The sequence below is a fragment of the Aricia agestis genome, chromosome 16 (genome assembly GCF_905147365.1).
Source record: "Aricia agestis chromosome 16, ilAriAges1.1, whole genome shotgun sequence".
NCBI classification, from domain to species: Eukaryota; Metazoa; Arthropoda; class Insecta; order Lepidoptera; family Lycaenidae; genus Aricia; species Aricia agestis.
In genome coordinates this window covers 13,896,645-14,170,303 of record NC_056421.1, presented here as the reverse complement: position 1 = coordinate 14,170,303, position 273,659 = coordinate 13,896,645, and the positions used below count along the sequence as shown (strand labels likewise).

The 273,659-nt window shown below is 37.3% G+C and overlaps 6 protein-coding genes and 1 long non-coding RNA gene across 13 annotated transcripts; 3 read left to right on the top strand and 4 right to left on the bottom strand.

Moving 5' to 3' along the window:
* Positions 1-4,188: 4,188 nt before the first annotated feature.
* On the bottom strand, positions 4,189-37,216 carry LOC121734838 (eukaryotic translation initiation factor 5). Of its 4 annotated transcripts, none has more exons than XM_042125464.1 (13): positions 37,004-37,216; positions 36,658-36,780; positions 18,702-18,807; positions 17,911-18,032; positions 17,174-17,393; positions 15,988-16,105; positions 11,656-11,842; positions 10,933-11,028; positions 10,335-10,470; positions 8,645-8,804; positions 6,524-6,731; positions 6,042-6,224; positions 4,189-5,583 (listed from the first exon to the last, which is right to left on the bottom strand). In XM_042125464.1, exons 5-13 carry the CDS (start codon positions 17,328-17,330, stop codon positions 5,461-5,463), a joined length of 1,368 nt encoding a protein of 455 aa, XP_041981398.1. In that variant the 5' UTR covers positions 17,331-17,393; positions 17,911-18,032; positions 18,702-18,807; positions 36,658-36,780; positions 37,004-37,216; the 3' UTR covers positions 4,189-5,460. The 4 variants fall into 4 exon arrangements, with proteins under 4 accessions (XP_041981398.1, XP_041981400.1, XP_041981399.1 ...); XM_042125466.1 differs by lacking the exon at positions 37,004-37,216 and adding an exon at positions 36,919-36,976; XM_042125465.1 differs by lacking the exon at positions 17,911-18,032.
* On the top strand, positions 24,042-25,114 carry LOC121734840 (retinol dehydrogenase 13-like). The gene has a single exon (XM_042125469.1). The coding sequence runs from the start codon at positions 24,124-24,126 to the stop codon at positions 25,045-25,047; it is 924 nt and encodes a 307-aa protein (XP_041981403.1). The 5' UTR covers positions 24,042-24,123; the 3' UTR covers positions 25,048-25,114.
* A 5,172-nt stretch (positions 37,217-42,388) lies between the features above and the next one.
* Positions 42,389-50,723, top strand: LOC121734839 (mitochondrial import inner membrane translocase subunit TIM44). The gene is made up of 7 exons (XM_042125468.1): positions 42,389-42,561; positions 42,632-42,724; positions 42,923-43,226; positions 43,587-43,693; positions 46,134-46,223; positions 47,854-47,976; positions 50,107-50,723. Exons 1-7 carry the CDS (start codon positions 42,559-42,561, stop codon positions 50,692-50,694), a joined length of 1,308 nt encoding a protein of 435 aa, XP_041981402.1. The 5' UTR covers positions 42,389-42,558; the 3' UTR covers positions 50,695-50,723.
* A 1,406-nt stretch (positions 50,724-52,129) lies between these two features.
* Positions 52,130-131,459, bottom strand: LOC121734836 (echinoderm microtubule-associated protein-like 2). 2 transcript variants are annotated; one of them, XM_042125463.1, is made up of 20 exons: positions 131,294-131,459; positions 103,161-103,249; positions 81,296-81,478; positions 80,609-80,717; positions 80,059-80,187; positions 76,450-76,554; positions 73,514-73,585; positions 67,440-67,601; positions 63,692-63,902; positions 62,498-62,701; positions 61,570-61,756; positions 60,951-61,159; positions 60,424-60,550; positions 59,071-59,201; positions 58,595-58,716; positions 57,906-58,032; positions 56,498-56,585; positions 55,575-55,719; positions 54,844-54,925; positions 52,130-54,268 (listed from the first exon to the last, which is right to left on the bottom strand). In XM_042125463.1, the coding sequence occupies exons 2-20, from the start codon at positions 103,216-103,218 to the stop codon at positions 54,143-54,145; spliced, it is 2,577 nt and encodes an 858-aa protein (XP_041981397.1). In that variant the 5' UTR covers positions 103,219-103,249; positions 131,294-131,459; the 3' UTR covers positions 52,130-54,142. The 2 variants fall into 2 exon arrangements, with proteins under 2 accessions (XP_041981397.1, XP_041981396.1); XM_042125462.1 differs by lacking the exons at positions 103,161-103,249; positions 131,294-131,459 and adding an exon at positions 83,965-84,512.
* A 12,364-nt stretch (positions 131,460-143,823) lies between these two features.
* On the top strand, positions 143,824-148,198 carry LOC121734841 (MD-2-related lipid-recognition protein-like). Its single transcript, XM_042125470.1, has 4 exons — positions 143,824-143,952; positions 146,698-146,811; positions 147,601-147,773; positions 148,028-148,198. Exons 1-4 carry the CDS (start codon positions 143,874-143,876, stop codon positions 148,115-148,117), a joined length of 456 nt encoding a protein of 151 aa, XP_041981404.1. The 5' UTR covers positions 143,824-143,873; the 3' UTR covers positions 148,118-148,198.
* Positions 148,199-149,832: 1,634 nt separating this feature from the next.
* Positions 149,833-235,901, bottom strand: LOC121734801. 3 transcript variants are annotated; one of them, XM_042125417.1, is made up of 16 exons: positions 235,798-235,901; positions 224,652-224,742; positions 224,378-224,444; positions 181,161-181,273; positions 174,201-174,326; positions 157,712-158,205; positions 157,379-157,598; positions 155,932-156,589; positions 155,347-155,517; positions 154,708-154,867; positions 153,472-153,593; positions 152,797-153,016; positions 152,329-152,452; positions 151,161-151,315; positions 150,646-150,787; positions 149,833-150,236 (listed from the first exon to the last, which is right to left on the bottom strand). In XM_042125417.1, exons 2-16 carry the CDS (start codon positions 224,712-224,714, stop codon positions 150,042-150,044), a joined length of 3,030 nt encoding a protein of 1,009 aa, XP_041981351.1. In that variant the 5' UTR covers positions 224,715-224,742; positions 235,798-235,901; the 3' UTR covers positions 149,833-150,041. The 3 variants fall into 3 exon arrangements, with proteins under 3 accessions (XP_041981351.1, XP_041981353.1, XP_041981352.1); XM_042125419.1 differs by lacking the exons at positions 224,378-224,444; positions 224,652-224,742; positions 235,798-235,901 and adding an exon at positions 190,969-191,023; XM_042125418.1 differs by lacking the exons at positions 224,378-224,444; positions 224,652-224,742; positions 235,798-235,901 and adding an exon at positions 190,829-190,870.
* On the bottom strand, positions 183,716-208,331 carry LOC121734802. The gene is made up of 5 exons (XR_006036787.1): positions 208,320-208,331; positions 193,966-193,973; positions 192,147-192,151; positions 190,615-190,617; positions 183,716-183,974 (listed from the first exon to the last, which is right to left on the bottom strand). It is a non-coding gene; the product is annotated as an uncharacterized LOC121734802 (long non-coding RNA).
* Positions 235,902-273,659: the final 37,758 nt, after the last annotated feature.

Below are 273,659 nucleotides of genomic sequence, written 5' to 3'. Positions count from 1 at the left end.
GTAAGTTACTGATGGCTGAACACTGGGTATACCTCACCAGTAGGTACTCAGCCGTGGTTCGACCGTGTCTAGTTAGGCGGCCGACTACTGGTTTTTATATGGAATTATGTATGACCAGTACTCAGCCGGGGGTGGCTGAACACTAGATAATGTACAAGAAACGCATACCCAGTAGTCAGCTACCTCATTATTTAAATAACTATAAAGAAACTGTTCTATAACTCATTTGATTTAGACGTAAAAAATGTAATAACAATATATTTTAAGGTGAATAGTAAAGCAAAATGCGTTTTAGACGTCTTTTTGGCGATGTTTTACAGCTAAATTACAGATCGGGAAATACAGAAGTTTTGTGTAATTAGAAAGTGTATCTTGAAATATATTGTCGTGAACGATATTTTTGGTGATCTTTATTCAGTTATCAGAAAATATATTTTTAAATCGCGTAAGATGTATATTTTAGGATGGGTTTTTTTTTGGTTTGGCTAATCCGTTTATAATGAATCTTTGCATACATGTTTCTTTATTTTTTATCTTGTTGATCGCGAACCATTTGCGATAAACAGTATTGCAAAATAGAAGTTTTATCATCAAACTCTTTAGTGCCTACTGTAAATCAAACTCCACTAGTAAATGTAGTAAAGCATTTGCTCATAAAATTTAACAGGCGTAAATTAGTTACAGAATGCGTCGTTGTCAACTCGAGTCTCGAGATATGTACAACGGAGCGCGGCGTTGCCGTTCGCGCACACGGCACAAGCAGTGCGTGCTCTTCTTTTGATTAGTCTCACTTTGACAATTTACCGGCTTTAAGTTTTAACAGTTTGCACTTTTCGATTTTGAAAAAAGTGAAAAATAATATTATGATCATGTGATCATCAGATGCATTTACAACAGTCTATTATTTATCGGACATTGTAATGTAAATTGTTACGTAAATGTATAGCATACAGAATAGTTTAACACAGAGACTTCAAACAATTATTTTTTACTGTTACACTATTATACCTACATAACTATAGGATGTTTAAAAAATGTTTGCCATACATGGAGATAATATGCCATAGCTTCAGGGAAGGTTCAGTATTGTTAAAGGAAGCCGTAAAATTTAAAAAAAATACTTTTAATGAACTTTTTAGGGTTCTGTAGTCAACAAGGAACCCTTATAATTTCGGTCTGTCCGTCTGTCTGTCTGTCTGTCCGCAGTCTTGCTCAAAGACTATAGGACTTACAAAGCTGTAATTTGGCATTAAGACCGAGCTCCCTTTTTTTGCTGTGTTTTCTAATAAGTATTACGATCCTGGAAGACGATGAAACACAAATGAAATTGAGATTTATTTAATGATTGTATATTTATCTGATACTTGCCTAACGGAAAACACGATTCACTTATTTTGACTCTATAGTTTCATTTTTCGAAATTATGAATTTTTTCTGGGTTTTTCAACAAATATCTGTTACACTTATTGAGTTACTATCATTCAATAACTTGCACTACTACAATCACACACTATATAAAAGATTAACTAAAGGAAATATTAGAATTGTATTTAATTTTTAAGTAATCAATAATCATCAAAAACATTTTTGGGACTAGCGAAATTTACTTTCGTGCTATAATGCGCCGGACCGTTGTTACGCGATATTGTTCACTATTAGCTACAGCGCAAAATACATTTCATCATCATTTAATATACCTTCATGTGTATACGCATCAGACAATGCATTGATTTTCAAATTGTTTTTATTCACAAAATTTTTTTTGTTGAAATTGATGCAACCGAAGGACAAAATTTAGAAGAGTCATTACATCAGATTAATGATAACACGGATTCAAATGTCCAGTAAGAAATATTATTATTATCTTTTAACGTAAATATTAATTATTGATTATATTAAAAACAAAAAGCCAGACTGGAGGGAGTAGTAGTATTTTTTTTTTGTCAGCACAATCAGCTGCCAGAATTAGTGGATCCTAGATATCCGAGAAAAATACCTATTAGGGACCCACAGTATATAACAGAGACTGTTACAAGAAAAAATGAAAAAAAGTCAGAAAAAAGAAAATTAGTCCCCCACCATTCAAGCCAACAAGCCCCATTGCCCAAAAGGAAAAAAAAAATAACTTAATAATTCTCAAATTTACTCGAATACAAAAATTCCTGTCCTGTCCAATATCCGGAAGTCCAATATTTTGGAGCAACCCCAGATGGCACTGTAGATGACGACACTATAGTAGAAATAAAGTGCCCAAAATGTTGTTACAATGTTGGTGTAGAAAAAGCCATAAATGATTAACAATTAACGTTTTATAAAAAAAACCAAAGGCGGGTTACAAATAAATAAAAACCACGCATGGTTCTACCAAATAAAGGGCCAACTTCATGTAATCAGAAGCAAAAAATGCATTTTTGGTATATAGTCTGGCAAAAACTTTCCAGTTAAAACGGAAATAATCCATCGTGATGAGGAATTCTGGGAAACAAAAATGTAGAAAAAGCTGAAAGACTTCTATATCAGTGGCAAAAAATGAAACATTCATCTCCGCGTCTTCTCCCCTGAAACCTCCCCCACTCCAAATATCATGAAAATCGTTTGAGCCGTATTCGAGATACATATAATACGGGACATACATAAAATACGGGTTAAAAGGGGATAAAATAAAAAAGTATTCTATGTACATATTTATTTTATTTAATTAATTCGAAAAAAAAAACAAGTAGTCTCTGTTTATTATTACTCTGCCCACCTCTGCAAAATAAATTGCTAAATGCTAGATCTAGCGGAAATATTATGTAACTTACCGTAGCTTGGCAACCTACATTGATTCATAAACAGATGGCGCTCCGCGTCAAACGTCCAAGGTCATTTGCTTAGATATTCGTCTTAATAAAATATAACACAAAAGTTAAGAAGAAATCACAATAACTCACCATTTTGTCGGGCACTTCCCACTAATAAAATTTTGGCGCGCAAGCCGCATCTTGACTCGACTAGTGACAACGTCGAATTGGAATCAGATTACCATTTCTTGCAGCCACTTAGCGTCATTGTGACGTTCTGAACTACTGAACTGAACCAATTAGAAGGCCAAGCTTTTTTTAAAAGTAACTTGATTGGTTAATTTGCAAAAGAACGCTATTTCTATAGGTTTTTAGCTGGAAAAGGCTGACTGCTGGTGTGGGGCTGACTACTGGCGCCCTTACCCTACACTGGGTAAATGCCTATTACACATTAATAATATTTTCAGGTTTGTATTGACGGTGCGTCCATCCATCCATTGTAAAAATGGATTAATGGACTTTCCGTCACTAATACACTGATCAGCTTTTTCAGAAACATGTTCGTACTTATTATAGTAACTATCGTTAACATGTTAGAATATTACCATAATTATAATGCATTTATTTAGTTTATTTCATGTAACAAGTTGTAGATACAGGCGCGGTCGCAGCCTGAAATTTTAGGGGGGGTCACTCACTAGTCACTACACTAAAAATTTATCGCTGTAAGATAACTAGAAATTTTCTGTTATTATTTGGCAATTTTTCAATTTGACCTTAGATTTTGGGGGGGGGGGTCATGTCCCCTGTGAACCACCCCCCCCCCCTTCTGACCGCGCCTGTGTAGATAGCAAGAAACTTGCGTTGCACCACTTTTAGCCTGATTGTGATAAAATAGATCAAGTAATATATTTGTACTGTATAATTAAATAATTACAATACTTTTGAAAATCATCTCCAATTTGTTTATACACATTTATTTTATCGTTTGTAAGTCAAATAATGTTTGTCTATTATGTATTTTATTTAAAAATGTTATATTAAATTAATTGATAATAATTTATTGGTACTCTATCGGTGCTTCATTGAATGAAATCACACTTTTGTGATGGTTTTTATGACTAATATATTTTTAGAAACAAAGTTACTGGTTTTATTTCTTTCTTGTTCAGCGACTAAAACTGCTAACTCAACAAGTATTTAATGATTGATATCGTAAATGGAACATTACAGTGAATATCTCAGATATATTTGTGCCTTTATACTTCCCAAAATATTTTTTGTCTACTGGTGGTTGTCTTTTTTTTTGTATATATTTTTATATTATTGTATTTGTTAAAGTACCTCATATAATATTATAACAACTTAACTCAAAATGAAGGTTATAAGAATAAAACACAGAAAATTAGAATCCAAATGTATTGAATACAAAAAGGAATAGAGTAAATTGTCTGTTTGCAATTTTAATATTAAAATTTAATGGGGAAACCTCTCCCCGACTACGGCACACAAGGGGACAGACCGACACCACGACAGCTCACATGTATAGACATTAGCAAAATGTATACCATCAATAAGTAAACAATTGTGTAAATAATATCGTAAAATTGTAATAGAACTAACGACGTTGTAAAATATCGAAAGTTCGTAAAACGGAATGCAGCTTGCGCCCTGATTGGTTAAACGGAAAATATCAGCCAACCAATCAGTGTCGAGAGCTGAGTTTCATTTCAAATGTGTCGATATTTTACAATGTCACTGTTTATATTGCAATCTATCGGTATTCAAAATTTTAGGTAACACATACATTATAGTGGTTCACATTTTTGAGACAACCTACAAGTCAGCGGCCGTACAATCACAATTTCGAACCAAATTCCCTCCTTGTGTGCGAAAATTTACATTTACATCTATTACAAGCATTTTAATAATGAGCTAATTGTATTAGTACTCCCATCGACTCCTGCGCATCCCACATGTCCATCCCAAAGTAAATAAAGCAAATATATTAAATATAAAACAATCTATATTTAGGAACAAACTTTGAACGTGTATAGGTGAATATTTGCACAGCAAATTCAAGAATCCAAATCCAAAGAGGAGAATTTTGTGACCGAAAGTTGCGTATAAATAAAATCTATTCTCGTTAGGAAAAGATATACAAAATGATACACATACAATATACATCCGCTCATACAATTCGAATATAGCCGCTAAAATTCACAGTCTTATTTTCTATTACACATGGGGTCCGTGCTTTGGCAAAACTCTGCCCTTGATAGAGGTAAACAACGGAATAGAGCATGAACTAGCGCAAAATGACGCGATCAATAAAACGTATTAGATCATCTAAAATTGTACAAGTAAAGGTCGCATTACACCAATCTCAAAGTTGCTTTTTCTTCGTACGTTTCGAAACTAATGCTATCCTTGCATATTATATGCACTACTCAACATGTTACTAGACTAAACACTGTAGTAACGCTACAATGTGTGTTGGCGTTACAGTATCAAGATGGTCTACCGTATGATATTGTGTAAGTTTTGGATTTGTGTCACCAGTAGGCAGCGCTTTCTTTGAATGTATTATTTTAGTTCCAAATTCTCTTATAGTGTGAAGATATTGTATAGTAACTTTAAGACTAGGGTTACGCGACCAATACATTGCAGAGGGTGTCTATATGGCGTCGATGTCGACATCGATGTCCTCGTCATCATCCGGCTTGGGTTTGGGCTTGGCGGCGGCGGGCGCGGCGACCGGCTTAATCGGCGCCACTTTCGCGCGGTCGTCGTACTCGATCTGAAATTTTAACATAGATAACACGTTATAGAGCGTTCAATACGTAACACTATTAGAGGGTCAGTCGGTCTTTGCAACATGGTAATGGTTAAAAAATGTTACGTAACATTTCAAAGTATTAGAAAGTTTTTTTGGGCATTGTAAAATTTTCCAGTCTTTCAGTTGCACACAAATATAGTGCTAGCTCATTTCTGCATTTCTAGAGGTGCTTAGAACAGCATTATGTGAGCGGCTTAGAAATACTGCGTATTAGAGCGTAAATAAACATCTATGGCGTAGTCTGGTAAAAAGAATACCCACCGGTACCCACAATTAGCTACACAATCCTGCATCGCGCTATCGAAGTTTCGGAGAACGAAAAGATATATACAACGTCTGAAATGACGTCAGTTTGGCTTTGGCCTGACCGAGCTGCGGCTGCTACTCACATCGTTAAAAGAAGATATAGAAATAGTTACCTCAATGTCCTCCTCACTAGCATCGCTCTCGTCCTCGGACGAGGCCTGCTGCAGCCAGTCGATGAACGGCTGAGCCTTCTTCAGCACCTCAGCGACGGTCTCACGCGACGCGTACTTGCGCGACGGCTTCGCGGCCCAGTCGAGGATCGTCTTCTCGTCCACTATGTCCAGGTCGTACAGCAGCTGAAATGCGTTATAGTGCAGTTAGTATACTTGTAACAGACTGGCTATAAACGTGAAACAAACTTATACATATTTTAAAAGTGTTGCTACATTAAAAGGTCGCTAAAAAGCAGGAAAAGGAAATTGGCAGTGTATGATTTTCGCGCACTTACTTCCCATAAGTGGAACGCGCGCAGGGAGTTACCCCATTGGCACATCGATCAGGTAGTGACACGTTGGTATATAAATTACCGATTGTAGGTAACTTAAGGTCGGTCTGGAGGAGTTCAGTTTCTCTCTTAAACTATCTTACAGTGTACCTTGAGTATGGCGGGCACTTTGGGCAGCAGCGCGGCGTCGTGGTGCGCCATGGCGGTGAGCGCGTGCAGCGCGGCGCGGGGCGCGCGCGGGTCGAGGCGGGCGAGGCGCAGCAGCAGCGTGCGGTGTTTGCGCACGTCCGCCGCTAGAGCGCTCGCACGGACGACTACCTCGAACGCGACCAACAACGCCTTGGATTTCACCTCCAACCTGGAATCATGATGATAATCATCAGTTACTATTCACATTAATCACAAAATTGTCTGTACACTTTACTAATTTCTAGTCAACACGCTATCCACAAACTATCACCATCATTGTTACGAAAAATTCTGCCTCTTCTTTCTGTCATGCTTTAAGAATCCAGGTAACAAGAACTTTTCGTATGGACCCGATCCTTAATTTTTGCGCTTTGACGTGATAATAGTCTGGTTAAGACTTCTCTGTGTGGAAAAAGGACAACATGTCTGTATGAAAATCAATTTCGTGCACACCTCCATAAACCATCTCCAGAAAAATCTGAACCTTATGACACAGTACTTATAATTAACCTGTCCACATATAAAAGGCATGTATTTAAATCAATGTCTGTATATTCCCTTTTCTCGATCAAAATATTTGAAAGTTTCACCAAAAATACTGACTTGCACACTAATTATTATTTAGGGTGCAGAATTAGTGTGCAAGTCAGTATTTTTGGTGAAACTTTCAAATATTTTACTTTAAATAGTATGCTGAATTCGCATTATTGAGTAAATAATGCGAATTCAGCATACTATTTAAAGTTATTTGCGAAACTGTTTTACTGAACGAATAACTATTATTAAAATAGTACATCTAACAATTCCTTAGTTCAATTAACATACTACAACTTTTTAAAGGAAAACCATCACCTAAATTACTATTAGGAACATGATTTATTCTAAATAAAACCCAATTTAATCTGTTATGTTCATATAATTAAGAACACATAAAAATCATCAAGTGCTAACTTAACATGGACTAAACTTTGCCACAGTGAATGGTAATCAGTTTATAAACAATAATAATAAACAATCGGCAAAGAGCGAGTCGGATTCGCGCACAAAGGGTTCCTTACCGATATATTGCAAAATAATTAAGCCTCCGGCTTAGGAATTGCACTGTAGGGGTTCACAAACTGCTAAAGAAAAAAAAAAGAAAAAAACAACTGGTTTCAATTATGAGTCGACGGAGCCCCTAAGCCCCTAAGGCTTCTACATCTGGGTGGTTCACAAAAAATAACCACGATCGCTAAGGCGGGAGCGTAGCGCAGCGTAGCTCCCGCCTTAGCCATCTAACCTAACCCAATCAAGTCGTATTGGGCTAACATTGCTATTAATTACTTAAGAATCATTAATAAATTTATTAATCCATACAATTACAATACACTATACAGTCGTGAATTTTGATAATTTTTCTTAATTTTTATCAAGAAACCTTGAATTATATAGTTTTGGAATGATAAAATCTTTCACCATATCTCATCCTAATTACCAAAAATCTTTGACGCTAACACAGAAATAGATCAAGATATATCTGTGATCGCTAAAGAGTAAAGAGCGAGCGCAAAGGAGCGAGTGCGGCGTTAGATGAGGAGGCCCCAACATGTTTTTCAGTAAAACAGAGAAACAAAAAGAAAATAAAGTAAGGTTAAAAAATTTTTAGTTGCACGATTTGTCAATTTGTAGACTTGTTTTGATAATAGAAATTGATTTAATTGTTGTGCACCTTTCGATATCGTTTTTAGAAATTCCGTTGTAAGATTGTCCAATTTAGAGTGCAAGTTAGTATTTTTGATAAACAATTTAAATTTTAGTTTTACAAATAATATATCCGATGTATGAACCATATTTTTGTGAATTCGGTTATAAAGGTCGTCTCGTTTTGTATGATGTTTAAGTTTTTTTTAAGTACATGTTCGGTTAATCAATTGTTTTTTTTGATCAGCATTAGTTTTTCTCGTATGCATTCAGTTAATTAGCGGAGTTAAGGTAGTGTGCTGAAAAATTATTCTGATGTGCATTTTATAATATTCCCATATAAAACACTACCTTCACACGCAAGTCCGAAACTTATCACGCTGTTTTTAGAATTCAATTTACCTGTCAGCCTCGTGTATGATCTCGGTGATGGCCTTGGGTGCGTCGACGTCGCCGGCGTCGGACTTCTGCTTCATGTAGGAGTAGAACAGGTCCATGCGCTGCTTCTCGTTCTTCTCGCTGTCTTCACTCAGCGTCATGCTCTTCGCGCCGTCCGTCAGATCTAGGGGGAAAATACTTCTGATAAGCAAGCTTATTTATGGCTACTACACAGGGTGAACAAAACTAAGTAATTTTTGGGTGTGTATTTTTTCCACATATACAGTCCACTGTGAAAGTAGCAGCGCTGAAGCCTTAGTAGTCATAATATATTATAAAATAAATAAAAATCTTTTTTATTCAAAATAGGTATCATATCATGAATACACTTTTTGAACGTCGTAGAAAGAACGTAGAAACTAAGATGCCTACCACCGGTTCGGGAACTAACCCGGCGAGAAGAACCGGCGTAAGAAACTCGCAAGTTGACCTCTACGTCTGCTAAAGGTGTATATGTCGTAGGATGATTTGATAAATCGGATTATCGCGAAAATTCTAGGGACTTCGCGAAAACATGGATAATTAGACAATTATGGTGATTACATTTTTCAACCTTACTGACAAAAGGTCGTTTTTTCGCGAAAACGCGAGACGCCTTAGTAAGATTGCGAAATGAATCGTTAGTTATTGTCGGAAAAACTCACTGATTGGTCGGTTTAAGCGCCCCACAACAACATCTTCTCTGATTGGTTGAAGACTTGACGTTTTAAATGTCAATTCATTGTCACGCGTTTTTTTTTTGTGGTCGTTTTTGTAAGCGAGCTAGTAGTTTTTGATATTTTTAATGTGTTTAAAATTGCAGTTGGACTTGAAAAATAGTGCGAAAAGTTATCTAAAAGTGTGTCTGTAAATACAAAATGACTGATACAAGATGTGAGATTCGTGCTGAAAGTTCAACAGATCCAGAAACTAATTCTGAGGTTATGTTTGAGATAAGAAAAAGGTTAAATAAAAAGTAAAGTTCCTATGAAGAGGCATTGTCATTTCTTACCTTTTATGATTCTATGGTGTAATACCTTAAAGATACATATAGAAAAAGATAGTAACCAATCAGAATAAAAGTTGACCAGTATACGTGGGAAAGCCATGCTTCGGCACGAATGGGCCGGTTCGACCGGAGAAATACCACGTTCTCACAGAAAACCGGCGTGAAACAGCGCTTGCGCTGTGTTTCGCCGAGTGAGTGAGTTTACCGGAGGCCTAATCCCCTACCCTATTCCTTTCCCTACACTCCCCTATTCCCTTCCCTTCCCATCCCTACCTGTCCCTATTACCCTATTGCCTCTTAAAAGGGCGGCAACGCACCTGCAGCTCTTCTGATGCAGCGAGTGTCCATGGGCGACGGAAGTTGCTTTCCATCAGGTGACCTGTTTGCTCGTTTGCCCCCTTATTTCATAAAAAAAAAGCAAAAATCAAGCCAATCAGCGCTAAGAATGTGCAATATTATTGTATAAAGGCAAATCGCGTTTTCACAAAAAACCTAACTTTTTTTAGAAAAATTGAAAAACATAAACAGCATTATCTAACTATCCGTGTTTTCGCGAAGAATCTAGAATTTTCGCGATAATTCGATTTATCAAATCATCCTACGACACATATATGAATTACTACAAATTCCCCGACCAAACTATAGACACACAAACATGTGTTATACCTTGCATCCGCGCGCGCACGGCCTCCTCGCTGACGTCGACGGTCCAGTTGCCGTCGTCATCATCATCGTCGTGCTTCTTGTTCTTCTTGCTGCTTTTAGGGTTGGGCGTGGTCGGCGTCACCGGTACGTCGCTCTCCTGTAATATACGGAACCGTTATTTAAATTTTATTTGTGATACACTGACATTCAGGCATCAGACGTCAGTTTAATTATTATGCTGCCTCATTAGTTCAACTAGTAGTCATCTTCACTTTTAACGTAACTCTTAATAATGGAAAGTAAAGCGACACCAAAGGTAAAAACGATATCTAATAGTTTACCGCAACCTACAGTCTTACACCTGAAACTGATACGAATTTAATTTATGAGTCTGATTAGTTTCAAATTGAGCCGCAGCACGCTCGTGCGCTAGTATAGCTGTCAGGAGTGGGAAAAGCCGTTGAGTTCGAATTAGTTCCAAATTGAGCCGCAACACGATTTTGCGCTAGTAGTCGGAAGTAGCAAAAGCTGTTGAGATCGGGCTGATTCAATTCTGATTCTGTCGGGAGTAAGGCAGCTAAATTCAGTAATATAAGCTGTTAGGAAGTGTCACACTTACGTTCTTAGCTTCGTCCCCACCCTCGTGGTTGCCGTTGGCGGTCTGGCCGCTGCGCTTGGAGCGCTTGCCGCGGTTACCCTCCGTCAGTGAAGAACCCTGAAATCATTCATGCCGATGCTGATTGATGATCTTTAGTTAAAAATGAATACATAATATTATTAATCTAAGACGTTGGTTATACGCTTAGTTTCTCATCAGTTCAGTCCATCAATCTAGTAAGATTGACGCGAAACTGAACGTCTAACCAGTTAATTGACGGACTGATCATTTCTTAATAAATGTACTTTTTAGCCATCAATCAAGATTGATCACAAACTGAACGTGTAACATACGTCTTATATTAACAGCAAATTTACTTTTTTAATTTTGGGCATAAAGGTCACATCAACAGTGTTAGTGCTTTCGCACAAATCCGCTATCTTGCTGTTCATCTAAGAGAAATATAGTATGGTACAGAACAGTAACTCTAATACATGCGGTTGCTCAATTATGGCTTCTGTCTTACTATAGTAAAAACGTGCAACGAATATTGTATGATCAATCCCAGTTCGACTATCAACGAAATACTAAATGTTCTACGAAATAATTCACATCTAAGTTAGCATTTCGTTCTAATACCACCTATATACACCTATATACCTACACAGCTACAGTACTCGGATCGGTCAAACAATCTTAGTTTTTACTCAGTTACAGCTCTTCAATAGTATATTTTAATGTTACCTGCATGCCGGGGTCGGCGGCAGGCGGGTTCTTCAGTATGAAGGTGTTGAGCTTGTGGGTGAACTCGAGCTGGCCGTGGTAACCGCACGCCTTGCACCCCTGCGAGATGGTGTTGCGGCGCTGGCTGACTATCAGCTCAGTCTCAGGGTTGTCGCACTCCGGACACAGGACGAACTTACGGATGAACCTGGAACAAAATAATTATATAGTATTTTGAAAAGATGAAACCGACTTCAAAATTGTACCATGGAAGAATTGATTCATAGGCAGCTGACAGACCTACGTCATTAGGCCAAATTATGTCAATTCAATGTAAGAGCCAGTCCACACGGACGGACGCTGCGTCGTGACAGCAGCGCGCAACGCACACATGACGGACAGCAGCCCCCGAGACGAAGCGGGAGAGGGTGTTGGCTAGGGCATCGAGACCGGGTTTTCCCGAAACCCGAAAATCCGGGCAAACCCGGGTTTTGGGGATCATGAAAAAACCCGGGTTTCAAAAATGGAACCCGGGTTTTTCGAGCTTTTCGGGTTTTTCGTTTTTTTGATAATTAATAAAGGCTAGACCTGATTTAAGGTATTTATAACGCTGCCGACATCAATACAATTTTTGTGCTGCAGAAGCGAGCTATACGCTCAATTTATAAAATGTCAGCTTTTGAATCTCTGAGAGAAAAGTTTAAAGAAATTGGTATTCTAACTGTTGCTTCTCAATACATTTTGGATAATGTATTGTATGTTAGAAAGAATTTAACTAAATTTAAAACTAAAAGTGATAGTCACGGTAGAAACACTAGAAATAGGCACAAGCTGGAAATACCAGTGATCAGACTTAGCAAAATAAGTAAATCTTTTAAAGGTCAATGTATAAGCCTTTACAATAAAATCCCGGAAAACGTTCAAAATCTATCAATTAATAAATTTAAAAAAGTAATTAAAGAACGTTTGTGTGCCAAAGCCTACTATACGGTCAAAGATTTCCTAAACGATAGCACATCTTGGGAGTAGGATGGCTGCTTGCAAGGCTGCTTCTACATTTATTATATGTGACTTACAATTGTGTATTCATATTGTATAGATTAAGTTATTTACATTGTAAATTTTATTTTTTTAAAAGACAAATTTTCCACTTTTTTACTAAAAAGTGGCCCCGTGCGAGTTTCTTACGCCGGTTCTTCTCGCCGGGTTAGTTCCCGAACCGGTGGTAGGCAACATGTAGTTCAACATTCTGAAAATATTTGATTCAAATTTATTCAGAAATAAAACAATTTTTATTTTTATTTTATAACAAACTAACATACAAATTATTTATTTTTATGACATATTGTATAGGTTTAATTATTTATATTGGTCATAATTAAACAAAATATAATATTTTAAAGTAAAAGTTTCGTTTTAAGGCGAGGATAAACCTCAATTTGTTATTCCACGACTTCCGGTTTACCTAGTTCCAATATAATAACGAAGTTTAAAAAAATATGAGGTATAAAGCACAATATTTAAAATACCTTAAACCATAAACATTTTAATAAAACTTAATACTTTGGCTGTAATTAATTTACAAACTCACCTCCGATAAAAATCTATTTCATCGAAATATAAGTATTAACTAGGATAATTATACATTTTATTTGAATAAATTGTTAGTAAATCTATATTAAAAATTCTTTAACCGAACAATTTTGTTTCTTAATGTTTATTTCCAAAGATATTAAAAAAAAAACATGAAAAATAGAGAAAATCCGTTTGAGTGACTTCAGTTTTATGCTAAGCTAAAATGAATCTTATTGCGATGCATATACGCTTGGTCTTTGATTGTTTACAAAGTTATAGTTTTGGATTGAGATTAATCCCTGCCTTAAGAGCACTAAAGACTAATTGTCATAAAAATATTTATTAATCATAATTAATAATACATAGTTTAAAAATCCTACCAAAACTATTCAATGTAAAAAAAGCTAAGTCTCTAAACAATCTATCCTTCGCAAAAAGTTTTCAAATTTCATAGAAGCCAAATCTTGTTAAACTTATTTTATAGTTTTCAATCAACATTCAGTGATTGACCACAGTTTTGTTTATTATATGATCAAAGGCTTACAAAATAAAGTATGGACAGCTTCAAAGGGTTCTAACATCTAATTCTGCTGAAAGTATCGTAGACTTTTGATGATGGGCAAGTCAGCCACTAGTTAGAGACAAAACGTTGAAACTTGTATGGACCGTATTTGCTGATAAAATACACCCATCAACAAAGTCTTCGGGATATTTGTAATTTTGGAATATCTAAAAACCTGTCAGGATTTTTTTAAGACAGTGTAACAATGATATCTTATTTTTTGGTATTAAAAAAAACATATTATTAAAACACTTTTCCGAATTTTATCGTTTCTAAAGCAATCACAGTTATCTACAGTCATAAAAATCAATTATAAGTCAACAAATCTTTATTTCGTTTTATAAACTGAAAATTTCATTCGAATGAGATATTTATATTGCTGATTGTCAAATTAATTTATACTGATCGATGTTTGGCATTATTTTTAATTTATTATATATATATTTTAAAATATTTTTTGTGCTCTGCTGCGGTATGACGCCCAGTCTTCTTTTGCAATTTAATGTCATTATTTTCAGTCGTCTAACTTACTAAAAACCCTTAAAGGTTTTTGTTTGTCGTTATGTTTTTTGCATTATTTGTTATATTCACAACATAACAAAAAGCATATTAAGACTATGCAATCAGTAAAAAGGTTCCAGGAAAGCAACCAGCCCCTAGAAATTGACAAAACCATGCCGAGGAGTTTCCATCAAGTATGATCTGAATCCATATTTTTGTATTGCGGTCTGGCAAATGCGGCAGATTGCTTTTCATTGCTTGAGAGACTGATGTTGGTAACACATAATAGGACGAATGATGGCTTTCTTTAGCCGGCCATGGATGTCAAACTCACTGCGGAATTATTAAAACACGTGATTTTAGTGAATCGAGATGAAATATAACAAGCCGAGTTTTTACCAGCACCAGCGCCAGACATAATTTCTTGTGTGTAACAGCATGCCAACCATGGGGTTATTCTTCCAAATTCATTAAAAGCAACCTTCCGTATTGGCCATAATATTATGGTCTGGTCTGATCAATTATTTGGTTATTTGACATGAATTTTGTCAATTGTGACTAGAACTAATGACTACAAAAAGGTGTAGTGTAAATTGTAATGTAAGATTTTTCAGTAATTTAAGATTTTCCAATGAGTTAGATGACAGAAAAGTTACCTTAAATTGCATAGAACATTCGGCTTCATACCGTAGCAAGGCAGACACAAGGCAATTTCAAGTAAAAACTAGGCACAAACATTTGATTACAGGTATGATGTATGCCAACATCAATTGAGACTAAATTATTATTAATAACTAGACAATCAGCAATAAAAATGTAAAAGGTTAAATAAAGATTTGTTGGCATACGTTTTATATTTAAGGTTATTCTTCCATTTACTGTCTTCAAAAATTATTGATAGATTTATATATATTTCATAAAATACAAATACATTTAATAATATATGTAATTTTGAGGTGAAGCTAGTTGTAATGCTTAATCTTGGCCCGAAAATCTTAATCCCTAGCTTTGATAAGATCCAATATAATTTAATAAAATAGAAGATGTAAATAGTCACTTCTATAAAAGTATGGCACGGCCGTGCCCGTTCACTCGAGACTTGGTTGGGCACTGCCGTGACCGCACACTATGGTATTTAAATAGTATTTTACTGGAAAGGTGTTGGCAATCGCTGAAAATCATATTTAAAGTATTTTCGCATCGTTAATCTTTGAATTTTAAGAAAACCCGAAAAAACCCGAAAAACCCGGGTTTTGAAAATTGGGTCCGGGTTTCGATGCCCTAGTTTTGACGTTAAGACTGCTTCGTAATAACGCTGCGATGACGCAACGCCCGGCTATGCGTCAAACGGCAGCGCTGCGTCGACGCAACGCTGACGCAACGCGCCGTGTGGAATTCTAATTCGTCATCTGTCGACTGGGTTTGACATAACTTGACCAAACTATATAGGTCCGCTATCTGCCTATGAATCAACTTCTTCGATTGTACTAACGTCATTAAGTGTCTAAAGTTCTAAACACACCAGAAGTTCGGCATAATTACGTCAGAAATGTCAAACGCATACAATATAACGCGACGTAATATCGGCATGGTGTGTCATCGGTAATTTAAAATACATATTGCAGGCGGAATCATGCCGAACTTCCGCCGCGGAACTTCGGCATGGAGTGTTTAGACATTTAGGCGTGGTCGGCCCACTCGTGGCGAGCACTCACCCGTCGAGCAGGTCCTGCAGCTTGGCGGAGTCGTGGCTGCCGTTGACGATGAACCGCTCGTTCTTGTAGTCGAACTGCGTCTGAGCGCCCAACTCGCACCCGAAGTACTTCGTCGGGTCTGGAATATGGTAAGAATGTATGTCATTACTCATTGATATTATGTAGCGTTAAAACTAATTATGTGTGTGCTTCGTAATTTAAAGTTGATTAATTGTTACTTGACTGCAATACAAAAGAATGAAAGTTCTAAAAGGGGTAACTACGATCGACAGAAATGTCCTCGTCACCAACTATTTCTGATTAGATTATATTTCTGATTTTGTAGACACACAAGGAAAATAAAAACAAGCAGGCAGGCAGACAATGAAGCAATACAAAGTATCTCCACAAAAGTTGACTGCACACAGAGTATACTATTTTGCGTATGCTTTAATATAGTCTGTAAACTAATTATAGAATAAATGAGTGACGACCTAGACAATTTTTATGTTTTCTACTTAGCTTTGTTCACATTAGTATATTTTTTGGGTCAACTTCTTTTTATAAAACCCTCAATCCACATATTATTATATCACATGGTTTTTAAATACTTTCTGTTTCTAAGCCGACAAGAATTACACTAAACCTTAATCACGCCGGGTCCCCAATATGGGAATATGTGGTGGCGTATATATACCGACGCGCTTAGAAAACTTCGACAGTGCGATGCAGGAATGGTAGGCGAATTGTGGGTACCGCCACAGCACCATCCTGCCACATGGTGGTTTACATACCAATTATTGTGTATAATAATAATAATAGTAATAGCTCCCACACCGGTTTCGGTGACGGTGGCCGGTTTCATTGAAACCAGGCCAGCTACGCAGGAGTAATTTTATAGTGCCCAAGTGTGTGCGCAGTACACAAGAGCACTCTCTATTCCTTTACTCTCATAACCCAGTGGGATGGACGACGGACACGACTGGCGAGAGATCAGGTGCAGGACCGACTTTTTACATGCCCATCCGACGCATAGATCATCTTACTTGTCAGACAATCAGGTGATCAGCCTGCATTGTCCTAACCAAACTTGGAAATAACAATATGTTCCCTACGCGGGAATCGAACCCACGAACTCCGAGTCAAGAGCCGCGCTCTGTACCACTAGACCACGGAGGCGTTATTGTGTATATTTATATATACTCACACGTAGCCGGGCGGCCAAGCGCCTTGGCGACTTCCACCATGTTGACGATGACCGTCTTGATCCCGTTGCCCTTGCCCTCCACCTTGGCGCAGATCCGCGGCATCTTGTAGCGGTAGAACGCGTCCGCGACATTGCGGTTCACGTTCACGGACCCCATGGCTGCTGACCTTAATTTTATATCCTAACTAGTGACAGAGGTGGTTTCTTTTTGACACTGGATCTGTAACAAATTGTGTTGTTATTTTTAACCGACTTCCAAAAAGGAGGAGGTTATATTATGTTCGTCTGTTTATATTTTTTTAAATGAATAATTTTACGTGTTTTCGGTAACAGAGAGCCACGAGCGAATTTCTAACTAGCCGACGGAGATTCTTTGACAGGTTGTAGTTTCCATCATTCAAACTTATAAATGCAAAAAGTGTCTGTGAGTCTGTTACCTACTCATGCTTAAACTGCTGAACCGATTTTGCAATCTGGCAAGGTCTATAAGGATTGTCCCGGAAAAAAACGTGGAGTTAATCTTGTAAAAGAGTACAATTCCCGCGTTCCCGGTATTCAGACGTCCTGATATTTTTGTCTATCAGCCATCAAGATTTTTCGTTATTTCATTGCCTTAATGCACGAATAACGCATTATTTATAAGCTACGGCAAAAGGGGATATGGTCTTGGGGGCGTGGTCATGTGGGCGAGGTCTTGGGGGCGTGGTTTTGTGGTTATCTTGGGGGTGTGGTCTCACCGGGCGCGCGTCGTGCTCGGGGGCGGGGCGCTACAGCGTGCGGGCCGGCGGCCGCGCGCGTCAGTCACGTCTGCCGAAGGGGCAGCAGCTTCCGATGTCTGTTGCCGCTAAACTTTGATCTTCTGCAACAGAAGAACACTTTATGCCGCACAGCCTGCACGCTGGGTAACTTACATAAGTAACCTTGCCTCTACTAGCCTCTTGTCTAGCTTAGTTATCAAGTTTAAGCCTAATAACTAATCTATGGACGATAACTATCTCTTGAGTGGTGTGTCAATTACACTCTTTGACAAAGCACTTTTTGGGCAAATTTCATTCTTCTTATTCCTGGTTGTGTGACTATTAAAACTTATGGCAGTTTTAATAATTTGGCATCAATGACCACAATTTACACCACACACACATTTAGACGCTACACCTTCACGTATGTAACGCGTGTATGCATGGGCGTAACGAGGGGGGAGGCAGCTGCCCCCCCTGGATCTAGTTGACGTCCCTACTAAGTATATTATCTAGTACTTCGTCTATAAAAATTAAAAATAATAAAACGATTTTTTGGCATTTCTTTGCAATATAATATTTTTACAACTAAAAATTATTAATTTTTTATTCTTTATAAACACCTAGCTTATAAAAAATCTGATTCCCCCCCCCCCCTCCCCCTGGCCCAGAATCTGCGTAATTTGCCCCAACCTGGCCCAGAACCTGGGTAATTTGCCCCCGCCTGGCCCAGAACCTGGGTACGCCCATGCGTGTATGCGTGACGTTAATGCGGGTAGTTGTGTGCTCACCTGCGCGCAGTATTGCTGAGTGTGTGTGACGTCATGCACGCTCGTCGGCAGCCGGCAACCCTGGACGTGACACACCGACCACTCTCCTCGCACTGTACTGATGTCTCTGCAACAACATACAACTTAGATTAGATTACATTGATTAGATTTTTTTTAATCGACCAGGAAACGACAAAACGGCAGAAGAGTTCAGAAGACCGGCACACAGACTGCTGATGATAAGCAATAGCATCAATAGCTTATCATCAGGCTTCAGTAACCAATGCCTACATTGGTGGCTGAGGCACACTAGAGTCTCGAATTTACGCTACAACTATATTCTAGGTTGGCGTTAATATTTCTTAAACGCGTCTTATAGAGGCATCGAAGGACCAAGTAAAATACCAACCCTCTAAAATGAAACTAAGTTCCGTGGTCATAGACGTCGTTTAAACGATTTTAACATGTATACCACTGATAAATAATAATATAATCATGGTTAAAGTATAACACGGTTTTTAACAAAGTGTAATTGTTTGCGAACCATCCGTCACGACTCACGAGACGGTTTATCTGTTCACGTCAACAACAAGAAAGTTATTGGGAGTATATTATAATAATTATAATGAATTATGTAGAGCAGACATTCTCAAAGTGTGCTCCGCGGAGCTCAGGGGTTCCGCGATCGACTCAAATAATTTTTAGAATTGTCATCAGCCACCACAATGAAGACAATTCAGCCAAGACAAAACATTCTTCTTTGGGGGTCCGTCAAAAATTGCACAAAAAAGTTTGAGAACCCCCGATGTAGATCGGCAATGAGCGCTTACAGTAGAAATACTTTTAAGTGCCTCTTCCAATAATACATTATTCGGGGTAGAATATTTTTCCTACTGTCTGGTTTTAGAGATATGTAGTCACTTGTTTGTTTTCTGTAACGAAAACCATGTATGCGAAATTGCGAATCTATACGAGGGCTGCTATTTATGTATCCGGAATTAAAAAAAGAAACAAACATATATCATTTAATATGGTTTTATTGCTTTTCAAAATATTCGCCGCGATGATCGACACACTTTTGCATACGCTGGAACCAATTTTCATAGCACTTTTTCCATTCTGATTGAGGTATCTCCAAAACGTGCATTTTGAACGCATCAACAGCCTCTTCGCGGCTCGAAAAACGTTGACCACGTAATTTGTTCTTCGCGTATGGAAATAAAAAGAAATCGTTAGGTGCCAAATCAGGGCTGTACGGCGGATGACCAGTCAATTCGATCTTTTGACCCTCCAAAAACTGAGTTGTTTCAGCTGAGGTGTGACAGCTAGCATTGTCGTGATGTAATATGATTCTGCGTTGTCGGTTGTCCTTTCTTATTTCTTCAAAGACTTCTGGTAAACAAATGGTCGTATACCATTCAGAATTAACCGTTTTACGATTCTCTAATGGCACTGTAGCCACATGTCCATTAATTCCAAAAAAACAGGCGACCATTTGCTTCAAAGTACTTTTTGCACGAGTAACTTTTGTTGGTTTCGGCTCATCTTGGAACACCCACACCGTTGACTGTTGTTTAGTTTCGGGGTCATATGCATAGATCCAAGATTCATCACCTGTGTAGATATTATAAACGGCTTTTGACGTACCACGGTTGTATTTTTTTATAATTTTTTTGCACCAATCGACACGAGCCCGTTTTTGATCGATTGTCAAGTTGTGCGGAATCCAACGCGAACATATTTTTTTTACAGCCAAATGTTCGTGTAATATCTTATGTATGCTCGTCATACTTATGCCTAAGGACGCCTCTATCTCGCGATATGTAACATGACGATCACGCATTATTAGTTCCCGCACAGCATCTATATTTTGTGGGACAACAGCTGTTTTTGGGCGACCTTCTTTATTTTCATCCGTGAGCGATTTAACTCACTGTACCAGTGATAAACAGTGGTTTTTGATGGTGCTTCATCTCCAAAAGTTGCGGTGAGTTGAATAAAGCACTGTTGTTGATTTAGCCCACGCCGAAAATCGTAGTAAATCATTGCACGAAAATGTTCACGCGTTAAATCCATGGCAAATGAAGACACGCAATTTTCAAAATGACGCCACAATGGAAAAATAATTGACAGTCACATGAAACAAAATGTATTCTTCAACCAAAGAGTTCTATTTTCAAATGTTGTAATTACTTTTTAAATATTGTTCTTGTAAGTGGCCAGTTCCGGATACATAAATAGCAGCCCTCGTAGCATGCAATCTGGGCATCCATAGACGAATTTGTAATCGCTTAAATAATATTTTGGTCTAAATAACGTGAAAAAGGCGTTTTAAATAGGCACCGAACAAAAACAATAATAACAAATTATGTTAATGATAAACGTCGCTGAAGGTTATTTCTCTACTTCAAGGACGAATTGCTAGCACGCGATAATCTGCCCTATTACCTGTATCGAGCATGTAAAATCGCGCACGCTATCACGCACACTCACGCACGCGCCCGCACTCTGCGTCCTTGGAGCGCCGCGTCGCGATTGATCCACACACACAGCCGCAAGATTTACAGCTTCCTCCGCCAAACGCATACAAAACTGCAGATTTGTTATCGACGCGGTTTAAAACTCCTAATCGAATTCAATTTTACGGTCGCGACTTGAAATTGATTTTTTACTACGACTCACATAAATCGTATCGCTAAATAGGCTTTGTTTTATAAACTGTAATAAAGAAAGCATTTTAAAAACATCGTTTGTTTAAAAATTAGTTAAATTAAGATACTTTCTCGAACGTGCTTCCTAAGTTTCTAAAGACTCTACAATTTTCAAACCTTTCTATCCTTTCCAGATACAATGATAAGTCAAAATTTCGTTTATCAGCACCAAACTGACCATAGAATAAGCTAATATCTGTTGATAACGTCACAAAACACATGAGTAAAGAGTCAAGACTATAAAATTGGAACATCTCAAAGCAAGAACCTCCAAAGTCAAGTTTTAGTCGTAAGTCGCAACGAAACGTCTCGACTAACGCCGCATTGCGACACCATACTTTACGACCGCATTATTTTCAGCACTACTGCACGACTGAGGTGTTTTCATCATCATCATCATCATCATTATGACCTCCAATTTGGGTTCTCAGATCGCTCCTGAATGTAAGGAAATAAAGTATTTTCTCAAACGTTGCGTGACATTATAGAGCAGACAGACATCTCTGATTATTAATTATTATAATTTGTTAAGCATTTTTGCGTGTATTTCTCATTAGTCATTACTACCAAAATTATATAATGTTCTAGAAGTTAGTAGTTTATGTTAATGTTAGGAAAAATTAAAACAACACCGCTGATACGGGTACCTATTATTATTTATTTTGCAGTAAATATGATACAGGATATATTATACATCCGTCCCTTCCTACGACTACTTGTATTCGTAGGTATTGTATCTATTATGTGCTACTTGTACTATTATCTAACCTAACCTAACCCTTGAGCCTGAAGCGGCAGAGGTGGTGGGGCTGCGGTCGTGTATCACGCGTTTCCCGTAGTCCCACCATCAGGAGCAGGAACACCGTTGGGATTTTAGTGGGTAGTCCCGGGTGCGAATCTTACGTCCATCCCGGGCAGTCCCACATACCTCGGTAGTCCTCCCCAGGCCCCGGGAATGCGAAAACGCATTCCCCCAACGCAAAAATGCGGATGTCTTGTCGGTGAGCAAGAAATGCTAAAAAGATACCACAAAACAACTGTACCACCACCCACCTAATACCACCTGGCCTCTGCAATATAGTTAACACTAGTGCTTAGTCAGAGGCTTCTTTTCCGTTTAAATAAAGATATTATTATTAATTGGAGTAAGGGACCATAATAAGGAGAAAATTATCCATTTCCGTTATTATACTATGCTAACACGGACTAAGTCGCGGGCAAGTAAGTGTTTCTCTGTCTGTCTCTCTCCCTCTCTCTCTCTCTCATAGAAAGCAAGCCAGTTATGATATTTTCTTTGAGTGTATACAGGTGTCCCTTGACACCTCTCAAGTTTTTTTTTAATTAATTGCTTTTTGTCAATTTTGGCTTGGTTTTCTAAGAATACAATTTTTTCCCTTAGAAGTGCATTTTCTTCAAACAGGATAGCAATCTTTGTATTCAAGTTGCTCGTCGATCCTCTTAGCTCCTGCAAGGTGGCCAAGATAGTTTTCGTTTAATAGCATGGGCATCGGTGAATGTTTTAAGTGAGCTGTCAATTTGTTCCTTGAGCCCCTTTTTTACCCGACTGCCAGGAGGGTTATTATCTCCTCACTAGCTGTTACCCGCGACTTCGTCCGCGTTAGCATAGTAGATCACATCCCAAGTTTTATTTATTGTACAAAAATATTCAATATACAGAATTAACTTTCCTACGATTTTATTATACATAGATGTTCCGCGCGGCTTCGCTTGCGTAATTTAGGAATTTCACGCAACCGTACATTTTGCAGCAAAAAATAGCCTATGTCCCTTCACGTGTTCTATTCTTCATGTTTGCCAAATAACATAAAAATTGCTCCAGTAGTTCATAAGATAATAAGCAATTCCATATTTTCCCCCGTTTTTTCCACATTTTCATCTATTTCTTCGCTCTTATTAGCTTTAGCCCCAATTTCACCAACGACTGTTAAAGTTAACGCCGGAATTAGTATCACGTTACCTCTTTCGATTTTCATATGAATGAAAGAGAAGACATTACATTTTAACAAGCTGTATCGGACCAGTAGTTCCTGAGATTAGCGCGTTCAAACAAACAAACAAACTCTTCCCAATTATAATATTATAGTATAGATAATAAGTGATAAATCTGTAGGCTTGGTAGGTATTTTAGTTTTACTGCGCGTGGCGGCAATATAATTAGTTGGGAGATTCCTGGGTCGCCTGCGATACCTATCCGCGCGTTGCTATCGATCTCCGCTGGGGTTTGCATGATCTTTTTGTGCGCGTGCACTATGATTTGTTTATAGCGAGCGCGGTTGCCAGTCTTCCTGGGTGTAAGGGGAACAGTAATAATGACGATCATCGTTGTCTCACAGGTGTTGGGTGGAGGAGGCGGCTCACGTCACGCGGCACCGTATTGTCCTTGTGGTATGATAGAGATGGCAATTATCACAATATCACACTGTCCCTGTTTCGCAAGTGCGGAGAGGGGTGGCGGCCTCGGATCACAACTCGCACGCACCTTTCACTTCTTGATAATTTTATGCACTTTGATTCTTATTGAGTTGCTTTAAATCACACAATTGTATTCCAGTTTTATTTTTAACTTTTGTTTAAATCTTTATACAAGCGACACATCACACACGTCTGTTCCGTAGGCCGTAGTACGGTCGGGACGAAAGAGGTTATTTATATTATCATCTAATCCGAATTCATCTCAATTAGATCGGAATCTCTTGAAGAGAAGGTACAATATGAGAGTCAAAGACGATTTAGTGGCGCGTTGTGAGAATAGTGTGAGGCTCGACGACAGAGTCGCCCTCGTCACCGGCTCCACCTCCGGTGTGGGAGTCGACGTGGCCACCCAACTGGCAGAACGTGGGGCGAGAGTGATCATAACCGGTCGCAATGCTACCAAATTGGAAGAAACCAGATCCCGTATAGTTAATACTACGGGAAACGATAACGTTGTTGCCAGACAAGTAAGTTTCGAATCTCTGAGCTCAATAAGAAGTTTCGTCCACCAAATGTACATCCACGAGGCGAAGTTGAACATACTGATCAACAACGTCGGAGCAATAGGACTCGAAGATCGTCGGACCGAGGACGACATACACGTTATGATGCAGGTCAATTACTTGGGAACCTTTTTAATGACGTTTCTACTTTTCCCGCTCCTAAGAGCGTCGGCGCCGAGTCGAATAATAAGCGTGTCTTCTTTAGCTGTACTGCTAGGTCACATAGATTTTGACCATATGAACGACGTGGGGCGATTTTCGAGCTTCGGTCTGTACTCAAACGCGAAGCTAGCAGACGTTCTCTTCACCGTCGAGATGAATAAAAGGATCGGCGGCAGCGGCGTCAGTGTGTTCAGCCTGGACCCGGGACTCGTTAAAACGGATTTCCTGAGGAATTTCCAGGAGACACCGTCCCGAATGTTCTTGTCTTGGACCCTGTTTGTGATGGGGGAGTCTACGAATCGGGCGGCCACTGCGTACGTCTGGTTGGCGTCTGAAGAAAAAGTTGTGAACTCCAGTGGGAAAAATTTCCTATATTGTAAGGAGTTCTACAGTAGTTGGTTTGCTGAAGACGCGGAACTCACTAGAAGGCTGTGGGAAGAGTCTAAGAGGTTAGTTAAAATAACAGATGATGAAGATTGGGAATTAAATAACTTCTAAGTAAATAAATAATATTTTACTGAAAATGCCAGTAACGAGTTACTGAAACCCGTGTTAAACAATGTAAATTAGCATTAAATTCAGCAATTAAATTTATTATCATATAAAGTATCATGGGTGTATTTACTTCTGCGTGTACTCACAATCGCTGACCTAGCCAAGGTGAGATAGCTATCACTGCAGACGGATGCGAGAATGATCCGGAGGTCAGGGTCACATTCATTGTGGACACCAACTAGATGTCCAGATATAACTGGTATCTGGCGGCTTTTTTTAATTTTGGCTCCTTTAAAAATTCTTAAGTTTTGTAAGCTATATTCCAGCTTAATCACTTCATTTGAAATATAGGACGCTGGGCTAACATGGAAGGGAAATGCCCAGTGTTCGGTTTGTACTTGACCCCCACCAAAGAGACCTACTCTTTGGTGGGGCGCAAAGCGACCGGGACAGGAGTGTGCGTATGGGGACACATGATAGGTAAATTGCTATTCAGAGGTAATGTAACACGCTAATGGTAGCTATTAGTACGTTATTAGTAGCCGATTGCCTACTCCTGTTTCTTTCGACTATGATGGATTGATGGATATATCTGTGTGAGAGTTGTCCAATGTTTTAAAGGACTAGATTTACATCAGTTAGATGGTCTAGCTTTTGTCAGTATAAGAGTTTTTTAATGCTCCGAAGGACTTTCCATCAGTGAAAGTCTCTCTTTGTCCCGGCTCGGTCCAGTTTCCGTTGTAATGGCACATCCGGCGTGGAGTCGTCAATACGTTTCAAAACACACCCATCACGCATTATTGTCGTGTCACAGCCATGGCGTAACTTGATATAATGGTCTACATACGGTAGCAAAGTTTGACAATGATGATTGTTTGGAAATGTTGGGTTTTTATTCGGCCTATTAAAAGAAACAGTGTGTTGCGGTGCACATGAACATATTAAAACTTTTAATTGGTATCTATCCATTAAATCCACAAGAACAACCAATCAAATGGAAAAAAAGTTCAAGGTTATTCTGCTAGGTCTGTCTATAAGAACTTGAACAAAATGTGGAGAAATCAATGACCACATAAGACTGTACTCGATCATGTAGACTGGCATTGTTCCGATAACACGACTTATCAGTGAGATTGTTCACCGCCGAGGGTTCAAAGCCGATACTGCAGCCAATAATATCATAGTCATTTGACCACAACAATAATTATAACTAATGACATTACAATTATCACGTTGTTTTAAAATTCTTAATGAGTTTTAATTCATGTTTTATTTCCTGGATAATGGACATAGATAGACGTGGGAGATAGACGCTTCGGCACGAATGGGCCGGCTCGACCGGAGAAAAACCACGTTCTCACAGAAAACCAGCGTGAAACAGAGCTTGCGCTGTGTTTCGCCAAGTGAGTGAGTTTACCGGAGGCCCAATCCCCTACCCTATTCCCTTCCCTACCCTCCCCTATTCTCCTCCCTACCCTCCCCTATTACCCTATTCCCTCTAAAAGGCCGGCAACGCACCTACAGCTTTTCTGATGCTGCGAGTGTCCATGGGCGACGGAAGTTGCTTTCCATCAGGTGACTCGTTTGCTCGTTTGCCCCCTTATTTCATAAAAAATAGGGTAAAAATTATTTCGGTCAACTTTCTAATATCTTTGCTCACTGCTGCTGGGCACATCAAATTTTAAAGTTAAAAAAAAACCTGGATGTGACTAGGGTTGCCAGGTCGTTTCCATTTGTTTTAGTTCCGTCTTTAAAACCGATTAGGTACCTTCTATTCTCTTTCTCAACCAATCAATATATTACCCGATTACGCTCGTAATGTTTACCTCGTCAACGTGGCATGGACGTGGTAATTTTGTGCCGCAAATGAAAACATCCTTGACTTAGCGTTTACGCCTCCACGCCGACAGATTACGTGCTAAAATGTTGTTCTTTCCAGTCTAGATACTGTCGTAAATTGGAACTAGATTTTTACACTATACTTAAACTACTCTTTACGTGGTAGAGCCATGCTTCGGTACGAATGGGCCGGCTCGACCGGAGAAATACCACGGGCTCACAGAAAACCGGCGTGAAACAGCGCTTGCACTGTGTTTCGCCGAGTGAGTTTACCGGAGGCCCAATTCCCTACCCTTCCCTATTCCCTCTTAAAAAGCCGGCAACGCACCTGCAGCTCTTTTGATGTTGCGTGTGTCCATGGGCGACGGAAGTTGCTTTCCATCAGGTGACCCGTTTGCTCGTTAACCCCCTTAATTCACTAACGCGTGTTAGTATAGATTTCTTTGCTATTAAAAGTTCCTTCAAGTTTTTTACAATAGCTAATCTAATGCTCACTTGGAATTATTCTAGGATAAGCGTAGGCAATATCACGGCTCATATATTATGCCGTCACGTATAATCACATAATGCTCACTGACCCGTGGCCGTGCCTCAGCCTGAGCGCCTCGCTAGTTCAAGTAAATATCATACAATATCCATGCGGATTAAAGAAAATAGCATTTCGTACTTTGAATATTTTATTGGTGTGTTTACAGAGGATGTGACTTGTTAGGGGGAAGAGGAAGCTTCGAATATACGACAAAGCTCTATTAGACCGTTCGAGCAGGAACGAACGCTTCAAATAGGTTTATATAGATTACGGATTTGGTTTGATTTAGATCTCAATCTCGTATGTAGAGTGGTGGTCCAGTAAACATATTTAATAATACTAGAGATCGCCCAATGGTCGAAATTCGACCTTACTTGCAACGACATTAGGACTACTACCTGTATTTTGTAAAAAATATCGACTTCATCATAGTTTTTAGGGTTCCGTACCTCAAAAGGAAAAAACGGAACCCTTATAGGATCACTTTGTTGTCCGTCTGTCCGTCTGTCAAGACCCTTTTTCTCAGGAACGCGTGGAGGCATGAAGCTGAAATTTATATCAATTACTCAGGTCTACTGTCCCTTGAAGCTGTGAAAAAATCAAACTTCTAAGCCAACGCAATCAAAAGATACAGCCGTTTATGCCGCAAATTTTCGACACTTGCAAGGGAATCAAAACCTACAGGGTGCTTCCCGTGAACTCAGAATCTTGAAATTTGGTACGAAGCAACGTCTTATAGCATAGATAAAGGAAAAATTACGAAAACCATAAATTTTTAGTTACATCACATAATATATTTTTTTTTAATAATTTTAAACTTACTACCCATTTCCTCATAAACGCGTAGAGGTATTAAATTGAAATTCATACTAAATACTCAGGTCTATAATACCTTTAAGCTGTCGGAACCCTCGGTGCGCGAGTCCGACTCGCACTTGGCCGGTTTTTTTTTTCAATTCTTGTCTCTGGGACTCAGCTGATCTCAGACTGGCCGTTTAAGCATTGTCTAATAGTATCTAAAATTAAATAAAAAAAACAATAATCCATTTTCAAATTGTCAACTTGTTGTCAACAGACTTCAACCATAAATAAAAGAGTATAATTCGTATGTATAGGCTTGTCACTCAAAAATCTGTTATTTTTCCTAGTAGTAGTGTCGTAGTGTGTGTAACGTTTTATTTGGTAAAAATATATATGATAAAAGCATCATTTTAAAATAATATTAGCTCGATGCACTCCTTCACCATATAAACTATAACTGTGCGAAATTTCATGCACCTACGTTTTCCCCATTTTTCGTAAAAAGGGTTACAAAGTTTTTCTCTCACGTATTAATATATAGATAGATGTAATAATTAAAATTGACCTTGCCACGGTCTTAGTTACATCGGATATAGTTAACCTCATTAAAATCGAAACTTGTGGAAATTAATTTTAAGCTTTTCTAGGGTTTCGTAGCCAAATGCTAAAAACGGAACTCTTTATGGATTCGTCTTGTCTGTTTGTCTATCCGTCAGTATGTCACACACAGCCATTTTTTCCCCGATTCGCAGTAAAACAACACAAAACCCTTTAGAAGTTTTTTATGTTGTGCACAGCCTATATCTCTAGTCTCTACACGCTACTGCCCTGAAGTATACTGGCATAAATATGCGGATATCTAATAACATAATATAGTCTGCTTGTTGGTCTAGATTACTTGAGGTCACTGAGTGTGTCGCATCCGCGACAGGAGGTCAAGCCGTGGGGGCGAAGTTCCAAGTACACAATACAACAGCCACTCGTGTGGACATCGACACGATTTTGTTCTAAAAAACACTACGGAACCCGAAAACGGCATAAATAAATAAATCTTCACGCCCAAACCGCTGAACCGATTTTGCTGGTTATGTGCGATACAAATTTTGGCGCAACGGAGTTGCGGGCGTCATCTAGTTTGCTATAGTACGGTTGCAGACTGCAGTACACTACTACTATTATTGTTGCTTGTTTCATTCGAATTTGTAAATATTGGTATCCCCTGTTTCACGATAACAACATAATATTCGGACGCCTCTAAAAGAGAAGAGCTATAAATCAATAGACGAATTACTCTGTCATAAACAGGACTTCAATCTACAATAATTCTATGAAGTGGAAAAAATCTGCTAAGCGATTTTGGCCATTGACGTTAATGTGAATTCATTAACGTCAATGGCTAGAATTTTAAATAAAGGCTAAAAACTACTCGTAATAAATCCCTTATGCAATTCGCCTCACTTTAACTGGGCAATGGCACATAAGCCTTTTAGTATTTCAAGGTTCTATCTAGACCTGACAGGTCTAGACCTACTTGTAGGTCTTCGAAAGCGTTTTTACTTTTTAGGTTTCAGGGCCTCAAATCAGTGGGGTCAAGTATTCGTAATTGAGTCCGTAATTACAATTTGTAACGGACGTCCGCGTCGCGTAATCGCACTTAATAGTATCTAGAGCTAATAGTTATATTATTTAGTTGGAATTCTGTAACACAATAATTGTGTTACAGAATTCCAACTAAACAAATCCACAATCCACAATTATTGTGGATTAAATATCATGTCGTCTCTTTCTACAAAGAGAAGTGTTTTTAGAAATTACTAGCAATCGCACATCCAATCCAATCCATCCAATATAGAATGGTTGTGAGTTGTGACTTGTGGTAGCCAATTTTCTTTATGTCTGACAAAGTGACAAAGACATCTTACATTTTATGGTTAAAGTCTGTATTTCTATTCTTTTTCAGTTGTACTGCAGTCCTTTTAAACATTGCAGCATTAGAACGCCTGCAAAGTATAACTCCCATTTTGCTCAAACTTTTACAACCAAAATCATAGCTCAAAATCTAGACTAGATAGTAGACGGCAGATGCCATCTCAAGTTACTCCAATCAATAGCCACTAAACGCATTTGTCAATAGTCCATCCCGGCTCCCGGCAGTTGATAGTTGGAGGCTTCGCAGGCCGCAATGCGCATGCGTGATATCGATCCATCTGGAACCTTCCGCGACACAGCTGATTCCATACCTAAACCTGTTTAGATTGCAGGATAAGGCTTTGTTACAGGATATGAGGATGTGGGCTTGAGAATTGAGATGGAAATTCGTTTAAATACTCTCATGCTCTGCAAAAAGCATCTGGGTTCCAAAACAAAAAATACATGGCTAATTTTCGGGATTTACCGCACCGGAATAATGGCGAATTTTCCAGAATTTGTCCATATCAGCAACACTATTGAATGGCATTAGTCAAAGTTTTTTATTTCAATATTTAAAGCTAGTTAGATTTCCGGCCCCTGGCCGACAGATTTTCGAAAAGCTTTTTTTTTTATGAAATAAGGGGACAAACGAGCAAACGGGCCACCTGATGGAAAGCAACTATCGTCGCCCATGGACACTCGCAGCATCAGAAGAGCTGCAAGTGCGTTGCCGGCCTTTTAATAGGGAAAAGGGTAATAGGGGAGGGTAGGGAAGGGAATAGGGGAGGGTAGGGAAGGGAATAGGGGAGGGTAGGGAAAGAAATAGGGTAGGGGATTGGGCCTCCGGTAAACTCACTCACTCGGCGAAACACAGCGCAAGCGCTGTTTCACGCCGGCTTTCTGTGAGAACGTGGTATTTCTACGGTCGAGCCGGCCCATTCGTGCCGAAGTATGGCTCTCCCACGTATTAGTAAACTGAATTAATAAGCGTAAGCTTATTAATTTAGCTTCAATTTTTATTAAATAGAACTCGTAACTTGAAGAATATCATAGTTAGGATTTCGCCAAACATTTTAAGAATTCCTAGGCGCAATTTGGTTAAATTTTCACCTATATGCCACGAAAAAACATAACCCACATACTGCTGTTGTGTAAAAATTGCCAAGAATTCGCCGGTCGCGGCAGACTTTGGAATAATACATCAGCAAACATTCAAGACAAATCTCCCATCACTCAGATGGTCTGATACGCGATAACAATGCGGTGCACGTATTCGCATCTCATGCTGGGTTCAATGACATTTCGTGCTTTAAACTAAAATGTCGGATTACATAATATTTTGTAGATCGAGTTTGAAATTGAAATTATAATGCTATGTTTTTTGTGAAAATTCTGTTTATCTGGTAATTCAGATAAACAGATGTAACCTCTGCAAGAGCTAATTAGGGAATGCAATCTCGTTCTCGCGAGATCTCGGCCTTTTTTAGCGAGATTGATCTCGGACGAAAAAAAGGCGAGATCTCGCGAGTTTGACGAGATTGCACTTGAGCATAAAACGTCTTATTCGAAGAGCGGACGGACACGGACGTAATTGCGATCACGGAGTAAAAACAAAGAGAGACCAGCAACTGTGCACTGTGATTTTCAACTAGGTCCTGAATTTTGACTTCTCGTTGTTTTGTTAGTTATAAAAGAACTGTTTTATTACTAAAATATTTGTGTTTGATAATGTGCGCTTTTATTATTCTGGACGTCACTTTATCGTGGATGCTTTCACGACAAAACGTAGGGTAGGTACGTTAAAATATGCCCTTTTGATTTTACGTACCGCGGACGTTTTGTGCGGTTCAGAAGTAAAGACGACGTGATGTTTAAAGTGCACGTTAAAAAGTTATCGTCGACGGAAATTTAAATGCGTCTCCATGTTATAGTTTTACCGCGGACGTCCACGATATTACCGCCACGTCCAAAATTATAAAAGCGCACATGAGAATAGAAGGCTGGTTATTTCTTTCATTTGTTATTTGATAGATAGTAGATACGTATGACAAAGTTTACTACTTAAAAATTATAGACATATACATTTAACAATGTTTGATGCATAAAATTCTATTGAAAAAAATTATTGAAAATGAATGTTAACCTTAAATACTTATAATATTTATTCCTTGAATGCCTCCGTGGTCTAGTGGTATAGAGCGCGGCTCTTGACTCGGAGGTCGTGGGTTCGATTCCCGCGTTGGAAACATGTTATTTCCAAGTTTGGTTAGGATAATGCAGGCTGATCACCTGATTGTCTGACAAGTAAGATGATCCATGCGTCGGATGGGCATGTAAAAAGTCGGTCCTGCGCCTGATCTCTTGCCAGTCGTGTCGGTCTTCCGTCCCACTGGGTTATGAGAGTGCTCTTGTGTACTGCGCACACACTTGGGCACTATAAAAATTACTCCTGCGTAGCTGGCCTGGTTTCAATTAAATCGGCCACCGTCACCGAAACCGGTGTGGGAGCTATTATTATTATTTATTCCTTTCTTTTGTAATTTATTGAAATATTGTGGTTATTTGCAAAAAAAAACCACCAAACTGCTAGTCTCGCGAGATCTCGAAATTGGCGAGATCTCGCGGTATTGTATCCCTAAACTCGCGGGATCTCGCTTGAGCCCCAATCTCGCGAGATTTGCATTCCCTAGAGCTAATGCTACTCTACTAGGTTACATCTAACGGACTAATAACATATTTATAAATATGTCTATCCGTCACCGAACCGCTTCTGAATTCTGATGGATATGAAGATAATTTGAATCCCATGAAAAAATTTGATTTTGTTGATGAAAATCGGCGTGAAACAGCGCTTCCCTTCCCTACCCTCCCCTATTACCCTATCAACGCAGGCAACGCACTCTGATGCTGCGTGTGTCCATGGGCGACAGAAGTTGCTTTCCATCAGGTGACCGGTTTGCCTGTTTGCCCCCTTAGTTCATAAAAAAATTGTTAGCGCGCACGAACCTATTCCAAGATCGACGGGTATCAATGGACGCTTCGCGATTGCAAGACGTTTAACATCCTATTTACTTTATCTCAAAATCACTGTACAATTTTCTTCTAAACTCAATCTGATACAGAAATAGAACCACCTAATCGCATTTCCATTTTCCATCGCGATATTAACGGGCCATTTTCTCCGCTCCTACCCTCCGCCGCTTGGCTGGCTTTGAGCGGATTGCGAGAATCCGCACCCACCCGAAACTTACAGGATTAGTTATAAAAGGTTGTGCGTGGGACTGAAATCCTTATTTTCGTTAAGGTTTTTAGCCCCAGACGAAAAAAGAGATGTTTGTCTGTAATGATAAAATTCTTAGCATCATCAGCTATCTTGGAAAATATAGGGTTTATTATAAGTTTTCTGTCAGAGCCTTTTTTAATTTATATGGAACTTGACGGCAGCATTTTAATTAGTACCTCGATCGTGGGCGGTGGGAATCGCAGATACAATAGATTTTCAATTGTTATGCGGGTGCCGCTTGGGGATTTATGGCATGAGCAAACTGGCGCAGATAACAGATTAGGTTTAAACATAAACCCGGATGAATTACCATAATCATCTCTCTCGTTCTTCGTATATATTTATAAAAGAGACAACATGATCTTTACGTTTTATCCTTTTCAAAATCATAATATTTATTTCTAAATAAGTTAACAAGGTTAACACTTTTAGAACGTCTACATGAGGCCTTTCACCGGTTTCAATTACAAACTCTACTTCTCTCTACCTAATAACTTTTAGAAAGAAGTCTCCTGTGTAAGTTGAACTCTTTCTTCCTCCATATTATATTTAAATTGATATAATATTTAAAGATAATATTATGTTTTATACTTTTATGTAATGATATGCAAAAGCAGGCCATCCCCGTATAGTTTTCTGCCGTCGCGTCGCAACTCGCGACTCACGAGACAGCGCGGCCGTCGACCCAGTGACATAACCAATACCGAATACGTAACACCTACAGTCTACACTCTACAGTCAAGTGCCATCAAAACATGTAATACATTCTAACTTGGACACATAATAAATTGTAATTGGGAAGCGACGCTTCGGCACTGATGGGCCGGCTTGACCGGATCAATACGGCACCCAGAAAACCGACGAACGACGTTTAAGCTCAGACAATATATTCAAAGTAGTACGTGGTAGTAGTCCTAGATGCGACATAATATAAAGCTGCTCGAAAGTAGGAGAAATGTCGGGAATAAGAAAAGCGCTCTACGATAAAAAAATGTTTCGCAGAGTGTATCATGAGAGAGAGAGAATTTTAATTTTAAGGAGCAAAAACCGACACCAGAGTTGCCAGTGTCCATCCATACTAATATAATCCATAATGCGAAAGTGTGTCTGTCTGTCTGTCTGTCTGTTACCTCTTCACGCTCAAACCGCTGAACCGATTTTGCTGAAATTTGGCATGAAGATACTTTGAGCCCGAAAAAAGGACAAGGGTAGTTTTTATCCCGGAAAAATGTACGGTTTCCGCGCGATAAATGAATTTTGGCGCAACGGGAGTTGCGGGCGTCATCTAGTTGACAAATATACAGGCGATTTCAAACATGTGAAGGGGCATATTCGTTTATGATTGCCCGGCCATGACCAATGTTGATTATGCATATCGCATACTGTAGGAATCTACACATAAAGGTGCAAGTTGGAAGCCGGCTACAAGAAGTTGCAGCAGACAACGTGTCGTCGCGACACTACTGGTTTCTATGAATAAGACGTGTCCTTCGTGTCGCTAGCTGCGAAGGGTATTTCATAGAAATACATTGAAACCAGTATTGTCGCGACGACACGTTGTCTGCTGCAACTTCATGTAGCCGGCTTCCAACTTGTACCTTAAAATATTGGCAATCATAGTTATCCATCATGAACAATAAGCCTTTATGCCTTTAATATCCTCAATGACAAGACAATGATGATGAATGTGAAAGTATTTACAAATATAGTCTTTGTTGACACAACAAAAGTAAGTTAATGCTCCAAAAGTGTGTAATGTGTAGTCAAACAAAACATTTTTATCACTGACGTCCGTTACCCATTAACTGAATGCTGATAACAGTTCGCTTGTAAAACAACACTCTCTGAATTCCAATACTTACTTTCACATTTGTAACAGCTTCTAAATCTGCTACTTCATGATGCCCAAAGGTTTTTTTTATGAAATAAGGGGGCAAATGAGCAAACGGGTCACCTGATGGAAAGCAACTTCCGTCGCCCATGGACACTCGCAGCATCAGAAGAGCAGCGTTGCCGGCCTTTTAAGAGGGAATAGGGGAGGGTAGGGAAAGGAAGGGAAGGGAAGGGAATAGGGGAGGCTAGGGAAGAGAATAGGGTATGGGATTGGGCCTCCGGTAAAGTCACTCACTCGGCGAAACCCCGGTTTTCTGTGAGAACATAGTATTTCTCCAGTCGAGCCGGCCCATTCGTGCCGAAGCATGGCTCTTCCACTTGTAAAAGGTGCGTATACCCTTTTCTTTAACACTATGAGGGTAAGAATGAGATAGACAAGCTGACCTGACCACCTTTTTACACGCTAAATACATGGATCATTTTTCTTATCAAAAACATAAAAATCAGGTGATCTACCTGTTAAAATCAAACTGTTGTCCCAGCATAATATTATTAAGTTTTTTCAACCAAAATAATTTTTCCAAAGATTTCAAGTCGAGAGTCAAGCTAAAAACACAATAATTTATTTTCGAAGTAGGAGGCACCAATAGTAAGGTTTGCAGCCAATCGGTAAGTTGCAATGCAAAACTAATTTGTTTAATTTGGCTTACCTAGGGGTACATCGCTGGAGATAAGCCTCATTAGTGTGATGTGGCTGTCTGTCACTTAGCTAAGGTAAAGGTTTAGTGAAGTATAACATGGTCAAATTAACTTAACGCATCGCTGGAATGCAATAACTTGCCCGCTCCATAATGACATCATCAAACCATGCGTCAAGTTAATGTGACCGTGTTATAATGTATGTTATTAAACTAAATGTCGAAACAAATACAGAGTAAAATATCAAAATATACTCTTCCAACCAGGACAAATACCTTAAATTGAGGAGAAGCCTGGTTAAACTTGATAAAATGGAACACTCTTCCATTTATTAATGACATGCATTTTCCCTTGGCCATTCATCATTTCCCAGGGATGACTGGACATTTTTTAGAAGCTGCTTATTAATATGGTACCATGAGTAATTATGGTACCGTAAGAGCAAAATACACATACAATCTGCTCATAAACAGATTACTCTTTACTCTTAAATGTAAAAACTAGTTACACCAATATCTTTTATAAATAATTAATAATGGTTGGCATAATTATTTTAGAACAAGTAATACACATAAAATTTATTTATGAAGAACTTCTTGCAACATCTGAATGAAAAGTGTATAGCCTAACTATTTTTTAACTAGAATTTATTGACGAGGTGACGTTAAGAAATAACCTAAGTTGCACTATTGCGAAATTAGACTAGGCTCGTACTAACCTGTATATCTTGCTAAAGTCATATAAAATGGTAGCGCCCCACTGGACGGAAGCTCACAGATGGGATGAATTGTTGATCCTTCCACTTAGCTTGCACCAGGGAAGAGCCGGGCACACCACCAACCTGACACAACGCAAAATTTACCAATGTATTACAGACACAATCGCACTACATCTATGTGACGAAAATCAAACGTCCAGCCACGTTAAATCCACCAGATACAGCTATTTAACGGATTTTCCGACTAAGAAACGTACGCACCAGCTGGCGAAAACGTGGTATCTACGGTGTTCCCTTATAGGTATGTAAATATAGAAAAGATATTCGATATTGTCGCTATGCGTACCTTCCTCCGGACCAATGCAGAGGTCTTCCAATAATCGAAGTGTGAACGAATTAAATTCGCGAGAACACGACAAACTTTCCACGGAGAACGAACATAAAATAAATAAGAATCCACAAAAGACAAAACGCGTACGCGATTCCGTGGCTAAAATATGACGACAGAAAATAAATGAAAAAATTGCAAGTCGCAAGACTTTCGTTTCTGGAACTACCTTCACACCGGAAATGATTATATTTATAAACAGAAATAAAAAATAAAAAAAAAAGATTTTTTTTATGTGTTCATGGTGGACGTAATTAGTATTATAAGAGTAAAATATTATTAAAATTTATGTGCAACTAGACAAATATAATATACCAGAATTTAGAAGATATGAAATATTTTTAAAATAAATGAGTTGCGAAATGGCAGGAAATGTTGATATCATAGATTAAGGATATAGGTTGATATAGACTTTTGTCTATGACGTAAATTTTTTGTCATCCTCTCACCTCTGTCATCTGTGTCTGTGCATTGACTGAACCGCTGTGGACTGTGCTATTTTGTATTTTCTGACCGGCATTAAAGGGCCCATTCACGGCAGGACTGCACGACAACACTCGGTGTTGCCGGCCGGAAACACCGAGTGTGAACCAATCAGTGAGGCCTACAGATGGGTAATGGAAAAATTTCTGAAAGAAAAGAAAAGAAAAAAAGAAAAATTTCCAATATATTTTTCCAATTTTTCAAATATTTTTCCAAATTGAAATGTCAACCAAGGTTATAAAATAAAATAACTACGGGATAACATTTTAAGGCTTTTATTTATTATTTTTCTTGAAAACTTCTATGATTTGTTGCGTAAACCGGCCCTAGACGATCAATTGTATTGTGCAATATCACGCTTCAATTTTATTGAACAGTTTTTTTGACAATTATTAGATTGAAGGTGCGCGATGTTCAATATCAACCTTAAATGGTCAATAATTATTACGCAATACGTTATATGTCGCAATAAAATTGCTCGTCTAATAGAGTAGGGGCCGCTAATATTTTATAGCGTTCTTCACCGGTATTACTACAGTCGCGTTAGATTTTTTCTGAAATTAATAATAATGATAGAATTTTTTTTTTGCGCTTGTTTAGAAGAGGTCATAAATAGCTCAAATTCAAAAACTCTATCAAATCCGATGGATGCGTTAGCCGCCATAAAATGATAAGATTGTTGCAAAGCTTGTAGAGAGTTTATTCTCTACAAGTTTGATTCTTATTCCTCACCCGCAAATAAAATGTAAAGGTAACATAATTTCAGTGGTAAATTGTTTTAAGGCCCTGTATTCCCAGAAATGGACCATTTTCAAGATTTAAAAGTGACAGTAGACACAAAAATATAGTAATTTAAATTTTGAAAAAAAATTTATGTGTTAAGGATCTAACACAGTGGAATTTATATTCGACAAAGAATATATCTAGGGCACTTCGTTTTTTTGACTCGATTTAATTGATGTATAAAAAAACGACGATTAAAAAACTATAAAATAGCAGGCGCAAAGTGTGTGACTGAAAGCGTACCAGCCGAAACTTTGCGCCTGCTATTTTATAGTTTTTTTCCACTGTGTTGGATTCTTAACTAACACATATATTTTTTTCAGAATTTAAATTACGATATTTTTGTGTCTACTGTCACTTTTAAATCTTGAAATTCGTCCGTTTCTGGGAATACAGGGCCTTAAATACCTAGGGAGAATATTTACTTCCGATCTAAATAACCTAGAGGAAATTAGATGTAGAATAGGACAGGCGAAAACTGCTTTCTATAAAATGAGTAAAGTATTGTGTGACCCAAAACTAGCATTCCCAACAAGATATCGGGTTCTTAAATGTTATGTCTGGTCCATCCTTCTGTATGCCTGTGAAGGATGGGTTTTAAACAAGGATAATTGTCGACGGATACATGGGCATTTTCAAAAAAATGTGTACCCCTGGTTTTTACCTTGTCCCTTGACTTCGCTACAGATTATTTGTAAAAAATTACATACTAACATTTTGTAATTTTAATGTAGGAGCAAAAACAAGTTTTCTTTTATTAAAATACATTCACGTTTGTATAAAATTTTATTTAGTATGAGATTTATAAGGGTTTTTAAGTACCGAAACCTATTAAATTCACCTGTCCCCTTCCCAGAAGTTGTAACAAAATCTTTAATAACTATTTTTTTTCTTAAAGTAAGTTACTTAAAAAACATATGTTAGATTCCTAAATACTTAATGTATCAATTGTTATTTCTTGTTATTGAAAAATCTAACATAATTTAACTACAAATTAATTAAAATTATAATCATGAAAAAACAACCCGGCCGGAATGTTCGGTTTAGTGACCGTTTTTTTTAGTTTTATAAACATACTACAAAAATATTTTCGGCACTAAATGATAGCACTATATTTCATTGTACATCGAGAAACTTCAATTTGAATTTAGTAGTTAAAAATCTGCTACAAGACGCGGACGCAGGTTGGATGGTTCTTCAGGAACGGTTTATTTGTTCAGATAAGTGACCATATTTTTGTAAGCATTATTATACTTTCTCCAACTGTTTTTACTGTTGACACGTTGCAAAATTAGCTTAGTATTTAGTAAAAAAAATGAAATTGTGATAACTATTATCGGTTATTTACAAACACTTTAAAAGTAAAAGAAAGTAATATTACGTGACTTCCGACTTGTGACTTTTCGTATGGTCACATATAATGGAACGGACAAGTCACAACAGGCGGAAAGCATAAGGCTTAGTTCACATTTTAAATAAATTATTTTTTTATTCACAGATTTTATTAAGAAAATTGGTGATTTTTAAACTGGTACGATTAACGTACAAATATATTTTTTATTACTTATGTGTTAAGGTGACGCCGCGTTAAAGTAAAAAACCGTTTTGGATATGTTTTAGATTGCTAGTTTTCTTTGCATCTAGACATCGGATTATATGCATTGCATACTTGCATATGCAAATGCATATTATAATGTCACTTTTTAGGCGATAGTGCATATTTTGGCAATTTTGCATATTTCGGTAGTTTAACTTCTATGGGCATTAAGATGGCAATCGGAAAATGTTGGTAGACAATTATTATTGGCGTATAATAAATAAATAAAAACTAAAAAGGCTTTATTTCAAGAAATTAAAAATTTTGATTTTATGAAATTATAAAAATTGGCGCTTTTATTAATGTCACTACCGGAAAAGTCTTAAAAATAATAATAAATTTTAATATTAAGTTACTTTTGATTGATTGATTAAATACTGGGCATTAAGATTGCAATCGGAAAATGTTGGTAGAAAATTATTATTGGCGTATAACAAATAAATAAAAAGTCTTTATTTCAAGAAATTAAAAATCCTGGATTTTATGAAATTATAAAAATTGGCGCTTTTATTAATGTCACTACCGGAAAAGTCTTCAAAAAAATAATAAATTTTAATATTAAGTGACTTTTGATTGTGCATATTTTGTGCATATTTCGACCATTTTTCGTGCATATTTGCATGGATATTTCGGCACTTTGATCGTGCATATAATCCGATGTCATTAATAACTTAGGAATTCGTAGACATGTGAACACATCTTTATGATTATGAGATGTTCGTCCCTCTAATTAATGAAGTTAAATCTATGAAATCAAAGAATTTTTTACTTTTATAAGTAGTGCAACAATAAAAATGTTTAAAGAAAAGGTTTTTGTGTTATAAAAACTTCTTTATATATATTAAATATTACTTACTCATGTAAAAAAATTAAAAATAACCTAGTGGATAGGTCACATAGTCACACTATGGATTAAAAATAATTGCTACTCTGGTTGATCCTTGAAATTATCAAATTTTTTTTTAATAAACAATTAAATATGCATTTCATTAGATTAAATTAACGAAGAAATCCATTTATTGCTGTATTTTTTTGTATTAAATTATATTTTACATTTAGTCGCACAACGGAATCTGTTTCGTCGAAAATTCGATTTTGTTTCAATAATATCAGAATAATATAACGTTTTCAGCGTTCTTTTTTACTTATTCCATTAGTTCAATATTTTTCCTTGTATATGACATTCAAATAAAGGTAAATAAATGACCTTAAAAAATATAGACATATTTTTGCAAGGGTACACGTTTTTTTGAAAATGCCCACATGCGTTTGATGTGGACTTACACGTGGAAGAGCCATGCTTCGGCACGAATGGGCCGGCTCGACCAGAGAAATACCACGTTCTCACAGAAAACCGGCGTGAAACAGCGCTTGCGCTGTGTTTCGCCGAGTGAGTGAGTTTACCGTAGGTCCAATCCCCTACCCTATTCCTTTCCCTACCCTTTCCCCTATTCCCTTCTTTTTGCCTTCTCTACTCTCCCTGTTCCCTCTTAAAAGGCCGGCAACGCACTTGCAGCTCTTCTGATGCTGCGAGTGTCCATGGGCGACGGAAGTTGCTTTCCATCAGGTGACCCGTTTGCTCGTTTGCCCTCTTTATTTCATAAAAAAAAACACTACGAAAAATTTTAAAAATTTCTTGGTCACAATTCATATCGAATAAAGAAGTTTTAAAAAGACCGGATTCGCTCTTTCAAAAGAGACCTTTCTTTGGATGATGAATGATGATATTCATAAGTTGAATATCATCATCCAAAGAAAGGTATCTTTTTTCGGTCACCTACAAAGAGGATCCCAATACGAATCTATACGGTTGATCATAGAGGGTAGATTTCCGGGAAAGAGACCACGTGGTAGACCAAGAAGAAAATGGATCGATGACATAAAGGAATGGACCAGATGTAGCTACCCACAACTAAAGAAATTAGCCCAAGACCGGAATATATTCAACCTGCTGACCGCCGAACTTCGACATAAAGAGGGCACTAGATGATGATTGATTCTTATACATTTTTACGAAAGTAATTGCAAAAAACAAGTCAAAGTATAATTTCGCCTGTATGACCTGTATCTCGATTATTATCAAAAGAAAAAAATACAAAATCATTATCATTCAATTTCCTCCAACTGTGATTCTTATGATTTTTTTCAGTAATTAATATTTAAGTCCCTTTTTCGCACTAACGCTAGCGCACCTCCGCGCCTTTCGTTCACGTGGTATTCCCAGTTATAGAACCAAAAACGTGCTCTTTTGTGTTCCCTCCAAAACTCCATCGAAAGTTTCAGTAAAGCGTCTACCACTTAAATGAATCGACCGACTTAACTTCTTGACTGTATTGACTTTATACTTAGACTTTAGAGACTTTAGACTTCAGTCTTCACTGACCTGACGATACACTGGCCATGGCTATAGCCGAAGTGCCATTATAAGGAGAAAAAAAAACTTTGACATTGACATATTAGACATTTGTCCAATTGTCAAATGTCATTTCCATTCGTATTTCGTACTGCAAAATGTCCTAAAATTCATTATTTTCTTAAAACATGTCTAAAATAATATAAATCTCGATATAATTAAAACTTAAACGTAGTGTTGGAGCAGTGTTCGCTCAAATCTTGCTAAATATCTATCGATATATCAATATAAACGAAAATGGTGAGTACTGAACATAAAATCATTATTTACTTTGAGGTTATTTGTTCTTAGATCCACTTTTTACTTTCAGCATGTATCTCGACAATTACTATACAGCTCGGCTCGGTGGAAATGTACTTTACCTCTCAATATAAAACCTACGATAACAGTTAAATCTGAACAGGTAAGTGACTGAGCCTTGATGACTATATAAATGATGAAATTATTGTATTTTTAAGTCCAAAGTTTAGACTATGTTACTTTTTATAGCTTTAGAAAAAGCCAATATAAGTAACCTTTTGTCCTCTTATTTACTTTACTGATATTGATATGGAAGTGCGAGTGCCTCTGCTTATGTAATAATTAGAAGCTCTACTTCCAGTTCAGACTGCCAGAATGTCGGTACTATTCCGCTCGAAAAGGATTTTTCTCCTCCATCATCGAAAACATAAAAGAGGAAATAGCTAAAAACAAGGAGATGAAGGAGAACATCAAGAAATTCCGGGAAGAGGCTCAAAAATTGGAAAACTCGGAGGCGTTGCAGGCAGCTCGACAGAAGTTCCACGCCGTAGAGTCAGAGGCATCAAAGAGCTCCGAAGTTCTGAAAGAAACTTTTGAAGGGATAAAGGGCAAAGTTGGTCATGTGCTAGAGGAGGCTAGTAAAACAGATATTGCTAAGAAGGCTGGTAAGATTAGATAATTTTTAACAATATTTAAGTTATAGCATAGTATAAAAGCCCTACAAATAATAAGTATACCAAGGATAGGTAACTCTCATAACTTTTAATTTTGGTTCCTTTTATGCACAGAAAAAATTTACAATGACCATGAAATTTTTGGTTTTGCCGAGGTCTATTCTTGAGACATTTGTCCATTAAAATATAATGGCCTATCTTTCCTAATGTTGTATTCAAAAACAAGCAATATAAAAAATGATAGAATAAATATTTTCTCAGTCTGTCAGCGTAATATTGTATAACAAATTGTGAATTTTTATAATATGTAAGCTACAATTATTTAATAGTCTCATAAATAACTTTTTGCAGGCAAGATAACAGAAGATATATCCAAAACAGCGAAAGGGGCTGCAGAGAGCATTGCTGAGTCCGGCCAGAAACTCGGACAAACCTCAGCATTTAAAACTATCTCACAAGTATAACTCAAATATATTACCTAATATTATATCGTCGGTTTGGATGAACAGGGTATTAACTCAAAATTTACGATTTTTCACCTAAAAATACAGTCCTACTTAAAATCACGCGATCTTTCTAACGAACGTGGTTGCATAACGATATGACGTCAAATTGGCGGGGGTGCGGGGTAGTATCTTCGTCTCTTTCGCGCTTTTGCACGTGTTGGTTTGAACAACACTGTCGTATTCAGTCTTACTCGCGGAGTTGTGATGAAAGGACGTCGTTCGTTTGTGATATACAGTTTTAACCTTGAAAAACGCAGCGTTCATTAAAAGGTAAGTTCTGTTTGAATATTACTGTTTTGTGAAATAGAGTAGTAATTTCAAGTTAATAACTTATTTACAATAAATTGTTGCATCTGGTTTGTAACAGGTGTTTCTAGTTTAAAGAACTAATTTGAGATACTTCCATGTTCACAAAAGTTTTTTTTTGTTTAGTGCAATTTTGTCTCGATGAAAAAGTATTTATCGTAAATAATATTATGTAAATTTAAAATAACGTGGATTTTTAGGGTTTGTTTTGGTTATGACTCTTTATTGTTTAGAAAAACTTAAAAAATAATAGTATTAAAAAAAAAGTTTTATATTCAACATAATTTGTCGTGTATTTGTTTGAATTAATTATGAAAAGAACTCTTTTCTATAACTACCTAATTTTTTTATTTTACAGAATGATTTCACAAAGAGTTACCTTAATCAGAAACGCTGTTAAAGATAATCCAAGAGAGGGAGAATCCCCATTAGTTTCTTAAGATGAGACCGTGAATATTATGTCTACTCAAGGTATTACTTGTAAAGTGTAAATATATCTATATTATAAGTATCTATAAGTATTTCGTTTATAGATTATCAACACTATATTTGCTTGTTATAAATAGTGGTTTAATTTGAATCTATTTCCATTATTATTTGTAGCGACTAATCAAGAAACGCTTTTAAAAGAACCAGCCTCGGTGCCCGATGATAGTCCTGAAGAACCAATAGCTTCATCTTCTACTTTCAATGACACAACAATCTAACAACACAACAGGTAAAATTGTAGGCAATGTCTCCAAAAAGTTTTAATTATGTAGGTTAATTGTGTAGGCTTATGAAATTCATAATTTATGTTTTTTGTTAATTACTGATTATTCTTCCAGAAGCCAATCAATTAGAGGAGATTGACTCTGATTCGTCATCATTGTCCTCGGTCCATCAAGTCGAAAATAATGGCAAAGTTCTTGAAAGTACACAAAATCTGATAATTCTAGAAACAATGAACACTAAACAGTTAAATGCTTAAATATATATTTCTTCCAGAACCATGTTTTCCCGGAGTTAACTCGGATGATAGTCCGAGTAGATAGATTATAGATAGATAGAAAAAAAGAAAAAGACTTCCTCTAATCCTAGTCGAATTAAACTAAGACTAAATTTAACAAAGACTGTGAAATTGTTTTAACGTTGCCATCGCTTAATTAAGAATAAAGTTATATAGTAATAAGTAAACCATAAAAATACTGATACTACTAAGAGCCAAAGACCCCAACGGTCTTTAGTGTGCTCAAAAGTGTAGCTAGTGATTTAAATTTGTTTATTTAAATACTAAGACTGATGTTTAAACTATTTTTATGTAATTTTTTTAAAAATAAATAAACGTTTAATAGTGAAATGTTTGTTTTAATTTTGTATTATTTTGAAAATTTATTCCTAATATTTGTGGAACATGGTAGTATTATGAATGCTCCTTAAACATAACTGAATGAATTAACAAATCATGAAAAAATAGGATGGCATAGCAAACTAAGCATGATGTTTAAATAATGTCTCAAAAAATAATCGAAAAGCCGATCGTAGACCCTCAAAATTACATTTTTATGAAAATAAAATTTTGTAGTTACTACTTTGGTTTAGAAGTATTTTTTGTGAAAAAAGGTATTATTATGGTCCTGCCTGCAGATTTTAATTTTTTTCTCAGAAATAGCAAAATTAACAAACTTGTGCAGTGAACAAAAACATTATCAATAAAGTAAGTTTACAAAATATATAAGAGAGGTTAACCAATTATCAACGGAAATGGAAATATATTGATTTGAAAACTTCAAATCGCTCTCCTGAAAAATAGGCTTTTTTGAGTTAATACCCTGTTCATCCGGACCAGCGATATGCAGTATTAAGTAAAATTTTATTACTTATAATATTTCACATGTGCTAGTCATATTTAAAGTTTACCATGGTTTATGAATGAAATATTCTGTCTCTCAGTCTTTGTATATATGTACGAGAAGGGATGACATTTTAAAAAGCAATTAACAAAAGTCCAAACTCCAGTCCAGACTCACACTCGGAGTTAAGCATGGTTGACAAACTACTTAATTTATTTACTTTAAATATTAATGTTTATGTTCATAAATTTCAGGCTACTGAGGTAGTGAAGAACGAAATGGCGTCGCGCGGGCTAGAGGGGAGGGTGTACACGTCGCCTGTTGCGTTACGAAAACGCGTCGAGGTAAATTATAACAATAATAATAGTTTATTTCAGCAATAGACCCATTCAATAAAATAATGTTATACAGTCAACAGCTAAGAGAGCTATAATATAATGATCAGATTTAATAAAAAATCTACACAATGCATTTTCTTTTTTTGCCACAACAGGTGCATCCAATTTATTTATTATTATTTTATGAAATAAGGGGGCAAACAAGCAAACGGGTCACCTGATGGAAAGCAACTTCCGTCGCCCATGGACACTCGCAGTATCAGAAGAGCTGCAGGTGCGTTGCCGGCCTTTTAAGAGGGTAATAGGATAGGGATGGGAATAGGGGAGGGTAGGGAAGGGAATAGGATAGGGGATTGGGCCTCCGCTTAACTCACTCACTCGGCGAAACACAGCGCAAGCGCTGTTTCACGCTGGTTTTCTGTGAGAACGTGGTATTTCTCCGGTCGAGCCGGCCCATTCGTGCCGAAGCATGGCTCTCCCACGTCAAAAACATTACACATATGCAGCTTATATGCTAATTTGTGGTTTCTTTAGCATATAATTGGTAAACCGTAAAATTATTGTGCAACAATGAAGCGTGACTCGTGAGTCAGGCTTCATTGTTTATAGTCGTTACTAGTTCAAAGCATAAACCTATAATGCTACAGTATATATTATAAGTCTATGGTTCAAACAACATGGGGTACTTTGTATCATGTAATTTCTAATTCATTTTAATATAGGACCTAATTATAATTTTAGGTTTATGCTTAGATCCTATATTAAAATGAATTAGAAATTACATGATACAAAGTACCCCATGTTGTTTAAACTAGTAACGACTATAAAACCTTAACTAGCACCAATTATTTGTCTAGTAGCTTTGGAGTCAATTCAGTGCAAACAAACAAACATTACTTACTATTAAAATATGTTAGTAATGAATAATGATATAAGTGTAGCAGTTTTGGATGCTATTCAATGCAAACTAACGAATATTACAACTTACAAGCTTATAATATTAGTACTGTAATTATAGTCTGTAGTATAGATAAAAGTTTATTAACAACTAGATGACGCCCGCAACTCCGTTGCGCCAAAATCCGTTTTTTTGTCGCGCGGGAACCGTACATTTTTTCGAGATAAAAAGTATCCTGTGTCCTTTCCCGGTACTGAAAGTATCTACATACCAAATTTCAAGCAAAATCGGTTCAGTGGTTTAGGCGTGAAGAGGTAATGGACAGACAGACCGACAGACACACTTTCGCATTATAATATTTATTTATTTTTGACCCTCCCCCGTGGCTCAGTGGTTGGGCGTGTTGGCAACGCTCATGCCGGGGGTCGCGGGTTCGAATCCCGCCGACGGAACAAAAAAGTTTTCAATGTTCCTGGGTCATAGATGTGTATCATATTATAATAAAAACCTTAAATGTATGTATAGTATTAAAAGTATAAAATATATTTTCGTTGTCTGGTACCCGTAACACAAATCCTTCAGGGACTTAGCACGGGGCCAGACTGACGTGGTGTGAAGCGTCCATAGATATTTTTATCATTATTATAATATTAGTATGGATATATCAATAAAAAAGTTTGAGTTGAGTTGAGTTTGAGTTGATTTGAGTTTGTCAAATAAATGTTTGTGACGCATCAGGTGGCGGCGGAAGAGCGGTCGTACGCACCGGACACGGAGACGCTCGGCGTGGAGCTGCACCGCGACTCCAAGTTCTACCAGCAGTGGGAGGACTTCAAGAACAACAACCAGTATGTTAATAAGGTCAGTTTTAGTGTCTAAACACACCATTCCAAAGATACGCGGCGGAAGTTCGGCATGGTTACGTCAGCGATGTCAAACGCATACAATATAACGCGATGTAATATCGGCATGGTGTGTCATCGGTAATTTAAAATACAGTACAGGCGGAATCATGCCGAATTTCCGTCGCGGAACTTCGGCCTCGTGTGTTTAGACACTTATACTCTTTGTGTATAAATATACAAACAAAAAAAAAATCACAGCCGAATATATAAGGTCGCAGCACACATATCAACTCGGAAAGGGATCGGCACCGTATCGCCTCGAGCCGTTCAATATTGTTTGTATGAAACCCCCTACTGCAACGCAGACTAAGCGGAACCGTAACGTAATCGCCTCGCCTCGGAAGGGGACAGCGGTCGGCGAGTCGTAAGTGAGGCGTCGCCTAGCCGTAGCCGAGTTGACGTACAGGCGCTACTGGCCTTGGTGATACGTGCATACGTTAGGTTGACGCCTGGTTGACGGCGAGGCGAAGGCGATACGGTGACGATCCCTTTCCGAGTTGATAATATGTGTGCTGTGACCAATAATCTCCTCCTTTTTGGAAGCCGGTTAAAAACAAAGTGATAAACCTTTAGGGCAGCTGTTAAGGGTGTGTTATGTGTATGTGCTCCCGATATCTAAGTTCACTGTGAAAGTAGCAGTGCTGAAAGAGCAATATTTTTTTGTGATTTTTCCATACAAAGGTGAAAAAAAGTTACTCTGTCAGCGCTGCTACTTACACAGCGAACTCTATAAAGGGGACCCATTCACACCCTAAAGTATTATCATGTTTTGTTACACCCTGTTGACTATCAGTATGTATTATTTTGCTTTATGCTGTAGACAATGCTTGTTTAATTTTTTTTTTCTGTTAAGCTAATGGGAACATGGGCGCCGGCAGAAATAAATTCCAAGGGGTGCAGATTTTAGTTTTCTTTCTGTTCTTTTCTTTTCACTTTTTACAAACAACAGTGACTGTCTATTTACGTCAACATAAAACATTTAGTGCCGAAACATTACGAACTATCCTTGTACGGCATGGTAATAGTGTTATAAAATGCTTTTTATTTCAATAATTCCTGTTGATCCCGAGATTCCCAAGGGGTGCAAGTGCACCACCTGGCACCCCCCTGCCGGCGCCTATGAATGGGACATTTAGGAAAATAATCTAAAATGATGGTGTACCTATTAATGACACACAGGATTCATCACTAATCACTATCCTTACTTGGTATTGTCAATCCATTGATTATTTTGCATAGTAAACAAAGAATTCATCGGGTCCGATACTCATACCTTGAAAGATTACCACCAACCACCACCACAGACCACAACCACTGACAGATCACAGTGTCACCCAGGCGCACTTAGTCTCATGATTACCCATATGTTTCGCGAGCGAGCGAGACAGCCTAGGATCGAAGTAAGGCTGCGTCCCCATCAGACACGGCACGGCGCCGCCACCGTGTTACGGCACGACGCCGCCACCGTGATACGGTACGGCGCCGCACCGTGACACGGTGCCGTGTACGGTGCACCGCGCGCCCCTATTCTGGTGAAACTTCCGAACAAAATTTGTGTCCAAGCTTAAACGAGGCATAATATGAAAATACATATCAAAGTCGCGTAATGCAAATATTGTCATGTATACCAAGGAAATTTTATCTATAATAAATAATAGATAAAATTTCCTCGGTTTCTTTTTAACCGACTTCAAAAAATATTTAATGATTCTTTTTCAATCTTCGTCTTAGTAACAACAAGAGAATAATTTTTTCGCGTTCCATATCCATTATCCAGACAAGGCACTCTCGTTCGAGCGCAAATATCGACTGAATAGGGACGCTGGACGCACCGTACGCGGCACCGTGACACGGTGCGGCGCCGTACCGTATCACGGTGGCGGCGTCGTGCCGTAACACGGTGCCGGCGCCGCGCCGTGTCTGATGGGGACAGAGCCTAACATCCTCGATATATTATGAATCGCACATCACATCGGAATTAACCACAAGACTGCTAAACGGCAGTCTCCTTTCCGATGAAGCTAACACGGCCCTCTCACACAGGGCCATTAGTGTAGACCCATTATTGTCATTTTCATATTTACAGGTTTTGGATTGGAAAATAAAGTACGAGGAATCAGACAACCCACTGGTTAAAGCGTCACGACTTATGACCGAGAAAGTCAGCAGCCTCTTCGGAAACCTCTTCGAGAAAACGGAATTGTCGACCACCCTCACCGAAATCTGCAAAATCGATCCCAGTTTTACCGCACAAAAATTCCTAGAAGACTGCGCCAATGACATCATACCAAATATCTTAGAAGCGATGGTCCGAGGAGACTTAGAAATCCTCAAAGATTGGTGCTACGAAGGTGTATACAATATACTGGCTACACCGATCAACCAGTGCAAGCAACTCGGCTACAGACTGGACTCCAAGATCCTAGATATAGAGAATATAGAACTGGTAATGGGCAAAATGATGGATCAGGGTCCCGTGCTGGTGTTAACTTTCCAATCTCAACAGATCATGTGTGTTAGAGACGGAAAGAACAATGTGATAGAAGGAGACCCCAATAAGGTGATGAGGGTTAACTACGTGTGGGTCCTGTGTCGGGATCCCCAGGAGATGAACCCCAAGGCCGCTTGGAGACTCCTAGAGCTGTCCGCCAACAGTGTGGAGCAGTTGATATAGTTGTAGATAATAAAATCGTTGTACTGTTATGCGTTTGTTTCAGTTTGTCCTTTTCGCCAGCTGTTATATGTCTAAAATATATTGTAAGTATGTTTTTTGGCATAAACTAGTGACTAGCACATAGATAGAGGGTCTATATTATATTGTGACAATACCGTAAGGGCCAACCCACACGTACCACAACCACACCACGTCGCAACGACAAAATGCCGTCAAGCAATGGTCGCTGCAGCTTTTTTTAGTTGCGTTGTGGTCGGCCACTATATAATTCGCTTGTGGTTGCGATGTGGTCGGTACAAATGGTCGACTACGACTGCAAAATGTGGTACATGTAACGTGTGAATAGTCCAGTTCATTTACAATACGAAATAATATACGCCCGACCACGTGGTGTGGTTGTGGTACGTGTGGGTTGGCCCTAAGAGCCACCACAGGGATATAAAATATCATCTACGGTGTACCAGGCACTAAAGTATTTTAAGTGTCTAAACAAACTAGGCCGAAGTTACGCGGCGTAAATTACTCATGATTACGTCAATGCATACAAAATACGGACGGAACAGTGTGTCATCGGTAATTTAAAATACGTTGCGGGCATAATCATGTGGAATTTACGCCGCGTAACTTCGGCCTAGTGTGTTTAGACACTAAGGGCGATCGCGGCGTTAAGCGTGCGCCCGGCGCGGCCACCCGCGAGGTGTGCTTGTTTCATGTCATCCCATAGAGCAGCGCTGCGTGAGGCGGTTCAACCGTGCAGCGGTGCCCACCCCGCGGGCGACGGGTCAACAATCTAGCCGTGACCATAGAATTAGAACGTTAGAAAAGGCATTTCATACAATCGTCAGCGCGAAAATGTGTCACCCTCGAAATGAGTGAGCTCACTCATCTGAGAGCAGTGTGCCTTAGGACGCGGTAACAGCCGGACGTGTTTAATTCATTAATTACCGCGTTGTTTTTCGCTACATTTCGCTCCAGAATGCCGTCATGTGCCTTCCGACAGTGCAGTAACAAAACGAAGAATACAAATAAAGCCAAAGGTGTAATATTTCGCACGTAATTACTAAGATTTTATTAATATTTAAATTATTGTCTTCCATTTTAAGAGAAAAATCAAGGCGAAGCGTAAAATGAGCGAAAGAGAAAGTAGTATATGATATTACTCTAAGACAAAAAAGGACGACAATATTTTCTCGATGCACATTTTGCATGCAAAAACATTGCTACAGTTTTGACAGTTATTTTGATATCATTGGACGTGATCACGTGACAAATGGGCTGATTGGCTGACGCCTTTGTACATGTCGGCGTCGTCGTCTGTTGGCTAGGTAATATATCAACAAAAATCTATAGGTATCGACTGTACACCCGCGCGATCGAAATTATACTGGCCGTTGCGAGAGACAATGCCGAACACTTTAGAAATAAAACTATGCAGTTCAAATTAAAACATATTTTATTAGAGGCACATTCAAAAGACGGACAGAGCCATCATATTACAATATATACAAAGTGTTACTACGACAGTTAGAACATTAATACCGAGTGATCTCTGACTAGGTTACAAACGAAATACCGTAACTAAGGAATGTTGCCACATCAAATAATAATATCAACTTAGCATTCACTAACTTACAAAAATAAATTCTTATTCTTTATTATAAAACTTAAAAAGCTAGGCTCCAGAATTTTATACAAATTATAAAATAGCTAAAACATTAATATAAATACGCTTAAAATATTCAACTAATTTGTAAAACAACACAAAAATAAGCTTATGTTTAGCAGTACTTTGCCGACGGATTTTGATCTTATAAGAAATTAATGTTGCTATGATAAGATAGTAAATTCTGATCTTTTTAATTCAACAGTAATACAGCTTAGATGCAGTCTCGTTCATTTGAAACAACGATATAAAATGTACGTCAAACGACAGATGGTATCATAAAAATGCATTTTATTATACCGGGGCTGCAAGACGGTATCAAAATTGTATTATAAGATTATTGATCAGAATTATGGACATACTGTAACTCAATGATAGTATTCATTATTAGATAGTATTCGAGGTGGCTGAGGTAATGTATCTTAGATAACTTATAACGAATACTTTAAGGTAAAAGGGTAGTTCGCATTTACGGATGTGGAACTTGCAAGAATATTAAGAAAACCTATAGTAACAAGAAAAGAGCTATGCGAAGGACGGGTGCTTATCCTGCCTGTGCGCTATTTTTAATGTTTAGAAATTTCATCATTAAGTTACAGCGAATAGGACATCTAATATAGCACCTGTATACCTGATTATATAATTATTATATTTGAGATTATATACTTTTACACAGTTCCATTTTGTTATTAATAGTTTGCGAAATCTTACACATTTTGTATCCTATATTAATCTCAGATTAGAATTTTTTGATTCCAATTTATTTTTAAACAGTGTTACCAATTTATAAATTTAGGGAAGCTCATAGGAAGCCTCTAGAGTCTAAATACTTTAGCAGATACCTAAAACACCTAATTAAAATAGGTACGAAATCTTATAATAAAAAGCGTTCAGATATAAGCGAGCGCTAAAATGCGGTGTAAAAATGGCCGAACACATATCACATAATTTCAAAGCCTTATCAAAAATGTTACAGCATTTCAAACACAACTGCAACGTGCATAAAACAGTTCAAACTATTCGTGTAAATTGTACTAATTTGTACTTAAAAATAACGCTTTCTAAAATCGATTTTAAAAAACGCATTTAACCAAACAAGTGTAAACTTAGTGTAAATAAATAATTAAAAACTTGCTTATCAATAAAAAATAAAGTGTTTCATGTATCATATTGTATGTTCTCATTTGATTAAATGCGTAATGCATCTGGTAGTATTAGAGGTCTTTTGCCAATAAAACCGTTCGAGGTAAAATTATTATAGACCACATTTAACAATCACTTCTTAGATAGGTTTTAGCGAGTCTTTTAACATAATATATTTTTTTAGTCTTATCGCTGGTCCGTGGTTCATATTATGTGTATGGTTTGTGGGTTGCCTCTTCCGACCCTCTATTCGATGTTCCGTAGAAAGAAAGCCTTTCTCTAGCGGCAAGCCTAGCTGATTTTTTAATATGTCTATTGTAGTTGGCTTGCTGTATGCCTTCCCTGTGAAGTATGTTACACGCTCAATCTGGCATCAGCTCAGTCCATCAATCTGAGATTGACGCCAGATTGATGGCTAAAAAGAACATAATTTAAAAGATAGCGGTCCACCAATCCGTGGGTTACACGTTCAGTTTCGCGTCTAGATCTAATCTTCACTAGATTGATGGATCAGATTGATGAGAAACTGAGCGTGTAACCGCTCAAGTATGGTCTGTTACTTGTCTGTGGTCCTCTCTAGTCGATAGTATCTGATAGTATGCGTGTCTATGGTCTGTGAGCCACAGACAATCAGTGTCCTCTCTAGTCGATGGTCCACTGCATGAGCGCGGTATCGTTTCCGCCGGCGCTGAGCAGGCGCGAGCCGTCCGGCAGGAACCGGACTGCGGTTACGTGGGACGAGTGGCCGCCGTATGCGTGGCATAAGGACTGAAACGTAAGTTTGTAAGGTAAGCATGTAACCAATGAGTTTCTAAAATACTAGAGTAGCAATGTCTTACAAAAGATTCTCAGAAATGCGTAACCACTTTTTTGTTTAAAAGACAATGTCAAGTCATATATTCGTTATGTCATTATGTATGTGAGATATGCCTGCAGGCATCTTCGAAGTGGCAACGCGTTGCTACCGTAAACTTCCAATCTAGTTACGTTAGTAACATAGAATATCATTGCATGTAACATAATCGGACAATGGGGCAGAAGCAGTATTTTTATTTTGACTTAAATTAAATTCATGTAGGCAAAACGCTAAGTGACGTCACCATGGATGTCACTCTTGTATTTATGTGTATTTTCGCAAGCGCCTGAACAAGTCATAAGCAAATAAGTAATATTTGTCAATGTAGTTTGAATTTGAAAAAAAAACGAAAAAAGAATCGTCGCAACGTACTACCTAAACAAGAGCTCTCCCAGAACTGGCGCTAAGCACTTTGACGACACAGCTCAGGAGTTGCAGCGGTGCAGTGGGCTAATTCCTCTTTAAAAAAAGTAGAATTAATATTTACCTTAGGCTGCGTGACGGGGTAGGCGTACAGTTTGACCTTGCCGAAGTCGTCGCCCGTCGCTATAAGTTTACTGTCCGGGGACCTAGAAACAGAATTTCGTTAATGATAAAATCCACATCATGTAGGTATCTCGGGACTTACAACGTTAAGTACTTCTATCCTACTTTTTGAATATAATATAAGTTTTTTAGAATGGACGTTTTACATTCACGCAAAAACTACGACTTGATCGAATGTTAATTAGTGATAACTGATAACATTTGGTATAGTAGCTACAGGGTGTTAACATAGGCAACTTGAAACTTCTTTATATCGAAAAAGAACAGATTTGTCGTCCGATACTTGAAACCCTGAAAAATTCTAGGATCATTTACGTGAGCTGCGTGCCGACCAAAACCTCTAGCAATAGACTAAACATTGCAGCTATACCTTGGTATTAACAACAAGATAATACTCAGTTATATTTTGGTATTAGATGTCCCGCGCGGCTTCGCCCGCGTAAATTAGGAATTTTACATAAAAAAATAGCTTATGTCCCTACTCCCTTCACTTGGTCTACTGTATATCTGTGCTTAATATTGCCATAAAAATTCCTCCAGTAGTTCGTAATTTCTAATATTTCCCCCGTTTTTCCCACATTTTCCTGCGTTTCTTCAGTCGTATTAGTCTTAGCGTGATAATAAATGAGCTATCTAACACTGAAATAAGTTTTTACTTAAATAAAGACTCACCTGGTGCAGGAGTTGACGTCGGTGCCGTCGGCGCCCTCCGGCCACACGCCGACGGTGGTGTATGTGACGGGGCAGTTGTTGCTCGCCCACACCACGTCGCGCATGGAACTCGCGGACGGGATCTGACGGCAGGTGGTCGCGTTCCCTGGAAATAGTACGTCGATATGAACACTAGGGTATAATATTAGGGTGCGTTTCTACCAGAGCTGCGTTACGAGGAACGTGAGCCAATAGAATATCCATTTGCCTGGCCTCGTTAGGTGCAGCGATTCTATCGGATCTTAGAAACACACTCCTCGCAACATTTTTTGCCCGCTGAGCATCAAGCATGCCATCTCAATGGGCTATTTGACCTAATTACATTGACATGAAGAAAAACTTCATGCCAATCGTTTCATAATCATTCATTTTCACAAAAAAAAACTTATATTTTAAAATTTTACACAGTAGAAACCCATAAAAATGTTGATCGAAAATATATGCCTTATAAATGGCGCCGAAAACACTGTCCGCTATAGTGTGACGTCATACGTTTTGTATTTTAAACTCTTTTTATTGAACATTTTTTTATGTGCTAAATTTACGAGTCTAAAAGTGCCCAAAAATTATAAAAGAATTACCTAAATAAGAAATTAGAAATCATTTGTAATGTTGAAAACATTTGGAGAACAGTTTTGGCCATTTCATTTCCCGTCTACAATAAATTGAGATAATATAATAAAAAATAGTGTGTAACAAAACTAAGTGATTTTTTTTGTCTTTCAGCGCTGCTACTTTCACAGTGAACTTTTGACAAGTTTTGACACACCCTAAAGTATTATCACTTTCAGTGATAATACTTTAGGTATGGTACTTTAGGTATGTAATCAGTTTTGTTACACCCTGTATTTCTATACTTTACGAGCATGACGTATAATACTTACAATATAACAGCTCATAATCCCCAGAGTTGGTCCGCAGGTACTGACTGTCCTCAGACCAGTCCACGTGCGTTATGTAGCTCGAGTGACCCTGAAACATATTGACGTCATTAAAAACATTTATATTGGCGTCATAGACCATAGTTGCTGCTTGGCCTAGCATACGATGAAAAAATAGTGTGTACGCATACATACAACGTTCAACTACGTTAGCAATCGTTGCGGTAGCTTTTTGGGTGAAAATTTTGAAGCTGGTCAGGCGGTAATATCAATATTGTAACAATAGATTTTGAGCTCGAGGTAGGTGTATCATTATTTTTTTACTAAGCACGATTTTGGCTGTAATAAGTGTAAAGTAAAAATAAAAAATAAATAGGCAACGATAGCGAGACATTTTGGGAAATTAACAAATGTTTTGAGTAGGTATATGTACCTAACTATAACTGCTTGCGTTGTAAATAAATAAATAATGAAAAAAATATTTGATTGTGTAGAACTCAGAACTATAATTATTATATTACTTACAAATAATAATTAGGCACGCATAAATTAAGCCAATATTAAAATAAATTAGATGCATGTAACTGTTAACAAATTAAATATTTATCTACTTACTGGTTACTACATACCTACTGCATAAATGTTCTACTTCTAACTACTCATGCTTATGGGATTATATGTATGTATGCGTCGATAATATTCTCATGAACATGGCATCGCAAAAAAGCTTGTCAACAAAATATGGCGTCTTGCACCTTATATTAAACAAAAACAATTATTATGCAGTTATGCACACATTATGCATTAGTATATAATTGTAATTTATTGAGATTTGAACTTTCTGAGATTAAACAACCCATACACACATAATTCGTATTAAGTCTAGTTTAATTTTACCCGTCTACGTTTTCGCTCCGAGCACTAGTCGCATAAAATAGTACACTCGATTAGACACAACTAGAAATATTTGTATTTTAAAAGTAATTTAGAATAAATCTATTAAATCTAATTTGTGATATTATTATCTACTAATATTGTAGTGTGCGAGGGAAAGGTTCATCCACGTCTACAGGATTTTTATTTCACACAAATAAAAAGATTTCTGTTTCTATCTATCTATTGTATCTTTAAAAAGGTTAGGCAGATAACGTTGATTATAATAATTGTTATTTCTGCCCGAGTTTTTAGGGCTCTGACTTTGGTGCTAGATTCTAGACTCTTGAGTCTACGGTAATTTATAGATTGTTGTTTTTGCAAAAATCTATAAATTAACTTTGCCTTAAGCGGGGAGTGGATTACCATGGGATTTTAGTGGGTATACCCATTGCGGGGTCCCATATCTGACATCCCGAATACATACCCCGATATCCCCAATCCATAAATTAAAAAGAGAAATAATAAATATACTCACGGGACATTTGCCGACGCGCGAATACCGTGCGCCGTCGACCTGGTACACGTAGACGTAGTTGTCCCGCGAGCCGAGCGCCACGCGCAGACCGTCGGGCGAGTATACGATGCATTGGATCGGCTCCGACCTGGGGAAATAATGTTATTTAATTAAGGTAGAAGGAATAAAAACTTAAAAAATGCAAAGGCAAGACCTGTAAGGATAAATGACAATGATAATATTATGTTTGCCATTTTGTCATTTAAAACTGTCCCAGTTTTCGAGATCAAAATGACTATTGCCAGCAAGTTGAAATGTAAATCTATACTGAATTAAAATGGTAATATTTAATGTCATAAATTGGACTCCGAATCGTTATCCCTGAGATAATGATAGCATATTAATACTTTTTCTGTGCAGTGGTATAAGTAATTACTTGAGAATTTACTAACCATTTACCAATAAAAAAAACTACTTATTGCATTTTTTAGAAAATTTTCCAACGCACTAAAAATTAATCAAAGACAAAACATACACGAATTTACAACCTCTGTATACACGGTGTGATTTTGTTTCTATGAAGAAGATGAAATATGGAACAACTATCGTTAATTAAAAATTAAAATGCATTCTACGAGGAAAGTGTGAGGGATTGGTGGCAGTGGAACCCTGCACACTTCCGATTTCTCAGAGCTCAGACAACAGCTTACCCGTCCTGATGCTGAGCGATCAGATCCCGCGAGTGGGGGTCGAACACGAGCCAGCGGCCCGACAGGCAGCCCACCGCCACCGCGTCACCGTCGGGCGACCACGCGCAGCACTGCGCCCGCTCCTGTAATCAAATGATAGAAAGAGATGAGAAAATATTTTATTAACATTCCAAATGACGGGTTTAGTTTACAGACAGACTTTTACAGGTTTTTTTTATCGCGAGCATACGTATATGAGTGTACACGCACATACACTCGCAATGTGTACGCATGACTGCAGAGTATACGCACGCACAACTTACGTTTTATCATCTCAGTCTTAGATGGAATATAACAAGGATTGGTGGCTATACGTGTCTAGATGTCTACGCTTGCGCTGCATATACCACACTAATAAGGTTCGACCTCCCAAAAACGAGAATATGCAGTAAGTACATGTACTGCATATTTCCCGTGCTGTCGATGTACTCGCGTACCTCAATATCCTTGCTCCACACGGTGGAGTGGCTGAGGCCGTCCCACAGCTGCAGCAGACGGTCCCAGCCCGCCGACACGAACTGCGGCAGGCTCGGGTGCGCCGCCAAGCCCCACACTTCGTCCACGTGGCCTGGGATAGTTTATCATCAAAATTGTTGTTATACTATTGTTGTTACACCTATTCTAGATCTTTAGTAATAATAATAATAGCTCCCACACCGGTTTCGGTGACGGTGGCCGGTCATTGAAACCAGGCCAGCTACGTGGGAGTAATTTTATAGTGCCCAAGTGTGTGCGCAGTACACAAGAGCATCTAACTGTGAAAACGTGTTAATAGTGTTAAGTGTTTATGTAGTATTTAAGGTTGTTAATTAAATCACTGTATGTTTTCGTAATAAAATAAAATAAAAATAAAATAATAAAATAACCCAGTGGGACGGAAGACCGACACGACTGGCGAGAGATCAGGCGCAGGACCGACTTTTTACATGCCCATCCGACGCATGGATCATCTTACTTGTCAGACAATAAGGTGATCAGCCTGCATTGTCCTAACCAAACTTGGAAATAACATGTTTCCAACGCGGAAATCGAACCCACGACCTCCGAGTCAAGAGCCGCGCTCTGTACCACTAGACCACGGAGGCGTTAGTAATAAAGAGTCATTAGGCTCCTATCTTCAATGTAGCTATCAATGTTAAGACTTCCATATTAGAGGAGAATGTTAGACAAGCTTTTGATTTAAGGGTTTGTAACATTTTAATTTGTTTCCAAATGGCTTTAAATCTTTTAAGTAACTTCTAGATAATTAAACATCGAAAATTAGGGTAACATTGCTAATTTGTTGTGTCCTTTATCTGTCAACTTCCCTAAAGAGTTTTCCAAAGATGCCCTATGAATTTACAGCCGTTATACAAGTACTGTTCTTTGTTAAAAAATCTGTGTCCAATGTTTATTGCTCCTTTTCTGTCAAGCAGCTTTTTTGACATATCAAATAAGGACTATAATGTATAACCATAAAGTGAATATACCTAGCGGAATAGAGCAACAATCTCGAGCTGTCAAACGAAACCGAAATTGGTTTCATCTGTGTGTAAAAATATGTGTACGTATACACTTACACAAGCATGATTGAACATGATTTCTATGAGATTAAATTGTCAACGTGCGGCACGTGCCGACTGGACGCCAAAAAAAGAGCGCTGCTGTCATGTATCACACGTCTCTTTTTACCACACAGTGTTACTGATATTGACATCTCTCTTGCTCAGGCCTTTGTTTCTCTATTCCGCTAGTATAGGTACTATATTAACTTTATGTGTACTTATAACTGACTGCAGAAGGGAACTCACCAAGCACAGCAGGCGCGAACCCAAGCTCCAGGTCACCGTGCAGTATACAGTTCTTGGTGGTGCCGATGTACAGCTGACTCCCTCGACCCTCCGCGACCACCCGCACGCCGCCGTAGTGCCCTTCGATCTGAAAAAAATAATAGTTTGATTACAATCAGGTTATTGAAAATACGTGACTGATATTACAATGTCTTGCTTGTTAGTTGTATTTAAAGACAGGCCTAGAAGAATCTTTTGATATTTGGATGACATTGAAAGAGCTTAGAGGCGGAGTTAGCGAAACTGACATCATAATAATTAGTTTTTTAGAAGTACTACGAAATTGTTGTCTATTATGTACAGATAATGTATCGGTGTCCTATTGGTAGATCAGTGATCATACGGTATCACGTTATTATTATCTAGTGTTGATATCCGCATATTACCCCTATTATTTTCTCCGAGCGACTTAGAACTTTTCAAGATGGCGGCCTAAAGAGGCACTACAAAATGGCGGCGCTAGGCTTGACAAATCATTTTGTACTCACGACGTTCTCGGTGCCGGTGGCGTTCATATCGCCGTCGAACAGCACGACGCGGCCGTCTTTGCCGCCGGCGGTGACGACGCCGCCGTCTTTGAGCGCGCACAGCGAGAACACCGCGCCGGAGTGCACGCCGCGCACCAGCTTGGCGATGGTGTTGGTGCCGCGGCCCCATACGATTATGTTGCCGTTGGAGTCACCGGAGAGAACATCACCTGTACACAATAGTATGATCAAAATAACAAATATAAGTGTTGGCACAAGTATACAGTTATTACAGTCCTACAAGGATCTTTCGATAGTGTGTGAAACGTGAACTTGAAAAGGTGAGGTACTTAGTTGGCGTCAGCAAGTTGGTATGAAAATATCATACCAACTTGCTGACGCTTTACGTTTATAAGCTGATGTCTGCGTTGGTACTCGTCCTTGTAAGACTGTCTTGAAAAGTTCTCTTTGAGTCTAACCACAATCCACAGTGTAGGCCAACGTTATACAATTTGTATATTGTTTTATTCTTTTCTGTCAACATAACCTTATTAGATAAGGATGTAAAATGCTTTCTAACTATAACACCTTTATACACAATCGACTTTTCTCTTCTATCTATCTCTTTCACACCACTCACCATTCTGGTTAAAACCCAAACACGTGACATATTTGGGCTTATCCCGGGACTCAAACACACCCATCCTCTTATATAGCACGTTCGCAGCGTCTAATGTCCAGAACGCGATGTGGTTCTTCCCGCAAGTGACTATCTGGTTCTTGTCTAGTGGGTGGAATTCTACCGCTACCACCGTGTCGACTGAACACTGAAATTAAAAGGCGCTTAAGTATTTAAATTCTACTTAGTAACTCCAACTTTCTTCTGATTAATTTCGTTGCGGGTCCCAAGACAGCTTTAGCATGTCCCTCGGAGTCCCTGAGATCATATCAAATGGTTTTCGTGGTTGGATACCGCTGTCGATCCTGGCGACACAGGAGATACAGTGGTGGGAATGTGTGGTGGGTCAAAGCCCGTCGAAAAAAAATAGGTGGGACGACGATCTCCGTTTAGTTGCAGGCCCATGTTGGATGCGAGTAGCAGGAGATCGGTCATCTTGGCGTTCATTGAGAGAGGCCTATGTGCAGTGGACGAATATAGGCTGATTTGATTGATTGATTGAACTATGTATAACCGAAATTATTAACAAGAAAAGAACTCCGACTATATAGTTAAGCAGCTTAACTATATAGTCGGAGTTCTTTCAACAAAATCAAATCAGCCTATATTCGTCCACTCTTAACTTAAGCACAAATTTAAGCGTGGCAATTAAAATATTGAGTAGTCGGTTTTGTAAGCTTTGATTTTATAGGCTTCAAAAATTATACTTAAAACAAATAAACAGAAAAAAAAATTGTTTAACTAATAATGTTTGTTTTTTCTTTGAATCACGAGCAAAGCTTTATTTGCCAGGTAGTCGCATAAAACTATGCAAGCTAAGACGCTTTCTTGGTGTTGCCGCTCTAGCCTCTAACACATCTAGTAACCTTGGAGAGTTCTACTTTCTTACCTTAGTCTCAGCCAGACAATTCCTCTCCGGTCTCTGCCAGTCCCACACGGTGATGGTGTGGTCGGGTCCATCATCAACAGCAGCCAGTAACGCGCCCCCGTCAGCCCGCGAGAAGGACAGCGCTGCCACCCCGCGTTCCACCGACCCAGCGCCTAACACTGCGAGTGTGGCCAGGGATACGGAGTTCCACACTCTGATGTGGGGCTAGAAAGATGAAAATTGTTAAGCGACGGAGATTAGCCAAAAATTTAAACTAAGGACCAATTTTACCTACGTCTGTTAGTGTTAGCAGCTTGATAAAATGCCAGGTCTTCTCTTTCATTCATACGAATATGGAGAGTGGTATATGATATTAATTTGACTGTTAACTTTAACAGTCGTTGGTGAAATTGGATCTAAGGGTCACAAATTCATAATTATTTATATTGATGTTATAGATGCGAATGTGTGTATGGTGATTGGTTTGGTACGTTTTCACGTTTAAAACCGCTAAACCAATTCGATGTGAAAATTTTATAAGGATTTGAATGAGTAGGAAAGGACAATGTATAATTTAAATTACGGAAATGCGAAATTGCGAGCAACAGGCATTGTCATTTTGTACGATACGACAGCAATTCAACAGGCAAAAATAGTACTATTCCGCTGTACATCGACTGTCGATTTATTGTTACAAGATACTAAACCACCTTGCCGATTAAAACAATCGCTTTGTAGAATGGTTTGGTATAGGTGAGTCATTTCTAAGCCGGCACATCCGGGAAATGCCAGCCTTTCATTAGGTAATTGGTTTAAGAGGCCAACATTGTTTAGCTTTGTTTTTCAATCGGGAAGTCAACATCATCATTAACCGCTGGTACCGCCTCTGCCTCTTCGACATCATGGTGGTAATACCACCTATCTTCGTCATGACTCATGACCCACTTTGACACTTCCTTTCTCCCGTATAATGATTATAACCACCTATCCTGGCATCCACGCGGTATATTCATCTATCCTGCCATCTTTTCATGTAACGTATCGGCTCGTACCTACACTGCATCGTGCCGTTACGCTGAGCTAAGTCCTGACGCTAGAATAGCTCAATAATCATCATCCATCCTGCATCATTCTTTGCACTAGCCTGTAGCAGCTTCTGTACCCTTTCTCACCCTATCCCTCCTGTCACCATCATCATCAACGTTCACCACCTACCCTGGCGTCCACCCGGTCGTGTCCCGCGCACTGGCCGCTCGCCACCACCAGCTTGTTGGGATGCACCGCCAGACACTTGACGTCGTCAGTGTGGCCGGTGTAGTGGCGCTGGCACTGCTCCTCCACGTTGAAGAGGACCACGACGCCGGCGACGAAGTAGACTATCTCGCCAGTCGGCAGCAGGTAGATGTTGCTGCGACAGTCCTTGCCCCTGGAAATACATTTCCATCATCAAACAGAAAAATACCAAAAAGATGATCGAATATCACTCTGCGAAACTGGAGGAAGCAATCGGCGCATTTGTACAAAATCTATTAAAAACTACCTGGGTGATCAATGATCAGTGATTGACCAAAAAAGACACCATTTTTGGTGAGATCCAAGCATAATTGGTCATAAAAAAAATTTAAAAAACTAGCGGTACTACGGAACCCTATATTGCACATGGCCCGACACGCATTTGGCCGGTTTTTTAAGAATTTCGTTAATATTCCAACTCTTTCAACTTAACTTTCATTAGTCATCAAAACGCATTGTTTACGGGGCAGTGAGTCAGTACCACAGTTGGGCAGCGGAGCAGAACGGCCTTCGCAGACGTGACGGAATCTACTGCAGCCTCATAAAGAACAGGAAAACAACAATACTGCTGCCCTTGGGCAATCGTAACTTTACTATTTAAGGGTTATTGACCGACTTTTTTTAACTGTTTTGATGAAGAATCCTCTAGATATCAGTGGCGATAGCTGGGTTCTTTAGTGGAAGTAGATATCCAAATCCAGTACATAGGTAAAGATTTGGGTGACGATCTTAAAAAAAGGTATAAGGGTTTTAGTTATGCCGATATGATTATAGGAACTTCACGCCACTGACATGAAAATAGGTTTTGGGACCCTTATAGTTTCTTCATGGTTGTCTTATATTTACCAAACGCTAGAAAATACTTTTGTATGTACTCGTACGTCTCGTATACTATGTGTGTTTGCTAGGCTAAGCAACCTTACTTAAGTGGTACTACTAATATAATATATTCTGTGCTTAAGTATCAACCAGGGACGAAACATTGTATATCTGTAACGTATGTAAAAAAATGCAGTGTTGACGTGGAAAAGCTTTTAAGTAAGTACAGTAAACACAGTCGCTTTGGCAACTACATTATCAACTAAGTACATCTAATATTAATTTTCGTAGAATTGGTAAAAAAAATCTTATGGCAACAGCCCTAAGTATCAGGGCATTGATCGGTATGGTGCCAAGTAAATAACGATTTACCAATTGAAAAGGATCTGGCACAATTGCCAACCTACACAACAGTACATGTTCTTTTCTGCTAGAAATGGGCATACTGTCAGGTTTAAGGAAATATAGTATGACCATGTAAGGTACACGACAAAAATATGTGACGGCGACAAAATTGGCCGACACATAATAGGTATGTTTGCTATAATTTTAGATGCTCAAAAGTTGAAACAGCTAATCGCGATTAGACTATGTTAATCTTAATTACAATACGAGTATGTAACTAATGTGCTCATAACTTATTGTTTCACTTTATTCACTATCTCCTAAATGTCGAATAGGTAGTATATCTGAGCTTGGACCGACCGAAAGGTATAATAATACAATATTTTAACTGACCTTGATTTTATGTAATGAACATACACAATTTTTGTTTATTTAAAAATGTTCTTAATTATAAATTACGCGACATAAATACCAAGAATTAGATTTTCCGAGTACTAGTTAATACGCATACTAACAAAGACTAAGCTTAGTTATTTTTTATGTTCTTAAATAAATACGTAATTTGACCCACTTATCTACAATTTTATTACTTACAAATATTTTATAAAATTAATACATTTATGCTGTACGAGCTTTCGCCCGCGGCTTCGCTCGCGTTAAGAAGTATTATTATATACAAACTTTCATCCCCTATTTGAACCCCTTGGGGTTGGAATTTATCAAAATTCTTTCTTAGCGGATGCCTACGTCATAACATCTACCTGCATACCAAATTTCAGCCTGATCTGTCCAGTAGTTTGGGCTGTGCGTTGATAGATCACTATCGGCCGTTCCCAATATTTGATCTATCTCTGGTTTTGCCCTACTAGAGATAGGAATAGCTCACAATTGACATTAGAGACATATATTTTATGTCAATTGTGAGCTATTCCTATCTCTAGTAGGGCAAAACCAGAGATAGATCAAATATTGGGAACGGCCGTTAGTCAATCAGTCAGTCACCTTTGAGTTTTATATATATATATATATATATATATATATATATATATATATATATATATACAGGGTGTAACAAAAATAAGTGATAATACTTTAGGGTGTGTACGTGTTCCTTCTAGAGAGTTCACTGTGAAAGTAGCAGCGCTGAAAGACCAAACATTTTTTTCACTTTTGTATGGGCAAGGGCCCGAGCGTCACGAGTTTTCCCATACAAAAGTGAAAAAAAAATTTGGTCTTTCAGCGCTGCTACTTTCACAGTGAACTCTGTACAAGGAACACGTACACACCCTAAAGTATTATCACTTATTTTTGTTACACCCTGTATAGATTTTACAAAGAAAACCAATTATTATAATGAGGACAGAGTTCTACCTAAGATCAAGAGCTATAGTTATCTCTACAAATTCCTAACCTAGATACCATCATTGCATTATACTTTAAAACCATGGGAATATATTTCCATGGTTGGTGTAGAATAAATAATGGGTTAGCTGATTATCTACGACCTTCAAGCCCCATGGAATCGATAGCCTAGCGATAGCTGTAATAATACTATTTGTACATGATAGTATAACACTGATATGACATACAATGTTTTATTCATTAACTTACATTTTAATAACTTAAGTATAAAGGTATAGTAATAGGGAATATTACACAAAGGTGGGAGCAGAGGGCTCTACGAGCACATTTAGTAAATACTAAATAGTCCGACCAAAATCCGATATGTTTAACACGTCGTATCAGAATATTGACGGAAACGTTGTCATACGCTGAACAAAACGTCTAGCTTGAAAACACTGCACTAATATTAAAATAATTATCCTATCTATTAGTAAGTTATTCAAAATATCAACACTGCGTTTCACATTTTAAAAGCTATAAAATGTTTCGCCCCTGTTTGAAATTATGATTTTAAAACGCGTTTAGAACTCGGGCATATAAGCATCATAACTCTATTCTAAAGTTATTTTACAAACTTTTTGTTCTTGTTACCCTTTTTTAATAATTAATAATGGTTATAATAATCTGAAAGTAGTTTCGGTAGGCTGGTAAATTTAATTAATATTAAACTATTGTTAGCTAATTGGCAATTGCTCATATCAACGGACTCATGAGGGCTATGATATTTTAAACGTTCGTTTTCTTTTAACTTTTTTAAAAGGCCATTTCTTGTTCTATCTCTTGCCTTAAATTAACTCTAGGTTATTTCTATCATTATTCGTAAAATATGAAAGAGAAACATTTAAACAAACTGTCCGGTCACAAACAGTAAACATTACGTGTCAATACTCGTAATTGTTTTGATTTTCGTAATTACAACGTGTGTCGTAAAATTGGATTCCACCATCCATAAATTTAAGGGCGACAGCTCTGTAGCGCTCTATCTATGCTATAAGTTTAACTCTGAGGCTACCTTATTTCATTCTCAAGGAACCTTAAGAAGTTTGAACTTCGGAGGGTTATGATCTAAGAAATTATAAAAAAAAATAAAAAAAATCCTCACCTGTACCCATAAACCCACTCCAACTTGAGCTTCGCCTGTGGAGGGGGGGCCACCTTGGTGAGGTCGGGCGCATCGCCCTCCGGCCCGTGCAGCACCACCGGCCGTCCTCGCAGGTACATGCGGATGGAGCCGTCATCCTCGTTGTATTGACAGGTGTGGGTGCTGGAAGATAATGGTCTAGGTCAGTGTTTCCCAACCTGTGGTCCGCGGACCCCTTAAGGACCGCGAGTATCCGCGGTGTCACCTCTGGACCATACATAATTCGATTTTTTTGCTATTTATTTTATTAAAGGGGTCCGTGAAAATTGCGCTTGATATCGTAGTGGTCCGTGGCTAAATAAGGGTAGGAAACACTGGTCTAGGTGTAATTCTTGTAATCTTTGATCGATTGAAGGCTCCATTCGCGAGTGAACGGGGATGCCAATCTAGCGAATGGCTGTGTGAAAATTGGGACTCAGGCCACCCAGGCGAGGTGTCAATGGACTACCAAGACCTTAGAAGGAGAAGTAGGTAGTAGAAAAGTAAATTTAAGGGTGGATTGTGTTGGTTTAGACTTTAGACAAGTCGAGCTTGCTCTACAAAAGTCACTGGGTGCAAAATTTATAATATTTTAAAGTTTAAATTGGAACAAACGTATAGCTTCTGCGTTTAGCGTCTGGGTATTTTTATTGATACAGTACTGATCCAGCGCAGGAAACCAGTAACACTGACAGAAAAATAGACATGACAATAATCGGGCTCAAAGGACCAGAAATGTTTGTCACATTTTAAGATTGTAAATTTAAAAATGTACCCTAACTTGAAGTCTTTTTTAAAGTCAGTTTAAACGTTTTTTGTGTTATTATAATAATGCTCAGAAAGTGTAATATCTATTTTATTCTCACTGCAATCTGTGTCGAATGTTTCACGGTGGGCAGTGCTCTACATAAAGCGATGGTAATCTCTCTCCGTGTCAGTGAGCGCGGTAGATATAGTAATCATCACTAGATGACTATGCACTAAATGAGTGCCAAGAAGGCTTTTAACTGACTTTCATAAAATGAGGGATTTTTTTGTCTTAATCAAAAGATTTGAGAAACGACTGTCATATTATATTTGCTCGTCGGAGTCCACGTGTAATAATACAAGTAGAGTCACAGGTGCGTCTGTGGCTTTATAAACTCCTCACAGGCGTACACATATCTCGAAAATTATTTACTTTTAACACAAAAATTTGTAAAAAGTATTTTTCATGCAGTTTAGTTAGCTAATTAGGTAAACTTTCTTCCACAGTCCACACAAAAATTTTATTATTAGTTAAAGCCATTTAGTTTAAAAAAAATTAGTAGTTTTAGTAAAATATTTTAGTCCTAAAGTAGATATTATATATGAATATCAAGTTTTACATAAAATATTGTTATGAATCGTCAGCACTCAGCAGGACCGTAAGTATAAAATTTCCACAATAAGAAAATGATCTCAATTCTCGATGTAGGTTGTTATGATGCCATAATATTATGTAAGACCATAATATCTAATACCTACTTTTTTATTGTTGTTGTTGGCTGAGGTTAGTAATACTTGAGTTATAAAAAACAAAAATGCAAGGAAGATAAAAATTGTTACTCATGAAACAAGATCTACTTACATAGAGGTGAATGACATTGTGACTGTCTATGTCCAAAAGCGTTGAAAATTCAAGACCACTGGCCCACTATTTACCCAAATAAACAAATCTAAAAGAGAATTAGTGTTAATTAAGATACGAAACAAAAAACTATTGCCTTAAAAATAATAAAAAAAATATTCACCAATCTTCCATTCTATTTTTAAACGAATTTGACGTTATATTTTTTTTTTGTTTGTGCGCAAGAAACAGCCGGCGTTAGTGCAAATCGCGAGCGGACTGAGGGAATAAGAGGTCGAATGCGACTCGCACGCGTGACTCTACATACATTACTCGCTCTGTATGTAGTTATCCTTAACATTATCCTGCAGAGCGAGTGATGTATTATGACATAATTACCGTAATTTTACTATCTCTAAGCATATGAGTCATAGAGCAACCGGTAAGGCAATTTTGCGTTTGTGTTAGTTTACGTAAGTGTGGGTGACTTTCAAGGTCAAAGACAATCATCTAACTTTAGGTTGACCGTTCTGCCAATTTAAAATCATTGAGTCGACGCACAGGTTTGTCATAGAAGTACAATAGAGACGGAGTATAATAGAAGCAAGCAAGGTTTCAATGCACGTAATTTAAAGTTAACTTTCTCGTATGAAGATTTTTTTTGTCGAAGATCCGTAGTCTATTTTGATGTAAAAAATATTTGAGGCACTAAAGAGAAGTAACACACTACAAAAAGAGATAATTAAAGTATCTATTATTCACTATCTTAGTCTACAACACTCCGTCATGATTTACATTATCATAAATGTAAATTAGTGCTATAATGTAAACAATAATGTAGTAATAACCTTACATCTTTCGACACAAAGTCTAGCGTTCAAGACGAGAAGACTCAAGTAACAAGTTGTCTAATATATTGTCGTATCTATACATCTATATATACATACATACATACACACATATAAATAAAATTGGAGTGTCTGTTTGTAATATTGAAAGAACCGTTTTTTACTACATGCATATGAATCTATAAACAATACATACACCAAAACAACATTTTTTACAATTTTTGTCTGTATATCTAATCTCTGAAACGGCTTGAGCTATTTTGCCGGGACTTTTTTTGGTAGATAGCTCATGTAGTAAGGTGTAACTTAAAGGCTACTTTTTAACCGACGTCCAAAAAGGAGGTATTTTTACTTTTTTCATATTTTTTAGCGGACTATCCATCTTTGTTGTTATACTATGTTGACGCGGACGAAGTCGCGGGCAACAGCTAGTTTATAAGTAAAGTTTTAAGTTATTATAAAATAATGTATCGTTAATACAAAGAAAAGTAGTTAGCCTGTTTAGGAGGTACGATGCGTCATGCGACAGACGCACAGAAAAAGAAATTAACCATCCGTCTATTTTCGTCGACGTTTTTACGGCCAATGAACGGAGTTATTATAGCATTCAAATTTCAATGCTGCCTACAGGTCGCGTAGACAACTATACTGTACTCGGCGAAACATGGCGGTAGTGGTCATTGACTCCCTGTCAAAAACTTGTCATTTTCTATACAGAGCCACGATTGACAACATCTGACACTCCATTGTCAATCGCGGTTTATATAGAAAATTACAAGTTTTTGACAGGGAGTCAATGACCGCTACCGCCATGTTTCGCCGAGTACAGTATAGTGTTTTCTCAATTTTTCTCGCAGAATGTCACAATTTTAATTTAACACTTAGCAACAGCTTAAAGCAGTATAATTGTCTGTCGCAACCATTTGGGTCGGCGTCTGTCGCCTTGTGTAATCTCTGAACTCCATAAAAGGACGTGTTTTTGTAAAGTTGAAACTGGTAATGCACCGGTCAGGGATACGACAGGACTATTATGAAACTTAACAAACATAACTGATATTATACGTGCAAAAATCTGTATATTTCTGTCTGTCTGTTAGCTCTTGATGCCATTATGGCCAAACCAATTTTGGGGAAATATGGAATGATGATATTTTGAATCTCTGAAAGGACATAAAGGAAATACAATGCTAATTTTTTGGCATGAAACTGATTTCATTCCGTTGTTGATGTCTTATTCAGCACTTAAGATTTTTACTTTAAGTTGCTAAACCAGCGTTGCCAGATTTTTTTTGTGCCAAGTCGGGACTTTGGAACTTTTGGAGTGAAAAAGCGGGATTCTCCAGTCAAAAGCGGGACAAAGTAAAAAAAAGGTATAAAATCAAAAGTTTTTTTGAATTTTTATCATTTTATTTGCGTTAAATAACGTTTACGGGACAATAGATACTAAAGTGGCCAAAGAAAATCCACCCCTCTACCTCCCACACTCTTATCTTCATTACGCACCTTTCTTTCTCAGCACGCTGCACGTACGTTCGGGCTTTCCCCGTAAAGCGGGACGGTTTAGCACGTGTTTAGCAAGTGTTTAGCACAGCAACGCTGTGCTAAACACATAAAAGTATTCTTAAAACTATCCAATTCTATATATTATGTACGTCTATTAAGTAACAGCATTATCCGTTCAGTGGCTTTAGTAATAGATCAGCTCTAACTCGTCGCGTCATTTTAAAATATGAATACAACCAACATATAAATGTAATATCAATAATTCCATATTGAAAATGTGGTGGGCGAGTCTGGCTGGCTATCATCTGTATTCTATGTATTGATTATTATGGTATGTAAATACTACATAACTGATGACTGATGTAATCTTATATTATGATGGGCTATAGAAAAGTATATATGTATTTATATTGTGATAACTTGTAAAATATACCACTACAGCGTACTAAGCAATTTTGCTTATGGTAAAACTGTTCGAATTCTACTATTATATTCTAAGAAATAATGTTTGTTGTCTTTGCAAATTCGTTTACGCATTTTAAAAATTGTTGAAATTCTGAACTGAACGCCGATTTCGCCGAATTTTTGTTTGTTCTTGGGACACTAAGTAGCTCCCTAAGGCTGGCCATAGACGAATCGCATCTTGCGAGGCCGACAGCAATAATGCGGTTGCTGCACGGCGATCTGCAGTTTCCATACTAAATTAATATCATCCGCAATACACGGACCGCTCGAGCAATTCTTGAGCGGTCGGAGCAGTCACTCTGCGGTCGAGTTTCGCCGTGCGGTCGAACAATAAATGTATAGTACCTGGATGACCGAGCTTTGCTCGGTATTATAGCAAACACTCATTGACCTCGTGTTACTTAATAACGCCATTTGCTGGTCGTTAAAACAATTAGTTGCCAACAAAATAGTATTATTATTCGCCAATAGATGTCAGGAAGAGTCATATTTTTCAGTTTATCGATTATCGATAAAACACGAATAAAAAGACATTTTCTGAAAATGATTCCTAGCTAGATCGATTTATATATATATATATATATATATATATATATATATATATATATATATATATATATATATATATATATATATATATACATACAAGAATTGCTCGTTTAAAGATATAAGATATGTATGTATATGGTCGACAGCATGAGCCATGATGCGGTCATGTTGCAGTCGTGTACGACTTCAACTTGCGATCCGTCTATGGCCAGTCTAAGTACCGTAATAATCTGCTTATAAATTCAATTTACTCAAGTAAATTAGTTCATCTGTTTAGGCTTAAGATATAGTAACATGTATCTGGACATTAGACAGTCACACGTTGATACAATATTCGTATACAACATAATATTATTTTTTAACCAACCGATAAATTAGCTAAGTACCTTAAATTTAATTACCTAAGTAGTTACTCAGGGGACATCAATAACACAATATCGCTGAAAGGTTACACCCATGTCCCTTGTCTATCATTGTCTGTTAGGCCAAGGTCGAAGAGTCAAGTATAAAAGGACAAAACGTGGGTAAAGGACCGTACCGATTAATGCGACCACGAGCGACAAAAATTCAAATAAAATGCAACTTTATGACCTAGGCTAGAAATCCAACCTCGTGCCAAACATTATTTTTTTCGACTGCACAATGTGCAACATGTTAATAAAATCCACCAACAAAATTTCCGCGACTCTACAATTAAAATATTAATAAAACCCACTGCGAAAAATTTATTTTTCCGAGTAGAAACCCTTGCTATGGCGGTCATACTGCGCGTAGCTTTAACCACTGGCAACTGAACAGAATTTAAATATATGTATATAATATGTTAGTATAAAGATTCTTTGACTCCAAAAGGGACATAAGATTAATTATTTTTATCCCGGAAAAATTTACGGTTGTCGTAAGCCTCTTTTGGCGTAACGTAGTTGAGGGCAAAATCAAAATATTGTTTAAGTTATCCGCTATGTAGTTTAAGAAGTTAGATGTAAGTTCGGGCCACCAAAACCATAATCCCAACATCATTAGCAAAAAAAAACCCAACACCATTAGTAACAAGCATTACCAATATCCCATCAGCCAGAAACCCAAAGATCCAAACAACTTACCCATGTTTCAATATGGATCCGTTTTGTGACGACTTAGAGTACAGATTTAGCAAGGACTTGGTTGTCGTGAACCTGGACGAAACAAAAAATAAAGTGCAAACAAAAGAATCAACTAGCTGTAGCGTAAAAAAAGAAAACGAAAAGAAATAAAAGCGATTGTAATAAACAATTCAGTGTATATTATCTATTCTGTGGTATAACTATGTAAGAAAGGAGTCCTATCTACTCCTAATGCCGGCTCTTGATATAGGCGAACGCGTTGGCCAACGCGTCTGCAGACGCGTTGGCAGTGCGCTTGCAACGGCGTTTGTGAGTAATCCACACATAGGAAGGTCGTTCAGTATGCTTTGGATCGCGCCAATGTGCGGACGGATTCAAAATGGATGTTGAGTCGCTAACAGCTGCAGCTGTATATTTATTCACAGCTTATAATTACTTTGTAAATGTGGACAAGAAAAAGTTTTAAAAGGGTATTCTCGAATGAAATAAGTAAAAGGCGAGAAAACGTAACAAACAAAGAAATAAACTCACTTTTACATAATATTTTATAATATTAAAATAATATAAGTAATTATTTTATTACCTACTTATTATTTATTAAATTATTACATACAAAAATTATTACATATTATAATAATTATCATAATTATAACTCCGGGCAAACTGATCGCGCGGCCTATGTGTGGATGGAGCGCGAAGCTTGCGACAAATGTCCTTTGATCTTTTGCCGACATTTCCGACCCGCGCGGCAAGCTCGCAGATGCGTCGGCCAACGTCTAAATACCTACGGCCAACGCGCGAACGCCCGTTCTACACATTGGGCCAACGCGTCTGCAGACGCGTTGGCCAACGCGTTCGCCTATATCAAGAGCCAGCATAACGTAAGTCCGATCACAGGATTCGGGATTGTAAAGAGGTAGAGACTATTCATGATAAGTTTGCAGTGAGACCAAAAAAAAATAAAAAAATTTTAAAGTAAATATCCCCTTTATCTACGCCGTAGTCAGATATTTTATTTGCTTTGATTCCTATGAATCGGCTTAAGCGTTATACTGACATTTGCACTGCTGACTTACAGAACATTTTTAAGAAGTAGAAACTAAATTTTTATTTTAAAAACAAGTGAACTGTATTAAATTTAGGCACAGAATATAATATATTAGTTAAGTGGTACATTTAGGTAATTAGTTTTGAGATTTCTTCATTCATGAGATTGTCCAAAATCACTCCAATTATTTACTATTATTTACATCACCGGTCACTTAAAATATCATTTAGGTTAGTCTTCAGATATTTTTTTCTCAAAGAGCATGCTGTGTAATTCTTATATGATGTAATATTTAGCACAGTTTCCTCGATTTGCATGACAGGCAATTTGCAGTGCTAAGATTTTGCTAATGTAATATTTGTTTTGCTAAGCAGAAAATTTGCTGAGAAATGTTTTGATGTGGTCCTGTTTGTAAAGATATGTATTTAATGCTATTTAATCTAATGTAAACTCGTAACCATGGCGGTACTAGACTAGCAAATCCCATCTATGTATGAATGAAATTATAACTTTATTTTATTCCACAAACATCTATGAGAGTTCCATCGAGGAAATTGATTCCTAGGCAGTTGACGGCCCTACGTCATGTCACAATAGTCATCATCAACTACTTTGACTGCTAAGAGACGGACGAGTATTAATACCCGTCAAATCTTTCGGGTTTCGCCAGGATAAGTTAAGGGCTAACGCCCTGGCTGATATTAAAATGAAGATTTTAAAATTGAATTCTGACAACTTTCTTCTCATGTGTAAAAATATAAACAATAATATATTTGTATGTAGGTAACGACCCTAGCGACAACTTTTGTTATTATACGTCAAACTTAAAAAAATTAACATCAGACTTTATAAGTCGGTATACTCTATGTATAATTCTGTCTACTCTAGTCATGTGGTCGGCTTATGCCAATTCAATGATAGTTGTAACACAATAGACATAATTACCAGTAGTTCGACTGCAAAGAAACGGACAGGTTTCAATATCTGTCAAATTCGTCGGGTTTCACTAGGATTATGAACGGATTGTGTCTCGCGCTGGCTGATATAATTTATTTTAAAATATTTAAAATAAATATTTCAAAATTGGATTCTGACAATTTTAATCGCATGTGCCAAAACACAAACAACAATACGACCAAAGAGGAATACGTCCATCGAATATGTCATAGTTTTAAATTCGTAGGTAACAAGTTAACAACCCTAGGACGATTTTCGTCATCATAATACGTCAAATTTAAAAATTTCAACATCAGTTCTAAGTCGGCATACTCTATCATTCTGTCTACTCTGGTTGTAATCTGTCTGGATGGGTTTGTAGGTCCGCCATCTGCCTATGAATCAACTTCTCTGATAGTACATTTACAACTTACAAGTGTTTCATGAAGTTTAAACAACTGTTTTCTTTTACTAACTGACGATACGAACAAAGCTTTACTGTCCTGCAAGGATCTTCTCTACAAGTGGCGCTCATAGTTCTTATTTAATATTTTGACAACGCGCCAAAAGATTCTTGTAGGACTGTAAGTCAGAAGTCTGTTGTAAATAGTTTTCATTTGGCTTGTAAGCGCATTTGGCATTTCAAATGGCCAATGGCCAAATGCGTTTACAACGCAAAAGGAAACTCTACGTACTGTCTACCACGTAAAAATCTTTATGGTCAAAGTGCCTAAACCCATTAGGCCGATAATACGCGGCCGAATGATTACGCCTGCAATGCGTTACGCATACGCTATAAAGCGACGTAATTTCGGCATGGTGTATCATCACATTCATCAGTAAAATACATTGCTGGCGTAATCATGCCGAACTTTGGCCGCGTATTCGGCCTAGTGTCTTTAGACTCTAAAGATCTTTGTATCGCAGCATTTAGATGGGATTTATCAATTACCTGGTGTTAGGCAGCAGGCCCTGGGCGTTGAAGTCTCCCGTGGAGTTCCACCGCTTCGTGAGGGTGGTCTGCTGTGTCTGGCTGGACGTGGAATTGTTGCGGGATCTACGGGGTGATATGCACTAGCTACTATGGAGGCGAATGTTGGTTGAAGAGGTCTGAGCAAAGCAAAGAATAATGCCCGATTTCCGACGTATGACAGAAGTTGATGTTTTCACAAGCGCTTTTGATTGGCTAGCATCAAAATATTTACCAATCATCAGCGCGCAGAGCTGTTGAATATCTATTCAAAGACTTTCGGACACTCGGCATTAGTAATGCATCTTCTCAGTCATTATACCGGGAAAATAGGCATAAAACTCTAAATTGACACTTTGGTCAAAGCCTCACGGCTTAGTCTATGTATCTTATCTAGCTTCTGAACAACATTCGCCTGCATAATGTGACTACATGGAGCTAAAGAGCTACATGGAAATATGGTTAAAATATAAGTTACGTAAAGCTATTTTAAAAACTCTAAAAATATACTTAACTGCTAGTTGCTACTGAAATTATACTGCAATTTAAGAAAATATTTTAGCAAAAATATTCAATTAATCGAACTTAATTCAGATGTTTTAGTGTATTATTCCGAGCTAAAAATCAAAATTAAGTTAAAGAAAGACACTGAATGTTACTTTGGAGTTTTAAACTCATGAATCTTTATAACTTACTAGCTGTCCCGGTGAACTTCGTGTCACTATAAAACCTTCCCTGGACTTATATTTTGCTACTTAGACCGAAATGATGTTTTTTTTTTTGTGATGATGAGAAAGTAATTATTGGTATATTTACCATATGTCTTAAGTGTTAGAACAGGAAAATATATAAAATATAGTAGGTTTTGATGCTGAAAATTTGTCAATGTTTAACATAGAATAGTTTATATATTATTAAGTTATAGGAAATTTAACTGTTATTTCAGTTATCTACATATTTTACTACAATTTAAATATATATATATATATATTTATAATTTTATATATATATCTTAATATATATATATATTTCTTGTGTGCGTGTGTATGTGACTGAACTCCTCCTAAACGACTGGACCAATTTTGATGAAATTTTTTGTGTGTGTTCGTGGAGATTCGAGAATGGTTTAGATTTACAGTTTGGTCTACTGGAAAATGTTTTTTCAATTAATTTCTTATTTATAAGGAGTTGTTGATTTTGGAATGTTTTACATTAGATCCGGCGGACGGCGCTATCATCGCATTCAATATTATTATATTTCAATTTTAGTTTGTCCTGACAGATGGTGCTACGATGAATTTGAAAAAAAATTTGTTATTCAATTCATGTGCTGATTAAAATATTAAATAAATAACACATAGGCTACAATTTTAACCGACTTTCAAAATGGGGGAGGTGTTATGTTCGTTTTCTTATATTCAACGATTACTCCGCCGTTTGTTAACCGATTTTCAAAATTTTTCTTTTGGTATATAGGGTATCATCCCAATTTGGTATTATATTCAGAAAAGTGGTGATCTGATGAAGGATCCATAAGTAATCGAGGGAACTCCTCAAATATAGCATATGCTACCAACAAGTAAGATTTTGCACCGAGATATACCTGGTATACCGTGGTTCGGAAGGTGCTGAGAGAATTCCTGATTCTTTATAGATACAAGTTTGGGAGTTTCGGCGTTGTTTTAAGAACAGAAAGCATATGCTACTATGCAAATTACATTCTTCATCATCATCATCATCATCATCACTACCATATTATACCATTTCATAGTCTTTTAGATCGAGACTCGAGTTTGTCAAGCGATAATTAAAAAAAATCTATATCTACCTAATATTATAAACCTGAAGAGTATGTTTGCTTGAACGCGTCAATCTCAGAAACTACAGGTCCGATTTAAAAACTTATCTCAGTGTTAGATAGATCATTTATCGAGTAAGACTCATCATTTATCGAGAAGGTTATATTATATTATTACTCTAAGACTAATACGACAGAAGAAACTCAGGAAAATGTGGGAAAAACGGGGGAAATATTTTTTATGGGAAAATGTACCTACGGATTCTGTAAAATACGCGGGCGAAGCCGCGCGGGACATCTAGTATATATATATATATATATATATATATATATATATATATATATATATATATATATATATATATATATATATATTTTTTTTTTTTTTTTTTTTTTTGACTTGTAATTTTATATCGTGTGTTTAGGTTAATAATCTTCAAAATATTATTAATTTTTTGATTGAATCTGATTATTGTTGAATTAAATAATAATAAGATACATAAAATGGTGAATAAATATATAAATTATATTATATATAATTTTTGTCATTTAATTTTCGGGCTTTCAAAGACCCCAGGTGACCCAAGATAAAATATACAGTATAGGCAAACATGGACAGTGGACTCTTACTAATAAAAAACTTTCATCCACGGCGTGTGGACTTACGCTATCTTTGTCTGTCAAGTGGCTCTTTCAACGTGTCAGATAAAGACAGCAATGTTGCTATATAACTTATGCATGTAGATTATCGTATGCTTGATGTAAACATTGTTCATTAATAAGAGGATATGACTATATAGGTAGTGTTTGCCATACCAATATTCCATCTTTTTTGCTAGTAATCACTCATACGCAGGTAATGAAGCAAAAAATAAACGACGGATCACTATGCGATGATAATTACTATAATAGTTGTGACTTGTGGTTGGCTTTGGATAATTATTCGCAACAATTAAAAACTCTTTAGACATTTTCGTGTATTTAACGATCCTAAAATGGCCAGGAGTCGTATTGTAACTTTATACCTCATAGGAAACTTAGATACTATTAATGACTAGTACTGTCATTAGACTATGTTCTATGCTCAGAAGAGTTCTCAGAATGGGTCTTTAATATAAACGCGTCGTCACACATAATATCGTAATGCAGGCAAATGAGACAGTTAGAGTAATCAAAGCGACATTCGAGGTAAGATAATCGGGACCCAGATCGCCGGCTTTCTTATCCCTTAGCCTAGATAGATATCACCTGGTGTCACTTCAATAGCGCCTGTACAGTTGTTACCACTGTCACTGCTAGTGGCTACACTAGATTTGCAGTAGGAAATAGGAATGTGCGATAACACGTAAACATTAATTCAAAAAGTCTAAGTAGCAGGGGCTAGCTATATTAATCTTGGTGCGTCCATGCAACAAGAATTCTTAGCTTATTTTAAAGAGTGCTTCTAGAATCTAAGCTTGTTGACCGAAACGAGAAACAATGTGCTAGTATATAGGAAGTCTTTAGCTCGCTTAGGCCGGTATAAATAGTCAGTACTCAAGATGCATCACGCGGTTCGCCTCTATGGTTGGTCCAAAATTTGACAGCCAACCAATCACAGAGCCTGAACCGTGTCTTGAGACCGAGATGCATCTTGAGTACTGACTATTTATACCGGCTTTAGTGCCTTTGCCTACGAGAGTGACATCAAGAGTTATTGCACCTGTTGTTTGCATACTTCTGCTCGTCTAGTATCTGTGACTTGTGTCACTCTTTTCTCGTTTGTCTGTGTCTCACTTGTGCTCCCCTAGTACCTGTAGGGCGTGACGTGGAGGGGCGCGGGGGTGGCGCGCGGGGAGGGGGAGGGCGCCGGCGACAGCGACGACGACGACGCCGGCGAGTCCGACTGCAGGGAGCCTGTTGACTGGTGCTGCGGCCCGCGTCTGAAAGTGAAAGAAACTGGGGGTTATTTGATGGTCATTTGGATCTAAAACCTAAAAAGATAGGAGGGAAAGAGGGAGTTCTAAGAAAAAACGTAGTAGTAATGCACGGCCAGCCGACAACATTTATAATTTTTATAACGAAGGCCGCAGTATTTCAGGAATCCTTATTGAGAATGTAGCCACTTCTGACGATTCTAAGCTAAAATGGTCATAACAGAATTATAGTTTTAAGGTTGAGCATTCTTAAATGATGAGGCAATTGGCAAACACCATTATAATATCTAATATTGTGACGCTAGGCTGATTATTCTCAGCAGAGCATCACCATAATAATATGCCTCTAGTCTTAAGACCTCTAGGCTTATTATAAGTTATAAGTCTGCGAATTTTTTTAAGGTCAACCACGACTGCCTCAACTCACCTCTGTTGCAGAGTGGAGGTGTTTGAGCCATAGCTGGAGGTGCGTTTGACCGTCTCCCGATACGACGGCTGCCGCAGTCGCAGCTCGCGTGTTGGTGTGCTGGAGGTAGCTGTAAGTAGTAGATGAAAATGGAGATTTAAACATGGTGCTTAAACATGACTAAAATACTTAAAATTAGAAAGTATAGTATGCATTTTAAGTGGTTAAAAGAAGAGGGAGGTTAAACATTAGGGTGACTGTACGTCTTAGCAGAGACCAGTATATTTATTACTCTATGGTCTTAGAAAGTGTTGAACTGTAATTGGAACATTTCTCCTGGCAATAGAACTGCATTTTTTAACTTTGTGTAAGTTCCTTGCCTAATTTACTTGCTAAGTTTAATGAGGGACACGACATGGGAGTTGTTGACACTGTCCTTCAAATCATTTCAATGTGACGATTACAGTGACTACAGGAACTCATGCTCTTTGATGCTATCTTTGTCTTATTCATTGGAAAAGGCACTTGACAAACAAACACAGCCTTATATTATATACTTAATACTACTGTGTACGCACTACGCATTGCCATTTCAGAAGCTTTTACCCTGGAAACTGATAGACGGAAACTGTCTAAAATCGGGATGGTTGATGCTCGTTCGGGGAGGCCTACGTCCAAATAATGATTATGATGTTTCTGGGTAAGTACCTGTATAGGTGCCGTTGCGCTGCGCGGGCGGCGGCGGTCGGCCCTCCAACGCGTTGAGGCGGCGCAGGACGTCAGCCAGCGTGGAGCGCAGACACAGCAGCTCCTCGGCCTGCCGCGAGCATCGCGCCTCCAGCTCGCCCACGCGCGCCGCCAGCCCCGACCCCTCGCCCTCTAGCATCTCATCTGGAATGGAAAATGTCCTCATAAGTATCACGAAATCTTTCATCAATCAAACGAGCAAACGGGTCACCTGATGGAAAGCAAAAACGCGTCGGACACTCGCAAGTCGCAACATCAGAAGAGTTGCAGGTGCGTTGCCAGATCTGTGTGTGGCAATAAGTTACCGAAAAACGCACAGCGCAAGACTACCACTCATCCAGGTGATGAGGATTGCATATTTCTGGTCATACACCTATGGTGTACTTTCGGAAGATATTGATGTCGTATTCAAAGTGTGAAACAAAAGTGTCTTGTGGACAGTGCACAGACAAGTGGCCGCTGGAAAGCAGCCGAAACGTCGAGACCCGGGAATGAGATAAGTGCTACAAAATCCGTAGACGCTCAAAGTACTATGAAGAATATTTAAGTAAACGTATATCAGAGTATTTAAGTAAGTGAGCAAAATTGATATCTCCAATGGCATTGTTTTAACTATTCTGAAGGTGGAAAGATTGGTTCTGCTGTAAGTTGTAACTGGCAGGTCGGAGAATCAAACAATGAACGCTATGACAGTCGCAATGCGGCGGCGGAAAGAATGCAAATCGGCATTGTTAAATACGATTTTCTAGATTACCTCATACCAAAACGTATTATTATTATTTGTGAACAAAACTACTATGATGTTTTGATATATTATGTAATGCGTTATGATGAGATGATGAGGAGCAAAATACTTTCTGGTAATAATATTATATATAAAAATGGATTTTCAAATGTGTTAGTCACGCTAAAACTCGAAAACGGCTGAGCGGATTGGGCTGATTTTAGTCTTAAAATAACCCTTGAAGTCCAGGGAAGGTTTTAAAGTTACACGAAGTTCACCGGGACAGCTAGTCTTATATATAAAAATTGATTTTCAAATGTGTTAGTCGCGCTGAAACTCGAAAACGGCTGAACGGATTGGGCTGATTTTAGTCTTAAAATATTCGTAGAAATCCAGGGAAGGTTTTAAAGTGACATGAAGTTCACCGGGACAGCTAGTAAAATTTTTAGCGAAAAGCAATTTTATACTATTAGTAGTAGAAAATTACTTTTCAGTAAAGAGATTTTGAGCTAAAGCAATGGGGGAGACAGTGGACCAAAAAACGATTATGTAAATATTCAAAGGAAAGAGCAAAGTAGATCTTAGGTGAAATACCTACGTTTATCGAAAAGATCTACTTTGCTCTTTCCTTTTACGTTCTTATTATTTCCAAAACGATTGTATAAGACGAGTTAAATACAATTTAACCTTTTAGTGACCGCAGACAACCTTATAAGGTGCAATTACACGTTTACGGCATATTACCTTATCTTTTAAAGAAATTAAAATCAAGATTTACTACCTTTCTGAAGTTCAAAACGTTTACGGGCTACGCGTCGCATTCAATTTTACACTGCGGTATTATTGAACTTTTAGGGTGAAACCAATCGAGCGTAATTTGTGAGTAGTGGGTCGCAGAATTTCGGCTGGCAGAAATTCTGCTGCATTCAGTTTCATACAAAAGTCTTGTTAGATTCACACGGGCGTAATTTTGTGAGTCATGATTTGTATGAAAAGATATTTATGCGGCAGAAATTCTGCGACTTACGACTCACAAAATTACGCTCGTTCGGCTTCACCCTTAGGAGAATATTTATGTTCTTATAGAAACAGACAAACAAACAGCGAAGTCATTGCAATAGAGTCCCGTTTTTACTTTGGGCAAGGAACCCTAAAAAGGAGAAAACTCCATCTAACCCATCATTGTTATTATACTATGTTGACGCGGACGAAGTCGCGGGCAACAGTTAGTATTCTTATAGAAGCAGAGACACTCGTGGTAGCCCTGAAAAATGTATAGTTAGCATTTTAGTCTAACCTGAGAAATTAGAGCTAGAATTTCATAAGAAGGAATGTGTGATAATGTTGTATTATTCTTGAAAACGTGTACACGAAAAATATGTAGACTTTATATGGGCTAGGTCTCATATAACATGTATAATAAAATGTAGACTATATGGGCTAGGTCTCAATATCGTTAACATAGGTTATGTAGGTTGCCGGCCGGTCATATTATGATTTCGCAACACGACTAGCCCGTATGTCGCACTATGACAAGGACACACCTTCTAATTACACAGATATGTTCTACTAATGACAAGTTTCCGAGGTATTTGACAGGAATTTATCCATTGAACAGAGCTGTTGATTGGGTGGTATTTTTACGTTTAGAGAAAAAACGCTAGTTATTTAACTCCTGTTAAAAAACTTGAAAAAAAAAACCGGGCACTTGATTAACAAGTAAAACTGGTGCCCCTTGGGCACTCAAGTTCATAACCAGCAGTTTCTATGATGGGTCATAAAAACGTGTTCATAATCAGTAGCGTGAGAGACTGTTGGCTATGAACTTGCTTAAGATATTTATAGCCAACAGTACGCGAATTAAAGATACAAAATTCTAAGTATTCCACAACAGCACTATACTCACGCCAGGCAGCATAGACGTCGTTCATGGTGTCCCCGGGCGAGTCGCTGGCCCGGGAACTCCTGGACTCGTGGCTGTCCATCGCGAATGTTTACACCATTTTTGACTTAAGCAGTTCAGCAGCACCAGTTTTGCTTATCACAGTTTTGCTCGTTGGTTAAGTCCGCTCATCACAGCGTTGCATACTAGGTAGTTTCGCTTATAACAGCTCTGCTCATGCCTCACTGGTCAGTTCTGCTTATTGCCATTGCTTAGGCCCAGCTTAGTTTAACACGAAATTGCCTCTTGCTTAAGTTCGTTTATGCATATTCGTTTTGCTCACTGATTAGTTCCAGTTATCACAACATTGCTTACTGGTAAAGTTCACTGATCACAAAATTGTCACATCAACTTAAATGTGTTTATAATACCTTTCAGCTCACTGCTTCAGCATTGATGACTGATCAATTTGCTCTCTATCTGCATTGCTCTATTAATTTTTACTTTGCTCATTCGTTTATTTAGTCCATCACATCAATCATAAACTCTCACCAGGATTAAAAAGTCTTTTCGTTGTAAATTTGTAGTCAGTTATAAGTCTTTATTACAGTTAATTTCACTAAATGGATAGAAAGTTATTAATCTTCAATATTAAATGGTTTGTTTAGTATAATATTCAAATTGATCTGAGCTAACTCTATCATTTATTTAAGGCATGATATTAAAAACTTATAAAAGTTGCCAATTTAGTTAAAATCCACTAATCATATAAGCGAAAGTTATGATAATATATTTACAATCGACTGCAATATTTCTTAACCTGACACGACTCTGTTGAAAATATAATAATAATATCTATAGACGCTTTACACCACGTCAGTCTGGCCCCGTGCTAAGTACCTGAAGTACTTGTGTTACAGGTACCAGACAACGGAAATATATTTAATACTTTTATACTATACATATATTTAAGATTCTTATTATATGATACACATATATTTTAATACACATCCATGACCCAGAAATTTTTTGAAAACTTTTTATTCCGTCGGCGGGATTCGAATCCGCGACCTGAGCTACCAACAGCCCACCAACTGAGCCACAGAGGTCGTTAAAAAATAGAAACTTTAGTCAGTTAAAGTTCAACTAGTCAGTTAAAGTTTTACTGACGCCCGTTTTCAGCAATACCTAAACCAAGGAAACCTTTTCATAAACCTTTGTAAACCGCCAATAAGTCAAGGCCTGAGGTGCTGATATAAATATTGGTGAAAATGTATCTATCCTTAACAACCACTAGGAAATATGTAACGCTAAAGAGCGATTGGTGAATACGGCCACTATTAAACCTTATTTATGCCCGTTTTCGTCAAATTTCATTTATGGAGATAATAGTGTTAAAAATATATCTAATATCTATCACCATTCACCATCCGAGGCAAACTTCCACTTGACATTAGAAAGTGAAATTATGCAAAATAAGTGTAAAGTGTAGATTTAAGTCACTTACAAGTGACAAGTGACAGTTTCCACTTGTAGTTCATGGTAAGTGAGTACTTATCAATGGTGTACCCTAAACTTTCTACGAAAGTCACTTAGCATAAGTATTCTTCGCGTATCCTTATCTATGTGTACTATATTGTGAAAAGAAAGTTTTGTTAGTTTGCATTGAATGTGCTCCGAAACTGACCGAAACTATTTATTTTGATGTGCACAGATATAGAGCATATTATCGAATTAAAACATATATTAATATACATGACAAGAAAGAACTGTATAGGCTATTTTTGAAGTCTTTAAAGATTTGTTCAAAATGACTTGATGTTCGTGTTTCTTTATGCTGTTTATTTTTTATGTTTCCTCGCTGGTTTCTTCTAATTTAATACCTTAGGGAGCAGTTTAGCCTTCGACGTAGGCGTGTGTAAGGTGTATTTTAACTGCTAATGCAAATTTAACGATACTTTGAGGCCTAACCGACCGTGACCTCGCAAGTTTAAGGCAGTCAAAGCAAACTTTACCTCAAGTTTGGAATAGCTTTGATTGCCTAATGCTGATTGCGTATGGTGATTTCATTCCTATAACACCTCCGGTTATGTAGAGTTAACATGCACGAGTCCGACGTAATGATCTTTTTGACCAATGGTAATTTAGAGTTTTCATGAACATGGCTGAAATAGCACGAGTTTTTTGACAATTAACATGTAACGTAGTCCTATAATTATAAACAAATACCTAATAATAATAGCTCCCACACCGGTTTCGTTTCATTGAAACCAGGCCAGCTACGCAGGAGTAATATTATAGTGCGCAAGTGTGTGCGCAGTACACAAGAGCACTCTCTTTTCCTTTACTCTCATAACCCAGCGGGACGGAAGACCGACACGAAGGCGAGAGATCAGTCGCAGGACCGACTTTTTATATGCCCATCCGACGCATGTATCATCTCACTTGTTAGACAATCAAACTAACATGTTTCCAACGCGGGAATCGAACCCACGACATCCGAGTCAAGAGCCGCGCTCTTTACCACTAGACCACGGAGGCGTTGTTGAGGAGTCATATAAACAAAGCTGACATAGCCTCGACCCGTGCTAATGTAGTTCATAACCATGGTTCATATCGACTTTTTCAATGAATCGGGGGTTAGGATACAAGAGCTGTGTCATGATCTTTTTGACCCATGCTAATGTAGGGTTAGCATGCAAGCGTGTAAAGTAATCTGATCTCTTGAGTTGTGACCCTATGTAACGCGGGTCTGACACGAACAAATACAGGGTCAGAAAACAACGGGTGTTTGACCCCAACGGAACATGTAAATATTGTAACTGTATTGTAATAACCATTGTGTTTTTATGAGAATTTATGTAAGAACAGAGCATTCCGTTGTAAAAAACACAAGATTTTATTTCACAATCAAGATTTTTTTAACTCTGCTTTAGAGGACTGTTAACTCTAACTTTAGTGTTATGAACTTCTTGTTTATCGATTTATCATTAAAAATTAAAATACAAAGCTGTTTTGTCCTTATGGAGACTCACTATTTCTTAGTCTTAGTACTAGTTTTACTTTTTTAACGCTCAACGAATACCCCTAAGTTTGTATCTCTAAGTTTGAGGAAAACATGAACACACAGTAAGTTTTCTACCCGAAACAGAATGGTGTTGTCAGTTTGATTTGATCCATAGTATGGTGACACAAACAGACAAACAGACTCTATGTGTCTATCGCAACCCCCAAACAGTCGGAACTCTCTTGATGTTTTTACTTTTTAACTCTAATTCATCATTATCAGCTTCTTTTTCACCTTCAAGTTTTCTAAAACGTTTTTATAAGGTCACATCTTTATTGTTGTAGCGATGAACTATCCACACGCGAGAACATAATAAGCGTAATGATCCCATGGTGAAAGCCGTGGGACTGGGATCCGCTGATAGAGACATTATGCCTTCAAATGGCGGAGCGTTTGGTAAGAAATTAAGAAATTTGTGCCCTTTTACACGCCTTGTATTTTTTGGTACTGGCCATTAATTAGCCATCATGAGACAAGGTGTCAATCGACAATGTATGCGTATTGCTTGTCCGTTCGCAAATGCCTAAAATTGGCCATCATGGTGAAAGGCATGTGGTCCATCGACAAAACATGCGACTACGCCATCCGAAATATAAGAGCGAGACTGACCTTATTGACCACAAAAATACAGTAACATGTCTGTTGTAAGTCAAAACAAGACGAGATGAGAAAAATCGTGAGAATCTAGAGTCCTGACTACGCACCCCTTCGGTGAAAAGAATCCTCGAGGGAGTGCATAGATTTTTGAGTCCTCACTCCTCATTCCTTGGTTTTATGGTATTCTTAAAGTAATATGAGTACAAGATAAGAATGCCATTCTTTTTAAAGGCATCGTTCTTAATAAAGACGTTTTACAAAGACTTTGAGTGGACCTGCAGTTGATAGTAATGATGGATTAAAGGTCAAAAGAAAAATGTAACCTTTCGGTAAAAGCGATTGGAGATTTGCAAATGTCGGGTTATTTTTACCACGAGGCCCGGGGTAATAAAAACCCGAGTAACCGACCGGTCGCGAAACCGGTTACAGCGTAACCAAGTTACGATGAAGATATGGACAAAAATGTTGATAACAAAGGTGGATTTGGCAAGGTCATTGCCACTATTGTAGCTTCTTCTTGCAGATAATACACACATAAAACATGATAAAACAAACATAAAATGATAGCTGTTTTATTAAGTTGGCAGCTGTTATGTGCAACAATAAGAAGTATAATATGGTTACAACAAATTTTAGTTAGAAATCTTTTTAACCACATCTGACAAAATAATAATCAAATAATCGGCCAAGTGCGAGTTGGACTTGCGCGCGAAGGGTTCCGTACCATTATAGAACGAAAATTGGAAAAATCTGCCGCCATCTGCTTAAGAATTAACATTTCTGGAGTCTAGAACATATTATTTCATAGCCTTCCAAAACATTAACTAGGTATTATACAATGACGCAATGATGATACCAAATGTAAAATTTTGATAGAACGTGATAGGTTTAACAAAGACATCAATCTGAATTCCACTGGTGTGCTATGGCATCAACATCCTTATAGACTGACACAGCAGAGGTTAGCTAAGGAGTAAGGACTAAGGAGTCATGAGGATATCTTCAGGTGATTAAAGCCGTCGTTGATATTATCAAACTCACTCACTAGGCGAAACACAGCGCAAGCGCTGTTTCACGCCTGTTTTGTGTGAGAACGTGGTATATCTCCGGTCGAGCCGGCCCATTCGTGCCGAAGCATGGCTCTCCCACGTATAAATATAAATATGCCCTCTCCCACGTATAAATATGCCCTAAAAATATAATTCATATTATTAGGGCATCTTCTTCAACCCAGTGGCATTATGAAAGAACAGGAGGGTGTGACTACAAACTGCAGGTAACACTTTAGAATACTATAGTGGCATTAGATCTTATTTTGGCAACGAGCCAAAAGAGCCTTATCTAAGAGCTACACAAATAAGACGCTTGTGTAGTTGTAACTCTACATTCTACCACTCTTCGTATAATAACAAATACCCAAGTTAAACTGCAATCCTAAAAATGTTGTAGACAGTAGTAAATAACAATAACTATGGAAGTAAATAACGAAGCTAAGAACAATAAAAATCCCCACACAATGAACACATAAATGATAAACGCGTATGAGACAATCCGCTTGGGCAATGTTTATTTATACAGATGGACGATAAGACAACAAACGCCGCTATCGCAATCACTGTCACAATGCTGGATGATGACGTCATAATAATGGCCGCCAACTGCAATTACTGGATAGTGGAGAAACAAGAGCAGCTCAGCATGACCATTGTACGCAAAAGTATAGGAATACTGACATACTTTAGGGACTAAATGACAGATAACCTTTGTCAATCTATCACTTTAGAATCTTCCATGGAAATAAACTTTTCTGTAGTTGCTGCTTAGCATGCAGAAACTGCTTGGTACGGTCATTGAAACTTTGTGCCGTCTCCCGCTTTGTATGAGGAGGGAAATTGAAATTCTTTCTCATATTTTTTTCTGATTAATTTCGTTGCGGGTCCCAAGATAGTTTTAGCATGTCCCTCGGACTCCCTGAGATCATATCAAAGGCCAAAGGGTTTTCGTGGTGGGATACCGCTGTCGATCCTAGCGACACAGGAGATACAGCGGTGGGAATATATGATGGGCCAAAGCCCAAATTATTATACAACACAATCATTTTCTCATTGTGAGTAGTCATTAGTCAACCTACTCCAGAACTATATAGAGTAAGAGATAGGGGCAACCACACCTTCGTCTGTTGACAGTGATTTTTTTAATAAGGGGGTAAACGAGCAATAGGGTCACCTGATGGAAAGCAACTACCGTCGCTTTCCATCCGAAGAAGAGCTGCAGTTGCGTTGCTAGCATTTTAAGAGGCAATACCCTCTCTTCTTGAAGGTTTTCAAATCGTATTGGTCCAGAAATACTACTGATGACAGTTTTCTTTTTATTGGTTCCCTGTAACTTGACATGCCGATTGTCGCGTGCTGTTCGCATTGAAAAACTACTCAATGGATGCCATTATACTGTGTACTTGTGTAGTGTATAGTCAATAGTGTATAGTCATGACACGAAAGCACTGGCACAATAGTTGGCACGTTTCTGTTAATCAATTTCACTTGAAAATGAATATGTGAGTTTTGTCAGTACAGAATAAAAAAAAATAAGGTTATTGATAAAATTTGATTCATTTTCGTAAGGCATATGCTATATTTTGCCGTTACACCATTTGTTTCTCACGCGACGACCGTCATTTTACCTCAGTCAAAACTCTTTCTCGTCCTTTTTACATATTTCTATCTCCCTGAAGATGAAGTATCCTATGTCCTTTCCACAGATATTTCGGGATTAAATGAACTAGAACTTAGTTCATGTAATCCCGAAAAATTCTAAGTAAAACATACTTGTCGCTTATTGTTTTATCTTTTTAGTTTTAACTTTATGTAGTTTTATCAGTTATTGCTCTAGTTTCAATGAACTATGAACCTAAACAAAAACCGGCCTTCAAGTAAAGGAGGTTGGCAATTCGCCAAACATTGTCTCACACAGGCAGAACGATATTTAAAATATATAGCACTAGATGTCCTGCGCGGCTTCGCCCGCGTAAATTAGGAATTTTACAGAAACGTACATTTTCCCATAAAAAATATTTCCCCCGTTTTTCCCACATTTTCCTGAGTTTCTTCGGTCATATTAGTCTTAGCGTGGTCTTACTCGATAAATGATCTAACACTGAGATAAGATAGCTTATAGTCTTACTCGATAAATTATCTATCTAACACTGAGATAAGTTTTTAAATCAGACCTGTAGTTCCTGAGATTGACGCGTTGAAGCAAACATACTATTCAGGTTTATAATAAGATAGGTATAGATTTTTTTAATTATCGCTTGACAAACTCGAGTCTTGATCTAAAAGACTATGAAATGGTATAATATGGTAGTGATGATGAGATGATGATTATGATGATGATGATGAATGTAATTTGCATAGTAGCATATGCTTTCTGTTCTTAAAACAACGCTGAAACTCCCAAACTTGTATCTATTAAGAATCAGGAGTTCTCTCAGCACCTTCCGAACCACGGTATACCAGGTATATCTCGGTGCAAAATCTTACTTGGTAGCATATGCTTAGAATACTTCTCACAAAACCGAAGTCATCACATGATTCCCTATAAGTTTTGAGGAGTTCCCTTGATTACTTATGGATCCTTCATCAGATTACCACTTTTGTAAATATAATACCAAATTGGGATGATACCCTATATACCAAAAGAAAAATTTTGAAAATCGGTTAGCAAACGGCGGAGTAATCGTTGAATATAAGAAAACGAACATAACACCTCCCCCATTTTGAAAGTCAGTTAAAATTGTAGCCTATGTGTTATTCTGATGTATAAGCTATATTATTGTAAAGTTTCATTTAAATCCGTTCAGTAGTTTTTGCGTGAAAGAGTAACAAACATCCATACATCCACACATCCATACATCCAAACAAACTTTCGCCTTTATAACATTAGTAGGATTACACACTCTTTACAAAAAGGTACATCCAGTTTGACAATGGAAAAATTGACTTTGACATTACATAATAAGTTATACTAGATGTCCCGCGCGGCTTCGCCCGCGTAAATTAGGAATTTTACAGAAACCGTACATTTTCCCATAAAAAATAGCTTATGTCCCTACTCCCTTCACTTGGTCTACTCCAGTAGTTCGTAATTTCTAATATTTCCCCCGTTTTTCCCACATTTTCCTGCATTTCTTCGGTCGTATTAGTCTTAGCCTGATAATATATAGCCTATAGTCTTACTCGATAATCATTTATCGAGCTATCTAACACTGAAATAAGTTTTTAAATGGGACCTGTAGTTCCTGAGATTAACGCGTTCAAGCAAACATACTCTTCAAGTTTATAGTATTAGGTAGGTATAATTTTTTTTAATTATCGTTTGACAAACTCGAGTCTCGATCTAAAAGACTATGAATAGTACCAATAACAGGGTCATAGGCTCATAAGTCATAACCATGGGACGATGCATGGTATAATATGGTAGTGATGATAATGATGATGATGAATGTGATTTGCACAGTAGCATATGCTTTCCGTTCTTAAAACAACGCCGAAACTCCCAAACTTGTATCTATAAAGAATCAGGAGTTCTCTTAGGAACTTCCGAACCACGGTATACCATACCTCGGTGCAAAATCTTACTTGTTGGTAGCATATGCTTAGAATACTTCTCACGAAACCGAAGTCACCACATATTTCCCTAAAAATTTTGTGGAGTTCCCTCGATTACTTATGGATCCTTCATCAGATCACCGCTTTTGTGAATATAATACCAAATTGGGATGATACCCTATATACCAAAAGAAAAATTATGAAAATCGGTTAACAAACGGCGGAGTAATCGTTGAACATAAGAAAACGAACATAACACCTCCCCCATTTTGAAAGTCGGTTAAAATTGTAGCCTATGTGTTATTCTGATGTATGAGCTATATTACTGTAAAGGTTCATTAAAATCTGTCACCACATATTTCCCTAAAAATTTTGTGGAGTTCCCTCGATTACTTATGGATCCTTCATCAGATCACCGCTTTTGTGAATATAATACCAAATTGGGATGATACCCTATATACCAAAAGAAAAATTATGAAAATCGGTTAACAAACGGCGGAGTAATCGTTGAACATAAGAAAACGAACATAACACCTCCCCCATTTTGAAAGTCGGTTAAAATTGTAGCCTATGTGTTATTCTGATGTATGAGCTATATTACTGTAAAGGTTCATTAAAATCTGTTCAGTAGTTTTCGCGTGAAAGAGTAACAAACATCCATACATCCATACATCCATACATCCAAACAAACTTTCGCCTTTATAATATTAGTAGGAAGTAGGATACTAGTAGGATTTAAATGACAATGGCACATTCGTATTTTGCATGGTTTCTAACTTTCTAAGTAAATTGATTATCATATTTGAAGGCATTTAATGGATAAAAGAGCAATGTTTTGTTTCTTTTGAAGAACACCTAATAGATCAGTGGAGCAAGCTTTGACAGCCAGAGAAACGATTGACATTTAGATGTTTCATCTGACGATGGGACGAACAATGAATTCAAACCATTTGTACCACCTCCTATTACGCAAATAATTTACAAATGTCACAAAGCAGGTCACTGGAATAGCTACAATACAACAATGTAATTGTGGTTGGGGCTCTTGTACTATAAGGACACTGACCTAGTCCAAGCGACGAATCCATATCGCAACGGTATTGCCAAATATTGTATAACATGTCTTTCACCCTGCTCTTGGCATATTGCCACTTTGTGTAAACCTTTTTAAATGTCTTTTAATTTTTGAGTTACCAAACCTTAAGCTTTTATTTAAACAACCTACAAAATGTATTTTTACGTAATACACATTGATATTGCGATATTGCTAATCCAAGAGGTCAAACTAAACTCAGTCTTTTGAATTAAAAACCGCATATTTTTAGACACATACTACCCATGCTTTACTAGTTAATACGATAAAAAATCTTAATTACTATTTTAAATTAATAGTTTGATATTGGCAATTAGAAAAAAAATATGTCTCTTTCTACCTACTACTCTTCTTTGTCTAACTCTAACTATCCCTAATCTTCTCTACAAGGTGTAAGAAAACTTAGTGAAACTCCAGGGGGTGTATGTGTTCCTACACCCCCTGGAGTTTCACTAAGTTTTCTTATGTGAGGTATGTGTATGTGAGGACATAGACTTCACTGTAAAAGTAGCAGCGCTGAAAGAGCATTTTAAGGGTTCCGTACCCAAAGGGTAAACACCTATTACTAAGACTTCGTTGTCTATCAGCAGGCTGTATCTCAAAAACCGCCATAGATAGACTTCTGAAATTTTCAAAGATTGTGTATTTCTGTTGCCGCTATAACAACAAATACTAAAAACAAAATAAAATTAATAATGAAGGGGGACTTCCATACAAGAAACGTGATTTTTTTGGCCTTTTTTGCTCGATTTCAATAATGGTATGTGTGCTTTAATAATTAATAATAATATTTAAATAAAATAAAAATGAAGAGGGGGGGGGGGGGGGGGGGCCCCCATACAAAAAACACAATTTTTGGCCTATTTTTGCTCTATAACCATACGGAACCCTTCGTGCGCTAGTCCGACTCGCACTTGGCCGATTATTTTATGATTTGTACGAGCCAGCGTACACAAGTGAAATAATAAGTGACTGTTTCAGCGCTGGCACTACTATGACAGTGAGCTTTATGTTAGGATTTAAGAACACATACACCCCGTAAAGTATTATCACTTAGTTTTGTTACATCCTGTATAATCTTATATCTTTAAACGAGCAATTCTTGTATAATAAATACAATATCGAGCAAAGCTCGGTCAAATAGCTAGTTATTAATAATTAGAGTAAGGGACCATAAAAAGGAGAAAATTATCCATTTCCTTTAATATACTATGCTAACGCGGACGAAGTCAAGTGTTCAGGTAAACTGTGTCATAAATGAATTAGTATTAAGCTAATATTATATATATGTATAAATAATTAGGCCAAGGTTACCTGTGTTTTAGCACTGAAATCTTTTTGTTTGCATTAATTATACGCCACAAAAAGTAATTTAATATTGTGAGTCATACTTTTTTGTTTTTGCTTGTGTTTTATTATTATTCTTATCTAATATTATGATATCATCATAATATATACCACCTTTTTTTATCAACATGTATTACATAAAGTTATTAATGGATAATAATAAGGAGTTCTGTTGGTTAGAATGTGGTTGAATTTTTCTTCGTAATAGCCCTAGTGGTTTACAAACTTTAGATTTTATAAATTTACTTCTTTCGGAGTATTATTTTTAATCCTATTAACACTGTACCACACACTGTGTCACTTCTAGAAAAAACAAACTGTTTAGCACTTGAAAAACAGTTGCCTTGACAACGTAATATAACCTCAAATTAAAAATAAAACTATTTTAGCAGTAGCCACTATCACTTTACAGTTCACAACCGTTTTATTTTTATTTATTGTTCGAATTTTGAATTTAAAATAGGAATTTCAGGTAAGCCGGCAGACGGAGCACTAACTAAATTATCAATCGGGACCACAGCTGATTAAACGTCAATGCGACAAGGTTCTAAAATCACGACCCACGGAAATTGCAACTCTATCACTACAGGAATTGGGGTGAAATCAGATAAGGAAGTGATTTTAGAACTCTGTATCAGTAAAGACGCGTCAACACGGCGCATGCGTGTGACCTAGCATTTGAGGTTTAGGTGATAATTAACGTAAACGGAAACGAACTTTAGTACCCATGTAATAAAGTACAATTTCGAATGTAAGCAAGTGCGCGTGCGTAGTGTTTTTCTTTGGTAAATATACTGTTTTTGTCCTGAAAAAACTGCACTAGTTCTAAATATTAACACAAAATTACTTCAAGTTAAGTTCAATAATATATTATGTCCATTGTCAAATGTCATAAGTATAGAGTATTGTGTTTTTTGCAAATTATGGATTCTCTGATATTCGTAGCTTCGCAAAATCGCAACTCTTAAATTCCTGCCAAATATGTAAATATATATTTTTTTCTCTCTTCATAATAATTATACTATGTAACATTATTGAATTTTGAAACTAGGACACTCTTGTCGCAGGATTTGCCAACCTCCTTTACATTATTTTATGATGACTAATGCAGATATAATCAATAACTGTATCCAATATTTACGAATAATACGCAAATTGCAAACATTTTCAAAACAGTTTACTTAACATAAAACATGTGATACATTGTCTTGTATGTTTACAAATTAATATATCTCAAGCTACGTATTAATATATGGCCTGGTGATTTCCTCGGCTGAGTATCAAAGGCTTTAGTTATGTTTAACATATAGAGAATTTTGAGAATTCCTCGGCAGTCGACACACCCATAACGGGGTTTAATGGAATTTGGTGATGCTATCATAACAGTTCAAAATATTTGGCATTATACCACCTAATTTTGCCGTGTTTCATTAGTTTTGTGATTTATGTTATTTAATTTAATAGCTTTTTAAATTTTTCATTAATTAATAGTTAACAAAAACTATACATATACCGGTCACACTGGATATTTTGGATGATTGACAAAGAGTACAAGTCGGCATTTGCTAATCAAAATAATCTCTATTTTATCCCGGACCCTCTTCATTTTGGCGGGAATCACAATTCATTACCTTAAAAAATATAACGTTACGAAAGTACTGAGTGTTGGAAAGTTCTAGCAGTATGCTGATAACTGCGATTTCTCGATATGTGGTTGGCTATCGAGATACACTGGCGATGGCACTATTTATAGTTTAGGAACGCACATATTGATACAGACAGGTAGATAAGCAAGGAGCAGCTAGCAAGGATACGCGAAGGTTGCGCGCAAAAGGTTATCTATGTCAATATTAGCGAGGCCCGTTAAGGTAACTGGTTGAGGCCAGCTGACTTGACAGCGATAATCGCGGAATATCAAAATACTACGGATTTTTAATCTCCTTCCTTAACACGCTTCATAGTGTCCGAGTTAGCAGCAGCATTAGCAGCTTATAATAACAATCTTCATCAACGGAATGCCTAAGAAATACTCGAGACTATGCGAAACCCATAATATGGAAATCTTTGCTCTATTCTAGAGGCCAGAGCATAGCAAAAATTTGCAGCTTGGTAAATTCGTACATAGATGTACTTACGATGACGTGGGAGAGCCATGCTTCGTCACGAATGGGCCGGCTCGACCGGAGAAATACCACGTCCTCACAGAAAACCGGCGTGAAACAGCGCTTGCGCTGTGTTTCGCCGAGTGAGTGAGTTTACCGGAGGCCCAATCCCCTACCCTATTCCCTTCCCTATCCTCCCTTATTCCGTTCCCTTTCCATCCCTACCTTCCCCTATTACCCTATTCCCTGTTATAAGGCTGGCAACGCACCTGCAGCTCTTCTGATGCTGCGAGTGTCCATGGGCGACGGAAGTTGCTTTCCATCAGGTGACCCGTTTGCTCGTTTGCCCCCTTATTCATAAAAAACGAGTATGTAAATTGTATAATACATAATATTAAGTTTATGAGTCTCTGAGTTCCTGGCGTACAGAAAAGAGCATGTAGATTGTAGAATTTTAATGCCCGTGACTTTTAGCCAACGTGGACAGGGCGTTGGCTAAAATGCAAGCAATTAGTATGAACGTACAGAGGGAATTACGTCAATAATCGCTTATAATTAACGTCAATTCCAATCATGGTTACCAATCATGATCCAAGGGATAATTAGCATGATGATCACATGCAACCTGCGTCACTGCTCTCCAGTTTCACCAGATTGTCATGATAATGTTATCAGCGTGAGAACAGCGACGTGATCGCGGATCGTGTTCTGTTAATCGCGACAAACATCCAAACAAACAAACATGATTATGCAGCGAGGTGCAAATAATAGTAATTGTAGAATCATGTTTTCCTGTGGACAATGTAAAAGATATGCGCCGTGACCATACAGAGGTGTGAGACGCAAGTCACAAGTAACAATTGTGCCGTGAATCGTAAAACTATGTTTTGTTGTCATTGTGGATAATAGTTTAAAGGCAAAGATGATTAATGGTTATGCTTAGAAAATGAATGGTGGTGACAAGGTCTTACTAGTTACTACATTAGCAGTTCAAGCTATGCAAGCTTCGACCAAGTCAATCCACGAAGCGAGCCACAAAACTTCATCCATGCTACGTACATAAAGTTTGTCTGTCTGTCTATCTGTAACCTCTTCTCGCCCAAACCGCTCAACCGATTTTTCCGTTTGAAAGGACATAGAATACCTATTATCCCAGAAATTAAGACCAACAATCATCATAAAAATTTCCCGGAAATCATCATAAAAGTACAAAATAAGAACATTTTTCATAGTCGGAAGTTCCATCATAAAATTATAATGAATGGATAAGTAAATACTTAATGCAAATGACATTAATAATGAGAAACTCTCAATGGAGCTAACTGCGCACACACTACAACATTAAAATGCATCACCTTGTATGGTTATCATGTAGATCAGTGGGGCGCTTGCATTGATTACATATCTCCGTCTTATCGTACTCTGAGATTGACAATGTTATGTAAGGATATCTGAACAAAAACAACAATGATGTACGATCACTGTAGACGTGACTTGATGACGTCTTGTGTCTACAGATATTTTGAACGGGTAGTAAAGTCTTGCCCTACCTTCTACAGTCTACACAGTGGCTGGGAAGGCAAAAGAGTTACTCTTATATCAGAAACCCGGTAGGAATCCTCATCACCTTGATGAGTGGCAGTCTTCCACCGTGCGTTTTTCGCGTAACTTTCTGCCGCGCACTGTAAAACTCTGGAACGAACTGTCACCAGCGGTATTTCCGGACCTATACGACCTACAAACCTTCAAGAAAAGAGCGTATTCCCTCTTAAAAGGCCGGCAACGCACCTGCAGCTCTTCTGATGTTGCGAGTGTCCATGGGCGACGGTAGTTGCTTACCATCAGGTGACCCATTTGCTCGTTTGCCCCCTTATTTAATAAAAAAAAAAGGAAGCTGAGTGCTGCCAATCGCCACTGGTTTCACACTAGCCAGGCTGCCAGAATTCCTATGGATACTAAAATTTTGCCACAATAATTCAGAACCGTCTTTAAAAAGCTGGCCTCAAAACCTTAATTCACTTTAATGTCTACCACAAATGTTTAAGATTACACAACACGTATCAATTCTTCTGGACCTTTAACAATAAATCTACTAATTGAAGTAAACAAGAACAAATTGCTCTAGAATGAAACCCTAACCCTAACAATAATTGATAAATAGCTTTACCCGATTAGGTGTATTGGGTAACGCGTTCGATCCCGGGCGAGGCGCTAATTAATGACACAGAGCTGTGGGTGTGCTGTGGGAATAACTCATTAGAGTATTGTGTAACCTATCAGGGTCGCCACGCTAAACGCATGTAACAAAACAAGGTTTGAGGTGACGACTCAGATATTCAACAGAGCCTTCCCGGTAGAATCGAACATAATATCTTTTATTCGATAAGGATTCTTTGAGAATTCTCCTGCCCTCATCATGACAATATCTCTCTCTGGAAAATCGCCCTTATTTTTATCTGGTGGCGCCGTTGCATTAGTATAATAATGCTCTACCACAATCTACTGCCTGGATCTCTGTTCTAGTTGGCTCTTCATTGTACAATGGGTACCCAGCAGCATTTACCTAATTAATTATCAAAATCGATCCTTAAGACATCTAAGTTTTTGCAATATCTACCGGAAGAAAGCCCTCAGTTATGGTGCAATGTCGCAAGTTTTAAGGACTGATTACAGGCACTACGCTTACTTATTCGTGCCGGATGCGTGGTCGCCCTAGCATGGTATTGTACACGACCCTGGCCGCCATTGTCGGAGCTGCGCGTGCGCACACCGCAGATAGCGATCCGACGAGCAAACAGACATGAGACACGCACATTGTAGAGCCAGGTGAATGCGACAAATTTGCAGTGCTAATTGCATGACCTACAACGTAAGAGCACTAGGCTATCTAGATTCTGACACGTACGTCGTACGTGATAGAATCTGGTCATTGTAAATGGAAATAATTGAATGCAGCGGTCGCATTCAGAGACTTTGATATTTGCTACATTAATTTTCTGTCAAACTCTTAGTGCGGCTGTATGTGCTTGAGGATTTTGGACAAACATAAAGCTCTTATGGATTTAGGTTGAAGGTTTCAAGGTGTTTGGTCAAGAAGAAGTGGATATTTTGCTATAACTTATGATAATAATGATGCAACACCAAGAGCTTGGCGACATCAGTGATCACTAATAATTTTTTGTAATTCGGAATTCTTCTTTTGAATTTTGAAACACCAATGGTGCCAACCTACAAGGCGAATTCTCAAGTATCGAGTACATACTTAAAGATGCGTTCAGCGTTACATAACAGTTGACAAATGTTCACGTTTCAACGGGCGCGTGACGAAACTGCCACCGGCGACCGGCCGGCGCGACCTTGCTGCTGTGCTGATTGTAATAACAGAAGCTAAGCTTATTATATTCTTAAGATTAAGGATTTATCTGAGTTCTCTTCCATCTGCGAGCAAAAAGAAATGGTGACATTATACTTGCGTTGCGGTTAAAGGTGAAAAAAGAAGATTGTCTTCATCAGATACGTGAGACGATAAAGATAATTTATTTTTTGGCATTTAATAAGAATACGAGAAACTTTGAGAGGGCAAGTACTATTTTATGAAGCAGAGGAGGCAACAGGTGTCTTTCTGGCTCCGGCTTCTTATAAGTACTTATATTGATAAATACCTATCAGAAACTAGGCAGGAAATCTACACTCTTCAATTCTGTTGCTATCCAATATTCATCTTTTAGACAGTTGTAATTGGATGACGAATGATGGTAGGTATCAGCCATTACCATCCATCATATCTGATGGGGTTAGCGCGTGACAAAGCACCGGAAACTGTGCGCCGGAAGTGAGGCGCGGCTGGTGTTAACGGAAATTAGCCCTTGCTATCCTCACAATATGACAGGTAATTACGTAATGGAACCCACACCTTGGATTTCGAATGGGTTCGGATAAAATAGAGGGAAAGGGACAGAATACCATGAGGTGGCTTCAAATTTACGTACATTTCATTTAGCAGCATAGCGATTATTCCCTACAAATGGCCATTCAAAAGAAGGAAAAAGTTGTGCACACTGCACAACAGTCAAGTTTTATTCTTCTGATGTCTGAGGTTCTACGACGAGAGATTATCTATTCAACAGTGTTAATGATTGGTTATGTTTTGCTTTAGCCAATAAAAACATTAGGAATTGTTTATTACCAGGTAAATTCTAGAATGAAATCGAAACATCAGATTAAGGGCTTAGTAACGGGATAGGTATCAGAGGGATAGGGATTCCGTAGCCGATAACTCGATAGTAACTAGGGGATAACCGTCGCTTGGTCGATCAAGCGGCAAACTGCATTGGAAAATGTTACTTTATGCAATTTGCAGCTATTCTCAAAGTGTGCTCCGCAGAGCCCTGGGGCTTCCAAAAAGGCTTGTAGGAGCTTAAGCATAACTAAAGGTGTACCAGAATCTGATGGCAAAAAGTGGGAAATTGACGCTACCAAATACTACTGGGGAAATTGGAGCAAAACGTTTGATACTTTTTTCCTTAAATATAGTGGCTGATTCTGTGTGTGATACATGCAAATGTAAAATAACAACCCTCTTTTTTGTCGGGGGTTAAAAATATCCAATGATTAAGGATATTTTTTGAAAAACTCCCATCCGCCATGAGATTCTGGTAGACCCTTGTTTTCAGAAATGTCGTAATTTATCACTTATCAGACACCAGCATAGAAATTCATAGACAAAACATTTTATTTCTAGCTCCGTCAAAAATTTTATTTCTTAAAAGAGTTCCGCCTCCAAAAACAGTTTAAGAACCGCTGCTTTATTGCATGCATTTAAATACTGTCAGAACATGGAATTATGTAGTAATAAGTGCTATTGTAGAGCCATGGGAAACACAAAAGAATGTTGTTTGTGCCACTATCTTCCACATGTAATATGATCTTTTAATGCTTAAATATGAGGTAAATAAGACATTTGCGATTTAGTCTACTTGCATCATCATAATTAAAAAAGACATGGAAGTGTGTCATCTCTCTTCTTTCTTATATTTAAAAATGGATTTTCAAATGTGTTAGTCGCTCTAAAACTCGAAAACGGCTGAACGGATTGGGCTGATTTTAGTCTTAAAATATTCGTATAAGTCCAGGGAAGGTTTTAAAGTGACACGAAGTTCACCGGGGCAGCTAGTTTTGAATAGAATCAGCAATCAGACTCGAAACAAACTTGATGATTGCTTACTTCGTCGGGTATGAACAGGTATTTTAAAAGGTACCAGTACCATTTCAGTTTACCAAGTAAACAACATAGTTCACAAACCACATAAAACCGGTGCTAAACGCAAAACAAACAACGTCCATGATCTAACATAGGTCCGGTTCTAGCGTACAAATGAAGATGCTACTTTCAAACCTTATTACCAGGAAATAAAGTCGTAAACTTGTAAAGCAGCTACTTCGACAGTACTGATGATCCTGCTAAGGTCGACTAGAGGTCTGTTAATAAATTATGTCATAGCATTTGTTGTAAACTAAAGATTTGTAAGTCAATCCACGAAGTAATAAAAATTCTTAAAGCAAGAATGAACGAGGATAGAGCTTCAAAAATTTAATCTGTCGGTTTTGAAATATGTATTTTTGACCCTCAAGTGAATTGGCAGTTGAGTCAAAGGTTTTGTCCATCTCAATGCGATTAGAGAGCGAAGCATGCTTTTCGGGGCCGATGGCAAGAGCTAAGGGCATGGAATTGGATACTAGGTGTAACATAAAGTAGTGTGTATACTTTTTAAACTTTCGCGTTGCATTATTATTATTTTTTTTAGTTGATACTTAAGGGTATGTATATTGTATGTGTCTCTATAATACGCTTGTTACATTGAGTTCGCTGTAATTTTAGCAGCGCTGTTTACTTTAATTTTTTTTTAATGAAATAAGGGGGCAAACGAGCAAACGGGTCACCTGATGGAAAGCAACTTCCGTCGCCCATGGACACTCGCAGCATCAGAAGAGCTGCAGGTGCGTTGCCGGCCTTTTAAGAGGGAATAGGGTAATAGGGGAAGGTAGGGATGGAAAGGGAACGGAATAAGGGAGGGTAGGGAAGGGAATAGGGTAGGGCATTGGGCCTCCGGTAAACTCACTCACTCGGCGAAACACAGCGCAAGCGCTGTTTCACGCCGGTTTTCTGTGAGGACGTGGTATTTCTCCGGTCGAGCCAGCCCATTCGTGCCGAAGCATGGCTCTCCCACGTCTAAAACTTTTGGTGTTTCTATTATTATAGAATATATAGAAATAAACTCCTTTTCAGCACTGCTACTTCCACAATAAACTCTACAAGTGAAACATACACATTACACACCCTAAAGTATTATTTCTTTGTTTAGTTGAATTAGTATAGGGACACTAATGATGGATGGATGGATACTCACTGGCGTGGTCGTCATCGAGGAGGTTGTGGTAGCGGTGCTCGCTCTCCAGCTTCATCATCACGGCGCTCTCAACACCGCATCGCGAAATCCTGCAAACGAGAGATTGCAACGTCAGAACTACATCGAAATCGGTAAAGTCTACAGAGTACGTGGGGGCCTGGCACATGTCAGCTTGGTATGCAAGGATTAAGTGACTCTAGAAGGAAATGGAAAAGGTGAACATCGTGGAATTTCCAGGCAGGTCAGACACATATATTTCCAAAGCCTTTAGTCAAAATTCCAATCGGTAGTGTTGACAGCTAAGTTAGAAATCAAAAATGTGGGGAATTTGGCACACCTAAGTCACTTGTCTACTCTGCCTAAGTTTACCTAACGCTAACCTAGTGTCATGGAGTTGACAAATTAAATATGATATGACTCATTCATATTATTATTCGTCATATTTTTATATTGGTTCCTAAAACATAATATTATTTATAATAATATCATAGGTAATAGGCGAACATTAAATTACTATCTTATCGTCATAGATAAAACGTTTACTAGTTAATCTATTCTACGCAATATTAGAGAAATGAAGTTAAATTAGAAACGCTATGAAGAGTATGAAGTATTTAAATACGGATATTAAAATATATTATTACATAGAAACTTTAGTTAGTGTCATTAATGTAAGAGCAGCTGTAACTTCAAATTTATCTATATTGAGGTAGTTACATTAATATTATTATAGAGAGTCTGCCTGATGTCTCAAAACCCCAAGGGATACTAGGATAGGCAAAGAAAATGTACTTTTAACTGTACGAAGTAAGGAGTAGCGAATTGCGGCAGTATGACTTCTTACTACTTAGTAGAAATATATATATATATATATATATATATATATATATATATATATATATATATATATATATATATATATATATGTATAAGCTAGCTGTCCCGGTGAACTTCGTTTCACTTTAAAACCTTCCCCGGACTTGACTTGTACGAATATTTTGAGAGTAAAATTAGCCCAATCCGTTCAGCCGTTTTCGAGTTTTAGCGTTACAAACACAATTGAAAATCCATTTTTATATATTTGACTTTTAAGTATATCACAAATCTTTTGTATGGGAGTATAGAAAAGTGTTGTTTTTAGACTTTTTCAGGAAATTTAATTTTTTTTTGAATTTTTCTCTCCGTAAGAACCATCCTCGTACTTCAAGGAATATTTTGAAAAAAGAATTAGCGAAATCGGTCCAACCGTTCTCGAGTTTTGGGCTTAGCAACACATTCAGCGACTCATTTTTATATTATAGATAGATAACTAGTTTCATTTAATAGTTTAATTACATTTGTGATTAAACTAATTATTATTACACAATTTAATGAATGATTTTGACACTGGTCAGCACTGCAGATGTAATTTCTTACGTAGAAGCGTAGTTATGTGATGCTGCCCAATAATAATTATGTCTCCAGAAATGCTTGTAGTAGTAAAATCAAATAAAATGCTCACCAGCTGTTCGTCTGTTGTTTTGGGTAATGAGGGCAATACCAGGGCATTACTGCAGTGAATGAACTAAAGTTACGTTGACATTACGAAATACAAATTACACACAAGCGCACACTCAGTTATTTGGGTGACACTCTCGCAGGGCTGTGCCAAATAAACTTTATTATATATTTATAAGACTATTTCAGTGAAATACAGACAGACAGACAGACTGACAGACAGACGTCAAACTTATAACACCCTCTTTTTTTGGAGGGTTAAAAATGACTTGCGTACATACTGCAGCCCAGTTATGTACATGATACTTGCTAAAATTATATACCTACCTCTAAATTAATACCTCTAAATTCGCAAGTGTATCTGACTGTCTCTTATCATTGTTATGTTATTAACATAATTTTAAAAGTATGTAATATTCATACCATATTTTTAATATTATATTAAGAACATAACAATGATGTTCTAACGTGTATTACGTATACTACAATACGACGTATGTGTTGCATATTACAACAGTAAAATTTAAAAAAATTATTAATGTGTAAATGAATAACTGCAGGTACAGTAAGTTTTGCAACAATGAAATTAGTTAACACTTAATATAGGTAATACAGTTCACGTAACAGAATATAAATTTTATATTTCGCTTCGCAATTAAAAATTTAAAGTAGTACACCCGCTATTCGTTTAAATTTAACCATATCCTTTAGACAAAAGCATTCGATATATCGACAGTTATTTAAGAGATTAGGAAAGTATGAAATTTTGTCATTATAATGATCTCAAAACCTAGAAGACTTTTGGATTTTTACTTTTTTACTTCGCCGTCTTGTAACTCAAGACTAAATCATAAAGTTTAATCTTCAGGATACATAACTTATTTTTGGCAGCCCTGAATGCATGTAGGTAGCGCGTTGGCTGTGCAGTGCATTGTACCTGTTCAGAGGAATTAAAAAAACATGGCGCCTAAGAACAGACACACAAGAATTTCCTATGTTAAATATTACATCACAGTTTTCCGGCCTCATAGGATTATGTAGTATTAGGCTATGTTTAGTTTTTTGGTAAAGATATTCAGATTATTTTGTTGTTGTTTTACTAGATAAGAATGGCTAACATTTTAAGCTCATTTTGAAAGCTACATCCGTGGTTATATGCACCATGAAAGGAATTTACGTCCTTAAGCAAGTAACAAGTTCGATTCAATTTATTTTTGTAAATGATTCTGAAAATAATAAGTTGATGGTGACAAGTTTTATAGGAAACAAGTGTATAAAAACTGCGTGACTTTGATAATACAGACCTACAACTTAAGGTTCATGATTTTGTGGAACTTTGATAACAATATTTTTAATTTAAGCGTAGATTAGCGTTTTGGCCATTGTGAAGATGATACTACAATGATAATAACAAAAGGGCGAGAATGTGAAATAGCTGTTCTTGAAGTGAAATTTTGCAAAATGGCATTGTTACTTCTGATTTTAAACTCGTCAAAGGAAGCCTTGTAGAGTTTTACAATTTTATGATAAATATTTTAATTGCCATAAAGTGAGACCAAAATACTAAAATGTAACGTCGTCTTTGAGTTGGACCGTTAGCTCTACATATTGTCTTTTTAACTCACCTACTAAAGTTGGTCAGAACTGGATAGTGCCTTCATCGTACAATATAATCTACAGTGATGTTACGTGATGACATGAGATCAGCACCATGTCATCAAGTCACGGCCACCAAACCTGTTCTATTATATTGCAGGTTTATATATTGCTTAGGTGCGGTAATGTGTTAATATTGTGAAGATGGAAAAGATGCCAGTACTTGTCGATATATCTTGGATAGACGTAGGTGTATCGTACTACTCGAACTTTTATATTGAGGTTTTATTATGCCGAACCTTCCCGCGACTTCAGAAGCAAAGCAGAAAGCAGCGTACTTGAGAAACATTGGCAAAGTGGAAGAAAATGTTTGAATAGAAATGAAGAATGGTATAATATGTAAACTTCTTCAAATTAAAAGGTTTTTATGACCAAGTATGAATTTGCACAAGTGAAACGTGTGTTTGACTAGTTTGATTCCCATATTGAATATATATCAGACTATCAGTGTTGGTTTGAAGGTCATAAAGTTCGAATCACATATTTTTACAAAGATAGAGTCGCAGTGGCAAATAAAACAGCTGCCGATGATGATTAAACTTCAATTTAATGACGAGTTAGTCTACAGAATATAATCTAAACGAGGAAATCTTCATCTAATGAGAGTTGTCGATATGGTAATATCATTTGACACCAGAGGGACGGTTGGGTCTTTCGTATAAAATGTCGTGTCAGACAGATATAATATAATATGATAGTCTGGAAGCTATTTCGAGACATTTGACAGCTGTTTGACACGATAGACCTAACGGCTACATAGCGCGTAATTAACATTTGTCTCTGAATGCGGCAGTTATATTATACAAGTTGAACCTGTAACCTAGGTTTAAGTCGGTTTAACATTGGTGTATCTCGTTACAAGTGAACGTGGTCTCGATTCCTGTCGCCCGTCGCCCGTCGCCCGTCGCCCGTCGCCCGTCGCCCGTCGCCCGTCGCCCGTCGCCCGTCGCTGCACAACGAGTGGCAATTGCGACAGTAGACAAAGTAGGTGTTGAAATATTCCGCCTGAAGTGATCCACTGTCTACGTATGCCTGAAGTGATCCACTGTCTACGTATGCCTGAAGTGATCCACTGTCTACGTATGCCTGAAGTGATCCACTGTCTACGTATGCCTGAAGTGATCCACTGTCTACGTATGCCTGAAGTGATCCACTGTCTACGTATGCCTGAAGTGATCCACTGTCTACATATGCCTGAAGTGATCCACGTATGCAAGTAAGCATTCTTAATCACTAGCTAAAAGCCGAGCTTTATGAGGGCTCTCGTCGTCACACCTTGACTGACTGATGATGACTCATGACACATCTACATACCTAATATAAAAAACCTTGACTGACTGATGATAACACATCTACATTATTTTAACCAATCCCCAAGCGGCACCCGGCTGCCGCGTACCTATTGAAAATCTATTGTGTCTGTGATTCCCACGATCGAGGTAATAAATAAAAATTACTATGTTAAAGCACAAATCAATAGGCGTGATAGTTTTTCCGTAAAGTGTACCACAAAATGTTAGGTTGTGTTGTTGCGGTAGGTTCTATCGAACCCGCAACTGCCTTAAGCGATGAGTGGAGCACCATGGGGTGTTAGTGGGTAGACAGGAGTCCCACATACCCCGGACGATTTTGCCGGGCCCCAATTTGCAGGGGATGCGTAAAGCATTTCCCCATGTTAAAAAAAAGGGATAAAACTACTAGCTAAAAGCCGAGCTTTGTGACTTGTGAGGGCTCGCGTCGTCACACCTTGACTGACACATCTACATAATTTAAAATCCTTGACTGACTGATGATAACACATCTACCTATTTCTTCTATTTAAATAAATATTACTATTTTAAAGCACACATCAATAGGCGTGATAGTTTTTCCGTAAAGTGTACCACAAAATGTACAGGTTGTGGGATATACTAGGGCCTGCTTCGCTCGCCCGGCCCTGATTATTATATATGCGAAAGTGCGTCTGTCTTTCGGTCTATCTGTCAAAATGTACGGTTCTGAACCTTGAGCGCTACGCTTAATTGCTGCTGAAGTCTGAATCGACTTACATGTAAGGAAATGGATAGCTCGCTATCGTGGCAAAATGGTTCCGACTGATTTAAAAGGGATTGCTCCAGACAATTTTTAGAGCTGACCGTTTTTGATGGAAAATCTTTATGAAAGGTTTTTAAATGCGGAAAAGTACCTCTAGTGTTCTGCAAAGAAAATCTTTCAAATACATTACAGTATTTTTCTGCCGCTTTCTTTTGTCAAAAGCAGTATAAACTCGCGTATTAGTCATCAAAAGTTTGGACAAAAAGGCTATTGAAGCTTAATAGCACATTTATCTGAGGAAAAGGATGTAGATATTGAGATAGTTAATGAATACAGTTACATTTAGCCTTTGTTATGTTTCCTTTAGAAAGGACATTATAATATCCTTTCATTTAAGAACTTTAAAATTTTGTTTTACCTATCCATCCATCTTGTAAAGTGTGACTTGAAAGACCGCTGGCCCTCTAGTCAAAATGCATCCGCCAGTTTCTAGAGCAAAGTCAGATCTCAAAAATGTATGGGATTTGACCTATTATTTATTATATATAATGTCAAATATGGGATTTGGGATATTATAATATCCTATCGGAAGCTATCTAAGACACTTAGCAATGCGATAATTAACGAGTTGTTAAATCTTATAAATTTTTAACATCCAAACTTCATGCAAAGCAGTTTTTGACGAATGCATTTTGACTAAGCACCCTGCTTTAAATAAATTAATAAAATAATTAAACATTTTTTATAACATTTACGTTTTGCATCCATTCCTAATATGCTTGTAGTTCATCTGTTCGCTTGCTGTTTGAAAACGTTAATTAATATAAATTAAAAATGTTTTTTATCCTACTTTTTTCCCTCAACTCAACATACATCATTGTTTTTTTTTTCCATTCAACTATCATTTCTGATACACTTATCTCCAATTCGCGGTGTAACGAGCGGAACTCATTGTATGCAGATGCGCGGTGAAATTGCGAGGAATCGAACCGGCAACCTGCAGCGAACGGGTCGCAGGTTACGACCCGAGCCTATGGTATTATGATTAATGTGACGTTGTCGAATTCTCTATAGATCCTCTACATGAGTCCCTCATGTAGAGGGTCCCCCACAATCAGGCGATCAGCCTAGATTGTATTAACTTTTGAATACAACTATGTACTTGCTTGTACTGAAATAGAACTTACAACGTCGAGTGTAAGGTCGAGTGTCTAGATTCTAAGTCTAGACTTGAAGGTATGATGGGAAACAGAATAAATTATGTTGTGTGACTAGACTGATGTAGCCCGCAGTTCTCCGTTGCGCCAGAATTCGTTTATCGCGCGGCAACTGTACCTTTTTCCGGGATAAAAAGTACCTATCTCCATACCAAACAGAAAAATGATCATTAGGAATATTCTTCAGCGCAATTACTAGTAGAAAGCGATGCACCTAAACTTACATTACAATTATTTTTGAAAAAATTGTGTACACACTTATTAAAACGTTTCTAAAGCGCGTGTTTTTTACTCATTAGTGATTACCTAATTGTGCCAGATCTACATGTTCATAAGTCTTAATGACTTGCAAGATGGCTTCAAAACAGTTGTCAACTAGACCGAGAACTTCGGATTGCAGTGCAAATTAAATGAGAACGTTTTAAGAAAGTCTCATGAGTCATGACATGTTTTTATGATATCAGTCGGATTACCTGATGAAAAGCGACCGTAGACACTAGACAAGTAGACACCCAAGATTAGCCTTATGTTTTACCCAAATACGAAGCCAAAAGGATAGGTTAAGATGGTAGAGATATAATATAGATTATCGGCTAACCTATGGCGCCTAAAGCACAATAAAAATAATATTCCTTTTGAATACTAAGGCCCGATTCGACCAAACTTGAAGTTACACGAGTATAACTATCATGAGAATAATTTTACTCCTTTAATTTACTCTAGGATATTATCGTTTACATTTTACCAAGTTACTCAAAGAGTATGAAATAAAATGTCAATTATAGTTCACAATGACACCGGCGTGACAGTTGACACCTATTCTTAGTTTAATATTTACTCCACCAAAATAGCCCGTGTAAATATTTACTCCCGTGTAATTAATTACCTTATTCTTGGATTAGAAGTTGGAAAAACGCAAAACCAGCTTACTCTTAGATTAGGAGACAGTTGTACTTGAGTAAAATTTTACTCCAATTTGGTCGAATCCTAGTATAAAGTATATTACATAATTACGTCATATTTTATTGCCAATTCAACTAAGATGTCAAACGGGGATTTCCCAGCACCAAGGGCGTCGCCAGGGGGGGGGGGGGGGGGCAGGGAGGGGCAGCTGCCCCCCCCTAGAGACTCTAAAAAACGTTGCCAAATATAATGCAAAAGCAACGACCACTATAATATTAAAATCTGGTAATAGATGTAAGGCTCGTAGTACAAGTGAAAAGTTTCATGTGCTGTCGACTTTACCTACAATTCGTGAGTAAAGTATGAATTGTAGACTGTAGTAGGTAAAGTCAACTTGCCCCCCCCTGCGCCATCGGCTGGCGACGCCCTTGCCCAGCACCAAAAATCTTGGTCCCTCGAGTCGTCCCTGGATGATTTTTAAGCTAAGGATAAACCATAGTGCAAATTTCATAATCCATTATTATATGTAATTAATTTTATTATTATGTTACATACAAGGAAAAGAAATCGAAAGTTAGCTGTAATAGGTGCTTCAACGGTATTATTACAGGATATAATATGCGCAGTTAATGCTTATAGTCTCCGTTATATTATGTTATATAAATTAAAATTAATATATAATAGCTACGTCTTGTTACATAACATTTGGTCATAGCTCGTAACAAGCATTGTCGTGCTTCTATATGTGAACTAAAATTTAAAAAAAAATCCTTGAAGAATACGTTACATCTAGAAAACAAATAATCGGCCAAGTGCGAGTCGGACTAGTGCAAAATGAGGCCAAAAATTGTGTTTTTTGTATGGGAGCCCTACTTAATTTTTTATTTTATTTTAATATTATTATTCAATATGAAAGTACACATATAACTAAGGACTTTGAGAAAAATTCATGTACCTACCTGTTGCCATTATTGATATAGAGCAAAAAAGGCCAAAAAAATCACGTTTGTTGTATGGGAGCCCCCCTCAAATATTTATTTTATTTTGTTTTTAGTATTTGTTGTTATAGCGGCAATAGATATACATAATCTGTGAAAATTTCAACTCTCTAGCTATTACCGTTCTTGAGTTACAGCCTGGAGACAGACAGACGGACAAACATCGAAATCTCAGTAATAGGGTCCCGTTTTTACCCTTTGGGTACGGAACCCTATAAAATATCCTTACCGAATGTTACTTACAAATTACTCCAGCAATCTTTAGATTTTAGAAGACGACAAAACCAATAACAATCATAACACGAGTTCCTTCCTTCTTCTTTTTAAAGCATTTGATGTTTGCGCAAGCGCACAATTTGATGCCCTTGCGAATAATACAAACAGGCTACATGTAAACATAATACGAGTACTTATATTATTTCATATTGAGATTTGGACTTTGAGACTAAATTGCCAATTATTAAAAATTTCTGAGGAAATCAGACAAAAAGACGTGGGAGAGCCATGCTTCGGCACGAATGGGCTGACTCGACCGGAGAAATACCACGTTCTCACAGAAAACCGGCGTGAAACAGCGCTTGCACTGTGTTTCGCCGGGTGAGTGAGTTTACCGGAGGCCCATTCCCCTACCCTATTCCCTTCCCTACCCTCCCCTATTCCTTTCCCTTCCCTACCCTCCTCTATTACCCTATTCCCTCTTAAAAGGCCGGCAACGCACCTGCAGCTCTTCTGATGCTGCGAGTGTCCATGGGCGACGGAAGTTACTTTCCATCAGGTGACCCGTTAGCTCGTTTGGCCCCTTATTTCATTAAAAAAAATTGATTCATAGGCAGATGGCGGACCTGCGTTATTTAGTTGGGTCATATCAAGTCCAGTTGACAGATAACGAATAACATTGAATGAACATAGCCCGATCAAATTACGTAGGGCCGTTATCTGCTTATTAATCAATTTCTATGATAGTACCTATCTCCACAAGATATTCGTCAGCCTAAGTTAGAGCGGTGCTCAGTGGAGGATGGTGCAAAATATGAAGATCGCATTATGTGAAATAACTCCTTGCAACATACAGAACAATAATCTTCATGCTTTTCTGACTTAAACCCCTTTCATAGAACGTGTTCCCCATATTTTGCATACTCGACTCTACCTAGCGCCTATTCTAAATGACGAAATTACAAAATTCCTAAAACTATATGTTTGTTCTATAGATCATCGATAACAAGACATATAATAACAAAACAATGTAGGAAATGACGGCGAGTCGATATCGCCATATCTTATCAGTTTAAATATATCAGTATTATATCTTCCCAAACGCATCATATTCATACAGCATACTATGTTTCTTTTCGTGTAGAATCTTAAAAGGTTACGAGAGCTGTAACATTGATTCTAATTTAAAATGTCCTGGTTTCCTAATAATGAGTTACCACTACATCCTAATCATGAGTTACCACTATATCCTAATCATGAGTTACCACTATTATATCTTATAATGAGTTACAACTATATCCTAATAATGAGTTACCACTACATCCTAATCATGAGTTACCACTATTATATCCTAATAATGAGTTACAACTATATCCTAATAATGAGTTACCACTACATCCTAATCATGAGTTACCACTATTATATCCTAATAATGAGTTACAACTATATCCTAATAATGAGTTACCACTATATCCTAATCATGAGTTACCACTATTATATCCTAATAATGAGTTACCACTATATCTGTATGATTCTCGCTGGAGAGGCAGCTGCATTTCCCTGAAGCTTGTGCTTCAATACCTAGTGAATTCCCAGCGGTAGAAAAGCATAAACACTCACCTGGAAAGGTTTGGACTGGAGGAAGATTCTCTTGAACTCGGGACGTCGCCTGGTCGCCGGCCGGCAAAGGAAAACCCTTCGAAGACACCTTGGTGGGTGTGAAACTATAGCACCACAAATTCACCACGGTAGATTGAGCGCAATTCAGTCAGCAAACCTCTAACGAGACTGTTAATTTTTTAGTTCTAGGTTTTTAGATCACAGACGCGCACACGCGATATCTTTCAGGCGGCCATATCTATTTTTTCTTGCTCGCGCGCAGTGATTGGCGGGAGGCGATACGCGCGGTTGGCGGGATATTTGAAAGTGGGAGGAATTAAAGGAATAGGCTCATGTCTATACATTTTCCCCCCACTTGAAATTCACAAGGATTTCATAAGCAAAGTGATATTAATAGGGGATAGCTGTGCTCGAAATATAATAAACTTAAAAATAAATTAAGAAACTAAAGCTAATAAGGAAACACCATCTACCTTCTACGTGCTTTACAGTATTTCCCTAGCGAATACAGCATTAAGAAATTAATTAATAGGTAAAGGACAGACCTTTACAACTGGTCTGCGTATAATTCTTCCGTTAGCAGTTCGGAGAGTAACTACTCGAACTACTTTATCTGAACCAGTATGAACCTGTTCAACGCGAGCTAGTTTCCACAACAGAGGTGGAAGATTAGGTTCATTAACGACCACTAAATCATCTTTCTTTAAATTAGGGGATTCTGAGAACCACTTATTTTTCTGTTGGAGCGTGTGGAGAAAATCACGCTGCCAAACGCGCCAAAAACTCTGAGTGATCTTTTGAATCATCTGCCATCGAGAACGTGGACAACGGTTTTCATCCCGAAATTCTTCCGGTAATGAAACCAAAGGACCTCCCGTCAAAAAGTGTCCGGGAGTCAAAACGTCAGATTCCTGAGGATCTGGTGACAATAGGCAAAGTGGCCGCGAATTTAATACTGCTTCTACTTTGGTTAAAACCGTTATAAATTCTTCTAAAGTGAGCACTTGGGCACCGACAACTCGCTTAAGATGATATTTTGTCGATTTGATACCGCTTTCGAAAATACCTCCGAAATGAGGTGCACCCGGAGGATTAAATTTCCAAGTTATTTGACGATTTGCCAAGCCGTCGGATATTTCTTGATTATGTTTACTAAGTTCGTTTATAATTTCGTTCAAATGCCGATTTGCTCCTACGAAGTTAGTCCCACAATCGGTAATAATAGTTTGACACATTCCCCGGCGAGACACAAAACGGTCTAATGCGGCAAGAAATGCTTCCGAGCTAAGCTCGGTTACTGCTTCTAAGTGAATGGCCTTAGAGCTTAAACAAACAAAGAGACAAAGATATGCCTTATAAGTTTTAGCGCCTCGACGGCGACTTTCCTTCAAACAAAACGGGCCACCAAAATCAATTCCCGTGGTTTGAAAACAACGAGAAGGCCTTAGTCGAGCCGCGGGCAATTTACCCATGATTGGTTGCCTAGCAACTGGGTTTACCTTGAAACATCGCACGCACTTGGATAGTACAGTACGGATAAGAAGTCTTAATCCAACTATCCAGAATTCTCTTTGGATTAAAGACTGAAGGGTTCGAGGACCACAATGTAAATATTTTAAGTGGAAATGTTCGACAATGAGTCGAGAAAGATTACATGCCTTAGGCAAGAGTAGAGGATGTAAAATTGATGGAGAAAGGTTCGCGTCATCAATTCGTCCCCCCACTCGCAATAAACCATCCTGATCTAAGAATGGAGATAATTTTTGAATAGATTTTTCACATTGCTCGTGCCTTTGCACTTGACTGACCTGGGAAGTCATAAAATGACCTTGAGTGAATTTAACTAAAGTTTTCATTGAATTATCAAGCTCAGAACTAGTGAGCGCGGAAATTTTACGGTCCGACCTACGACGGCACCTAGAATTTGAAATGAACCGTAAACACCAGGCTAAGGTTCTTTGAACTTTAGTAAGAGTTGAAAACTTTGAAGTTAAAGTCAGAAGTACGTTTTCGGTTTGCACAACGTGAAAGTTTTCTGTAGCTAGAGTCTTTAATTCTGGTAACTCTTCTTTAGGAAGGAGCACTTGTTTTGAAGACCAAAGATTAGGCTGCAACCGCAACCACGGCGGACCGGTAAACCAGAGTGGGTGGTCAATGAGATCTAGACATGAGACACCACGACTGCTACAGTCAGCCGCGTTGTCTTCAGTAGATACGTAATACCACTTGTCAGGGCTGACCAAATCAGTAGCCTGAACTACACGATTTGCGACGTACATTTTAAGCAAGTGCGGTGCTGTGTTTAGCCATGATAACGTAGTCGTGCTGTCGGAGTAAGCTCGAACCGAACTAATGTCGACCTTGTCCTTAAGAAGATTATACATATGAGTCAAGACCTTTGCTAGAAGCACTGCTGCGCTTAGCTCGAGTCTGTTCACTGTTGTCGGCTTCAACGGAGCTACTCGGGATTTTCCTATCAGTAAGCTAACAACTGTGGAACTGCACGCATCAGCAGGAACGACACACATATACACACAACAACCATACCCTTTTAATGAACCATCACAGAATCCCACTAAATGAACTTCTTTCGGTGTCGAAGGTATTACAAGCCTTGGAAAAACAATTTTCTGTAAATCCGCTAAATTTGCAGCTATTAGATGCCACCTTTTGGCGAGCTCTGGAGGAATATCTTCGTCCCAGGACAAGTTTAATCGCCACATGTCTTGTAGCAATGACTTAGCGGCAAAAACTACTGGACAAATCCAACCCAAAGGATCGAAAATTCGAGCAACAATTGAAAGTATTGATCTTTTAGTAAACCTGACGTCGAAAGAGTCCGAAAAGTGATATGAAAAATTATCGTTAGATGGGTTCCAACGGATTCCTAAAATTTTGACAAATTCATCTCCTGATATTTCGAAGGATTTGGAAATTTGACAATGATCCAAAGGAACATCAGATAAAAGACTGGGCTCATTTGAGCTCCACTTGCGAAGCTCAAAGTGGCCTTTAGACAATAAAGACGTAAGATCCGCCTTTAACTGCTTGGCTTCCTCGAGAGTTGAGCAGCCCGTGGTTACGTCATCCATGAACGTCTCTTTGGTTAGCACTTCTGACACACGACTTGGAAACTCAGAATCGTGGTCTTCTGCTAACTGCCTAAGAGTTCGGATAGCCAAATACGGAGAGCTACTAACTCCATAAGTTACAGTATTAAGTTCATATTCCACCAAATTATCGTTTGGATCATCACGCCATAATACATGTTGGTAACGCCTGTCTTCAGGTCTTATTAAGATTTGCCGAAACATTTTAGAAATGTCGCACGTGAAAACAACCTTATGTAGGCGAAATTTAGTAATTAAGTCGATAATATCGATTTGAAGCTTTGGCCCAACATGGACAAAATTATTTAAAGAAACATGGCTAGAAGTCTTGCTACTAGCATCAAAGACTACTCGTAGCCGTGTAGTAGCGCTTTCCGGACGCACCACACAATGATGTGGAATTATATAACGATCAGTAGACGAAGCATCTGCAGGCTGCATGTGTCCTAGGTGTTCGTACTGATTCATAAACTCCTTATATTCCCTTTTTAATTCGGGCTGTTTATTAAGACGTTTTTCCAAATTAAAGAAACGATAAGACGCGTGACTATAAGAATCACCCAAAGGCGGAGAATCACCCTTCAACATAATAGGTACTACATAACGACCATCGTAGGTGCGATATGTACCTATCTTATATTTGTGTTCACAAATATCGTCCTCGGGACCGGAAATTTTACATTTCGGCGGTTCCTCGGACTCCCAGAACCGTTGCACGATATTCTCGAGCGCCGAGGAAGACGCGAGAAGTGACGTAACAGGTTGACTAGGAACGTGAGATTTCGTGTTTTGAAAATACTTGCCGGTAACGACCCAGCCGAACACACTAGACAAGGCGCACGGTAGTCCGGGGCCGGGCGAAAAGCGCGATCCGGTATATATTTGATCAAAACATTCGACACCTAACAAAAGATCGATCGGACCCGATTTATCAAAATCGCAGTCGGCGAGATCGAGGTGCTTAAAATGATCCTTGACCGACAACGGCAACGTAGCGGAAGGCATTTGAAATGTAATTTTAGGTAAAACTACAAATGGTAAGTTAAACTTTGGTGATTCACTCGAACGAGGTATTATCGAACCAAAAGTATAACCTTTTATATTACAAACACTATTTTGTCCTAATCCGGTCACACTTAAATTACATTTTTTAATATTTAAACCTAATCGACGCGCACACGCAGTCGTAATAAAACAATCCATCGACCCGCTGTCTATAAGGGCGCGCGCATACTGTAGCGAACCGTCGGCGCGGTAGATGCGCACAACCGCCGAACCTAATATCTTAGCGGTAAGGCCCTGATCGACAGGAGACTCTGTGCTGGTGGCGCCTGTCAGAACGGTACTAGCACCGTCCGACGAGTTCGAATCATTCGTACAAGACACCTTTTGTTCAACATGTAACATCGTATTATGTCTACCGTTACAAACGAAGCAAGTCGATTTTGATTTACAATTTTCTCTAGTGTGACCCGGCCTTAAACAATTTATACACAATTTTAATTCGCGTACGAAGTTTTGTCTTTGTTCTAAACTCATAGAATGCATTTTACCGCATCTATAAATTGAATGACCTTCATTACAGCATGAACATAACATCTGTTTATTACTATTGATAAGATGCGTAGGCTTATCGGAAGCTACCAACGACAATCCCTGCGAGCGACTACCGCCGCTAACCCTATTGACGCCACGCGATTGTTTACTAATTATTATGTTCGATGGGGCGGTCATAACATTAGGTTGACTCACCTCCAGAACCTTTACATAACTCTGTAAGTATGATATTAAGTTATTAAAGGTCGGAATCTCGTTAGTATTTTGTAGCTCAAACCGCCTTTTAGTTTCGATGTCGAGAGGTCGAGAAGCGATATAAAATAGTATAAATTCAGACAAATCCTGAATACCTAAGGCGCGCAAGGCGTTGACACTTTCATATAAAGTATTTGTAAATACTGATAAGTTATTAAGAGACGGCTTTTGTATCGGTGTTAATTGAAATAACTTTTCTAAGTAGGCCGTCGCTAGGACGCGCTTATTGTCATACCTATCTAAAAGTGCATTATAGACAACATTATAATTAGCTTGAGTAATCGGTACGCCCTTAGCCAATGTCAACGCAGCTCCGGACAGGCACGATAGTAGATAATGAAACTTCTCGATATCCGACAACGATTCATTTTTTTGTATAAGCGGAACATAACTATCTATAAATGTCTGCCAATTCTCAATACGACCGTCAAACTTAGGAATTTCTAATTTAGGTAATTTAACGCGAGTAAAGGAAGAAGACTGATGTCCAGATTCCGTAGGCTTCGAGGCAGTATTCGAACCACAGAGTACTTTATTATATACTGGAATAGAGACCTCACTCCCTTTATTTTGTGGAAACCGCAATAAAGCGCCATCTGTAACTTTACAACGGTCTAGTACCGTCGTAAAGTTACAGATGGCGCTTTATTGCGGTACTATGGATTCTAGTATTACTATATGTACCTAAATATTTATAGAATATTAGATGTACATTTAAAATTAAAATAAAACAACAGAATTTTATACATTTTATTTATTACAAGAACATTATTTTATTTCAAAACATTTTAAAGCAACACAACACTTCTACAAAGTACAAAGAGTCCTATCTCAGTTCTTGCACAGGAGCAATCTCACAGCACTTACAATTTACAAACACACAAACAGGAGGAACGGAGGCTCTACTCGACGGACATATGCACAGAAACAAACAAATTTCTCTGCATTATATATTAAGTCTATGTTTCTCCGTAATTCGTAAGCCGCAAGAAAAAAGCGTAGACGCATATCTATGACAGATAGCACCAAACTCTTCTTCTTCTTCTTCTTCTTTTTAATAATGGCTCCTTGGTGAGTTGCCACTTGCCAATATCAGAGTGAGTGGCAAAGACTCCGTGCTGAAGAAGGTCTAATGCTTAAAATAAAATATTTTCAATAAAAGGTATGTATTGTGTTGTATTTTTGTAACATAACAGCTATAATATTATTTTTCCTTCTGGTAACATCGATAAAAATATCCCAACAAAGATGTCAAAGTCAATCAAACTTTTTGCTTTCGAGTGTGGTGCGAAGCATGTAAAACCATAAACTTAACAGTGTGCTCTACAATTTGTCGAGTTGTTACAGTTACAGGCTCGGACATTGTTGCTCGCCTGTCTTTCTTGCAAAAATTAGGGTAAGGGATAGTTCCCTTTGTGAGTGTGGGCTAGACGAAGGTACATCACGATCATATATTTTTCTCTTGTCCTAATAACCATTGTTCCCTATATGATCTTCTCCCCGCAACCATTCCCCGTCCTATCAATTTTAAATCTGTGTTATGTTTTGTAAATACGTCATTTATTAAAGTGTTATGTACATTTATTGATACTAATAAAATAAAATTGTAATTAGTTAGTAGTTACTAACCCTAAATGTTTGTGTTGTTTTAGGTTCTCTCAACAGACTCATTTTATAAAAGTAGTATACCGTACACTTGTTTAAAATACTATTTTCATAAAAGATTCTCAAATTTTGTATATTTACTTATGTATTTTAGTTGCAAATAACTCAGTAGTGACATCTAGTACAATTTATGATAAAATCTGATGCGAAAGCTTTACAAGCGCCATCTCTTATTTTGCGACGGAGTTATTAACTATTATTATCCTACCAAATTAAAAAGTAAGCATTTCATACAATAATTAGGTACTTGGCTGGTCTTCTTTATTTTGGAGGTTTAAAATTCTTATGTTACCGTGTCAAACATTCTAAGATTGTACACCCTGATTCGAACCGAGCGAGTCGGCAAATTCAACCGCGGCGTAATATAATTCGTCAAAGGAAAACAAAACACTATTATTGAACTCGTATTTTGGATTTAAGCTCAATTCCAATTTATTTATCTCTTCGTGTGATTCAATAAAATTAGCACGAATTCTTTCTATATTTTTGTACCTCGCTTTAAATGACGCGAGTTTTGTAGAATCCTTGCTAATCTCTTGTATTAAATCGTAGATGATTTGTACATTTTTAAACTCGAATTCGCGACGTTTAATGAAAGATTGCAATTTGGCTTCCGCCATTTTGTTTTACCTTTGTGACTTGGAAAAGACTGAACAAACACTTTTCTCAATTTACGAATGTAAATAGTATTTCACTATCTAGACATTGACGTAATTAAAAAAAAATAATAATAATAAAACCTTTACTCCCTAGATTTACCTAAATATTTCGAGCACATCCACACCCACAAATAACACTACAAAATTCAAGTCAATGCAGTGCCAATTTCACTATTTAAGTACCTACTAAGATAAGTTTAATTTTGACAAAACTCCACTTATGTCTCAGATGATTATGAAATTATTTTATTTAATGAAGAATGAATTTCAATGCAAAATTTTATAAATTGTAGGTGTAGGTAGTAATGGCGGACGCTTGCTGCGACCGTGGCAACAATGATAGTTAAGTTACTCAGTTAATATTTTGAAATAATAAGTTTTAATGCGTCTGAAAGACGGAAAATGTTATCTAATTTAATTAATAAGCGAGGTAATTGATCGGCCTTAGTTGGCGACGAAATTAGTCCTCACAGGAGGCACCATAAAAAATGTATGATTCTCGCTGGAGAGGCAGCTGCATTTCCCTGAAGCTTGTGCTTCAATACCTAGTGAATTCCCAGCGGTAGAAAAGCATAAACACTCACCTGGAAAGGTTTGGACTGGAGGAAGATTCTCTTGAACTCGGGACGTCGCCTGGTCGCCGGCCGGCAAAGGAAAACCCTTCGAAGACACCTTGGTGGGTGTGAAACTATAGCACCACAAATTCACCACGGTAGATTGAGCGCAATTCAGTCAGCAAACCTCTAACGAGACTGTTAATTTTTTAGTTCTAGGTTTTTAGATCACAGACGCGCACACGCGATATCTTTCAGGCGGCCATATCTATTTTTTCTTGCTCGCGCGCAGTGATTGGCGGGAGGCGATACGCGCGGTTGGCGGGATATTTGAAAGTGGGAGGAATTAAAGGAATAGGCTCATGTCTATACAATATCCTAATAATGAGTTACCACTATATCCTATTTATTTTTATTTATTTAACAGTTTATTGCACACAAAAACATTTAACAAATTATACAGATGAAGAAAAACGACACAAAAGGTACTGCTTATCTCTAAAGAAATTTCTTCCAGCAGCCCTAAGAAGAGAAATTTGAACACAATCAACAGATAGGGCGTGCAAAAACAGAAACGAATAATATAAATTATAACTATGTAAGTAATACTAAATTATTATTATACATATTATGTTCAACAAAAAAAAAAAAAAAAAATAACTACACTATTCTTACTAATAATAATAACAGACTATAATATTAGAATACATACTATACTATAAACTATAAATATTTACTAAAATAAATACATACTATATGTATATTTAATAATCATAGTTGGATTCCGTATTGAGGTAGTGCTCCTTTAAGCGTCTTTTAAAGACAGTGATTGTAGGACTATCACGGATGGCATGGGGGAGGGAATTCCACAATCTGACTGCATGAACAGTCCTATATATATATCCTATATATATATATCCTAATAATGAGTTACAACTATATCCTAATAATGAGTTACCACTATATCCTAATCATGAGTTACCACTATATCCTAATCATGAGTTACCACTATATCCTAATAATGAGTTACCACTATATCCTAATCATGAGTTACCACTATATCCTAATCATGAGTTACCACTATATCCTAATCATGTGTTACCACTATATCCTAATAATGAGTTACCACTATGTCCTAATCATGAGTTACCACTATATCCTAATCATGTGTTACCACTATATCCTAATTAAGAGTTACCACTATATCCTAATCATGAGTTACCACTATATCCTAATAATGAGTTACCACTATATCCCAATCATGAGTTACCACTATTATATCCTAATAATGAGTTACCACTATATCCTAATCATGAGTTACCACTATATCCTAATCATGTGTTACCACTATATCCTAATTAAGAGTTACCACTATATCCTAATCATGAGTTACCACTATATCCTAATAATGAGTTACCACTATATCCTAATCATGAGTTACCACTATATCCTAATCATGAGTTACCACTATATCCTAATCATGTGTTACCACTATATCCTAATCATGAGTTACCACTATATCCTAATCATGTGTTACCACTATATCCTAATAATGAGTTACCACTATGTCCTAATCATGAGTTACCACTATATCCTAATCATGTGTTACCACTATATCCTAATTAAGAGTTACCACTATATCCTAATCATGAGTTACCACTATATCCTAATAATGAGTTACCACTATATCCCAATCATGAGTTACCACTATTATATCCTAATAATGAGTTACCACTATATCCTAATCATGAGTTACCACTATATCCTAATCATGTGTTACCACTATATCCTAATTAAGAGTTACCACTATATCCTAATCATGAGTTACCACTATATCCTAATAATGAGTTACCACTATATCCTAATCATGAGTTACCACTATATCCTAATCATGAGTTACCACTATATCCTAATCATGTGTTACCACTATATCCTAATAATGAGTTACCACTATGTCCTAATCATGAGTTACCACTATATCCTAATCATGTGTTACCACTATATCCTAATTAAGAGTTACCACTATATCCTAATCATGAGTTACCACTATATCCTAATAATGAGTTACCACTATATCCCAATCATGAGTTACCACTATTATATCCTAATAATGAGTTACCACTATATCCTAATCATGAGTTACCACTATATCCTAATCATGTGTTACCACTATATCCTAATTAAGAGTTACCACTATATCCTAATCATGAGTTACCACTATATCCTAATAATGAGTTACCACTATATCCCAATCATGAGTTACCACTATTATATCCTAATAATGAGTTACCACTATATCCTAATCATGAGTTACCACTATATCCTAATCATGTGTTACCACTATATCCTAATTAAGAGTTACCACTATATCCTAATCATGAGTTACCACTATATCCTAATAATGAGTTACCACTATATCCTAATCATGAGTTACCACTATATCCTAATCATGTGTTACCACTATATCCTAATTAAGAGTTACCACTATATCCTAATCATGAGTTACCACTATATCCTAATAATGAGTTACCACTATATCCTAATCATGAGTTACCACTATTATATCCTAATAATGAGTTACCACTATATCCTAATCATGAGTTACCACTATATCCTAATCATGAGTTACCACTATATCCTAATCATGTGTTACCACTAAATACCACTCAGGAACCAGGGCATGACAAAATAGGTGTATTTTTCTGCATATATGTACTTAATATGACGTCCGATTTTGATGATTTGATATTTTGAGTTCTAGAACGACAGCCGTAGATATGTAAAGTCCGTGCCTGATAAGCCAATTTTGGGTCTTTATTTCTTGTGTCGAAAATCGAAATCGACAATGCCAGCCTTAACATCTTTCTTAATGCCTTACGGCTTACGGTGAGAGTATATTATGGAACTTGGCATTTGTAACTCGTAAGTTATTCTTTTATAGGTACTATGCTTTGCTTTTATTTGTAAGTTGTAACTTGTAACAAATCAATGAACATTCACAAAAAACTTTGTGCAGCACACTCACACATAATTGATTGAAATACACCGAGAACACTTTCTACTGACCCGTTCACACGGCGGGCGTGTGAATTAGCCAGAGATGATATTGTATATAAAAACTGTGTATAATCTTAATCATGTTGTGATTGTTGTGCATAAAAATTATGTATAATCTTTAATCACTTTAAATCATTTGGAAATCGAATAATACAGAAAAATAGGCACAGCGGAGAGACTGAAGTTTAATTCATAAAGTAGGTTCTTGCATAAAATGTCTCAAAAAGATTTTCAGACTGCAGACAAAAAAATGTTATAATAAACGTCTTGTGACAATAATTTTTTTGGGATTAAAACTATATTTTCTATTCCCGGTACTCATATGAAATTGGTTAAGCCTAACCCTAGCACGTAACAATACTTTCGCATCTAATTTAAAGTTTAAACTATTCTATATTAAACGCTGGACTCAAAGCATTTCCATAAAAAAAATATCTCTTGTATAGGTGAAGAACGGTGCAGCGTTTCCGCCGAATTAAGTGACAGTTATTTCCACGAATTTTAATATCAGACGCGATTTGACTAGGTCCATTTGCATGCTGTGGCAATGAACTGTGTTTAGTTGTAAACCGAACTAAAAACTTTATTTAATATAAACGTTCAAAATAGTAAACTTGGTAAAAATGGGTAGAAAATCATGGCTTTTCTGTTGTAAAAAGCTTGTAAGTTGTACCTAATACATGGTTGTTCCAAGTTCCATAAAACATTTTTTTAACTTTCTGTGTTCATTAGAGAGTTGCATAAATGCATACTAGGACACACAGAATAGGGGAAACCCTAGTCTGTGTGAAGCAATTAGTCATCCATAATGATCGAGTCAATTTAGAATTTAGATGTCCATTTTGTTTTTTAATAAGCTCATTTTACGAGTTCCTCTACAACTCCCATGTAACCAAAAAAAGTTTCTAAGCTGTCCTTTACAGTTTTGCGAAGCTGGTGCAAAAAGTTTAAACTTAGCCATCGAATACTTTAGCTTAACCATTGCATAGCGGCTAACTTCAATGAACAACCGAATTTACAACCGCTCCACTAACCGCCCACGGGTAACGGTACCGGTTGTAAGTTGTGAGACTTGTGACCGCCGTAAGTACTTATTTGTATCGTCAATGAATCATGGAGTGTTCTAACGGTAAAAAGTACTACAGACATAATACAGATTTAAAATAACAGTAGACCAGCGGTTCTCAAACTTTTCTGGTGGCGGAACCCTTTTGAAAAGCAAAATTTTTAATAGAACCCCGAAATGGAGGAAAACCCAAAAAACCCACGGTGACAACCGGAGAAGTAGAGTATCTCGGATTTTGCACCGACATTGACTGGCATTGTTCAGTAAAGTGATTCCATGTCTGATGTTATATTTTCTTATAAAAAGTAGATCCCTTCCCTATGAAAGCTTTGCGGAGCCTCAAAACTCCGTGGAGCAATGAGAATGGCCGCAGAAGACAAAAAATTTATTAGACAAGTAAGTATGTAGTTAGATTTCCAGGAAATATTCTTATTTCTAGGGGCCTACCTTTAAAATACTGTCAAAATTGTGCTAAAGGTCATTTTATGGCTCTATAAAATAATATAGAGTTCAGGTTTTCATAAAACGCAGGAAAAGTCAATGATCATTATCCGTGGAGAAGTGTCGAGAAGGTAAGTGGTTATTGTATGTTCAAACAGCTTCATGCAGTACTCTTGTAGTTTGTACTAATAGAAAGTGATAATCTATTTGTAAGCCCCCCAGGCATTCTTCTCATTACTTTTACTAGAGACCTATCATTGTTTACTTACCCTAAGTACTAAAAAGACACAACAAATTATACGGTCTACACAGGGTCTTATCATGTCTTATTGTCTTTGTCCAGCATAATATCGTCACATGACGGACAATACAGCAGCAGTATTTAACACTGCGTAAATTTGAGTATTTTTATACAGAAGGATTCACGTAAAAATTAACATAATAATAATTAAGCAGATTATCAGGAAGTGTTATTTTCGTCCAGTTGATAACAATTTAAAGTGCCGATATTAATACGTAGACCGTTTATAGCGTTGTGAAATAATTATTTAAAGATAAGCCTTATCTAAATCCGTTTCTAAAAATAGCTTTACTAAAAAGTAATTTAAAATCGGTATCGAGCAACTTAGCCTAGCCTATCCTAGCCTAGCAGGCTTTGTAAATTGTATGGTCATAGAAAGAGTTTCTTTCAACGGAAGCAAAGACAAAGTTGCAGAATCTTAAAGTAGATTTGTCAGTATGTCTTTTGTATTTTGCAGTGACCATCTATTGACGTTGGGGCTTAGGAGCCTCTTATAAGAGGCTGTGATCCTTACCAATATAATAAATCCGAAAGTCTGTCTGTCTGTATGATATCTCTTCACGCCCAAACCACTGAACTGATTTTGCTGGGTATAGTTCCGGGAAAGGATGTCACTTTTAGCCCGGCCGCACATTGTCCGAATTCTGATCAGAAACAGTTGAATTTCGCCGGACTGCCACCCCGCACACTATCCGAAATATCCTTCCGGCGAGTTCGAGCTCACTCGGCTTAGTACAAAATGTAAGAGACAGCGCGGACGTTCAACTGTTTGGTATCAGAAATTTCGGACAATGTGCGGCCGGTCTTAATCCCGCAAAATGTACGGCGTCAATGATTTAAGCCTTTTGCTGGAAAAGTAGTTTAGGCCGAGTAATCTCGGCCCTTAGCATTGTGTACAAGGCCCGCGGTAAACCAGTTTCTAGTGATGTGCAAACATAATACTGTCGATTCTATCGATAAAATATAGCAGTAATTATGATTTTACAGCTAAAAGAGGATGAAAAACTATCCATACTAATATTATAAAAGCCAAAGTGTGTCTGTCTGTCTGTCTTCACGCCCAAATTCAGTGGTTTGGGTGATTATACTGTGCATGGAAATACTTTGAGTCTTGGGAAAAAAAGATAAGTACGGTTCCCGTGCGATAAACGAATTTTGACGCAACGGAGTTGCGGGCGTCATCTAGTATAAAATAAAATCGAAGTACATAAAAGAAATCATTCACATTAAATAACTGTCAATACAACAGGTACAGCACAAATGTTGCCTCTGATATTGTTCGGCGGAAAATGAGAGAATTCAATGCTTTCAAAGAATAGAATCATCAGACCCTGTAGCTCACGGTTCGCTTCCCTAAAAAACAATTGATTTCCGCCTCCACAGACTATACAAATGTGCATGGTGAAAAAGAGTACGGTTACCATTTACCAATGCTTGTTTACAGAAAATTTTCATGTGTTGGTTCTTGTGGGCTTATGCATTTTATAGTTGGTCGTATTGTGGTAAACTTAAAACAGAATAACCTTAGATTAATGCTTAGTATTTTAACGCATTTCATCATCAATCATTATCATTTAAAGGTGGAAAATTACATAAAAAACGAACGAATAAAACAATAAAAAAGAAAAAGTCTATTTTAAAGACGTCATGTTTCAACTACGAATAATAAATAGTTTTTATTATTCGTAGTGTTTCAAACAAAGATGCAAACGTCCTTGTCTTGAACACTAATAATTTCACGACTTTGTGACAATACGAACTCGTTCTAAACAATAGGAACAATCATCGACGACCCAAGGTCGACTTATTACCGTTAATCAACGATAATTTACTTTAAAACTCCAGAATAACACTAAATTGAAGCTTTGTATTTAGACGACATTTTCGTTCTTCTTTTTTGGCAAACAACCGCCAACTTTGGCGGCATTCCGACACAGACAAGCGTACAAAAATTAATTTAAATTACAATTATTGCTTGGTTTATTTCAGTACATTGTTAGAGTTACCTATTATTTTCTTTGCGATTCTTCCCGATGTTATATCAAATATCAATATGGCTGTCTCTGAGTTATCGATAACAAAACTGTCGACACAGCAATCCCTTGTCGTTTGCGGAGGTCAAGATGCTCTGTACTGTGTACAATTCAGAGTTATTTTACCTTTAGAGAAGCTTTACGCCAACGACATAAAGGTCACTATCACAGGTTAATACAAGACCACCATGCACCATAATAACAAGTGGGGAAAGTCTTTCAAGCGATTTAGTTCGGTAAAAGTTAGATGATTAAGGTATTTAAGAGTCTTCTAACTGCTTTACTGCAGTTTGCAATCATATTGATAACACAATTCAATAGCAACACCACCTACAAGTATCTTGTGAGTTGTGACTAGGGCATTGTACTAATATGTATTCTGTGCTAGGGCAATATTGTCATGGCTACAAGGATGTGAAGCAGCTGTCATTCAAAATGTTACCTGTGTTTTAATTTGGGGTACATGGAGAGTGTGAAAAGGAGCCGTCTTCCAAGTGACAATTTGGCGGTGGTCGTTCTGAATTTCGACTCGTGCTTGAGAATGCTTGTAGGAGTGTTATATGCTAGCTGTCGAAAACGAAATCGATTTTTAACACTAACTTAGGTAAATGAGTAATGCATACTTAGGATCTGTTTCACCACTTTCTGATAAAGTGCCTAATAGGCTATTCACAACTTTTTTGACAGATTCTCCATACTTGATCTGTCGAGTTAATTGGTCGATAGCCTTATCAGGAAGTGGTGAAACAGGCCCTTAATATTATAAATTCGAAAGTCTGTCTGTCTGTTTCCTCTTCACGCCCGAACCGCTGAGACGGTTTTGCTGAAATTTGGTATGAAGATACTTTGAATCCCGGGAAAGGACGTAAGATGCTTTTCATCCCGATAAAATGTATTTCCGTACTCCCGCGCGATACATGAATTTTGGCTCAACTGAGTTGTGGCGGTCATCTAGTCACTAGATTCTAGGGACTGATAATGTGCGATTCCACGGCTGCTAATCGTTCTAGGTTTTGCGACAGGCTAACAATAATGTCGTAAGGAAAACCTTAGGAAAACCGCAATAAAGGGCGTTCGTGGGAACTGGCGATTCGCACGATATTGCCTCACCTTGCCTCCAAGTTTCTACGACACTGTTCTTTATCCCGTCGGCACAAAGGTGCTGGTGGAGGTAAATTAACTTTGAACGACCTGTTACCTTTCTAAAGACACGATCGGACGCGGGTCAAAGCTTCGGTTTAGTCGCTTGAACTACAACTATATGTTTGAATGATTAAACAAAACATTTGAAACAATAGTATTGACGTCAGTAAACTTATGTTTAGATTGCGATTAGTGATTTTGGCTAAGATGCGTATTTTTGTTAAACAAACACATAATACCAACAGGATTTGTTCACGGCCCATCTACCTGTAAATGAGATATCAAAACCTGCGTACGATTCGGCTTAGAATTACTTTTCCATGTTTCCAGTACGCAATTTGAGCACACGTTGTTTACTTTTGATTAATTCTTAAATTTAAACATGTTTACTATTTCATTGTAATTTCCGTCTGCCCGAAACAATACCACAGAATAACATTATAGACGTTATTGGCTATTGTCATATAATTGATGAGGGATAAATTCGATAGCTTGTAATAGGCCGGAAATCCGTAAATTTTGTGATGCTTGTGGTCAACAAGAGACATTTCAGGGGAATACCAGAATTACTAATATCCTGTACAGTGTGCAGGTACCAAGTACTTTTTTGGCATTTGACAATTGCCCATTACATTATATAATAATTTAATTTTCATACAGAAGGAAAACTTATTGAGCATGCTCAAATTTTCGCTGATGGTAGAAACTTCTAATAGACTTTGGGGCTGCAGATAACCCCCCTCCCGCCGTTTTTTTCGTATTATACCTAATATTTACGTTAATTTTCCTGACAAGTGGGAATTAAAACGTGTTACCTACTCTGCGCAAAATGAAGTCTTGTGTTTCGCCGAGTGAGTTTACCGGAGGCCCAATCCCCTACCCTATTCCCTTCCCTACCCTCCCCTATTACCCTATTCCCTCTTAAAAGGCCGGCAACGCACCTGCAGCTCTTCTGATGCTGCGAGTGTCCATGGGCGACGGAAGTTGCTTTCCATCAGGTGGCCCGTTTGCTCGTTTGCCCCCTTATTTCATTAAAAAAAAACCTTCGTAGAGTTGCGGGCTATGGCCTATGACGGTATGACGGACGCTTGCAACTTCGTTGCCCCAAATATCGTTTATTACGCAGGAACCGCATATTTTTCCGGGATAAGAAGTATCCTTTTTAGACTTTAGTACTATACCGAGACTCAAAGTACATATCTCCATACAAAATTTCATTTCAAAGTGTCTGTTACTTCTTGCTTAAATCTGTTCAGCCTGAAGAAGTTACAGATAGACAGACACAATTTTGCTTTTATACCTCTCATATTAGTATGGATTTCATTATCAACAGTTATACTCAACTATACTGTACTCGGCGAAACAAGGCGGTAGCGGTCATTGACTCCGTCAAAAAAATTGTCATTTGCTATATAAACCTCGACAATTGGCTAGGAACATCTGACAGTTGACACGTTTCATTGTCAGTCGCGTTTTATATATAGAAAATGACAAGTTTTTGACAGGGAGTCAATGACCGCTACCGCCATGTTTCGCCGAGTACAGTATTAAGTATACCTACATTCATTGTCATGAAATATCGAATAGTAGGTCACCTAGGTTCTGTGCTAATTAGTATGACGAGAGCATGTTGATTGACAACTGACAAGTTTATGTAGGCAGCTCTTATGCAATACAAATACCGAAGTTGGTAGGCACTAGGCAGGTTTAAAGGACCTAAATATGCCGAAATAATAATAATATTATGCTATCTTTGTAGGGTAATCTAAATCATTTGACCCCTTGTAAGTTCACTACCCCAACAATCAAGATTCAAAGATTTTATTTGCATGTTTCCATGATTTTCGAAATATGGTACTTATAAAATATAAACTAACAACTAGCTTATAAAGTAGGTAACCAGTACATTTTGTTGTTATTGTACAATCGAATCAAGATTTCGACGACATACGTTGACCTTGGGGACACATCGACGTGGATAAGAAGAGAAATGCTGAAGAATTCTTTTGTCCCTCCTCATTTGTGGAATGCTAGGAACAGAATGTAGCCCGCTCTAACTTCTAACTGGTTTGGAACCGGTAAAAAGGGCTAACTAACGGATCTAATGCCGATTGAATATTGATTTGGTCATTAAAACTATCACAAACTTACCCAGAAATTTGAAAATCCGTTAATTCGATACACGAAATCCAACAGATAACACTGTATCACACACGTATCACTGCACTGTTATTTTAATAAACTAAATAACATCGATACTTTTCGTAAAGTTTTTTGTCAACGATAATAATTTTGAAACGTTCGTTCACTGCGGCGGTTTTGGCGATACTAGCGACACGGCAGCGGCGCGGCGGCCGGCACGGGCGACAGTCGCGCGGGGCGGTGCAAGGTGGCTACCTGTGTAAGGTCAGCAGAATAAATTAAGTATAATATATTCTAGTGTCGGATGCAGCTCGGATTACCGCTTTACAATGATGTAGGTAATGTTATTGTAATTAGTAAGGATTTTTTGAAAGAATTCATGTCCGCATAATTTAAAGTTTTGTTTCATGACTCACGCAATTTAATTTCAGTTAAAGTAAAAACAATTAATTAATATGGATTCATTATACCACAACTTGTCTGCAATTAAGCTACAATTACACAAAAAATAAGCAACATAATTACACACACTGGCAAAATTAGCGGAACATAGGTAAAAAGGGCCAAAACTTGAACTCAAGTGGGTCGGGCTGTCTGAAAGCCTTTTTTATAGCTTCTAAGCTCATTCAAGAAATAAAATATTGAACAAAACTGGCAAGTTGACAGGTTTTTATAGCAATTATGCCCTAATAATTATTTTTCGATTATTGACGTTGTAAGTGTTCCTGATAAGAATGGCGTTTTAGCGGGGTGCAAGGTATGCTCAGCTCATTTGATTGTTTGGTTTTTGGAAGACCACATTGCTTAGATACAAAATTAGTGATTTTCCAGCATCTGCGACAGCTAGAGCTGTAACCACGATAGAGAAAGGTCACACCTACCGTCCGGTCAGTCAGGCCTTAGGTGTGTCGGCTTCCGTGGTTCATCGTAACTTTCAACGCTTCAGAGAGATTGGATCTTACGTTCGGAGACGAGAACAAGGCAGATATCGGGTGACAATGGATCAGGATGACCATTTTGTAAGGAATCAAAACTTAAGAAATCGACCTCAAACTGTTATGTAGACACGAAACCTGTCGGAACAGATCCAAGATGAACGTGTAAGTGATTGTACAGTAAGAAAAAGACTCAAAGAAGTTAAATTAAACTCAAAAGTGCCAGCAAGGGCACCAAAACTTGAGACAGGACACCGAAGAGCCAGGCTAAGATTTGCGCGTGAACATCAAAATTAGACAAGTGAGTGAAATCTTGTGCTGTACAGTGATGGGAGCAAATTCTATATAAATTGTATTGACAGGCGATAAAGAATGTGGATAAATCATAAGGAAAGCTACAGGCCATCAAACTTACCGGAAACAGTGGCCTATGATGCAGGCTTCGTAATGGTTTGGAGTTGCATATGATTTGGAGCCCGCATGGAGCTGATGATTATAGATGATGGTACTTTGACAGTACATGGCTATAGCACCGAAATCCTGGAACTTCATGGTGTTCTTTTTACACAGTTTTAGGTAGTAATTTCAATTTTATGTGCGTCCATAGAGTAAGAAAATCGGGCATTATTACATAAACGATGCTGGCGTAGCCCAGGTGGAGAGGCCAGCGTGGTCTACGGATGTGGGTCCGATTGAAGACGTGTGGCACATCAATGAGTGAACGGTACGAGTTAAAACTCCAGCTCCAAAATGTGTCCAGGAACTCGAGTTGGCGCTACTGGAGGAGTAGGAGAATATCCCACAGGAAATGATTGACAATTAAAATGCAAGCATGGAATGGCGTATCCAGGCCCTCTTGAGATCCATAGAAGGCATTACACGCTTTTATCATGGCATTTCTTTAATAAAAATGGAGAATTTATCTTAAAAACTTACTACTGAAATTTCAAAGATTTTCTTAATTTTTTGATTTTTGCTGATTGTTTTTCTATTTTGCACGTTTTTATGCCCTAAATTTATATAAACTTCATTTATTAATAATCAATTAGTAAATAAATAAATAAATATATAAAAATCAGTGAATAATTTAAAAAAAAATGAAAATTTTGTTATGTTCCTCTAATTTTGCCGGTGTGACATTCATAACTTAATTATCTCTTGAACACCATCTTCCTCAAAAATTTTATACGATCCGAAACGATAATAATCCCATTATTTCCCATTGAGGGAGGATGCTTTTTGGGAACTAACATTCAATAAAGAACGTCGTATGAAATTATGAATACTCGTACTCTCTTATGATTTAAGGGTTTATTTAAGTTACTTTCTCAAATATTAAATTTAAAACGACACACAAAAGAATGCATCCTTGTATTCTGCCGATCCTACAGTATATTTTTTACCCCTGCCTGGAAGTGTCGTATGTCGTTTTGGGAGCCGGCAGGTAGACTGTTGCAGCATGCCTCTCGACAGGTGCAGGTAAAATTTAAAATAATAACATGAGCCTACCCATACAATTATTATTGTAATGAGCTCGGTTTCGTCAGGAGTCAGCAGGGCCGGATAAACTGTTTATCATAAAAGATACAATAATATGTACCTAATCTTAAGTAACTATAATAACTACTTGTACTATTATCTATTCTGTGCTATAACAGACAACAGTGCCAGGGCAGGATTGAAGCATCCAAATTTTTTTCTTCATAACATGTTTATTTAATATGTAAAATTTTGATTTGTACGTTTCGTCAGTTTCGTGTTAAAAAATCTGGTAGAAAACATTAGAAAAATCATATTTGTAAATAATTTGACGATGATAAAATTTTGCATGCCGTAAGGCAGAATGTATAAGGCTCTGAAAAATACTGTACCATCTTATTATTGTACCTGCATTCTAAGCACATAAACAATCTATCTATCTATCTAAATAACTTTCCGTTAGATCTTGACATTTACTTTTGAAAATTCAAAGTAAATGAGGAGAGTTTCCCGTCTCACTCCAGAATGTGCTACGGGCCTGCGCTAGCTGAATAGGTTACTGATATTTAGCGATGTAATATTTTTAACTTGTCTGCAGGTGTTATAAAGATACCCAAAGGAATTCATATGATAAAATATGAACTTCATCGACTCATATGAAATAATTAAACTCAGGACATGGATCGCTTTTGTTAATTCTAAGCACAAACCGCCTAGGCATAATGAAAGGACACTTATTACAAAAAAAAAAAATCTTAAACCTCCTCCTTTTAAGGAGTCTGTTAAAAACAAGGTTAATAAATAAATCATAATCTTAAATCTAATTAATATAAATAAAATTATTTTTAACCTTTTCCTAGTTCCAACTTCCACCTGCATTCTTTATAATCGATTGTAAACTCGTTTATCAAGAAACGCATCAGCTGTTTGTGGCATATGTTGGCCATTTAAAAAAGATACAGCTGATTGAGAGTCATCTGTTTCATCGAGTTGGTTTTTTATCATAATTCATAATGGTTGGTATTGAATTATTGCCAAATGCCAGCCAGTTGCCACTTAGCACTTTTACATACCTACTTTAAATACCACGTCGCGTCAAGTCGAAGCACGAAACTTCATAAAAATGTAAAAATATATAAAATGCTGTGCTTCTGTTATTTTAATTAGGTAGGTACATAATATGGTATGTAAATGGACACAGATTCAAGAAAGACACCGATGAAAGCATGATGATGATGAAATGTTGAATATTTTTTTTGCACTTAGTACAATAATTTCTTTCTGTTCTTTCGGTAATAAAAGGGTCATAACGATGTACATTTTTTAAAGATTTTAATTTAAGTAAGTACTTATACTAAGTGTGATTAAAATGTAAACAATTATTATTAATTATGTACTTACATTTTAATTTATTGACAAAATATTAATTATGTTCTTCTATCGATATTCCACAGAGTGCCACAGACTGTTTGTTACTTGCAGGTTTTTCGAAATGTATTAACATAATGTTTAGGCATGTATGACGTAGGTATCATTATTAGACTTTCGTTCTCGGCTCCAAATTAGGAATAGCAAGTGAAAGTGTCGGTACACTTGTACACAACAAGTGGGCATGATTAAGATAGTTAGAATGTTTTAATTAAATGAAGTAATGACTTTTCTATTTCTTAAAAAAGACATCAAAGTCATCGAGGAAAAGCAAATGTAGAACGTTAATGATTGTAATTTCTCTTGTCTTATTAGTTACTACATCAGCTGGTAAGTCTTATTACTTATTAGACTCCTTGCTCTGGGAAGCAAGCAGAGTACAGACCGCAGTGGTATTTCTGTCGCAAGATACAAAACCACCCGCTGGTTTCGTATCTTCCGAGCGCTAATATCATGTCACATAGAGAACTGAAAGAGCTGGCGGAGGACAGGGAGAAGGTGTAGCGGCAGCTCCAGTCTCCACCGACAAGGGTTTCACGATTCCAGTTCGACACGGAATCGGAAACTTTATCGTGTGGTCATTGGTCAATGCTTAGCGAGGACAGCGTACTTTATTGGATGTGGCGCGATAAAGTTTCCGAATCCGAGTCAAATTGGACATTGTGAATCAGGGCTTTGCCCATAAATAGGAAGACGAATGTTAGGAAGACCGCCTAAGAAACTTTCAAAGAGATATCTCTGAACGATTGACGTGTTCAGTTGGTATTCCACGAGCATAACCGTACACCATTGTGTATGTCTGTCACGGAGTACCGCCATCTTGGTCCTCGCCAAATTGCACAGGCGTCAATCGTCATACAGCCGTGACCATAACTCGGAGGTTTATTTTTAGAACACCAGCAACGAGCAAAAGCCTGGCTGATATTGGAGTAACGTTGAGCTCCTAATTTCGGAGTAAGTAGACGGTAGTTGCTAATATAACCTTAACACGACACATGAGCATGACACCCAGTCCCGGTTTTAGTACTACAAGCGCCCTGGGCGAGATTTCTTCGGCACCCAGGGTGGGTAGTGTCTCGCATAGGATTTCTTTTAATTTGTAATAAATTTGTTATTTGCTGAATATTTTTTTATTTATCTCTTCTTTCTTTTTCTAAATTCATTGTCCCTGCCCGGGCACTGACAGGTGACAAGTGCTTAAAAAAGAGCGCCTTTTTAAGATGGTCTACAATGGGAACATAGCAATCAGTTTAAATCAATGACATTGTAGGATGTGGCGTCTTTTAAACTGGCTGATTTCTTTGCAAAGAATATTTATATATAATACTAGACTAGAAACACAGCTTATAATATTACACAAGTTCCTAAGACATTAAGTACGGAAGAAAAAATAGATTTATCAACAGCCAGACTAGTTTGTCGTTACTGATCACTTTCTATCGGAAACTGCCTGCTGTGATGCAACACATAATGTGATCATTTGCACACGTAATTATGTAGCTTTAAACTTTGTATGAGAAGGCTTATCTAATGTTATATCGTTTTCTTGGCATAATATTGAAATTTACCAATTCACAAAATCATCGACAGGTTTCTGGCTTAGCTGTTATAGTCACCATAAGTCATAACCAAGCTAATAGTAACATCGGCTATCTAACTGATCTTATGTTACTAGTAGCCAGGACAAGAACTCTGTCTTCGTGTGTCCTTGTCCAAACAATGCAATGACGAATTGGGTATGTCCAAAAATTGGTGCCATTGTTAAACAATAAAATAATCCAATGACTGGTGTACGAGTATTCTGCAGGCGGTAGCTGCTACTAAAATATGCACACAGGAGTCCAGCTGTTATTACCCGAATGAATACGTGCTTATAGGAGTATGAGGATATACGATCTAGAACCCAAACCATACTATTAGCACAGTATATATATTAGTAGTACCAATACTGCCATATTTTTTTTTTAATGAAATAAGGGGGCAAACGAGCAAACGGGTCACCTGATGGAAAGCAACTTCCGTCGCCCATGAACACTCGCAGCATCAGAAGAGCTGCACGTGCGTTGCCGGCCTTTTAAGAGGGAATAGGGTAATAGCGGAGGGTAGGGATGGGAAGGGAAGGAAATAGTTGAGGGTAGGGTAGGGAATAGGGTAAGGGTTAAGGGATTGGGCCTCCGGTAAACTCACTCACTCGGCGAAACACAGCGCAAGCGCTGTTTCACGCCGGTTTTCTGTGAGAGCGTGGTATTTATCCGGTCGAGCCGGCCCATTCGTGCCGAAGCATGGCTCTCCCACGTATAGAACCGTTACTTGTACTATTATCTATTCTGTGGTTCCGTTTGAGTTCGCGGTAATAATTAATATTTTAAACGATGTTGGAGGTGACCAATCAGCGCCGCAATCCTGCATCGTACTATGGAAGTTTTCTGAGAAACTTTATATACCTCAGCTAAAGGCTTTGGAAGCAAGAAGGCTTTGACATATAACCCTTTTTTATAAAATAAGGGAGCAAACGCGTCACCTGATGGAAATCAACCCACTCTCAACATCAGAAGAGCTGCAGGTGCGTTGCCGTCCATTTAAGAGGGAATAGGGTAATAGGGTAGGGGAGGGTAGGGAAGGGATTAGAGTAAGAGATTTGGCTTCCGGACAACTCACTCACTGTGCGAAACACAGATCAAGCGCTGTTTCACGCCGCTTTTCTGTGAGCCCGTGGTATTTCTCCAGTCGAGCTGGCCCGAAGCATGTCTCTCCCACCCTTTGTAATAACGGATCATATTCCTATGATACTCAACCAAAATATTAGATCAGTTGATCTTTTATCATCTTATTTACATACTAAGTACCTCGCAACAGGAGGTCTGATCTATCATCGATCACTATCGGAGAAAGTTCCACCCGATATGCCCTTAAGCTGTCTTTGTCTTGGAGAAATTGTCGAAGCCAATCTCTGTAGACAATAACTTATGGTGGAGTAAAACGTCATAATATTTGTTACAAGTTATATGACCTCCTAGTTTTGCCAGCTCGGCTTTCAAAAGGGGAGCAACGTTTGAATGCCAAGAATAATCTTGGCGTATAAAGTTTGTTAAGTTTTCGGTGAAATTTTAAAAATTATAATTGCTTTATGGCCTTCCGAGGTTGGAAATGTGCCATTGGTTACTCCGGAGCACCCTGCCCCCGTAGACAAGTGGCAAAACGCTAACGCTAACGCTAGGGATAGCGCTACAAAATGTATGCGATTTGACATAAGTCATCGTTTCGCTAGCGAATACTAATGTCAAATGCATAAATTTTGTAGCGCTAGCGTTAGCGTTAGCGTTAGCGTTTTGTCACTTGTCTACGGGGGCTGGAATCTGGATACATGTGAGACTCGAGGAGAAGCGCCAACCTTCCCACTAAAATCAAGCTCCACACCCTGGCGTCACAATGCAAGCTGCTGCCTATACAAACTCCTATAATGGGCACTTAGACTAAATACGGCACCAAGGTTCACCTGTAGTCTGAACCTATATGGTCCGACACCAGATGTTAACGCATTATCGCCTTATATCGCTTATGTAATCCCATTTAATCCAAATTTATGAGTGTGTGGGAGAATATTCCTACCATATTAAATTTGGCAATGATTTTGCAGATAGTATAGCCGTAAATTTTCATTAACTGTCTGTCTGTTACCCTTTGAAGCATAAACCGCTCGACCAATTTCGATGAAATTTGGATGATTTTGGATTTTGATGATAGTTTTATAAGTTTTATTACTTGTACAAAAATGTACTGCGTGCTATAAACAAATTACTACACCAATGTTGCCGGCGACATCTATATAGTTTTGAATAACTTTATTAAAGTCTGATTTCCTGGTCCTTCATTAAAAAATAAAAAATATTTAGGCTGGTTTTATATGCGGCGGCGTGAACGCTCGGTTTGGCGGCTAAACCGCGAGATCATAAGCAATTAATATTATGTAAATGACAGCGACACCGCGCCGCTATATTTTTTATATTAAACTAGCTGTCCCGGCCAACTTTGTTTTGCCATAAAAGATTTTCCCTGTTTTCCTGCTTTTCTCTTGAAGTTTTATGTCTGAAATTTGTTTGACCTCATGGAGTCCGAGACCTTTCCAACGAATGCAAAACCGTGAAATCGGTTCGTGCGTTCTGGAGTTATAGCGTCAGGAAGGAAAACCCGACTTATTTTTATACATTAAGAAGAAGACTAGGGAGCAAACGAGCAAATGGGTCACCTGATGGAAAGCAACCGCTTGCCGGCATTTTAAGAGGGAATACGCTCTCTTCTGGAAGGTTTGCAGCTCGTATTGGTCGTATTAAATCGCGCGGACGCATCACGCATGCGGCATGTGAATCCAGCCTCATTCTATTGCAACTGTCTCTTTTGCGATCAAACTGTCATCGCGATGACAATCACTTTTACTCATACAGGTAACTTGAGCCCAACTGCCGACATACACACCAGGGAGAGTGGATCAGGTTGACGGGCCATGTAAAATACTACGTTTTTTGACGTTCAATTGTACCATTTGATCTAATAATAAAATTATATTATTCTTTGGAATAGAATGAATTTTAATAAGCATGTTTTTATTTTACCTAGGTACTAAATAAGTCTTACTGTTCTTAAATGTAGCTTCAGTTCCTGGAGGCTGGACCCCGGGTAGTAAAACTTCAAAACCAAACCGTCAAACCCATCCAAACTTCTTTGAGAGTGTTGAACCATTCCATTTTCGAACCATTCTATGGGTCCCTCAAGTTTAGGTAAAGAATTATTTAATAATGACCTTTCTATTTTACTAAATCTATCTTTGCACAGGACATTAAGAGGCGCTAAGACTTAACGTTTATAAGAACTTCTAAATTGAAATTAGAAACGATAATACTATTTTATTAACATCTCTTCTTCAATTATTATATACCTAACGCGGATATTCCGAAGCTCAGCTCGGTTAGGGATGTCTATTATTAGATCGTAAATAAGCATCGCATAACCTGATTTTCTTGTTTCAGGTTGTGTTGGCGTGAAAGCACTAGGCTCTGGAGTTAGTTCGTTCACCCCGCATTCCAGACCTAGGCTACCTAGGTCCCGGTTTTATGTGTACAGTGTAAAGCTGTGCGCAGATGCATTCTTATTATGTAAGTATTACTTTTTTATGAAATAAGGGGGCAAACGAGCAAACGGTTCACCTGATGGAAAGCAACTTCCATCGCCCATGGACGCTCGCAGCATCAGAAGATCTGCAGGTGCGTTGCCGGCCTTTTAAGAGGGAATAATGTAATAGGGGAGGGTAGGGATGGAAAGGGAAGGGAATAGGGGAGGGTAGGGAAGGGAATAGGTAGGGGATTGGGCCTCCGGTAAACTTACTCACTCGGCGAAACACAGAGCGCAAGCGCTGTTTCACGCCGGTTTTCTGTGAGAACGTGGTATTTCTCCGGTCCAGCCGGCCCATTCGTACCGAAGCATGGCTCACCCACGTACTGTTTAAACACGAACCGAATTTGTATTTTATTTTATGTTCATTGTTGGCTTAGTTAAATCTACTCGTACCAAGAAATTGGAAGTCGGAGCTCGTTTGTTCCGTCATAGGTTCGGTTCCCGCGTTGGATCGACTAAAATGTTTTTTATTTTGTTAATTTATTTGTTCACAGAGGGAGTTTTCTCGGCTTCTAATAAGTCCACCTAAACGAAGTTTAGTGTGCATTCGCCCTAAGAGGCAGCCATTTTTGTTTTTACTCGAGAGCCATTGAGTCAGGTTACAGTTACATAACCTGCGCCTGGATCAATGGAATGTTCTAGATCTAATGCAGGAAGAGAATCCTCGGCCCTGAGACAAAGAGTCTGGAGGTTTCTCAGATACGAAAAACATGTTGTATTTTTAAATTGATGGTAAATACTAAATACATAGTTTTTTAGGGTTCCGTACCCAAAGGGTAAAAACGGGACCCTATTACTGAGACTTCGATGTCTGTCCGTCTGTCTGTCTCCAGGCTATATAACACGTTATTTTTTTGGCCTTTTTTGCTCGTAATCAATAATGACAACAGCTGCTAGGCACTTGAAATTTTCATAAAGGCCTTAGTTGATGTCTACTTTAATAATTAATAATAATATTTAAGTAAATAAAATAAAACTTTAAAGGGGGCTCCCATACAAAAACACATTTTTTGGCCTATTTTTCGTCTGTAACGGTACGGAACCCTTCGTGCGTGAGTCCGACTCGCACTTGGCCGATTTTATTTTGTCATGTTCTCATCTTGTAAAACAGGAATTTAATACATAGATAGCATACAGTAGTGTAACAAAAATCTGTCTTTAAAACTGCTGAAATGACATCTGAATGGTTTTGCAAGTATGGTTCGAGACTTTTCTCTTCAATTTTACGGCTTACATCAAACACGTCTTTCGTACAGCACGGAATTTATGATAGACTGGTGCCAAAAAGAAGTAACTTTTTTAAAACTTTTGCATGGGCAAAATAAACCTGGGGGCTGGGTGCTTGCATGGGCAAATCACTGCCACTTTCACAGTAAACTATAAGGGATGTGTCCCTTGCTCACCGTATTATCACTTGGTTTGTTACACCCTGTATAAATAACAATTTGCACAGTCTACTTTAAGATTTTAACATTTTAATGGCCTTTTAGGAAATAATCAGTTCGGCTTTGATTTTCCGATTCAATATTATCTAGTAATAACAAAATATAGATACCTACTTAACAATATTTTTCTCTCTTCATTTTCCTACCCATATCTGCTATTCATCATGTTGTATTCACACATTTCGACCTGTGAAACTTTCACAAGTGTATGCAGTGTGAATCTTTTGTGTTGTTTTCGAACGCCTGTGTTCGGTGTCAAACACCTTTCATCATCATCAGGTTTCGTCAGCCGTATTACTTAAGAGGAGTCCACACCGCCGTATTTCCATACAAACGCTGTCCCCTGTTTCCTCCCTGGATAATGCTAGTAGAGTTATAATTTTTTTCCTGAATATCTATGGTTACTATTAGCATGTCCCTATGTTTTCTTTTTTTTATAATTTTATAATTAAAAAAGATAAGAACGTCCAAAAACCCAAAAAAATGGCAAGATTTTCCTCTGTGTTCAAACACCCAGAAAACAAAACTGGCTAAAATATACAAAAAAAATAAAATATAGGAACACAGCTCAAGCCTTGCTTTAACTCTTATTTTCAATTTGTCTCGCCCCTGGTGTATCCTCTTAACTTATTGTGTTCTATCTTTGAAACTTCTGCACTTATCCCTCGTCTCTACGTGTATCTATATTGTGATAACTGATAGCACATAATATTAAGTACTTAACTACTTTTAATGTCACTTTAACAAATAATAAATACTAAAGCAGAATAATATATTTACAGATAGAGCTTCCGTACAACAAAATAGTTGATTAAATCCCACATTCGGCACTATGCCTGTTGTTACCCCTCTGAAGTTAAAACTTGATTGTATTAAAGCTATAATTTTGTAGCAGGCGCTGTAATAAAATCTAGATATTATTATTTTGCGTATTATTTACTTTAAGATTGTAAATATATTATTTGCTTCAAAATTCCATGAAATCTTTAGCACGTATTTTCCGCATATAATTCAAACACGATTAGTAAGAATTTCTTAGTCTTTAGGTTTTATGTCTCGATTCCAGACATAAAAGATTCCAGGGTTGTCATAATAATTAATTTTCACTTGCCAGGTAAATTGACGTTTATTTTACGCTGCCCCCCCTGCCCTTACCTGGGTACGCCAAAGTAGATATCTATATAGGATCTTATCGTTGTTGCGCTTGCCAAATGCAATCCTCTTTGTGTTTTTTTGTAAAATTTTCAGGGGTGTTACACTATTTTATTTAATTATGGTTGGACCACTGAGCTATTAGCTCCGTGGGTTGGACTTACATAAAATATATAAACGAATTTATATCTTGTTTTAATGCAAAACTATTTATAGTTTTAGTTTGTCGACAATAGCTGCGTAAATTCTAAATATTATGATGCATACTATGAAAATCGCGACCTCGTGTGCACAAAAGGTAACCGCACATTTTGTTGTAAGAAAATGAGTTAGGTAAGCGACAATCGTCTTTTCTAAGCCCTATAGGTAAGTTTCAAGTGAACAGTCAGTCAGGATACATTTTTTTACTTAATGGAAGTCTGTCACTGATGATTCTTTTCAAACTTAACCTCCTTAAGCTTAAAGTACTAACTGTGAGCTTAATTAATACCTACCCCTCCTAGTGACCACTCAGTAAGATTTTTCTTATAGGTACAGAATTTCACAAAGCTTTATACCTAGGATTAATTATAACGTAACTCGTTGTAAGGAAATACTATGAACGGATTTCTTTTAGGATATACGAGTTTAGATGTGTTTTATAAAAAAAATTGAGCATAAAAAAGTTTTTTTCTCAACAAAATCCGACTTCTGGCAAAACATATCTTGCTCACATAAAATTTTGGCCTGGCCTCGCCACTAATTATGAAAATAGGTGCCAAGTTACTGTTCCACCTCGTGTTCGTGTTCCATTCGTGTCCCTTAACACAGCCCTATATCGAATCAACAAACCTATTAGTTAATAATAACTGTTAATAATTATGATTACAAAAATAAGTTCACAAACCCGTGGCTTATTTGAGTTTGATGATACCAAGGTCAGAGGTTGCCAGATAAAAGCGGCTGCGTCCAAAGTGCGGGCGTACTCGTCAGTCGGCTATCATGAGGGTTGCTCTGGTTGTGTTGGGTTGCCTGGGGCTGGTGATTGCTGACGTGCCGGCATGGACCAAGTGTAGCGAAGGTATGTGGTAGTTTTTGTTGGTATCAAGTTTGGAGGAAATTGGGATCTGTGCCTGTTTAAAGATATAATGTTTCTCTAGACATAATGTTTCTCTAGACAGACTCTAGGGAGGTTACAATTATTAACATACGAATATAAGTGGAATATAATGTATCGACCTTTGATAATATACTACCTACACTAGATAGAGCCTAAGATCGCGCGAATTCGTCGAAAAAAATAAGGCCCAACCGTTGGATTCAAAGCCGCGATTCGCCTCGCCCGTCAGTCACTTGTGACATCACTGGATACGCACGTCACGCGCTTGATAAAAGTTGTTAAAAAACCGCCCAAGTGCGAGCTGGACTCGCCCATTAAGGGTTCCGCAGCAGCAATAAGGTTTTTTTCTATGAAATTAAAACGATTTATTTTTATATTTCAGTTGATTTAATAAAAATTAAATTAAGGTTTACTATAATTTATGACGTATAAAAAAAACTACTTGCTAGATCTCGTTCAAGCCAATTTTCGTTGGTAGTTTTTATAGTAATGAACATCATATTTTTTTTAGAATTATCATGTCCCTACTTTAGAAGTTAGAGGGGACACACACACACACATTTTACCACTTTGGAAGAGTCTCTCTCGCAAACTATTCAGGTTAGAAAAAAATGATATTAGAAACCTCAATATGATTTTTGAAGACCTATCCATAGATACTTCACACGTATAGGTTAAATGGAAAAAAATTGTTTTTGTTTCAGTTGTACCTATGGGGACCCCTAAAATTTTTAATAGTTTTTCCATTTTTGTATCAAGATCTTAATGCGGTTCACAGATTACATCTACTTACCAAGTTGCGATAGTATAGCTCTTATAGTTTCGGAGAAAAGTAGCTGTGACGTACGGACGGACAGACAGACAGACAGACAGACAGACATGACGAATCTATAAGGGTTCCGTTTTTTGCCATGTGGCTACGGAACCCTAAAAGTGATTGAAAATGACGATTTGCGCCATAAAAGTGTGCAGAAATTACAAAGGACGCTTAAAATTAAAAAAAAATAAATAACAAAGTCACCTATCTACTGAAGTCATTTATTTCGTAGCAAAATATTTATATGATGTAAAATATGATCGACTTGGACGTGCTATCATGATGGTCACTTAGCTATTAATAAAAATCCAACGTAGGGAGGAGATTTAACGATGATTTTATGACAAAAATATAGTCTTAAGACAATAATATCTTGGATTTTCAGTGTGAGAGACTAGCGGCGGCATTCAGAGGCCTAATTATTACTTGTCTTTAATAGTGATTTTGACATAACCTCCATACATAAATTTCAGTATCAAACTATGATCACAGCAGCAAAAAGAATGTTTTATTTTGTATTACGAACTGCAAAACCTTTTAAAAATACTGAATCACTCAAGGTGCTGTACACCGCTTTGGTCAGGTCACAATTAGAATATTGCTCACCTATATGGTCACCTATATATAAAATTGATAGCGAAAGTATAGAGTCCATACAGCGGAAATTTTTAAGATGCCTAAGCAACCGAGATCGCCTAAGAAATACTATACCTGAATATGAGGATCGCCTTCTCCATTACCGTCTTACCAGTTTAGGGCAACGTCGCAATATTGCAGACTTGTGTACACTCCACAAGATTGTCAATGGTGTGCTCAGTGATGAACTGCTCGCAAACATCAATTTATCTATTAGTAAACGCTCTAAACGAAAGCCAGTGCTCTTTGACATTCCACCTTTTAGCAACAACGTTGGACGGAATAATCCGCTACATCGTATGTGTCAGTCCTATAATGGAATTTATTCAAAGGCTGATGTAAATATCGATATCTTTCATCAAAAAATTTCTCCTTATAAGAAGTCTTTGCTTGATTGTAATAAACTATTTTAGATGTTAATTAGTTATACTTAATGCACCCTAAAGTTTTTCAGTGTTAATATTTTCCTAAATTAAGACGCTGATATTGTCAATGTAATTTCTTTTTTTACTAACAAAAGCTGTGTACAATATTTAGATTAATGAACTCACCAATGTATAATTAACTTACTAACCTAATTTGTAAAGGCTTAGTTCATTAATTATTTTTGTACCTTGATTAAATAAAAATAAAAAATAAAAATAAAATACATTTTCCGTCAAAATGTTTCAAACTCTTTACTGAATTAAAGTAGAGTTAAGTTCTGGTTGTTTATTAACGCAATACACAATATTTTTTTTACCATTTGACCCTTTCACTGATAAAAGTTAAATGCAAGCTCGTTTGTATAGACGACACATCAATTATTCTGTTTGTTTGTGTGTTGTAAGTGATGCATTTGCGTCGTATCTAGATTCTAGCCTTAGCTCAGACCCATGAGCACTAAAAACACGCAAATAAGATAGTTTAAATATGTATAGCTCAGTGAGCTGTTATTCTTGACTGACTTCCAAAAAGGAAATTTCCTTAGCGACTTACACTTTAATCATTTTAGTGACTAACAAGAACGATGAAACTACGGAGAGGCGATGAGGCGATACTATCGACTCCTACTTCTTGACTGGCTTGCAAGCTTAGCATGACCACAGTAGAAATGCAAAAGAATAAACACTAGCAGAGAGGAGACAAACTGACAAATGACGAAGGAAATCTTTTCGCCACAAATCTGTTAGTTTTCTTTCCTGCTCTCTTGTCATGCCATGCTTGCCGTCTCAGCCAACTATTACTTATTCTATGAAAATATTCTTTTCCAGCTTCGGATGAGGTGTGCAGCATCTCCGAGATCCGTGTAGACCCCTGCAAGGACCCAAACGCGTGCAAGTTCAAAAAGGGAAAGCAGGCGACCATCGACATCGACTATACCCCAAGTAGGTTCACCGTCTCATCCATCAACTGAACCCCACCCCTTAGCAGCTCTGGATTTATGTATAGGCGGTATAGGCCATGGCCTATGGGCGGCAGCGTTCTATGGCATCCTAGGCGATAGCACGGTCTGTGCAATCATAAATTTGACTGCTCATCCCTAACTAATAAAATATGCTACACCGTTCCTAGAACAGTCAATCGACGTAGAGTTCGCCAATATAATTTATTTCACACTACATCCTGCAAGACTAACGCTGGTCTTCGCAATCCCCTTCGTCGCCTAGTGGATACATACAACAATTACTTTATTGATATTGATATTTTTGCACTATCCTATAATCAATTCAAAAAACATGTCCATGACTATTTAAAAAAATTGTAATAATTAGAAAATCGTCCGTAGCTGTTATATTGTTTTTCTTCTTTTGTATTTTAATTATTTGCATATTTAAGGATAATATTAGAAAATATAAATGTTTTTCATCTGTTACAAACCACTTAACGCTATGCACTAATGTATTTAAAATTCTTTCTCTTTGTTAGGAATATTTTGTATTTTTTTTTTGTTACGCCGCGAACAATGGTGTGGGTTATGTGTTTATCACTTTTATTTATGTAATTGTGCTTACTTTAAGATTATAGCATGTAACTGTTTTTTGTTCCAATAAAGAAAAATAAAAAAATAAAATAGGGACCTAGGATTATTTATTCCCTGATAGTTATAAATACTAAGTAAGGCTTGAATCATCGAATAATAATCTATTCAGGAATTAAATATTTGTTATTCCCAGGTTTCGGCGGCGGCAAGATCAAGACTGGTCTATTCTGGGCGAGCCCCAACGGTGATGTTCCGTTTGCTGAGCTCAACGACGCCGACGCGTGCCAGTTCACCGCGTGCCCGCTGCAGGCCAACACGCCAGCTCAGTTCCACTACGGCCTCTATGTTGGCAAGAAGTTGCCCAGCGTAAGTTGCTAGACATACCCCAGTATTTTTTAAGCGAAACTGCACCCCCAGCCCCTACCTGGGTACGCCCTGTATGCAAGCGTTTACACTTTATTGGATGTCGCGCGGTGAAGTTTCGAATTCGGGTCAAATCGCGAATCATCATAATTCAGAGCCCAGGTTAATGGAAGATGTAAGCAGGCGCTTTACTTCAACAACTTTGAATTGAGTATACTTACAGCAAAATATTTAAAGTGTTGTCTCCTTATTTCTAGGGCAACTACCCACTAAAATGGAAGCTGTGGAATGAAGAAGACCGCACCCAGTTCTGCTGCTTTAAGATGAACGTCAAACTTGCCAAATGAAACACAACTTGTAGCTAAGTTTCGTGGGCTTGTCGGGCAGCTAGTTGTGTTTAACTGAACGAATATACTTAATTATTTAATTTTGATTGTTTTTAATTTGTTATGCTTACTCGAATATTACAGCTAAAATTTACACTCAGTGAGATCAGACCCCTTAGGTGAGACCGCACTAAAGCGACACGACACAAGAGTTGTTTTTAATAATAAAATCATTTTCTTCACTCTCACGCATTCCAACTTGTAAAGAAAGCAACAAAATATAAAGCAACAATAATACTCGTAATTGAAAAATACATAGTAGCACCTCCATCGTGGGTATCGCAGACACAATAGATTTTCAATAATTGTTATGCGTCAGCCGGCTGCCGCCTGGGGATTGATGGGTTAAAACAAATGAACTCGAATGAGAGACATTTAATCAACTTTATACAAATTAGAATTAATTATAGTTGTAAAATTATGTACCTACTAGTTCGTTAAATTTTCGTTGTAAGAAATATACAGATTATATACATGCACAATGCCTTTGTCTTTGGCAAAACATAGCAACATCTCTTAGGCTTAGCTCACACGGGCGACAAAAATGTCGCGCACAGATTTTTACTATAGCACATGAAAAAAAAAAACTTATTTACGGTTTAATTCGGAAACCTCAACCTTTTTGGAAGTTAGTTAATAAATCCTTGTTGTCTATAAAATTTGTTTAGATGTTGACTCTATTTTACGTGAATTTGAGTTGGTAATTTAAAAGCAAAATATGGTGGATGATAAAGACAATTTTGTCGCCCGTGTGCGCTTTACAATAAACTAGTTGCACCTTAATGAGACAGATATTTTAAAGTAACATACATGATATTTTAATTGTTACATGATCCAAGTATGGATAAACTCAATTTGTTTTCAGAATGTATTCTAAGGTATGTCATGAATATTAAAAAATAATAATATATTAAGTACACAGTACACACGTAGCACGACAAAAAACGATATCTAAGTACTAAGTATATTTAAATAACAATATTGTCTATAACATGGAAATTACAGGTATGGGACCTATGGGACAGTACAAAAACTTAATCGTACTAAAATTATTTTGCCATTAAAATTACACTATGAGGTAAAATGTATTTACATGAGTAGGAGCTACCACAAGGTGTTGGTTTTAAAATAACACAACATACTTAACTATATTATTAAGTTCGTTGACGAAAAACTTCAACACGAGCTAAAAAGTTGCATATTTAACTACAGTAATATTCGTTGTCATAATATTTGTAGCAAGTACCTAATAAGTTGATATGCTTTTTTAGGAGTCTTTAATAGTATTAATAGCCAGTATAACCTTCAGTATTACGTGGTACAGTACAAGCCACGAGGGTAGTCACAAAATTTTAGAACTTTGCAAGATATCTTGTAACTAGGGGCATAGTCTGGACCAAAACCAAAAAATATTTTTTTTATGAAATAAGGGGACAAACGAGCAAGCGGGTCACCTGATGGATAACAACTTCCGTCGCCCATGGACACTCGCAGCATCAGAAGAGCTGCAGGTGCGTTGCCGGCCTTTTAAGAGGGAATAGGGTAATAGGGTAGGGAAGGGAATGAGGTAGGGGATTGGGGTGGGGTTGGGCCTGCGGTAAACTCACTCACTCGGCGAAACACAGCGCAAGCGCTGTTTCACGCCGGTTTTCTGTTAAAACGTGGTATTTCTCTGGTCGAGCCGGCCCATTCGTGTCGAAACATGGCTCTCCCACGTCTTTTGTAAACAAGTGCATCAAACTACGCTACTAAACGTTGGCTTTCGCAAATTATTGATAAGCTGTCTATAAAGTTTATCTTTCATATCTATGAAAATCTTTACCTTATCCTTATAAGTACCTCCTTTTGTGTACAATATTTTGTTTTGGTCGTAAATATGGACTGTTTAAACAATAGCCAGCGTAGTGGTGGTAGTGTTCATGTCGTCTCTCTGCATATGCAGGTCCTGGTGTATCCCAGCCTCCTTCAGGATCCTCATGCGGGGTCCCAGCGGCACCCCTAGCGCCCGGAGTCTGTCCTCCCCCACGTAGGGGAGCTCCGCCGCACCCACCTTCTCCTTCTCGAGAAGGGCCGCGTATTTCTGGAAAACGAAGGTGAATCTTTAATGAAGAAAGATCTAAAAACAAGAAGTCAGTATCTTTCGTAATCCAAGACATAAAACCTGCTTCTAAGTATTTAAATTACAGAGTTTACCCTGCTGTAAATTATTAAGTGCCCTATTATAAACCGATAATAATATGTTGTTTAGGATACATAATATTTTATGTTTACATTGTAACTGATGTCAAAAATAAAAGAAAAATGATTATGTATCATCAGAAACATGTATTCATAAACAGATGCTATACCTACATAACGTATTTTGGTCTAGTTGTGAAGTCTAGCTAAATTAGCTAGAGACATTTATATGAAAATGCTGGACCTACGCATTTTAATGGGGTTATATCAAGCCGAGCCAACTGACAATCCGAGACCGATCTTCAACTGACCTCATATCCGAGTTTCTTGAGGAATAGCCTCATCAGCGGCGGCTCGTCTCCGAAGAACTTGGTGAGTCGCTTCACGCGGTCGGGATTGCTGAACGAGAACGGGTCCGTGTGCCGGTGACCAGACCTGATGTACTGCTGGGATCTGGAGATGGAGAAATAAGTTTAGATGGAGTTGTAAACAAGTGCTAAAAAAGCTGATCGCACATTTATCAGCACCATTTCTAAAATATGGCGTGTACGGTGCGTGCTTGCTGACAAATGTGCGATCACCTAAAGAGCGAAATAGAAGCGTTAACACATAACTTGATCACACCTACTAGCTATTTGGTACCATTGTGAGAATATGCGTGGTGGCCGCAGAGGAAGATCTTCCGACCGAGCGAGGTGTTATGCTCGGTCAGGCCGAAGCCCTCGTGATACATTTCAGCAATCGTATATATACGCACTTAGAAAACTTCGATAGCGCGATGCAGGAATGTTAGGCGAATTGTGGGTACCGTCACAGCATCACTCACTTGTACATATGCCTGAGCGCGGCGATCTCGGCGCGGATGTTGTCCATCTCGGCCATGACGAGGTGCTGCGTGCGCATCTCGGAGGACAGGTGCGCCACCGACCGCGCCAGCGTCACCACGTGCGCCTCCAGGCGGGCGAACCGCTTGTTGATGCCCTGGTATAAGAGGTTATTGAGAACAGCTAGTGGAGTATCGAAACCCAGAGAAGTTGATACTATTACGGAACATGGTATACGGACACGTAGCGCCATCTAGCGACAAACCAGCAAAACTTACCAAGGGAACACAGGCAACATAAATCCCCTACTCAATACTAGATGGCGTTAGGTGCGCTACATACTCGAATAGACTGTGCTTGAACTTTCTAGAAGTGTCTTGTTTACGTGTTTACCGGTTTATTTTGTTTATGTGTTTACGTGTTTAGTTGTTTATGTTTATTGTGGTACATGCTCGAGCCTCCTAGAAAGTTCCCACGGTTGTTTACTTGATTACGTGAATCGGGAACTTTCTGGAATTCGTCTCGCCATATAAAAAGCCGCAGGCAGACCCGGCAGTTCAGTTCGATCTGAGCGATCTTCGGGGCGATTTCACAGTGACAAGTGATCAATAGTGAGCGAACCAGTGAAACCTGCGACTTGGCTACGACCTAGGACAGTGATAGTGCTTAGTGATTGGACCTAGTGCTTAGTGTTTGGACTTAGTGCTAAGTGTTGTGACCTAGTGTTTAGTGCAGTGTTAATAAAGTCTTCAAGAGAGTCACCAGGTCTTTCTCTCCAAATCCTCGAACCCTTGCACGTAACAATACAATATAGGCAGTTGGCGGACCTTCGTCATTTGGTCGGATCATGCCAATTTAAAGTTTGTTATCTGGGTTTGACAAAATGCGACCAAAAACGCGGCCATCTGCCTATGAATCAACTTCTCTAGTACATTGATAAATTAACTGGAAACTAACCAGGTTTCTAGTTCTGATAAAGATCAGATTCTATTGTCATTGGAGGTTTCGAAATATGGAATGCAGTGGACACTGGGCTATTTACAGTAGTTTGATGCTATTGTGCATTGCTAAGAGATGAGGCACTGAACAGACTTTTCACTTGCCCATTTGACGTAGTCACTCTTGTCAAAGATAAAAATACACCGTTGGTCCTAGTGGTTTTTTAAGTACCTTGAGATCGTGTTTTTTCCGTCCATCATGGGAGCTGCGGCGCTTGTCCCGCACGGGCCGGCTGCTCACCGAGCTGGACGGTAGCGACGACATGCTGCCGTAACGCCGCTTTGACGACAACCTGCTGACAATTACAGCTCTTTTATTGTAACTTCTTTGAGATTGATCCCTATGGATCAGATCATAACACAGCACTGCGGCGTCGCATAGTAAAAATCTACGACGTAGTCTACATAAAAAAAATAGCTTTCTTTTTTTGAATGAATGATGGTATCCTTAAATAGCTCTGATGCGTCCAAATTACATTCAATAACAGGGCCGGATTCATATTTTTATGAGTATAGGCCACTTTAATATTGTCGCCCCTATGTGCGAACTCTGCTGCCCCCCCAGAACGCCATAGGACGCTACCGAATATACGGTATATACATAAATCCAGAGCTGTGCCAACATTATCAGACTCATTACCTGGCCTCCCAAGGCGTGGGTCTCGCTGGTTTCCGCACACCGAGCAGCTGGAGCACCTCAGCGTACATGTTCTCCAGCCCTCTCAACTGGCGGCGTATTGCGCGCGCGTCGCCCGAAGCATCGCTGTCTGTCCGCGCGTCGGAGCGGGCGTCCAGCAGCGACGATAGGTCCAGGCTGCGAGTCGTGGTCGACGTCATGTCGGTTGTGTCGAGACCGAATACTGTAACAAAGGTAATAAGTACAATTAATACAATATCAATACTAGAGTACGCTGCGAGCACCGAGGATTCGGGGCTTGATAATAAAATCGTCTGATTTTATTATCAACACGGTTGGCCATTGTCTAGTCTAGACACCATACCTGTCCACAGTCGAGCTATGGCCAAGTTTGACTGAGGCAGACTACTGAATAATCTGTAATATTTATGACAAATCCTCGAAGATCGCGTGCGAAGTTTAAAATATGTAAATTTACATTTTTAGAAAGAGCTAGCGCAAGAATCATTATCCAACTTACTAGCTCATCACGATATCCTTATCCTATACTTAGCAGTTTCTGCCTAAAAATATGAATTCAAACTTGAAGGTTGCAGGAGTTTTCTCCAGTTGAATTCATAGTAAAATTAAGTAAAACCGAATAGAAATAAAGTCGATGATTTGTAATCAATCACTCACAGTGTTTCTTATAATGATGATCGCGTTTGGAGGAGTGCTTCTTGTGGGAGTGCGCGTGCCAGCGCGGTGACTCGCGCCCGCGACGCCGCTCCTCCGGATATTCTGATGAGCGACCAGGGAGACTGGAAAATATGAGAAAAACAATATATATGATGTAGGTTATAAATTATTTTAAGTACCCTCAGAGAAGTTGATTGCTAGGCAAATGGCGGACCTAAGTAATTTTTGGTCGCGTTAAGTCAAACCCATCTGACCGACCATAGGAAACATTGAATTGATATAAGCAAACCAAATGACGTAGGTTCGCCAACTGCCTGGGAATCAATTTCCTTAATGGTACATTTAGATGGTACAGATATCTTAATTTTGGTACTAGATGCCGCCGGTAGGATATAGGATACTTTTGATCTCGGTAAAATGTACGGTATCGTACATTTTACCGAGATCAAAAGTATCCTATATCCTTTCTCAGGACTCAAAGTATCTCCATACCCAGAAAATCGGTTCAGCGGTTTTAGCGTGAAGAGATAACTAGACAGACAGAGTAATCAGACACAATTTCGCATTTATAATATCAGTATGGATTTAAAGCTAAACATGCGCGTAAATATGGCAGGTAGGCCTAACTTTAAGGTTCATAAAGTCTATCAGTATCAGTCCCAGGCAGCGTTGCCAGATTTTTTGTGCCAAGTCGGGACTTCGGAACTTTTTGAGTGAAAAAGCGGGATTCTTCAGTCAAAAGCGGGACAAAGTAAAAAAAGGCATAAAATCAAAAGTATTTTGAATTTTTATCTTTTTATTTGCGTTAAAATAACGTTTACGTGACAATAGATAGCTAAAGTAACCAAAGAAAATCCACCCCTCTCCCTCCCACACTCTTATCTTCATTACGCACCTTTCTTTCTCAGCACGCTGTACGTACGTTCGGGCTTTCCCCGTAAAGCGGGACTGAGCTTGTCCCGCGCGGGACATTTAATTTTGATGAAAAAATCGGGACGTCCCGCCAAAATCGGGACGTCTGGCAACGCTGGTCCCAGGCCATGCGTTGGTCCGATCAAATCCGCACCACACTTGAGTCCACCGTCTACGACGCTCTTCGAGTTGCCGAAGATAGGAATAGCTGGCGTAACACCATAAGAAGGAAGGTCATAGAAGGGGAACACGACCCTCAGATATGAGGAATACGACTAGAGGAGGAGGGTAGTGTATAATCACGAGCTCCGTGTGTATAATCACCTGTTCCGCTTGTGTATGTCCGACGATGGGGACAATGGTGGCAGTGGCGGGGTGACGTCGCTGTCGGAGCTGTCGGAGCTGTCCAGTCTCATGTTGGACAGCTTCGGCTCCAGGATTTGACGGAGCTCGCACTCCACCAGGTCCGCCCACTCGTTCTCCGCTGGAAGAAGAGAATAAGTAAATTGAATGCTTTGAATGCGTTTTAGATGTTTAGGCAACATCTAGTCGAGCTATAATGTGGCATTAGAATTTTTGGATAAAAAACAGAATCTATCTAAATCAGTGCCAAAAACATAACGTGGTAACGTAAAAATAGTCTCTGTCTCGATTTTAATACATTTTAGTATGGATGAGCAACATAGCATCGCCTTTAGTTTCCACTGAAAACAAATCTTGTAATTTGTTGATTGTCACAAAAGGACTACACAGAAATGCATAAACGTGAGTGTCTATACACACTAGGCCGAAGTTACGCGGCGGAAATTCCGCATGATTACGCCCGCAATGTCAAACGCATACAATATATGGACGGAACGCGACGGAATAGTGTGTCATCGGTAATTTAAAATACATTGCAGGCGTAATCATGCGGAATTTCCGCCGCGTAACTTCGGCCTAGTGTGTTTAGACAAAACATACCTGGAGCGGGGTTCTGCTGGCTGGTGCTCGGCTGTGGCTGCTTGGTGCCCGCGACGTCGGAGTCGGCCGACGTGTCGTGGATGCTGGTTTCCGGTCGTCGGCCGCTGGAGTACGCGACGCTGCCTCTCCCGGAGTCCACGTTTGAGGACTGACCACCGTTCTTGTCGTAATCTGCAGGAAGAATCGGGGTCAATAAAACTTCGTATTAGGAATTTGTTTTTGGAACTCCAATTAAAACTTTTTAAAGTAAAACTATTTATACTCCTAATTCAGTAGCAGCAAAAGAGGAAGAAATGTTGGTTCATCATCAAAAATTGATGGTAAGAATTCATTTTTGGACCTCCCATTAAAACTTTTAAAAGTCAAATTAATTTATGTTTAGAATTCAGTCGCAGCAAACGAAATATGTCAAAATTGTATGTATGAAGGTCTCGTAATGAAAGTATAAGTAGAGTAAATAACTGTAGCCTACAAACAAAACATAATTATAGAAACGAGGGTGAGAGTTATGAATGATCTAGATTATAGTATGTGAAGACGACAAGAACATTTTTTTCATGTGCTTATATTGTACAATTAACTTACCAGAGCTAGCTGCGGATCCACTGGCCTTCTTTCCACCTGATTTGAGATCTTCTATGCGGTTTGGCGTTTGTCTTGAAGAAGAAGGCTGCGGGGTGTGTCTCTCTTGTTTGACACTCGCGTTGTAAACACTGTCCACAGATTTTTGGCTAACGTTTTCATCAGTTCTGTCACTTCTGTCCAAATTCTCACTTTCGTCTTTCGGTCTCTGATTTAGAGAATCCGGTGTTCTTCTTTCTCTATGACTATCGGGTGTTCTCCTCTCTCGGTGACTATCTGGAGTTCTTCTGTATTCTTGACTTCTATCTAGTCGTGACTCTATAGATCTACCGCTCGATCTAATTCGTTCATCTGCGCTGGCTCTACTTTGATTTAACCTCATTCTGAATCCACCGTCGTCCGATTCTCTTTCGTCATTATGTCTCGGTGGACCGTTTTCATTGGGTAGACCATCTAGAAGATTCCCTTGGGAATTTCTTCTAGATTTGTTGTTTATTTGTGGTGTATGAGGTGAACTAACTTCAGATCTCTGCTGAGGTTCGTCTAGAAGGTGGGGATGAGACGATGCTCTTCTCCCTTCTATAAATCCCCTTTGTCTGACGATTTCTCGTTCTAGCTGTTGTGGACTTCTGAGGTCGGCTCTCGAATGTGAGTGTTCGTACTGGAAAATACAAAAAATGTATTTATTTCCGACTTACAATAAACTTAAATTTAAATACATAAACTGATTTACATACACACACCACATAAAATAATTTCCAGCTACTAATTATACGTAAAATAAAGTGCAAATTAATTCATGTCAGAGACCTCGTTATGAATATAACTCTTTCAATTACAAAGTCACAATTCATTTGAATCGTACGTGAGTAAAATTTGAGAAATGCCTTGAAAGCTTCCACAGCGCGTGCAGCGCCGTTACAAATGTATTCAAAGCTCAAAAAGGCACAGTGTTTATATAGAATGGTACATTGTAAAATTAACTATCATTTGAATATTGATAGAATCGCTAATTAATTTAAAGAATTTAAAATTTGCATGTTAACCAATTTCTGACATAAGCGAAGAAGAAAACAATAATTTTAGTAGTTAAACTGTTTTTCTGAAAATAAAATTGTCAAATAAATCCAACGTTTGCTAATGCAGCACCAAGAAAAAAAATTACACAACGTAATAAAAGGTTAAAGTATTTCTTAAGAAATAATTTGAAATTAATGTTCCACGGCCAGCTACGGTTAAAAACCGAGGGTCTCAAGTTGTTATTTTAATTACGCGCTTTGTTAGCGATTGTTTGGTCGTGGGAAAGACAATGCTCACATCCACCACATTCTGCACCATGTATTCTTCCAATACTTTCATTATATCTTTGAACACGTCGATACTTTACGAAACATTTTGGATACATGAGAAAATCTCAGCCCAGTAATGTGTGAATTGTCCCAAATTATACCTGCGATTGAGGTCCAGTCTTGAGTGATGTGAAGTTGGCCATAGAGCGTACGTCAAGGTCCCGTTGGTAGACCGCACTTCTTCTCCCCGGTGGCCCGTACTGCTGGTACAACGCGTCAGCACCTAGAGCCTGCTGCCTGTGCGGGGACGCCAGCATCTCCTGCGATCTGGCCTGGCTCATCATGATCTGTTGTTGGACTATGTGCTGCTGCATTATTTGCCTGAAATGGAAATAAAATTTGAATATATTTCTTTTTCTTGGAGCGATTTGCAAATATTTTTATAGTTACAAATTTTTCAAGCCCATAGTTTGCAATTACATAATAAGTCTTACCTATGTGGGGAGGGACTGTGGTACGCCATATTGTTTGCCATCGCTGGATTGTACTGCATATCCGGTCGATTCTGTGGCATGGGTCTTCCGTATATCCCTTGTTCCACCTTCCTTGGCGTTTCTCTTGGTGTTACATTTTCGGGTTCTGGTCTTTTACGTTCCTCTGTGTTATTCAATCTTGGCTCTTCATTGCTCTTGTCACTATCATTATTATCTTTCTTAAACCTACTAGATATCATGTCTTTGAGTGTGTGGTATGTTTTGCTGACTGATTTATTGCTTTTAGGCGCGTCTCTGGTGCTGTCTTTTCCTGTTTCAACCGTGACTGTGATGTGGGAGTTGTTGGGTGTGTTCTTGGCTGGTATCGGTGGTTTTGGGTCATAGTTTACATTGCGTGACACTGCTCCAGTATTCTGGTTTTGGTTCTGATTTACTGCGTATCCATATTGGTCGTGGTACTGTCTGTATTCACAGGAACTTCCAGCTTGTTGGTTCTGAAAGTTGTGATTTACAAGTTAGCTTTGATTTCTCTAAGCTCTATACTTCATGCAATCAGTAATGCATTAATAAAAGAAAGATTTCAAAGAATTTCCATTGGTAGCCTCGTTAGTTTTAAAGTCGTTTTATTTAATTTGAGGCACGTTAAAATCCAATCTTGAATGACTCCGTAGTAGATAATTACGGCACTAATGAGAGATAAAAACCTAAATTGCTGCATTCAGACATCATTAAGAGTGTTACGACAATATTTTGTGTTTCTCATGCCGGGAATCGAACCCGCGATCGCTGGCAGAATAGACAGGTGAAAGAAACGAAACTGTGTTACATGCGGTGAGAAGTCAAGAACAATAGCTATATTGTTTATTGTTCTGAGAACAACTGTGTTCTAAGTGGCATAGAGGAATGCATAAATATATTACTATCAACTAAGTGTATAATGGCGCCAGGCTATATTCATTACATTTTAATTGATTCCTAAAAAAAGCTATTCTGTTGTCTACATTATTACCCATCTCTTACTAATAGAGATGTTATAAGTTTATCTGAAAGAGTGACTTTTATAACAAACACTTGACTCTTAATTTAAGACGCATTATTTTAACGGATAAACGAATAACATCTATGTAAAAATATTTTGGTAAATATTCTGGATTCTTTGTTTATTTTACTTGAAGCCTAATTCTGTAATACATTGGTAATACATCGAAACATTCCTTGGAATCGATCCAAGTTGGTCGTACATTGATCGAGTTATATTTATTGATTCGTGCTACTCGGTTTGTAAGAACATTGTTGTTTTCTGATTTCTATTGAGTATTAGACACGGTAAAATGTAGGCAATGTAGTTTTTATGGTTGATTTACTTTACTGTCTTTGTCAATTACCTTTTCCAACGTATCAGGCAAAGACAACAACCTCGCTTGAGTAATCCAATGTGTAATTTTTTTTTAATAAAAATAAAAACTACAAATTATTCAGAATAAAGTTATTATTAAAACTTTAACTTTTCATTATTATATTTAACAGCAGTAAGTTTTAGTTTGTACACAAAATTCGAACTTTTACTATTTGTTCACAACGCCAGCTGTACATTTGCAAATATCCTGTAGTTATGTTCAATTATCATGGGAGACTGGCCCTTCGCATGTCATATGCTATCCGTCATAGCTTTATCGCTTTCATTAACTTCAATATCAAGTATCAAAATGTCGGGATTATTAAAATCATCATCATCATCATCATTATTTTGTATTATTGCATCACTTGCAAGTTGCAAGTAGAATTAATCTAAACGCGAGAACAGATTAAATTTAGTACATTATAAGCTTAGGCTATGGATTAACGCATAGGCTATTTTGTACACCCAAAAATACCCTTTCTGCGGATTACGGAGAGCGATAGTACAGCGAGCCACAGGTAGAGCTAGTATTCAAATAAACAACGTACTTATTACCAGCTGTTTTTAAAATCTACCAATAAAATTTGCTAATTCGAAAGGGAAACGAGCTTTTAATAACAGGTGCTTCTCAGATGGGGGAGTTAATTATTCATACAAAATACTCGCTGGAAGTGTGACTCAAAACGCACAACCTTCACGAAATGCTAAACAGAATACAAATAAGGGTGTATCTTGTGATAATACTGCCTTATACGCATTACAAAATGCTTCGGCACGGTTGGGTCCATGAAAATCGGCATGAAACATAATGCCCATGTTAATAGATCCATCAGGCGATTACTGTGCTCGTTTCCGGTTGAAAAGCGCATAAAAAACATTTTAATGAAGACAAAATTTGTACTTCGACGAAAGTTTTAGGTGCCTTGTGAATTGTGATACTCAAAATTGGTTTTAACGACTGCTGATTTTATCACGAACTAATTTACCGTTATTATTTATCGATCCTTATTTTCGATCGATCGATCGATCCCATTTTAATATTATAATCGACCCTAAAAAACGAAGTTTAAGAATGATTTCATCTAAGGATAAAGAAAGTTGAAGTTCGTAGAGACATTATCTCAGGAATGTAGAGATAAGTAAAGGGAGAGTAAGTAATGAATGAATTATTCATTCCAGAGTTGTGCAAGATCATAATTTATGAAGAAATAATTCATATTTCATAAGAAATTTATAGATGCACTAAGATTATGTCGAGAATATTAAATCGAGGAGCTTTTTGTAAAGCTCTGGCTAGAGCTTTGTTGAGACAAAGAAGATAACAAGACACATTCCTAAAAGGAGGATGTTTTTTGTTTCAATTGTGTTTAGTGTAAATAATAGTGTATGTTAAATTAAAAATAGAATTAAATTAAATAGAGATTTAAAAATAATAATAATATAATAAGTATTATGTACTAACGTTTTCCAATCCAAATTCAACCATTTTAGATCATAAACACATTTTTACACTGCACTATAAAACACTACTAAAATGTTTGACTCGTAATCATTCACTAACTTTAGTAACTAAGTAGTTAAAAAAAATCATAACACATAAAAGCTTTTACGTGTAATCTCCAAAAAGTTCAACACTCTACCAACAATTAGCTTAATAAAATACCACAATCATTTCCTTATGTTTAAGTTCATTACTACTCTTTGTTTATTTTCACTTCAACTGCCACTGATTCACGTCTACTTATACTTAATTTCGTAGAATATTTTTAAAGTTTTTTATTTCACTATCATTTCACAACTTAAGCTTTTTACAGTACATAAAGCTCTGTTTTTCATCACTAACACTTAGTAATTTCTCTTCCACTATCACTGGTTCACTTCTATAAGTATATTGACTATATTTCTTAGTCAGTAGTAACAGGTTTGATGTTCGGAGGGTGAATACCGGATGCGTGCGTCCCGGCCTGCCGTCACTACCTACTGAGGCGCTGCGGCCTTCTTACGACGAATTATGTTTGGAAAGATAAAAAATGGTAAAAATTGTGAAGAAAGGTGTATTTCATATTTGTGCTTATAATATTTTGTATAATAATCTTCGGCATCAAACAAATGGCTTTAGTAGTTTATTTATGTTTTAGCGCAATAGACTATTGAAATGTTTAAAGTTTCTTTAAAACGTAAACATCTGCCATAAATAACAATGCATAAAATGGAACCCATTTGTATTAATAAGAATTAAACAATATTTTTCATACCATCACGAGATTTTGAAATATAACAATAGTTACTCAGAAACAAGCAGAACTTAAATCACCACAGTAAAAAAAACTTGCTAGATGACTCAACATTTTCTGCCCAAAACTTTTAATTACTTTTCACCATTGAAAAGCTCATCTGTCGCTTATCTAGATTTGATATAATCGATCGGTTTTCACTAGAGATGACACACGATTCAATAGTTAAGATTCGTCACGACGAAAGCTATTAGTTGCTTTCACTACCATGTACCACACTTGTCGTTCACGCACTCGCCAATAAATCGACCATCGATCACTATAAACTGGTGTAAACGGCTATTTAATCGTTTACAAGATTGCATTGCATTGCATTAATTTATCTTGACTTATTAAACTTTATTGCTTAGTAATTGCAACAAAAATTAAATACAAGAGTCCTAGTTTATGTCCTCGTAATAAAACAAAGTTTTATACTTTTAAGTGTGTACAGAGTAGCAAATTTGCAAATAGTACATTTTATCGGTATTTTTTTTCATACACTATCTTTTACTTCCATAGACAATGAAAATTGTTCAGAACTTTTAGATAGGAAGCTGTATAAATTCACAAAAATTTAATAATAAACATGTCCTTACCTAGAACAATTTGGTAATAATATGCTTAGTTAGACTTTATTAGCTTGGCTTTACTGATATTTTAACCTAAAATTCATCGTGAAGAGCCGGCACGCTCGCCGCGCCGGTCGGCGCGGGCGGCGCGGACGGAATATGTAATGTGGATCTATTGTGACGTCATCGGGGATGTTAATGTTAGGTCATTAAATAACATAATGTATAGGAATACTAGATGTCCCGCGCGGCTTCGCCCGCGTAAATTAGGAATTTTACAGAAAACGTACATTTTCCCATAAAAAATATTTCCCCCGTTTTTCCCACATTTTCCTGAGTTTTTTCAGTCGTATTAGTCTTAGCGTGATATAGTATAATATAGCCTATAGTCTTACTCGATAAATGATCTATCTAACACTGAGATAAGTTTTTTAATCGGACCTGTAGTTCCTGATATTGACGCGTTCAAGCAAACATGCTCTTCAGGTTTATAATATTAGGTAAGTATAGATTTTTTAAAATTATCGCTTGACAAACTCGAGTCTCGATCTAAAAGACTAAGAAATGGTATAATATGGTAGTGATGATGATGATGAATGTAATTTGCATAGTGGCATATTATGCTTTATGTTCTTAAAACAACGCTGAAACTCCCAAACTTGTATCTATAAAGAATCAGGAGTTCTCTCAGCACCTTCCGAACCACGGTATACCAGGTATATCTCGGTGCAAAATCTTACTTGTTGGTAGCATATGCTTAGAATACTTCTCACGAAACCGAAGTCACCACATGTTTCCATATAAGTTTTGAGGAGTTCCCTCGATTACTTATGGATCCTTCATCAGATCACCACTTTTGTGAATATAATACCAAATTGGGATGATACCCTATATACCAAAAGAAAATTTTTGAAAATCGGTTAACAAACGGCGGAGTAATCGTTGAATATAAGAAAACGAACATAACACCTCCCCTATTTTGAAAGTCGGTTAAAATTGTAGCTTATGTGTTATTCTGATGTATAAGCTATATTATTGTAAAGTTTCATTAAAATCCGTTGAGTAGTTTTTGCGTGAAAGAGTAACATCCATACATCCACACATCCATACATCCAAACAAACTTTCGCCTTTATAATATTAGTAGGATATTATGGCAGACCCATAGGCTCTAAACACACTAGGCTGAATTACGCCGGCGTAAATTACGCCGCGTTTACGCCGCGTTTAAATTGCATACAACATACGGGCCGAATACGAGGGGTGACACACTATTACGTCGCGTTTTGTATGCGTTTGACATTTGCGGCGGAAATTACGCCAGCGTAATTCAGCCTAGTGTGTTTAGACACATAGGGGTAGATATAGAATCTGTCGCTGAAATTAATAGTAATATCCTACTGTTTCACGCTTTACCCTAATGCCACCACAAATAATTAATTACTATTTATCTATTTATATCTAACTAGGGCAAAAATAAAGGGCGATGTTTTTGGCAGTTTACGCATCTGCATATTGTGTACAACATGTTACCCTTTAATTATTATTAGTTATTAGATTATCAGCTCATTAATTATTGATATTAGCTTTGAAAATAATAATTATTCATAATAATTATTATTATTTATTAATTTACATTAACTAGTATTGCCGCTCTGTACCTTTTCATCATAAGATGGTAAAAACGAAAAAAAAAAATTATAATCTTTGGTGGCGCCCAGGTAACATTAGAATTCACAATGCAAAAAATACAGACTACTGTATTTTTGTACCATTAAAGGTTCGCGCTCACTTTGTCGGCTCGTGCCGGGGCGGGTCGGGTCGCATCGCATTGACGGATTTTAACGCTCACAGTGCCGGGGCGTGCCGGGGCGGGTCGGCGCGCAACGCATTGACGGATTTTGAGCCGAGGCTTGCCAGCGGGGCTAAAATGGTCGCTTTGAAAAATCATGATATGAATCATAATATGATTTATTTTTCTAAAATCGCAAAATGCAACTCTGCTTGCATTCATTTCTGTATTTTTGTACTGATTTGACATTTGTCAGTTTGACAGTTTTGACAATTCATTTGCTTTATTGATTGAGAGGAATTGCTAAATGCGACCATTTTAGCCCCGCAGGCCGCATCGCATCACATCCGCGCGCCGCTTGCTATAGCACACTGTTGCCGGGGCGCAGCGGGTCTTGCCGGGGCGTCTCAGTGTGCTCACTCTTACTTATATAACTTACATAACATAATATTATATTATGTTGAGTATGTGTACGGAAACAACCGCTTCCTCTGATAGTGATCCAGCCAGGTGCGTGTTTATCGTTCAATCTGTTCTGTTATCTTAATTAGCTTAAGAAAATGGATGAGTTTCTCAGAGTTTATGAGCTTTTTCCAGAGATTAATTAAAATAAATATACCCATTAGAGAATATTCAGAATTTTATCAATTTTGTTGTAAATGTAGCGTCCAAGCAAATAGTAAAACCTTTCACTAAAAGTTGTCCTGTGCCTTTTGGCTGGGGGAAGTTTTTTGCGCCGTCCAGTCACAGGCAAGATGTCAGTTTTATTCGATGCATGATATTTTAGGGCAATTTGCAGGATAAATATTTGCCTCACAGAGAGCACTTCGCAGTATTCATAAAGTTCCTTAGTTGGAAACCTAAACTGTTTAAAAGTACTCACTTTTAGCACTGCCCTTTTAGCTCTCTCAAGCTTAATTAGGGAAGATTTACACGCCCCTCCCCAAGACTGTATGCAATACCCTAACAAAGATTGACACAAAGCATAGTATATACTTTTAAGAGATGCAGGTTTTGTTACATGTCGTAGATATTTGAATATGTATATTAGTTTCCGAATTCTCCCCGTGAGCAGATTTATATGGGACATAAAGTTCAACTTATCATCAATGATGATACCTAAATATTTCAAATTAGTGACCTTCTCCAGTTTTGGGCAGTTATTGCATGTAGCACCTATATCGAGTGAATGGTTATGGGCTGAGATATGGTGGTCTGTACTGGGTTTCTTTGACTTTTTAATTTGAAATTCTATCATCTTGGTTTTATCTACATTGAGGGACAGAGTGTTATCTGCTAGCCACTCGGTTACTCTATTGAAACCTTTTTGTGCCACCTCATAAACCTGGTTCCACGTATCTCCAGTAAAGATAAGTGCTGTGTCGTCAGCAAAAGCCAGCAGTTTGCCATTTTGTAGTTTAAGTTTGCACATTTCATTTACATAGGCTAAGAAGAGCGTGGGACCAAGTATGCTTCCCTGCGGTACACCAAATACAACAGGTAGCTCCACTGATATGATCGTTGATCTTAACGCTCTGGGTGCGGTTATTTAGGTAACTTTTCAATTACAAATTGACGGCCTCGTATGCCAAGACGTCCCAGCTTCACAATCAGTTTGGGGATAGAAACTGTGTCAAAGGCCTTGGCGAGGTCTAGGAAGATAGCAATACATTTTTTGCCTTTATCAAGAGTCTGTACAATATGATTTGTCATCTCAAAAACTGCATCATTTGTGGATTTGTTGTTTCTAAAACCAAATTGGTTACTGGATAATATATTGCAATCCTCCAGGTATCTTCTTAATCTACTGTCCAAAATTTTTCCAAGATTTTAGAAAGACATGGCAAAGCCGAAATGGGCCTATAATTATTGACAAAGTCTGCATCACCGGACTTGTGGACTGGGTGTATAAGGGCTTTCTTCAGAAGGTCAGGAAATACTCCTGTACTTATACATAGGTTGAATATATATGTTAGTGGCCGAAAAAACAGGCTCTTGTTCTTTTTTATAACTTTTGCTGAAATACCGTCCACACCCATTGCACAGTCGCTACGTAGTGATTGAATCAGTCTATCCACTTCCAACTCATCAGTTTCCAGTATTACCATTGATGTACTAGGAATTGGAATATTATGTGACTTATTAGTTGAGCTTGCAACCTTGTTATGCTTTTTTGCCACCTCTTCAGCAATTTTGAAACCGGTTTCAGCGAAGTGTTTATTTATACTATCTATAGAACATGAACCAAGGAGAGGAGCAGCAGAAACCTTCTTTTTCTGAGTGTTTGTTACGTGTCTAATCACTTTCCACATGCTCTTTGGATTTGAACCTGCTTTACTTAACTCCATTTCCTCGTGTTGCCTTCTAAGATTACTTAAAATACGACTGCAAAAATTTCTGTAGCGTTTGTAGGTGGTGCAAATAGTGTTATTGTTTGGGGGTTTTTTCATCTTTAAATACAATTAATCTCTGTTACGCATGCATCTCAATATCCCAGGCGTAATCCAGGGTTTAATTATCCTCAAGCAATGTGTAACTCTAACTGATATAGTGTTTTGTGGGATAGCACTAGATAGCAAATTGCTAAAGTTATTAAAGGCTGTGCGTCTACACACTTGCAGATATAAGAGAAATCGGTAGTTTTTAGTGAATATTCCAGTTTGTCAAAATCTAATTTACTAATTGTCTTTTTGGCTATATCTAATTTTAACTTGCTGAAGGTTAGTAACACCGCATTGTGATCGGTAACAGATGAGTCTATGACAATTTTTTTGGCTCTGAGTTTTGTTTTAAGCAATACGTGATCAAGTGAAGATTTTCCATGCGTGGCCATATTATGGGTAGGTAGTAAGCCATATGCAGCAGTGAGGTTAAGATAATCCATAGTTTTAGCATCAATATTATCGTTCAATATATTCAAATTGATGTCTTCTACCAGCGCTATGTTTTTGCACGAAGAATTCATTGTTAGTATGTGGTCCAGAGAGGAAAGGAAATTAGTTATGTTTCTAAAAGATGAAGGCCTGTACAGAGCAAGAATACAGGTTGAATTTTGTAACATAATCTGTAAACAGCTGCCATCTGCAAAGTCAGGTTCAGTGACAACAATATTAAGAAGGTCACTCCTAATATAAACTACAACTCCATCATTTTGATTAGTCCATTTAGTATTTGCATATGAGTTATAGCCAGCAATTTCAGGTATATGCAGATTGCAGGATATCCAGCACTCTGTAAGTATAATTGCTGTGTGTCGCAGTGAACCTACTGACTTTCAGTGTATTGGAACACAAATATTGGACAACTCGAGGGTAGTCGTCGAACCGACCGCCCGGTGCAAACGAAGACGTCGCGCTCCTGCAGTCCCCTCGTGACCACGGCCGTTGCAACACGGCCGAAACGTCGAGAAAAAGTATGTACTCGTAGTAGCATTACTACTTAAATAAGTCGCGTTAAGTCCCGATTAAAAAGTTTAATTAGATGTATATATGTATCTCATGAATGTATTTAGATTATAGTAAGTTTGGTTTACAGTATAGTATTCTTGTATTTTTAAAATAATATTAGTTAGTAGGTTAGTAGATAAAAAACGATAAATTTTATTACAATTTCTATTTATAGCATATGACAAAAGAACAACTAATGTGAGCTTCAGACTAGATAAACTTGAAAAGTGTAGTCATTGCTTTGACTTTAATTTATTTAGATCTTCTTCTGATTCAATGCGAATTGATTGTTCTCCTTCTGTTTTGCGTATATAGATTGTGCCTCTAGAGGTCCAGCAGTAAGAATAATTGTAATCTTTTACAAACTGCCGTGCCATATGGTAAATTTTTTGTGTCCTGAATGTCAGAACCTCCGATACATATACAGGTTTCCTCGGTACTAGAATGTTAAAATGATTGGTGCTCAACTTATCAGCAACCTGTTTATTTCTATTGAACTGTTTAACCGCTTGAAGCATTTTTTCCTTTTTTATTGTACTATTTAGTTCAATAATAATTGGTTTTATGGTTTTCTTATTTGTAGTTACTCGATATACATCCTTTATATCAGATTCATTTAGGCTAACACTCAAAGTTTTAGCAAATCCTTGCACTAATTCACAAATATCCTCCTTCGTTTCCTTTTTCTTATTTTCCTTGGAGGAACTTGGTATATTGCGTATTTCTATGCTTGCTGTCTTCAACTTCCGTTCCATAAACTCTAGTCTTTCTTCGAGCTTTGCAATTTGTTTTTTGTCCTCTAACCTCTTTTCTTCCATTTTGCTATTCATATTTAGGGTGGTGTCATATTTGTCCGACATAAATTGTAGACTGTCCCTTCAATTTTCATTCAATTCAATTCATGTTCAGCATTTTGTTGTTTTAGTTCAGAGAAATACTGGTCGATTTTGTTAGATAGCATTATAATATCCTCATCACTTTGTCGCCTACGTTTCTGCCTAACGTAGTCATTGCCTCTTTGTTCAGAAAGTGTATCAGAGTCATAGTTCTTATGGGACATATTCCCTGTTGAAGAGGCTGTCGGAGTGCGGCGAAGAGATGTCATAGTTAACTTGAATCAATGAGATAATCGTAGTTATATTCACAGATAAGATCTTACAGAAAAGAACATATCGACGCCCCCAAGCAATAACCCAGTAATTGCAAAACTCATTTTTTACAGGAGAGCATCCTATGTGTTTTTTAGCTATATCTTTTCAGTAAATTATTATTATGACATGTTAAATACCTCAGATGAAAGGTATTTTTTAATAGAACGACCTTGTAGTATTGGGATTACATTATATATACAAATATCTTTATAATAAATAAAAATATATATTACGTAAAATATTTTATATCATTATATCAATAATTATATATTACGGTATAGAATTATAAAAATGCATTCAGCAATGTCAACTTACTATATTATTGCGGTATTTTTTTAAACACTAATATGCAGTAATCATTATTTATTTGGTGGTTTAAGAGAGTTTTTTAATAAAGTGTGTAACAGTAAAGATCTTTTACTAGCTTATTGGCGTGAAATTTAAACCGTCTTTATACAGTAAATACCTAGAACCACAAAATACTTGTATGTATTTGAATTGTAATAATTGTATACTGATATTTCATAAAATATGTTTTTAATAGGATTATGAAAGAAAACTACACATTATACCAAAAAAACAAAACTTTTATTACCAAAAAATAAACAACAAAATAAACAGTCTTATACTCAATACTATATCAGTATTCATACAATAAAAAAGAGTTAAATTTATGAAATTAAAAATAATAATCAGTCATCATCTGAGGTTTCTTCATTGACTGTGCTAGTATCAATAATGTTGTCCTGAGAATACGTCAGTGATTCGTAAAAACTATGATAATATCTTGGAATTGCTCCGGTATTGCACAGGAATAGTAAATCTCTGTGAAGTGCCTTGCTTATTGGGATAGGATGATGATAAGCTGGCTCTAGAGTGATATTATCTTCGGACGCTGAGTCCGGCTTAGAATTTCGTCCCCGTCGTCTAATTTGGGTTGAGTGTAAGGTGTCTAACTCCAAATATTGTCCATCAAAATCGTATTTAAAATAAAGCCTCCCTGGTTGTGATGGAGTTACGTGAACATCCATGACGTCGGACCAACGGATGACATTCCCGTTTGTATCCCGACGCCAATACGCAGGATTTACTAATTTCTTAATGTCTATGTGTGTAATAAAGTATAATGCAAAAATGTATCTATTTTTGTTTTGCTCATAGCACCCATCAGAGTAAAATGATATTGTATTTATACCCCTTTCACGTTCAGATTTTAAGAACTTTAACAAACGACTACCAATTTCTATACAGCCTCTTTTGGTCACATGGTTACTCTATGAAAAATAAAATCTATACTAATATTATAATTCTGCAGAGTTTGTTAGTTTGTTTGTTTGAACGCGCTAATCTCAGGAACTATTGGTCCGATTTGAAAAATTATTTCAGTGTTAGATAGCCCATTGATCGAAGAAGGATATAAGCTGTATTTTATCACGCTAAGACTAATAGGAGCGAAGAAATAGTGGAAAATGTGGAAAAAACGGGGGAAATTATATGAAAGGGCTTATTTGAACGCGCTAATCTCGAGAACTACTACTGGTCTGATTTAAAAAAATCTTTCAGTGTTAGATAGCCCATTTGTTGAGGAAGGCTATAAGCTATATTTTATTACGTTAAGACTAATAAGAGCGAAGAAATAGAGGAAAGTGTGGAAAAAACGGGGGGAAACTATCTGTTATAAAACTAAAGCTACAAACCTAATAATAGATAAGGTAAGTATCTATTAGAATTATTATCATAATATAAAACCATTAACAAACAGATAGGTATAATTACTTAATAATAATTTTAAATAAAAATAAAAAGAAGGCACTTACTCGATACTCGTTCATCAACCATTATGAACATCCTTCTTACTCGACTATTTTTCAATCTTTTTGATTCCATCGGCACTGATTTCTCATAAAAATCGCAAACTCAAATAATATTTTATGCGCGCACTATCGAATCCAAACAGTGAATGTCATTACTAATTCCCATAACAAACGAGCCCATGTGCTTTATAATCTATCTCTGTCTATTCGCAAGCAATGTAAAAGATATCGCGGGGAATACCTATATCATTTATAGTACTGAATGCGCAATACAGGTCAAAACATGTCTGCGAAGAACAAGTTTACGCCAGTACACACGTTTTATCGTGTATTTCAATTCTTATGAATACTGTTACTAGCCTTTACCGAAAACACTCGCCTAATATTTCACAGCAATAATCTTGTAATGGCAGTAACCAAAACTCGATGTCAATTATTTTACAGTATTACTACAATACCGATTATGAGTCGTAAAATTGAAAAAGTAACAGTTTGATATTTAATTTTTGTCGTATAAAAATCAAACTGAGGTTCCGTGCAATAAAACTTTCCTTCGTCATAGTTTTATAAATAACCGTAGGAAAAATCTGCAAAAAATTACATACATAGATAATGGTCCACGGAATCTAAATTTGCAATAAAAAAAATCCAGTAATGTGCTATTACTGGGTTATTGCTTGGGGGCGTCGATATATTATAATATTGTTATTAATGTTGATAATATTTAATTGTATTTAGAAATTTTATTCCAGTCTACTTCTTCTTCTACCTTAAGTGTTATCTGTCAGATGTCAGCTGTCACTTCTGACAAATAAACAGTATGGCCAACTGTACCAATTCAAATTCAATTATTGCTGTTATGCCACTGTTATATTTATACGTATATAGATTGAGCCACTCGTTTTTCGACTATTTTCTTCAATAATTATGAAAGATTTCACATAAATAATTATTGTTTGTTTGTCACAGAACTTCAGTAACCAGTAAGCGCACTTTTCTTTGTCCAAGAATCACTTTTTCACTATATTATTTAATTAAATTCACGAGTGATCACAAAAAGATGTTAACTAGTCAAAGGACCATAGACATCTCAATATATATATAATTATATATATATATATAGCTAAAAAGATACTAGTTACATAATATTATTACCTATTTTTATAGTGCCAGGTGACCAGTAATACTCCTTAACCTGTAATATTTATTATTATGTATGTATGGTATTATGAGCACGTATATTATGTCGTACTACTGACTGTCTTAAGCCAGCAGGGCTGTACAAAATGCATAATATACTTTTTAACCTGACTAAGGAGGGTTATGTTTTTATTGTGTAAAATCGTTGCATTTGAGATTAAAGAACTTTTTTGTACTAGTAAGAATTATAATTGTTTCCAGTCAGCCTACATTCATCAAAGCAGTTTTTAGTCTGTACAATATTTTACTGAAGGCTAACAGTCAAATTCAACCATGGGCCATTACATGAATAGGTGTAAGACCAACACAATTTTGTCCGGTAATATCAAGCCCAGCCTACAGATCATCACTAACATTAACCTGACAATACCCCACCAAAAATAATATGTCCACAACCTAAGAACATCTCTAATTCTATGGCCCTTCAAATTCCTCAATAGTCAGCCCTGCGCAGGGCAAGGAACTCGTCGTTATGCCCCGCTTGTCGCGGTCGTTAGCGGCACCGCCGGCACCTCCCGAGTCCCGACACTGCGCCGCACCACGACGCACTATACACACACTTGCCCGTCTAAGTGTAATTACACTTAGTCATCTATGTGGAAGTGACCATCATACACTTGACCGTATAAATTAGTTTACCACGATTCAATTCTCTTTTGTTTTCCGTGAATTTATTTGTAAATACAAATTTTTGAAAAGGCACTCCATTTTGTTAAATAACATAATTATTATAATGTTGAGTATAATTAATACTCAAACACCACTTAAACTATAGATATACTCAATAAGAAATTCAAAGGTTGGGTTCACCTCAAAAGAAACAATTTTTGTTTCTTGTATTAGACTTCAACGCGCATAAGCCGATCGCCAAAAGTTAGCAGCGATGAAATTACGATTGGAAAAAAATATCCATACTAATATTATAAATGCGAAAGTGTGTCTGTCTGTCTGTCTGTTATCTCTTCACGCCCAAACCGCTGGACAGATTTTGCTGAAATTCGGCATGAAGATACTTTGAGTCCCGAGAAAGGACATATTTATTAGGATACTTTTTATCCCGAAAAAATGTACGGTTCCCCCGCGATACACGAGTTTTGGCGCAACGGAGTTGCGGGCGTCATCTAGTACCTTATAAAACTAACCGGCAAAACGAGCAATCGGAACACCTGATCCTGATTTCATGCTAAGCGTTCTAATAGGTTATAATATACTTGGATGTTTTAGAGTAAGAGAAATCAACAAAATACCTAAATAAATTATATATTTTATATACTTAGTTCAAAACATGACTTTGGATTTACGAATAATAAAAACTATTAGATTTACGATTTTATGAGTGGTGAGATGTGAATTAGTTTGTTTTGTAATCAATTAACATGTGATTGTTTATGGCATCAAAAAGTTGCAATTTCATTGATTTATTTTCATAGACATCCATTCTATGGATTTTCTAACCAAAGCGCTAGTCACAATAATAATTTATTACAGACTAGCTGTCCCGGTGAACCTCGGGTCACTTTAAAACCTTCCCTGAACTTCTACGAATATTTTAAGACTAAAATCAGCCCAATCCGTCCAGCCGTTTTCGAGTTTTAGCGCGACTAACATATTTGAAAATCCATTTTTATATACATAGATATATTTTACGATTAAGTTTTATTTGTCACTTCATGAAGCAAAAAATAAGATTGTGTTCAGAAAGTACTTTCAATTTTTATGTTTAGAATTAAGAGGCAAACAGACTGAAAAGACGTTTAGAGATGCAGTCTGAAGTTAACGTTAGAACACTGATAATGTAAAATAAAAAAAACTATAAATATAATCATATCAAATATCAATGCAAATGTTAAACAAAGAAAAGTTGAAAAAATACGATCTTTAACTCTTTATGTAAATTTGTTATATAATTTAGAAAATTACGAAATAGAAGTAATGTCAAAGGCTAGATCCGTTTCCACGACACGCGTACTATCTGTTAGGTTTGATTATGCATAGCATCAGAAGACGTGATCGTTTCATTTATTCCATAGTTAAATTGTACCTGTTATATACGAAACTAGCTGTCCCGGTGAACTTTGTGTCACTTTAAAACCTTCCCTTTTAAAACGAATATTTTAAGACTAAAATTAGCCCAATCCGTTCAGCCGTTTTCGAGTTTTAGCGTTACTAACACAATTAAAAATCCATTTTTATATATATAGATACTGCTAAGGCCTTAATGGAATAGTAAAGGGTCCTAGTCCTCGTAACTGGAAACTGGAAAATCTTCTGGACTGAAGCTAGACGTCAACAAAGCAATTATTGAAGACGACTTTTACTTTTTAAATTTTTTAATTTACAGGGGGTTTTGGTGGTAAAAATTAGAATGATATTTTATACCACGAAAACCTTGCAGTGTTGGGTTTTATTATTATAAGGTAAGATAAATGACTAGTGATTAGACAGTACTAGTCATTGGACAGAGCACAAAAACACAATATTTATAATGTTGCTTTATAAACTGATTTTAAAGAAAAACAGGTTTTTCTTTAAAATCAGGCATTCTGTTACTTTTAAGACAGGCAGTTTTTAAAGCAACATTGATAAATATTGTGTTTTTGTGCTCTGTCTAATGACTAGTACTATCCAATCATTAGTTATTTCACCCTACACAAATTTATGTGGTAAGATGTGTTCTTCTTAGTTTATCGTTCATAAGGAACGGCCTAGGTATCTCATTAGCTTTATTATTTAGCAATAAAGTTATCTGGTAGGGTTAGTCCTACTCCAACTACCGTTCATGAGGAACGGCCAGAGTGACTAATAATAATAAACCAGATAGGTTTATTCAACTAAATATCTAACCTCTGCGTGCCAGGCAGCGTGGGGCTTGGGCGGCGTGTCGGGCGCGACGGCGGCGGGCCGGCGTCGGGCCTGCAGCGCCGGCACCTTCGCCACGTCACCGCACGACAGGATCACCTCGCGCTCTATCTGCAAAGAATATAAAAATATAGATTGAGACGATATGCCGTACCATCAGAGAAATTGTCACGCCTAGCTTATTACAGATCGTGACTACCATTGACTCAACCATCCGCGATCTGCTTATTTTTTATATGAAACAAGCAAACGGGTCACCAGATGGAAAATCAGACGAGCTGCAGGTGCGGTGCTGTCTAATGAATGAATTTCCCTGATAGTATATTTTGAGCGCACACAACTTTTAAAACTTGGCGGAATTTTAATATAGCTACTAATAACGTGTCATCGTTTGATCATGATAAAAAGTGTCCGATAACTGATCTACCAATAGCGTCGTGACGCTATGGGTAGATCAGGTTATCGGACAAGGCGGATAAGGCGAGGAAAGAACAGATACCGCGCGCGGTATCTGCTCTTTCCTCGACTTACCAAGGAGATCAAAAAATCGAACAACATTACCATTTCTTATAGTATATCGACGGGTGCAAAGTAAAAAGAGTCATCTACAAAACAGCAACTTTTCAGGAGAGCGCATAATAGGAAAAAATGCTCCCATTTTGTCAATTTCCGATCAAATTTATTAAAATTTTCATCATTGTTTCATTATTTATTAATGAATACACATGTATATTTAATTTCTTCTAATTATGTTTAATTTACGAGATATTGTAGTTGTCTGCATCTACATTGCGCTTGAAAATATGACAACTGAGTTAACTACCACTTGGTCGTTTCTACGTGGGAATTAAAAATTATATTTATTAAAGTATTTTTACCGATTACTAGTACGATTATCAGTAACTACGTAAAGTGTAACACTTTATATTATTAAAATTATTATTAAAAGTAAGTTATATTATTAAAATATGTAGTTAAACGTTTTACATCTTAAACACCACAAGCTCAGAACATAATTGCGTAGATATCTTTTTCTACGTTGTCGATTCGGTGCAAGGTACACGATTTAGAAGGAAGTTAAAATATGAAATACTAGCTTTTGCTCGCGGCTTCGCTCGCGTGGAATTTGAAAATAGCGTAAATTGCAAATATTCCCGTAAGCTCCCTTAGAAACATGATGTTTTTCCAAGACCAAAAGTAGCCTATGTTACTTTTCATCCTTTCAATTAAGTTTATGCCAAAAAACAATACGATTTGTTTCTTCGTTAGAGCGTGAAGGAAGGACAAACAAACAAATAAATAAATAAACATACTTTCCCATTGATAATATTAGTATGGATATACTTAGGAATCATTCATTTACTTTCGTAAAAATCGTATTTTCTCACAACAAAAATGAAATTCTGTGTCAATACTTTAATTATTTTAAACTAATTTAAAAATTATTCAGTATCATTATCAGTACAGGAACTATGTTGTAAATTATTATAATTTAGGCAGAGGCTTATTAAGTCTTTGTACTTGGCACTTGTAAGCATGATGGGTTCATTATAACATCATAAGCATCGCCGGACGTTTTACACCATCGGAGGGGTGCATACGATTCTTCAGAACACAAAATGAAATTTTATTTCAACGATTTCTCAATTGCTTCTCGTGATCACAGAGATCCCAAAACCGGTCAAAGATAAGTTAATAGAAAAACTTCGCGAGAACTTGCAAATGCCGGGATATGATGTTACGCAGGTTGCAATTTACCATTTCTGGACTGATGTAATTGTTTACCTAAATTTGGTCGTAATTTACGTCTCGTATCAATACACGTGTCTTTATTTCTCAATCGTCTTTTCTTTAGATCAATATTTAACTGACGTCTTTTTCTACCGTTTAACGAGGAAGGCGTAGAACATTCACTTGATGCCTCCACTGCCGAAGAAGCATCAATGGTGTTGTCTATAGAAGATTTAAAGTTTGAGAGGGACAATATACTCGATGGCCTGTTTGAGTTAATAAACTCAAGCAGGTTATAGATTATATGAGATCAAAGTGTCTGTTTAATAAAAAAGAATATATAATATTTTGATCTAATACTGATAATGGACGCGGCGGACTTGAAGTGATGAATGAACTGTATTCTGAGGGTGTTGGCGTATTTGTTAATTTGCTGAGATCGACAAATTTTCAAAATCATTTTATATTTCAGACTGAGAGTGAACTGGTGTGACTGGCCCAGAGTATTTAGATCATGGGGACTTATCTTACAAAGTTAACTTATATTCATTTGTCTTCATCGGTGCCACATCAAGGTTTTCTATAAGATGTTCAATAATTTCATCGGGCAACACAGTATTTTGCTCGATAAATCTATCACTTATGTTCTGGAAACTTTCAACTTCTTTAAAAAGTCGTTTTGGACTTTCTGAACATGAAAAAACAGTAAAAAATAACAGTAACAAATTAGAAGTCAATTAATATAGCTAACAATAAGAATTAACATAAATAGGTACTCAAAAACATAATAAACAATACTAATTTGCAAAAGTAAATTGAGACATCTAAATCACAATCGCAACGTAGAAACAGCTATATGGCAGATAGCCGCTTATGCCGCATAACATGACCCCCGCGCGTCCCGCGTATAGACGACCAGCGGTAGTTATCCGCATTTACATCGTGCAATTTCACAAAACAAGAGTAGATGTCTTCTTTTACGTGACAAAAGTACCAAAAATAAGGTGATATTTGAATTTTTGTTTTTGGTATGTTGTAGAACATGATATTTTAAGCTAGTTTCTACAAAAAAACGAAAAACTCAAAATTGCAGATGACTTTTTTTACTTTGCACCCGTCGATATGTTGTTGTGTGAGCGACTTATGCAATCCTGTATATTCTTATCGCCAACGTCGTAAATTCATTTTACTACGACTTAAGCATTAATATAATATCATAAACGTGGGAGAGCCATGCTTCGGCACGAATGGGCCGGCTCGACCGGATAAATACCACGTTCTCACAGAAAACCGGCGTGAAACAGCGCTTGCGCTGTGTTTCGCCGAGTGAGTGAGTTTACCGGAGGCCCCATCCCCTATCCCCTACCCTATTCCCTTCCCTACCCTCAACTATTCCCTTCCCTTCCCTACCCTCCCCTATTACAGCTCTTCTGATGCTGCAAGTGTCCATGGGCGACGGAAGTTGCTTTCCATCAGGTGACTCGTTTGCTCGTTCGCTCCCTTATTTCATAAAAAAATAAATAATAATAATTACGGAGTTACCGTTTTCACGTGTCACTGGCGCTAATTTATTACATAACGTCATTACTATATACAAATACATAATATTATATACATACACGTGGTGTGACGGTCACATCTGATCACTTTCCACGGGTTGTTGACCCGCAGTTTCTATTTACCATGAGAATTACTTCTTACCATGCGTAAGGTAATCCGCAATTGAGAGAAACGCACATTTTTATTGCTGCAATTTTGTATCCATTGAAAAGTTTCTCTGGTTTTTTAGCGGGAACGTTTAAATAGCCTAGTTGACGTTAGCTTCAAGTAAGTATAGGATGTTACCTAAAAGAACTAGTGAATCCTCTTAAAAGCTCCTCTGAAAAGGTCAAAGGTCCTCCTAAAATCCTCCTCAATTCAAAAGACCGAGTGAATAGTAGGATCGAAAAAGATCTAGTGAAAACTCTTGTTAGATGAAAATTTGTCTTCTACCCTTATACGTTATAATGATTTATTTTGTTGATTTTTTTAATGCGTCAACCCTTAGGCGCAGCGCAGACGACAGACTATCCGTGACGCACTTTTTAGTCTGTGGAAATAGAACCTATCCAATCATATGCAGTAACGCACACGACGCGCAAAAAGTCCGGCGCGTTACTGCATAATATTATAATTGCATAGGTTCTATTTTCACAGACTAAAAAGTGCGTCACGGATAGTCTGTCGTCTGCGCTGCGCCATTGTGTCTGGTTTTTCCACAATCGAGGGATTAAATTAGGTACGTAAATAAGTTGATCCCATGGAAGGACAGGCAAGGATAATAACATACGAATTACCGCGAGACTTTGCAGGTAACTGGCTGTATTGTATTATGATTATCTGGGTTTCAAGAAAGTTGGATTAAATTCAATACTGAAAATATATTATGTAGAATCGAAAATGTACGCCTGGCCTTAACCAATATGACAACAGCAAATATAATAATGCCAGCGAAAGTGTTATGTCCGGCGAACATTAGTTAAATGTCATCGGACATACATACAGCATACTACATAGATGTGTTTTGTATAGTCATGTAGATTGTAGATACATTCACTTTCGTTTATATATTTTTTCAAACCTTTAAACATTTTTTGTCAACTTAACTAAAGCTTTTCATACTATTTTTTAAAACGTAATCTTAAAATACCAATATATAAAATATATCCTTTTTACATTTAAGATTATATACATACTTTTAAATTTTCTTTTTATTAGTGTAAATATTTTAATATTTTTTTCATTTGTATTTATGTTGTGCATTAAGCGCGTTGAAGTCTAATGTTAGAGCATGGTAAAAATCTAAATTAAACCTTGATTAATAATTAATTATCCATTTACACTACGCAATAAAACTACAGACAGACAGACATGCACACAGGTTCAAACATAATATTCTATGCACAAACACGCTAAATTTGTATAAAAGTAAAAATTATTTGAACTAATGTAACAGTTATAAAAAAGTTTGTATGCATTAAAATAGTTACTGGAGCAAAGAAAATTAATCCATCCAGTAGATAATTACAGAGGACGCCGCAATCCGGGCCCATAACCTATTGCCTTATCTGATCCGGCTCGGAAGACCATTATTTTTATTGCTCTTACGGTTTTATTCGTTTGACTACTAATATGATACCGCTTTGACTCACTTTAGTAGTTCGGTATGTAGGGATATTTCTTCGGTGTATGTTATGCTTAAATGTTATGTAAGAATTAATAAATTAAATACTTATGCACCAAACCTATTTAAGTGTCATTCTTATATTTTTACCGACTTCCAAAAAGGAGGAGGTTATACGTTCCACTGTATGTATCTTTTTTTTTTTACCGACGTACCGAAGTACCGACCTCAAAGTAATGAAGACTGTAGTAAGTACAGAAATAGTTAAGATTTAGACGAATTCTGAAAAAGGCACTAATATAGAGTAAGAGTTATTCAATACTTTTTGTTCATATTATTATTGTTTTCACCTTGGAAGTCGGTTTTAATTTTTTTGTTAAAAATAATAATTATAATAATCAGAATCATCAAGGTTTTTATTATTTGTTGATCGGTCAATGTGGGCTACACTAGAGTTGTGTTCAGAACATGTTGTGTATCACATTATAAAAGCATCGTCCTTTGTCCATATTCCTTTAAAACTTTTTGACAATATATTTTCTGATTGCTTTATAAAATGTTTGGTTCATTAAACACAAAATTAAGTTACAGAATTCTAATTATTTGCCCAATAGATTATATAAAGACTTTAACAATTTAGTTAATTATTTTAGTCTCATATATTTTTATCACAAAAACTTTAACGCTACGCACGATTAAATTGTCAATCGGAATTCTAACAATGCGGCAAAAAACTGTCGCGCGTCTACTGTATAGCGTATAGTGTAGCGGGCTATACATAGCACGAGTCATCGACCGTAGGGCCGTCACTGTCCGCGTAGGGATGGGGTGGTGTCGACATATCGATATAGTTTATCGACTTTTGGTGATCACAACATGTACTAGATATTCAAAATTTTTATCGACATTAGAGCTAAGAAAAAAAGTAGATCCGCAATATTTTGTGGTTATATTAACATTATTTAGTTATTTGCTGTAATCCAAAATATTTAGTGATACAAAATAAACATTTTGCAATTAACATTTCTCATCAATGTCACACTGAAAAATTGATCATCTAGATTTATTTACATAAACAAAACTATAAAACAGTATAATGATCAGAGCACTAGGATATTGTCACTCAAACGAGTTTTACAATTTGTCTGAACTACTCGTAATAATTTATGTATTTTGATAGATAAAATAAATATTGTTTTAGTACTAATTAGTCACATTTATGTATCTACAAAAAGACTATTAAAGTTTTTTTTTAAGAAATATAACAAAATTAATAACAAGTAAGCAAACATGTTTAATTGTTTATTTTATCGATAAAAATATAAAATTTTGCACATCCTTATCGTTTCTCGATTGGCTATTGGTTTTCTATACTGATGGCGACCTCATAAATTATTGTGAAGTAAAAACTATCTTCATATATCTTTTATTCTCCGCATAGAATTAAAATAAAATGAATGACCGATATATATATTTTGTGCACGAATCATCTTTAGTGTTTTTAAGATAGATATTTCGAATGCCTAAATTTATTTTGTTCCTTTTTGTAGAAATTTTATAATTGGGTGATATCGTAGAAGAAAAAGTTTTTTTAATATGAAATTAATTTAAAAACATTATTTTGTAAATTAGAAAATAAATATCAAAATAACCTTTGAAACTAAACTTTATACTAAAGCAACCATCTTTACTTTAAAGACCACCTTCCTCACAAAATAAGTTTTTGCCCGGTTTTGAGGTTTTTAACAGTATAATATGTAATTGATTGTTCAGTCAGTTCTTAGTGGAAATTCATATTAAACACAAATAAAACACAATTTAACGTGCATTTTTTCAACTATATCATAATTTAATATGATATGTAGTGGGAAAAAGTACACGTAAAATTGTGTTTTAATTGTGTTTTTTGACAGGATACATTAAAACATATTTAACTAGAAGTGTTGATTGGTAATATTTATTTAGAGGCTATCAAATGCAATAGTAAATAGGATACACGCCGGTCGAAAAAAACTCAGAAGCGAAGCAGTATTAATGACTCTGCTACTCACAGGGAACTTAGCCGAGTGGTTGAGGGCGGGGTGGGCGCTTGGCGCGGGCGCCCCGGGCAGCGCCGCCTCTGGCGCGGGGGGCATCCTGTACGGCGGCACCGATGACACCGTCCCTGGAAACGTATGAGTGGGATGTCAGTGGCGGATTTAGCAACATAAAAAAACTGTTTTCTAAACGTTTATGGTCTTAATAATATATTAATTATTTAAAGACAAAATGCAATCTGCAACTTTGTTGATACTAAAAAAATAAATTAATTGAGTGCCGTACATTTGTCCTGGATATTTTTTTTATTTCCCTTTCCAAAAGTCAAATTATCTTCATAATATTATCAAGATCTATTGAAGTCGTCTCAGCGGCCTGCCTATTAGCCTAAGCGTGAAGACAGAAATACGAAAAAAATACAAGCTATTTTATTATATTATAATATGTAATATATGTAATATGTATTATATATGTATAGTAATTTATTGTTAGGATCAATGTTATTAACTATATTGTTATATTATATACTCCTTATTAACTCTCTTGTTGAGACCGATTAGAAGTTAGAACTATCATAGAGTGACATTTGCAAAGACATATTCTAAAATATAGACCTTGAATAATGAAAAGCAACCATTAATACATTTAAATGTGAAACTTAATGTTCTTAAAATTACATGTCTCTACAAATATGGCAAACATGCCAACAATTTTTTTCACACATTGACCCATATAAGGTTAGATTAGTTAAATAAAATCGACCATTATAAGTTGATTTGAAGTGGGTGGATTTTTGTCACATCCCACGCAAAAAATTAGTTACGTTATATAAACCTAATAACCGAATAAATATGAATATTTAAAGAGATTGACCATTACAAAGCAGACAGACATCCGAGTGATCCGACATTCTACGACGTGACATTAGTGATGATCAATGATAATCAAAAAAACATATCGATAAATTTGAAATATGATAGTCACAAAACATATCGATAAATTGAAATTATTTTGGATAAGTTTTTTTTGCTTTCATGAATTCTTATTCTATGAAATGCTTCCAGCAAATTCTTTCGTTTTTAGACTCAAAGTATCTCTACACCACATTGTATAGACATTATTTCTGTGGTTTAAGTGTTAAGATATAAGAAAGGAAGTTTTTGCATTTTGTAACATTAGTGATCATGGATAGAAGCAGCAAAGAAGATTAAAAAATAACAAACAATCACAAGTAACAAGAGACAAATTAATGGCTTGAACTCCAAAAATCAAATATCAAATTGATTTAAATAACAAATATATATGCCATTAGTTACACAGTAAAAAATGCAAACGAATATATAATAGAAACATTAATACCCAAGTTTGACAAGTGATTAATTAATAATATTAATGAATGTATAATAAACTTTGATTTTAAATATTGTCAGATCACGAATATAATAATAATAATTAGTGTAATTTGAGATTGATTCATCATTATGAAAAAGTGTTTCTACAGTAAAGTTCACAGATTAGTTTTTCCTAACAATACTTATTATAAATATTATTAATGTTACTTCAATATTCAGATAATATTATAATAAACAGTAATAGTTCTTGTTTTAACACTTTTTATTTTAGAAAGATACAACAAGTGTCTTGTATCTTCGTGTTAATTATTAATTATTATCGATATCGATCTATCGGTGTAGCCCATCACTAGAATGACAGACGTCTAACACGTGAAGTAACAGTATTATTTCATTTCCGCTCCGTCAATTATAAATTTAGATAAATTCCTCTATTATATTGTATGTTATAGTGAGGTGAACTTGAAGTTGCAAAAGCTGTTATGTATTATGTTTATTTATTGCACTAATTTCCGGCTAACTGTTTTATTGACGAAATTGGAAAATAATTATTAATCGTTGAATAACAGTTATTTTGATATAAAAATGGGACGGTGTCAAAGTCTTTTAATTATTTAAATAGCAAATAGTTTCGGCGAGAAGTAGCTATGTCGGAACGGACGTTAACTTTGTCTAGACATGAGAATCTATAAGTGTCTAAACATACTAGGCCGAAGTTACGCGGCGTAAATTCAGCATTGACTACGTAACCCTAAAATATATTTTAATAATGTGTATATACGTATAAACATTTTCTTGGATATTGTTTAAACCTAACATTTTACTGCTGTGACATCACAGTCACTCAGAAGGACAAAGATAGATTTATCCAAAAGCAAGAAAAAAGTCTAAAAGTATCACACTATCTTCGCTTCGACTGCGTACTAAGTAGCAAGTACATACCCATAGACGCATGACTCTGCTAAACTTACACATGTTTTACACTACTTGTGACACAGTTTCAAGGCTGCCAAATATAACTGTTACCTGGAGTTTAACTGTCGGTTAAACTGTCGTTAACTCTACGTGTTAGGTCAAGCGGCTAGACTTTTGCCCGTTTTCACCAACGACACCTAAAATTTAGGTGTCCCTTAAGGCTATATAAGGGGCACCTAACGCAAGTTTTGTTTTCACCGAAGTTTAAGTAACACCTTAACCACTATAATTTAGGGGATGAATTGACAAGCCCGTAAAACTTAGGTGACGTATATTTTGATTAAAACAACCTATTATGCGATTCATCTGCCAAACCATTAGGTGACCCTTATAATTTAGGGGATGAATTGACGACCCCGTAATGCTTAGGTGACGTATGTGGCAACGACGACGACGTTAGATGACGGTTGCCTTGACAATGAATCTGTTATCGAATGGCCGTCTAATATTTGACTTGTAAAATAGCGAACTCCCATAAATATCTTTATATTTATCACAAGCCTTCCTCTTTAATCACTCTATCTATTAAAGAAAACAGCAATTAAAGGGAACAAAGGGACATGTGGACAGAAAAAGCGACTTTGTTTTATACTATGTAGTGATATACGTCACCTAAGAGTTACGGGGTTGTCAATTTATCCCCTATATTATTGAAACAAAACTGACGTTAGGTGCCCCTTATATTGTTGGTGAAAACGGGCATTATGCCCGTTTTCACCAACAACACCTAAAATTAAACAGTCAGCTATACGAATATGTATTGAAATACTAAAAATCTTATAAATATTTTACAATGCAAAAGTTTATCTGTTTGTTAATACATATTACATATCTAAAAACCAATGAACTGATTTGGATAAAAATTGAACAAAAGAAAAGACAAAGAGTAGTTTTTACTGTGAAAAAATGAATTTGCTGGCCACGTCTAGTGTCTTAAAAGTGATAATATTTTATCGAAATAAATTATTGTAGGTATTAGAATTAAGATGACAAGGCTTCAAATACCATTGCTTAAAAAATTGGTTTCATTTTTATAATGGAAACATTTTATGTGATTTCTTGCCAAATTCGTATTAAATTAGTATTGACAAGATAGATGTTAGTCCGAATTAGGATACAAGAATCTAGAACACATTAAAGTTCAATTAGAAGTCCTTATCTATTGCATATAGAGGGCACGTGGCCACACTATATAAGTAGTACATAGTAACTAAACACATATTATTGTTATAATATTATGAGGCAGTAAAGTTCTTTTCACAATATTTCATTTCATTAATTCTTTTTCGCGACAACCGTAAATTTTTCCGGGATGAAAAGTATCATCTGTCCTTTCCCGGGACTCCAAGTATCTCCATACTAAATTTCAGCAAAATCTGTTCAGCTGTTTGAGCGTGAATAATAATAATAGCTCCCACACCGGTTTCGGTGACGGTGGTCGTTTTCATTGAAACCAGGCGCAGGAGTAATTTTATAGTGCCCAAGTGTGTGCGCAGTACACAAGAGCACTCTCTATTCCTTTACTCTCATAACCCAGTGGGACGGAAGACCGACACGACCGGCGAGAGATCAGGCGCAGGACCGACTTTTTACATGCCCATCCGACGCATGGATCATCTTACTTGTCAGACAATCAGGTGATCAGCCTGCATTGTCCTAACCAAACTTGGAAATAACATGTTTCCAACGCGGGAATCGAACCCTGCACGACCTCCGAGTCAAGAGCCGCGCTCTATACCACTAGACCACGAAGGCGTCTTGAGTGTGAAGAGATAACACACAGACACACGTATAATATTAGTATGGAAAACATATTATAATCTTACGAAATTGTCTCTATTTTGTTCATCTTTGTCTCAGTTGATCTAGTTGTAGTGATGATTAGCGGTCACTGGGCAGGCGCAGGCGGCTGCAGCGGTATAAAATTGATATCATTACTATCATTATCTTGCCCGGGTTTTTATGAAAGTGGATTACTAGGAACGATGGAAAGCTTGGCCTGACTGGCGACACAAATAGGCATACTACAAGTGTACCGTACATACTACATAGTATGTGCACTGTGCAGTATACTATGTAGTCCCTATGAAGTCTATGAAGTCTATTCTCAAATTGCCGAATTCGGTCCGTCGCGGTAGAGATAGAAAAAGAGTATTTCCTAAAAAAAAAGTAAGTGATAATATTTTACGGCGTGTATGTGTCCTGAATACAGAGTTAACTGTAAAAGGGCAGCTCTGAAAGAGCATTTTTTTGTTATTTTTATGGGCAAACGCTCGAGCGTCAGGAATTTTCACATACAAAAGTTAAAAAAGTTACTATTTCAGCGCTGCTACTTTGACAGTGAACTTAATACGAGGCAGAGCCATGCTTCGGCACGAATGGGCCGGCTCGACCGGAGAAATACCACGTTCTCACAGAAAACCGGCGTGAAACAGCACTTGCGCTGTTTCGCCGAGTGAGTGAGTTTACCGGAGGCCCAATCCCCTACCCTATTATCCTATTCCCTCTTAAAAGGCCGGCAACGCACCTGCAGCTCTTCTGATGCTGCGAGTGTCCATGGGTGACGGTAGTTGCTTTCTATCAGGTGACCCGTTTGCTCGTTTGCCCCCTTATTTCATAAAAAAATACAGGGGACTCATACACACCCTAAAATATAATCACTTAGTTTTGTTACCTTTTGTATAACTGTTCATCTGATTTGCTTTACTAAACTGACAGAGCTTATTATTCACTTAATTGTGTTAGATTGTATATAAAACAATACAATGAAGTAACGCACTAGTCGTAACTATTCTCACGACAGAGGAGGATATCCGAAAAACAGCAATAACAATAAAACGCAATTAACCGTATCACGAGTCACGACCCATGGTTTCATTCTGAACATTTTTGGATTGGTTGAAGTGTTAGAAGTTTACAATATACTAAAATCTGTGAGATTGGGCACTAGGCTTGAAAATACTAAAAGCCATGAGAGTAGACGCGCTTTATATAGATATACAGCTATGTGGTCCTGTGGTAACCTGTGGTCCGTGGACCCCTGGGGGTCCGCGAGTATACGATTGACTCTAGCCATACCGGGGTATGGCTAGAGTAAATTTGTTTTCTCACTTTTTGCCATCAGATTCTGGTAGATCTATAGCCACATACAATCAGGACATTATCCGTTCAAAGTCGTCTCCGTCCGTTCTCCGTTCAAAGACATTATCGGTCTTCAGCGCTTTGACAGTGATTCTTAAAATTTATTTAGCATTAAGGTCATGTCAGAGGTTAAATAACTCTGAATCGATGCTTGTAACTTATAATGAACAAAAGAAAGGCGTTTATTTTAGATTTCTTCTTTACAAGACAGAAGTTATTAACATTATAAACATGAAAGATAATGTTCGAGTTGACGAAGTTTAATAAACCCTAAATCTATTTTGATTAAATTGTGTTTGAAGGCTTTTTTGATTGAAACAAAACTCCTAAATTTTATATAAGGAAAGCCTTTTATGCCGAAAGAAAGAACGGTAGCTACGCTCGATGAAATACATAGATTTTAGTTTAATATAATACTTTAAGACTTCAGACTAATCCATATTGGTAATGTTTGAAGGCAACGGTTTCGCCGCAACCGGTTTGTACGGTACCGAGCACAATAGCAGGTTCAATTAAAACCTACCATGATTTACACATTTCCCAAGTAGGTTAAAAGGTGCTGCGGTCGAGTACAGCTGTTTTGTGCGGACTGCGGTGAATACAGCTGGATAAAAAGTAAGGTTTGGTGAAATTAGTTTTAGCGTATTTCGGACATATTTTTTTTAATAAAAAAGGGGACAAACGAGCAAACGGGTCACCTGATGGGAAGCAACTACCGTCATCCATTGACACTTGCAACATTAGAAGAGTTGGAGGTGCGTTGCCTTTTAAAATAGAATTAAGAATATTATCTAAGACGTTTAGGTTGAAAATTCTTAAGTTTTGAATAGTCAAAATTCAAGTGTAAGCCTAGAGTTATGTTTTGGCACGAATGTGCTAGCTTAACAATACAGTGGCCTAAAATAAAATCCGTGTGAAACAATGTTTGTTCTATGTTTAACTAATCTTAAGAAGCGCAATATTTAATAATAATTTTCAGAAGTTCCTTGTAAGTCATCAGTTTTGCGAGAGATCATGGCTACTAGCAGCAAATTTGTCTTCTCGTTTCTTTAGTCATTCCATAGAAATATGTACCTATGTGTAATTTTATTTAATTCACAGAAATACTTAAGTCCTCATCATTAGTCAATAAGTATCCCTTTATAACATTTATGCAGGTGCCACGAACGTGAGGGGAAAGAAGGCGTTTATTTCATATTGTGTATGTCTGTGTGTGAGAGGGAGGGGGGGTAGTTTATAGGGGTTGGTATTAGCTGACCTTTACAGATAACGGTGGTTCAAATGTCACAACCGACGTGATGCTATTTCTAGACCTGTCTAGCTTATCTAGAAATTACTTTGAAAGCATATATTTAATGCCTAGATATTACACCTTTTAACCTTTTTTACTATAATATGTTTTAATTTTTAAATTTTAATACTTAGATAAAATAATATTATATTATATAACATACATAGTTTTAAATATTATATTGATTTGAATTTGTTTCATTTATTGAAACAGACAGACGGAAAGACATCGAAGTCTCAGTAATAGGGTCCCGTTTTTACCCTTTGGGTACGGAACCCTAACAAGCTTTTCATAGTTGTCAAAACATATTTTGCAGTATTTTGCCTAATTGTGGTTTTTATTTGATTCTATTTTTGCCAAAAAAGATATATTTACGTTAGATAGAGTCACCAATTAAAAATAATAAGGATTCAAGCACCTTTTATCCTTCATATCAACTGAAATCACTTTAGGTCGTATTGTGCAGGACTTTCAAGTAGGTATTTTAAAAGTCGTTACTTGGATATTTTCTAAGCGATCCCACCGCTGCCCCCTTTTTTGGTCCCTCGAGGGCTTAAATATATTAAAGTTAATAAGACGCGATATTACCGAGGCATTTCCGTTGCCACACGCAGATTGTTGCCAAACGAAAGTAAATCTTAACGCGTACACACAAGATAGAGGATTGCAAATCAATGAATGGTGGCCGTTCGAAAGCTTTTACAAAGTAATGCGAACGGAAATACACCTTGTATGGCAGGGTTAAAGTTCATATTTCATTGACTTCGTTGAGTAAGTGAGTCGGCAGATGTTTGTAAGCTCTTTTTTGTCAGACATCTGCATTTTTATTTAAAATCTATATGTAAAATAACGTAATACATGACTAAAAGTCTTTCTTAATCGTAAAATATAATTCCTATGCCTTCATAGTTTTTTTTATTTTTTTATTTTTTTTATTATACTTTTTGCACACATCAAGGTACAGAGGCGGGCTTAATGCCTTTAGGCATTTTCTTCCAGCCAACCTTTGGGTGAAGACGATAGAGACGAGATGTGGTAGATGCAAAGTTCATCTATAATTTTATCAACATTAATAAATACATACTATAATAATTACTATTACATACTATACGGATACACATAGTTAGTTTTTAGTTTTTCTTAATATTATATTTTATTAAAGAAATATAAGAATAAACATTCGTGTATGTTTTTAAACATATTTTTTTTTTTATTGAATCAATTAGTCTATCAAAGAACAATTATAGCTATACTATAAAATGTGTTCCTGGTGTAATACCAAAGATGTGTAGACTTTTTCTCTTTAGCTGAGCCTTTCTAATACCTATGCGGTACTTTAACGCGTTCATTGACATCTACATGTCCTAAAAACTCAGCACATATTGAATTAATTCATCTGAATATGCAAATGATTCTCACATTTCCTAATTAGTGAACTAACCGTTTGGACACGAACGAGCGGTAGAAAGGACATCAACGGGCGCGCACGTCGCATGTCATATTTTGTAGATTTAAAACAACATCCATATTCCATACTTCCAAGTTCCATAATAAACCATACTTAATTAATATTAAAAAAGCTAAAGTGTGTATGTCTATCTGTCTGTCTGTCCGTCTGTCTGTCAAACCGCTGAACCGAATTTGCTGAAATTTGGTATGGATATATTTTGAGTCTCGGGAAAGTATATCCATGCCCACATGGATAGTTTTTATTTTGGATAAATGTACGGTTCCCGCGCGATAAACGAGTTTTGGCGCAGCGGAGTTGCGGGCGTCATCTAGTTACGTATAAAATTGAAGTTATTTCATCATTAATACTAGGAACCGGTGGTAGGCATCATATAGGATATTCTGAAAACATTTATTTTAAATTCATTCAGAAATAAAACAATTTTTGATTTTAAAAATCAAAAAAATGATTTTTGATTTCGATTTTACTTAATTTAGCTTAATATAAGGACACAAATTTACCAGAATTATGCGTACGAAAGAGTGTAAAATTATTTAAGTAAAGTTGAAAGTCTAGAAACAATGATAGAAGCACATCAAATTATACTCTATCATAGATTATTATCCACATTCGTTTAAGGTTTTGCACAATTTATATTTTGTCGCTATGAAACATTTGATTTTTTTATGAAGCAAAATAACCTTATATCCTTTAAAGCTATTATAACGTTTAAAGCTAATAATAGCTAAAGGATAATGTGAATTATAAATAGGATTTGGCCACAACGGGTCTCTAGTTATTAATTTACCGTTACATAACTTAGTCCTTATAAGAAGCCTGTCCGTTTCATACACATCTAGTATTGCATGTCGTAAGCGCATTCAATTAATAATTCACACGATTTAAAATTTACTGTTCTACACATAAAATAGGCAAATATTTTATATTAGATGACGATTACGAACTCCGTTACGCCAAAATTCATTTATAGCGCGGAAACCTTACGTATTTTCGGGATAAACAGTATCCTATGTCATTTCTCGGGATTCAAAGTATCTCCATATCAAATTTCAGCAAAATCGGTTAAGCGGTTTGGGCGTGAAGAGGTAACAGACAGACACACTTTTGCATTATAATGTTAGTATGGATTACTAAACTTCACGTTCCCATGATTCGGGCAATAAAGATTGTGGGAGATAATTATAAAACAAAAGCAAAAGCGGTCGCCTCAGGGTACAGCCTTATAGAGCTTTACATACGACCTCGTGTGCGCTAAACTATTATTAACCTGGACATTGACGCTTAAAACATACGTGTTTAGTAGCCACATATCCTTTGTTTGTAGCAATGATTCGAACGTAAACAATAATCTTATTGTAATAATATAGAGCTAAGTAGAGCTAAATTTAATAGAGTTGTAAGCTGTAATCAACTCGTTTCAATGCTCGTTAAAAATCAACTCAAACTACTTACGTTACAATCCCACTTTTCTCTACGTAGAGACGGAAAAACTAGTTATCTCCTTTACACAACCATTACAACATACTGGATTAACTAAATATCAACCTCCTTTTTAGGAAGTCGGTTAAAACACAGCACAAAACGTCAATCACCTGTGAAGGCGGCGCGCGAACTGCCGGCGGAGCCTCCGGAACCCGTTCCGAAGGCTTTCGCGCCGAGCGTGCGCCCGTATACAGCCTTCTGCGTCGCGTTGATCACTCTAGGACCGTTGGTTTGGTCCCTTGTAGGAACATCGTGTGACAAACTAGGACCTTCGTAGGAAAGTCTGGAACCTTCATGTGACACTCTAGGACTTTCGTGTAACACTCTAGGACCACTTCCATTTAACACTCTAGGACCACCTTCGTGTGACATTATAGGACCACCTTCACGTGACATTCTTGGACCATCGATTGACATTCTAGAACCATCTTCATGTTGTATTCTAGGACCAACTTCTTGTGACATTTTTGGACTAACTTCATATAGATTGACGCTAGGACCACTATTCATTGAATTACCTCTAGGACCACCATTAAGTGTTGGATTCATGGTGTAAGAATTATTATGAACCCTTCCATTGATTAATTGGGTATTATTGTCGATTGGTTCAATGACTTCTATGACTCTAGGACCAGTGTCGTGGGTTGGTTCCATATCGAGTCTTCCATTGCTGAATCTTGAGTTGGTATCAAGGGTAGGATCAGATAGTCTTGGACCACTAAATTGCCCATTCATTCTACCGTTAATTTGTCCGTTGACATTAGGGCCAATATCCTGTGTTGGTTCCAAGACTCTAGTATCGTAAATTGGCTCCGATATTTCATTTATATTTCCATTGACTCTACCATTTTCAAATTTTCCAGGACCAACGTTAAGTGGCTTGTTGAATTTAGGACCAATGTTCAATGACTTCTCCATGAGTTTAGGACCAAAGAGTATTTGGTTGGCCTGCTGCAGAAGCTTCTTCTGGATGCTCTCCATCTCGTTCTTGGATGATTTGGAGTTCTCTGACAACTTCGCGATGAGGTCATTAACGCTGAAGTCCATTTCGTTCGTCTGTCTGTTCGTCTCTTTCGTCGGAGTGTACTTTATGTCTTTACTTCTCCTTTTCAATTTCCTCACTGTTTTTGCCATTACATTTTTATTATTTTCCCTGTAATTTTGCCTGTAAGTTTTAATTAGTGGATGCTTGTTACACAAAATTATAATAAGGAAGTAAAAATAACATTATATTACTTTTTATATGAATTATATATTGTCTAAAATATGACAGTTTCCTATGATATACGAGTACTTTTATTTGTTTTGATATAAAATTTACATAAATTGCATATAATATGTTACATAAATAAGTACATTAGGAATACGAATAAAACTCGGTTGAAATAGTTAATCGTTACTCAACGACTAAGAAATAGTTGAGTTTGATAAAAGTTATGATTTATGAGGGCGGTCTCAACGCGTGGGCGGCGAATGCCGGACTTTTAATTACAAGTAACAGGTAGAGACCTGAGAAGCCTCTATGTAGAGTGCCGTAGAAAACCATTAACGTTTGTTTTAGTTATTAATTTTGAAGATTTTGTTGATTATCAATTTTAGTAAGTGAATAGTAAAGTTTTAATAAATACTAATATTCTTAGTACCTACGTAGAAAATAAATAATTATAATTCTATAAAATGACTACCATATTATAACATATTTGAAACTAGAGGACGCTCGCAACTCCGTTGCGCCAAAATTCGTGTATCGCGCGGTAACCGTACATTTTCCGGGATAAAAAGTATCCTATGTCCTTTTCCGGGACTCAAAGTATCTCCATACCAAATTTCAGCAAAATCGGTTCAGCGGTTTTAGCGTGAAGAGGTAACAGACAGACAGACACACTTTCGCATTTATAATATTAGAATGACATAATATACTGCTGAAAAATATTGATGTTTGTAACAAATATAGCGTATCACTAAGTTTTTTTAAATGAAATAAGGGGGCAAACGAGCAAATGGGTCACCTGATGGAAAGCAACTTCCATCGCCCATGGACACTCGCAGCATCAGAAGAGCTGCAGGTGCATTGCCGGCCTTTTAAGAGGGAATAGGGTAATAGGGGAGGGTAGGGACGGGAAGGGAAGGGAATAGGATAGGGTAGGGGATTGGGCATCCGGTAAACTCACTCACTCGGCGAAACACAGCGCAAGCGCTGTTTCACGCCGGTTTTCTGTGAGAACGTGGTATTTCTCCGGTCCAGCCGTCCCATTCGTGCTGAAGCATGGCTCTCCCACGTATGAAGTAGGCTTATAAAGCGACAAAATGTACGAAGTAAAGATTATAATCAAAACCAATGAGACTCAACAAACGTAACTAAACTTAACAAACTTAACTAGACTTAACAAACGTAACGAACTAAACAAACATCAAATATGGAGAAAATGTCCAAATAGAAAAAATAACTTATTGGACACTGTATCTAGTAGAGAGCTTTCCATTACCCAAGAGACTTTATCAAGGAAGCTTATTATACCCGTCGATCATGGAAAAACGAGCCGGTGACCATATGGGGCTTAATGAATTAACTAACATAATATATAACAATACTATATTACTTCTAGCAAGTTTTAGTGTTTTATATAAATATACGAACGTACGGTTGTTAGTTTTTTTTACATTGCTACTTGCCTCTTTTACGGGTGTCCACATAAAATAATAATGATTGCTATTATATTCCTACAGGCATTCGATAGTAGTGCGATAACAATATTCTCGTGTCCTTGTAAAGGAGATTAGTTGCGACTTGCGATGTGCCAATATGTAAGAATGTCGAACGTAAGTTAATTCCTTAAAAAAAACAATTCTGTAATATTATGGCCTGTTTCACCACTTCCTGATAAGGCTATCCATCAATTAACTTGACAGATCAAGTATTGAGAATCTGTCAAAAAAGTTGTGAAAAGCCTATTAGGCACTTTATCAGAAAGTGGTGAAACAGGCCCTTCATCAGGGCCCGATCTAAGGGGGAGCGAGCCGGGCATTTGCCCAGAGCGGCAAATTTGAGGGGCGGCAAAATTAACTTATTCCTATCTTCCTACCTAGCCATTACGAATCCACCACACAAGTATACCTTTCAATCTTATATATAATAGGTTGGATAGTGGGAATATATTTTAAGTTTTTAAGAGTATACTTAAATATTCCCCCATTATCCCCCAACAAAACTAGCTTATGGCTTGTATGATTTTCTGTATGTCAAGGGCGGCAAAAATTATCTTTGCCCGGAGCGGATAATTAGCTAGATCAGGCCCTGCCCTTAATCTAATGAATTATTTGAATTAGAACATAAAATATGTAAGAAAACTATTAGTTAAGTATTAGTTTAACTTTACCGAATATTATATAACGAACAGTCTTGACCAACATGACTAACTAACCGTAAAGCTACTGTTACAACTTACAAGTAAAGTAAACAATTACATGCGATAATAATATCGCAATATAAAGTTGTATGAAACTTAGAACGCAAATAATATGATAACTAAAACTAATAATTTTTTGTAGCTAAAAATAATATTATTTAAAAAAAAACTTGCTTAAAAAACTCATCCTAAAACAAAAGATTTTAGTTATAAAGTACATATTATGTCCGTTTTCACCAACGGTCTCCTAAGGCTAATTGTCCCCTAGCGATCTTTGCGGGTCAAATATTTCTTAAAACAAACACATTTAAAAAAAAGTAATGTTTTGCAAAAGTTCTTACGCCCTAAGGACGAACGTGACACACAAAAATTCGTGAATCTTGAAGGATATGTATTATGTACCCTTAATGGCCGCTAGGGGACCACTTAGCGTTAGGAGGCGGTTGGTGAAAACGATTTTATCCTGGGAATTACTGAGGTTGAAACTAATATAACATAATCTTAAGATTAGAATATGCATTCGAAATAAGTTGGTACGTTAGCTTTATCTAAAACCTAGACACGTAGCGTCAACGGTTCAATATTGGAGTAACAGTTTATCTTTAACTAAACTTGGCTACCATTTACATTGATATATAATAAGATTGTTTTTCCCTAAACCTTGCAATCAGAGCCAAGGATTTCCATAGAGAAAACGTGTCAAAGACAAGATCTACATTGTTTGGCGGATCTGCGCCGACTGGCCGTAGACAATGCCGTAGACCAGGGGTTCCCAATCTTTTTCAGTCTGTGGCGCAGTTACGCGTCTAAATATTTTGTCACGGCACCCTACTTTAACTAGTTATTACAATAAGGTACATAAATAAACACCTTTAATGATTATTATAGTTAGTTTAAGCTGGTTAATAATAATAAACAAATATTTAATCATCTGCTCGTTTGTCTAATTCATATTATAATTTTATTTTATAATATTTGTGGTTTTGGATAGTGATGGAGGAATGACTCGCGGCGCGCCTCTCTTGCCTTTCCACGGCGCACACTTTGGGAACCCCTGCCATAGACAATAATTAGTGACTTTTTATGTTTCGTTAATTATCCATTTTATAAGCTAATACAATCCTACAAGAATTGTCTTCTGCGTGACCAAATTAAGGGGAGTGAGTTAGGGAAAATCTTACAAAGGGGGGAGAGGAGGTAAAAAGAACCTCAAAAATGCCTCACACAATTATTGGCGCTCCTTGCGGGATTTGTTAAAATAAATACTTTAGGCACTGTCAAATTTCCATGTTAAAAATAAAATAGTACTTAATATTTTAGATAGGCATAAAAATTAGGTTCGTTATCTTTAATAGAAAACTTGATTATGGAAGTTTCATGTTAATTGTTATTATGTAATAATAACAATCCTAAAATAGATCATGTGAGGGCTTATTTTAAATAATGATATTCAAGAAATTTACATATTTTCACTTGCAAAACATGAATTAAGAGTCCTTAGTCCTACGAAAAACCCTGTTCAGAACTACTACCGTCGAAATTACTAAAGCAGCTTTGGTAAATGCTATGAAAATAGTTACCAAAATAAAGAGTTAGGCACCAACATACTTTAACTATAACAAAATATGAAATGAACTGTCAAATCTCTAGTTAAAGCACAGTATAGCAATATGACATAGGGACTAATATTGCTATACTGTGGTTAAAGTCAATAACGGACGCCATTTTTTTTTTATTAAATAAGGGGGCAAACGAGCAAACGGGTCACCTGATGGTAAGCAACTACCGTCGCCCATGGACACTCGCAACATCAGAAGGTCTGCAGGTGCGTTGCCGGCCTTTTAAGAGGGTATACGCTCTTTTCTTGAAGGTTTGCAGGTCGTATCGGTCCGGAAATACTGCTGGTGACAGTTCATTCCAGAGTTTTACAGTGCGCGGCAGAAAGTTACGCGAAAAACGCACTGTGGAAGACTGCCACTCATCAAGGTGATGAGGATGGTATGTTTTTCGCGTGGGACGATAGCGAAAAGTTGCAGGTGATTCCGAACAATTCCTCAGAGCACTCCCCGTGATACAACCGATAGAGGATGCAGAGTGAAGCAACATCTCGGCGTAATTCCAAGGGGTCCAAGCTGTTTGAAACACTATGGCAGTCAACAATTCGAGCAGCCCTTCGTTGGATACGATCCAGAGGGAACAGTTGGTATTTTGGCGCCCTTGCCCAGAGATGAGAACAATATTCCATATGAGGCCGAACCTGCGCCTTGTAGAGTTGTAGGCGTTGGTCCGGACTGAAGTACTGTCTCGCTCTGTTAAGAACGCCAAGCTTCTTCGAGGCTAATTTGGCCTTACCCTCAAGATGATATCGGAACTGGACTTCGCTCGATATGTTGACGCCAAGTATCTCAATGCTAGGGGAGATGGTTAAAGATGTGCCCTCGAAACGAGGATAAACGACCATTGGTGACTTTTTAGTAGTGAACGCGCAGACTTGTGTCTTGGCGGGGTTGAATTGGACTAAGTTACGTCTACCCCACTCAGAGACCTTCTCCAATGAATTCTCCACCTTAGACGCAAGTTCGTTTCGACTCTCAGTGACATTTTGCCGAGAAATATTAGGGGTGCCGGTATATACAGCATCACCTGTACTATTATCCGCATAGCAATGAATGCCTTTGGTTTGTAACATGTCATTGATATGCAGTATGAATAGAGTAGGCGATAGCACACAGCCCTGACGATAAAACAACGCCTTTGGTGCAACTTTAGGTAATATACAAGTAAAATTAATAAAAACCTCACATAAAGCTGTGTACCTATATTATAATACCCGATAACAAAGGAATTGTATGGCTTAAATTCTTAAAAAAATGGTATGAGAAAATATGCGCGGTTCTTACAAAACCTAGTGCATTTTTTATTAGCTTAAAAATGTTTTGACTTCAGCCCTTTTTGCTTTCTTAAAATAAACGCACGGAACCTCTTATCACGAGACCGTCTCGCGCTTGGCCCGTTGCGTACAATAGGCGTTGTGTGTACATTGTATGTGTGAGAATTTGTTACATACACCGCGCCTTTCTATATTGTAATCAATTCGATCTTCCGTCCTTTATAATTTAACATACAACCACAATAAAGACATATACAGTAGTGTAACTTGGAATTAAATTAGTGCAACACAGAGACAAGTTCCTCTCACTCCATAACTCCAATGTTCTACTCCCTAAGGTTATTTGGAAGTTTTGGAACCATAGTTTTGCAACTGTTATGTGCGTGTATGCTTGGTGGTTCTAGTTTGCAGAAGGTGTACTGTTTATTATTTTTAATGTGATACACAGTGGTGAGAGCTGGTTATTTAGAGGGAGACCTTAGGCTCTATAATAATTAGGAATTTGATTAATGATCTTAAAAATTTTAGAACTAAGTAAAGCCGATATAAATGAATTTACATCATGTATTCTATTGGAAATAAAAAATCTAAATCAAAAATTGTAAACAACATTTCCTTCAGTACTTTCGCATTCTCTCTCTACTCTATAATATTATATTTGACTCCCATTATCCAAGTTACTTAAAAAACTGTTTTATATTTCACAATTATGATAGAAAAGAGCTCCGTTCCTGTTCAAACCTTGTCCTTAACGTCCCTATCCATCATACAAAATATTTTAACTCCTCCTTTACCGTTACGTCCATTTTACTCTGGAATTCTTTACCCGCCCATATAAGGCAGGCGAACACTTTAAATAATTTTAAGTCATTGCTATTTAATTACTATTTTAACTTATCTGTCAACGATAATAATTATTGTTCTTTGTAACGTATATATCTTATAGTATGTTTGTGTTTATAGTATGTATTGTATTGTATTTATTAGTATATTTATATTATATTATTTACGAACTTTTGCCCGCGGCTTCGCTCGCGTTAAGAAGTATTATTATATACAAACTTTCATCCCCTATTTGAACCCCCAAGGGGTTGGAATTTATCAAAATCCTTTCTTAGCGGATGCCTACGTTATAACATCTACCTGCATGCCAAATTTCAGCCCGATCCGTCCAGTGGTTTCGGCTGTGCGTTGATAGATCACTATGTCAATCAGTCAGTCACCTTTGAGTTTTATATATATAGATTTATTTTATTATATAATATTATTGCTTTATTTAAAGTGCTTTTGTTAGATTCTTAATTAAAATAATTAATATTATACTTTTGCACATCACCGTGTTCCTGGATTTAACACTGTTAAGAATGTTAAAAAGTTGCCTGGAAGAAATTGCTTCAAAGTAATAAGGCCGCCTTTGTGTACATGTCTGATTTATAAATATTGTTATAAATCAGACATGTACACAAAGGCGGCCTTATTATACGTTCTATTTATAAGATGTCATCGTGTGAATCCTTAAGAGAAAAGTTTAAGGAAATAAATATTCTGACCGTCGCATCTCAATACGTCTTGGATAATGTATTGTATGTAAGAAAGAACTTAAATAATTTCAAAAAGAATAGCGACAATCATTGTTTTAACACTAGGAATAAGAACAAATTAGAAATACCAGTAATCAGACTTAGCAAAGTCAGCAAATCTTTTAAAGGCCAATGTAATACGCCTGTACAATAGAATCCCAGTAAACGTTCAAAATCTCTCTATCAATAAATTTAAAAAAGTTGTAAAAGAACGTTTGTGTACTAAAGCTTATTATAAAATAAATGATTTCATCGACGACAATACACCTTGGGAATAGGGTGGTTCTTACAGGCTACTTGAATACTCTTTATAATTCCTGTTGTAAATAGATTTAAGTCATAATATTGTTACAGTTCGACAAGGCTTTAAATGAACGTGGCGAGAGGGGGAACTAGCGCTGTTTTCATACAAAAACGTCATTTTTGACAGTTCTTCTTTACCAGCAGCGCCCATTGACATATTTATTTAAAGCCTTGGTGCACTATTTATGTTCAAATTGTAATTTTCCATCTTTTTAGTAAAAGATGGCCCCGTGTGAGTTTCTTACGCCGGTTCTTCTCGCCGGGTTATTTCCCGAACCGGTGGTAGGCACCTTAGTATCGACGTTCAGAAATATTTTTGTAAAAAAATTACTCTGAATAAAAAATATTTTGATTTTTTGATTGATTTGTTGTTTATCTTTAAGTTTAACTGTAACTTTTGTGCACAATAAAGTATATTTGTATTTGTACTTTCATATTTTTTCTAATATTGGGCCTATGGCTATATACTACATATTATATCCTTTTCTAGGACTCAAATTATCACCATTATTAAAAATCAGCAGTGGTTAAACGTAAATAGGTAACATACAGACCCTTTCACATTTAAAGGAATGCAAAGCTTACATTCTTTATTAACCAACCAAATTCGTTCATAATTATTTTCCCGCAAAAACTAGCTTTAATCTTCACAAAACTATGAGAAGATATAGGTTTATAATTCTATTGTTGTGATAACCAATAATTTGGATTGCGACTGGGAAGCGCAGTACAAGACTTACGTAGTGCAATTAACATGTAATTGTACATTATCGTGGCAATTATTATGTAAAGATGTTACGTTACTGTGTAGTGTGAGTACTATAACCCTTATAAAGTAACTACCTAATACTACCGCCGTATATATCGTATCAATTATACGGGGCTCCCATCGTGTGTAAGCAAAAATTAATATATGGGCCAAGACATGCTACGCTTCTGCTGAATACCCTAATGTAGGGTACGAGTAAAAAAACCCCAAAATGATCGGCAATATGCAGGTTGATGGTGATGAACTAAGTTAGAAATACTCTCGATGATGACGTCAGCTTTCAAACAAAAAAATCTATGTTAGATCTTTGTCTTCAATTTGGATACTACGACGCCATGGACAGACACACACATAGGCATATAAACAGACAGATACGACAAACTTTTACCCCACTGTTTTTGTCTTAACAAGATCCTCAATTGTTAAAATTGTTGCAGATCACAGTAGTTTTTTCACAAATCTACTCCCCAGATCCCAGATTTACGAAACACAGATTTTAAACAACAATAACAGATCCTATGACGTGTATCTGAGACCGGAACCCGAGGTAAGACCATTTTTTGCCGCACTAACCCATGTGGGATGCAGATGCACCAAATGTTTTAACTTAAAGCACCCTCACTATATACCGCGGGCAAAAACAATAAGGTGTTGGTATTTTGTGTTACTTCTATTGTGTTTTTATAATCTTTTCGTGTCATCTCTGTCCCGGCAAACATTTCTTCGCCATATAAAGTATTTCACCATATTATTTTATTGAAGTGACTAAATAAGTACATGTCACCATAGCAACGTCCATCGCTATCCCGTCGCACAAACTATGGTCGCCGTCAGTCTCGAGTTGTAATAATTTACTATTATTTATTCAACAAATGCACTTATCAATATAAAAAGTACCCAGTAGCTGATTCTCAGACCCACTGAATATGCATATAAAATTTGGTTAAAATCAGTAAAGCCGTTTCGGAGGAGTACGCGGCCTAACATTGTGACGCAAGAATTTTATATATGTATGTATAAGATAATATTGCAATCCATAGTAATATTAGAAATACGAAAGTGTGTCTGTTGCCTCTTCAGGCCCAAACTGCTAAACCGACTCTGCTGAAATTTGGTATGGAGATACTTTGAGCCCCGGGAAAGGATATGGCATACATTTTATCCTGGAAAAATATACGGTTCCCGCGCGATCAACGAATTTCGGCGCGATGGAGTTGCGGGCGTCATCGAGTATAAATGTAAGAGCCATAATGCTGTAGTCCACAACACCAACCAGTCAGTCTCTATTTTAGTAGTAGTCTACACTCTACAGCAATCATCATCACCCCTTAACCTAGCTCAGGCTATTTTCTCAATGTAAACCTAATTAGACCCTGTTAACCTACTGCGGCTAAAATATGATGATTTACATTTACATCCTGTAACATACGAAGTAACCTTCTGAGCTGCGTTTGACCTAGATTCTTAGTAATCACTAATCGCCGTCTGACCTACCAAACCTGGGTTCTTAGTCAATTAGCATTCGATAAGTTGACAGTTCGCTGTCGTAAGACGTAAATATGGAACTTCACATCGCAAGTGCCACGACACTCAGCGATGCTATGTCAAATTACGTGTAATTTTTATTGTTGTCGAAACTAGCAAATGGAATTTGAGTACTTTATAGAATCGCCGAACAAAATGTATGGAATTGACATAAGCGTTCGTCAATATGACGTTGACGTTCGACTCGTCTAATGTCAATTCAATACATTTTGATCGGCGATTCTATAACGAAGAGATAAGGAAAAGATCTTGGCTCACCCCCCTGGGCACTTAGTCAACTTATATTTAACAATTTTGACCCCAAAGTCAACATGAAAAATAATATATTTTTCACATATTATGTGGAATACTCTTATTCTCTCTTCTTCTGCGTCTCTGCGCAGTATTTCGAATTATTCTTCATTTCTAACTTCGTTATCGAAACTATTAATTGCAAGTCGTACTAAGTACCCTGATATTGCGTAACTAGGATTTAAAACTAAACCGATCGAGCCATTAAAATCAAGTATGTAATAAATTCGTTAAGCTATTTTAGAGGTGCTAAATATTGAAGTGTTTTTTACATTTAGACCGAAGGTTAAAATTGCTCGTCTAAATTAACCAAGCGCTATCCAGTAATTTTTACGTTATTAATTAATTTCATTACTATTTTTAAAGTTATGTTTATTTGCGTCCAAACTGCTCGACTGATGTTTTCCACAAATATAGAGTAAGTACCAATAACAAGCCTACTTTTTAGCGCTGCAAAATGTAGGATTCCTGCAGGTTTCAATACGTGGAGAGGGTGCATTTAATGAAGACATGAGTGTATAAAGTTAATTTGAAAAATAACGTTTCTTTTGTATAAATAGAGGCTTACGGATTTCAAGACAAAAAAAAATCATATTTTATGTACTGCCAGATAAATTATCCAGAAGATGAAGTATGTAAGTTACGAGATTTGTCCTAATTATAAGGGGAAAATGAGTAATTGCCCTTAAGTTATAAAATGTTAGTTATCACACACTTCATCCTCTTACGCTTCAAATATTTATTTCACGGGATTCAAACCCACTACTTACTAGGTATTAATAGTCACTACCGTTACATTTTATGATATAACTGTTTAGCACAAACTGTAATGTTTAATTATGTAAACTCACGTATTGTTTCGTGTTAACTGGGATGGTTAGTTTAACCTCGATCCGCATTTACTTGTTACTTTAACTTGGGAATTTACAGGTGCTCAAGTAGTGAGAAATGGGCTAATTATAAAAAAAAATAACAAAAATCATGTATGCATACGAGTACTTGTTGCAGTAGGTTTCAGAAAAGTTCCAAATTTATAAGCTGTGAGCCAGGCAATGAAAAGTTAATATTACTTAACTAAATTAGATCAAATTAGCTGAGTTAGGACTTAGGTAGCTACGATGAAAATACACAAACAGGTACGTAAAAGTTATAGCATTGCTATTTGCTGTGTTTTCATCAGACATATAAATATAGTCTGTAGACTTATTATGATTTTTAGTAAGAAATGTTTTGGGTACACTGAGAAATATTATTATTCGGATATAGGTCTGCGCAGTTTTGGGTCAATACGTCTACAACTCGTTTAACATGCAAAAAATCTGAAAATTTTCTTATTCAAAATCTGCAACTTCTATTTTAATTCATAAAATTTAACGTATGAAGAGTCACAATATTATTTTGCAGAGTAATACAGTATCAGTACCATAAACCTGAATAAAATAACTCGTGAATGAGAACATCGTGGTTATAAGAAGTCCAAACTAAATGATTGGAATGAATTATAGTTATCGACCACATTGAGAACTCCAAGTCTCACCACAAATGGTCTATACCACAAGTTAAATCTTTCCCATGAAGGCTGTAGCCCTAAGGGCAACATTACAAGATTTTGAGAAACCATCTAGATAGTAATAATTTAATTATAATAGTACATTATTATATATAAGTACTTAAATAATAATTAATTTGTTTTATTGTAATATTAATAATTAAATAAGATATATAGTAATCATAAAATACATATATATAATAATAATAGTTAACTGGTAATTCATAGGTAATAATGATTGGTATTCGTGTATTAAAACTTATTAATTATTTTATGATTTCCTGTGATAAATATTAATATGTTTAACAACGAGTAAACATAAAATATTTAAAATCTAAATTATTTAAGACTTGTGTTAAATATTTAACCAATATAACAAACAAGCATCCACTATACCGATAAAATTCACCATTTTGTTATTTCCCGAAAAATCACATTTTCACAACACTATTTCATATCACTGAAATATTAATATTCTTAGTATTTTTTTCAACATAAAAAACTTTTTTTTCACGAAAATCCAACCCACACAACAGTAGAGCACGTAAAGGTCCGAAAGCACAAAATACACTGAGGCCGTGATTCGCAGCGGGCCACAGAGCTACCAACACACAGACGCGGCTTAAGTAAGTTTAGTTAGTAAATAACACGCATTGTCTGCCTTTGGTCAAGTTGCTTATTACAGTGGTATTGCTAAACCGTAGTTTTTGTGGCTTTGATGATTTTTAGAGAACTGTATCTTTTTACTAGTGTTGCTTAATGTTTAAACTCAAATTCAAATATCTTTATTTCAGACTACAGTTACTGTTTTGCATTTTTAGACTGTCTATTATTATTTATTGCAATATTTTCTTATTGTTTGGCTAAAGGTACAAATAGCAAATAAATTATGAAACTGAAAAGGTACAAAATTAAGTACTAAATATTATTTTGTTATTCGCTTTTCAGATGCAGAGAAAACTTCTCCGGTATCGTTTACTCAAAATTTTTATATGTATTTTTTTACTCTCGTTTATTATTTTGTTTCTTATTTCCATATCTGTTTTTATCTATATCGTGGTAACAATATTTTTGAGAATAATTTCACAAGTGGTTATCGTGTATTCGCGAGGTTGGGAATATTTCGTTATTGTTTGACAACTACGATTGTTTTTTTGCTGTTTATTGCTCTGTTTCTGAGGATTTCGGTAGGAGTTAATTTTTCAAGGTATAGTTGATTGGATTTTTTTTTGCAGTTGGGTAATCAGACACGCAACTAGCCTCAGAGACCGGGCATAAGTTTTCTGCGAGAGCTACATTTGTACCAAGAAGAAAACTAGTATTAAAAAGTTTATCTTGAAAAAATACGGTGCAAGCATATCGTTATCTTTAATTTTAGGTTTTTCTCGCTAAGGCTGGATCGGTGGTAGCTTACTTTGTTGACTTTCCAAAAAATAGCTTGTTAAGCTTAATGTACGACAAAATTTAGATTTTTTGATTCAATTTACTTAAAGTTCTGCCATATCTACGCCTACCTAGTCTACAAACAGTACAGTACCGTCAGTCACAGCTGGCTGCCCGCTAATGTGCTGAGCTCCGCTGCCCCCGAGGGTAAGACGGTGTTGCTGTCGACGTTAAGGTAGCCTGGAGAACTTGGCAGAATTTCACTTGAATTACTAGCTTTCTGTCGCTAGTAAAAGCAGAATTTCCCTTCAATTTGTATTAGTTTCCTATCGACATTACGAAAATTTGCAGTAATAGGCAAAAATTAATTTGAATATAATAATAATATGTTTCCTTTCGTCGACAGTCAGATAGCCAAACAACGTCGACAGGAAGGTAGCCTGGAAAACTGGTAGAAGTTCACTTAAATATCTATCAGCTTTCTGCTTAAGATGAAGCCGGTGCTCTCGAGTCTGTATTAATTGAATTAATTTCTAATCTTTGATGACATTTGGCACTGTTTTATTGTGTGTTAAGGGTTCAAGCGAGTCATTTAGAGTAAAATATAATATATGAAGGGCAAATTATCAAAAAATAAACCTGTTATCACTTATCAGCTTAAGATAATTATAATATTTTTGCAACATATTGCGCAATTTGGCAGAACTTCACTATAATATCTTTAGGGTCCCCGCAGACTTACAATTTAAAGTTGGCCGACTATCGTACAAACCACAGAAATAAATCAAGATAGAAGCGCCATGTCGCTCCAATTTGTATGAACACGAGCATATGGCGCTTCTATCTTGACCTATTTCTGTGGTTTGTACGATAATCGGCCAACTTTAAATTGTAAGTCTGCGGGGACCCTTATTCTTTCCGTGGTCATTCTGCCTCAAAAGTGACACATGGTCCTTACTGATGACGCGTGGCGGTAAAACGATTCAGAGAACTTGGCAGAATATGTAACACTTGAGATTTGATGGAGGATTGAGGGCTCGTTTCAACAGTATCATTACTCATTATACCTTAATTTTATTGATACAGTGTGGATTTAGTTTCTGAATAAAATTGTCTGTTTTCATTGTAAGGCAATAAACGTAAGGTGACAAACGTAAGTCTCTAGTCTTTCTCATGGTAATCAAATCTTTTCAAACTACGCCACTGATTTTGGTGCAATTTTTTCCAATTCTACTAATGCTAGAGTGATTCAAGAGGAAGATTTTGAAAGTGATTTAAGAGGAAAAGGACAATACAAAGTTTGCCAGCTCAGATAGTAAATTATAAAAATCTTAATCAACTTACAAAACCAGCCTGAGGTTAAGGATGTAATTTACTCTCTACAAAGTTTCATTTTTCTTGTGAGAACTCAGATATAACTTTAATCTCGTGTATGGCGAAAGGTGTACGGACGGATGTTTTGTGGAAACATCCTGCGATGCACCTTGTGCAATAGTCAGACGTGATGAGGATGGTGAAATAGGGGTACGTAACAACAAAATATTGATTAAATATAGCTAAGAACTGAAGAATTCATACTGTTAGTATTACGATTGGGAAAATGCCTGTCTATTGCTTCCACATGTTTAAAACCCTGAGGCCTGACTCCTGAGAATTAGGCTGCGCGCCCATTGCGACTTTTTGTAGCGATACGGTCGCGATGCAGTCGCGCATCGCGACTATATCGATGCAGATAATATGAGACAGTATCGCGACTGCATCGCTACAAAAAGTCACAATGGGCGCGCGGCCTTGGATGAATTTTCTTGTAGGAACAAAATTAATATTTCTTTGGTATTTAAAATCCTGTCTTTTTCCGGGATTATACCAAATTTTATTAAAATGGCTGAGCGGTTTTATATATTCATATTACATGGTAGTAGATTGATAGATACACTTTTGCATATTCTATTATAATAATAATATACTAGACTAAACTAAACGTGGCCTGTAAATTCTTTCATCCGAATTTTGTTTTCAACCATTCACCGTACGCCTAAAATTTGCATGTTTAACGTAACTTCGCAACAAGCCTCCGGTTTTTGCGAAATGCGGAAAACATTAAATAATTTATACAAAAAAAACTTTTTTATAGAATTTAAAAGGTCTTTACACCATAACCATGTTTTTGTCGTTTCGCTCAAACGATCACCCTCAAGTTTTTGTATAGATCTGTTTAACTATGCCGCGAACACTGTTAGAAGCTTTCATTAAATAGAAGATGGTACGTGCTACGGTGCGGGGCAAAAACTCATGCTAACGTGAAAATGTTGCTTAGTTTGTACGTTTGTTAACGGGCTTTGGCCCACCACACATTCCCACCACTGTATCTCCTGTGTCGCCTGGATCGACAGCGGTATCCAACCACGAAAACCCTTTGATATGATCTCAGTTAGCCCGAGGGACATGCTAAGGCTGTCTTGGGACCCGCAACGAAATAGTTTGCTGCACGTATAGTCGTATATAGTTTGTCATAGTGAAAATATTGGTCAAAGTTTGCTGTACAATTTTAGGCGCAAAACCGACTTTTTAGATGCCACCTACCTACCCTAGTGTACCCTTGAGTCTTGACGCAGAGATTATTTATTAATGAAGATTTTTTTTCCACGAATTGACAAAGATTTTTTTTTCGCATTTCTACTATTTACATGCTAAGCCTGAATATTATTTATCGAACATGGCGTAGTGATGATGATGATGTGTTTTGCGGCGGTTTTTATCTTCACCGTAACAGCTCGCGCGGCTCATATTGTTACGTTTTAATTATACTACATCGTGTTCCGACTATGGTGGATATGCTTTAGGTATTTTGTAGGATATTCATTAAATATGGATCAGAATGGCTAAGGTCTAACTAAACAGTCGTTTGAATACATTGAAAAAGTTGAAAAAAGCTCAGAGATTGACAAATTACTAAGAAAATAGAAACAAGTGTCCTATGTATTACTCATTTCCCAATTTCCTCTTCTCTAAGATGTGGCTGATAACATTATCGTGAAGAGATACATACTATTGAGATATTGTCTATTCTCTTGACTTCTAATTGTGCTTTAAGCTGGGAGTATAATAGTGTCTGGAAGTCTACAGAAAATTTAGAGCATTAAAAAAGGTCTTCTGTGCCGATGCAATAGAGTTTATCAAACACAAAAAAACTCTACATATTTTGTTTAGTCTTAGAGGCTCTTAAAGTCTTTTAAGCTATTCCTTGAAGCCTTCCAGAATCTGAACAACCTCGCAGAATCTGAACAACATTGCCAAATACTATAATAGGAACCTACAAGCTTTCTTTTGACGCCTCAATAATATAGGCCCATCTTGCGATATAAATCTTATAAAATTACAATATTATCTCCGAAAACAATGGTCTGCTAGTAATATGCTTCTAAGAATACTCGCCCTAATCACAATGGTTCGAAGTGGTCGCGCGCCGTCGAGCGTGGCGGCCGCTGTGTCGACTGACCCTTATGTACTTCACCATCACTTCACATCATCATCATCAATTGTCTTCACACCATGTCCGTCTGGTCCTGTGGTAAGCCGATGAAGGACTTGAGTTGCGGGTACCAGACCACGATGTATGTTATCAGTTATCACTGATGAGGCTACGCAACCATCGAGACTATCTGTACTGACCTGACCAAAAAATCGTAAGGGTCAATTTATACTAGCACAGAGTCGAAGCGAATTATTAAAACTGAACATAACAAATTCAACCATAACTCCAAAGCGTTAACGCACTTTATTACTTCTGAGAATGTAAAAAGGCGCGCGCATCCGCGCGAATTTTGCGTGTTGAATTTTCTGTGTTCAGCTTTTGGGAATTCGCTTCGCTTCGACTCTGTTTTATTATAAATTGACCGTAAGACAGAGGGGGGGAAGAGGGGGATTCACTTCTGCCGTCACTCCCGGAGTGTTATTGTATACTGAATATTACTCTATTGATTAGTTTACTCTTTACCTACAGCAAGTTAACACAACATTATATTATACCTACAGTACCGTCGAAGAAATTGATTCATAGGCAGATGACGGATCTACGTCATTCGGTCGGGTTATGTCAATGTCAAAGCGACCAAATTACGTAGGTCCACATCTGCCTAGAATTAACTTATCTGATAGTACAAGCCGTTGTTTTTGTTTATTTACTAAATAGTTAGACTCTTCAGTTGTATAGCAAGTTAACATAACATTATGTGTGGAAGTAATCAAATAGTAATTTAAAGCAAACACAAATGGGAGGGCAATTTAAAAAGTGTGCCGACATAACACTGTAAGACTTACGAAATGTGTTACGATATGGGTGTAATAGCGGCCAGGAGGGAGACGGTCTCGCGTTGTATGGTTCCGTACTAATAAATATAATTTAACTTTCTTTAAAGAAAGGTAAACTTGTCCGAAGTTTAACTCGTCGTGCAAAAGTTTTAATAACACATTAATTGTATTAATTGTGTGGAACCCAGAAGAAAGTGCAACTTGCACCAAAATTAGTTCGTCACCCGGGAACCGTACATTTTTTACAGGACAAACCTTGTTCTTTGTCCTTGCCTGGGATTGAAAGTATCTCCATGCCAAATTTCATGAAAATCGGTTCAGCGGTTTGGGCGTGACGAGATAACAGACAGACAGACACACTTTAATATTAGTATGGATTATTCGCATTTATACGTGGGAGAGCCATGCTTCGGCACGAATGGGCCGGCTCGACCGGAGAAATACCACGTTCTCACAGAAAACCGGCGTGAAACAGCGCTTGCGCTGTGTATCGCCGAGTGAGTGAGTTTACCGGAGGCCCAATCCCCTACCCTATTCCCTTCCCTTCCCATCCCTACCCTCCCCTAATACCATATTCCCTCTTAAAAGGCCGGCAACGCACATGCAGCTCTTCTGATGCTGCGAGTGTCCATGGGCGACGGAAGTTGTTTTTCATCAGGTGACCCGTTTGCTCGTTTACCTCCTTATTTTATAAAAAAAGTTTATAGCGGCAACAAAAATACAGTCATGATGATCATGTTAGCTATCTTGCTATCGCGATGAATAAGACATCTAAGCGAACGATGGACAGACTGACAAACACATATAGTGTCAGTAATGTTCCGTTTTAGCCATTTGAGGATGAAACCCTACAAAATTGTCTCCTTTGATGTTACCATGTAGGCTTTACACCGACTCGAAAATAACCTACCTTCTTACACAGTCAGGTAAGAAGGACCTCTAATAATTTATAGTCATCGGTATAACAGTGATTAAGTGTTACCAAGGCTATAAACCGGCTAAACGATATTATGAGTGAATACTTTTTATGAACTAACTAGTGTCTGATCGACCATTTATTTTCGGTCGAAGCCGTAGCCGAATCGACTTTGGGCACAAGATTGAGAATTTAAGGTTCGTGCACACTTTGTCGGCACGTGCCGGGGTTTGCCGGGGCGGGTCGGGGCGTAGCGCAGCGCAAAATGCGCCATAGCACACTATTGCCGGGTCGGGTCGCATTGATGGATTTTAACGCTCACTGTGCCGGGGCGGGTCGGCGCGCAATGCATTGACGGATTTTGAGCCAAGGCTTGCCGGGCCGCATCGCATCACATCCGCGCGCCGCTTGCTATAGCACACTGTTGCCGGGGCGCAGCGGGTCTTGCCGGGGCGCAGCGGGTCTTGTCGGGACGTGTCGCATTGACGGAAATCCGCCGAGCAAAAATCCGCGCCGATGCGCCCCGGCACAGTGTGCGATACGCGCATCCGCTTCCATACAAATTGTATGGAGGCGGATTTTTGCGATACGCCTCGGCACGCTGAGCCCCGGCACGGCCCGTCTCAATGGGCTCACTCCTTTATAGCCGATATTAATTTACTCTATTAATTTACTCTTAATCCTTGATCTTTATTTATTTACTTATAGAATTCCACAGGATATCCTATCAATATGAGTTTATTAAATTAATTACTTATATTATTATTTTAATCTTAACTTATTATATTTTATATTAACGATTTCCTTTGTTTATTAACATGAGAAATAATGGCGGAATTATTTATTGTTTGCTCTTAATTAACTACTATTTCAGGATATTATTCTAATAACTGTGATGTCTTATGTTAAATAAACGTTATTATTATTATTATTATTTAAAATAGATTTGTCTCGGCTTTAACCGGTAGAATGAAGCAGGTACGGGCGATTGCCAAGTATCCTGTTCATGTAGTGTGAAAAAAGTTTAATTGGTATGAGTTGAAGGGAAGGTTGAAGATGAATTAAGGAAGCGGCGGACTATAGAGCAGGTATCTATAACGATTGACTTCTGTAACTGTATATATGTGTTTTTGTGAAGGTCAAGGGATTTAAGTGCAGCGGCAAGCGTTTTTGGAATAACACCGGTTGAGGAGATGACAATCGGGATTATTTTTACTGTGTTTTGATGCCACATTTGTTTTATCTCATCTGCGAGCGGTATGTATTTTTGGATTTTTTCTGTGTGTTTCTGTTTTAGGTTGTTGGTGTTTGGAACGGCGACGTCTATAAGGTAAGTGGTTTTTTCAGATTTAATTGTGAGGGTTATGTCTGGTCTATTGCTTAGAATGGTGCGATCTGTGACGATATCGCGATCCCAGTAGAGTTTTACGGAGTCATTTTCTAGAACGTTAGATGGTTTGTATTTGTAGTACGGTGTATGTGTATCTATAAGGTTAAACTTGATTGCTATTAATTGATGTATATGTTTGGCTACGTTATCGTGACGGTGAGTATATTCTTTATTTGCTAGTGAACTGTATCCTCCGGTAATATGGTCTATTGTCTCAGTGGTTTGGTGGCATAATCTACACTTATCAGTTTCTACGAATTCTTTGAGGATAAATTTGGAGTAATTGCGAGTTTTGATAATTTGGTCCTGTATAGCTATTAAAAACCCTTCTGTTTCACTATAAATGTTGCCCTTAGTTAACCAACAGAATGACGCGGCTTGATCGATATGGTCCTGGCTTAACTGGTACGGAAATTTACCATGTAGAGCCTTGCTCTTCCATTTTTCTATTTTGTTGTCAATTTTAATTATTTTATTTTTAGGGTCAAATTGGTAATTATTAAACTGTAGCGGTGTTCCAGAATGAGGTAGACTTACAATGGCTTTATGGAGTGGGCTTGTGTTAGCTTTTGTCTTGAAATATTTTCGGAGGTTATCTATTTGTGTGTAATGTAGATTTTTTATGTCTATAAAGCCACGCCCTCCCTGCTTCCTCTTTATTGTAAATCTTTCAACTGCTGAATGGATGTGGTGAATATTGTGTTTGTAACAAGCGGTTCGGGTTGCGGTGTTGAGAGCTTCCAAATCAGTGTCAGACCACCTGATAATTCCAAATGAATATGTTAATATAGGGATCGCATAGGTATTTACAGCTTTAATTTTGTTTCGGCCTGACAATTAAGTTTTCAAAATTTTATTAAGTATCTGTTTGTATTTATTTTTTAAAGTGTTTTTTATTTCTTTATGATCTATAGCTGTATTTTGTATATAACCTAGGTACTTATATGTGTCTTTAGCTTGCATGCTGTCTATTGTTCCTTCTTGTAGTTCTAAGTTGAGTGGTTCTGTATGTGTATGTTTGCCCTTAAGAATGCAATTAATTTTACATTTATCAGTTCCAAATGTCATGTAAATATCAGCGCTAAATTTTTCCGTTAATTTTAATAGGTGTTCCAGTTGTTGCCTGTCAGGTGCGAACAGTTTTATGTCGTCCATGTAAAGAAGGTGAGTGATTTTGATTTTATTGGCTTTATCTATAATGTATCCTAAGTTTGACCTATTCAGAGTTTTAGATAGAGGGTTTAAAGCTAAGCAAAACCATAAGGGGCTAAGTGAGTCGCCTTGGAAAATGCCACGTTTAATTTTAATTGGTGAGGTACTGACGGTGGTATTGACTGTTCTTAGATTGAGTTTAGTAGACCATTTATGCATATGTACTGTAGAAAGTGAATTAAAGTATTATTAATCTTATATATTTGTAGGACATGTATCAACCAAGAATGCGGGACACTATCAAAGGCTTTTTGGTAATCTATGTATGCGTAATAAAGGTTTTTATGATCTTTTTTAGTTTGAGTGTGTATTTGGGCGTCGATGATAAGTTGTTCTTTACAGCCCATTTAGCCTTTAGCACAGCCTTTTTGTTCTTCAGGGATTATTTTATTATCAGTAATGTGCGTATTTAGTTTTTGTGTGATTATTGACGAAAGTAGTTTGTAAAGAGTTGGAAGGCAGGTGATTGGACGGTATTTAGTCGGATTTTTGGTATCATTTTTATCTTTAGGCTTTAGATATGTTATTCCTTGCATCATAAATAGCGGTACTATTTTGGGATCCTGAAGGGCTGAATTGAATGCTTTTGCGATGTAGTGATGTGTTGAAGTAAAATACTTCATCCAATAATTTTGAATTTTATCTGGTCCTGGTGCGTTCCAGTTCAGAGTCTTCTTTATGGCGTATGTGACATCATTATCATCTATTATGATTTCAGGCATTGGGTTAATATTGTGACATTCACTTATTTCGGTATCAAGCCATGAAGCGTGTAGGTTGTGATGGGCTGGTTTGGACCATAGGTTTTCCCAATAGTCCTTAAGTGCATCTGTACTAGGCGGTTGTGTGATTTTAATGTTTTCGGTGTTTAAATTTTGGTAAAAGAGCTTTTGGTTGTTAGTGAAAAGTAAATTATCCGTTCTTCTAGAGTTACTGATTTTAAGTCGGCGGAGTCTTTTTGATTGTGCTTGCAGTTTTTGTTTCAGAGTATCTAATAATTCTACTATTTGATCGTCAGTGAGATTTTTAGGGTTTAATTTTCGTTGTTTTGTGTGGCTAAGATTTCCTTTAAGGTACTGTGTAAGCTGTCCAATTTCTTTTCGTAGTTTCTTGACTCTGTTTTCAATTCGTAGTTGCCATTTTGGAATTTTCGGGTCTCTTGTTTTATTTGCTATATCTTTTTCAGGGGGGTTATTTAGTTTAGTGTGTAGAGTTGTAGTTGTTATTGCAGCGCAATAAATGGCACTGTGGATTTCCGCTATATCTGGTGTTTCTTTCGCTTCTAGATGTTCTCCTATTAACTTGTTAAGTAAATTTACCGTCTTTATTATGTTGCGTGTAATCTGGATTTTTGGTATTGCCGGTCTGAGTGTTGGATCTGTGTCGGCGTAATTAAGTAACATTTCTGTAAATACTTGACTAATTTTGTTATTCTGCGTTTGATCGGCGTCAGTTGTGAGTATGTCTGTCTGTGGTATTGTTGCATTTTCTACAGTTTCAGAAGAGTTTGATAGAATTATGGGTTGATTATTATTTGTGGGTTGAATTGTAGAATGCTGTAGAGTTGGGTCGTCCGTTGCATTATGTGAGATTGTCAGAATATCGCAAGGGCTAAGCTGTGTGTCTATGCTACATATTGTATTGTTCTGGTCGTTGGAACAATCGAACGAATGCGCTACTGTATTTTTTATCTTGTCTCTTTCATGACTTGGTATTCTGTTATTGCGATGTATAACTCTGATTTGATCTGCTAATCGTTGCTCAGATATGTGTCTTAGTTCAGGGTAAGACTCTGTGAATTTTTTATGGAGTGATGGTCTGAATGCTGTGAGGTTGGCTTCGCATGATGTTACAATGTAGTAGCAACGGAGAAGTTCTCTGTTTATTTGATCAGTCCATTTCATCCGTTGTCTACTTTTTCCAGCGAGAGTGGTTGGAGGAAGCATTTCCTGCAAAACACTTCTTACTGGAGTGTTTGTGATATGAGGCTGTGTAAAAGTATTATGATCTACGGTATTTGGATTAATGTATTCAGAATTATTTCTCGTAGACGGACTGATGTCAGGAATGGGCACAGGATTAGTAGCAATTGCTTCCTGTGTAACATCCTCTGACAATGGTGATAATGTAGTGGATCGTGATGAAAATGAGTTATTGAGCATGAATGACTGTGGTGAAGAATGAAGCGATGGAAACAAGCTGACGGATGAGGTAGGAGATGAAGGATATGAATATGTGTTGCTTATTGTTTGGAAATTAGTATTCTCTGCAGCAGTACTAGACTGGGCAGTAGGATGCGATACGGTGCCCCCCCCCAGAATACGAGGGACAGCCCGGGCCCGAAGGCCCGAAGGGCCTGGGGTAATATATTTCTATTACGTAGTCGCATTTTTCATTATATTATTATATTAAAACAAAAATAGGAAGAGTTAACTAAAAAGGAAATATAGGTAGAGAATATTATTATTATTATTATTAATAAAAAAGGTTTCATTTTATCCGACTGCGGCCAAAATGAGCTGGTAAAGGCCAGTTGCGACGTCGTATCGCAAAAATCTACGACATCACAGGACGCATCGTGGAAATTTTCGATGCATCAGCGACATTTCCGATGACATTTTTGCGTTGTTTTTTGTCTCAAAGCCATTTCTTTCTTATACAGGGTGTAACAAAACTAAGTGATAATACTTTAAGGTGTGTACGTGTTATTTGTAGAGAGTTCACTGTAAAAGCAGCAGCGCTGCAAGAGAAAAGAGAAAAACACTTTTGTATGGGGAAACTCGTGACGCTTGGAACCCTGGCCACAAAGTGGGCAGCCTTTACAAAACCACACTTTACAAAAGTGAAAAAAAAAGGTCTTTCAGCGCTGCCACTTTCACAGTAAACTCTCTACAACAATACGTACACACCCTTAAGTATTATCACTTATTTTTATTACACTCTGTATAACTTGATCAATCGTTTACATCTTTCACATTGGGTCGCCACAATCTGTTTAGTGGGCTAATGGCGTATACTCATATAGTCAAAATCTATAATTATAATATAGCGCACTAGATGACTCCTGCAACTCCGTTGCGTCAAAATTCGTGTTTCACGCGCACATTTTTCCGGTATAAAAAGTATTCCATGTCCATTGCCGGGTCTCCATACCAAATTTCAGCAAAATCGGTTCAGTGGTGTAGGCAGAGGTAACAGACAGGCAGACACACTTTTGCATTCATAATATTAGTTTAGATGTATTGACTCCTCAATAAACTATTAGGCCCTACATACAAAAACAAGGCAAAAACCCTTCCTCTTTTCTTCATCGTAGTCGGTTAAATAAGACAAAACCCATCATAGCCACCTTGTCTACAGGTGGCGGATATTCGCTACCCCTTCCCTTTACTCCACTTCACCCCCTCTATTACCCTGTAGCAAGTGTGTGCAATAGTTATGACCTCATTGTCGTGGGAAATGCTAAGAATCCTTCAATGTTTATGTATTACCTAGACGTGGCTAAACATCGGTAACCGTACATTTACGTTAGTCTACCTCATGCATGAAATGTGGGTATTTTTACAACTGATTAGCAATAACCGAGAGATTATTTTAATTCACATTCCCATACAATATCTACCTATCTTTTTATATATAAAAATGGATTTTTAAATGTGTTAGTCGCGCTAAAACTCGAAAACGACTGAAATGATTGGGCTGATTTTAGTCTTAAAATATTTGTAGAAGTCCAGGGAAGGTTTTAAAGTGACACGAAGTTCACCGGGACAGCTAGTATATATATATATAAAAAAAAAAAAAACTCCACAGCCGAACATATACCCTCCTCCTTTTTGGAAGTCGGTTAAAAATGGATTTTCAATTGTTTTAGTAACGCTGTAACTCGATAACGGCTGAACCGATTCTGCTAATTTTAGACTTAAAATAATCCTTGAAGTCCGGGCAAGGTTTTAAAGTGACACGAAGTTCGCCGGGACAGCTAGTATTTTATAAATGCGAAATAATTTATGTCTGTCTCTCTAGTCTCTGTTATTTACCTCTCGCATATTAAGCTACTAAATCGATTTCAATGAAAATTGGGAGGTTCTAAGAGATTTGGGAATGGTCATAGAGATTAAGATAGTTTTTATGTCTGCGAAATGTACCATCAAAGAAATTAATCCATAGAATCTATAGGCAGTTCTACAATGTTAGCTGCGATCTGTTATCTGTAGGATGGGTTTGACGTAATGCGACCAAATGACGTAGATCCGCCATCTGCCTATGAATCAAATTCTCTGATAGTACAAAGATAAACAAAACATAAACGAAGTTGCGGGCTAAATCTAGTGTTAATTGTTAGCGTTCACTATTGACTGACATTTACATTGGTAAGTGGTCAATTCTGACCCCAGGGTTCACAGGTATGATTGTCTAACATGCACACTGTTAAATGCCAAACTAATAACTGATATCATTATTACTGTTAAAAGTCAATCGCACGTAATTATTGTTATAAACCTAAAGATGTAAGAGGAATTAAGTGGATGCTAATTTAAACTCAAGTATCTGAGATACTCTGAGCAAAGACTTCTATTTATACTGAGTTTAAATAGAAGACTGACTCTGAGTGGTAAATGAGATTATTATTTTTAAACAAAAATTTAAAACCGACATCCAAGGTAAAGATAATAGTAATATTCTTAAATGAACTAAGAAGTATTAAGAGGATTCCACACCGCCCTTTTTTCCATACAAACGTTGTCCCCTGTTTCCTCCCTGGATAATGCTAGTAGAGTTATAATTTTTTTCCAGAATATCTATGGCCACTAATACAATGTCCCTATGTTTTCTTTTTTTTCATAATTTAATTATTAAATAAGATATGAACGTTCAAAAACCCAAAAAAATGGCCAGATTTTCCACTGTGTTCAAACGTCCAGAAAACAGATTTGGCTAGATTATACAAAAAAAGCAAAACATAGGAACACAGCTCAAGCCTTTTTTTAATCTTTAATGAAAAAAGTACTTAAATCGGTTAAGTTTTGGAGAAGGAATCAGGGGACAACGAATCGTTGATTTTCTGGATTTTCTGCAGTTGTCTCTATCGCGTTCTGCGGTATAGGCTTGAGGTAAGGGAGACAGCTATAGATATTACACGTACTTTTTTTTCATTTCTCTAGCCCCTGTTGTATCCTCTTAAGTAACTCTTATTCTGTACTCTGTATTTCTGTTCTCACAAGAACAATAGCTCTAAAATGGACAGTTTCCTTTGGATCCTTACTTAGATCTTTTCTTTTCCATTCTAATATGACCATTCATAATTATTTTAGTCATTTATAAATTTGAAAGTGTTTCTGTGTTTGGGGCGTAAAGGAGGTACCCCTTTACGCCCCAAACACTGAACCGATTTTGCTGAAACTTTCATTCCGGGAAAAGACATAATATAATATTACTTTTGATCCTGGAAAAATGCACGGTAAACGAATTTTGGTGCAAGCGTTATAGGAAACAAGATAATGTCTGCATCTCTGCAGGCGTCATCTAGTTTCCTATTTCATCTAAAATACAGTTTACAGCGGTGGCCGATAGCATACAATATTTATACACAATTATACGTGGGAGAGCCATGCTTCGGCACGAATGGGCCGGCTCGACCGGAGAAATACCACGTTCTCACAGAAAGCCGGCGCGAAACAGCGCTTGCGCTGTGTTTCGCCGAGTGAGTGAGTTTACCGGCGGCCCAATCCTCTACCCTATTCCTATCCTTACCATCCCCTATTTCCTTTCCTTCCCTTCTCTACCCTCCCCTATTACCCTATTCCTTCTTAAAAGGCCGGCAACGCACTTGCAGCTTTTTTGATGCTGCGAGTGTAAATGGACGACAGGAGTTGCTTTCCATCAGGTGACCCGTTTGCTCGTTTGCCCCCTTATTTCATAAAAAAAACAAGATTTTCCTGTTCCAAATTCTAATAAAATATGAAGTACATGTATCGCAAGTCGTAACTCCTACATAACGCATTATGTAATTATGATACATAGCTCTATATTTTGACAGTAATCCGACTGGACATAAGGAAGTAATGTGTTTGTCGAATTAATCGATCGGCTTAAGTGACGAGCTCCCACGCACCTGATAACAAGTGATTAATTAGTGACTAGTTATAATATTATGGGTAATAAGCCTGTGGACAGAGAGCTAAGAATAATTTGTTTTATATTCCGTAACATTCGGCTTAAATAGGGAATGTTACGCAATGGTCGGTACAGAGGACGCTACTAGCACTTTTATTTATGAAAAAAGGGGACAAACGAGCAAACGGGTCATCTGATGGAAAGCAACTTCCGTCGCCCATGGACACTCGTAGCATCAGAAGAGCTGCAGGTAAGCGGCCTTTTAAGAGGGAAAAGGGTAATAGGGGAGGGTAGGGAAGGGAAGGGAATAGGCGAGGGCCTCCTGGGGCCTCCGGTAAACTCACTCACTCGGCGAAATACAGCGCAAGCGCCGTTTCACGCCGGTTTTCTGTGAGCCCGTGGTATTTCTCCGGTCGAGCCGGCCCTATTCCCTTCCCTACCCTCCCCAATTCCCATCCTTTCCCATCCCTACCCTCCAAGCCTGGCAACGCACCTGATGCTGCGAGTGTCCATGGGCGAGGGAAGCTGCTTTCCATCAAGTGACCCGTTTGCCCCATTGTTGAATAAAAAATAAAAAAAACAATGCACTCCTTCACCATATTATAAACTACAACTGTGCAAAATTTAATTCACCTACGTTTCCCCATTTTTCGTCAAAAGGGATACAAAGTTTTTGGCTCACGTATTAATACAACGTAACAAAAACAAGTGATAATACTTTAGGGTGTGTATGTGTCCCTTATAGAGAGTTCACTGTGAAAGTAGCAGCGCTGAAAGACCAAAAATTTTTTTCACTTTTGTATGGGCAAGCGCCCGAACGTCACGAGTTTCCCCATACAAAAGTGAAAAAAAATTTGGTCTTTCAGCGCTGCTATTTTCACAGTGAATTCTCTATAAGGAACACATACTCACCCTTAAGTATTATCACTTATTTTTGTTACACCCTGTAGATTCTGAATACCTTCCAATATGATAATAATATATTAAAAATATAAGTTACTGCTCATGGCTGTACTTAAGTATTAACAAGTTCTCAATGTCGGGATCCCGAAAAGGTCGATCTAATGTAAGATCGTACTTCACTCGGTTATTATAAAAGTAGCTTCTTACCTGCCCACGCTCCTCCAAAGTCTAAACAAAACCGTTAGGGTTGGCACTTGGCACTTATAGTAAGCATAGAGGAATAAATATAGAGGAATTCTTACGTTATATTATGGAACTAATAAAAATAAATTATAGTTTCATATTTTAAGAATCGCAAATAACAAACTTTAAAACTCTGGAGCGAACTGTCACCAGCAGTATTTTCGGACCATTTCGACCTGCAAACCCTCTAGCCCCGTGGTCCCTAACCTTTTTTTCATATGGGGCACAAACATGTCTTTGTATTGGTGTCGCGGGCCGCAACAAAAATTTTTTTGGGTTAAAAAATAACGTTCTTCAAAATTACGATTTTAAAGTGGAAAAAAATTCACGTCTTTCACGACGAAGTAAGACATTATTTTGCCGGTAGGCATGAGCTTGCTGGGGGGACAACCGGGGTATGTGGGACTCGCTGCGACCGATGTGGCCGCAGCTCTACCCACTAAAACCCGACCGTGTTCCTTTCTGCGCCGCTACTGACAGATCCGCGGGAAATGTAGGGCCACCGCAGTTCTATCAGCGGGCGTCTGCCTGGTCGCTGGCAGACACGTCTACGTGGGGGCGTTTAGTTGCCCCCCAGGCCGAACAGAGACCCTACTAGGGCTTGTCTAGGCCATTCCTCTGCGTTTACGTAACACATAGCGCATCGCGACCCGCTCGGGGGCTCTGTGTAATGGACATCGGCGTCCCCACACCGATGCCCCGAGCTCCCAGGCTATAGCGGAACGTTTCGGTCGTCATGGTTGACCCTACGTCGCTTTGGCCGGCTGCGTCTTCGGGGGTCGAGCGCCTCCCTCTCGCGTACGCGCTCGGCCTCCTCTTTGGCGGCCATTACTTGCTCAGCAAAGTCTTCGACCGCCCTCCATCCTTGATTGCTGCCCAGCATCGAGCGAATCAATGCTGGGAGCGAGGTGTCATATCCGATGGCGGCCGTGAGGGTCGCACGTTGTCCATTCCAAGAGGGACAGACCGACACAGTGTGCTCGGTCGTGTCCCTGTCTTCGTCACAATGGTGGCATCTTGGGGTCTCTTCCCTTCCGACGATCTCACACAGGTACCGACCGAAGCACCTGTGCCCGGTCAGCACCTGTGTGAGTCGAAATGAGAGAGTGGCTTTCTTGCGATCAAGCCACTGTTTGAGAAATGGGCGGATGGCCAGAACTAAGTCCACGCTGACTTGCGGCTCTTTTAGCCGCTCTTTCCACAAGTCAATTGCCATTTCTCTCGCATCGCTCCTCCACCGACGTACGGCGTCCGGTAGGGGGTTGCTGCCCCCCGCGCGAACCGCGAGGGCACGCGCATCCAAATCCCAGGGGATGGCCCCCGCGAGCAGGCAAGCCGCATCTTTAGAGATTGTGCGGTAGCCGCGGACTGCCCGGATGGCCATCACCCTTTGTAGTCTCCCTAGTGCGAGACTGTTGACCTTGCGCAATCTGTCTGCCCAGATCGGCGCCCCGTACATTGCCAACCGGCAAAGCACCTGCGCTCTTCTGATGTTGCGAGTGTGCGAATCAATGTTTATTAATACATTAATTTCACTATGAAAAGCCACTTAAAGTAGAAAATATGAATTTTATTTTATTTTATTTAAGCACATTTTACAGCAAAACAAGGAAAACTTCGAAAACCAAAACGCTGAAGTGCCAACCCTGAAAGATATTCAGCCCACTTACCGGCACGCAACTATTAACTTTGTTTTATCTTGGGCTTTTTGGGATTCCTTTATCATTATCGTGAGCTAAGCTTCACCACATACAGGCTTGAGTACCTACCAGAAATCAGACATGAAGTAACCCGCGATGTAACATTTGAACTAGTTACTACCAAACAAATGTAAATAAGGCTAGAATATCTCATTTGATTTTCAGAAATCTGTTACCAGAATAATAATTGAAGACGAGAGTGGAAGAACACAATAACTAACAATAAAAAAAATGCCGTTTTTTTGCATTTTTTTTTTACTGAAATAAGGGGGCAAACGCGCAAACGGGTCACCTGATGGAAAGCAACTTCCGTCGCCCATGGACACTCGCAGCATCAGAAGAGCCGCAGGTGCGTTGCAGGCCATTTAAGAGGGAATAGGGTAATAGGGGAGGGTAGGGAAGGGAATAGGGTAGGGGATTGGGCCTCCGGTAAACTCACTCACTCGGCGAAACACAGCGCAAGCGCTGTTTTACGCCGGTTTTCTGTGAGAACGTGGTATATCTCCGGTCGAGCCGGCCCATTCGTGCCGAAGCATGGCTCTCCCACGTCTATGCATACTTGATGGAGGACTTAGGGCCGGAACCAAATATTTGAAATAGGAAAACTGTGCATTTTATGTGTAGCCAGATAAATTAGGCAGGTGATGAAGTAGATAAGTTACAAGGTTTGTTCAAATTACATATAAGAGAAATATGAGTAAATGTTCGCATTTTACAAAATGTTACTTATCAACTCACGTCTTAAATTTTGTAAATTATTGTAGCACACCGCCCACGTAATTAATGAAAGTTGAAATATTTTGTACCATACTTAGTGTCTAAACACAGTAGGCCGAAGTTACGCGCGAAGTTACGCACGTCCGCAATGTCAAACGCATACAAAATACGGATGGGACGCGACGGAATAGTGTGTCGTCGGCAATTTAAAATACATTGCGGGCGTAATCATGCGGAATTTACGCCGCGTAACTTCGGCCTAGTGTGTTTAGACACTTAGGGTTGGTTATATTGACAGGGCTTTACGTATTCAATATTGCTTTTGATGGGCTAACATCATACACGTTAACCAATCAGCAAAAATAGATTAACTTCAGTCAAAAATCCTCAAAAAGTAGGCGTAAGTTACGAAAGGATAATTAAGTTATGTATTCAATAGAGCGTGATTGGTTAACATTTATTTATATAAAGTACTATTGTGATTGGTTGAAGCCCCAGAAACCTATCACTGCACCAATGAACGTTGTATTTAAATACTACAAACATTTGGCAGTTGCTGAGTTAAAATTCAACGCACGCACTATACGTGTTTTGTACGGCACCCACTGGCTACTGCACTACACAACAACATGATTTTGTTTAGGCATATAAAAATTAACCCTAGATCAATAAAAATTATAGAAGATTAGTCTCTTGACCAATTTCTAAATAATCTTTTTTTTTCAGCATTATTTTGTTAACGACGTATGAGAATAGGATAATACATAATTACATTATATTTACAACAATGATTTTACTCCAGAGGCAGCACTACATATAGCATAGTCGAATAATCAAAAAGTTTTGTTCGACGTTTGACAACGTTTCTGTCAATATTCTGAAATTATTTTCAAAATCGACGATCAGACCGAATACTTCGTGTAGTTTTGAAAGTTGGTACCTGTGGTTGTTCCTTTAAGATGTCCAGATGAATATACTAAAAGTCCCCGAGGGTGGGACAAGAGCCGGCCGTGGGGGAGAGGGGGAAAGGTCTCTTTTTCAAGGTTTTTGCTTGTGACTCGAACATTATTTATAATATCTCTTTAGGAATGAAAAGGAAACGGGAATGCGTTACCTCGATTTACTGTATCTAGAGACAGATGCAGTAAATCGACGTAACGTAGTCCCCTGATTCCTCCTTCAAAATAGAGTCTATCTCATTTTATTTATTTTTTAATATTTTCAGGAAGAATGAGTCTATACCATCACGTTTTTATTTTATCGTAAACATCTTTCAAATTTATTTATGGTCAGTCGATTGGCGGGGTACGGGGCATTCATTTTTTTGCAATTTTTAAGGGTCATAATATTCTTTACTTATAAGTACATTTAGAAAAAATCGAACGTAGCTTTACCAGATCATAATATTGCATAAAAATCATTTGTCTAAACGCATTGTCCCCTTTGGCCTTCAGTGGGGCGTTATCGCCTACTTTGGGAAAGGCTGGTTAACTGTATGTGCTAGTAACGCCCTCTGCTCCGACCTTTGCATAATATTCCCTATTGGCGTCTCTGTCATTAAAATTAATAAGTGTGATTTTCTTACAAAATGATAATTACTATGACACCAATATTGCTAAAGGCTTTGCCCAATCGCTTCCAAATCTGCGAAATCATATTGTAAACTAAAATTATTAACAAATCTATCTCATTATTATGAATGTAACTCTCAATTATTTTGTCTCATAGAATAACCTATTTCCCATAGTGTGAAGCAATTCGCTAATACAATAGTGGACGTTATTGTCAATGACATAGTGGCTAATATTGTTTGAATTTCGATATTCCGATTTTAGAATTTCAGAAGTGGAAGATAAAACTTTTTGCACAATATTCACCAAAGATTTCAAAACTTTAGCCATGTTGTATTTGACAGAAAATATCCGACATGGTATGACTTAAGAAAATGGCCAATATTTGTCAAAAAGGCCCCAAAAAGACCCAAGAGTGGGCTATGTCTGTGTACCATCAGAGAAATTGATTCATAGGAAGTTGCCAGACCTGTGTTATTTGGTCTTCTTTTGTCGTACCCAGCCGATTAACAAACATAGCCCGACCAAGTTGGCTCGGCTTATGCATATCAAATTCTCTGCTAGTACTATCACAGTTATTTTCTAGTTTTCTACTTACAGACTAGGTACATCTAGACTCCAGAGTCTAGAGTTCTAGACAATAATAATTCTCCTGTACCTCTTGGTACTAACAGTTCAAAGAAACAACAACGCATGGCTAATTTAAATTCCGATATTATACTGACCGTGATACGTGGAACCGACAGCGCCCGTGACCGCTTCGTACACCATGCCGTCTTGGCGACACATTTTCTGCAACAATAAACATAAAATAAAAACAAATCAATAAACAAAAAAAGGAAACATACTTAATAACTTTGTGAGCGAAACTTTTTTTTACTGCGCTACACAATACTAAAAGTACCTGTTAGCGACATCTAGCGAAAATTGTATGAAGGACTTAATAAATTAATGAGCGTTATAGTTTATCTAATCGAGTATAGATGGCGCCAAACTTACTTGTTCCTCGCAGATGTCTTTGTTTCTTTGCTCCTGGATGAGATTTATGTTCTTAGTTTGCATTTTCTTACACCGTATACTTTGTTCCAATCTGTAACAACACACAAAAAATAAATAGCTTATTATTAGAAATGTTAAAATAAAAATAAAAAGAGCTAATGTATATAATTGCTACTAGATGGCGTTAAATTAGGCTACTTGACCTATATTCAATTTCATTGAACAAATGCATATTTCTAGTAGAACTTGGCCTAGGAAACCGTATTTCACCCTTTTCATCAAATAAAAGCTTATGATTGATAAATAAAGTCGATTTGAAAATATGATTTTATGAAAATATGATTTGTACTGACGAAAACGCTTTTGCGGTACTTCCGATTTGGATGTGACGTCATCATACCCGTAATTTAATGTCTTTTATCTATCGCGCTCGTTATATGTAAGTTTATTTGTACATAAATAATAAGAATAAGCCTAGAAAGATTTGTAAATTATATTTTCTTGAATAATTCAAATAAAACATCATTTTCATAAATTATCTCCATTTAGAGTCTGGCTAGCGAAAGATGAGACTGGAAAAAGGCGGCAAATTAAAAAAATTGACGTATAATAACCCTGTCTATAGTTTTGTTCTACGAACTACGAAAAATTAAAAATAAGAAACCTTATTATTCGTAGTTCGTAGATCAAAACTATAATTCCGGCTACAGACAGGGTTGTTATACGTTGATTTTTTGAATTTGCCGTCTTTTTCCAGTCTCATCTTTCGCTAGCCAGACTCTATTGTAGACGGGAAATGAAATGGCCAAAACTTTTCTCCAAAAGTTTTCAACATTACAAATAATTTCTAATTTCTTATTTAATTCTTTTATAATTTTTGGGCACTTTTAGACTCGTACATTTAGCACATGAAAAAATGTTCAATTAAGAGAGTTTAAAATACAAAACGTACGACGTTACACTATGGCGGACAGTGTTTTCGGCGCTATTTATAAGGCATATTTTTCAACAACATTTTTATGGGTTTCTACTGTATAAAATATTAAAATATTTGTTTTTTTTTGTGAAAACGAATTATTAAGAAGCGATAAGCATTAAGAAAAAAATTACGTCAAGTAGCCTATTAGGGGAGCATGAGGCAAAATATGACGATGTTCATAATAATCGGCCAAGTGCGAGTCGGACTCGCGCACAAAGGGTTCCGTACCATTATATTAGAGATTTATAGAGCAAAATTAGGCCAAAAATTGTGTTTTTTGTATGGGAGTACAAAGTTTTTGTTGTAGAGGGTGTAACCCTTAATTTTTTTTTAATATTATTATTAAATATTAAAGAACACAGTCATATAACTAAAGACTTCGAGAAAAAAATCAAGTACCTGCCTGTTGCCATTATTGATATAGAGCAAAAAAGGCCAAAAAAATCACGTTTGTTGTATGGGAGCCCCCCATAAATATTTATTTTATTTTTAGTATTTGTTGTTATAGCGGCAACAGATATAAGTACACAATCTGTGAAAATTTCAGATGTCTAGCTATAGCGGTTCTTGAGTTATTGGCTGGTCTCTGGTTATAGTCTGGAGACAGACGGACAGACGGACAGACATCGAAGTCTCAGTAATAGGGTCCCGTTTATACCCTTTGGGTACGGAACCCTAAAAAGGGTATTTTTGATAGGAAGTGATAACCTCTATGACTTCCTAACGTCAAGACTTGCATCAGAATTCAGATCCCATTGTCCCATATTAATTATGAATTATGATTTAAGTAACCTTACAAAACAATAATACGTGCAAATAAATAAAAAGCTAGTTTCAAAGTGAATTAGGCATAAAGTGCAGAAGCAGCTGTAGTCCGACCGCAGACCGCGACTTCCGTTCCCTCAATTGTTGAACTAATGGCTAACATAATAATACAATAATGGTTAAGATATAAGAATGAAGGAAACGTTCATTATTATCGTTTAAACTTTAAACTAATGGTAAAATCGACTGTCTGTCCGTTTGTTGCTTCTTCAGGCTTTGCCACTGAACTAATATTTTGTTTCCGGGCTGGGTTTCAAGGAATTCGCATAACGATCACAATATTTTTTTGCATTTAAACTATCTCAACGTTTCAGCATTAAAGAAAAGACTTAAATTCGGCATTTTACTAATTCGCATTAGATACACTAGCTATTTGACCGAGCTTTGCTCGGTATTCGATGAAACACGAATAAAATGACATTTTCTAAAAATGATTCCTAGCTAGATCGATTTATCGCCCCCGAAACCCCCTATATACTAAATTTCATGAAAATCGTTGGAGCCGATTCCGAGATTCCAATTATATATATATATATATATATATATATATATATATATATATATATATATATATATATATATATATATATATATATATATATATATATATATATATATATATATATATACAAGAATTGCTCGTTTAAAGATATAAGATAAGATTATGTATTAGTTTCTAAGATACTATGAAACATGGATACACTATCTAATAATTCCAGTTACAATTCTGCATCGAACACTAAGTAACACGTGACAACTTACAAGACAACAACACGTAATTACTAGAAGCCCTAACGTCTAAGGAGTGAATGGGGATTGGGGAGTCAGCACGTGACGGGAAGCGCTTCCTCAGCCCCCACTCCCCACTTGCCTCACCGTGAGAACTGGGAATACTCAGGATTCAGGAACCGTGTGAGGTGTTTTGTTAAAGTTAAATTATTGATTAGTGATATGGATAATATTAACAGGACTGTAAGATGATTGATGAGACACAACAATTCTTCCAAAGTTCACTAATCAACAACTACTAGCAATTTGACCGAGCTTTGCTCGGTATTCGATAAAACACGAATAAAATGATATTTTCTAAAAATGATTCCTAGCTAGATCGATTTATCGCCCCCGAAACCCCCTATATACTGAATTTCATGAAAAAATTGGTAACTAGTAAGCAATCCTATTAGTATTTAAAACATTTGTGCGTCCATCCAGAACCACGCAGGTGCGTACTTTTCTCAGAAAAAAATACTGTTTTTAACTTCATTCCGTACTAAAAAAGTAACAATTAAAATGTATGTTTCCGTGTTTTTTTTTCTGTAATATAAATAAGATAGTTAACAGTATCGAAGCCCAGAAAAGCAGTCCCACGCCCAACAATGGCCAGCAGTGAGAATCGTTCTGGGACATTGGAAACGGTGGTAACCATTGATTATTATATGGTGTAAATTCTATGAGAAATTAACTCACATGGGTGTTATCTGAGAAATTTATAACTATATTAAGGTAGATCAATTGACGAGTATGTAATTTAGTCGGGTTGTGTCAACTCAATGTAACGAATTATAGCATAGATAGAGCTTAAAAGTTGTGATAGGACTTTGGAGTTGAGCTTGGAGTTTAATTTTACGACGCGACGACGAAAAGACTTTTTACCCGACTACGGCGAAGCAAAATGGAGGGTTATGATTGAATATTATCGAAATGTTATTTTTCCCGGAAAAATTTACGGTTCCCGCATGATTTAAACGAATTTTGACGCGTCGGATATCATCTAGATTCTAGTAAACTGTATGTCAATCTGTTAATTAGGTCTAAGACACTTGAATTGTTTTAAAGCCTTTTTAAGTACGTATGTAGTTTAAACAATAACTAGCTATTTGACCGAACTTCGCTCGGTATTCGATAAAACACGAATAAAAAGACATTTTCTAAAAATGATTCCTAGCTAGATCGATTTATCGCCCCCGAAACCCCCTATATACAAAATTTTATGAAAATCGTTGGAGCCGATTCCGAGATTCCAATTATATATATATATATATATATATATATATATATATATATATATATATATATATATATATATATATATACAAGAATTGCTCATTTAAATATATAAGTATTTGTCCTGGGAACGCGCCTACAACTTGTCCAGCAGTGCTAATGGCTGGGATTTGATCTTATCGCGGTTTATTGTAGCCTTAAGTTGATATAAATTGTTAAGCCATTGTAAAACATAATTTAAGCCAGCTTTGAAACAAATTAACATATTGTTTTTGTAACCCGAAAGCCGAAAGCGATAGGTCATTTTAGTCCAGTCAACTTAGGCTTAAATTAGGTAAGAATCTCGGAATTCGAGATACCCAGCTGTAAAATTTTAGGGGGCACCACTCACTAGTCACTACGCTAATATATTTTCTTTTTATCTGCGCCTTCGGACGGTTCTGGGTTGTGGTTAGGGAACCACCACTGCGTCCGATAGGTGGAAATTTCCTTTTATTAATTGGCAAGATTTTGAAATTTTTCAATTTCACCTTTGATTTTGGGGGGGGATCATGTACCCTGTGACATCTCCCCCCCGCCCCCCCCCCCCCCCCGTTGGGACCGCGCCTGGCTGTAGGTCTGTAAATATTTGTATATTGACACCCTAATTGTGATCTCAAAACCTACATATTATTATTATGGTAGTGCGCAACTATTAAATTTCGAGGTCAAAGGTCACAAAAGTCGGTTTTGTTCGCTTTTTTATAAATATTTCATTTCCTACGGGTTTTTTTGCTATTTGTATTTATTACCATGTTGTAGAGTACAAAACTCTACAACTTTTGTCGTTTAGGTGGCACGTCGAATTATTATTTTAAGATCGCTTGGCGAAATTGAAAGTGCTATTTGATGCATGTGCAATGTGGATATGATATGAATAACGTGTCATTGTCTGATCGCGATCTACCAATACAGAGGCTTTTAATCACTGGCCCACAGTAGGCCAGGGAGCAGGGCGCGCTATTAGTAACTAATAGCGCGCCCTGCTCCCTCCTCGCCCAACCAAGGTCATGAGTATTTTTGGCGTAACTATAACATCCAGGGCCTGTAGCAAATTGATGGTGCCCTATCAGTAAAAATCGTCACGTTAATAATAAAACAATATGTAAAAAATTTCTGACCTCACGGCCTCTTGGGCCGGGGCCCTTTTGGGAAGGTGACCCGAGGCATTTTGCCAGCCCTGCCAGCCTATATAGTTACGCCACTGCTTAGCGATCTGAGAGGTGTGAATAGCCTATAAAAAGCCTATCTAGAGAGGTTATATACGTGGTAGACTGTACCAACTACACACAAGCGTGTTTGGCCTGGCGTGGCGTGCGGCTAATAACAATGGTGCTGTTGAACCCGCGCCCAAACCCAGCGGCGAGGTAGCCGCCTACCCCGCGGGTATAGCCTTCATTAACTACATACTAATATTATTATTATTGCGATGTCTGTCTGTACCTCTTCACGCTTAAACGTCTGAACCGATTCATATGGGCGTTGAGGATAGTTTGGTGAATAGTAGTGTCCGACCGAAGCTTTGGCTTCGGCTTCGGCCGCTTTCGGCCAAAAAAAAACACCTTCGGCAAAACCTTCGGCTTCGGCCTAAAACCCGGCCGAAGCCGAAGCTTTGCCGAAGGTCCGAGCAACCGTCGAAATTGAACGAAAGACTGAGTGAGTCGTTAAAAGATCGACGGACCGGTCGTGTATGCAGAGGCCACTGGGAGTCACTGTCAAATACAATAAACAAACACTAACTTTTTAATAAATAATTTAATTATTTATTAAGAAGTTAGTATTTGTTTATTTTATATATTACTCTAGTTTTGGTCTAGTCGAGTAAAATAAAGACTGATTGATTGGTCTAATTATTGTTATTTTTGAAATAATAAAGAAATTATGTTTTTTAAAAAAGTTCAGTCAATAAAGTATGTAGTTGTTGTATGCGTAAGCGGGAACGTCAGAGATTTCTGCTGGGACTTATTCAGGGTGCTTAGGGACAAAAAATACTAAAATTCCTAAAGTCTAGGACGTGAGCTGGAGTGAGGGGGGAGTGACAAAAGTCTCAAGTTTTGGTTTTTGGCTAATAATTACTAAACAACGATGCGTTGTAGCAAAAAACATTCTACGATGAAAAAAAAACTGATTAAGTTCTCTATAATTTTGATTCTATACACTTGTTCCGAATTCTCATCCGTTTTCGAACTACGCATTTGAGTCATTCCTTAAACTTAATTATTTGTAGTCCACAAATTATTTAGTAATAAATAAATCACGAAATCACAAACTTTTATTAGTTATTACCATCAGCTCTAAATCAACTTCTCCATGTGACAGCCATATACAGGTAAGCCTTCAATATTGAAGTTTTGAAATAATTAATTGTAGCTTGTAGACATATTGAACATAACTGTATTTTAAAAAGATAAAACCGACTTCAAAATTATACGTAATTCAGAATTAAAACTCCGTATCTCCAAAACTACTGAACCGATTTTGATGAATCTTCCCTAAGTTGAACAATACCTAGTACAAGAAAAAAAGAATTACTGAAATCGCAATGGTAGTTCCAGAGATATGCGAACACAAACATAAAAACATACATACCTACATAGATACATACCTACACTTGTAATTTGGTACATTTGTTCAGACGCTGATACAGATTACAGACTAACATATACGAAAATTTGGCAGTTCTGGAAATATTACATACATACGCGTAGAATTGATAACCTGTTTTTTTTAAGTCGGTTTAAAATTAATTACTGAGAGTCGAGCGATTAAGATTATAAACCTTTGGCTTCGGCTTCAGCCAAAGGTTGTAGCGATTGCCGATTAATCGGCTTCGGCTTCGGCCAAAAATAGACCTTCGGTCGGACACTAGTGAATAGAAAAACGTAGGAAAGTTTTCTGTTCTGTGTATCTGTTCGTCTGTTTACATCTATGTACTATGTTAAATCATTGAATGCTTTTGGTAGTGGTGTGGAGTGGAGATAGCACTACCAAAAACATTTGGGTCCCGGAAAAGGACATAGTTTTTATCAAGGAAAAATGCGCGGTCGAATAAAGTTACCGTCAATATGTAATAGCCATTAGCAGAATAATAATTATAGACATGGCATGTCAACGCAAAAGCGTAGCCAAATGAATGGCTATTTTAGGTGTTGTTTGGGTATTTTATTAAAAAACTAGCGACCCGCCCCGGCGTCGCACGGGTGTATAATATATAGAGCCACTGAAAAAATAATTAAAATCGATAGCCTATGATTCTTTACGTGGTCTACTTCTTATCTGTGCCAAATAACATAAAAATTGCTCCAGTAGTTCGCGAGATAAGCCATTTCAAATAATTTCCCCCGTTTTTTCCACATTCTCTTAGCGTGATGAATTATATTGTTTCATATTTTAAAGAAATGTATGACGTAATTAACTAATTTCACTACTAATATAAACTCTTCTTTATCAAAGATAATAGTTAAACAGAGCCGGTTAAAGTTTAATCTCAATTTAACTTGCGGTTAGTAATTACTGACGTTTTTTACAACGCGTTAGGGCGTGGAGGTTACGTACAGTCGGACAGATTTTATCTCCATATCTAATAACAAAACGTATAAATATAACACGGTTTAAGGAATTTTAATTTATAAGTTTTTTGTTCTTTGTAAATCAAAAGGTATGAGTATTATATGGCATGGCGGGTTAAATTCTAAAGCTGGGAATCGGTTCGTCTGTCGCTGTTGCCTTTTAGATGAAATTTTGTATGAAACATTTTATTAAGTAAAGTAAGTACAAGTAACACTTGTATAAGCTTATATTGCGCCGTATAACATTTAATTTTTATTGATAAAATATAAAGGTTAAAAAAAGTCTCAAGATGGGATTAATAGAATCTGGGTGCACGGCAGTGCACCCGCCGAGACGAGCCAAGCGTAGCGCAAGGACATACCATTTCTCAAAGTGTTTCGCCGTTTTTTTTAACATTAATAGAATTGGTTTCCGTTGTAGCAGATAGTTCATATTTTCAGGATATGATGTCATCAATAGACTTATTAAGCATACAAAGTTTCAATTGAATCATGGCTCTTATACTTTAGATTTTATTGATATCTAAAATACGCCGAAATTTGGTTATACGCCGTAAAATAAGTTTAGGTAATGGAAGTTTAAATATTATAAGACTTTCGAAAATTTTATGAATTAGGACCTGAAAATTTACACGGGATGGACATTAACTAAAAATCTCTTAATAAAAAATAATAATAAAAAACACTAAAAAAACTACCAAGCAAGTAGCAACTTACAAAAAGTACTGAAATCCCACCAAAAACATTTCATGTAAAATATTATCTCGACGACCACAAAAGGTTTGCCTTGTGAAAAAGACATCAGATCTAATGTAGAGCCTCCAACCTCCTCCAAATTCTACATATCGGTAATGATATGCAGAATTTGTTGGAGTTAGGTTTGATAGAGTTAGGCCGCGTAGATTCAGAAGCTTGGCTCTACATTAGATCATGTCTTTTTCCCAGGGCAAACCTTTTGTGGTCGTCGAGGTAACATTTTACATGAAAAGTCTTAGTGGGATAGTTTAATTTTATTGCGGTAAAATTAACTTCATTTTAAGATATACTCGTAATTCTTATAGATTTCTACACGAACAAAGTTTCAACGTTTACACTTTAGAGGGTCATATTCTACGTTGGCACACGATTTCTTCCTATCATGCAATCTATAGACGCCTTCGCAATCAATAATCATGGTAGTATTGGCTTTCCAACATGGCCCAACGTTAAGAGAGGCCTTTCTGAATCTCTCTGGGGTCATTGGAATAATTCAAACTTATCAAAGAATTTCATTCATTTATAATGGTTTATAATTTGAAACCGAAATGCCCATTTGCCCAAAATGTCCAGAGAGTGGGCACTCAGCACTTGTTCTTATGACCTTAATTGCAGGTCAGTAATTATGATGTTCAGTGAAGAGCAATTTTGTAATTATGTAACTTTGTTTTGGTGTTGGGTGGTCGAGGTCGATCGACACGGTACCGAATTGATTATTGTGAATGCCTTACATTTAACCGACTTTTATTGAGGAAGTTATTATTGTGGATATTTTTATATTCATGATCATCATCATCATTATCAGAAGCCGTTTGATAACCTACAGGGCATATTCTAAATGTAAGGTTTTGTATCTGACTGCTGCAATTTAAAAAAAATGTTGTTTTATTTATTTACTTGTGTGTTTTTTCTTGATGCACGTTTACGCCTACAGATTCGCAAAAATAGCCTTATCTGAACTATTTTTTAAAGCGCGAGAATCTATCGAATTAATACCACTTTTAAAAACAGAATTAGTTTTAATTACCAAGTCGACTATTTAGTAATCTGTGCTCAAGTTTTGTCAAGTCAATATTAGTCGAGATCTGTCTGAGCTTTACAAACCCGACAAAATTACATAGGTCTATCTAGAGTGTCTACCTACCAATTTCTTGATAGTAGTATACACATTTACCCCCTTACTAATAAACGTTGTATAAGCTTTGAATACATATACAGTGTTTTGTTCCTGTCACACAAGTGACATTTTTAATTGGATTGAAGAAGACAAAACACTGTATAATTATTCAAAGCTTATACAGCGTTTATTAGTAAGGGGGTTAGTGTTTAATTGTCTGTCTGTCCACGTCACTGTGTGTGTGTACTGTGTCGTCACTTGTCCGCGTTCGGACTGACAAGCGGCTGCTTAGTATGCGCACGCGCATGGTGCCCACTTCGGTGTCGCCTATTTGAGGTCATATAGGAAGGATTTTATAACAGCTTATACATTCCAGCACAGGTATGCTTCAAATTGAGCCTTCTAGGCCCTGACAGCTTGTTGAATTTGAGCTTGAGAGGTTCTACACTCGGTAGTAACTATAAACTTGGTAGTTCTTGGTAAAGATGCAGTCCAAACGACATTTCACATAAGACTTCAGCAAACGACGTTTGCTGCAAGACTACTGGATTCTATGAATTTCTTCTTAGAAATTTCGTTTGTAATTAACAACATGAAGCTAGCTAGGGCAGACCATAGGAATTCAGACGAACTGTTTTGCACGATTTTTTACGCTACCAACTAGCTTCTTTTGGGTAACACTAGGAAAACTCTACATCGTTAATTTTTTCAAAATATTATTCTATCAAGAGTTAAAAACAAAGGTAATTCCGGTAAACATACCATTGTATTCTTTATTTTCACGTGTTCCCTGTCCCTTTTCATTTTGGTTGCAGGTAATGAGAGTTAAGGCACCGGGGCAACTCATTAAAAGTTTCAGTAATTGGACACAGTTTGGGGCACACCTTGAGCCCCATTAGTTCGTATTTGTTTTTGGGTTAAACTTCTACAATACGCAAGAATTAGGATGGTTTCTGGGATAATCCATACCATTATAAATGCGAAAGTATTCCTATCTGGCTGTACGTTACTTCTTTAAGCTAAATCCGCTGAACTGATTTTAATAAAATCTGAAATGAAGTTATATTGAGACCCGAAAAAGGACATTTATTATGCTAGTTTTTAGCTCGGAAAGCGTAACCGGTAGGTTACCGGCGTAAGTTTCGGAATAAATATACAGATTGCGTCATTAATTGTGTCGTAGCAGCAAAGTATTAGTAGTAAATGTAATATTATGCTGTTTATCATGTAATTTTCTACATAATAATATAATGTCTAGAGGGTATAATTAAAAACTTTTCTGAACAACTTTTCTGTCATAATGTAGCTTTCAAATTGCTACGGCGTAGCACCACAGAAAGTTCGTATCAGATGGCTCGTTTTTTTATATTTTTTTGTTTTATTTTCTTCTTTCATTCGACGTATTTTACTTCAAGTTAAATACAGGCTATGTTTACTTTTACTATATAATGTACATGTTACTATGTTAGTCAAACATCAATAGTGTTTTGATTAACTGATGTTCTTAACGTCAAGCGCTTATAAAATACATTTTATATAGCATTACATATTTTACCAAGAGCAAGGGTATGTATTATGTATTTTAATTTGATCATAACACCTAAACAAAAATACGATTTGGATCAATAAGGTGTTATTGGATTTGTAATGTTAGTGAAAATGTTTTAGGCTGTGTACTTGCAATAAGCTTTTGTAATGTTTTTGATTATTTGTGAATATGTTAACAAGGATGCTAGATTGTAATAATTCTTATTACAGCCATTATTTACATAACAAAACATTAAATTATAATAACTTAACATTTAAAATATTTAATTTAATGATTTCCCGTCAAAAGTAATAAACCAAAACAATTACCAAATATCAAGGTGTTGCACAATATAAGCACAGTCTATTATTTACTCACACATTGACACTCGCACACACACACACACACACAACACGCGTGCGACTCCTGCGCGCGCGCACCGCGAACTGCGCTTCTACGAAGAGATTTGAATTACAAATCTCGGAAATTTTGGTTAAGCACGGCCAAGGTAATCGGTCGACGCCTTAAATATTATGAAAAGGTTGTATGATTCATTTTCGATGCATATTAAGTGCGGGTTTAGAGTTTTCATTAGTCGCAATTAATACAAAAAGATTCAATCACTTTATTTGTATCCAAATACAAACTAAGTGAAAACCAGGACTAAAAATTCATATATTCGGTTATAGATTCGATTAGGTTAGCTGGTAAGTAGTTATAATATTAAGGGCCTGTTTCACCATTTTCTGATAAAGTGCCTAATAGGCTATTCAAAACTTCTTTGACAGATTCTCCATACTTGATCTGTCAAGTTAATTGATGGATAGCCTTATCAGGAAGTGGTGAAACAGGCCCTTAGATTGAGTGCATAAATCTTGTTATGTTTAGGCGAATTCAGAAAAATGCAGGAATTTTTTAATACTTATTTTTAGGTTCATTGGAGAATATTATAGTTTTCAACTTGGAAGTCCGTTTCAAGTAAGTATATAAGTAAAAATAATAATTATTTTTCCAATCTGGGTAACAAAGTTACATTAAAAAATATAATTAATAATATTATGCTAATGAGTATTAACAAATACAAGGATTGTTGTATAAAAAGTAACCTCAAATGTTTTGGTAAAAATATTTTTCTTAGATCATAATCAGCGTTTAATGACCCTTATAAGAAGCGGGTGGAACGGCACCGTATTCAGTGACTTTAGGGTTATCGCTCACTAAAAACTTTGAAATTTTGACTTGAAATTGTTCAGCATGGTGCAAAAATTATGAATAATGGCAAAGAACTCTTAATCATACCGGTTATAAAGCAAAGAAGGAAAAACTCAAATTCTTTCAAATTCAAATTCTTTATTAAGCTAGGTAGCTAGTATTGATATTATGTAACAATAGTATAAAAGCTATGTAGCGTACATCACGTCGTCTAATCCCATGCTAAGTAAAAACTTGTGTTATGGCAATCAGACAACGAATGCACGCCGAACAATTTTATCCTAATATATATTATTTACACATTCACACACACAATCACAATACACTTTATCACGTAAAGTCTCTTTCGGCGACGTGATGCGCGCTTCGTTCGGGAGCCTCCCCCGGAACCTCCGGTAAACTACACCGGCGGGCCAGAACTCCTCCACCTCGAAGATGGATAAAACTTGAGTCGGCACTCTCACCACAAAGGAACTGAAATTCACTTTGTGGCGAGAGTGCTAAACTAGATCAAAATCGGCCCACCCGATTGGACGCTACAAACATACACAGACATGTCAAAAATAATATAATACAATATACCAAAATATGTTGTGAATGTGTTGCTTTAGACGGTCTTACTTAAGACTGTCATGTCTCAAGTGAGTATAAGAGCCCTAACCAATTCGGCAGCGCCTGCGCATGCCACAGGATCTCGGTGGCCGTGTTAATTGAGATTTACACAATGACCTTCCGCTTCCTGCGTCGCACCTGTGGAATATTTGAATTTGGAACTCTTTTTAACTTTTTAATTTTATGTAGTTAAAGGTAGAGTTAAAGCAACAACCGCCTTTTGAGGAGTACGGAAATTGGTACTTTTACTTTTTTACATTTTTTTTATTAAAGGGTATTGGCCTACATTCTCAGAACTGAAACAAGATGAGTTATATCCATTCTACTGGTTGCAGCTTTATTTAAGAAAAAATGCCTTTTACCTAACTTTAAAGCTAGCAAGCCAAACGGCTTCATACATAATATTATTATATTCATTATTTATTATATGAAGATTTTATGGCAATTTTTTTTTTTTTATGAAATAAGGGGGCAAACGAGCAAACGGGTCACCTGATGGAAAGCAACTTCCGTCGCCCATGGACACTCGCAGCATCAGAAGAGCTGCAGGTGCGTTGCCGGCCTTTTAGAGGGAATAGGGTAATAAAGGAGGGTAGGGATGGAAGGGAAGGGAAGGGAATAGGAGAGGGTAGGGAAGGGAATAGGGTAGTGGATTGGGCCTCCGGTAAACTCACTCACTCGGCGAAACACAGCGCAGGCCCTGTTTCACGCCGGTTTTCTGTGAGAACGTGGTATTTCTCCGGTCGAGCCGGCCCATTCGTGCCGAAGCATGGCTCTCCCACGTATAATAATCTTAAATATCTTTAAATAAGTTATGAGATGTAGATTTTGTATAGAGTGTTTTGGTAGGCTTTATATTAAGAACTTTTTGACTTATGAGGGTCAGATTCTCATACTTCGAATCTCACTTGATCTCTCGATTTCCCTCGTGCCTAAAACCGCAAAAAGCAGTGCGTCCAAGATTTTTTTTTTTCTCTTGTTTCCCCTATACATAATACACGCGATTACTGTTGTACTCGGACTCCAAGTACAACAGTAATCGAAGCGAAATTCGTGGCATAAGAATCGCTCCCCAGATCAGCGTTAACTTGCCCGCATATATCACCATTACATGTAAACCGGCACCGGCACTAACGAAGACTTATGGAGTGAGCACACTGAGACGGGCCGTGCCGGGGCTCAGCGTGCCGGGGCTCATCGCAAAAATCCGCCTCCATACAATTTGTATGGAAGCGGAAATCCGCTGCGCCCCGACACAGTGTGCGATACGTGCATTTTTCCGATGAGCCCCGGCACGCTGAGCCCCGGCACGGCCCGTCTCAGTGTGCTCACTTTTTTATGTTACGCTTTCATTAAAACACAGTTTTTATTTCAAAACACTATTTTCTTGCGACTTCATAATAGATGTTCATTGTGAGTTGTGACTTAGGTTAAATACACATTGCATCTCAAGGCATCGCGACGTTGTAATGTGAATTTACCCCTAGGGTTCGGTCACACGACGACGTAGACGAAATGAGGGATAACATAGTGATGCATAAAAGTAATACAAAGTTGTTATTAAGTAAGTTGTTAATAATGTAATTAAAAATAAATGAAAAAAAAATTAAAAGTAACCGCTTGACAGTAAAATTCAAAGACCAAATGTTTTTACTTTTTTTAAAGTTAGGAGTAAGTAAGGAGTTAAGGAGCCTATTCGATATTAACAAACATTATTATCCTCTTTATAATAATTACTAGGTAAATTCTTCGTTTCTTACGTCTTTATACGTGGGAGAGCCATGCTTCGGCACGAATGGGCCGGCTCGACCGGATAAATACCACGTTCTCACAGAAAACCGGCGTGAAACAGCGCTTGCGCTGTGTTTCGCCGAGTGAGTGAGTTTACCGGAGGCCCAATCCCCTAACCCCTACCCTATTCCCTTCCCTACCCTCAACTATTCCCTTCCCTTCCCTTCCCTACCCTCCTCTATTACCCTATTCCCTCTTAAAAGGCCGGCAACGCACTTGCAGCTCTTCTGATGCTGCGAGTGTCCATGGGCGACGGAAGTTGCTTTCCATCAGGTGACCCGTTTGCTCGTTTGCCCCCTTATTTCATAAAAAAAAAAAAAAAAAAAAAAAAAAAAAAAAAAAAAAAACTGGTTTCATATGAGAGTTGCGTATATTTTCTTTCCATGAAAAAAAAATTGCTCCCACACCGATTTTTTTTTATGAAATAAGGGGGCAAACGAGCAAACGGGTCACCTGATGGAAAGCAACATCCGTCGCCCATGGACACTCGCAGCATCAGAAGAGCTGCAAGTGCGTTGCCGGCCTTTTAAGAGGGAATAGGGTAAAAGGGGAGGGTAGGGAAGGGAAGGGAATAGGGGAAGGTAGGGAAGGGAATAGGGGAAGGCAGGGATAGGAATGGGGTAGGGGATTGGGCCTCCGGTAAACTCACTCACTGAGCGCAAGCGCTGTTTCACGCCGGTTTTCTGTGAGAACGTAGTATTTCTCCGGTCGAGCCGGCCCATTCGTACTGAAGCATGGCTCTCCCACGTATGATTTCGGTGACGGTGGCCGGTTTCATTGAAACCAGGCCAGCTACGCAGGAGTAATTTTATAGTGCCCAAGTGTGTGCGCAGTACACAAGAGCACTCTCTATTCCTTTACTCTCATAACCCACTGGGACGGAAGGCCTCCTTTCCATGAAACTATCTTATATATCAGTTCGTTTACGACGGATAAAAACCATCTACAATACTATTTGGACACATTTTTAACACAATTGACAATTATTATTGTCAAGATAGATATAATATGCTCGTTGCGCGTATACGGCATAAAGTTAATATACCTAGCGGAATAGAGCAACAATCTCGAGCTGTCAAACGAAATCGAAATTGGTTTTCATCTGTGTGAAAAATATGTGTACGTATACACTTACACAAGCATGATTGAACATGAATTCCATGAGATTAAATTGTCAACGTGCGGCACGTGCCGACTGGACGTCAAAAAAAGAATGCTGCTGTCATGTATCACACGTCTCTTTTTACCATGCAGTGTTACAGATAGTGACATCTCTCTTGCTCAGGCCTTTGTCTCTCTATTCCGCTAGGTATTTTAACTTTATGGTATACGGCATGAACAAGTACTATACATTACGCTACAAAGGGCCATGATTTCGAAAATTGGCGAAAAATCAAACAACTTCAACATTTCGCTTTGCGACAAATTAAAAACGATGCAACCTGAAATCAACTTTGACATACGAACTCAAAGTGTATTTTACGATGTGGAGAATATTCAAGTACATTTACAGTAATAATAATAATACTCCCCACACCGGTTTCGGTGACGGTGGCCGGTTTCATTGAAACCAGGCCAGGTACGCAGGAGTAATTTTATAGTGCCCAAGTGTGTGCGCAGTACACAAGAGCACTCTCTATTCCTTTTACTCTCATAACCCAGTGGGACGGAAGACCGACACGACTGGCGAGAGATCAGGCGCAGGACCGACTTTTTTACATGCCCATCCGACGCATGGATCATCTTACTTGTCAGACAATCAGGTGATCAGCCTGCATTGTCCTAACCAAACTTGGAAATAACATGTTTCCAACGCGGGATTCGAACCCACGACCTCCGGAGTCGAGATCGACGCTCTAACCACTAGACCACGGAGGCGTACATTTACAGTACAGCTGACTCGAAGGCTTTACAGGAGATATGTTACAATTAGGGGAATATGTTGTGAGCCTGTGGAGGCCGGGCCAAGGGCGCCTGGCCTTGAGACGTGCCCTAGTAGAGATGCCAAGACAAAGTATATAAAATATACATCCATTTCATACTTATAATATTATTATGCTTACTTAATAAGATGAAGCCCGCAATTCCGTAGCGCCAAAATTCGTTTATCACCCGGGAACCGTACATTTTTCCGGGATAAAAAGTATCCTATGTCCTTTCCCGGGACTCAAAGTATCTCCATACCAAATTTCAGTTAAATCGGTTCGCAACAGACTGACAGACAAACACACATTCGCATTTATAATGTTAGTGTGGATAAGATATAGTGAGTTTTTCTTTCTGTCTGTCTGTTACCTCTTCACACCTAAATTACTGAACCGATTTTGCTGAAATTTCATATGGAGATACTTTCAATCCGGAAAAGGACATATTGTAATATGATAGTCTTTATCCTGGAAAATGTACGGTTCACGCGCGATAATTGAATTTTGATGCAACGGGGTTGTGGATGTCATCTAGTATTTTAAAAATCGGTCAAGTACGAGTTGGACTCGAGCACGAAGGGTTCCGCACCATTATAGAACAAAAATAGGAAAAAAATGTGTTTTTTGTATGGGAGGCCCCCTTTATTTATTTTAATTAAATTTTATTATTAATTATTAAAGTATAAATACAATTTAGTATTTTGTGATTATTTTAGGTGCCTATCTAAACAAACGTGATTTTTCTGCCATAAATGATGACAATTTATCATTTATATCGAGCAAAAAATGGCAAAAAAATCACGTTTGTTGTATGGGAGCCCCCCTTAAATATTTAATTTATTTTGTTTTTAGTGCTTGTTGTTATAGCGGCAACAGATATACATATTATTTAATCTGTGAAAATTTCATCTCCCTAGCTATTAACGTTCTTGAGTTACAGCCTGGAGACAGACAGACGGACAGACAGACATCGAAGTCTTAGTAATAGAGTGTTAGTTATATGTGGAAAGGCCATGCTTCGGCAAGAATGGGCCGGCTCGACCGGATAAATACCACGTTCTCACAGAAAACCGGGGTGAAACAGCGCTTGCGCTGTGTTTCGCCGAGTGAGTGAGTTTACCGGAGGCCCAATCCCCTAACCCTTACCCTATTCCCTTCCCTACCCACAACTATTCCCTTCCCTACCCTCCCCTATTACCCTATTCCCTCTTAAAAGGCCGGCAACGCACTTGCAGCTCTTCTGATGCTGCGAGTGTCCATGGGCGACTGAAGTTGCTTTCCATCAGGTGACACGTTTGCTCGTTTGCCCCCTTATTTCATAAAAAAAAAGAGTCCCGTTTTTACCCTTTGGGTACGGAACCCTAATAACTTTACTTCAATAATAACAATCATAATACATCCAGTATCCGCCTACGTAAAGTTCTTTTTATCTTTTTTCTGGAAAATGCAGCTTTAGCATAAAGGAAGGAAAAATGTTGTTTGAAAATGCAGTCACGTATGTTTGTAGCAATAACATTAGTTAATTAATTACAACTTTAATCCGTCTGGTGATTTGCGATTAGCTGTGCCGTATGAATAGCACAGAATAGATAGATACAGAAGAACAGTTTAAAAATATTGTTCGCGCCAAACTTTGACGCGACGAATGTAGCAGTTGGCAACACTGCGCATGAGTCGCTGTCAGGTGTCAAACGTCAAACCCTGACAAGTGACACAGTAGACAGTCCGCTATGCTCGCGCGTTCGTTATATACGAAAATCTATCGGCTAGCCGTACACGTGAATCGTGAATATCAGCTCAGGGAATTCAGTGATTATGATAAACTAAAGACAAAGGCGACAGTGTCGTGTAACCACGAGCATCAGCACTTCATTCCATCTACTCAGCTCAGCTGCCTCACCACCATGTAACCACCAAATTTCCATATTTCTGTTCCACATCGTTGTAGAGGTCCTCGTCCCTACAAATACATTCTGCGCTTGTTCCAATGTGTTTGATTTTCTAGTCCATATTACTCCAATATTATATATTCAAAAATAATAAATATTAGTCCACAAATACATTCAAGACTGTCAAGTAAATAAGTTACAATGCAATTTATTAATTCACATGGAAATTAGAGGTTGTTATGAGTATAGAAGAATGCTTTGCTATGCTTTAAACTCAAACTCATTTTTTTTTATTCAGAATAAAAAAAAAAACAAATATTCTCTGAACGTCGGGACTATACTGGTGCCTACCACCTTTGGTCTTTTAAACACTTTGTTTCAGTGCAGAATAAAAATGAAAGTATAAAATATCTAATTTAATCTAAAAATGCACAAAGCACATTCGACCTAAGCGAGGATTTGTCTTGTCTTCTAAGTTTTACGTTTGAAAAGCCATTTAACAGACTGTTTTAAACCTCGTTAAGAGCGGGCTGCCAAAGTTTGCTGCGTTTTCTAATAAGTATTGCGATCCCGGAAGACGATTGACTTAAATGAAATTGAGATTTATTTAATCATTGTAAGTATATTTATCTGATATTTGCCTAACGGAAAACACGATTCACTTATTTTGACTTTGACTCAATAGTTATATTTTTCGAAATTATGAATCTTTCTGGGCTTGTCAACAAATATCTGTTACACTTATTGAGTTACTATCATTAAATAACTTGCACTACTACAATCACACACTTTATAAAATAATGGCTAAAGGAAATATTAGTATTGTATTTAATTTTTAAGTTATCATCAAAAACAGTTTTGGGACTTACGGCCTTTACTTTCGTGCTATAATGCGTGAACCATTGTTACGCGACATTGTTCACTATTAGCTGCAGCGCAAAGCACATTGCTCAGGGGCAATACCTATCAACTAAAACAATTCTGAATAGGTGCGTTTTGTTTTACATCTACGAATATAACCCACAAGCTGTTTTGAGCTACAGGCTTGCCTTCTGTCTTCAGCTACTCTGCGTATCACTGTGCAGTGTTGTGCAAATGTGCGTGTTCTGTTTTTCAATTTGAATGCACCCGATACCGCCGATACTGAACGAGATTAATTCCCCTGTGGGCACCAGCTCGTGGAGTAGTAGATGCTATGCTATAGAAACTATATCATAGCCGCACACCTGATGATGATTTTGTCGAAAGTCGTGTAAAATATTAAAATTGTGATAAACTAAATTAATTTAGTGGATTAAGTGCATGAAAAGTGTATATTTATTACTGTGAAACATGAATTTCCACCAAGAAGTAATAATACATTCTATATCAGGGGTTCCCAAACTTATTTTATCTACTGCCCACTTTGAGAACAAATTTTGTTTTAGCGCCCCCATCGTTTCAATTTAAAATGCGTCTAGATGAAATAAATTACCCCCCAAGCCTCTACACAACGCCCCCATTTTCTTCTAGGTCCCAAATCGCCCCCCTCTAGACCTTCAGCGCCCACAAGGGGGCGTTATCACCCACTTTGGGAATGGCTGTTCTATATCATAATAATATATAAAAACTATAATTCAGAACGGAGATAAGCCTTGTGAAACTGGAAACATTTCTCACTAGATACCTATTTGGTCACTCTACCAAGTCGGTCACTCTACCTAGTCGGTCACTATCTTTTTCATGCTTAAATTTTTGAACCGTTTTGGATGAAATTTGAAAACGAGATAAATTAAGTCATTTTTCATTTGCTAACTATAGTTTTTGTTATGCCATAATGTACAATTCCCGCACGTAAAACTTAAATTTTCTGTGCAAACAAATTATACGTACATTATTTACGTAAAAGTATGGCAAAATGTATGTTATCTAAAAAAAACAGGATTTTCTGCAATAAAATACTCTATCATAGTATATCTTAAACAAATAAATATTATTTACATTACGATCAAAACTTTCAGATAATAAAGTAAACACAATGTAAAATATTTACATTTATTTAACTGAAGTTGGAATCGCAAAACAGAAATGCCTCATTTCCTTTCCGTTTGTGTGAGTCGAGAATTAAGAATAGGGTTCCGCAAATTAGAAAATAAGCATTTATACAATTCAAAAGTGTTATAGATAACACTAAACCGATTTAAAAATCCGATTCAAGTAAGGTAAAAGCACTAATGGCAGACGCTTTAAGGAAACATAGAACATTTGAATGTTGTAAAATATATATTTATGAAAATAAAGGATTGATAACTTCTTCCATGTCTTCAGTAACTCTTACAAAATAAAACTATTATAATTATTCGCTGACAAATCAAATAAAAATATATATTATTGGTATTTTTGTAAACTTAGTCATAACAACTAATAGATGACATCACAGAAAACGAACATCACTAATAGTAGACACTAATAAGAACTAATAGTTGACATAGAACATTACATTACATTTAACATTTTTCTTATTATTAGGTCTTTATTTGCCGTTTTTCAAAAGATTTCATTTACTCCATCATAGTAACTACATGCATATAAAATATTATCCACGTTGTCTCCAAATTCTATCCATTCTTCTTCCATGCTAAAATTATCTTTCCTTTTATTTTTATTTTTCAGATATTTTTTCCTAGCAAATTTATTTTCAGTCTTTAGTCTCCATGCTTCTCTTGCCTCTTCTTTTTTCTTCTTTCTTTTCTCAGCTCTCCTTTTTTTTCTCTTTACTGCTAAACTAAAGCAATCGATTTTTAGATCAGTACAAGGTCTAATATGTCCATTTTTAGGTACAGTAGTTCTAATTTGTTAGTTTGTTAATAGAATTATATTTTCAGAGAATAGTGATGATATTTGCAGTAGAATAAACTGCAAAATAACTTTAGTGTGTATTGCAAAAGGATGATATGAGTTCCATGTCATCTATTAGGTTTTTTTACATTTTCAAGAACTAACAGTAGACACCCTTTTAATTGTTAGGGAAAATGGATAAAAATCGTAAATAAACATTAATTAGTGTAAACAATATGACCATTAATCCAATGAAATCAATAGAAATTACAAAAAATCAAATAAATGTATTCAAAACTTACGTGCATAATTTCGCCTTCCTTAACCTATTTGCTAAGGAATTGCCGAGCGCGTGTTGACGCGGTTACATTATTTACGAAAACTGATCCCATTTTAAAATTTTGTTCCCGAAGGCGTCCCTAATATATTTTTTCACGTCAACAGATACCTTGAGAAGCTTTTAAAATTTACAGTGTTGAGAAAAAATTTGAGTAATTCTTATTTTTATGGTATTTTTGTCGTAAGTGTCATCTATTAGTTCCGAGTCTACTATTAGTGCTTTTACCTTAATTCTTTTTTTTTTTTTTTTTTTTGTTATATTACTAGGTATTATTCAATTTAGGGAATACTGCACGATTTATAAAATCGGTTCAGTAGTTTTTGAGATAGAAAATTTTAAGTACATTTTGAGGTCGGTTTAATTTTTTTATAAGTATACAACTTGAGGCTTTTTTTAACTATAAATTTAATAGATGGATTTTGTACCCAACGCCTTAAAAGCGTCGAATTCCCAGATGTTAAAGTTTTTAAACTATCTAGTAGTTTTTGTTGCGGGCTTTGAGCGCGGCGACCGAATCAAGAAATTCTGTAACGAAAATAAAGCTAACACCCCCCACTCATGCGGCGTAGCGGCGCATCCTGTAACGTCGTTTCAGTTCAGCAGACTTCAGCACGGTGTTTGTGTGCGTGCGACTAGACATATGCTAATTATAATAGCATAAGCTGATTAAAAATGCTATGCTACTTCTTTACCGCGGCAGTCCTCTAGTGCCACATGAATTTTCATTTTCCAAAGAAATGTATGGTTTTTCTAATGCCCGAGACACACCGCGGACCCCTAAAGCTTGTGCTGCGCACGTGAGGGCACGCGCCGGGGCTCGCTCGCCGGTAAATCACGACCAGACACTGGAAATAATAGGAATGAACTTACACCTACTGTGCGTCTGTGTATAGTTGTCATGGATGTATGGGTCTGTTTCTTATGTCATTGATATAGATGTCAGAGGTCTGAGAGAAAGAAAGAGAGAGCGAAAAGACAGTATAGAGTATAGCTGAAGACATTCTGAGATAGGAAGGAAAGCAACACAACCCTAATAAATTCTATGAGGTTTCATGTCATATCTAACATTGATTTAAGGTGACGCCGCGTTAAAGTAAAAAACCGTGTTGGATATGTTTTTAGATGGAACAGCAAAAAATGGAAAGGGCGTAAGCGACAAAATGGTTTTTGTCGCGTAATTTAAAAACCATAAATACATTTCATATAAGCTATGGGCAAATTAAAGTGTATGCTTGAACCAATCTATGCACAAATTTTGGAAGCTTAAATTACTCTCCTCTGTTGGCAAAATAGGAATCCCTTTTTTTACAGAGGTCTTTTCGATTGATTATTCTGTGTTATAAAAGCTGACCAATTGTGCTATGCCATGGGTAATTCAAAGACAAAGAAATGATTAATACTGACAATGAACTTTAATTTCTTAGCTTTAGTCATTGCTGAGAAAAATCGATATCGTTACAGCCAAATTATCAAAGCGTCGGCTTAAGAAGCTAAAGTCCGGTCGCTGTATTAACACAAATTCGGACATTCGGACCGATACGACCTGCAAACCTTCAAGACAAGAGCGTATACCCTCTTAAAAGGCCGGCAACGCACCTGCAGCTCTTCTGATGTTGCGAGTGTCCATGGGCGACGGTAGTTGCTTACCATCAGGTGACCCGTTTGCTCGTGTGCCCCCTTATTTAATAAAAAAAAAAAAAAAACATTGAAACTTCTCTTGGTCTAATAATAAATAACGCCCGCAACTATGTTGCTTCAAAATTAGTTTCTTGAATTCTTTTTTTTTATGAAATAAGGGGGCAAACGAGCAAACGGGTCACCTGATGGAAAGCAACTTCCGTCGCTCATGGACACTCGCAGCATCAGAAGAGTTGCAGGTGGGTTGCCGTCCTTTTAAGAGGGAATAGGGTAATAGGGGAGGGTAGGGATGGGAAGGGAAGGGAATAGGGGAGGGTAGGGAAGGGAATAGGGTAGGGGATTGGGCCTCCGGTAAACTCACTCACTCGGCGAAACACAGCGCAAGCGCTGTTTCACGCCGGTTTTCTGTGAGAACGTGGTATTTCTCCGGTCGAGCCGGCCCATTCGTGCCAAAGCATGGCTCTCCCACGTATAAAATTCTTCGAGAACCGTACATTTTTCCAGGATAAAAAGTATCCTTTGTCCTTTCCCGGGACTCAAAATATCTCCACACCTTTCAAAATCAATTCAGCGGTTTGGGCGCGAAGAGGTATCAGACAGACAGAAGTCAGAAACACTTTCGCATATACAGGGTGTAACAAAAACAAGTGATAATATTTTAGAGTGTGTACGTGTTCCCTGTAGAGATTTTACTGTGAAAGTAGCAACGCTGAAAGACCAAATTTTTTTTTCACTTTTGTATGGGCAAGGGCCCGAGCGTCACGAGTTTCCCCATACAAAAGTGAAAAAATTTTTTGGTCTTTCAGCGCTGCTACTTTCACAGAGAACTCTCTACAGGGAACACGTACACACCCTAAATTATTATCACTTGTTTTTGTTACACCCTGTATAATATTAGTGTGGGTCGTTTCCACGCCCACTTTTTGTGAGCCAGATAACCTTTCGCGCGTGTTTATAGCAATCAGTTGACGAATATCTATCTATTCAGCGACCGGACTAGTTACGTAGTGACGTATGACTCCTCAATCACGACGGAGGGTATAATTGTCGGGCTTCCGAGTGCTCCGATATTGGGTTTCCGACCGAATTGGACAATAAACGTGTTCATCACTATTATGAGCTGTTTGGTACTATCTGATCATCAAAACTTCGCCTTCGATTTTTATTCTTTAAAGCCCACCCAAGTATTTAAAGTAGTTTAAGGTGGTTTTATTTCTCTTAATTTTTGGTATTCTATCACCTCATTTCTCTATAATTAGTATACTTACCTGTAAGTCCTGTAACCTTTATTTAACCCATCAATCCCCAAGCGGCACCCGGCTGTCGCATAACAATAATTGAAAATCTATTGTGTCTGCTATTCCCACGATCGAGGTACTAAAATAGACACTATAATAATAGACACACCTTCATTGGATATATAAAATTAAAATATGGATATTAACATAGGCTTCTCCTCACAGATCTGCATTTCGCAAACTTTACGCAGTCTCAAGGTGACAATTGTACGGAAAATGCAAATACAAACCCCCAATGTTCCAACTTGGCGGAGTTTTTAACTTGGCATGTTAAAAACTCCGCCAAGTTGGACTTGGCCAAACTCATTTAAAGTCCATTCGAGTCCGATGCTTAGCTCGGCGTAGTGGCAAAAGATTTTGCGTTTGTAATGAGTAATGTAAATATTTATTCCTTAAATACCAACTAGAAGATATTATTATGTTAGTATAGCGTAATTTGTGAGTTGTGGGTTGCAGAATTTCGGTCGCGTAAATATATTTTCATACAAATCATGACTCACAAAATTACGCTCGTGTGAATCAAACAGCACTTTCGTATGAAACTGAATGCAGCAGAATTTCTGCCAGCCGAAATTCTGCGACTCACAACTCACAAACCACGCTCGTTTGGCTTCACCCTTAGAGTTTAGACTTTTATCAGAGGATATAATAATAATTAATGTTATGATCGCACTGAAGCGCTGTATTTTTTGGGATACTAGGAGTAGGTTTTTTATTTTATTTTATTTAATTGCTATGACAAAATTTATCCAGCATTTTTTGCGTGGAGAAGTTAAACCGACAAGCTAACGTTCGCCTATACTTCGGATTTGCGCCAAAATTCGTTCATCGCGCGGAAACCGTACATTTTTCCGCAGCAGAAACTATGTCCTTTCCCGTCTCCCTAAATATTTTCCATACCTAATTTCATTCGTCGATTCAGATGTTTTAGGATTATTTTCAGGCTGACCGTCGACGCCGATACCGAAAAGTAGCGAAGACCGCTACGCGTTATTTAAAAATTCTTTCTAGAACTACTTACATCTCGGGCCACCAGCACCGGTCAGCATGAGACTAAAATCAGCCTGAGCGTGAAGAGGTTACAGACTGACGGCCGGCAACGTACCTGCAGCTCTTTTACTGTTGCGAGTGGCAATGGGCGACGGTAGTTTCTTTCCATCAGGTACCGCGTTTGCTCGTTTGAAAAAAAAAACAGACGCATTTAAAACATTTGCAAGGATGCGTTATATGTCCCATGCAAATAAGGTTAATCCTACATCTGACCTACCCTATCTTATTCCAGATATGCAACCCGCATATAGCCACATACCTCAGCCACCGGAAGTGGACCGGTCGCGCCGGAAGTCGGCAGCCATTGTACTTCCCGTCGCGCACCTTGCTATTGATTCGATTTAGTCCTTGTCATATCATTAGCCCTTTTAAGGTAGCTTAATCGAGTTTTTAATAAATTGATTTGTAATTTTAGTTCTTTTTTTTTAACAAAATTACCTGAAATTAAATGACGCTTTAAAAACAAGTCTTATGTTATGATTATCAATATTTACCTAAGAAGAAGCTACTCACAGATTAGTTGAATGAAATTTACTTCTACTTATACTTCTAATACTAGTGATTAAATTCTACTCGTACTTATAATACTAGTGATTAAAAGCTAAAATAGTTTAGAAATAACTACAATCAGGGTTAATGGATAAAAACTTGAGAAATAAATCGAAGATATTATGTAAACTACGCAAAGTAAAATGCAAATAAAATAAAGCGCCTGTAAGAAATTTATAGCAATATTTAAGCGCGAGATTGCTCTTAGTATGCGAAGGCACGTCTATTATGTTTTTTTTTATTAAAAGATGCCCGGAGCCAGACATTCTCCTAGTTCCTACTACATTTAAGAATAAAATATTGAAATAAGACATTCTAGTTTCTCGTATTTATAAGCACAATGCGGCAAAAAGTATTTTGCTTATGACAAAATACGAATACTTAGACACTACAACTTTAATAATAAGACACAAAAGTGAAAAGACGTGTTTAGACGTGGGAGATCCATGCTTCGGCACGAATGGGCCGGCTCGACCGGAGAAATACCACGTTCTCACAGAAAACCGGCGTGAAATAGCGCTTGCGCTGTGTTTCGCCGAGTGAGTGAGTTTACCGGAGGCCCAATCCTCTACCCTATTCCCTTCCCTACCCTCCCCTATTACCCTATTCCCTCTTAACAGGCCGGCAACGCACCTGCAGCTCTTCTGATGCTGCGAGTGTCCATGGGCGACGGAAGTTGCTTTCCATCAGGTGACCCGTTTGCTCGTTTGCCCCCTTATTTCATAAAAAAAAAGTATTTTATCTCGTTAATTAATAACAGCTGTATTTTAAAAAGATAAAACCGACTTCAAAATTGTACGTAATTGAGAATTAAAACTTTCTATCTCCAAAACTACTGAACCGAATTTGATGAAACTTGCACTATTCCCTAAGTTGAACAATACCAAGTCCAATAAAAAAAGAATTACTGAAATCGGAATGGTAGTTCCAGAGATATGCGAACACAAACATAAAAATATACAAACATAAAAACATACATACAAAAGTACATACAAAGTGTACCTATGTACTTTTGAAATTTGGCACAGTTGTTCAGACGTCAGACGTTGATAACATCCTTTTTTTGAAGTCGGTTAAAAATGATTACACCCTAAAAAGATTTAAAAAATGCTAACAACAACTATATTACCAGTATTTTTGCAATTCAAATCGTTTTAATTCATTATTTAAATCCTAAAACCTTGCGAACACATCGGGGGAGTTACATAATTGGCTTTATAATAATGGCTTAACTCTTTGCACCGAAGCTCGGATCAAAACTTAATTAAAAACCTTCGTGTGTCCCGTCAATGGAATATAACTTTTAAGTCCTTAGGCATTGAGTTTCTATTCAAACGAATAAAGCTAATGGAGGCAACTGGCAAAGTAATTTGCTCTCTGATTACAGTTGTACTTTGAAAGAAATGGTTCTTTTTCTTCTGGAGAGTATCGGACACGAAGGTACAAGGTGGAATCATAAATTGTATATTTTATTTCAATAAATAAGTTTTTAGGCGGCGTACGGAGGACGGGCTGAGACGTTGCTTGTTTTCTGTCGCGGAAAACTTTTATTATTTGACTACCGGGAGAGTATTTTTCTGAAATAAGATAACTCATGTCTTTCATTTATGTTTGTGGTCTGTTTTATGTGCTTTAAGATCTCAAATTATATAAAACATAATATTATCTGAAAATAAACATAATAATTATTTTAATCGCAAATAAAATTTGCATACAACAATAACAAACGTTGCCTGCAAACTTTAACCTGCAAATTAATTATGTGCTCGTGAAATTTATATTATGCTGTGATAAAAACTGTTCTTTTTCCTATCCTATAGATACCCAATTTCATCAGTATCGGCTTATCAGTGAAAAGATAACATAAATATAGACAAATTTTCGCATTCATAATTACTAGTTTTTAATATAGATATACTTACATAATATTATAATGTTTTTATTACAATTGAAAGTCGGATAGCCTGTAGTAATTATGGTTTCCAAAGGGCATGCCGGCAATAAATGGTCGGTGTAACCTCTCGGGCCGCACATTAAGAATTCGTAAACGAGCGGGCCGCGGGCTGCGGGCCGGGGTTGGTGCTCACTGGCCGAAACTACGTATTGATTATTATTGGACCACAGGGTAGTGAAGTACAGAGGTGTTTATAGCTGAAAAGTGGTGTGTAGAGTAGATGTACTAGAGAATTTAATTTAGAACAATGTGACTGTGTGTGTGTACCATCACTTACTTTATAGGTAGACGTATTAGGTCGGGTCACAATAAAATATGTTAGTTATGATTTGTAGGCTGGACTTAACATTTTCTCTATGATATAACCAACTCTGACTAAATTGCGCCATCTCTAATTAGTTTTTATTCGTGTACAACATAATATTTGTTTGATTAAAATACACTTAAAAAATCGTAAACAATTTGTACCATTTTTTTATCATTTATTTTAATTACTTACATTATTAAACACAATTCATTACAATTCTATCTGTATGAAAAGCTCCTCTGTTCACTGAATTTTCTATACATTGTACACCTTTACAAGACTTATTTATTAAGGGAAATCCTAACAACGGACCTCAGCTAATTGTCTTACGTTATCTTATGGAAAATCGGTAGACTGATCGGTCGATTACATAGAAAATTGTCGACTGGTGACTCGACTAATCGACTCTGTAGTTTGATTGGAAAACCATTTATAACTTGACAAACTAGCTTTTTTTGGACTTCTGAGCATGTTGCTTGGATCCGTTTCCGAATTAATTATTATCTAAATGGTAAAAATATTTACTTTTGGGTCGGGAGGAGTGGAAGACTTTGTGGGAGGACTTTGCGCAGCAGTGGTATAGCATATTAGGGTCTTATAAAAAGTTTGTGTGGTTGTATTTATTTGGTGCGCGCTGCATATGTGAAATTTAAATTTGTTAAATGAGGATTGCGCTCTTTAATTAATTTTTATAGGACCACCTCTAGTAAAAATATAAATACCTACCCCCTTACTAATAAACGCTGTATAAGCTTTGAATAGTTAGTGTTTTGTCTCCTTCAATCCAATTAAAAATGTCACTTGTGTGACAGGTACAAAACACTGTATATACGAGTATATTAGATATAGGTAGGAACAAAAAATTCAAAGCTTATACAACGTTTATTAGTAAGGGGGTTAATCTTTAAGTGATATCCATATTATGTATGTGAAAGTCTGTTACCTCTTCACGCTCAAACCGCTGAACCGATTTTGCTGAAAGATACGGAGATACTTTAAGTCTCGGGAAAGGAGATAGGATATTTAAAAATTATCCTACTCCCGGAAAAATATACGGCTCCCGCGCTATTTAAAATGACTTTCGAGTTTCGGCACAACGGAGTTGCAGGCGTCAGCTAGTTTATTAAAAAAATAAGTGTACCAACGGCATTATAAATGTATAGTATTAAGATGAATTTTGTTTTACACAAGAATAATGCATAAACTTCCTTTTCTACACTTAAAATAAATAGATGGTTCGTCTATGAAGATGCATGCCCTCTACACGTAACAGCTTGTATTGATCCAATGTGTAAAGGGTATTTAACACTTACCACATGTCAATATGCTCCATGCAAAGTCATTACAACAAAATGTGCAGAAACAAGGAGTTCTTATATCAAAAATATTGGAGCAGCGTCAACCGCTTGTCCGTGAGATGATTTCACATGGGGAGGTGATACACCGGGGGAGGGGGAGGGTCTTACACCACAGGGTACGGGGGGTGTTGGAGGTGGGAGCTAAAAGCCGAAACGTGTATACTTCGAGCACGCAATACTAATTGTTTTCTTTGAGAATTAAAGTAATATTATGTGTTGCGTTTGTCTTTGTAGACTTAAGATCGAATAAGTTTTAAACTAGTACTTCCGAACTGATAATAAAAGATGTAATGAAACTAACTGATGAGTCCCCAGTTTTTTTTTTTAATGAAATAAGGGGGCAAACGAGCAAACGGGTCACCTAATGGAAAGCAACTTCCGTCGCCCATAGACACTCGCAGCATCAGAAGAGCTACAGGTGCGTTGCCGGCCTTTTAAGAGGGAATAGGGTAATAGGGGAAGGTAGGGATGGAAAGGGAACGGAATAAAGGAGGGTAGGGAAGGGAATAGGGTAGGGGATTGGGCCTCCGGTAAACTCACTCACTCGGCGTGAAACAGCGCAAGCGCTGTTTCACGCCGGTTTTCTGTGAGGACGTGGTATTTCTCCGGTCGAGCCGGCCCATTCGTGCCGAAGCATGGCTCTCCCACGTCAAAGTCAAAGTATAGAGATCACTGTCAAAGTAGTAGCGTTGAAAGACTAAAATTTTTTTTTTGTGATTTGTATGAGCAAGTGCCACCGTGCTATGAATCTATACAAAGGTGAAAAAAGTTACTCTTTCAGCGCTGCTACTTTTACCGTGAACTATATAATATAGGAGACCCATACATGCCCTAAAGTGTGATCACTTAGGGTGGGTTGCACCAACTAACTATAACTGTAACTTTAACTACAATGCAAAATGTGAAATCTTTGGTTAAAGTTAACAATGGTTACCATAGCCCATATTTAACGATAATCATAGAGCAGCTTGACAAAGCTTGGCGTGGACGTGGCGAAAAAAGGAACTAACGCTGTCATCATACAAAAACGCCATTTTTGACAGTTTTCTCTTACCAGCAGCGTGCGTCCCCGCCCACGTTCATTTAAAGCCTTATCGGACCAGCAACAGACATCTGTCAAATTCTGTGGTCAAAATTAAGGTTAGAGTTAAGTTAGCCTTAACTATAACCATAACTTTGACCATAACTGTAACTATAACCATGCCTCTGGTGCAACCCACCCTTAGACTTAGTTTTGTTACACTCTGTATATTATTATGTGATATAACAATATTATAAACGTGTATGTTTGTTAACTTTTCAATCTTAAGTAGCTCAACTGATTTATATGAAGATTTGTATTTTATTTAGAGACCCCCGAAAAAGTATAGTTTATCGTGGAAAATTTACAGTCTTTTAGGGACATACAAATTTCGATAACTCTAAAACTGTATTAAGTAATATTATTAATGCAAAAGTGTGTCTGTCTGTCCCTGTCTGTCTGTCTGATACCTCTTCACGCCCAAACCGTTGAACCGACTTCGCTAAAGGCATGGATTTTTTTTTTAATGAAATGAGGGGGCAAACGAGCAAACGGGTCACCTGATGGAAAGCAACTTCCGTCGCCCATGGACACTCGCAGCATCAGAAGAGCTGCAAGTGCGTTGCCGACCTTGTAAGAGGGAATAGGGTAATAGGGGAGGATAGGGAAGGGAAGGGAAGGGAATAGTTGAGGGTAGGGAAGGGAATAGGGTAGGGGTTAGGGGATTGGGCCTCCGGTTTCACGCCGGTTTTCTGTGAGAACGTGATATTTATCCGGTCGAGCCGGCCCATTCATGCCGAAGCATGGCTCTCCCACGGATATACTTAGAGTCCTGGGGAAGGACATAGAATATTTTTTGTATCTCGGTAAAATGTACGGTTCTCGCGATTAACGGGAGTTGCGGGCGTTATCTAGTTAATCACAAGTTGATAAAACAACGGAGTATGTATTTCAGTATTTGTTGTATTGATATTTCAGTTAATTATCTGACAATGGTCATTAACAATATTACTGGTACAATGAGCTGGTTTTGTGCACAATAATCGTTATTGTAATGTGCAAACGATATCCAAAACATTTTGGATAGTTAATTTGAATTATGATCTTGCAATTCAAATTATTATTGTTATGAACAATTAGTACTTAATAAAATCATATTTCATTTTATTTCATATTGTTAATTAAATTTTATGGAACTTGCAGTATTTCGTAAGTTTTACAATACTTAGCACAACAAAAAAAGAATCACTTAATTATCTGACTTGTAGTTCCCATAAAGTTAACATACCTAGCGAAATAGAGCAACAATCTCGAGCTGTCAAACGAAACCGAAATTCATTTACATATGTGTGTAAAAATATTATGTGTACGTATACACCTACACAAGTATCTTTCTATGAGATTAATTTGTCAACGTACCGATAAGTGCCGACTTGACGTCAAAAAAAGAGTTCTGCTGTCATGTATCACACGTCTCTTTTTACCACGCAGTGCCTTATCACACTGCACAGCGCACACGCCGCGATGACGCTGCGATTGCGCGGCATGCACGCGGCTTGCCTTCGGAGTTTTGGACACTCAGCAGCAAAATTTTCTGACTGAGATTCTGACGTCACTCCCTAGACGAGTCTATATTATAATAATAATCTGTGTGGACGAGTGTACAAAATGGCGTCCACGCAACGCCGCGACGACGACGCTGCGCTGTCGCGTCGCTTTCAAATCGCTCGCTAATCGCCAGTGTGACAAGGCACTAAGGATCAATCTCCACTTATTCCCACTCCCCCATCATAATGACAAAGTGGCTCGCACCTAATCCCTGGTTTCGGGCTAATTGCAGGGGACGTGACCCATCACTCTACGTGTGGGACGACTGACTAATATCACAATATGTACATACATACAATTAACTTAAGTGCTGTAGCTACAGGGATTAATTGTTTATATGTCTTGTATGCATGTGTGTAATTCCTAGCTAGGTCGTAAGGGCAACTTACAACGACGAAAGACGTTGCGATGCTTTTTTGAATTTAGAACAGACAGCAAGCAGGCAGCAATTGCGTTACGATGCATTTGCTGCCTCACGACGTTGCTAATTATTATTGATCCTTTCTCTACAATCTACACTATAAAATGTTTAAAATTTATAATATAACTTAATATAACATAATTTGAGTAGAAGTTATAATAGTATGTTTGAATCTTTTCTAAGCGACGTGCTTTTTTAGTTCAAACCACAATTGAATTTTAAAAAGAAATGATATTTATTATAATAATATCAATTATTAGTTTCTATAAAATTAAAACCACAATTCCAGCTTACTTTGTTTCAATTTTCTTTTCAATTATTTTATTAAAAACAAACATAACTTTTTCAGTTAATTAGCTGAATTATTCAAAACGAAGGATAATATAATAAACAACTTTATTAACAACGTGACTGTATTAAGAAGTGGTATACCTTTGCAGTAATTAGTTATGCAAATTACTATAATTAATTGAAACACGTGGCTCTAGAATTATTGCTAATGCAAACGAGATAAAATATTTAAAACTGCGAACTACAAAGGTTTGCTTGTATGTGGTAAATTAAAAAAGTCACATAATATATCAGACAAATATTAGGTCCTTACATATGAAATAGGAATAGAAATTATTTACTTATTTGCTGAAATAAGGTACAATATGATGTTAAAGTTATGTGATCAAGCTCTCTTATTTTGCCTTTGGGTGGCGTGCAAATTTTATACCTTAGTACAATAATATTATGTCAATTTGTGCTTTTTTCTCACATAAACAATTTAAATTTTAGTGAATAATATTAATTTATTATATTGTGAATAATTGAATAGATAATGTTATTCATTATCATAATATTATATTATGAAATTGTCGTTTTGTTGTACAGGCCAATTTTATCTCAAATATCTCCTCTTTGGTTAAGAATTTTAAATTCAAATTAAGTAATTATATACTTACCGTATTTATTTATTTGGTACATTTGAGTTTTCAAAACAGTCATTCATTTGTTTTTTCTTGATATTTTTTTCTTTGTAGTAGTTCATATCGCACAATGGAAAAACTGAAATATCGCTTTATTTACGAATATGAGTTCTACAAATTCTACCGTGGCACGAGTGCTGCAGAAACAGCTCGAAGAATTAACAATGTGTATGGCGCTGGTGTCGCAAAAGAAAACACGGTACGGTTTTGGTTCCAACGTTTTCGTTCTGGAAATTTCGACCTTCAGAACAAGCCCCGTGGATGAGTCGAGACCAAAATGAATAATGAATAATTAAAGGCTATTGTGGATTCTGGAAGCGGATCCATCGTAAACCACTTCAGAGTTAGCAGTAGGCTTCGGTGTAAGTAATAAAACTGCTTTAATCCACTTGAAGCAAATTGGGAACATAAAATAACTCGAAAGGTACCTCATGAATTGAGTGAAGCAAACCAGAAAACACGCATCGACTGCTTCGTTACATTGCTCAACCGACACAATAATGAAGGGATTTTAAATCGAATCATCACTTGTAATGAAAAATGTCCTTTACGATAATCGGAAGCGTTCGTCGCAAAGGCTGTCCCCTGGAGAATCAGCTAAATCCTGCCCTAAGCGAAAATTGACTCAGAATTAATTGTGAGTGTTTGGCGGACTAGTGCCGGTGTTGTTCACTACAGCTTATATAAGAAGCAATAACTAGAAGTTTGTTGCGCCAATATTTGATGGTTTTAGCGCAGGACCGTATATTTACGTAAAGTCGTATGTCCTTTGACAGGACTCAAAGTATGTATCATCAAAATCCGTTTAGAAGTTTAAGCTTAAAGTAACAGATAGAACCATCTATACTTTCTACTACGGTCTGTCTGTTACCTCTTCAGGCCCAAACCGCTGAACCGATTTTGCTGAAATTTGGTGTGGAAATACTTTGAGTCCCGGGAAAAGACATACGATACTTTTTATCTAGAAAAAATGTACGGTTCTGGCGTCATCTACTACTGTAATATTATGTAATACCTAAAACCTACCTAAATCTATGTAGAATGTAGATCTTGTGTCCCTAAAACTATTTGTTGTTTGATAAATGACTTCGACCACTTTGTCCCTTGTCAGCGGCCGACATCGGGAAAGTCCTTGGAGACAGCTCAACTTCATTGTCTTAATCTTACACAAGTAGACATATAAACAAGTGACTCAATTTGTTGTACTATCAGAGATGTCATAACGCAGATAGCAGACCTATGATATTTGGTAGGGTCTATCGAGTCTAGCCGGCAGATAACGAATAGTCATCGAGTAAGAAAACGTAGCAACTTTTGCGATGCAAAATTTTAGCGATGCAGTCGCGCGTTTTGTGAAAACGCGATAAGTAATAACATTATTTGCAACGCGCTTCTCTAACGATGCTAATTACGCACTACAAACGCGCGTTCGCGTTTGCATCTCTATACTGATTGAGCGCCCCGTGTGCCAAAGCCCAAAGCACACAGCTAGCGACTACTTAGTGACTGTAGCGAAGCAAACGCGCGATAGTATCACTATAAAAAGTCGCCGTGATCTAGAGTACTAACTTGACATATCCCGACTAGACAACGCAGGTACGCAGCTGCCTATGAAATAATCTCTCTGATGGTAAAGGGAACTCCTATTCTTTTACTCTGTCCGTCCTTTCGTCCCTTGATAACTTCGGTAATCATTTTAAACTTTTTACAAAACGAGTTACGGTGGGTTTTTAAGCTGAGCGAGCATATTTTTTAAACTTTATTATCAATCGTTAATTTCGTTAAAACACGTCCAAAAAGGGTATTCGCCCCTAATCACAATGGAAAGCGAGTGTACTCCCAAATTAAATTAATAATTCGTTACTACTTCCAAATTAACAATATCGGGTATTCAGTGAAATTGCTTAGTTAGAAGTCACGCTGCGATATTAATTAATAGACAGTTGAATTACTGTTTGTACTATACTAGCTTTGCCCGTAGCTTCGTCTGCGTAAGGCTCGATTTATGAGTCCGCCCAAACCGTCCGTGGGATGGAAGGCCAACACGACCGGCGAGAGATCAGGCGCAGGACCGACTTTTTACATGCCCATCCGACGCTTGGATAATCTTACTTGTCAGACAATCAGGTGATCAGACTGCATTGTCCTAGCCAAACTTGGAAATAACATGTTTCCAACGCGGGAATCGAACCCACGACCTCCGAGTCAAGAGCCGCGCTCTATACCACTAGACCACGGAGGCGTCAACTAGATAGTAGATGTCTAACTGAGGCGTTTGGTCAGAAATCACCCTTTGGCCTTTGGACATGATTGACAAGCTACTCGATTTCTTCAGCACGGCTAAGGTCCAAGCTATGTAGATCCACGCTATAGTTAAAATGCGAAAAAGTGTATCTCTGTCATTTTTTACGCTTAAATAGGTGAACCTATTTAAATGAAACTTGGTATGAATTTATCACAAAAGGAAATGTACTATCAAGGAAGTTGATTCCTAGGCAGATGTTGGACCTAGGTAGTTTGGTCGCGTTACGCCAAAACTCTTACCCGGTCGACAGATCACAATAATTGATATAGAATTGACATGATCCGACCAAATGATGTTGGTCTGTTAACTGCCTATAGGAATCAGTTTCCTCGATGCCTTCACGATAAACACATTTCTGAAGGAACAAATTTGATAAAATTTGAAATTACAAGTAGACACTTTAATTTATTCGTATAGCTTCGAAAGATTGTTTTTATTTCTCGATGGATGGCGGGTGTGGTTGTGTTTATTTAAATCAAAATGGCTGCCATCTTAAAATGTCGGAAAATATTGACGCAATCAGAATTGATATTGAATATGTCTGTTTAGGGAAATGTCCGTATAAAAATTTTTGGAGAGTTTATTTTATTTTTTTATGAAATAAGGGGGCAAACGAGCAAACGGGTCACCTAATGGAAAACAACTTCCATCGCACATGGACACTCGCAGCATCAGGTGTAGCAAGAGCTGCAGGTGCGTTGCCGGCCTTTTAAGAGGGAATAGGGGAGGGTAGGGAAGGGAATAGGGGAGGGTAGGGAAGGGAATAGGGGAGGGTAGGGAAGGAAATAGGAGATGGTAGGGTAGGGAAAAGGGTAGGGGATAGGGCCTCTGGTAAACTCACTCACTCGGCGAAACACAATGCAAGCGCTGTTTCACGCCGGTTTTCTGTGAACCCGTGGTATTTCTCCGGTCGAGCAGGCCCATTCGTGCTCTCCCACGTCAAATTTTGTTTACATTATTATTATAATTTTATTTACATTATTATAATATAACATTTTATTCATTTGTAATAAGAATGTAGATACAAACTATTTGATAATTTCTCGTTTAGAAAAACATACCAATATTCCGGAAATCAAATAAGACAGACAGATAGACAGACGCATTTTCGCTATTATAAAACAAGTGCTTACAGTTAACATTTCAATAAAAACATAACTTGTACTCTTGTTTTGTTGTAGTGGTCTAAACAGAATATAAGAAGATGTAACATAAAAATTATATCGGAAACAGACGCGTGGACGGAACGGTCGTATTATTCTAAGTTTACGTCCTTCGATAGGGCTCGAAGGGCGCAGGTACTAAACTCGCCGATAAGGGCTAGGGAAGTGGAAATTTAAGGGAGATCAGGATTAAGTGGGCACAAGGGTACTTGCTTTCATTTATTATGGCGGGCGTAAAAACTTATGGCTTTCCAGGACCTTTGAAGGACATTTAAATAAGTATGCCTTATGACAAATTTGTATGTACTTTGATCAAAGCGAATGAAAAAGATAATGTGTATTAGACAAGGACCAAAGTAACCAAATAATAACTCCCAGGCCGGTTCTGGTGACGGTGGCCGGTTTCATTGACACCAGGCCAGTTACGAAGGAGTAATTTTTTAGTGCCCAAGTGTGTGCGCAGTACACAAGAGCACTCTCTATTCCTTTATCTCTCCTAACCCAGTGGGACGGAAGACCGACACGACTGGCGAGAGATCAGGCACAGGACTGACTTTTTACATGCCTATCCGACGCATAGATCATCTTACTCGTCAAATAATCAGGTGATCAGCCTGCATTGTCCTAACCGAACTAGTTAACCCATGACCTCCGAGTCAAGAGCCACGCTCTTAACCACTGAACTATGGAGGAGTAACCAAATATACTATAACGTGTGTACGGTGTACCCATGTAGACCTTTCATTAGTGAGAAGAATCATGCTTAGGATATTGCGGCAAAATTAAGATCTTGCTGCAGTCATCTGTGAAAGAACATCGTACAAAGCGGTGTAAGTCATCATCTTACAAAGGAACAAAGGACTTAGTTTCCCCGACAAAGTTGTATTGTCTTACCGGTCTTTTGCGCAGGGGAGCTCTAACTTAGATGTGCTCCGTTAAAAATGTAACAAAGTGTTTTATAAAAATATAGCACTGCTAATGGCTATGCTTTGGTAAAGTTCGCAGTGAATAAACATTGTACAATAAATGTTTTCACATATAACATGGTTGCGAAGTTTCGCAATAAATCTATCTTATTTTTATTATCTATCATATTTTTATGTTAGAAATGTGAAAGTCTGTTTGTCAATCTGTTACGTCTGTACGCTCAAACCACAGAAACGATTTTGATAAAATTTGATAAGGAGATACTTGACTCCTGGGAAATGACATACCTATTTAATAATTGATACTTGTTATCTCTATAAAAATTATAGTTCCAGCGCGAAAAACTAATTTTGGCGCTACAGAGTTGCAGACGTCATATTCTAGTAATCAATTATTTTTTAATCACTATTACCAAATTATTTTACAAAAGAAGCAATTAAAAATGTAAAATTGAGTGGCGAATTTTTCATAACACTTGAGTTTCCGACCAATTTCAGTGGAGTTGTGACTCGAGTGCTGAATGTTGTGAAGTGATTTAATTGAAATGTCACTGTGTTATGACCCTGATTCTACTGTTTTGATGAAATGATAATGCAGCTTCCGTGGTCCAGTGGTTTAGAGAGTGGCTCTTGACTCGGAGGTCGTGGGTTCGATTCCCGCGTTGGAAACATGTTTTTTCCAAGTTAGGACAATGCAGCTGATCACCGATTGTCTGACAAGTAAGATGATTCATGCGTCAGATGGGCATGTAAAAAGTCGGTCCTGCGCCTGATCTCTCGCCAATCGTGTCGGTCTTCCGTCCCACTGGGTTATGAGAGTAAAGGAATGGAGAGTGCTCTAATTGTGTACTGCAAACTATAAAATTACGAGTACTCCTGCGTAACTGGCCTGGTTTTATAGAAAAAACCGGCCACCGTCAGTGACATCAGTGTGGGAGTTATTATTATTATAATGCAGCTTCGTGTCTTCATCGATCCAGACCGGGTCCCAATTAACAGCGAAATTGTATTTTCATGTACGTGAAACTGTTTAAGATTATAAACGATGGAAGAGTAACTCAGTCAAGAAAATCGTTCTACGAAATGCACACATTCGCCATTTTAGTTGTCATACACGGGTTGGTCATTATAATTTTCGTTGCCCCAGATACGTGCTAATGGCGATAACTGAAGCTATATTTGAATAATGTATAAGAGTTATCCTTCTTTAGCATTAACATTTAATAAAATACAAAATGGTTAACATTTCATAAGAATACCTTTTTCACTGTATGGAACATGAAATGATGCGGCGTTGTTGTTGCATTAAAATAGTGGAATTGAGGTACTGGTGTTTATATTTTTGGCTTTATTCGATGTAACATTTGTCGGGGAACTAAAAGTTGGAATAAACAAAATCTCGTTACTGTAACAATATGGTTTGTTAAAAAACAAAATGTTTTCCCAGTTTTAAAAATAATCACTTTCAAACGAAATAAAACCAATTAGACTAACAAAAATATTTACATTTTTAAGCGATTACAGTGTAGCAAAAATGTGCATGTAGTAGATGTTTTATACTATGCAGGAATTCGCTTGTCACAAAGGATCGTCGTACTTTTATCGTTTTGAAAACATATTGTGTGTGTTCTTGAGATTTAAAGAGAGATCTCACAGAAAACCGGCGTGAAACAGCGCTTGCGCTGTGTTTCGCCGAGTGAGTGAGTTTACCGGAGGCCCAATCCCCTACCCTATTCCCTTCCCTACCCTCCCCTATTCCCTTCCCTACCCTCCCCTATTCTGTTCCCTTCCCTTCCCATCCCTGCCCTCCCCTATTATCCTCTTAAAAGGCCGGCAACGCACCTGCAGCTCTTCTGATGCTGCGAGTGTCCATGGGCGACGGAAGTTGCTTTCCATCAGGTGACCCGTTTGCTCGTTTGCCCCCTTATTTCATAAAAAGAAAAAAAAGTGTATCTGTACAAAATATCAGATAACTGTAAGAAAAGGTTTTATTCAGACAAATCGTGGGAAGATAACAGACAGACAGACACACTTTTACATTTGTAACATAAAGTATGGATTATAATTTAAAAAAAAAAGCAAAATTTTAAAAATACTCGATGACGGTCGCAACTCTGTATAGCCAAAATTCGTTTATGGCGTGGGGACCGTACATTTTTTCAAAAATGCTGTAGTGATTTAAGCGTGAGAAGGTAATAGACAAACAGACACACATCGCATTTATAATATTAGAATGGATTGTAATATTATCTACATAATATAAAAATTATCTTTGGTGCGAAAACCTATGATAACAAAAAAAGGATATCGGCGAACAGCCCATAGACGGCCCTAAATTATGTGATTTAAAAAAATATATCTACAGCCAATGTGTTATGTGAACGATACAATACAATTGAAGTAGTTTACAACTCCACTCGTGCTGACCCGACCCTAACCAGGTCAACCGTGTTAACTGACCACATTACATTACTACAAATCAGAAGGGAGAACATTAGTGGAGCATTGAATTTAGAAACAACTGCAGAGCCCGTAGCCAAGACGTTCTCTTTATAGCTCCTTTATAGAATCACCGTTAAGAGGATTCCACACCGCCCTTTTTTCCATACAAACGTTGTCCCCTGTTTCCTCCCTGGATAATGCTAGTAGAGTTATAATTTTTTTCCTGAATATCTACGGCCACTAATACGAATGTCCCTATGTTTTCTTTTTTTTCATAATTTAATTATTAAATAAGATATGAACGTTCAAAAACCCAAAAAATTGGCCAGATTTTCCGCTGTGTTCAAACGTCCAGAAAACAGATTTGGCTAGATTATACAAAAAAAGCAAAACATAGGAACACAGCTCAAGCCTTTTTTTAATCTTTAATGAAGAAAGTACTTAAATCGGTTAAGTTTTGGAGAAGGAATCAGGGGACTACGAATCGTTGATTTTCTGGATTTTCTGCAGTTGTCTCTATCGCGTTCTGCGGTATAGGCTTGAGGTAAGGGAGACAGCTATAGATATTACACGTACTTTTTTTTCATTTCTCTAGCCCCTGTTGTATCCTCTTAATGTCTGGAATTGACATCAGACGAGTCGAATGTCAACGTCATATTACCGAACGCTTATGTCAATTTCATACATTTTGATAGGCGACTCTACAGGGTGTAACAAAACTAAGTGATAATACTTTAGGGTAAGTATAACAAAAAATTACTTTTGTATCGACAAACTCGTGACGCTTGCCCTTGCAAAAGTGAATAAGATTGGCTTTTTCGGCGCTGCTACTTTTACAGTTAACTCACAAGGAACACGTACGCAAGCTAAATTATTATCACTTAGTTTTGTTCATAAAGTTAATATACTTAGCGGAATAGAGAAACAAAGGCCTGAGCAAGAGAGATGTCACTATCAGTAACACTGCGTGGTAAAAAGAGACGTGTGACACATGCCAGCAGCACTCTTTTTTTGACGTCCAGTCGGCACGTGCCGCACGTTGACAATTTAATCTCATAGAAATCATGTCATTCACGTTTGTGTAAGTGTATACGTACACATATTTTAACACACAGATGAAACCAATTTCGGTTTCGTTTGACAGCTCGAGATTGTTGCTCTATTCCGCTAGATATAATATTAACTTTATGGTTTTGTTACATCCTATATAAAGAAACGACAAAGAAAAGGTCTTGGCTAAATTCCAGGTTGTATAAATAGGGGTGAGAATTAGTGACAGCTACGTAATCGTAAAGTTATTGAATATCAAACATCCATTTTGATATTCGATAGCAGCTTACATAAGCTGTAAAGTATTCGTAGCAGCTTGTCGTAGCTCTGTGCTACGAGCTGGTACGTGCTGCTACGAAGCATTTTCACAAGCATGACTGCGTAATTTGTGAGTTGTGAGTCGCAGAATTTCAGCTGGCAGAAATTCTGCTGCATTCAGTTTCATACAAAAGTCATGTTTGGTTTACACAAGCGTAATTTTGTGAGTCATGTTTTGTATGAAAAGATATTTACGCGACCGAAATTCTGCGACTCACAACTCACAAATTACGCTCGTTTTGCTTCACCCTAAGGTGACTTTCTGATATTTTCTGCGAGCGACCGCGACCGACAAAAATTCAAGTAAAATGCCACTTTATGGCATAGCCGCAGCATACATAGCATAGGCTATAGGTGTCATTTAATTCTACGCTACTATTTAGCTTTTACACCACAAGCGGCGGCAGCATGGGTCGCTACACAAATGGTAGTAGAAAATGATACCTACAGTCTATAGTGATTAGGTTAGACTATGTCATAAAGTGGCATTTTATTTGATTTTTTGTCGATCGTGGCTAGCCGCGTAAAGGCACTTTTAGGGTAAATTCAGACCGCAAAGCGACGCGTAGGGGCATTTTTAAATTTGTATTATATATTGAATTGACAGACTTACATGATGTCTCACGCAATATAAATCTGTCAAATCAATATAAATTTAGAAATGCACCTACGCGCCGCGTGGCGGTCTAAATTGACCCAAAGGATTTTTAGAGTTTTTGAGAAAAAACTTACTTACTGATTCCGCATCGTCCTTTTTCACATGAAAGGCGGAGGTTATAAGTGTCTGACATAATATGAAAAGCGGGGGGTTATAAGTGTGAAGAGAGAAGAAAGATGTTTGATTTGCTATTCGCCCTCCTTAAGTTCTATATACATAATATTTGTTCTCACGTCTCACACCTTATTCATGTCCCTACTAAAGACTCTATTCTTTTGTCAGTTACAAGGTATATTTGCACGTTTTGCAGGCAACGTTGCACAAAAATCATCCATCGTCATCAATATCCGTGCCAAAATTCAGCCATACTCTAGAAAAATAAACAACATTATGGGCTCCCACACAAAACTGCAAAAAATCGCATCGCAAAAATCTGCAAAAAATGACATTGCGATGCGATGCGATGCGAATTTGCAGTTTTGTGTGGAAGCCCTAACTGAAACAACATCTTTATTTATTAGTGTGCCCACAAACAAGGTCCCACTGATCTATCTGGCATCACGGTACTGGAGGCTGATGTAGGCGACACTTGCGCCCGATCGATGTCTGCCATTTAACTAATTGGCCGTCTCATCCGCATTGAATCGGTTAACTAATTGGCTACGGCTTATTTCTACATTCGCATGTTTTTTTTTTATGAAATAAGGGGGCAAACGAGCAAACGGGTCACCTGATGGAAAGCAACTTCCGTCGCCCATGGACACTCGCAGCATCAGAAGAGCTGCAAGTGCGTTGCCGGCCTTTTAAGAGGGAATAGGGTAATAGGGGAGGGTAGGGAAGGGAAGGGAAGGGAATAGTTGAGGGTAGGGAAGGGAATAGGGTAGGGGTTAGGGGATTGGGCCTCCGGAAAACTCACTCACTCACTCACGCAAGCGCTGTTTCACGTCGGTTTTCTGTGAGAACGTGGTATTTATCCGGTCGAGCCGGCCCATTCGTGCCGAAGCATGGCTCTCCCACGTATAAATTTTATTATGCGATATTAGATATCAGTGGATTAAACAATATGATTAATGAAGGCTTAGGCTAAAGCGTCATAGTCGCCGACAGCCATAATTGCAAAGTGGTCTACAAGTGTAACAAAATTAAGTGTAAATACTTTAGGGTGTGTATGCGTCCTTCATATAGAGTTCACTGTGTACACAAGTAACAGTACTGAAAAAGCAAAATATTTTTAATGATTTGTATGAACATTGAACAAGCGCCATGAATTTTTCCATACAAAGGTAAAAAGCGCTGCTACTTTTACAGCGAATTCTATGGTCCCCATACACACGTAACGTATTATCACTTAGTTTAGTTACACTCTGTATTATAGCGCAATCGACGACTATCCTGGATAATCTCAGACAAAAATACCTGTTACATGTTCGTAATTGCTTGTATTACTCCATTGTGCTCTAACGTGGAGAGGCGGCATAACAGTCAGTTAATATTGCAACGTGACTAGGCACCCCTTTTGGATTAATTTGAATTAGTCTTATTGCCTTATAAATAATAATAGCTCCCACACCAGTTTCGGTGACGGTGGCCGGTTTGATTGAAACCGGGCCAGCTACGCAGGAGTAATTTTATAGTGCCCAAGTGTGTGCGCAGTACACAAGAGCACTCTCTATTCCTTTACTCTCATAACCCAGTGGGACGGAAGACCGACACGATCTTAGTTGTTAGACAATCAGGTGATCAGCCTGCATTGTCCTAACCAAACTTGGAAATAACATGTTTCCAAGGCGGGAATCGGACCCACGACCTCCGAGTCAAGAGCCGCGCTCTGTACCACTAGACCACGGAGGCGTTTATTGCCTTAGAAGTATAATTAGACCGACCGACCATTATTGAGTAGGGATAATATTAATCTTATTTTGTCTAAAATTTTTGAAAATGTTTTGTCAGGTGAGGGCAGATTATGTGGGTAGCCGGTAGGGCGAGATTTGCGAGATAAAACGCCCTTTGTGTTAAGTGGGTCAAGGGACGCACTAAAAGCCCTTATTTTTCCCATTCAAAAAATTTTGTACGCTCCTATTGTTTCTGGAGATAAGGAAATAGGAAATTTTACTCCCAAATTATTATGATTGTATTATAAACATTCGATAAGACTTGAATATCGTTTCGATGTCGTTTGTTTTTCACTTCAAATGCTTTACCGTATTTAGGTCATCAATATTCGTTTCAGATTTTTCATCTCTTTTATTTTATATTAAAGCCCTAATAGCGTAGAATTGTAATTAAGAAGAGTGTTTTCAAAAGAGCGTTGCTAGTTTTGATAATAATTATTTTTAATTAAGTAAATAGTTTATTTCATATTTTGAAAAGTGAAAACTATCCAATTTTAATAATATGTTGACTTCATTTAAACCTTTTTCTTGTCATCTTGTATTATTATTGTCTCTATTTCATCTTTAAATTAGAAAAAAAACGAAATATTATGAAAATAAAACATAAATACATCCATGTTTACTGATAACAGAAAATTTAAAAATGGTGTAAAAAATAAGTTTAAATTTAAACTGTATATATTTATCTATATAGTTTAAACTGATATTCTTTATTCATCACGTTTGGTGTCGAAAAGTTATGATTTTCTGATGATAATGATGTTGATCAGTATTAAGTCATCACGGTGCATCATAACTCATACGGAGTGGCATATTTCGTCATAAATCACGCGATGTCCGCGCCGGAATGGGTCAGCGGAAATGGGTACGAGTACTGAGTAGGATCGGGTAGGAATGGGTATTAGGATCGGGTAGGAATCGGTAGGATTGGGTAGGATCGGGTAGGATTGGGTAGGAATCGGTAGGATCGGATAGCTCGTAAATAGGGTTCGGATCGGATTCACTGTAAATCGGATTCGAATTGAATATTTATTTCCGAAGCGGATTTTAGTTTTCGGTCCATTTTTTTTTAAACAGGCTTTGACCCACCACATATTTCCAAAACTGTATCTCCTGTGTCGCCAGGATCGACAGCGGTAGATTTAGCGATAGATTTTCGGTCCACGTGTAGATATGTTTTGATATTAGTATTGCTAGTTTCTATGCAGTATAGCTTATAGTTCACAAAAAACTTAATAATAATAGTCCCAATCACAAAAAAAAGATTAAAAAAAGCCTCGCTTCCTCTTAGGGCCACGATGGATAATTAATCTGATTGGCAATAATTGCCATATTGCTAACGTGTAGAATATTTTTCTAAAATTTCGCATGAATCATGGATCAAACGTCGACTGTATGAAGCTTCGCGGTCATGGGCAATCCTAAACGAATGTGTCCCTCTACACGTAGACCAACAAAATTACGTAAGTATTGGTCAACGTGGAGGAGCATTAGATTTTCAAGTGACTTATTAACTTACCTCATTACCTACTACTAAAAAAGGTAACACAACGAACTACGAATAATAAAAACTAAGGAAAAGTAACTCCGTCAAAAAACATGCTCCACAATACTTGTCAAAAAAGTGTACCTTAGGTACACATTTCAATACATTTGCAATATTTAGGTGACCTTGAGTGGTACTAGGCTGACGTTACATTACAGGTCAAAAGGAACCAAATTTAATAATGTGTAACGGTAATAGTATGGGAGTTACGATTCCTTAGTTTTTATTATTCGTAGGCAACGAATAACAAGATTTGCATGTATTTGTACCTGATAATATATTGAAAAAATTACATGACAGACAGGCTCCCAGTAGGGTTAGCTCAGCCTTGTATGGGAATCTGGAATAAATTATAGTCAGAGATTTTTTGCACCAATGTTATGAATAGCTTAAATTCTGACTTAAATATTTAAATTAATTTAATATATATTTTTTTATGATATAAGGGGGCAAATGAGCAAACGGGACACCTGATGGAAAGCAACTTCCGTCGCCCATGGACACTCGCAGCATCTGAAGAGCTGCAGGTGCGTTGCCGGCCTTTTAATAGGGAATAGGGTCATATGAGAGGGTAGGGAAGGGAAGGGAAGAGAATAGGGGAGGGTATGGAAGGGAATAGGGTAGGGAATTGGGCCTCCGGTAAACTCAATCACTCGGCGAAACACAGCGCAAGCGCTGTTTCACGCCGGTTTTCTGTGAGGACGTGGTATTTTGCCGGTCGAGCCGGCCCATTCGTACCGAAGCATGGCTCTCCCACGTCTATAATCGTCTATAACCTAACCCTACTGTATAATAGTAACAAGATAGCGAGCGGTCTTTGAGTAGTATTCGCTGTAAGTATAAATGTTATATAGTTATTTTGCCATAATATAAATTATGTCTAGTTAAAAGAATATAAAAAGTATATAAAAACCTATTCTTAGGCCTAACGAATGTCCTTTTGGAGGAGTTCGCGCACAAACAGTGTGACACGAGAACTTTATATACGGTATTGAATAGAAGATTAGTACAAAGGTTAATGTAGCACATTCTTTTTGTATGAAACATAGCTTTATTTAATAACGAAACAACATAAAGATATTTCTATCTTTTCGCATAAAATATATAAATCTCTGTAACAACCGCTGTCGAAATATTTCATATTTATGTTATACCTACCCATCTTTGTGCTTTATGATTTATTTTAATAACATTTTGATTTATTGTGATGTTTCTTTAACATACTACATTCGGATAAACATAGTGGGTTAATTTTATTATTCTAACTTGAAGACTAAGGCGAGAATATTCTTGCAAAATGAAGACAAGCAATTATTGGCTTATGGATATCCACTTAATTAAAGTAACAATGATTTACTCTACATCCTCACTACAATATCATATTTTAAACATATCCTGCATCCAGTAAACATCACGTTGTAATCCGGATATTTAATAGTAAAAATATCAAAGAGCAACATAAGCGTTATTTATCATGTGGTTCTGGTTTCCATGGTTTATCTCCGAAAATGTACATTGAATCTTAAAATGTTATGGCAACAATATTTTCTGATAAATGCCCTATTTAACTGTGAAAGCCCCGTCCAAAGAAGATTAGTCTTTTTTGAGTAAATCGCCAACAAACCTACATAAATACAAATAATATAAAACAGGGTAAACTTTTAAATAAGTTACGAAGAAAACTAGTCATTTCACTTTTTTCAAACAACCAATCACACTTATGGATCGCCTCACTTTCTCACGACTATCTCGATCGAAAATGCTTCGAGATGCGATCTCGATAGCACTCGAAGGTGATTTATGATTTTATCATCTGCTTGAATGCTTTCGGTTTTAATAAGCCATTATAGAGCAGTTTATAGTATACTTAACGTCCGTGGTCTAGTGTATAGAGCGCGGCGCGGGAATCGAACCCACAACCTCCGAGGCAAGCTTGAAAGTCGTGGGTTCGATTCCCGCGTTGGAAACATGTTATTTCCAAGTTTGGTTAGGACAATGCAGGCTGATCACGTGATTGTCTGATAAGTAAGATGATTCATGCGTCGGATGGGCATGTAAAAAGTCGGTCCTGCGCCTGATCTCTCGCCGGTCGTGACGGTCTTCCGTCACACTAGGTTATGAGAGTAAAGGAATAGAGAGTGCTCTTGTGTCCTGCGCACACACTTGGGCACTATAAAATTACTCCTGCGTTTCAATGAAACCGGCCACCGTCACCGAAACCGGTGTGGGAGCTATTATTATTATTATAGTACACTATAAGGGCCTGTTTCAACACTTCCCGATAAGTGCCGAATAGACTATCAACCACATAACTTAACAATTAAAGTATGGAAAATCTGTCAAAAAATTTGTGAATAACCTATTCGCTACTTTATCAGAAAGTGGTGAAACAGGCACTTAAACATGTATTTTTAGTATCTATAACCCTACAATATTTATGTTTCTTTATATTATACTATACTCAATTTACAATAACGATTAATAATATAAAAAAATAATTATTTAAGTAAAATAAATTATTATTATATGTATTTTTTATTGTTTTAAATGGAATTTCACTTGTTGATATAGAATAGTCTAAATAATAATTTAAAACTAAGTGTAATGTTTCATCATCATTTATCTATATCGAGAATCATGAGGCAAGCAAAGGAATTTAATTAAAAATAGTTTTGTTTCATGTTTTCTCGCTTTGTGCCTCGTGACTATTTGACTATAAAATATTATTTTAACTTATTATAGTCTGGGGCTATTTAATATAGAGCAGTATATTATTAACTTAGAAATTACTGTTTTATGACATACAATAGGATATAAAAAGCCCATAAAATGAGTTATTTGAATACGTAGGTAACTTTAGTGCAAATTCATTAAGTATTTATTTATTAATCCAGCGAAAAGCTCTTAAATATTAACAATGTAATAAAGTTTAGAAAGCTAAATAATAAAATTTAGGGGAGAGTCGTTATCACCGTCCCCCAGGGGGCAGCTTTAAGCTCCGGGCTCCATAAAGCTAAGAAAGCTCCGCAGTAAAGCTGTCAGTTAAATTTTAATTAGTTTAATAACTCGTTAAGTTATGTTTTAAGTGAAGTCATTAAGATCACGTAAGGTGGAAACGTTGTTATAT

Bases quoted from the DNA above. Each gene is read 5' to 3' on its own strand.
- LOC121734801 (XM_042125417.1), bottom strand. From the start codon at position 224,714: ATGCAAACTAAGAACATAAATCTCATCCAGGAGCAAAGAAACAAAGAC. The intron at 174,327-181,160 runs GTGAGTAGCAGA...TATTCTTTGCAG, and splicing joins ACCACTCGGCTAAGTTCCCT to ATAGAGCGCGAGGTGATCCT. The intron at 150,788-151,160 runs GTGAGTGATGCT...CTCCATCTCCAG, and splicing joins GCGCTCAGGCATATGTACAA to ATCCCAGCAGTACATCAGGT.
- LOC121734840 (XM_042125469.1), top strand. From the start codon at position 24,124: ATGAGAGTCAAAGACGATTTAGTGGCGCGTTGTGAGAATAGTGTGAGG.
- LOC121734836 (XM_042125462.1), bottom strand. From the start codon at position 84,043: ATGGACAGCCACGAGTCCAGGAGTTCCCGGGCCAGCGACTCGCCCGGG. The intron at 81,479-83,964 runs GTGAGTATAGTG...TTTCCATTCCAG, and splicing joins CGACGTCTATGCTGCCTGGC to ATGAGATGCTAGAGGGCGAG. The intron at 55,720-56,497 runs GTAAGTATTATA...TACTATTTCCAG, and splicing joins GGATTATGAGCTGTTATATT to GGAACGCGACCACCTGCCGT.
- LOC121734841 (XM_042125470.1), top strand. From the start codon at position 143,874: ATGAGGGTTGCTCTGGTTGTGTTGGGTTGCCTGGGGCTGGTGATTGCT. The intron at 146,812-147,600 runs GTAGGTTCACCG...TGTTATTCCCAG, and splicing joins CGACATCGACTATACCCCAA to GTTTCGGCGGCGGCAAGATC. The intron at 147,774-148,027 runs GTAAGTTGCTAG...CCTTATTTCTAG, and splicing joins TTGGCAAGAAGTTGCCCAGC to GGCAACTACCCACTAAAATG.
- LOC121734839 (XM_042125468.1), top strand. The intron at 43,694-46,133 runs GTATAACTCAAA...CATAAATTTCAG, and splicing joins CATTTAAAACTATCTCACAA to GCTACTGAGGTAGTGAAGAA. The intron at 46,224-47,853 runs GTAAATTATAAC...GTGACGCATCAG, and splicing joins CGTTACGAAAACGCGTCGAG to GTGGCGGCGGAAGAGCGGTC.
- LOC121734838 (XM_042125464.1), bottom strand. From the start codon at position 17,330: ATGGGGTCCGTGAACGTGAACCGCAATGTCGCGGACGCGTTCTACCGC. The intron at 6,225-6,523 runs GTACACTGTAAG...AACGCATTTCAG, and splicing joins AAGTGCCCGCCATACTCAAG to CTGCTGTACGACCTGGACAT. The intron at 5,584-6,041 runs GTAACTATTTCT...TTAAAATTTCAG, and splicing joins CTAGTGAGGAGGACATTGAG to ATCGAGTACGACGACCGCGC.